Genomic DNA, 288,358 nt, shown 5'->3' on the forward strand with positions numbered 1-288,358 from the left:
TGGCAAGCTGTTTCACGAAGTGCGCCGCCTCGGCTCGTTATTCCATGCTGAATCGACAGAGTGGCGCGACATCTCCATCCTGTTATTAACTCTCCAATCCACCAAATTAATCACTACACTCGTTAACACCGTTATGGGGACACTTGAGGCAACATCTACCAGGGTACAAGAATTATGGGCGGTGGGGTTGGGTGTTGACGTCACGGAGGAGATGTGGAAATATTGCTGTCAGCAAACAAAGTAAGGGTCTCCCAATGGTCGATAAAGACTTCTGTATTATAAATGTCTGAACTGGGTTTACCTTACACCAATGTATCTTATCAAGTACACGCCTACAAGCGACACTCCGTGCCAAAGGTGTGGTACCCTAGGAGGACTTTATGCACCTGGCATGGCGGTGTCCCAGTGTGTCCACATCCGGTGACCAAATAGTTAAAACCATGAAATAAATGACGGAGCACAAAATTCAGTTCACCCGCACGATGGCGTTACTTGGCTCTGTGAAAAACGTCACAAAGGACTTTCGCAAATTGACCACCACGGATATCCTGCTAGGTAAACGAAGGAATGCTATGGTATGGGGGGGAGGGGAAGGGGGAGAGCCCCTAATTTTCAAGACTGACTAAAAGATACGACTCTTGAGGAATGGTCTGAAACTTATGCACTACTCTCTCCCACACACTGCACGCCCTACAGATTTCTGGGAGCCATTGAGAGTGTACCTGCTCACCCTAATAATGGGGCATATTATCAAGGACCGGTGTTAAAAATATCGCCATTTTATTGGCAGGAATATGCCGATAAAACAGCGATAATGGGCTTGATAATACACCCTTGTTAATTCCCATAGAAGCCCAAGTTAACGTCAGAACATGGGCTTCTATAGGAATTAACAAGTACGTATTATCAAGCCCAATATCGCTGTTTCATCAGCAGTTTCCTGCCGATAAAACGGCGATAATTTTAACACCGTCCTTGGTCATATGCCCCATTGAGTGAGACGACGGTGGTCATTGCCTTACACACGCATCGGCTGCTCCAGGCGATATTCACCTTTCATGGGATTACTTGCTTCCCACAAGGTTCCAATTGGCCGTTGAGAACGTACCCCGCTTCCCATGATTCTGGGGCGTCCTTTGTGGACTCTTCGTGTCATTTTTATTTCTGATCTCTGTAATGGCTGATTGTGTGACACATGCGTATTCTCTGAGTCTGTCTCTATTATTTTTTGTCTGTATATTTTGCTAAATGGTCAAAATAAATGAAAAAATAAATAACAAATAAACAGTTTGGCTACTCCATGATCTCGGTTTCATTGCATATTCAACCCACCACCAGTGTCCCTGCAAACCATCGTTCCGGACGCACCTACAACTGGACACCCCCAGGCAGCCCATGCTAGACAAAACCCTCACACACACACTCCATGGCACCAAAGGCATACAGTTAGCAGAGCTCTGAAACTCAAAAGCAGGACAAACGACACCAACTTACACCCTAGACCCATAGACATAAAAGGTGCATAAATGCAACACAAGTTCAAGCACACAACATCGAGTCATACTTACCTTCGGAGCCAGGGACAGGGTTTGACGCACAGGATGTGCCTTACTCCTGCAGAGCAATGGAAACTGACCACAAGGCGGGTGTGAAATTTGCATAATTTGCTTTCACATAATTATGAGAAATTTCAGGAAATTTAAGCAACATTTTTGCAGATAACACAAAATGCAAATCTGCCATGCAAATAACGGCGGTGTAATGGCTTAATATAGCCTTATAGCCCGCCGTAGAGGGCTATGCCGGCTATTAAAGGCTCTCTCCAGCGTTACAAGGGAGAGGGACTTTAATAGCCGATATAGCCAGCTACGAAGGGCTATAAGGCTATTAGAACATTTTGCCACTAGAGGGCAGAATGTTCTCACAAAAAAAAGAACAAAGCCTTATGGGAGCGTGAGGAGATTGGAAACCCCTCAGGCTCCCTGAAGTCTTTGTTCACAGCCAGAGCTGGGAACAAAGAAACATTGGAATGTTGGAGCTCCAGGCTTCTAACGGCCATTATAAGCCCGGAGCACTCCATTGTTTTCAATGGCGATTACAACATTCCAATGTTCTAATACCAAATATTTCCACAAAAAATGCATCAGCTAATTCATGAAAATATGCAAAGTCCTCCACGTAATTTACATTTCACCAGTACCTATTGATCACCCATTCAAACAATCATTGGTAAAGCCAAAGTATCTTGCCTTTGAGACTTATTTGCTTTGTCAATGGTTTTTATCCGTGCTGTATGCCTAATGCTGTGCAGTATGGCTAAGGCGGAAAAAAAAACAATCTTGAAGCCGCTTTTTTTTTTTTATTTGCCAATCTGTGTTGGATCGGCAAATAAAGAGAAAAACATGCATTTATAATTTTTTGATGTGCGAGAGGAGAGGGAACAACAAGCAGGGCATGTGTGGGGGTCTGAGAAATGTGGGGCTGGGGAGGACAAGCAATAAATGACAGACAAGGAAGGCACCAGGATGGGGAAAGGAACTGGGAAGGCACTGGTGGGAAAAAGAGACAATGAGTGCGACAGCACTGTGGCCCAGTTGGAGGAGAAGCGCACGGACCAGAAAGCAACAGGGGAGGACACAAGAGTGAGCACAACATGGAAGGGGCTGGGAGGAGCACAGAGAGTGCGTGCTTACCGAAAAGGAATGAAGTAGTGCTTGACAAGCAAGCAAAGGACGCAAAGCAGCCATCTAATCTACAGAAATGGTAAAGAGACTATGGGAGGGACAAACTCAAGATTGACAAGCACAGGCGCGAATAAGAAGCAGCCAAATGAGTGACCAAAAAGCCAGCCATTGGCAAGATATGGGTGGGCTCCAAGCGTCTTTATGTTCCTGGTAAGCCCACAGTATAGGTTTTACATCGAGGCAGCTGCAATGAGTTTAGAGTGATTCTGGCCGCCAAGTTGTGAATGGTCGGCAGCCTTCTGGTGAGTTTTCTGTTGATTCCGGAATAGAGGCTGTTCCCATACTCCAGCTTGCTTGTGACCAGGCCATGTGTGCAAGTTCTACCGGGCACTGATTGGGACCCCGTTGAAAATCTTCCTCAGCATCTTCAGGGTATGGAAGCATGAGATGTTGACAGCTTTAACTTGGGCAGTCATATTGAGTTTACTATCGATTAGAATCCCGTGGGAGGTAGCGGTGGGTGGCGATCCTGGCGCTACTGTCCATCAGGAGGAATCCCACACTGAAATGCTTTTCCTGGATATAATGATTTCGGTCCTGTCAGTGTTCAGCTTCAGACAGTCGGTCTTCATCCGGTGGGATTGCAGTCACGCAGCCATTAAACTTGATCCAGGCACTGGGCATCTGCCGGTGAGGGAGAGTACGAGTTGCATGTTGTTGGCGTAGGAGAGACGTTGCTGTCATGAGAGCGGATCATGCTGGCTGGAGGGATCATGTATGTGTTGAAAAGGGTAGGGTTCAGTAAGGGTTCTTGCAGAAGTCTGCAGATGAGGTCACGGGCAACCAAGGTGTATGATGCTTTGCTCACTGACTTGGTCCTTCCAGTCAGGAAGGAGCCGGTCCATCGGAGTGCGTGTACTTCGACTCCGATGTCATGAAGATGTTGGATGAGGAAGGGGAGGGAGACAGTGTCAAGCGCAGCGGAGAGGGCTGCTGTGTCTCCTCAGGCCAGAATCACGCGGATATCATCCGTGATGGCAATGAGGGCAATTTTGATGCTCTAGTTGGGTCTAAAATGAGATGGAGTGTGTCAAGGAATTGGTGGGTGTTGAACTACTTGGTGCGGTATCTGTTAATGACTTTCTCTAACACTTTGGCCGGGAATGGTAGCAGGGAGATCTGTCCGTAGTTGGTGAGTGTTGAAGGGTCCATAAAGGGTCTCTTCAGCAATGGGTGGACAGATGCGTGTTTCAAGCATCTGGGAAGGTCGCAAAAGAGGTGGAGACATTCAGAATGGGTGAGAGCCTGGCACTGAAGGGATGTAGTCCTCTCTGGTAGGCGTGACGACAGGGGAGCGATGGGGCCCCAGAGTGGATGAGATTCTTGGTGACTGGTTTCTTTATTCATTGTCCTTATCTTTCACATCTCTCTTTTTTCTTCCTAAATGTTGTCTCTGCTTTAGGGGTGGGCGGACAACTCCATTCCGCCCAAGGAATGTGTGTAGATTTGCCCCTTCCGCGATGTAGGCGGAGAAACAAGGCAAATCTCCGCAGACTCAGGCGGAACGGAGTTGGCCTCCCGCCCGCCTCCCGCCCGCAGTATTAAAAAACTTTAAAAAACAATATATATAACATTTTAAATAACCTTACCTCATCCGCGGCATCCCCGGGCTTCCCTCCGTCTCCATCGCGACTTCTTCTGGGAACTGCGCATGCGTGGGCGCCCCGCTCCCGCCACTCCAAACCCGTGGTAGAACTGCCCACCAGATTAGAAGTTTTCTCCTGTCTGGCGGGTGTCTTTTTTTTTGGCGTTCTCATGGCGGTTGCTATGAAATAGACACTGCAATGGGAACCTCAAAATCACTACCTGCGCGGCATGGACTGCTGCAGTTCATGGCGTGCAGGTACTGGGAGGCATGCACACAGGGGGGCACAACATGTGCCCCTCAGCATGCACCCCATGGCGCAGAGGCACAAGGTGGCTCTGTAGGGCCCCCTCTGTTTCCTCACCGCCACACTTTTGATGGCGGTCACACCGAAATGACAAGTGTGGCAGTGAGGGAACTCGTAATATCCTTGGTGGGGCCGCAGCGGCCCTGGCAAGTATATTGCGGCGTCACGATCCGCACACCAGGTGCGGTGATCCCAGGGAGGCCCGACTGCCCTGGTCATAGTAGGGCAGTCAGAAGACCTTACAGCCCTGAGAGTCTGGCAGTCCGTGGATAGCTAGACCTGTAATAAGGTTCATAATCTCTTGTACCTACCAGAAATGAGTGGGCCCTTGTGTAACGTCGCTGGTGTTTATGTAAAGCGCTCCAATACCCTCGGGTCAAGTTTGCGCTATATAGAACTGGAAAAAAGTGTATCCCACTCTCCCCCTCTCATTCCTGACCTCTCTCCTTGCTGACCCAATCTTTTGCTCCTCTCTCACTTGTCTGACTCTCTCTCTCCCGCCTCTCTTTCCTGGCCCTGTCTCTTTCCCCTTTCTACATCCTGACCCTGTCTCTCCCTGCCTTCTCTCTCTCCTTCCTGGCCCCCTCCTAGCTCTCTCTCTCCTGACTCTCGATGACTCTCTTCTCTCTGCTCTTGATCCTGACCCCCTTCCCTCTGTCCCCCTACTCTCTCTCCTTCCTAACCCTGACCCCCTCCTCTCTCTCTCTCTCTCTATCCTGATTCTCTCTCTTTTCTCTCTTTCTCTCTCCCTCCTCTCTCTCTCTCTTTCGCTCCGCTCTCTCTCTTTCCTAACCCCGACCCCTCCTCTCTCTTTATCCTGACTATCCCCCGACTCTCTTTCCTGACTCTCTCTCTCCCCCATCCCCTGCCTCTCTCTTTCCTAACCCTGACCCCCCTCCTCTCTCTTTTTCCTGACTCTCTCTCCCGCCTCTTTCTCTTTCTGAACCCCTTCTCTTTCGCCTCTCTCTCCTTCCTGCCTCTCTCTTCCTCCCTCCTGACCCCGTCTCTCCCTACCCTCTCTCTCTCTCTTTCCTGACTCTGTCTCCCCACCTCTCCACCGGTCCCTCCAGGCGCGCCTTCCCAGAGGGATGTCTCAGGCTCACATTCCACAGCAGTCACTGATAAGAAGCCCGAGTGTGTCCTATCGCCCCGACAGATCTCCCCTCCCCCCACACACACCTGGCGGTGGGGTGGGGCGGGGAGGGCCCCACCTCACCTGGCCGCCTCAGCTCAGCCTCCAGTCTCACCCAGGCGAGGCGAGGCTGGCAGAGGAGGAGATGGCGACCCCGGGGAAGAAAGGCTTCTGTCGTCTGGACATCAACAAGACGGTGTGGGAGGTGCCCCTGCGGTACAAGGACCTGCGGCCCGTGGGCTCCGGGGCCTACGGCACCGTCTGGTGAGGAGGGGGCCCTTCTGTGGGCTGGGAGGGCTGGGGTCAGGATACACTCCCTGACACCAGGCCGGTGGAGCTGGGCTGACTCCGCCTTTCATCAACAAGACGCGGCGGGAGGTGCCCCCTGCGGTACAAGGACCTGCGGCCCGTCGGCTCGGGGGCCTACGGCACCGTCTGGTGAGGAGGGGGCCTGTGCGTGGGCTGGGAGGGCTGGGGACAGGCGACGCTTCCTGACATCAGGCCGGTGGAGCTGGGCTGACTCCGCCTTTCAACAAGTCTGGTGGTGGCTGACTCTCCTCCAGCCCTAGAGGCCTTTCAGGGGCACCGCACTCTTGGGAAGTCTGGGAAACCTTGGACCTTTGGGTCGATGTACTCACAACTGGTTGAGAACAATTGGAGGTGTCTTAAGCATCCTTTGAAGTCCTGTTTCCTCCTCTTTCTTCATGTAGAGCCCAAACTCTCCCTTCTCTGTCTCTTCTGACTCCTGCCTCCCCACTCCCTACTCTCCTCCTTTGGCCCCAGCCCTGCTGCTGGGGTCCTTGGATCTTCCTGTGCCGCAGAGCACACATCGCTCAAAGCGCAGCGCCGGGATTCGTTGCGGTGATTGTATTTACATCGCAGTGTTTCACCACGTGTTCCTTTGAAGACTGCACGGGCCTCTCTGCTGAAAAGGGGGTGGGCCCGGTCAGAGCGTAGAAGAGGGGGGCCGGGGTACATCATAGTGGGGGGCTGACCTGGGCCTACTGGGAAAGGGCTTCACACCTGACTGAGGCTACAGGACAGAGGCAGCAGTGAGAGCCCTAGGCGGAGCGTGCACGCCTGGAGAGAGCTCACTAGATCCATCGGGTCGAGCCAACACATTAACAGGGAGAGCCGAGCCAGGGGTCTGGGGTGGCTCTGAGAGCCCTTGGCCGAGCCGAGCCGAGCCAGGGGTCTGCTGTGGCACTAAGAGCCCGTGGACGAGCCGAGCCAAGGGTCTGAGGTGGATCTGAGAGCCCGTGGCCGAGCCAAGGGTTTATATGTATGAACTTGGAAACCTTCCTGTCCCCCCCCCCCCCCCCCACCCCCTGGCCACAATGGCTTTAAACTAGGAGGCGAGTGAGGTGTCTGGTGAACCCCAAAGGTGGCCAGATACATTTCATAAATGGAGCAAGAGTGAAGTCTATTAAATCAACCACAGGCTCATCCTGAACCCTCCTTCCGAGACGTCTTGGCACAAGACTGACCAAGGGTTTTCTTTTCTTGTGGCACACTGTGCGGTTCAGCCCCCAGATGGGTTTGTTTTTCTGTTTCTCGTTTTACATCAACAGTTCATGCTTTGTCCTCAGTTCTGGATTCGAGGTTAGAGGGTGGGAGAGGGGCAGGCAGACACCACATGAAAGCTCGGCTCGACTTGGGCTCGAGGGTCTAAGAGGACCTCGAGCTCCAGGCGCCTGGCTCGAGCTGTCAGTGGCTCGCTCACCTCTAGAGCTTACACAAACTTTGGGCTTGTATGGTATGTGACATTGTGTTACACAACAGCTATAAAGTACACTCTGCCATCTTCACAGCTTCTTGGCGCTGACTGCGGTCTCAGTTATCGTGTTTCGACTGATGGGTGTGGGTTTCTCCAGGGTGGGGGTCTAGGAAGTGTGGTGGATTGTGTACCCCCCCCCCCCCCCTGCCCCATGGGAATGTGGAAGTGTGGCTTTCGAACACAAGTGCAGGCAGAGCTTTGGGTGCTAAAACAGTGGGTGGTCCCTAAAAGGGGCGTGGCCTGAGAAGCATACCTAGGAATCCTTTCCATGAGGCTATCCATGGGGCGTGGCTTGAAACGTATCTAGGGGCCACCTGTTCAGTATCTTGGGGCCTCGCTGAGAACATTGTTATTTCATCTAGACTGGTACCTCTACAACCAATACACACCTAAAACAAGGCAGAACTATTGACTTTGCCAGTGTTTATTAGCTGAACAAGATAACCAAATAACAGTGATCTTTTTGTAATGAAAATGCTTCAATTCTGCAAATATAAGATGGGAATTACTAAATTCAGTTGAAGGGGTGGTGGTTTCAGTGTCTCCGTCTCTCCCTTCACTGCACTCTCTTCTGCACTCTCTGTCTTTAGACACTTTAACAGGTTTTCTTCCACCTCTTTGTGAAATCCTCCATCTACACATCTCACACCTCATCTCTTCACTCTTCTGCCCCCTTTTTAGGTCGAGCATTCAAGACCTCTTGTATGTACTTTAGTATAAACTTATATGTGTATGTACTTTATGGGCTCTGGAGATCAGCCCTAGGACTTGTCTGCCTCCGCTTAGGGACTTTTTTTCTGTTCAACTGCCTCTAGGGAATGTATTTTTGGGATTTTCCTGGCAACTGCCTCTATTTAACTTTCTTATTAGAAAACGACCAGCAGAGGTCAGTAAAATACCAGGATCACATTAGCCTTCTCTAGATTCCAGGCCATAGAACTTGTCTTCTACGAGCACCCGTAGACAATAATATCAATAAATCTTGTATTTTCAGTGATATGTTCACCTACAGCCCTGATTTTATATTAAAAACAGAGCTGTGGACAACACCATTTCCTGCTGAAAGTCAATGTTTCTCTCCATGTGTTCCAATACCTGGCATGTCACGCAGATTGGTACTTCCTTTCCCTCCATTTTAAAGAGCAGTAGATGGTTCAACACCCAGGCTAATTGAAACAGGAAGGTTCGTACAATCCTGTGTGGAGAGCGAGAGTGCCGACTAATCTCAGAAACCTTAAATCCTCACATCAGTTCATCAGGGTGGCCCAATTTACCATGAAATAAGAGGCATTGGACATCTTGGGATCTATTACATGGAATAATGGGTCCTGGAAGTACATTGTTATGCAAATGGATCTGTTTCAAGATGGTTGTAGTTGGAAGCGGGTGACAAAATGGATGCTGGCACAGTGATCAAATTCTTAGACAACATTTTTTTAGAGATTGTTTCTCAGCATCCACATTTATGGACAATGGGGGTGAATTTGAGATCTGAAGAAATGAACAACTTTATTAAATGATATTGAGCACAAATTCACAGCATTATATCATCCATGGGGAAATGGCATTGTGGAGAGGATAAATACATTGATTAAGGGCATTTTGCAATTAGCTAATCAGGAACGGAAAAATTGAATGTGGAATTGAGAAAAATGGTTTGGAACTATCAGGCGACTCCCCATGATTCAGTGGGGGAGAGTCTGTTTGGAGGGACGAGAAGACGCGTACCGCACTCCAAAGCGCACCATGATTGGATGAATGGAGGGAAAATGGTTTAGGATGTGGAGGAATTGAGAAAATGCATTCTAGCATCTCAGAAAAAGATTGGGTCACATTTTGATTCCAAACATGGAGTACATGAGGTGAATGTGACAGAGGGACAATGGGTGGGAGTTAAGGCAGGTAGGAAGGTTGCTAAAAGGAGAAGTAAATTCAGAGGTCCGAAATAAATCATGAAAGTAACAAACAATAATGGGAAACAAGATGGTGGAAGTATTTTTAGCATCAGCAAGACATGACATTTGTAGGGCAGAGGACATGAAGAACAGGGTTGAGAAAGTTTGGGTAGACATGTTCTGGTGGTTGTGTACCGTATTACTGAGGGAGGACGTTATAATGAGTGCGAAAACGGAAATGTTAGTTTGAGAGAGGAATGGAGTCATGGCAGTCAGATAAATACATCAGTGGAGGTTGGAAGTCCTGCATTTATGAATGAAGAGAAGGGCGGTGCTAGAGCAAGCACTTTTGGTAGAAGCGTCAAGAAACCTAAGAATTTAGATTATGATTAAGGCTCCCTGTTTTCCGTTTTTACTGATTTTGACAGATTTTTACACATAAATACAGACAGAAAATATTCATTTTCTTGTCTATATTTTATTTTTAAATGTGGATAAAAACTGAAATTGAGTTGGTCATTGAGTAATCCTAAATACTGTCTGCCAGGACTGCCAGGCCAATAGATGTGTGGATTGATAGATAAGGGGTTAAAAAAGAAAGGATTTTTGAAAAAGAGGCTTTAACAGCAGTAGACATGCACAAGGTTAATCATAAAATGTCTGACCTAAATAGGAGCTTAGAGGGAAATTATGGACCGGGTCGCCCTCCACTCAAACATTGAGTATGCATGGATAGCTACCAGCCTTTTTATTCTCAATAGCAGACATCCATATCTCTATACATAAAGTTATTGAAGAGAATTGGATGCTGTGTTTTATGCACTTGTTTATGCAATTTCTTTGTCACTAGCAGATTTTTTCGGCTTCCACGGTTTGTTGCACTGTTTGGTTTGTTGCTTTGGACACTCTTTCCCTTTTCTTTGAGAATCGGATGACAACCGATGATGATACAGGGGCCTGTCTGGATATTACCTAGCAGTTACCCCGTTGGTGGTGTTTCCGTGAGGTGTCATTCGTTTCTTGCACATTTTTTCTAAATAGAATTTGGTCCAACACTGATGCTGTGGATATCCGGGATTGATTAGAGGTGGCAGACACTTTTCTATATCGTTCTGTGTGGCTGTCAAAGAGGTTGGCTTTAGGTTTTTATTTCTAATTGCATAAAACTCTGGACGAGATGCAGTGAAACGTCCCCTTATCAGAATTAAAGTGTGCTGGGGAGGATAATAGTTAACAGTACGTTTAGACTGTCCTATTATAGAAGTAACTGACACAGTAGCGTCCTTTGGGCAGGGTCTATTGTTGTTGGTTAATAATAAAATGTGCATATTTTCATATATGTGTATTGATTTATCTTCTGCGGGTCTTCACAGCAGTGAAACCTGGCTGACATTCAAACATGAGTGCATATTTATCAGTTAAATAAATGTATAAATATACTAATTTAAGCTTATTTTTTCCACAAAAATAAATATGGATAAATACAGATAAAATAACCTAAAAAGAAATATGGATAAATACAGACGGAAATGGTAAAAAAATAAATACCATAAAACCGGGAGCCCTAATTATGATTGCAGTTTGTAAATGTATCAGTATTTTAGTTGCTGAATGTTATTATCCTTCGTTAGTTTTAATGTTTTTGTTCTATCAAAGGGAAGGGATGTTTAGTAATGGGGTTGCGTGTCGCGCAGAATGCTATTGTAGAATGTTAGGTATGTCCCATGTACTTAAGGTGAAAGCTTGGAATGTCGTGGGAGCTGGAGTTTAGGAAGGACTTGTGTGTACATGTATTACCTGCGTCCTACCAGGTCGCGGTTCTACGAGTTACCTGGCGGTCCGTCATCACCACAGCGGACCTGGCCTGCAGGCATTTCTTGGGGTTCAGATCCCCTCAGTCTTCCACCTACATTTCATGGCCCTGTCCCTTCTCACCTATCTTCCACTCACTCCTCCTGCTTGCACTCTTTCCTCTCCCCGGCCTCTCTATTTCCGTGCCACCTTCCTTCCTCTTCCTCTCTCTCATCTTTGTGTTAGCCACCTTCGTTTGTTTTCTCTCCCTCCCCTGCACTGTTTACCTACTTTTCATGTTGTTTTTTTCTCTGTTTTGCTTCCTTACTGCCTTCCTACTATGTAATGCAATTTCCTTCTGTTTTTACAATGTGTATGTAAAGCGCTCTGATACCTACGGGTCAAGCTAGCACTATATAAAACTTTTAAAATAATAAAAAAATATAAAAAAATCTTTCTGTGGCCTCTATTCCTCCGCTGTCTCTTCCCACCCTGAGTCAATCTCCTCTATCCTGCCATCTCTTTCCCTCTCCTCTCTGTCTCTCCTTGTCTTCTCAGGCTAAGGACCACCCCCTTTTCACTCTCTGTCCCTCACCCCTCCTGCCAAGTGACACAAGACTCCCCTGTTTCACGCAGCTCTGCCCTGTATGCTGCAGCATTAGTGTCACACCACAGCTACATCCGCAGGTATGACGGCGTCTGCTGACCCCGGATATGACGAGAGCAGCAACAGCCTGTATGATGCGGTGCTCCGGTGAGCGCACCGCGGCACCAGGTGCGCAGGTGAAGACCAGGCCAGGGCCCGCCCAGGCGCTTACTGCAGGTGGGCCCCAAAACTGCTTGCTGCGCGTGGCTTTTAAGGCACGCATCCCTCATACTTGCAGTGTCATTACACAAGGTCATATATACCGCCAGGTCACAACTCCCACAACATTCTCATACCTGCCAACTTGTAGAACAATCTCACAGTGTAAGGAGGGGGCAGGGCATTGAAGGGGCGGGGTCTCTTGCCCAGAAGTGTCCTAAGAGGTACTTTTGAACCACACCCCTCTCCCCCCAAACATGGCTTGCTGAGGCTGGTGCCGATGTTCTGGGGTGTTTTCGCCCTCCTTAATGGACGTCGGCAGTTCAAAGTCTCTCGAAAACTAGCTGGAAAACTACTATTTACAGTGGGTTTCAGCTCGTTTTCCCTGCCGCAGTGTGATATCGGCTCCTCACTGGGTGACCAGTGCCAGGCTTGTAAGATCTTTTGGGCTGGAAGTTCTCTCCTATGCTGACGACACTTAGATTATGGTCTCTCTTTCTCAAAATGTTGAAATTACATCTCGAAACTTCAGGAATTGCATGGAAGCGGTTGCAAATTGGATGGTGAGGAATTCCCTTAAATTGAATGGGGAAAAAATGGAGGCGTTGATCTTCGGAGGCAAGGAGGAGATCTGGTCAATGAACTGGTGGCCTCCCTCCTTAGGAGCCTGTCCATCGCCCTCTCAATCTGCTCGGAACCTAGGTGTCATCTTTGATACCAAACTCTCCTTTCAAAAACAAGTCAGCAGAACGACCTCCACCTGCTGTGGTGTTCTTAGAACCTTGAGGAGATTAGTACATTATCTTTCCACCGATGCCCGTAAACTGGTTACGACGGCCCTAATCTCCTCAAGGCTAGACTATTGTAACTCACTGTACCTGGGAATCAACAAATCCCAGATACAGCGTTTGCAAACAGTTCAAAACGCAGCAGCTCGGTTTGTCACTGATGCCCCGAAACTCGCCTCAGCCACTCTTATTAGGAAGGACCTTCACTGGCTCCCTGTCCAGGCCAGAATAGAGTTCAAGGTCTTATGTCTCACCCACCATGCCTTGCACGGGTTTGGCTCTGAAGACATTAAACCCCTGGTAACCCCGTATGTCCCCGGCAGAGCACTTCGTTCAGCCAATAAACATATTTTGTCTGTTCCTAAAACCAACAAAGCCAGGTGGGGTGACAGAGCTTTTAGCTCCTGTGCTCCTAAAATTTGGAATACTCTTCCGGCTGAGATTAAGGAACTTACCTCCCACCCCCTCTTCCGAAAGGCTCTGAAGACCTGGCTCTTCAGGCAGGCCTACCACTGACCTTCCCTCCCGCCTTTCCACTATACAGCTCTTCATTCCTTCTCTAGCGCCTTGACGCCCCTGGGCAAAGTAGCGCTCTGCAAATTCTCCCTCATGGGAGCCGATATCGAGTGTCACACTGTGGCACCGTGTGAGTTGGCAGGAATGCACTCCCAACGTGCTGGCCGTGATTTGAACGCATCTGCTGTGGCGTGTTCTGGTCACTGTAAGCCATCTTTTCGGCTCAGCCTGGCTACAGAAATTAGCAATCATCATGCCATCGCCAGGATAGCCTTTGTGTCGGTAGATCTTGCTGCATCACACACCAACAGTGTGATTGACTGTACAGGGCCTGATTGGACCTTATCCTGTCAGTCACTGTGTTGCAGACCCGCCCCAAACCAGGCAGACCGAGGTAATTCGGTGACTCCGGTGTGCAAATGAAGGGGCAAATCTACAAGGCCCTGCGATAATTATCGCTAAGGGCGCTTAGCGCGATTAAAGTTATTGCCGACACTACCATCTTGAGAAACTCCTGAGGCGGAAGCCGGGAGCGAGACTGCTAATTTTTAAAAACCTTTCTGTGTGATAACCTGTTTTTTAAAATCACTCACTTACTTGCACTTCGCCTCCCTGAACAGCGGGACACACGCTGCAACGCTAGACACCCTGATCGCCATTCTCGAGGCCGAGGCGCGCCGAGAGACACGCCCACCTCTGTTGGCCACGCCCCCTCGACACCAGTATAAATAGTGCGCGCAGCTGCGAAGCGCGACACTACCATCTTGAGAAACTCCTGAGGCGGAAGCCGGGAGCGAGACTGCTAATTTTTAAAAACCTTTCTGTGTGATAACCTGTTTTTTAAAATCACTCACTTACTTGCACTTCGCCTCCCTGAACAGCGGGACACACGCTGCAACGCTAGACACCCTGATCGCCATTCTCGAGGCCGAGGCGCGCCGAGAGACACGCCCACCTCTGTTGACCACGCCCCCTCTGACGTTCCACTCTTACAACATAAATCATGTGCCTTGGCAGGAAGCGCAGCGGACGAGCGCAGCGGGCGAGACGATTGCGCGCCGAAGGCGCGCCTAAGGCAAGCCCGTCTGCGCCCGTCCGCGACCAGACGGGACCAGGGGCCACTCCCCTTGCCTCTCCCGCTCCTCCGGTTAGGACTTATAGCTCCACTGCCCTGCGCTACATAGGAAGCAGAGCAACTGCCCCATGTACCCGCATTTTTGCACCCACATCCCTCCCTCCCTGTTGCTCCGAATGCAAACATCCTTTCCGAAATACCCCGGCTTGTCCCTCGGTACAGAAACATTGCATGTTAGCACTAAACTGCCGATCATTGCCAAAGCACAGCATTCAAATGTCCATGCTGCTAGAGGAGCGCAAGCCAGATGTTATCTTTTTAACAGAGACCTGGCTATCTACCCAATCTGACCCAGACATAGTCGCAGCTCTACCCAGTGGATACTATATAGTCAGATCGGACAGACCAGCAGGGAGAGGCGGCGGTCTGGCTATCATTCTCAAGAACCAGTACCGTTGCCGCACCACAGCAGAAAGCATCCCGAGTGCGAAAGCATAGAATTCTGCATAGAGTTCAACGCCAACACCTCTTTCTCGGGCACCTTGATCTACCGCCCTCCTGACCCAGCAAAACTGTTCCATAGGTCGCTCCCGGAGATTATAGCGAAAAGAACTTTATCCGTTGCTAATTACACAGTCTTAGGAGACCATAATCTTCATTTTAACTCCCCCTCAGACAATATAGCCAAGGAGCTAATTGACGACCTTGGAGCTCTTCAGCTGTCCCAGCTGGTTACAGCGCCAACCCATGGAAGGGCAATCTGCTCGACCCAATTTTCAGCAGCTGCAGTGATCTGACTATTGACCATCCTATCCCCCTCCCATGGTCAGATCACTTTCTGATTCCGTTTTCTTGGGCCACCCACAAGGTCCCCCAGTTACCCCCCGGATAACAACCAGGAGGAACTGGTCAAAACTCCAGCTGGAATCGTGGTTGCATAGCCTGGACTCTACCCGCCTGCCCCCCTGCCCAGACCCCAGCGTAGCTAACGAAAACTATGTCAGCTGGATCACTAACTCATTAGATACGATCCTTCCTCTCCGTAGATCCTCCTCTAATAGAACGCAGAAATCAGCGCCCTGGTTCTCTGATTCTTTAAGAGAACTAAAACGCTGCTGCAGGCAACGAGAGAGAGCCTGGCGATTAGACTTTCTCCCGGAAAAAAAGGCATCCTACAAAGAGGCGATAAAAACTTATAGAGATGGGGTTAGGACGGCGAAAGCGACCTTTTACTCTGTCAAAATCCTGGAGGCTAAATCGAAGCCCAGGGAAATTTTTCAGATAATAAAACACTGCTCTAGCGTTACCACCGCCCCGCCCCCCCTCCGAGCAAAACTCAAGACCAATGTAACGAGCTTGCGGACTTTTTCTACAACAAAGTCCTGAAAATATACTCCACCTTTCAAACGGGAGCCACAGCACCGGAGATAGCCGACCTACCCTCCCCAAGAATCCTCCCTCCCCTAGACCAGCCAACCCTCGAGCACTTCCCTCCCCTAGACCTCGACACCCTCAGCAAAATGGCACGCCAAGTTAAATCGGGCTCCCCGCGCGATCCAGCCCCACCAGAAGTTCTGATACGAGCACATGAAGCCACCCTGCCTGTTATCTTGGAACTCCTAAATACATCCATAGCCTCATGTGCTGTCCCTACAGCATGGAAACAAGCCATGGTGCGGGCGTTGCTGAAAAAACCTAACCTGGACCCCGATTATCACTCCAACTACCGCCCCATCTCACTCCTCCCTTGGGCTGGCAAGGTATTGGAAAAATACATAAATGTCCAGCTGGTCCAGTTTATTGAAAATCACTCCCTACTGGATGCATCCCAGACAGGTTTCAGACCGAAACATGGTACCGAAACTGCCTTACTGGCGGTCGCCGAGGAATCCCAAAGGGTTCTAGATCAGGGAGGATCAGTGGCAGTGATCCTCCTTGATCTAAGCGCCGCCTTCGATACGGTCAGCTATGCCACCCTGCTGAACCGTCTCCGGGACATCGGAGTCTCAGGCGACGCTTTAAGGTGGTTCGACTCCTTCCTGTCCGACAGATCTTTTCAGATCTTTGACGGCGACACAATATCAACCAGCAAACCTCTCAGCTGTGGAGTCCCACAGGGCTCCTCCTTGAGCCCTGTGTTATTCAATGTCTACATGAGACCGCTGGCTGGGATCGTCGAACCGTACGGCATCAAAATTGTGTCGTACGCCGACGATACTCAGTTAGTGGTATCATTGGCTCAAGAGAACATCAGTCAACCCCAGGGAGGCTTGCTGAGCTGCCTAGAGGACGTTAAGGAGTGGATGACCAGCTCCTCCCTTAAACTAAACGGAGAAAAAACAGATCTCATGCTTCTAGGCCCAGCCTCGCCAATACCTTTTATCTCCTTGTGGCCCCAAGCTCTGGGCACTCCCCCAACTCCCAAGGAAAGCGTCAAGAGCCTAGGAGTGTGGCTGGACAGGAAGCTTTCCTTCTCCACCCAGGCTACTAAGCTGTCCGCCACCTGCTTTGGCATCCTCAAAACTCTGAGGAAAGTCCTTCCACTTCTGCCTCTAGAAGCCAAGAAAGTGGCAGTACAAGGCCTCATCCAGTCCTGCCTGGACTCAAACAATGCCCTATATGTAGGGGCCCCCGAGATGACTCTCCGGAAACTACAGGTGGTGCAAAATTGCGCCGCGCGCACCATGTTGCAGATTCCACGAGCCCAGTCAGCAAGACCTGCATTAAAAAGTCTTCACTGGTTGCCAGTCAAGCACAGAGTGGCATTCAAGGCGCTGTGTATTGCGCACCGGGCCTTTTGGAAAACAGGACCCGCAATCAACAGCAACCTTGTCATCCCCTATCACCCAAATAGGAACCTCCGCTCCACTGAGGCTTTCCTGGCAGTGGTTCCTAGAGTGAAGAGAGCCAGATCCGGGGGCAGGCTGTTCTCACTGAATACCGCCAAACTTTGGAACACCCTCCCCCTCTCACTCCGTTCTAACCCGGACCTGCTCTCTTTCCGTAAAAAGCTGAAGACTTTGTTATTTGCCAAAGCCTCCGATCTCTAATCCGGCACTCGGCTTGCCTCTCCGTTTCTCACCTCAGCGCTTGTACGCCCCTGGGCAGCAACCGCGCTCAATAAATCTATTTCTATTCTATTCTTCTATTCTATCGCTGGATATTATCGCTGAGATAGCGCATTATCATCAACGGCTATCTCCAAAGCGATGGAATATACCCTGATACTAACAAAATGTGCGATTATCGCTGGAAATCCAGAGATAATCACACAGCGATAGGCAAAACCTTGTTGATAGGGCAAGCTGGTTTTAAGGTTATAATCCACCACCCATAGGCTATTATGGCTTAGCCAGATGAAAAGCAGGCGTAAGGAAACCTGCGATAACCGCGGTTAGCGCTACTTTTATCGTCGCTGCACAGGTTAGCGTGCAGATTGATAATAGGAGTAATGCCGCTTGGCGATATTTTCCTGGTAATTTCTGTGTGCTACGCCCACTTTGCATCTCATTAGCGATGCAAAGCTGAGCATTGAGGAAACAGGCACAGAGGCATAAAAACATGCAATAGCGTGTCTTTGCTGATAGGGAGATAAAATTATCGCTGCTTTTCGCCCGAAAACGGACACTGAAGAGGCAATCATTTTTATCTCTTCCCCTCGATGATATGTCCCAAAGAAACCTGATTATTGAATTGGAAAGTAATATAATCTTAGGCCTCACAATCTCTTTATGCCTTTAACCTCATACCTCAAAACGTTAAGAGTGCTTAGAAACATGCTCAATTAAGATAGTGAGTGCTATAAAAAATCGAGTACAAAGACTCCCAACAAGGGATACAATTCCCGGAGGTCGGTAGGCGCAAACATAAATCCCAAAGATAGTGAGAGGGGCCCTTTTACCGCAAAGGGGGTAGGACACCAAATAGACAAAAGTCAAAACGGAAAGAAAAACTCTTTCGGCAATGTTTAGAAACATAAACACTAACTCACATCAAACTCATTCAATCATCAGAACAAGAAACCAACACCCTCAATAGGCCAAGTATTTACAGTTGAAAATATTTATTTTCGTTAAAAAGGATTTTCATTGCAATTAATCATCTACAGTAAATGATCCCGTGATTTTACAGAAGATAAAAACTATGATCCAAAGTAAAAAAAAAATCCCAAGGTTAAAAAAACAACAATTCAACATTAAATGCACATATTGCAAGCTGGGGAAAATCTGCAAGAAAGGTGTTTTCTTGTCAACAGTGAAGGCAAAGACATTAGATCCAGATCATTTGTTGTCCATAAAATTGTTATTCTAAATACTTGATTTTTTTCGAATCACAAATGTCTCCGCAATCTACAGTCTGCCTTCTTAGTCTTGCACCGACGCGTTTCGGTGGATGTGACTGATTAAAAACCACCTTCATCAGGACCAGAATTAACTTCTCCCATATAAAATGTTTTCAATCTGTATTCGTGATGTAGTGCAAATTCGAATAAGTTGCAGATAGGGAACCTTGCAACGTCTTGTCAGGAGACGACTGTCTCTCCCTGAGGCAGTGCTATCAAACTCGCCTCTAAATCTGTAAAGAAGGGAACCCTGCCAACCATAAATCAAGAGCTTTCTAGGACAAGGTTGTAAAATTGTATATATCTTAGTTAGATAAAACAAAGCTTCCAAGGTAAGTGCTCCTTGGTCCAAAGGAAAAGCTAGTTTCTAAATAGGGCAGTTTCTTTAATTTCTGAAATAAGAGTTTTCTAGCCTAATGTTGGGTAACAGGACATCTAACCTGGGCGTCTATTGGAATTCTATAACGCATATTAACAAGCCCATTTTTGCCGTTTTACTGGCAGTTTCCTGCCGCTAAAACTGCGATAATTTTAACGAGGTTCTTGCTAATATGCCCCCAAATGCCTTCTGGTCACAGATATCGGATCTGAAGAAGGGTTTCAGGGGTCAAGACCACTAGCTGGCCGCCTGGCTCTCTTACATGATATGTCTGACCCCCCCCACCAAGACTCAACACGTCAACAGATGGCTCTCCACTGCCGTTGACTCTTGCTGCCAGAGCTGTGGCACGACGGATGGGGATATAGTGCACGTATTATGGAATGCAGAAGAGTAAAGGTTTTCTGGTTGCAGATTTGGGCTCATCAGAAGAGGTAATTACAGGGAACTAGTCCCCTAACTGTCCGACTGGTTCTCTTACCTGCTACCTCTAATCTCCCACCAAGGCTCAGCGCGTCACCAGATGGCTCCACTACTGTTACAGCGGCCAAACTGGCGTTTTTACCCCACTGGAAAATGGCCAAGTACCCTCCCAGCAGTCCTGGTTGGACAGCATGTACGACATGGCATGTTTGGAAGAATTATCTACAAACTAAACGATAAGTTACAGACTTTTGAAGAGGTTTCCAGCACGAAACCAGTCCCCGCTTTAATTAGGGGTGCCCCAAGTCTGTACCCGTCTTTCTCTCCTTACACAGCCCCCCTTATCTATTTGATGCCCTTGTCTCTCTCTCCTAATCTTATTCCCTGAGTCTCATATCCTGCTGATATCCAATGTATTCCCTGTTATTGATGGCCTCCCTTACAGGGGCATGATATGTTTTCCAGGCTGTGGTTTGCAGCGTGTTGTTGTTTAATTTGTTTATCATTGCGACATTTGTGCACATTCTGCGCGGTTTATTGTAGTGGTCATAACAAGCTCAATAAAGAATTGGGAGCTTTAAAAATAACCCATATATATATATATATATATATATATATATATATATATATATATATATATATATATATATATATATATATATATATAATAAAAACATTTATAGAGCGCCTGGCTACACAAAACTGTGTGTCCCCGCGCTACATACATACATACATACATACATACATACATATATATATATATATATATATATATATATATATATATATATATATATATATATATATATATATATATATATATATATATATATATATATATACATATATATATATATATATATGTCAGCTCCGACAATCCCTCCCCACAATCCTTGGGAATTAGGAGGCAGCACTCCAAAGATAGATGCATAAAGATTTTAATCTCACAAGCGCTTTCGGCACTCGGCCTTCGTCAGGTATGAGACGCTGAGAATCAACAATAGATTGTATTTAAACTCCCGCGTTGCACGGGTAATAAACATAAAGGTAGGACTAACCTCAAAAGATAATTCAAACATAGAATGGCGGTCGCCATCTTGTAATGGTAATGGTTGCAATGTGTTATACACATATATATTCAATGAGCAATATCTCAATATATCCACAAAATGCAACCATATCAACTAAATCATAACGCCCTGTATGGGCATACACCAAGTAAGAGGTCCCTCTCTTTTCTTTATGCTATGTCGCCCTGGATGGGCATGAATCCATAACGGTATCTACAACGTACACAACCCTAATGGAATTAAATTGTTTACATGATCGTTCATCCTTTCATATATACACAGTAAATAAACATGAAGCAAAGTTACAGTCAATAGGAATCAAATCATCCCAGGTGCACAGCTAAGTCCTCATGCATGTTCAATCCGGCCGGCGTTTTACTTAGCAAATCGATTATATATCGGGATTCCAAACGCCTTAATTTCAGGAGTCTGTCGCCACCCCTTACATTCACCGGGACAGAGTCTAAGCAGAAAAATGTCAGCAATTCTCTGTTGCGAGCGTGCTCCTTGTCAAAATGTCTCGCAATTGGATAAGTTGCATCTGCATTCTGTATCGCTCTTTGGTGCTCCAGTATCCTCAGTTTTACTGGATTGGTGGTACTGCCCACATACCTTCTGCCACAAGGACATGTTAGACAGTACACCACGTAAGGCGTAGAACATGTGAGGAATTTCAAAATTCTTTTAGGCTCTTTGACGCCTGGGATGCTGTATTGGGTTACTCGTTTGCTTCCCTTGCATGCCTTGCATCGTCCGCAGGGGAAGAAACCCTTCATAGGTTCAATTTTCGGTTTTGGTTTTAATTCATCATGGTGACTATGAACCAAATAGTCCTTCAATGCTCTTGCTTTTCTGAATGTTATCATAGGATAGGAGGGCAAATCATGTTTTATGACATTGTCCGTCATCAAAATGTTCCAATGTTTCCGCAAGATGCGTTTGATGTCACAAGAGTTCCTCGAATATGTGGTTATTAATCTGAATTGCCCATTCTGCGATTGTTTGTTCTTATCTTTGTCTTCCAACAATGTGCTCCTTTCAAGGGTTTCAACTTTACTTAATGCTTGCTGCAAAGTTCTAGCATTATACCCCCTTGCTTTAAACCTTTTTATACAATCGCTGGCGGCCTTTTTGAACTCATTGTCCTTAGTATTGTTCCTCCTTATCCTTAAAAGCTCACCATAGGGTATGCTGTGAACCAAGCTCTTGGGATGCCCGCTAGTGGCATATAGTGTTGAGTTGCCAGCGGTGGCTTTACGATAGAGCTTGGTGTGCAGATTGCCTCCTTCAATGAAAACAGTCAAGTCTAGATAGTTCACTTCCTTTTGGCTGATTTCTACTGTAAATTTCAAATTGTTCTCATTATTATTGAGTACCTCCAGATATTCTTCAGCTAGCTCCACTGATCCTTCAATGATAATGAACAGGTCGTCTATGTAACGATACCAACATTTCACCAGTTCGTTCCATTTTTTGTTGGTATTGGACCAAGCTACCTGCTCTTCCCAGTGCCCCACGAATAAATTCGCGAAGCTTGGGGCAGAGCAAGTGCCCATTGCCACGCCTGTAAGCTGTCTGTAGAGGTTGGTTCCAAACAGGAAGATGTTGTTCATGAGGCTAAATCTTAAAAATTCCATTAACATTTTATTATGCTCGTAATACTTCACTGGTCTACTCCCAAGAAACCAGGAAATGGCCTGTAGTCCTTCTTCATGCTCAATGCACGTATACAGGCTAGCAATGTCAATGACCATCATAGTATACCCTTCTGACCAAACTATATTCTCAATACAGTTCAAAAAATGTTTTCAATGAGTTCAAAAAGGCCGCCAGCGATTGTATAAAAAGGTTTAAAGCAAGGGGGTATAATGCTAGAACTTTGCAGCAAGCATTAAGTAAAGTTGAAACCCTTGAAAGGAGCACATTGTTGGAAGACAAAGATAAGAACAAACAATCGCAGAATGGGCAATTCAGATTAATAACCACATATTCGAGGAACTCTTGTGACATCAAACGCATCTTGCGGAAACATTGGAACATTTTGATGACGGACAATGTCATAAAACATGATTTGCCCTCCTATCCTATGATAACATTCAGAAAAGCAAGAGCATTGAAGGACTATTTGGTTCATAGTCACCATGATGAATTAAAACCAAAACCGAAAATTGAACCTATGAAGGGTTTCTTCCCCTGCGGACGATGCAAGGCATGCAAGGGAAGCAAACGAGTAACCCAATACAGCATCCCAGGCGTCAAAGAGCCTAAAAGAATTTTGAAATTCCTCACATGTTCTACGCCTTACGTGGTGTACTGTCTAACATGTCCTTGTGGCAGAAGGTATGTGGGCAGTACCACCAATCCAGTAAAACTGAGGATACTGGAGCACCAAAGAGCGATACAGAATGCAGATGCAACTTATCCGGTTGCGAGACATTTTGACAAGGAGCACGCTCGCAACAGAGAATTGCTGACATTTTTCTGCTTAGACTCTGTCCCGGTGAATGTAAGGGGTGGCGACAGACTCCTGAAATTAAGGCGTTTGGAATCCCGATATATAATCGATTTGCTAAGTAAAACGCCGGCCGGATTGAACATGCATGAGGACTTAGCTGTGCACCTGGGATGATTTGATTCCTATTGACTGTAACTTTGCTTCATGTTTATTTACTGTGTATATATGAAAGGATGAACGATCATGTAAACAATTTAATTCCATTAGGGTTGTGTACGTTGTAGATACCGTTATGGATTCATGCCCATCCAGGGCGACATAGCATAAAGAAAAGAGAGGGACCTCTTACTTGGTGTATGCCCATACAGGGCGTTATGATTTAGTTGATATGGTTGCATTTTGTGGAAATATATTGAGATATTGCTCATTGAATATATATGTGTATAACACATTGCAACCATTACCATTACAAGATGGCGACCGCCATTCTATGTTTGAATTATCTTTTGAGGTTAGTCCTACCTTTATGTTTATTACCCGTGCAACGCGGGAGTTTAAATACAATCTATTGTTGATTCTCAGCGTCTCATACCTGACGAAGGCCGAGTGCCGAAAGCGCTTGTGAGATTAAAATCTTTATGCATCTATCTTTGGAGTGCTGCCTCCTAATTCCCAAGGATTGTGGGGAGGGATTGTCGGAGCTGACATTGTTGTCGGGTGCACCCCCGACTGGCAGGCACCCGCCTTGGAGTGCGACAGGCTGGTGCAAGTGAAGCCGATATATATATATATATATATATATATATATATATATATATATATATATATATATATATATATATATATATATATATATATATATATATATATATATCCCTTTCTCTGGCAAGCCCAGCCTTGAATTTACCCCACAGATAGGCTCTGAGGTTGTGATTACTGCAGCGCTCACTTCCTGATAGGGATTTATTTTTACAGCTCTATCACTATCTGCAGACATTGTGACATTAAACATGACTCTGTCAACAGAGAATAGCATTTCTCAAAGTTATTTTCCGCTCAAAGACCAGATCTGTCCCTCTAGTTGCTGTCAATGTGATCTTGTAAAGGCCAGTAACGTAAAAAGTCAGACTGGAGTTCAGTATATGGCCAGGGAGTCGCTGATGCCTCTTGAGCCAACAGCAATGTCAAAACAATGTCATGAGCCCATTCTTATTTCTTTGGGTTAGGGGCGGTAAGACCCCTGGCCGTATTTATTATTTTCACACAAAAAACACTTTTCATTACATTTTACACAGTAACCACATTATTACATCAAGTGAGACTTAGCATTAACGGAGACTCTAGTACATGGGAATCACCTAACCATAACTAGTCTGTTCCTGTGCAGCCCAAAAAAAATCCATACCCGTTTCTAGTGAGATCACGACTGGCTCTGTGCCCCTTCCTTTCACACCTCCTCTGTCCCATAGGATGGGGCCCTCCTTAGGGGAGGGCCCCACCTTCCCTCTCCCATACTGGGAGCACCCCCGCCTTGGGAGTTCTTCTGCAGGGGGCCCAGCTGCCCATAGGATACCTATTGTGAACCACCATATACCCCCAGGTTCCTAGTCCACCAAGGTCCAGTGCTAGGTTTTGCCCAAATGCACCTGCGTGGGTGGTTGATAGGTAAGGATTGCATGTCAGAGACCGCCCAGACCCCCCTGAGCCCCTGCCACCTCCTTTTGACTTGGTAGCAGCACCCCTTGGAGGGTCCAGGGACGCTGATGCTGAATTTGGAATAAAAAAGGATGCCCTAAAGGGACAGGAAGTCCCTCCCAAATCTTGACCTCACCCGTCACAGGCCAGCATAGTTTACCACTCACTCCTGGCCGTCCTCGCATTTCTTCCTCACAGTGTGCCCTCATTTCATCCTCACTGTGTGCCCAGCTCCGTTTGGTATCGTATTTGCTGCCTATTTAGCATCTCTGTGCCCCGCTCCGTGTTATATCGTATTTGCTGCCTTTTTTAGCATCTGTGCCAGCCTCTGCCCCGATCTCGCCCGCATTGTTTTTTGTTGTTGTTGCTTGGTGCCATTTTGTGCCCCAGCACATCTCCTCCTCCCCGCTCCCTGCCGCTGCTCCCCCACGGCCCCACCCCCGCTCCCTACAGAATTCACAAGCGATCCCTTCCCCACTCGCCACCCCGCTCCCGCCTCCCAGCTGCTCCTCCCTAGCTCCGCCCCCCTCCACTATCCACTTATGTCAGATGCACCTATGTGCAGCGATCACGCGCAGCGGACGCGCCCTATACGCGCCGAAGGCGCGCCAAAGGTAAGCCCGTCTATGCCCGTCTGTGCCTGGACCACGCCCAGTGCCAAACCCCCTGGCCCCCGCGAAACCCATTCCACCCACCTAACGTACGACGCCGCAACCCTCTCCGCACTCAACACCGGCCGCCTCCCCGACTGCCACCAAGCCGCCCCAGGACGCACCCATGGACCCTTCACCTGCCAATCCTGCAAGTTCGACTGCATCAAGACCCACACTACATCCACAAACGCCAAACAGAGGCCTGACAACAACCACCTGAAGTGCTACCTGCTCAACACCCGCTCGGTCCACAGACACGCCATTGAACTATGGAGCCTAATAGACAACACCACGCCGGACGTCGCCTTTCTCACAGAATCTTGGATGAACGCCTCATCAGCGCCGGACATTGCCATAGCCACCCCGAACGGTTACAAGATCATCCGAAAGGACCACATCAACCAGACAGGAGGAGGCATCGCCATCGTCCACAAGAAAACCATCCGAATCACGACCAGCTCCGACGACACCCTCACAACAGCCGAACACCTCCACTTCCAGATACACACCGACCCCAAAACCACACTTAGAGGCACCCTCATCTACAGACCACCAGGACTCCACACACAATTTAGCGAAGACATCACTGACTTCATCAGCCCACACGCCCTCCCCACCGAGGACTACATTCTCCTAGGGGACCTCAAGTTCCACCTGGAAAATAACAACGACAGCAACACCATCTCCCTTCTGGACAACCTCGCCAATCTCGGACTCAAACAACTGGTGAATACCCCCACACACTACGCCGGACACACGCTCGACCCAATCTTCTCCTCCAGCAAACACGTCTCCTTCAATCACACCACAGGACTCTACTGGACGGACTACAGCTGCGTCCATTTCAACTTCAGAAAGACCACGACCCACCACCACCCACAACAAGTCCCCCGCAGAAACTGGAACAAACTTACCACCGACCAGATCACCACATCGCTAAACAAAAACCCTCCCACCAAATCATCGGACCCAAATCAAGCAGCCATCAATCTCGCACAATGGATCACCCACTGCGCCGACAAATTAGCACCCTTGAAAAAGCCACACAACAAGCCAGGTAGCAAAAAAGCCTCCTGGTTCAATGACGACCTCAAGAACTCCAAAAAGATCTGCCGCGCCCTCTAGAAAACCTGGCGAAAAAACCCAACCACAGACAACATGGCCGCCCTCAAGGATGCCACCCGCAAACACCACCAGCTGATCCGATCCACCAAGAAATCAGCATTCAAGGACCCACTCGACAACAACGCCCACAACAGCAAGGAACTCTTCAGCATCGTCAAAGAGCTTACCAATCCCAGCGCTGACACCAACGACGTCACTCCCTCTCAAGACCTCTGTCACTCTCTAGCCTCGTTCTTCCACGGAAAAATCGCGGACATACATAACAGCTTCAGCGACCAGTCCACCCTCCTTACCACCAAACTGAAGCCCCCCACCACCACCCTTTGCGCCTGGAACCCGATCAGCATCGAAGACACCATCCGCTTGATGAACTCCATTCACTCCGGATCACCAACCGACCCATGCCCCCACCACATCTTCAACAAGGCCGACTCCATCATCGCCCCCCACCTCTGGGATATCATCAACTGCTCTCTCAACACCGCTACCTTCCCGGAAAGCTGGAAACATGCCGAACTCAGTGCCCTCCTGAAGAAACCTATAGCAGACCCCACCGAACTTAAGAACTACCGCCCCATCTCGCTCCTCCCTTTCCTTGCCAAAATCATAGAGAAGACCGTCAACAATCAGCTTGCCGCCTTCCTCGAGTCTAACGGCTCCCTCGACCCCTCACAGTCCGGCTTCCGAGCCAAACATAGCACCGAGACCGCCCTCATCGCAGCCACAGACGACATCCGAACACTACTTGACAATGGGGAAACAGCTGCCCTCATCCTTCTGGACCTCTCCGCAGTGTTCGACACGGTCTGCCATAGCACCCTTGTACAACGCCTCAACAACATCGGAATACAAGGAAAAGCATTGGATTGGATCATATAGTTCCTCGCCGGGAGAACCCAGAGAGTCTGCCTCCCCCCTTTCAGATCAGAGGCCACCGAAGTCATCTGCGGCGTTCCCCAAGGCTCCTCGCTCAGCCCCACCCTCTTCAACGTCTACATGAGCCCCCTTGCATCCATCACACGCCAACACAACCTCAAAATCATCTCCTACGCTGACGACACACAGCTGATCCCCTCCCTCACCAAAGACCCTAACACCGCCAAAATCAACCTACACGAAGGGATGAAAGACGTAGCCGAGTGGATGAAGAACAGCCGCTAAAAACGAAATTCAGACAAGACGGAAGTCCTCATCCTAGGATCACCCCCCTCAGCATGGGACGACTCATGGTGGCCACCGGCCCTAGGCAGCGCGCCCAAACCAACGGACCATGCTCGCAACCTGGGATTTATTCTAGACTCCTCCCTCTCGATGAACAGACAAGTCAACGCCATCTCATCATCATGCTTTAACATATTACGCATGCTCAAAAAGATCTTCCGATGGATCCCCACTGACACAAGAAAGACAGTCACCCAAGCACTTGTCATAAGCCAACTGGACTACGGAAACACCCTCTACGCCGAAACCACAGCCAAATTACAGAAAAAACTCCAACGCATTCAGAACGCCTCCGCCAGACTCATCCTAGACATACCCCGCCATGATCACATTTCCGGTCACCTGAGAGAACTTCATTGGCTCCCCGTCAACAAGAGAATAACGTTCCGTCTCCTCACCCACTCACACAAAGCCCTCTATGACCTAGGACCCAAATACCTCAACACGTGCCTGACCTTTTACACCCCCACCCGCCAACTACGATCGTCCAATCAAGCCCTCGCCGCGATTCCACGCATCCGAAGAACCGCCATGGGAGGAAGATCTTTCTCCTACTTGGCGGCTAAAACCTGGAACTCTCTCCCCACCCACCTTCGCCTCACACAGAACCACCTTTCCTTCAGAAAACAACTCAAAACTTGGCTATTCGACAAGTAACGAACCCCCCCCCCCCTCAAGCGCCTTGAGACCCTCCGGGTGAGTAGTGCGCTATACAAATTTTTGACTTGACTTGACTTGCTCCCACACCCTGTGCTCTTAGCCAGGCCAGCACATTTTCCAGAAACATTGCATTAACTTCTTTTGACAGGTGCACTCTATCCTGTAATAAAAAACGCTCACCCTTTATGCACCCATGAGGTATGGCTGACAAACGAGCTGTCCTGAACAACTTATCCACCTTTCGGTACAACCGTTTCACTGGCTCGTTTATAGCTCTGACTGACTTACCACCTCTCCAACTCAACCTCTGGACAATATTGGACCACGCAATTATAGCCTCCGGGGACTTCTTTGAGAGACAACACATTTCAGAGACAATCAAGTCAAACCAGTCTCTCCGACGTCTCCGACCTAGATGCACAATTATCAACCATGGAAGCATTTTGTCCAATGTAGTTATCCAGTGGGCCAAGTGTAGTCCCCCTTGTCTGCAGAAAGTCAGCTGATACCCATCTTTCCTTGCTCGTGATGCGTAGTCACCTGCAGAATAAAAACACTCTGCACACCTCTCACATACGTGTGACCCAACACCAGCACGTCTGTGACTCCTCTTGCTCCCGTGAAGATTGGAGGCAATGAAGTATCCGGCAGCTGCATCCTTTTAATATGTCCTCCACCTGCGTTGACAGGAGAATATGGGAAGGAATGGGAAAATTACACAAATAGAAAACAGGACATTCACAACATGTTCAGCCTCACATAGCGCTTGTTGCAATCCAACGTCCATCTGCCCATCCTTTGAACGGCCTGTCCCACCCAACTCATGCTTGCCGCAGCGTTCGCTGTGCCAATCTGAAAGGAATAGGAATTATATTCTGCCGGATCCAACCCTGCTGACACCAGAGTCCTGCTGAGCACCCTGGCGAATTGAAACCTTGTGAGTATCATTCCATGCTCATGTACAAAAAGAGGGCCTACCCTCCCTTGAACCCGGTGGGCCATCAAGGCTTCCAGATTCCCCAGTGGACAACGGTCATTCCCTGGGGCTCGGTGCAGCAATATGTGATCTTCCCTGCCCACTTGGCAGTCTTAGAATAGGTAATGGTGACCGACAAGGAGCCATTTGGCCATAGAATGTCTGTTCGCTGCAGACCACCTCTCATATCTTTTTTGTTCTTCGCTACCAACTCGCTCACTCTAAATGCCCATAAAATGCCAGGGAGAACGCTGCCCTAAAAAAGTTAACTTTATTGGATGAGCTACATACCTTGCCAAGACTGGCCATGATATTTTCCAGTTATTCTGTGTCTATGGGGTGCCTGGAGTCGTGTCTACTCCCTCTAAGCACTGCCAGCCCGTCAGTGCCCTTTGCACCAGGAGTCCCTCGTCCCATCTCTGTAACCCAGCATCTTCGCAAAAATGAGATTGCCACAAAATGTCGCTTGGCATAGGACTCTGGTCTCCCTTCCTCTCTCAGATACCCCGGAATGAGGTACTGAGTCAGGTGTAAACCATCCCCCCACTCCTTGTACATCCTGGAACCTGTGATATGTACAGTATGCCCCCTCACAGGCACGCCTTGTCCTGGGCGCTAAACTGGTCGGATAGATGGGGCACCAAGCTGCCGTAGTTCCTCCTGGAATGGTGAGCGGAGCCCCGCTGCTTCCCGGTGGTGATACCTGAAAACCTGCATCTCCAGATTAGATAAAGCATCCACTGCATTGTTCAGTACACAAGGCACATGTTTCGATCTGCAGACAACATTTAGTCTCAAACAAAGCAGTACGATCTCCTTCAATAAGTGCAACAACATTTTAAACTTGGCAGCTTTTTGGTTAATGCACTCCACCACTGTCATGTTATCCGACCAAAACTGGTTGCAGAAGTGTTCTGGCCTTATCGTGAGGGGCATCAAAGTGGGAAAGAGCCCAAGGGAACCATTGTTCGCAACCGGCCCAGATTCTACCCAGTCTTCAGGCCATCGCTGAACGCACCAAGCTGTGCCTAAAATGGCCCCAAAGCCTGTGCTGCCTGCGGCATCTGTAAAGAGACCAAACTCCCTACTGATCTTGGCAGGGCTTGGCCATACCACCGTCCCATTAGAGTCCTTCAAAAATGCTTCCCGTATTCTCATGTCCTGACAAACCTCAGTTGAAACGAAAAGCTCTCCAGCCCATGCGGCTCCCGGCAGGGCGATGGCCTGGGAAGGGGCCCTCTACCATTGTGCAGTTGCTGATGAGAGGTGAGTGTCCCACGGGACGAAGCAACTGTGTCCTCTTCGGCCGCGATCAGGAACAAAGAGGCCCGCTGGCAGCCATGATGCCCTTTAAATAGGGGCGGGATCTAGCTGCATTGCCTCAGAAGCATTTTAATGCTTTCGGTTCAGCGCCTGACCTGGCCCAATTGCCACTGACCCTATCTTTGGGAGCCGGCGCAACCACACCCTGGTACCTTGGATGTCCCCCGACTCCTCGCCATATTGTCGGCTCTCCCAGGGGGGAGAACCTCTGTTAAATATTGTTATAAAATTCTTAAAGCCTACAGTTGGAATCTCTCTGGCTGAAGAAAAGCAAGTGCACTATAAGAGGATTCTGCATCCAAGTATCTTCCATCCAGGGCTCGATTAGGTGGTGAAGTCTAAATATTTGTATTTATTTAATCCTTGATATAGCGGGTACCGCCCACACAGGGGCCGTGGGTCAGCTTTACATAACCCGGAGGAATAGTATATGGAGGGAGAAGTAAGAGGAAAGGGTGTGGCATGAGCTAGGGAGTTGAGTGGAAATTTGGGAATGATAGAAATACAAACTGACCATGGTGAATAGAAAATGACAGACAGACAGACGCAGTGTCATATATTCATTAAGGGAGATATCGTTTAGTTTAAATGTGATACATCGCAAGCTATTACAACGCGGTCGTTACAACAACTGTGTTGTTACATCGCATTTGATTACGTAGCAAGTCGTTACAGTGACTTGCTATAGGGGGCAGAAGGTGTTGGATTTACAGTTCAACACCTTCCCTACTGTTGCACAAACTGGAGTAGGAATAGTAAATTATACTATTCCTAAGTCCAGCGCGCCCTCTACAGCAAGTCGTTGTAACAACTTGCGATGTAATTGTATGCGATGTAACATCGTGGTCATTGTAACGACCGTGTTGTAATAGCATTCGATGTATCACATGCAAACTAAAGTCATATATTCAGTAATTAATGAAGAAGGACAGAGGTGTATGCAGCGCCACAGATCACAAACACTCAGGTTAATTTCAGAATGTAAGAAGGAAATGAGGCATAATGAGAACATGACCACCAAATCCATGGGTTTGAAGAGAGGGTGGATGTGTTTATACGGGAGTGGATAAAGTGACAGTGACTCTTTGCTGCTATCATGCCTTACATATGTGTCCCTTCTATGCAGCTCGGCCAGAGACCAGGCGACGGGGGATAAGGTCGCCATCAAGAAGCTGTACCGACCCTTCCAGTCCGTGATCCACGCCAAGAGGGCGTACCGCGAGCTGCGACTGCTCAAACACATCAACCACGAAAACGTAAGCATGTATGCGTGTGAGTCATGTATGTTATCATCACTAACAACTTACCTGGTCAAATGAAAGGGTTGATCTGTCCAGCATAAAGGTGGACCCCAAAATGATAGCTCCCCATTATGATCAGAAGTGTCAAATACATAAACCAGAAGGAGACACCCAAGGGAATTATTCGAAGGCGTGAAGTAAATGTATAATCAATCAGTATGTGAGATAGTTAATACATACCTTATTATAAATTAACCAAAGTGTAATTCATTCAGTGGCAGAGACAGCACATAGGAAGAAAGTCAAAGTAATGATGTCGTCAAAACAATTAAATCATCTCAAGTATAAACATTGAAAACGCTATCCAACACATGTTTCGCGACTCCTGATACTTTCTCAAGGCTGAAACGACAAAAAAGAAAGATGCTTTATATTCTAAATTATCCACGTCTTACAGTCATGCATGAAATATGATATCTTTATCAAACTTTACAGTTACAATTTGATGTTCACAATTATTACTACAAAAAGTAATATAGATAAGACAGAACCCTACAATGGCAGTGAAAGAATTTGTAATTAGACCAGACTCATTCAATATGAGAATATTACATATTCAATCTTTAATGTAACCATTCATTGCATATAATTTAAGAAATTACTCAAAATAAATTCTAGACTGACTTGTTTGGACAACATACTCACTACAAGGTGGAAAGTCTTCAATTAATTACAAGCAAGTATTGACAAATTAATACATTAATTAAATACATACACCCTCCATTTTGAGCCCTTTTTTCACGGGAACCCATCTCGTGTGCGTTCTTAATTCCCTCACAAAATATAATTGTAATTCATTTTTGAAACATTCCGTCCTACACCCCATGGTAAGTACTCAGAGTCTTTTTTTTAAATGTTCTGCCCAGATATTAAGTGTAGCAGACGCCCTGGTCCTGACAGTGCGTGAAGCCAGTGGTTCTGTAGCCCATGTGCGTGAGGGTCACCTCGTGACGGGGTCAAACACGGCTTCCATCACTTGGTTCTCTTTTCTGTGGCTCTGTGAGGAGAAAACACCTCCTCGTCCGCATCCCTCGGAGTCCTTCGTACCCTAGTGCTTGGAGCAGGGTCCAGGTGGTTGGCAAAGGTAAAGGTGCCTTCGCACCCGGGTCATGTAGACGCCCAGTCCAATATCTGGAAGTTATGAAACCTGGGCCATGCGTTTAGGGAGACTGCCTGGAAGTGACAAGAACATCTAAAGCTGAAGAGTCCACAATTGATGCTCAAAAGAAGGTGTAACATGTCATTTTTCCATGGAACCAAAACAAAGTATTCTGATAGAGACCATAGGACCCCTCGACTTCCAGTCCCACACCCCCTTTGAGCACTGAGAACAACACCTTCCTCAGGTCATCTCACCGCAAAGTCCACAGATCTCTGAACCTCAAGGATGGACTACTCAAGACCAGTGCTTAATTTAAACCGGTGGGGGCCCTGACTATCACCGGCGCTTATTCATCCTCATCAGATTTTAAACTGGAGCAAGCGAAAGAAAAACACAAACAGGGGCTAGAAGGAGGAAGAGTAGGATACAAAAACAGAGATAAAGAAAGAAAAAAGACAAAGCACCTGAAAAAGTGAGATAAAGGGTCAGGGAGTGTGTGGTGACGGAAGAAAGAAGCCTGTGGTGGAATCAAGACTGCACAGCCTTGGCATTCAGCACCTCTGACATGGCTAGTGTCTACTGGGACTTCCAAGGAAAGCATTGGGCATGAGAATCAACTGTTTGCCATGACATAAATCTTGTTGTAAGTAGCCCTCAGCACCAGGAACAGACCCGTTCACCATTCCAGAGCCTACTCTAAATTGGGAGTCAACATGGCTGCCATGTTAGCAGCAGCTCATGCTCCCGTCGCAGAGACAAAATGCACATTTTAGTGCGGGAAACCGACATGGCTGCCATGTTAGTAGCAGTTCCTCCTCTCTTCTCAGAGACCACAAGGGGCACTTTAAAGCGCGAGTCCAACATGGCTGCCATGTTAGTAGCAGTTCCACCTCTCTTCTCAGAGACCACAAGGCACACTTTAAAGCGCGAGTCCAACATGGCTGCCATGTTAGTAGCAGTTCCTCCTCTCTTCTCAGAAACCACAAGGTGCACTTTAAAGCGCGAGTCCAACATGGCTGCCATGTTAGTAGTAGTTCCTCCTCTCTTCTCAGAAACCACAAGGTGCACTTTAAAGCGCGAGTCCAACATGGCTGCCATGTTAGTAGCAGTTCCTCCTCTCTTCTCAGAAACCACAAGGTGCACTTTAAAGCGCGAGTCCAACATGGCTGCCATGTTAGTAGCAGCTCATGCTCCGTTCGCAGAGACCACAATGTGTAATAACGGAACCACACAACCCGTACACACACGCAGTCACGCACACACACACCCCGAGGGCAGGCTCGCACGAGTGGATAAATAAACGGGTGCGAGACCGCACGGAGTCTTCGGCCCATACTAGTAGTGAGTGTCTGTGTGCCCTCATTCAGTGAGTGTAGGCCCCACTACGTGGCATAGGCAATCCTTGCCCCCAGGTGACCCACGTCACCACACTGGCGATGAAGCGGGTCTACCCCACGCCTCGCCCCCGCGGACCTGTGTCGGCCCTGTGCCTGTGTCCGCTGTGCTCGCACTGCTTAGCGCTCGAGCCCTGCCACCGCCGAGACCGTGGTGTGTGCCTGCCTGCCAGGCTCACCTGCTGCTGATGCCCGCGCTCCGAGATGTTCCGCGGAGTCTTTGTGTGCTCCCGTGCGCTGGACGAGGCGCAGAGGTGAGGGTCCATCGAGGGCAGAGACCGCTGCTCTTCCCACACCCTGCCGCCTCTGCCTGCTGGCTCTGCTGTGTTCGGCATTCGGCCGCGCGCACAACCCACGTGGTGCAGCTGCTGCGGGAGACGGTTATATGACGCTACCACGAATTCCGTTGCAACGCATGCCTTTTCCACGCATGCGTTACCACGGAATTCGTTTTCCCCTCATCATCTTTACCACGTCGCTCTTACGTCGTAAAGAGGAAGCGGAAGCGGAAGTTTATTCCGCTACCTCTCTTACGACGCTGTTTTCTTCAGCACGTCAGGATCGTTTTATTATGCGGGGGAGACCCCCCCAACCTCCCTTTTTAATCCTACTTTTTTTTTTTGTTCGTGGTAGAGACATCGTTGAAGGCATACGCGTTGGAAAGACGTTTACGTGGTAAGTGCCTCGTTGTAAACGTTACGCGTAGTACTGCCTTCGTTGTTAATGATGTTTCCCGCGGGAGACTTCACGTTGAGACCTGCGCATCGCTGTGCTCGCGCGGAGGGACTGAGTCGGCCCTCGCGAGCTGGGGAGGCCGGTGTGCTTCACCCCCCCCCCCCACTTCCTCTGCCGCATGCTGCCCTGTTTCAGGCTTTCTGCCCTCTTCACTGCTACACGGGCTCTGCCTGCCTCTGGGCCTGCTACAACGTGGTGCTGCACCCCTAGTACCCACAAGCCTGCCCACTGCTTCGTTGGGCTCTGGAAAATAGAAAACATATAAGAATATACGCAGCCAGGAAGACTCAGGCCCTGGGAGATAGTTGCTGTGGCAAGGAGGGGAAAGACACTGAGGCACAGCACACATTGAGGAAAGCCCTCTTTGGAGCCAACCAGGTTCACGCACGTCGCACGGAGACACAGCGCGCCTGCATTTACACGCACCCGTAGTCCACGCTGCGCCACGCCGCTGCGCCACGCCCCGTGGCAATGACTGATCCAGCCGCCCCTGGTGGGGCCCCTCTGCAAAATGCGCAGATTCCGCACCAAGCTGCGTTTCAGGCCCCCACTCCCGTCCAGATGGCCCAGCATGCTTCTGCTCCTTTAGGCCATGGCATCGCTGCCCCGCTGCCTCCATTCAGTGAGCTCTCGGACCCTTCTACCGCAGCAGCGCAATGGCACTCCTGGATTGGCCGCCTTGACCACTACTTCGTTGGTGTCTGGGAGACGGACAACAAGGTGAAGAGATCGCTCCTCATGTGCTAAGGAGGAGCTGAACTTTGCGACCTACTCGAGACGCTGCCAGACATGGGTGAAGATGACGACTACGCCGGGGCTGTTGCCGCCATGAACCGCCATTTTGATCCTCAAATCAACCCGGACTACGAATGGTTCAAACTTCGACAGGCGCGACAAGGGGACACGGAGACCGTCGATGTCTATTACGCCCACCTACGGAAGCTCGCCACCTCATGTGAACAGCCAGATCAGAGGTTGGAAATTCGCGCCAAGCTCATTCTTAGCTGCAAGTCCGTTCAGCTCAGATGGCTGATTATCCGACAACCCCGCATTTTCCTCGACGAAATACTGGTCCTGGCAAGATCTCATGAACTGTCCAACGCTCGGGCCGACGAGATGGAGGCAACCCTGCATCGCCCTGCCGTGGCAGCACGGTCCCCAGCAATCAAGGAAGAGAGAGTAGAAGTGATCCGCAGATGGCATCAACAGTCACGGGGAGGACCAAGAGCTCTGTAAAACACCATGTGTGGCAACTGTGGCATGGATCATCTGGCAGGGGGACGGTGGTCAGCAAAAGAAAAGACGTGCTCACAGTGCTGCAAGCCTAACCATTTCGCAAAAGTCTGCCGGAATAGCTGCGGACGGCGCCCCAACCACCCTAGCCCACGCAGCCTTGCACAGGGAGTGCGTCAGTTAACGCTCAAAGATCCTGGACCTTGTGGTGACGCGTCGCGTTCAAATTTCAATCTTGAAGACGATGAAGATGATGTATTCTTTGTGTCGTTCATTGGCAGAGAAGGTTCCAGAAGACGACCACCACTGATGTGTGACGTCACCGTGGCATGATCTGCGGTACATGCCCTGATAGACACAGGGGCGTCAGTCAATGTCATGGACAGCATCCAGTACGACAAACTTTCACCTCGCCCACCCCTTCTGCCGTCCAGAGCAAAGATATACACATACGAGTCAAGTCAAGTCAAGTCAATAAATTTATATAGCGCGCTACATACCCAGAGGGTCTCAAGGCGCTTGAAGAAGGGTGGGGAATTACTTGTCAAATATCCACGTTTTAAGTTGCTTTCTGAATGCTAGGTGGTTCTGAGTAAGGCGAAGGTGAGTGGGAAGTGAGTTCCAGGTTTTAGCTGCCAGGTAGGAGAAGGATCTACCTCCCATGGTGGTTTTGTTGATGCGAGGTACAGTGGCAAGGGCTTGGTTGGAGGATCGTAGCTGGCGGGAGGGGGTGTAGAAGGACAGTCGTGTGTTGAGGCATTCGGGTCCGATTTCGTAGAGTGCTTTGTGTGCGTGGGTCAGGAGCCGGAAAGTAATCCTCTTATTGACGGGGAGCCAGTGGAGGTTTTTCAGGTGACCAGAGATGTGTTCTTTACGCGGGATGTCTAATATGAGCCTGGCTGAGGCGTTTTGGATGCGTTGAAGTTTTTTCTGGAGTTTTGCGGTGGTACCGGCGTAGAGGGTGTTTCCGTAGTCCAGTCGGCTCGTGACCAGAGCGTGGGTGACAGTTTTTCTAGTTTCGGTGGGGATCCAACAAAATGTTTTTTTGAGCATGCGAAGAATGTTGAAGCAAGATGAAGAAACGGCGTTGACTTGTCTGTTCATCGAGAGGGAGGAATCCAGGATGATGCCCAGGTTCCGTGCGTGGTCCGTCGGAATGGGTGCTTTTCCAAGGGCTTCTGGCCACCAAGAGTCATTCCAGGCGGAGGGGGAGGTGCCTAGGATGAGGACTTCTGTTTTGTCTGAGTTCAGTTTCAGACGGCTGTGCTTCATCCAGTCGGCTACTTCTTTCATTCCTTCGTGCAGGTTGGTTTTGGCAGTGTTAGGGTCTCTGGTGAGAGATAGGATCAGTTGAGTGTCATCGGCGTAGGAGATGATGTTGAGGTTGTGTTGGCGTGCGATGACCGCGAGGGGGCTCATGTATACGTTGAAGAGGGTGGGGCTGAGTGAAGATCCTTGTGGTACGCCGCAGATGACTTCAGTGGCCTCTGACTTGAATGGTGGAAGGCGGACTCTCTGGGTTCTTCCGGTGAGGAACGAGGTGATCCATTCCAGTGCTTTTCCTTGGATTCCGACGTTTCTGAGGCGTTGTAAAAGGGTGCTATGACAGACCGTGTCGAAGGCTGCGGAGAGGTCGAGGAGGATGAGAGCGACTGTGTCTCAATTGTCCAGTAGAGTTCGAATGTCGTCTGTTGCTGCGAATAGGGCGGTTTCAGTGCTGTGCTTGGCTCGGAAGCCGGATTGTGAGGAGTCGAGGGATTTGTTGGTTACGAGGAATGCGGCAAGCTGGTTGTTGACCGCTTTCTCGATGACTTTGGCCGGGAATGGAAGGAGTGAGATAGGGCGGTAGTTTTTGAGTTCGGTGGGGTCAGCTGTGGGTTTCTTCAGGAGGGCGCTGAGTTCGGCATGTTTCCAGCTTTCCGGGAAGGTTGCGGAGTTGAGGGAGCAGTTGATGACGTCTCGGAGGTGCGGTGCTATAATGGAGTCTGCTTTGTTAAATATGTGGTGAGGGCATGGGTCTGTGGGGGATCCTGAGTGGATAGAGTTCATCAGACGGATGGTGTCCTCAGTGGAGATTGGCTTCCAGTCATTGAGGATGTTCAAGGGGGGTGGGGGTCCTGCAGGGGGTTGGGTGGGTTGGTCATCGGGTCGGTTGTCGAAGCTGTTGTGGATGTCTGCGATTTTGTTTTGGAGGAATGAGGCTAGGGAGTCGCAGAGGGCTTGAGAGGGGGTGATGTCGTTAGAGTTGGCTGAGGGGTTGGTAAATTCCTTGACGATGTTGAATAATTCCTTGCTGTTGGTGGCGTTGTTATCTAGTCGGTCCTTGAAAGCGGCTTTCTTGGCATTCCGGATCAGTTGGTGGTGTATGCGGGTGGCGTTTTTGAAGGCGTCCTTGGTGCTGGTGGTTGGGTCTTTTTTCCAGGCCTTCTCGAGGGAGCGACAGAGTTTCTTGGATTTCTTAAGATCATCGTTGAACCAGGAGGCCTTCTTGCTGCCTAGTTTGATTTGTTGTTTTTTCAGTGGTGCTAGGGTGTCGGCGCTGTTGGATAACCATTGGGTGAGGTTGGTGGCTGCTTGGTCGGGGTTTGCGGAGTGGGCTGGGGGGTTTAGAAGAAGCGATGAGGAGATCTGGTCGATGGTGATTTTGTTCCAGTTTCTTTGCAGAGTGGGTTGGGGGTGGTTGTTGGATGTGGGCTTGTTGTAGGTAAAGTGGACGCAGCTGTGGTCAGTCCAAAGGAGAGCTGTGGTGTGGCTGAAGGAGACATGTTTGCTGGAGGTGAAGATAGGGTTGAGTGTGTGACCTGCGATGTGGGTGGGGGTAGTGACAAGTTGTTTGAGTCCGAGGTTGGCGAGGTTGTCCAGAAGGGTGGTGGTGTTGCGGTCGTTGTTCTTTTCAAGGTGAAAGTTGAGGTCTCCCAAAAGGATGTAATCCTCGGAGGGGAGCACGTGTGGAGTGATGAAGTCCGTGATGTCTTCACTAAATTGTGCGCGGGGTCCTGGTGGCCTGTAAAGGAGGGTGCCTCTGAGTGTGGTCTTGGGGTCGATGTGGATCTGGAAGTGAAGGTGTTCAGTGTTGGCGAGATTGACGTCTGAGCTGGTTGAGATGCGGATGGATTTCTTATGGACGATAGCGATGCCTCCTCCTGTGTGGCCGGTACGGTCCTTACGAATGATCTTATAGCCTTCCGGGATGGCAATGGTGATGTCTGGGGCTGAGGAGGCGTTCATCCATGTTTCTGTTAGGAAGGCGATGTCCGGAGAGATGGTGTCTAGTAGATTCCAGAGGTCGATGGCGTGCCTGTGGACTGAGCGGGTGTTGAGCAGGATGCATTGTAGGTGGTTGGGGTCGGATATCTGTTGTGTGATCGTAGATGAGGAGTTGTTCTTGGTGCCGTCGAACTTGCAGGAGTTGCAGGAGAAGGATCCATGGGTGTGTCCAGGAGCAGCTTGGACGCAGTTGGGGAGACGGCCGGGGTTAAGGGCTAGGAGGGTGGTGGCATCGTAAGTAATGCGGGTGGTGTGGGAGGTACGGGGGCCAGGGGGTCTGGCGCTGGGCGCGGGCCAGGCGCGGACGGGCGTAGACGGGCTTACCTTTGGCGCACCTTCGGCGCGGCCGTAGCGCATGGACGCTGCGCGTTGGGACATCTGCTTTAAATGGATAGTGGAGGGGGCGGAGCGTGGGAGGGTCAGCTGGGAGGCGGGATCAAGGTGCAGGGAGGGTCTGCAAGGGGTCACAACAAAATGGCGACGAGCACCTCCCTCTGCGCGGCGTCATGGAGGTGGATGTTGTCAGCAAGGGACAAAGCCTGAGGACCAGGTTCCACTTGACGGAAGGGAAAAGAGGGACTCTCCTCAGCTACCATACGGCGGAAGACCTGGATCTGGTGTTCTTTGCCAACAAGGTGCATGAGCTACATCCACAGGAAATGCCTAAGGACTTCCCCGTGCTGTTTAAGGGGTTAGGCCACCTCAAGGGAAAAGTCATCAAGCTGCACGCGGACCTACCAGTCAGGCCTACAGCATTAAGACACAGGAGAGTGCCGTTTCATCTGCGGCCGTGGGTGGAAGAAGAACTTCAAAAATTGGAAGATTTAGGGGTTATCGAAAAAGCGTCAGCACCGACCCCCTGGGTTTCACCCCTCGTGATTGCCCCGAAACCAAAGCAGCCAGGAGCCATTCGACTGTGCGTCGACATGCGCCTACCGAACAAGGCCATTACGAGAGAACGCCATCTTACACCCACGATGGATGACATTGTCGTGGACCTAAACGGAGCTCTGTGGTTCAGCAAGCTGGATCTCAACGCAGGATACCACCAACTGGAGCTCCACCCAGACAGCCGCAATATTACCACGTTCTCTACACACGTTGGTTTGCGCCGGTACAAGAGGCTAAGCTTCGGCGTCTCCTCTGCCGCAGAAGTTTTTCAGAACGCCATAAAAGAGACGCTGTCGGGATTGTCTGGGGAAATCAATTTGAGCGATGATATTCTTGTATTCTCCAAATCTCTCAAAGAGCACCATATCCACCTCAGAGCTACCCTGCAACGCCTGGCAGATCATGGACTCACCCTGCACCGAGCGAAATGCTCATTCTACCAAGAATCCGTGACCTTTTTTGGTTACATTTTCTCCAGGGATGGGCTGCGCGTTGACCCAAAAAAGGCAGAAGCCATCCGCTTGGCGCCAAGGCCGACGACAGCCATGGAGGTCCGAAGTTTTCTCGGAATGCCCACGTACTGTGGCCGGTTCATCCCCAACCTCACATCCCTCTCTGAGCCCCTGCCGGTTCTGACCAAGGTTGGTCAAGCATTGGTATGGTCCGCCAAGGAAGACTCGGCATTCCAAGCAATCAAGGACGCCCTTATTGATGACAGAGTAATGGCATATTTCCGCCTGAATAGGCGCACAGAGGTGGTTTTTGACGCTAGCCCCATCGGCCTCGGGCTGTTCTAATGCAAGAAACTGATTCAAGATACGGGGTACCCACCGCGTATGCCAGTCGGGCGCTGATAGCAACCGAGATGTGGTATGCCCAAATCGAACGCGAAGCACTGGCGATAAAATGGGCATGCCAACATTTCCATTTATACCTCTACTGCCATGAGTTCCGAGTAATCACAGACCACAAGCTGTTCGTTCCACTATTCGCTGGTACAGCTAGGCTCGCCCCCCCCGGATCGAACGGTGGGCTGTACAGCTGCAGGCGTATCGCTTTGAAGTGCACTTCCGACCCCGCGCGGACAATCCAGCTGATTTCCTGTCGCGACACCCTCATGCGACCCTGCGAGCTCACACGCAAGACGAGGTTGCGGAGGTAGAAGAGTTTGTGCACATGGTCTCGCAGGAGGCCTGTCCCGTTACTTCAATGCTGGAGGACGTTGGGAAAGCCACAGAATTGGACGAGTACCTTAGGAGAGTGAAGACTACGATGGTTACCAGGTGCTGGAAACACTTCCTAGATGGCATCAGCTCTCTCACGACCACGGAGCAAGCATTTCGTCAGCAAGTCTGGAGAGCACAGAGCGAACTCAGTGAAGGTCCCCATGGGGTGGTTCTAAGGGGTACCTCGCTCGTAATTCCAACAAGTCTGCAAATGGAGGTGGTTCGGCTGGCGCATTAAGGGCACCAAGGAGCGTCCAAGACCAAAGCACGACTCAGAAGCAAGGTGTAGTTTCCAGGGATGGACGCCTTGGTGGAGGAGGCGGTACGCAACTGCCACTCATGCACAATCACAGGCAGCGATCCGGTGCCGCACCCCATAATCATGGAGGAACCTTGCCTTGAGCCATGGTACAACCTGAGCATCGACTTTGGCACATTCCCAGATGGTCAAAAGATTCTCGTGCTCATAGACTCGGACTCACGATTTCCTTTTGTCAAGGTGGTACCGTCAACGGCATTCGTACATGTAAAAACAGTACTAGATCGGACATTCTCAATGATGGGTCTGCCTGCCGAAATCCAGTCGGACAAAGGGCCACCCTTCCAGGGCAGAGATTTTCAGACATATCTGGCATCTCGGGGTATTAAACACCGGACGATTACTCCAAAGTGGCCCCAAGCAAACGGAGAGGTCGAGCGGTTTATGCGCACGCTGAACCGAGCCCTGCGGATCGGGGTAGAAAAGGGAAATGATGCCAAAGAGTGCCTCTCGCAGGTTCTCAGTGCATACCGCCAAACACCCCATTGCACCACTTGATGTGCCCCGGCACACCTGTTATTCCGCAAAGTTCCCAGAGACTGCTTGCCGGCTGGCTCTACCTGGAGTCCCCCGGAATTGGATCAGAACGCCATCCAGAATAGGAGGAAACTGACAAATGACAAAGCAAGCCAAGCTCGAAGAACCTAACCCATGAACATCGTTGTTGGGGACAAAATTATACTAAAAGACAGGTATCCAAATTGGAAGTTCCGCACCGCCTATGAGCCGGAAGTGTGGGAAGTCGTCAACGTCCGTGGAACCATGGTGTCGGCAGCACGAGGCACCCGAGTGGTCACTCGGAACACATCGTGGTTTAAGAGAGTCCCCCGTGAGCAGGGCTTAGGGGAATAACAAGCCGAAGACACGGAGTACGGAGACGGACCAACCTCTCCCGAGACCTCCCAGTGCCAAGGCGGAGAGAGACCTACACCATCACAGGACGAGCTTGAGACGATGGAAGTCAGGAGGAGCACCGTGGAGGGGCCCAACGTCCCCGCAGGAAACCCAGAAGAAGCTGAAGCAAGTGAGAACCCGCGAAAACCAGAAGTATGGCCTTCGGCCGAACCCGACCCCCAGTCAAAGACTAAGAGACTACGCATGGCGCCTGAAGAAGAAGGCCTAAATGTTTGTCTACGCAGAGACTATGTATACGAAAGATTGGAGGGATGTAATAACGGAGTCACACGGCCCGTACACACACGCAGTCACGCACACACACACCCCGAGGGCGGGCTCGCCCGAAGGGGAAAAATAAACGGGCGTGAGACCGCACGGGGTCTTCCGCCCATACTAGTAGCGAGTGTCTGTGTGCCCTCATTCAGTGAGTGTAGGCCACACTACATGGCATAGGCAATCCTTGCCCCCAGGTGAGCCACGTCACCAAACAATGCACACTTTAAAGCGCGAGTGCAACATGGCTGCCATGTTAGTAGCAGTTCATCTTCTTATCTCAGAAACAACAAGGCACATTTGTTAAAGGGGGAGTCCAGCATGGCTGTCGGATTAAGAAGAGGCCTTCTAAGCATAATAGAGGCCGTTCTGCACATTTTAGGGCGGAACTCTGACAGGGCCATCGATCGTAAAGACATTTTGGACAAACAAGAGAGGTAATCATAACATAGACTGTGTGTTCCTGTTGGCCATGATGGGAGAGCAGGACGTCTGTCACTCGATGATTCAGTCAAGGGTGATCTCCTCTTTAGGTCGAGTCTACTGGACAGCGCATGCGCTGTCTGTTGCGAGGTAGATTGTGGCTTACCAAAGCCATGCCGGGACTTGGAACCTGCCCTTTGCTTACCTCTGGTTGGCTTTCCTTCTGACTCTCATATGCCTGCTTTTTCTTTGTGTCCTAGTTTGTCAATCTTGTGTTGGTCCCTTCCATGGTACATTGCCTCTTTACGGTATCTTTGATTGGCTGCCACCGATGCTTGCTTCTCAAGCACTATTTCTTCCTTTTGTGTGAAGCCCTCCATGGGAGTGCATGTGTTTTCCAGCGGCCTCCCTTGTCTACGTCTTTCCCCATGCACTCCTTGTTGCTGTCTGTTCTCCCCACCTCCTCCCTTTTGCTCTCACCTGTGTGCTTTTCCCCATGGCTGCCCCCAGCTGTGCCCTCTGTGTTGCTTCCTCCAACCCTCGTGTTGCTTTCACTCCTGCACTTCCCACTGTGCTTTCGCACCCCACCCATGTTGCCTCTGCGCCCTCCCCTGAGCTGCTTTGACATTCCACCACCCTCTGAAGCAGAGGTGTTCAAACTTTATAATGCTGTGCCCCTCCAGTGAAGAAAAAAAATCATTGCCCCCCTCAAATGAAAGCGTATTTTTCCAATTATTCTATAACATTGACAATCTTTAAATATGTATAATCATATTTAAACATTGCAGTTATCAGTTTTAAAAATGAAACCAAATACGTGATTGCCTACATACTATTCTGGTCTGCAAGGTCTTACTAAAGTGTAAAAGTATCATTCAGTGGCCCCTCCCCTTTGACACCTACACCCGGCCATCATATGAATGACAAAAGATGTTAGTAATGGCCTGCTATCAAGTGGCCTTCAGCCCCTCTGTTTCTTTCAGTAAAAACAAAGCACTGCTATCAGCAAGAAGATTCTCGTGGACTGTGCCTGGCGCCCCTACCTTAAATCAGTTAGAGCCATCCCGGGGGCCCGTCCACCAGGAAAACTTCTCTCCCAAGTGTTCCAACGTTCCCCCTGCCCACCATTTAAAAAAAAGAATTACGTTTTTGCTCACTTTATTTTTAGTTACCGATCTTACTTTTAGTTCCTGATCCAACTTGGAGCTGTAACTAAAAAAACATAAAAGCGCCCAAGACATTTTGTGGTAGCGCGCATGGGTTTTGTGCACGCCTACAAAATGATGGGAGCAGCCGTGCCAGCGGCTTTTTTTAAACTTCAATCATGCTTCAAGGCATTCATACGGAATTCTGTGCCGCGTGGATAAAATCTCCCACCACTGAGATCTATTGGAAAAGCCAATGCTTGTTTTAAACTAGCGACTGACTCGATGCAGCTCTCCCAACCTCAGCCATGGAAACACCATTGAAGATGAGCGGTGAACAGGCTTGGCTGAATTTAGTTCAAAAGAAACAGAGTTGATGAATTTGGGCCACAATGTACCTAGTGACTAAGCATGAGCTGAAAATTCATTCCGCTCGCAAAATTTGGGGATTTTTTGCAATTTTGCGATCCGCGAATCGTTGCGAAATTGCCAAACAATCCGCAATTCGCAAGTTCACGAATTTGTTTTGCTTTTTCGCGCTTTAAAAATACAATCTCGCAAGTGCTGCGTTAACTTACCTTGATTCTGAGTTTGCCGAGTTGTTTTCCTCCCACGAACAAGATGGCCGCGCCCAAAAACGACCGCATAGGTACGTTTGCGGTAGCCGCCCTGAAAAAAAAAAAACAGCGAACACGCCAAAATTAAAAAATTCGCAAGTTCGCACAAATTCGTGAATTTTGCGGACCGCAAATTCGCTTTCGTGTGAATTCGCGAACTGCGAATTCGCAAATTTCATCCATACTTACTAGTGAAAACCCAGGATTCAGCCCAAGAAAAAAATCATCGAGAGGAAATGTCAAAATGAGCTGCACTATGAAAAATATAAACCACAAGGAATATGAAATAATTGCTCAAAATAGTGTTTGGATATGTGAAAATTCAAATCTGACGAAACTCGCATGATATGCATCTTGTCAGTGGGATCTTTGCCAGAGTTTACCCTGATTATAGTTCGCTATTTGCAGATCTAAAATGAGCCTTCCAACCAGATGTTAAAATTAGTAACAGCTCATGCAGCCTGGCCCTTCCAGAGTCACAAACATTAGGAGAGAGGCCTGAATGTCACCAAGACAGGGAGGTCAGGGGTTGACAGCACATACCCTCGCCTTCTGAAGGGTTTTGGGGCTGGAGGGAGATGAAGGGGTCTGCAAGGAACTCACGGAGTTAGGATATTAAAGACGGCGTGCTTTAATCCGGTGCACTGAAGACAGCGTGCTTTAATCCGATGCACTGAAGGGGATGTATGACGTTACAACGCATGCTCTTACCACGCATGCTGTTACAACGCCAGTTTTACAACGCAAACCTTTACAACGCATAGTGCTTTGGGATGCTGGATAGTGAAAAGTTTAATTTACTATTCCAACTCCAGTCCCCGTGGACACTAGGGAAGGTGTTGGATAGTAAATTAAATCTATTCCCTATCCTAGAGCGCCCCCCCAGCGCAATGCGTTGTATTGGTTTTCGTTGTAAAACCTGCGTTGTAATAGCATTGCATTGTAAAAGTTTTGTTGTAAAGGATGTTTCCCCACTGAAGGCAGCGTGCTTTAATCCAGTGCACTGAAGACTGCGTGCTTTAATCCGGTGCATTGAAGATGGTGTGCTTTAATCCGGAGCAGTGAAGATGGCGTGCTTTGATCCCGTGCACTGAAGATGGCGTGCTTTGATCCCGTGCACTGAAGATGGCATGCTTTGATCCGATGCACTGAAGATGGCGTGCTTTAATGCAGTGCACTGAAGACGGCGTGCTTTAAGCCGGTGCACTGAAGATGGTGTGCTTTAATGCAGTGCACTGAAGATGGCGTGCTTTGATCCCGTGCACTAAAAATGGCGTGCTTTAATCCGGTGCACTGAAGATGGCGTGCTTTAATCCGGTGCACTGAAGACGGCGTGCTTTAATCCAGTGCACTGATGATGGCATACTTTAATTTGGTGCACTGAAGATGGCGTGCTTTAATTCGGTGCACTGAAGACGGTGTGTTTTATTGTAGTGTACAGCCTTTGCGTCCACTAGGCTCACCAACTGAGATTTTGCTGACCATGTTCCCTACTTACCCTTTTACAGAAGCTTTGTAGTGGGGCAACACGGGAGCAGACTCAGTTTGCACTACTTTGCTCCTTGTGGAAGGAGGAATGGAAAAACGCGTTGTATTAGAGAAAAAAGTTTGAGCCAAGGCAGAAGTAGTAGAAATGGAATCTGGAATCATCGTCAAACCTGTCTAACATATTTATTGATTATAAATGATGTAAATATGCAATGGAGCATTTTAAAAATAAATCCTTGTGTTTGACTAACCTTGTCGAAGGAAATCAAGCAATACTAGGGTAATTAGATTTGCCACCCAAGCAGTGCAAAAAGGAACAAAAAGTGATTTTGTCTCAAGCCTAATCCCATCGTTAACATCTGAAAGTGGAGAAAATCGTGTTTTCCCTTCGATTTATGGAAACACAGCTAGGAGAGTGTACTCAGTCGGCCCAGCTGTTACCTCGGCGCTGTGCCTTGAATGAGCCCCTTCGCTCGACCCCCTATTGCACAAACCACAGAATGGTGCAAACAGGTGAGCGCTCTTCTAATTATACATTTATTCGTGCACTAAAGCAAAGTTCCTGTTGTGAACTGCCCGGGGCATTCCGCGGCGAGGGATCCGTTGCAGGTCAGGAGGGGGGAGTCCGTCCCAGCCCGGCCGGCCTCTGTGATGGTGGAGCTGGACATCCTACAGCCGTCTGCCGGCAGCCCGTCGCTCCCTCTCTGTACTGTCGTCTGATATCCCCGGGTCCTCGGTCTTACACCGTTTGCCTCTTCTCTGCCCAGTGCCGCACCTGGTCCCTGCCTGGAGGTTTTACTCAGACCGAGTGCAGAGCGCAGCATCACGAGGAGGCCCCTCGGGCTCTCCATCCGGGGCCTTCTCACTGGCTGATGGTAGAATCTATTCAAGGTTTATCCTGCCCTTTCGTAAGCACCCTGGGTGTTTCCAATCGCACTGGGGTTCTTTTGCATCAATGCCTGAGATTTAAGCACGTAAAGCCACAATATGACCCGCGTAATTTTCCCTTCTCCTTGTTATATATGCCACATAATTTGCCTTCTTTCATTTCCACATGATTTAGCTAACACTGCCAATTAATTTGGATCTCCCTTGCCACGTACCTCCGGTAGCTATGCATAGAATTATTCCTATTTATGTCTATGTCTAACTCATTGAACCAGCTTGCCTCTCTCTCACACACTCTTAGAACCAGCTTGTGTCTCTCTCTTCCCTGCTTGTCTCTCTCTCACCCTGCCTCTTTCTCACGCTGTGCTGTCTAACTCCTTGAACCAGCTTGCCTCTCTCTCACACACTCTTAGAACCAGCTTGTGTGTCTCTCTTCCCTGCTTGTCTCTCTCTCACTCTGCCTGTTTTTCACGCTGTGCTATCTAACTCCTTGAACCAGCTTGCCTCTCTCTAACACACTCCATGAAGTAGCTTGTCTCTCCATCTTCCACACTCCTTGAACCAGCTTGTCTCTCTCTCCTGCTTGTCTCTCTCCTACCATGCCTGTGTCTCACGCTGTGGTGTCGCTCTCTCCCCAGGTCATCAGCCTCCTCAATGTCTTCACCCCAGACGACTCCCTGGAAACATTCCAGAACTTGTGAGTAAAGAAGACACCGTGTAATTGTGGCAATGATGATGCTGCCTGCAAGAGTGGTAAAGGAGAGAGGGGAGTAGCAAGCGAAATAGCTCAGTGGGTTAACCACCTCCGGCTGACGCCTCTGCAGCCTGTTGCTCTTAGGCTCAAACCTTCCCGTGCTAGTTTTTACACGTGCTCTGGATGGTATATTTAAATTGCATTTTTTAAAAATAAAATGTATACACGTCAGCAATTGAATGTACTGTATTGTATTGTAATTGCATTTATATAGCACCTACTACCACCACGCTTTTTCGGCGAGTAGCACGCTACTCCGAAACCCATAAAGGATTAGTGTTAAATTAGTATAGTAAAAAATGAAAGTAATTTAAGTGGTGGAAAGGTTAGTTAGTTATTGGGATTCAGAAGGATAGCGGAGGGCTAGAAGAGCGCATAAGGTTTGCATTTATAAAGCGCTTGTTACCCCTGATGGGGTGTTGAAGTGCTTTTTCGGTGAGAAGCACACTACTCCGGAACCTATAAATGACTAGTCTTGAATTGGTATGGTGAAATGTGATTGTAATTTGAGTGGTGGATATTAGTCAGCTTTTTGGATAGAGAAGGGTAGAGGAGGAATAGATGGAAAAAAGGTTTGCATTTATAAAGTGCTTGGTACCCCTGATGAGGTTTTGAAGCGTTTTTTTGGCAAGTAGCACGCTACTCTGGAACCCCAAAAGGATTAGTGGTGAGTTAGTATAGTGAAACATTAAAGTAATTTGAGTGATGGATATGTTAGTCAGTTTTTTCGATTGAGAAGGGTAGAAGAGGGAAAAGCTTTGCATCTGGACAATATAAAATATTAACTATATATATATATATATACATATATATATATATATACATATATTCACCAAAGGACTCCATTTTACCGGGGGCCACCAATCCTGCAGGGCGGTCTCAAAACCAGGAATGGAGATCCTGGAAACTTGCGTTTACAGCCACAGGAAAAATGAGACCAACACCGTCTTCTAGAGAGGCTGACTTTATTCGTCTGCATCGTGGGTCAGCAAGAACACTCAAACATCCTTACGCGTTTCGGAGTGGAATACGCCTTGATCACAGGTGAATGTGTTTATAATTTCCAAGTGGTCACGTGCAGTTGGTTTGACACTGCAACTCCCAGAATGCACTGAGGTATTTCTGTAACGTGCGTAGATCAATCGTTCATTTTTCACAGCATCAATGGCTTTAAATGTTATCTACTGGCACGTAATTTGTTTTCCAAAGGTGCATTCCATATTTATACAGCTGAATAGTGCTGAAGAACATCCAAACAGCATAGTGCATAGTAGTGTCCCGCAATGCTGGTCTTGGTGCTTTTCACGCGGTGTTACCAAAGAGAGGAATTACCTCTCTCATCTCCCTTTCTGCAACTAATGCCGCCGCATTGCTTCGGTAGTCCCTTTGTGCCGGCATGCATTAGAGAGCGGATCATGCCCCCTCGTTCAATATTCACCAAAGGACTCTATTTTACCGGGGGCCACCAATCCTGCAGGGCGGTCTCAAAACCAGGAATGGAGATCCTGGAAACTTGCATTTACAGCCACAGGAAAAATGAGACCAACACCGTCTTCTAGAGAAGCTGACTTTATTCGTCTGCATCGTGGGTCAGCAAGAACACTCATACATCCTTACGCGTATATATATATATTACCTACTGGCAGTCGCCAGTAGGTAGATATAGTTAGGACTTAGTTAAGTAGGAAAATGGCAACATTCTATTCCCAATAACTTTGGCGCCGATTGACAAATCTTTGTGACATTTTCAAAACGAATTCTTTGTTGATATCAGCTCCTATGTTGAAAGATTGGAGGTGATTCGTTAAGAGGGGGCTGAGAAAAAAGGGGGATCCCAAAACGTGCTTTCTCCATGTTAATTTCTATAGGAAACTTTAGACAAGGCTACAGGTCGAACGGGTGAACAGAATTACCCCAAATTTGGCAGGGAGAAGGGTCTTGGTCTAGAAAGCACACTTTTGTTCATTTGGTATAAATTTGTTCAGTAGTTTTTGAGAAAAATCAAATTTTTCAGATATCGATATTTGGGAATTCTGCCATCTGATGGGCTAAGGCGGTAAGAGCACGAGCTTGCTGCTGATTGGCTGCGAGCGGTGCGAGTGGTTGCAACTGGGCAGTGTTTGCCGCCATTTTGTGATTCAGTTGAAGCGAGTAAGGGGAAAAAAGGGTGAAAAGAGTGGGAAAGAGGAGGGTAGGAGCACTGTAACCTATGTGGGGTGTTTAGGGTGAGCTATAGAGGGGGTACGAAGCGAAGTATTCACCCCTACCGGTGTGAAAGTGCTGGGCTACGGAAATTAAGTGAGGTATTGCCTAGAGTGTGATGCTGCTAAGGTGAGGTGGTGCGGGACTCTGGGATTAAAGCGTGAGCCCAAATTGTGTGTCTTATGATGTGCAGTCATGTGCCGTGGCCGCTGTACTACAGTTGTGAAAGTAGTGTCAACAGGTGTTTATAACTACTAGGATGAACTACTGACCGGTACTGGTATGAAAGTCCTGGGGTATGGAATATATGTGAGGTATTGTCTAGAGTCTCATGCTGCTAAACGGAGCTGCTGCCGGACTCCGGGATGAAAGCCTGAGCCCAAACTGTGTGTCATATGCTGTGAAGTCATGTGCTCTGGCCGCTGTGCTACATCTGTGCAAGTAGTGTCAGCATGTAGTTATAGCTACTTGGATGAACTTTTGTTTAGAACATTGTAGCTTGTGTGTGGTACTTAGGTGTTGTTGTATAGGGAGCGCGAAGGTAAATCAATATGGTATTTTTAAAGTGCAAACTACTCACGCCTGTGTGTGAGTAGAGCTGGGGATCAAAGCGAAAGGTCTGTGCTGCAAAGTGAGATGGTCTGGCCGCTGCACCACAGCTGTGTGCAGAATACATTTTGGCGAGGGTGTAGGAGTTGGCGTCATATGGCCCTAAAATAGTTGGGCCTAAGTTGTAAGTTATAGGGTGGCTCTAAAAAGAGCCCTTGTGTTAATTACTTGGAGCTACATATAAGTGTGGATGCACAGCTTCAAGTTATATATATATATTTATATATATATATATATATATATGTTGCATTATATATATATATATATATATATATATATATATATATATATATATATATATATATATATATATATCACAACAACTTGGCTCGTTTCTGGTTGACCCCTGGCGCGCCTCCTATCGGTGCGAGTTCCGAATTCAATCGTCCACTCCTCCCTAATCCAGGAAATGAACACGCACTCGTCAGGATCTCGCTTTCCAATTTCTTTATTTATCCAAAGTTCTTAATTCGATTACCAACGCGTTTCGCTGCCAACTGACGGCGTGATCAAGCCGTCAGTTGGCGGCGAAACGCGTTGGTAATCGAATTGAGAACTTTGGATAAATAAAGAAATAGGAAAGCGAGATCCTGACGAGTGCGTGTTCATTTCCTGGATAAGGGAGGAGTGGACGATATATATATATATATATATATATATATATATATATATATATATATATATATATATTAAAGCAACACATCACATATTCTCCTCTTCAAGTATATGTATATCAATAAATATTTTCGGACAAAAATATTATGTCCTAAACATAATTTACAAAAATATCACGTCACTGTAGTTATTAGCAGGAATTCTGCACCCAAATGGAGCTATATTTTGACATCTACCCTGCACAGAATTTAGTTTTTACCCATTATTGGACTGTTTGCTGCTCACCTGCGCGTGCTACACCCGATCCTCCGGATTCTCCTTTACAGCCGATTTCGGGACTGTTTGGAGACGGGGAAGGACCGGACAAAAAAGGAGCCGCCATCTTGGGAGGGTGCAGGGTCAGCGGGCTAGCTGTCGGGACTCCACCTGGCCGATAGGCATAAATTTCAGGCCACAGCACTCCCCAGCACCTTTGGGGACTCCTGAGGCGGAAGCCGGGACCCCGTTTCAGCTGTTGCTTTGAAATTGCGTTAATAGAGAAATCTTGCTTTTAAAATTGTAAACCCTGCACAGAATTTTTTTTTACCCATTATTGCACTGTTTGCTGCTCACCTGCGCGTGCTACACCCGATCCTCCCGATTCTCCTTTACAGCCGATTTCGGGGCTGTTTGGAGACGGGGAAGGACCGGTCAAAAAAGGAGCCGCCATCTTGGGAGGGTGCAGGGTCGGCGGGCTAGCTGTCGGGACTCCACCTGACCTAACTACTCCTTTATAAAATGGGTACACCTGCCCAGACGCGAAGCGGACGCTCGCAGCGGGCGCGCCGAAGGCAAGCCCGTCTGTGCCCGTCCGCGCCAGACCGCAATGGGAGGCGGGAGACGCTGCCCTGTTTACTATGAGTGACCAAGCTCCTGAGTTCTATACTTACTCAGGAGCAGCCCTGCGTGAAATAGGACTCAGCATACCCAGCGGACCTAGCCTGGGATGTCAGTGCAATCTCTCATTTCTTGCCACGCTGGACGGTCCTGTATCTTGCATCTCATGCCGCTTTCAAAGCCTACAGGGCGGGCTTCCCACAAGGGACCCATTAACAGAACCCACACAACACCAGCTGAATCTTACCCATATTCTATGTAATGTCCGCTCTCTTGTAAAACACTCTATAGAGATCTGGGACATGATCTCTACCCTCTCCCCGGATGTATGCTTTTTTACAGAGACCTGGCTAAATCCCACTAATATACCGGCCATTAATCTCGCCATACCAACGGATTATAAATGTATCTAACTTGACAGAAGGGGAAAGTCAGGAGGTGGAATAGGAATTGCCTTTAAAAACCATCTTAACACCATCAACGCGTATGGTTTTCCCCACCTGCGCTGAAAATCTGTAAATCCCATTAATCATGACGAGCTCAGCTCGGCATGAGTGTACGAGAGGTGTACCTCATGACGAGCTGAGCTCGTCATGAGCGTCGAAGGTGTTAAAGTACAATGGATATCTTCCATTAGCAATGATATAATGGAACTAGGCATCTTTAAAGTGTCAGTGTCCCCAACAATTTCCTGGGATGGGGCCTTGCTCTATCGACCACCTTGTCCCAAATCCAAATCTAATTTCTCCACGGTCCTGAAAGAACTCATTGCCATGCAGGCCGTGGCTTCCAGCAATTTCATCCTTTCGGGAGACTTTAATTTTTATGGAGAGGAGGAAAAAAACCCAGAGGTAATGAGGCTCTTCTAGAATTTGAGCGATATTGGTCTTAAACAGATGGTGTCCAGACCAACACATTCGGCTGGCCATACCCTAGACCTCATCTTTACCAACTCAGAACAACTGAGAGTATCACAGCCGCTTCCCCTTGTCTGGTCTGACCACTAAATGATTCAATTTTCCCTTCGGCTTAAATCAGGACCAAAATATAGGACTAATCCTACATATAAAAACGGGAAAAGCAAAAGGCCATGGCACAACCTAACTCTGGATAATTTTAACGAAACATGTATCCAATTCTCCCCCAATATTGAGCTAAATGACTGATACCCCTCAGCTATGTTATCTAGCTTTAATTCAGCCTTAACGAAAACATTTGATATAGTGATTCCATTAAAGAGAGTCAACCCCTCATTGAAGAGACCATCGGCTCCCTGGTACTCGGATGAATTGAAATCCCTAAAATCCACGTGCAAAGCACATGAGAGAAAATGGAGAAAGGAAAAATCACCAGAGGATAGGAAAGTTTATAATGCATCCCTATCCCATTATCATCAATCAATAAAAACTGCCCGATGTCTATATTTACATACTCAAATCGAAAAATCCAGAAATTCCACTAAAGCTTTATTTGACATTGTCAAAGACTTTTCCTCACCTTTAGCATGCAAACAAACACCACCTGAATCCCAAATATTATGTGACTCTATAGCACACTTTTTTTAATGACAAAATTGCCAAAATGTATGTTAACTTTCCTGCCACCGACATCAACAACTCCTGTCCAAACATTAACTTGAAAAACTCCTCTACTTCAACTGTAGGTGCTCTCAACCAGTTCAAGCCCATTTCACTTGCTGATACAAACAAACTAATGCGAACAGCAAAATCCGGTTCACCAATGGACCTATGTCCACCTAGCGTTATGGCTCTTTTGTCTCCAACTTGCGCTCCCATTGTCCAAAACATCCTCAATGCCTCTATTTCTACTGGCCTCTTTCGGAGCGCATGGAAAGAGGCCTCTGTGCGGCCCATCCTAAAAAAGCCATCTGCAGATCCCCAGGGGTTAAGTAATTACAGGCCAATATCCCTGTAACCCCTACTGGGGAAACTGCTGAAGTCCACAATAAATACACAACTCAGTCAGTATTTGGAAATCAAAGACATACTAGATCCCTCCCAGTCGGGCTTTCGCACCGGCTTCAGCACAGAAACAGCCACTTTGGGTGTTACTGATTCGCTGAGACGTACCCTCGATGCCGGAGGACCCTCGATCCTGATCCTCTTAGATCTCTCCGCAGCTTTTGACACGATATCTCATCAGCGGCTAGCGGAGAGACTGATTGAGTGTGGCATCGGGGGCATAGCCTTACAGTGGCTGAGAAATTTCTTAATGGACAGATGGCAAACCACTACACTTGGACCATTCGTCTCAAAAAAAAAATCCTGTTGGGCAAAGGGGTGGCTCAGGGCTATTTTCTTAGCCCCACCCTCTTTTAATATATACTTGGCCCCCCCGGCCAAGATAGTCCAATCTTCCAGCTTCGAGATAGTCTCGTACTCCGATGACACGCAGCTACTATTTTCAATAGGCAAAAATATTACTGACGAGAAACTACGCTTTTCGGGCGGTATGCTAGCAATCGCGAACTGGATGAAGGAGCGGTATCTGCAGCTCAACCCGGAAAAAACTGAGCTTATGCTCTTGGGTAAGGACACCCACTTTTGGACTCCTGACTGGTGGCCCCCCCAATTGGGTGATGCACCAATGCCTTCCTCCTCCGTGAAAAGCCTGGGGATCCAGCTGGATGTTATGCTTAACATGAAAGATAATGTAAAAAATATTGCAGGATCATGTTACTATAACCTGCGTCTATTACGTAGAATCATTCCCTATCTACCATTGGAACATTGCAGAACTGTAGTACAGGCAATGGTAGTGAGCAGGTTAGATTACGGAAACGCCCTGTTGGCTGAAGTAGGCGCTACCACTCTGGCAAAATAGCAGGTAATACAGAACACCGCCGCCAGAATGATTCTAAATTGTCCCCCTGGATCCCCATCCCTCCTCCAGCTCAGACAACTGTACTGGCTTCCGGTGCAAAAAAGATCCTTGTTCAAAATATGCTGTCTCTCCTTTAAAGCTCTTATAGGGGAGGGACCATCCTACCTCCAAAACAAACTTTCCAAACAATCACATGAATGCAATTTAAGATCTGATGCCTTAGCTCTCTTGAAGATCCCTCGTATTCGGTTAACCCGCACAGGTGGCAGAGCTTTCTCGTATATAGCCCCCAAATACCGGAATTCACTACCAGTGGCCCTGCGAAAATCCAGCACCTATATGTCTTTCAGGAAACAATTAAAAACATTCTTGTTCTAAGTCTGCTTCTTCATAATATAACTCTTTCTCCGTTCCCCTCTCTGACTTACCATTGGTACAGCGCTGAGATGCCCCCGGGTGAGTCATGTGCTATATAAAAAGCACAAGACTGCGGTAACCGCCACCGAGCCTCCAGTCCTCCAAAACGAGCTATTATGCTCTAACCAGTCCTTGGACACAGACGAGCTTATCTCCGATTCGGCTGCTCCTTGATACCACTCCGAGTGACTAGCTATTGCTCCAAACATCTTTTTGAAATTCAATTTCACTATGCTCGCAGAAAGGCATAGTGATAATTTTCAAAAAAGACAACAATGATTAATTCTTTGTCCTGATGATAATGCCCAAATTTAATAAGGCATCGAAACGTCGTCGACTTGCAAAAAAACCCTTATGCAATATGATATTGAAATATTGTAAAAATGCAAAGCTGTGGTTATGAAAATTCACGTCTGTAAATACTGAATACAAGTTCACAGACCTACTGTAGCTTTGCCCTTTTGGCCATTGCTTTCGTTGTTTTGTCTTCTATGTTGTGGGTCACGGCTGTGCCCACTTGTTATCTCAGTGTTCTTAAATTTTTGTTTTATTGACCAAAACGCTTAATTAAAACTTCTTGTCCGGCTGGACAATAGACACTACACTTATCAGGTGTTCTGATTATTTGTTTGTAATTCATTCTGTCCATATGTAGGGACCAGTGTTTTGTAAAATATATCAAAATCCATAACATAACTTGCACAATGTTTTGTGGGGCAGCATTTTCTTTAAGTGTGTGCGGATGTAATTGTATATAAATAGCGCTTATTACCACTTACGAGGCTTTGAAGCGGTTTTCAGCGAGTAGCACGAAAATCCTGAACCCAAAAAGGATTAGTGGTGAGTTAGTATAGCGAAATATGAGTTAATTTGAGCGTTGGACAGGTGAGTCTGTTAGTTGGGTTGTTGTATGTGCATGTGTCTGGAGATCCACTGTATGTGTGTGTGTTCCCGTTCATGTGCAGCTACTCACTGCTGGGTCATCAAGCAGACAGTAGGTGTCATGACGTCACATTTGACTGTTTGGTGAGGCTGGCTTTGGGGTCTTCAGTTTTAGAGCCAATGAGAGGCTGGGAAAGCATCAGTAGCCCCAGGGATCCTGAGACATGTAAAGTATTCTGAGGCCATCCCAGAAATTAGAAGACTGCTTGGTAACCAGGGGCATAACAGAGGCCCCTGCTGCCCATGCTGAGCAGGGGGCCCTGAACCTTCACGCCCGCCCCCACCAATCACCCTATCAGTATGAATACTTGCGGTATATGGGAGTCTCAGAGGCACGTCACTGCATTCTGCAGGAGGCGCCATCATTTTGTGGTGCCACTGTAGGTAGTGGCGGCCTAAAGCCCAACCAGAGACCCCTCCATGCTCCACACTGAGGGGGTGGGGTGAGGGGCTGGCTAATTTGATGCCCTCAAGTGGCTGCGCCACCCCATTCCGACACAAAGGTCCCGATTCACAGAACTAACTTAAGACAAAATCATAAACTTACTACTGTTGATATTCACAGAAGTTAGGATGTTGTCTTAAGTCTTTCTTAAGTCTGTCTTAAGACAAACTTAAGACAAAATCCTAACTTCTGTGAATACCAAAAGTAGTAAGTTTAGAATTTTGTCTTAAGTTAGTTCTGTGAATCGGGCCCAAAACGTCTAATTGTAGGCACAATGGGGTTTGCGACTCTTAGCAAATTGCCATTTAGAAAGCGTATGTAAGGGGCGTTCCTTCCAAATTTTGAGTGGGTGTGGCATGTGTGATTTGCAACCGTAATTCCAGTCCCAAACCATTCTAGACCTCATAACTCCTGAGTTGGGGTGCTAACTGATTTGCAAAGGAGAATTTGGACTTCTTACGCTTTGGGAATGAGGTTGGCGGCTTTGAGGGAAATGGGCAAGGGTGCAGGGGACCACTGTTGTCACTGAAGTTTTTCAAAACAGAAAACATTATTTTGCTTTCTAACCAGCCTTGGTTCTTGTAAGTGACTCCGGCTGCTTTAAAAAATATATGTTTTCTGTTTTCAAATGAAATCACAGGGATGGTGGTTTGCTGCGATAGATTTTTGGGAATCGAATCTTAGTACATCAGGCCGTTTGCGTGTAATTGGTAAGCCCAGTGCACCGAAGGTTAGAGCGCTGTCTTTCCAGTGCACTATCAAACACCAGCATGGTCAAGGGCCAGAGCTGCCTTCGTATGTGCGACGCACGTCAAGGACGCCAACATCAGGCACATAGTGCATGCTTGTGCAATAAAAAGCATTGCAAAAGCCAACAGGCATGATGTTTGTATAGCGCACGGATCAGTCACACGCACTCCATACAAACGTCATGCTCAGTGCTTTAAATGGGAAAATATAAGTGCAGGTTCTCATTAAATTGAGTTAGGGGTTTGGTTAGTGGGCGGGGTTAGAGGCAGAGCGAGACATGCTGATACAAAGACACTTCTATTGAGTATTCATTTGGCCCTTGAACTGCCTGATATTAGTCTCAAACTTAGGATATGTGCAGATTAAAGGCTACATGTGCTAAGAAAGGGTGGTGTGAAGACTTGTTTGGAACAAGCCCTAAATCATAATGGAAGGAGCTTGTAAAGTATGAGAGCATCCAAGCCATCTCCAGTAGTATTCGCACTTTCAGGCTAATATTCAGTGTGTCCCATAACCAAAGAGATGCTGCATAGCATCATTAATAATAAATTCTACACCACTCAGACTCGCAACGCCCATTGGGCTCAAGGAGCTACAGCCCCCCCCCCCCCTCCCCCCCCTCCGGTGTGTCAGCCCGGGCTGAGACAGCTACACACAGACAGTTTTTGGGCTGTTGTAGGCTGGCTGGTCTGGTGTCTGTCTTATCGCAGCCGCACCGAGTACTTCACAGGTCTTTAAAAGACCATTTACTTCCTAACGAGGCTTTGTTGTTTTTTCACCCCTTCTTAGAACCCCTGGATCTCTACTCTGCCTATTGCTGGAAGAAGACGGCCCCCCACCCCACATTTTTCTATCAACCCTTCCACCCCCCAAAAATAATGGTGGCGCTAGTTGCGTCTCAGACACCACTTGCAGGACATACCAAAACACGTGAGGAATGTATTAATCTAAACAAAACGTGTTAACTCATTACATGAAATGAAGGGTAAACACGAAATGTTAATGTTTCTTTGTTGTAATATTTGCAGCCTCCTAATGTCATACTCTTCTTACGTGCTTGACTTAAGTGAAATCCTTAGATCGTGTAGAGTGCGCGCACATACACACAGACACGAGCTTTCCACACGTTTCTTTTCAAATACCCTTTAAGTGTCCCGATTCTCTTCCTCTATGATCTCATTTCTCTGACAAACATACACAATATCAGGCAAACACGAACACATAAGCAGAAAATACACACAAGGCTCCCAGCGATTATTCCTTAGTTACTTCGCAGCGCCAGCGACGGTGCAAACGAGATTGACAGAGCAGGGCCTGGATGGGGACTCCTCTCAGACACGGCAGGGGGGTGAGATCTCCAACACCGGACAGCCCACATCCCGTGCATAATGCAAATGAGCCGCTGCTGAATGGTTCATGGTGGCTCGGCTAAGGGCTAAGAGGCGCTTCGGATGTCAGATCTGCTCCGCTCTGACTGTCGCGAGCTCAGCAGCACTAGCAGCAATGAGCGAACATTTCTTGCTACCGGTACTCTCCTTGGCAGTGGAGAAGTGCCGGTACTCAGTACCGGTGAGTACCGGCCCATTTAAAGCACTGGTCATGCTGTACTAAAGCGCAGAGAAACGCATTTGATAAAGTGAAGCTGCAGAAAGAGCTGCTGTACTCTTTCACACCCCGGTGCTACCGAGAGACATCTGATTTCAGATGTAAAGGAGTCCCTCATGCATTCCAGTGGAAGAACACAGCCAAACACCAATAGAAATGCAGTGAGATTAAATATCGCTTTGGCTGATCGATAGGGTGACCAGACGTCCCGGTTTTCCCCGGACGGTCCCCGTTTTTGGAGAAATGTCCCGGTGTCCCGACACTTTTCTCCAAGTCAGTGAAATGTCCGGGTTTTTAAACCGTGTCCGGGGTAAACATAGAAATGTCCCGGTTTTTTATTGGTGTTTCGGTTGAGCAGACGCTCGCATGCTCTCTTTTCTTAACGTGATGTCACGTAGGTGAGCTGAGCGTTGTAGCAGGAAGGGAAATCCTTTGAAGAGAGAGCCTTTCTCCCAGGATTTCCCTTCTCTTTGTACAACGCAGCGCCACCTACGTGTTAGGATCAACCTTGGTGATGGAAAGTGCATATCCAGGAAGGTATAAATGACTTGAACCAGGGTTAAATGCTTGCCCTAATGTTGTTTAATATCTTCATCTGAAATGTCCCGGCCGAATTAGACTTTGCAAACACTAATTTTCCGAAAATCGGACGGTAGTCCTTTGCGAGCAGGACTAAGCAGCCATGGCAGCCAAGGTTTTATATTGCTATGTGTAACATTTTCATATTTTCAATGTAATTATGAGTGACACTTTTTAGTGAGCAAAATCAAGCAATGAAGAGAGGGAAATATATTACAATAAATTACATTTGAGAAACAAAAAAAGTTTCAGCTGAAGCAACGCACCTGGAGGCGCAGGGAAGTCTCAAGTATAGCAAACTGCTAGTGCGCTGTAGTTTTTATAATTTTAAAAACGAGTCTCTCGCAACACTTAGACATTTGTTTCAAAGTTCTTTAAGGAATGGCCTGTTTAACTTGAGGCCGCTCAGCACAAATGAGTTAATATACAAAATAAACGTCCTGCTCTATTTCCCACCCACACGCTCCAATAATTAGTGTGTTTTTAATGCACTTCATCTTCAGTTTAGCTAGCAGTCATGTACCACAGGTATACATCTGGGTATCAGCCGCCTTCACATACACGGGCACCACCTTCGCGAGACACCTACAAGCATCTTGTAAGCTCTTAATTTAATTACCTATCATCCAACTAAAGCCCAGTTGGGCTGTTGGCGCGCCACAGTGAAGTGAAGTGAAAACTGACCGGGGCAGACTGGAGCACGCCTCCCCTAGCATTTTGGGCAAGCCAGCCTCGGGCCCTGTGATGCTTATGCACACACTTACTTGGTCAGATCCCGCGCGGCCGACAGCCTTACGCTACTAATAAGAAATTATGTGGGAGAAGATTGATCATGTATAGTGGCATTAGTAAGCAGTGTCAAGTGAGTATCTAACCAGCACAGAGAAATCAGGTTACATCAGCCGGCCTGTGAAAGGTGCTGTGCCATGCATGTTGTGTGCACCTTTCACTGATGGCCGCTATGTGCAAGTCTGTGCGTGGGTGTGACTCGTGTGTGTGTGTGTGGCCAAGAGGCAATACAATGGAATCACTCATTCTGTACATTCTTAAGATCTACAGGCAGCCCTTCCGTTTGCCTCGCCACACCTCTCCTGCCCAAATTCAACTTGAGTTTGGCCTTGTAAGCAAGCAGAATGGGGAGGTCCACACGAGCGGGCTCACTGCTTAGTGCTAGAGTGCAGTGACAATATGCACTTCAAGCTGATTTGTACTTGGTCTGAACAGCGTCAGTACTTTGGGCATGATTCACAATGTAACCTTAGGCCAAAAGTTTATGAATTTTGGTAGTCACAAAGGGACTTGCAAGTAGTAATAAAAGACCTCTGATTTGTCGTCTGTAATGCTTCATCTCCGTCGGTGGAGGGAGCTGTCATTGTAGTCCTTTTTCTATGTCTATGACAGTTTTGAACTTGTCCTACTTTTATGTCGATGGTTACTGCAAACAGTAGTCCTAATTCTATGTCTATGACCTGTCCCCGTTTTTTGTTTTGAGAATCTGGTCACCCTACTGATCGAGGATGTGAATGACAATGTCTCCAGCCAATGGCTGAAGATTCCAGAGCAAAAGAAGCCAAATGCTGCCTGAGGCCACCCAGCCCCCCTCAGAGGATGCATAGAACGCAGTCTGTTCACAACACACAGTGCAAGCTCCATGCATGTGAACTAGAGGAGGGGGCCCGCAGACCCCCTAGGATGAATTTAGTCGTGTTCACTGGTTTGAAAGTTTTAATAAATGAAACAATAGAACGCTGGCCTCGCTCCCACCACCACAGCGGAAGGACCCATTTCTATGTTTTCCTATTAAACACTATGCAGACAGGGTTATCGATTCTTTACCTAAACCTGTGTAAATCTATTAATAGTATTGGCTCCAAAACACCTCTGGTGCACACTCATTTGTGCACTAGTGATGTGAGCATGTTCACCAAGTGGTGTCGTTTGTTGTTAATACCAGCTCATCTCGCTGAGCCACCCCCTAACAAGCCATCCCACCCCCTTCCACCTGTTTGCCAAACAGTGCCGATCCAAACACGATAACGCCTTGCACCTGTATATAAACCATTAGTGGAGCTACATGGAAACTGCGCTCCAGAGGCACAGTTTAACATCAGGTCTAAGGTGTTTCCAATGGATATTTAACTCAGCAGCCACTGGGGCCCCTGTATTGTAGCTGCAGCCAGGGACTAGCTGTGGGGGAACGGACCCCACACCCGTGGCAGGCTCCTATAGGTGTCCCTGTGCAGAAAAGAGGGGTCGCAATCAGAACAGGCACCCGCGTGCCCAAGAAAGGCTTGGCATCCGCCTTGAGGGCACCACCACAGGAAGGGGTACACGTTGGACCCTCTGCTACATCTGAATAACAGAAGAGCTCCGGGATACCCTCGCGGGTGATAGTGCACTTTACAAATACACATGACATGTCCGCCATATAGGAAGAGACGAGGAGCAAGTGAGCGTGGCGGGCACAGAGTTAAATATTGATACAACTGAAGGTGCCGCCACCTCCTGCCAGAGACTCCGAGACCAAGGTCCGGGCAGTGGGCACGTCACCCCCCAGATTGTTACTGAAACTTTAAATGGAGATAGAGTGGATGGTAGTGTGCCCAGCCATGGCGAAGGCTTGCCCTGGGCCTTGCACATGCCACCCCAGGGCTCTATACCCACTCTACGTGTCTTACTGCAAGAAGACCAACCAAAGCCGCCGCTTGCAGACCGCCCCCCCCTCCACCCGCCCACACTCGCCTGTGGTTCCTCTTTTTGAGTATGGTGTAGGATTAGTGTTTAATTTGAGACGGTGGTTTCTGGTGCTCGGCACTGGCACATAATTGATAACACTAGCACTTGTTATTGTTTGCCTCAAGTTGGCACTGTTTGACTAATTTCGAAATGAGCAGAACAACAGTTAATTAATATATTAATATACATTAAAAATGACTAATACCTGCTCCTCAACCCATTCTCGTAGCTTTGGGGGCCTGGAATAGTCTGAATGTTCACCCTTGTGGGAGTGTAATGTTAGTAGTTGTGTTGGTACTGTCATTGGCAGTGCTGGCAGAGACAATGCGTGGCGCAAGCTGCAGTGGCCTCCTGACAGGGCCCGCACTTACTTTTTTACAAATTAGGAACTGTGTGAGATTGCCTGTGCCTAGACACTCGTACTTGTGTACGTGTGGTGAAAGACGCCTCAAAAATGCACAAAGCCACCTCTTATCACACATTTTACTCCACATACCTTCATAGATATCTTGCCAAAGACCCTATGAAGCAATATTTACAGTCCACCTAAGTTTGATCAATATTCCTTGTCCAATCATGTGCTTTGCTAGCACTGGCCACTCCCTCTAATGTGCTGAAAATGTCCAAAGCAGCCCTCAGTTCAGGAGGCCAGGACTGCACTGGGGCCAGGGGTCATGGGCTTGCTCTGAGAGCAGTCCCACATCCGGCAGCCTCCTGGGTAAATCCCATAGCGACAGAATGGCCAGTCGTGCACGCGGGAAGGAGAGCCCTGAACTCCACAGTAGCGTAATGTGCTTTAAAACACATCATTGGCACCTCTTTCCCAAAAAACCCTTGGTGGCCTCCCTGAACCCCCTCTAAAGAGGGTTTTAAAACGCGTCCATGGTGTTTGCACAGCACAACCCCAGCCACAAGGGAGTGGATCACTGCATATGGTCAAAGAGTGACTGACGGACAGGAGAGGCAGCTGTCTGTGCACTTTTCATTTCATCCACGCTGTTGGTCCGGTGTGGGTTATAATGCGCCGTCAAGGGGGTTCTGTTTTGACTCGGAAACTTGTACTTTCAATCAATCAATCAATCAGGGGTTTGTTAAGCGTGACTACTCACTACGTGAGGGTCTCAAGGCGCTAGGGGGGGTTGCAGAATCCATTCCATCAAGGAGGAGGTCTGTTGAAGAGCAAGGATTCTTACAAAGATGGGGAGTGATGTTGTCTGTCTAAGGTGGAGCGGAAGGGAGTTCCAGCCTCTTACCGTGAGGAAGGAGAAGGAGCGGCCTCCCGATCTGGTCTTCTTGGTGTGGGGGACCATGTCGTAGAAGAGCTGGGCTGAACGTAGGGTCCTTTGGGGTGTGTGGAATTTGAGTCAGCTGTTCAGGTATGCTGCTCCGGTGCCATTGAGGGCCTTGTGTGTGTGGGTGAGTATCGTGAAGGTGATTCTCGCCTCGACGGGAAGCCAGTGGAGTGTGCGCAGGTGCTGGGAGATGTGGCAGTGTCTTGTCAGGTTGTGGACCAGTCTTGCGGTGGCGTTCTGGATGTTCTGTAGCTTGCGAGTGAGGTTTTTATTTATTTCGGCGTGTGTTGTTGTAGTCAAGTCTGCTGATGACCAGGGCATGAGTGACGGTCTTTCTGTGTTAGAGGGGGATCCATTTGAAGGTCTTACGAAGGAGGCGGAGGGTGTGGAAGCAGAGGGACGAGACAGAGTTGATCTGGCGGTCCATTTTGAGCTCCGAGTCAAGGATGATTCCCTGCTTGCGTGCGTGGTCCGTGGGGTTTGGCAGGTTTCCGAGGGCGGGGGGCCACCAGGTGTCGCTCCAGGCATCAGTGTTTGGGCCCATGATGAGTAATTCTGTTTTGTTGGTGTTTAGTTGTAGGCAGCTGTTTTTCATCCATTTGGCGACTGCTTCTATGCTTTCTCGAAAGTTGTGTCTGGTGGTGTTGGATTCGTTGGATAGGGAGAGGAGGAGTTTGGTGTCGTAAGCGTACGATACAATGTTGAGTCCGAGCGGAGCCATGTAGACGTTGAAGAGCGTCGGGCTGAGGGAGGAGCCCTGGGGGACTCTGCAGGTGGTAGGTGTAGGGTCCGAGAGGAAAGGGGGGAGTCTGACCTGCTGCGTTCTGCCAGAGAAGAAGGAGCGGATCCAGTCGGGCCTTGTCCTGGATTCCTGCGTCACGGAGTCTGCGTATTAGGGTGCGGTGAGAGACTGTGTCGAACGCGGCTGAGAGGTCGAGGAGGATGAAGGCTACTATTTCTCCTTTGCTCAGTAGGGTGTGGATGTCATCTGTTGCAGCGAGGAAGGCGGTTTCCGTACTGTGTTGTTTTCTGAAGTCGGATTGAGAGGAATCGAGAATGTTGTGCTCTTCGATGAATGTGGCTAGTTGGCTGTTGATGGCTTTCTTGATGACTTTCGCTGGGAACGGGAGCAGGGTCTGCAGTTTTTGAGGTCAGTGGGGTCCGCGAGGGATTCTTCAGGAGAGGGTTGACCTCAGCGCATTTCCAATCATCTGGGAACTAGGCGGTTGTGTTCAGTGTATTGGTTGTCTTCATCGAAGTTGACGTAGATTCTCTTGATTTTGAGATGGAAAATGGTGCTGAGTTTGTCGCAGAGGTCTTGTGAGGGAGAGATGTCAGTAGACTCGCTGGTGGGTTGGGCAAACTCCTTGATGATGTTGAAGAGTTCCTTGCTGTTGTGGGCGTGGGTGGAGTTTCTGTCTTTGATCACTTTTTTCCTTGTTTCTTTGATGAGTTGGCGGTAGGCTTAGGTGGTGGCTCTGAAGTTGTGGATTTGGTGCTCCTCCAGGTGTTTTCGAGGTGGCGGCAAGTGCGTCTGGACTCTCAAAGTTCGGTGGTAAAAAGCAGAGTTTGAAACTAATTTCCCCACTTCTCCTTGATGTAGATTAGTGCCCAAAATACACTGTACCATTAAATCAATGGGGTATCACCCATAGAATCAAAGGACCTGAGTATGAATTAGTGTAAAGAAAAACAATGGTCCTTGACTATCAATCAGAAAAAACCTTATGTAAAAATCATTTCTAATTTAGGAAATGCAATTAAATCTGCATGCTTTAACTCAAGCAAGGTGGGGGAGATATATTCAATTTAACACTGATTTTATACACATTGAATGCAAAGAGAAAGCAGTACCCAAGGTTGATGAATAAAAAGAAAAGGATTGTAACCACACTCTAGATACGTGTACTACCAAAATTTACATATTTATTTACAATTTCATAAAACAATTATGGTCATAAACGGCGCAAGGACCTTGTTCTGAAGTAGACCCGCAGCCGAGGCCCCAAATAACCCAAGAGCACCAGGGTCGAAACGTCGACGCTTTTCAACTTGTGTGCCTGTACCTATATTGTCCCACCCCTTTCCCCCTCCAAATTGTGTGGACAGGCATATATAATAGCGGAAGGTTTCCCGCTCTGTTCTTTGTAAATATTAGAATTGTACATTATAAACGCTTTTCTTCCTTCTTCTAAACACTTGAGCACCCCTTTCCTTCTCACTGACTATACTTCATAGTCCTTGCGCCGTTTATGACCATAATTGTTTTATGAAATTGTAAATAAATATGTAAATTTTGGTAGTACAAGTATCTAGAGTGTGGTTACAATCCTTTTCTTTTTATTCATCAACCTTGGGTACTGCTTTCTCTTTGCATTCAATGTGTATAAAATCAGTGTTAAATTGAATATATCTAGGTAAAGTGAGTAAGCACTCGCTGTGTGTAGTTAAAGGAAGTGAGCACTCGCTGTGTGTATGTAGAGGGAGTGAGCACTAGCTGCGTGCAGGTAAAGTAAGTGAGTACTCACCGTGTGTAGGAAGAGGGAGTGAGCACTTGTGTAGGTAAAGGGAGTGAGCACACGCTGCGTGTAGTTAAAGGGAGTGAGCACTCGCTGTGTGTATGTAGAGGGAGTGAGCACTCGCTGCGTGCAGGTAAAGTAAGTGAGTACTCACCGTGTGTAGGAAGAGGGTGTGAGTTCTTGTGTTGGGTAAAGGGAGTGAGCACTCACTGGGTGTATGTCGAGGAAGGGAGCACTCGCTGTGTGTAGGAAGGGTCTTAGTGAGCACTCGCTGTGTGTAGGAAGAGGGAGTGAGCACTTGTGTAGGTAAAGGGAGTGAGCACTCGCTGTGTGTAGTTAGAGGGCGTGAGCACTCACTGTGTGTAGGAAGAGGGAGTGAGGACCAGCTGTGTGTAGGTAAAGGGAGTGAGCTCTAGCTGTAGGTACAGGGAGTGATCGCTAGCTGTGTTTAGGAAGAGGGAGTGAGCACTCACTGTGTATAGTAAGAGGGAGTGAGCAGGAGCTGTGTGAAGGAAGAGAAAGTGAGTACCAGCTGTGTGTGTGAAAAGGGAGTGAGCACTTGCTGTGTGTAGGAAGAAGGAGAGAGCACACGCTCTGTGTAGGTAGAGGGAGTGAGCACAAGCTGTGTGTAGGAAGATGGCGTGATCACTCGCTGTGTGTAGGAAGAGGGAGTGAGCACTTGCTGTGTGTAGGAAGAAGGAGAGAGCACACGCTGTGTGTAGGAAGATGGCGTGAGCACTCGCTGTGTGTAGGAAGAGGGAGTGATCACTTGTGTAGGTAAAGGGAGAGAGCACTCATTGTGTGTAGGTAGAGGGAGTGAGCACTCGCTGGGTGTAGGAAGAGGGAGTGAGTTCCAGTTGTTTGTAGATAGAGGCACACAGTTGTGTTGGTATGCTGGTAGTGGAGAGGTGTGGTGCAGCGGCCAGGGCAGCTGACTTTGGAGCACAGGCTCACGGTTCGATCCCCGGCTCCCGCTGCAGCTCAGATCAGCACCATGTGACTCTGGGCAATAGCTCACCTAACCCGTTTACTGCTGCGCAAATTCCGCGGGAGTGCGGGCGTTCCATTAGGTGGGCGGGGCTGCAACGGCCGTGTGCAGCACTAGGGAGGTAGTGCTCATGTCAGCCAATGGCTGACGCGAGTACGGAATAGGTTAATTTCCACAACGCCCCCAGCGCCTTGAGACCCGTAAGGGTGAGTAGTTTGCACTTTACAAATATGGATTTATTATTTATTTATTTGTGCGATGTACTCTGAATGTTTCTCCCCCTCACCCCTCCTCTTCTCTCGGTTGCAGTTATCTGGTGATGCCGTTCATGGCGCGCGACCTGGCGCAGGTGATGAAGGTGCAAAGACTCACTCACAGCGCAGTTGTCTACTTCCTGTTCCAGCTCCTGCGAGGACTGCAGGTGAGTTTACCAATCATGAATGCTGTGAACGCCCCTGTTGTGCGTGAAGCAGGGCGTGAACGCACGGCATAGGGATTTGCACCTGTGGGGGAGGAAGGGGGTGATTGCTCAAGACGTGCAACCAGTGTATAGCCACCTACAGCTCAAGGTTTTCGTCACGTGCTTCTGAGATCACAGATAGAGAACAGCCAATGGCTGATCCTACACCAGTTTGAGGATCACCCATTGAGCGTGACTCTCACACATCTGAACACTGTCTCCCTCGTAAACTGTCTCATAGTGTTTTACATTTTTATTGACTCTTGCATCTGTGTATCATCAAAACATTATGTTGAAAGACAACCCTAAAATGCCAAACCTACTTATCACTGTGCCTTGTACAGGGGATGTGCATGGAATTGGCTGTGGGGTCCCTTAGATTCCACTTCCGGTTCGTTTTTCAGTGTTGAGATTTACACTGAGAGTGTTTATGTAGAGGGAGGGGGGTGCAGTCCAACAGCAAGATGTGCTCTGAGCATCACAGACCACGCCCTCTCTGGATGAGGCGAGGAGCATTACCATCCAGGCCTTGTCCCACCAGGATGCTGATCACTTGAAAAACTCTCTTCTAAGTGAGAAGCCAGAAAAGCAAAAGGCTGCAACGTGAATCCGATTTTTAAATGTTTCTGACAGTGTTGCCTTGATTGGCCCGGGGTGTGTCCCCCAGGCTGTGGGAGCTCTGTGGCTCTGATAGATATTAAGGGGCCGAGTCTCCTGCTGAGGGAGGCAGCGCCGCCCGCGTTTATGATAAAAGATGCATAATTCATAAATGTATTTGACATTCACCTCAAATGATTAATACTGTTAGGTTACGGATGCTGTGTCCTGCTCAGGCCTGCGTAAAGTATGTGGAGTAACTTAAAAAACTCTGCTGCACTATGTGGAGTTCCGCAAGTGGCGGATTGCCTTACATAACGCCGTTCGCACACATTTTTAGCACCGGGTGTTTGTTCCGCGCTGTAAAATCAGTACGAATGGCTCATCGCAAGAGCACTGCTTCTCTCTGCCGCTCGAGTAGATATTGTACTCGAGTGGTAGTTTCCTCAACACGAATGGAAGGTTTCTCAGCGCAAGCGCTAGCAACTATCCTCGACTGCCCAAGTTGAGGAATGTCATCGGAGGTGGTTTGGATAAGATTGTCCTCGCTCGCGCTCACCAACTTACCATTGGCGAGCACGATCCAGGAAAAAGTTTTGATTTCGGAAATCCGCGCACTACGAAGAGCGCGGAGTGGGAAAATTCCACAAATTCCGCAAGCACAGCAGAATTTCATACCCAGGCCTATTCTTGCTTGACAGGAGTATGACCCACAGAAGTGCTCACTGCCTGTCAGGGCTGCTGGTGGGTGTCCAACAAATGCACCAAATCAGCATCTTTTATCATAAATGTGGGCGGTGTTGCCGCTGCGGTGAGAGGGCCGGTGTCCTGGGTTGTGGTCGTAAGACAGACCACCATCCCGTGACCATCTGGTCACAACGTTGCCTTTCTCGCCCCAACCATGCACCTCTTCTCAGACAAAGCAGTCTCCAGGCGCTTTGTCACAGAGGCGAGGTGCATGCGGTCAGTGTTTTACCAGCTGTTGTGTGTGTTTGACTGTGGCACCTGTGTGTGGAGGGCACCCGCCCCTCTGTACCTGGCGGTCCACCTGGTACCAGGTGCGTGCCAGTTTCCTCTTGATATTTAAAATCAAGATGCTGAGTGTGTAAGAGCCCCCCCGACCTCACCCCCCACAGGCCCTCGATCATCCCCCATCGCAAAGACAGCTGAGCGCTGAGGTACTGTGCCCACCGAAGGCCAGGCCTCTGTGCCCACCGAGGACCAGGACCCTGTGCCCACCGAGGACCGGGTCCCTCTGCCCACCGAAGACCGGGTCCTTCTGCCCACCGAAGACCGGGTCCCTCTGCCCACCGAGGGCCAGGCCTCTGTGCCCACTGAGGACCGGGTCCCTGTGCCCACCGAGGACTGGCTCCCTGTACCCACCGAGGGCTGGGTCCCTGTGCTCTCCGAGGGCTGGGTCCCTGTGCCCACCGGGGCTGGGTCCCTGTGCCCACCAAGGGCCGGCTCCCTGTGCCCACCGAGGGCTGGGTCCTGTGCCACCGAGGGTCCGGTCACTGTGCCCACCGGGGCTGGATCCCTGTGCCCACTGAGGACCGGGTCCCTGTGCCCACCGAGGGCCAGGACTCTGTGCCCACCGAGGGCTGGGTCCCTATGCCCACCGAGGGTCAGGTCCCTGTGCCCACCGAGGGTCGGGACCCTATGCCCACCGTGGGCCGGGTCCCTGTGCCCACCGAGGGTCGGGTCCCTATGCCCACCATGGGCCGGGTCCCTGTGCCCACCGAGGGCCGGGTCCCTGTGCCCACAGAGGGCTGGGACCCTGTGCCCACCGAGGGACGGGTCCCTTTGCCCACCGAGGGCCGGGACCCTGTGCCCACCGAGAGCTGGCTCCCTGTGCCATTGAGGGCTGGGTCCCTGTGCCCACCGAGGGCTGGGTCCCTGTGCCACTGAGGGCTGGATCCCTGTGCCACCGAGGGCTGGGTCCCTGTGCCACTGAGGGCTGGATCCCTGTGCCCACCGAGGGCTGGGTCCCTGTGCCACCGAGGGCTGGGTCCCTGTGCCCACCGAGGGCTGGCTCCCTGTGCCATTGAGGGCTGGGTCCCTGTGCCACCGAGGGCTGGGTCCCTGTGCCACTGAGGGCTGGATCCCTGTGCCACCGAGGGCTGGGTCCCTGTGCCACTGAGGGCTGGATCCCTGTGCCCACCGAGGGCTGGGTCCCTGTGCCACCGAGGGCTGGGTCCCTGTGCCCACCGAGGGCTGGGTCCCTGTGCCCACCGAGGGCTGGCTCCCTGTGCCATTGAGGGCTGGGTCCCTGTGCCACCGAGGGCTGGATCCCTGTGCCACCGAGGGCTCGGTCCCTGTGGCACTGAGGGCTGGATCCCTGTGCCCACCGAGGGATGGGTCCCTATGCCAACCGAGGGTCGGGTCCTTGTGCCCACCGAAGGCCGGGACCCTGTGCCCACCGAAGGACGGGTCCATATGCCCACCGAGGGACGGGTCCCTGTGTCCACCGAGGGCCCGGGACTGGGCGTGCAGACTGAATCCGTGTGAACTTTAAATGGTCCAGTACATGAAGGGAACAGTCCTAGAGAGCACGTGCTGCGCACACACACGGAGTGCACGTGTGCATGCATTGGTGCATTAGAAGGAATACCCAGGGTTCCTCAACGTTGCATACACCCGATGGCGCCCCCTCCTCCTGAGGGTCGCCCACTCTGGGGACCCCGTGACCCACCGTCGGCCGAGGATCTGCGGGAGTTAGCCCCTGGGGCCACGGCTGCCTCCGCTCCGTCCACGGCTGCCTTTGGGTGGGAGGGGCAGGGGGCACATGTCTGCACAGGCCCCGTGCGCGCTCCAGCCCTCCAGGGGGAGCGAAGGTGTGCCAGGAATGCAGGTGGCATCTCATACGAAGAGAGGCCCTCGGGCCCTGCTCACATACCACCGAGTCAGAGAGCCTGAAATGCCACCATGGAGTCTGCACACTGCGCCTTCCGGTTAAGGTGCGCTTTATATGCTCGTCTACTGCAAGGAACCTCTCATGGTAACTGTGCGCTTTATAAGCTCGTCAGCGTTAGTGCAAGGAACCTCTCATGGTAACTGAGCGCATTATAAGCTCGTCAGCGTTAGTGCAAGGAAACTCTCATGGTAACTGTGCGCTTTATAAGCTTGTCAGCGTTAGTGCGAGGACGCCTTAAGGTAACTGTGCGCTTTATAAGCTGGTCAGCGTTAGCGCGAGGACGCCTTAAGGTAACTGTGCGCTTTATAAGCTGGTCAGCGTTAGCGCGAGGACGCCTTAAGGTAACTGTGCGCTTTATATGCTCGTCTACTGCAAGGAACCTCTCATGGTAACTGTGCGCTTTATAAGCTCGTCAGCGTTAGTGCAAGGAACCTCTCATGGTAACTGAGCGCATTATAAGCTCGTCAGCGTTAGTGCAAGGAAACTCTCATGGTAACTGTGCGCTTTATAAGCTTGTCAGCGTTAGTGCGAGGACGCCTTAAGGTAACTGTGCGCTTTATAAGCTGGTCAGCGTTAGCGCGAGGACGCCTTAAGGTAACTGTGCGCTTTATAAGCTGGTCAGCGTTAGCGCGAGGACGCCTTAAGGTAACTGTGCGCTTTATAAGCTGGTCAGCGTTAGCGCGAGGACGCCTTAAGGTAACTGTGCGCTTTATAAGCTGGTCAGCGTTAGCGCGAGGACGCCTTAAGGTAACTGTGCGCTTTATAAGCTGGTCAGCGTTAGAGCGAGGACGCCTTAAGGTAACTGTGCGCTTTATAAGCTGGTCAGCGTTAGTGCGAGGACGCCTTAAGGTAACTGTGCGCTTTATAAGCTTGTCAGCGTTAGCGCGAGGACGCCTTAAGGTAACTGTGCGCTTTATAAGCTTGTCAGCGTTAGTGCGAGGACGCCTTAAGGTAACTGTGCGCTTTATAAGCTGGTCAGCGTTAGCGCGAGGACGCCTTAAGGTAACTGTGCGCTTTATAAGCTTGTCAGCGTTAGCGCGAGGACGCCTTAAGGTAACTGTGCGCTTTATAAGCTGGTCAGCGTTAGCGCGAGGACACCTTAAGGTAACTGTGCGCTTTATAAGCTGGTCAGCGTTAGTGCGAGGACGCCTTAAGGTAACTGTGCGCTTTATAAGCTTGTCAGCGTTAGCGCGAGGACGCCTTAAGGTAACTGTGCGCTTTATAAGCTTGTCAGCGTTAGCGCGAGGACGCCTTAAGGTAACTGTGCGCTTTATAAGCTGGTCAGCGTTAGCGCGAGGACGCCTTAAGGTAACTGTGCGCTTTATAAGCTTGTCAGCGTTAGCGCGAGGACGCCTTAAGGTAACTGTGCGCTTTATAAGCTTGTCAGCGTTAGCGCGAGGACGCCTTAAGGTAACTGTGCGCTTTATAAGCTCGTCGGCGTTAGCGCGAGGACACCTTAAGGTAACTGTGCGCTTTATAAGCTGGTCAGCGTTAGTGCGAGGACGCCTTAAGGTAACTGTGCGCTTTATAAGCTTGTCAGCGTTAGCGCGAGGACGCCTTAAGGTAACTGTGCGCTTTATAAGCTCGTCGGCGTTAGCGCGAGGACACCTTAAGGTAACTGTGCGCTTTATAAGCTGGTCAGCGTTAGCGCGAGGACGCCTTAAGGTAACTGTGCGCTTTATAAGCTTGTCAGCGTTAGCGCGAGGACGCCTTAAGGTAACTGTGCGCTTTATAAGCTTGTCAGCGTTAGCGCGAGGACGCCTTAAGGTAACTGTGCGCTTTATAAGCTGGTCAGCGTTAGCGCGAGGACGCCTTAAGGTAACTGTGCGCTTTATAAGCTCGTCGGCGTTAGCGCGAGGACACCTTAAGGTAACTGTGCGCTTTATAAGCTGGTCAGCGTTAGCGCGAGGACGCCTTAAGGTAACTGTGCGCTTTATAAGCTTGTCAGCGTTAGCGCGAGGACGCCTTAAGGTAACTGTGCGCTTTATAAGCTTGTCAGCGTTAGCGCGAGGACGCCTTAAGGTAACTGTGCGCTTTATAAGCTTGTCAGCGTTAGCGCGAGGACGCCTTAAGGTAACTGTGCGCATTATAAGCTCGTCAGCGTTTGTGCGAGGACGCCTCGGCCTTAGGTAATTGTGTGCATTATAAGGTCATCAGTTTTACTTCCAGAACGCTAAATGGTAAGAGTGCTCACCAGCCTCAGAGCTTGGACACTCCCTGGTAACTGTACATCACACTATTCACCACCTCCAACACAACATCCTAGATACAATACATCACACCATCCACCACCCCCAACACAACACCGTAGATACAACACATCACACTATTCACCACCTCCAACACAACACCCTAGATACAACACATCACACCATCCACCACCCCCAACACAACACCCTAGATACAACACATCACACCATCCACCACCCCCAACACAACACCCTAGATACAACACATCACACCATTCACGGCCTCCAACACTACACCCTAGATAACACATCACACCATCCAGCACCTCAAAACACTGCACCCAAGATACAACACATCACACCATCCACCACCTCCAACACTACACCCTAGATAACACATCACACCATCCACCATCGCCAACACTACACCCTAGATAACACATCACACCATCCACCATCGCCAACATTACACCCTAGATACAATACATCACACTATTCACCACCTCCAACACAACACCCTAGATACAACACATCACACCATCCACCACCTCCAACACTACACCCTAGATAACACATCACACCATCCACCATCGCCAACACTACACCCTAGATAACACATCACACCATCCACCATCGCCAACATTACACCCTAGATACAATACATCACACTATTCACCACCTCCAACACAACACCCTAGATACAACACATCACACCATCCACCACCTCCAACACTACACCCTAGATAACACATCACACCATCCACCATCGCCAACACTACACCCTAGATAACACATCACACCATCCACCATCGCCAACATTACACCCTAGATACAATACATCACACTATTCACCACCTCCAACACAACACCCTAGATACAACACATCACACCATCCACCACCTTAAACACTACACCCAAGATACAACACATCACACCATCCACCACCTCCAACACTACACCCTAGATAACACATCACACCATCCACCATCGCCAACACTACACCCTAGATAACACATCACACCATCCACCATCGCCAACATTACACCCTAGATACAATACATCACACCATCCATCACCGCCAACACTACACCCTAGATAACACATCACACCATCCACCATCGCCAACACTACACCCTAGATAACACATCACACCATCCACCATCGCCAACATTACACCCTAGATACAATACATCACACAATCCACCATCGCCAACATTACACCCTAGATACAATACATCACACCATCCACCACCTCCAGCACAACACCCTAGATACAACACATCACACCATCCACCATCGCCAACACTACACCCTAGATAACACATCACACCATCCACCATCGCCAACATTACCCCCTAGATACAATACATCACACCATTTACCACCTGCAACACTACACCCTGGACACAACACATCACACCATCCACCACCTCCAACACGGATCACTGACATAATATAGAATGACAAAATATAGACTTACCAAAATATAGTCACCAAAATATAGAATGCCAAAATATCGAATTCCTATCTACAAACAGGTAAGTACAAAAATATCGAATCAAAAATATAGACTGTAAAAAATATAGTCAGTCAAAATATCGAATTTTTTAAATGTCTTAAAAGTAATTCAAAATTAACGAAATAATAAATATAATTAACTAAAACATACTTAAAAATACTCAAATAACCTTAAAATTAAGATATAATTAATTTAAGTTATTAATAAAAAATGTACAATATTTTACCGAAGGATAGCAGGAGGGTAACATTTAATATTACCACTCCAGTGAGTGCAACAGTAGGGAAAGCATTGGATAGGTAGGGGTAAAAAATACTATTCCCACTCAGTGAGTGCAACAGTAGGGAAAGCGTTGGATAGCGTAGGGGTAAAAAATACTATTCCCACTCCAGAGTGCAACAGTAGGGAAAGCGTTGGATAGCGTAGGGGTAAAAATTACTATTCCCACTCCAGAGAGTGCAACAGTAGGGAAAGTGTTAGATAGCGTAGGGGTAAAAAATACTATTCCCACTCCAGTGAGTGCAACAGTAGGGAAAGGGTTGGATAGCGTAAGGGTAAAAATTACTATTCCCACTCCAGAGAGTGCAGCAGTAGGGAAAGCGTTGGATAGCGGGAGGGTAAAAAATGCTATTCCCACTCCAGTGAGTGCAACAGTAGGGAAAGCCTTGGATAGGGTAGGGGTAAAAAATACTATTCCCACTCCAGAGAGTGCAACAGTAGGGAAAGCGTTGGATAGCGTAGGGGTAAAAATTACTATTCCCACTCCAGAGAGTGCAACAGTAGGGAAAGCGTTGGATAGCGTAGGGGTAAAAAATACTATTCCCACTCCAGAGTACAACAGTAGGGAAAGCGTTGGATAGCGTAGGGGTAAAAATTACTATTCCCACTCCAGAGAGTGCAACAGTAGGGAAAGCGTTAGATAGCGTAGGGGTAAAAAATACTATTCCCACTCCAGTGAGTGCAACAGTAGGGAAAGGGTTGGATAGCGTAAGGGTAAAAATTAGTATTCCCACTCCAGAGAGTGCAACAGTAGGGAAAGCGTTGAATAGCGGGAGGGTAAAAATTACTATTCCCACTCCAGAGATTGCAACAGTAGGGAAAGCTTTGGATAGCGTAGGGGTAAAAAATACTATTCCCACTCCAGAGAGTGCAACAGTAGGGAAAGCGTTGGATAGCGTAGGGGTAAGAATTACTATTCCCACTCTAGAGAGTGCAACAGTAGGGAAAGCGTTGGATATTGGAAGGGTAAAAATTACTATTTCCACTCCAGAGAGTACAACAGTAGGGAAAGCATTGGATAGCGTAGGGGTAAAAATTACTATTCCCACTCCAGAGAGTGCAACAGTAGGGAAAGCGTTGGATAGCGTAGGGGTAAAAAATACTATTCCCACTCCAGAGAGTGCAACAGTAGGGAAAGCGTTGGATAGCAAAGTGTGAAAATTACTATTCCCACTCCAGATAGTGCAATAGTAGGGAAAGCTTTGGATAGCGTAGGGGTAAAAAATACTATTCCCACTCCAGAGAGTGCAACAGTAGGGAAAGAGTTGGATAGCGGGAGGGTGAAAATTACTATTCCCACTCCAGTGAGTTTAACAGTAGGGAAAGTAATGATTTAATATATTATTAAAAATAAATTAAATATCAATACCAATAAAACATTAATTGAAATGAATAACCAATTTAATATTATGTATTAATTAATTAGAAATACAACTACATATTAGTTATTAAAAATTAATAACATATTCATAATTATTTAACAACTAATTAATTTTCAATAACAAAAACTAATTAATAATAAAAATTAATACCAATTAAAAGTTAACAGTAAATTAATTATCAATACACAAAAAGTATTTTTAATATGTAATTAATTACAATTACATTACTTCCCACCCTATTCCCCTATAAACCCACATCCCACAACAGAAAATACATTAATACAATTATCATAATTATAAAATATTTATTTAATACAAAATAATTACCAATCAATAAAAATTAATTGCCAATTAATAGAAATGAATTACCAATTAAAAATTAATTAACAATAAATTTAAAATCAATACCAATAAATGAAAAAAATTATTTACTTAATTATAATTAAATTACTTCCCACCCTATTCCCCTATAAACCCACAACCCGCTACAGAAAATACATTTAGAAAATTAACCTAATTAACAATTAATCAATTAATACAAATTAATTGGCAATTAATAAAAAATAATTACCAATTAAAAAATAACAATTAATTCAAAATGAATACCAATAAATAAATAAAAATATTTAATTAATTACAATTAAATTACTTCCCACCCTATTCCCCTATAAACCCACAACCCGCTACAGAATTAAATTACGCAAAAATTAAATAACATAAAATTCATTACTTAAAATACATTAAACATACATTACAAAAATTAATATACACTTTTCACACATATACTAACATACAAAACACTTTAAAAAATTGATATTATTAAAAAATCGATATATTTAATGCCTATATTGTATACTTCGATATTTTGACTTCTATATTTTGAAAATCGATATTACTTACCTTAAATTCGATATTTTTAACCACTATATTGTGTCCATTCGATATTTTGTCCATTCTATATTTTTACTTCGATATTATGTCCATTCTATATTTTGGAATCGATATTATGACTGTTTACCCTCCAACACTACACCCTCGATACAACACATCACACCATCCACCACCATCAACACAGCAACCTTGATACAACACATCACACCATCCACCACCTTAAACACTACACCCAAGATACAACACATCACACCATCCACAACCTCCAACACAACACCCTAGATACAACACATCACACCACCCACCACCTCCAACACTACACCTTAGATACAACACATCACACCATTTGCCACCTCAAACACTACACCCTAGATCAAACACATCACACCATCCACCATCGCCAACATTACACTCTAGATACAATACATCACACCATCCACCACCATCAACATAGCAACCTTGATACAACACAGCAAACCATCCACCACCATCAACACAGCACCCTTGATACAACACATCACACCATCCACCACCATCAACACAGCAGCCTTGATACAACACATCACACCATCCACCACCTCCAACACTACACCCTAGATACAACACATCACACCATTCACCACCTGCAACACTACACCCTGGACACAACACATCACACCCTCCACAACCTCCAACAATACACCCTAGATACAACACATCACACAATCCACCTCCTGCAACACAACACCCTAGATACAACACAGCACACCATCCACCACCTGCAACACAGCACCCTAGATACAACACATCACACCATCCACCACCTTCAATACGACACCCTAGATACAACACATCACGCCATCCACCACCCCCAAAACTACACCCTAGATACAACACATCACACCATCCACCACGATCAACACTTCCCCTAGACACAACACATCACACCATCCACCACCTCCAACACAACACCCTAGATACAACACATCACACCATCCACCACCATCAATACTACACCCTAGATACCAGACACCACAACATCCACAACCTCCAACACAACACCGTAGATACAACACATCCACAACCCCCTCCTGCAACACAACACCCTAGATACAACACAGCACACCATCCACCACCTGCAACACAGCACCCTAGATACAACACATCACACCATCCACCACCTTTAACACAACACCCTAGATACTACACATCACACCATCCACCACCTCTAACACAACACCCTAGATACAAAACATCACACCATCCACCACCTTCAACACTACACCCTATATACAACACATCACACCATCCATCACTATCAACACGACACCCTAGACAAAACACATTACACCATCTACCACCTGCAAAACTACACCCCAGATATAACACATCACACATTCACCACCTCCAACACAGCACCCTAGATACAACATATCACCTATGCACCACCTCCAACACTACACCCTAGATACAACACATCACACCATGCACAACCTCCAACACAGCACCCTAGATACAACACATCACACCATCCTCCACCTCCAACACTACACCCTAGGTACAACACATCACACCATCCACCCCCTCCAACACTACACCCTAGATACAACACATCACACCATCCTATACCTCCAACACTACACCCTAGATACAACACATCACACCATCCATCACTATCAACACGACACCCTAGACAAAACACATTACACCATCTACCACCTGCAACACTACACCCAAGATACAACACATCACACATCCACCACCTCCAACACAGCACCCTAGATACAACATATCACCTATGCACCACCTCCAACACTACACCCTAGATACAACACATCACACCATGCACAACCTCCAACACAGCACCCTAGATACAACACATCACACCATCCTCCCCCTCCAACACTACACCCTAGGTACAACACATCACACCATCCACCCCCTCCAACACTACACCCTAGATACAACACATCACACCATCCTATACCTCCAACACTACACCCTAGATACAACACATCACACCATCCATCACTATCAACACGACACCCTAGACAAAACACATTACACCATCTACCACCTGCAACACTACACCCAAGATACAACACATCACACATCCACCACCTCCAACACAGCACCCTAGATACAACATATCACCTATGCACCACCTCCAACACTACACCCTAGATACAACACATCACACCATGCACACCCTCCAACACAGCACCCTAGATACAACACATCACACCATCCTCCCCCTCCAACACTACACCCTAGGTACAACACACCACAGACAGAACACATCACTCAATTCAGCATCTTCAACACAACACTCTAGACACAACAAAAGACGCAATTGAGCACTTCCAACACAACACCGGTCTAGGTTGGAGTCTTTGAACCCAGGGCGTTGCGAGGCCACAGTCCGGGAGGAATGGGTGTCATATAAATATGAATCTCATAGCACAGGAATGCCCTCTCCGTTTTATGTTTGAGCTTGTAGAGTCGATGTTATTGTCTCTGTGTCTTCCCTCTTCCTTCTCCTACAGTAACCCCCACCCCAGGCTGTAGACAGCCCCCCGCCTCCCCTGTGGATGTACAATAAATCACAGCTTCAGACAGGTCGGTGCACCAGGGAGAGGGGGGGGGGGGGGGGCAAAGGATGCCGCAGCGCCTCGTTGGACAAAGGGGCTCAGGTGTGGGGAGATGAGGGGGCCGGGAGGGGGCGGCTCTCATGAGCATCCGTGGTAAAAATAGCAACACTTTTAAAGCCATGGCTCGCATACGCCACTTGAAATGACTGCACACACAAGAAGCAGGTGCTAAAATATGGCTTCCAAGGACAGAAGTGATGAATTACAGCCGACCTACAGACACCCCCCGCTGTTTGGGGGCGCGGACAGTCCCCCGTACCCCTAAGAACGCCCCCTTCTGCTCAGAAGGCAAGCTAGATGTACCTATAAGCTATAACCTCGCTGTTTATATAAACAACTTTTATATCTGGCAGCAATAAAACCGAGCCTGAAGGCTGTCGCGCGCCTCCTTCCTATCACGTGGCTGTGCTGCTGAGGTGATAAAAACAATATATTGTCCCCAGAGGGCGCGTCTTTGCGCAGGATGTTGTGCGCCGGGTTCAGTGAGCAGAGTCAGCCGCTTCCTGGTGCCTGAAAAGGAAAGTGATCGGTCCCAGGACTGTCTGCCGCGCCCTGATCTAATCATTAACACACCCTCTGCAGTGTAAGTCACCTCTAGGCGCTGAGAAAGGCACAACAGGACGGACACACATTCATAGACATTAACTGACCACGGCTGACAGACACCTGTTAGTGCCGCACATTCCCAAGCCCGAAAACATCGCGGGAAACGAGACTGAGGGAAACTGTCGGAATGTGTCTGGAACAGGAGGACCCCGTGTGGGTCCTTAAGGGACAGATCCATGCCGGATTTTCAGAGTTTCCACCGAGCTCTCTCTAGATTTATTCTATGAATGCATGAAGGGCCTTATTTATGAGGCCATGCATCACTTTTGCGCCGCTGGTGCGTCACTTTTTGTGACGCACCAGTGGCGTAAAAGATGCACCATGCTGCGTCATATTTACAAAGTGACGCACCTAGGTAGACGAATCACTATGTAAACCCCTGCGCCACATTCTACCTGCGCCAGGAATAATGTATGCAGGGTGGGCATTCTGACGCAAGTAAGCTTGTAGAAGTGACGCCGTGAAATCTATAAGATTTCACTGCGCAATTTCTAGGAAGCAAATGCGTCAATATATTACGCCTGCCTCACAGCAGGCGTAAGACTGACGCATGACATTGAAATGGGACTTACCCATGCTAAATGATCCATTGCTGAAGTTGCGTCACTTTTGTGACACACTCCAGCAATGCGTCACTTTTGTACCTACAGATACGTTAGAGATACTGACGTATCTGTAACTCCTTGCGACATGATGCGTCATACTGTAAATATGACGCATCCAACATGTTGCAATGAAAAGTGACGCATCGCTGTTTTCACGCAGCGATGCATGACTTTTCAAAAATGAGGCCCGAAGTGTCTTCTAAAGGGAACATGCCTGGCAGTGTTTTGGCGCTGTGCAAAACAGGGATGAACCATGAAAGTCCTAAATTTGAACAACTGTAAGGACATTGGTTACGAAGCCAAGTTTTAAGCTGTTTCCTGAAAACCAAAACTGATGATGCTGTTTTCAATGCAAAACGAAGACGGTTCTATTGTAAAGCTGTAGATATGAACAAACCTCTTCCACCCCAAAAGGTACCTTTGAAATTTGCAACCTTTATGAATCTAGCTGCGCTGGGGTCTGCCAGGTATATGACATTACAAGTTTTTCTTAAAATAAGATGAGGCTTTCGCGAACAAGGCGCTGTGGGCGAGGCAGAGTGCCTTGAAGGTGATACGAGGGCTGACCGGGAGCCAATGAAGGTGCCTAATGTATTGAATTATGGTAAATTGAGAGGAAACGATTGGGGGCAAAATCTACAATAATCAGCGTCTAGCCAGAATTATAAATCCACCATCGTGTTAGCATCGATAATGTTTCAGCTCTGGTGGCCAGTCCTTTTCACTAAGACTTCATCAGGATGTGGAAGGGACATGCACATTGTACACTGTAGTGCACTCACTCTGTTCACCTTTGACTCTGCGTAACACACTGCGCCGCTGTGCTGTGTGTCATCAGGATGCCCGGATTCTGAGATATCTCGACATCTACTGTTAATAGAAACAGCTACAATATGCAGTGACGACAAACTTTATCGTAATAGTCTATATATTGTATTCAATGGCACTCATTTTTTAGAAGAAAGGTTGCATCAAATCTGCAAAGTTTCAAACTTTTAGCATGAATACACCATCCTGTTTTTTAACTCTAGTTATTGTCATGTCAGCATTTTGTCATAAAAGCTCATCTGCGTCACCAGGGGAGGGATGCGGGCAGCCTTCTTATCCCTCCTTAGGTGTTTGGCCAGTCAGAATCTGTTCTCCATCTAAGTTACTGAACACCCACCACGGTTTCCTAATCACTCAAATTCTAAGTGACTGACCAACCTATATGACTCCACCGGCCTAGAAAGTTTAGCAGCTCTGTCCTCCGTGCCAGAGAGAGGGGGCATTCAGTCCTGAGGGAACAGGTGAGTACCACAGGGACGCCTTGTTGTGGTGGATGAGTGAGCTCCACCTCGCAGCCGCTCGCATCCCGAGGGATTCTGTTCATGATGAGAAAAATAGCTCTTAAGTTTCACAGTCTGTGCTTGGGTTATTTCTGATTTCAGACTACAAGTCCCAGGATGCAAAAGCAAAAACCTGAACTGAATGAGTTACTGGATTACGGACCTGGGAAACTTCAGGGCTCTCCATAGTTCATGGCGTCTGAGCTGAATCTGTCCTCCAGCGGTAAAATAGGAATTGTGAGCTTGAAATGTGCGTTCACAAACCCTGTACCAGCACCAAGCCAGTTGTAAACTAATTGAATCTTGTTTTTTCTGTTTTTGTTGACAGTACATCCACTCTGCCGGGATAGTGCACAGGGTGAGTATGTTCATGCAATCACAAGTAAGGCATGTGTGTGGGAAGGTCATGAGCATGTGTGTGGGTGCGTGCATGAATGACGGGAGCATTTGTGTGTGAAGGTCATGGGTGTGTATGTTTGTTTGAAGGCCTTGAGCATTTGTGTGCATGTTAAGGCTGTGAGAGTGTGTGTGTGTGAAGGTTATGATAGTGTGTGTCTGTGTGCATGTATGAGGGCACAAGCACATGCGTTTGTGAAGGCTGTGATAGTGTGTGCGTGAGGGCATGAGCATGTGAGTGTGTGAAGGCTGTGATACTGTATGTGCCTGAGGGCATGAGAATGTGAGTGTGTGAAGGCTATGACAGTGCGTGTGGGTGAGGGCATGAGCATGTTAGTGTGTGAAGGCTATGATAGTGTGTGTGTGTGTGTGTGCATGAGGGCATGAACATGTTAATGTGCGAAGGCTGTATGTGTGTGGGGGGCATGCACAAGAGGGTGTGAAGGCTATGATAGTGTGTGCGTGTGAGCATAAGCATGTGAGTGTGTAAAGGCTATGATAGTGTATGTGCGTGAGGGCATGTGAGTGTGTGAAGGCTATGATAGTGCATGTGTGTGAGGGCATGAGCATGTGAGTGTGTAAAGGATATGATAGTGTGTGTGTGAGGTCATGAGCATGTGAGTGTGTGAAGGCTATGATAGTGTGCGTGTGAGGGCATGAGCTTGTGAGTGTGTGAAGGCTATGATAGTGTGTGTGTGAGGGCATGAGCATGTGAGTGTGTGAAGGCTATGATAGTGTGTGTGTGTGTGTGTGAGGGCATGAGCATGTGAGTGTGTGAAGGCTATGATAGTGTGCGTGTGAGGGCATGAGCATGTGAGTGTGTGAAAGCTATGATTGTGTGTGTGAGGGCATGAGCATGTGAGTGTGTGAAGGCTATGATAGTGTGCGTGTAAGGGCATGAGCATGTGAGTGTGTGAAGGCTATGATAGTGTGTGTGTGTGAGGGCATGAGCATGTGAGTGTGTGAAGGCTATGATAGTGTGTGCATGTGAGCGTAAGCATGTGAGTGTGTGAAGGCTATGATAGTGTGTGTGTGTGTGTGAGGGCATGAGCATGTGAGTGTGTGAAGGCTATGATAGTGTGAGTGTGAGGGCATGAGCATGTGAGTGTGTGAAAGCTATGATAGTGTGTGCGTGTGAGCATAAGCATGTGAGTGTGTGAAGGCTATGATAGTGTGTGTGTGAGGGCATGAGCATGTGAGTGTGTGAAGGTTATGATAGTGTGTGTTTGAGGGCATGAGCATGTGAGTGTGTGAAGGCTATGATTGTGTGTGTGAGGGCATGATCATGTGAGTGTGTGAAGGCTATGATAGTGTGTGCATGCGGGTGTGCATGCAAGCATAAGCATGTGAGTGTGTGAAGGCTATGATAGTGTGTGCGTGTGAGCATAAGTATGTGAGTGTGTGAAAGCTATGATAGTGTATGTGTGTGAAGGCATGAGCATGTGAGTGTGTCACGGCTATGATAGTGTGCATGTGAGGGCATGAGCATGTGAGTGTGTGAAGGCTGTGATAGTGTGTGCGTGTGAGCATAAGCATGTGAGTGTGTGGAGGCTATGATAGTGTGTGTGCGTGCGTGTGCTCGTGAGGGCCTGAGCATGTGAGTGTGTGAAGGCTATATGTGTGTGTGGGGGGGCATGCACATGAGGGTGTGAAGGCTATGATAGTGTGTGCATGCAGGTGTGCATGCAAGCATAAGCATGTGAGTGTGTGAAGGCTATGATAGTGTGTGCGTGTGAGCATAAGTATGTGAGTGTGTGAAGGCTATGATAGTGTATGTGCGTGAAGGCATGAGCATGTGAGTGTGTCACGGCTATGATAGTGTGCATGTGAGGGCATGAGCATGTGAGTGTGTGAAGGCTATGATAGTGTGTGCGTGTGAGCATAAGCATGTGAGTCTGTGAAGGCTATATGTGTGTGTGTGGGGGCATGAGCATGTGAGTGTGTGAAGGCTATGATAGTGTGTGTGTGTTTGTGTGCATGAGGGCATGAACATGTGAAGGCTTTGATAGTGTATGTGCGTGTGTGTGTGCGTGAGTGCCTGAGCATGTGAGTGTGTTAAGGTTATGATAGTGTGCGTGTGAGGGCATGAGCATGTGAGTGTGTGAAGGCTATGATAGTGTGTGCGTATGAGCAAAGGCATGTGAGTGTGTGAAGGCTATGATAGTGTGTGCGTATGAGCAAAGGCATGTGAGTGTGTGAAGGCTATGATAGTGTGTGCGTTTGAGCATAAGCATATGAGTGTGTGAAGCCTGTGAGAGTTTGTGCGTGTGTGCGTGAGTGCATGAGCATATGAGTGTGTGAAGGCTATGATAGTGTGTGCGTTTAAGCATAAGCATGTGAGTGTGTGAAGCCTGTGATAGTTTGTGCGTGTGTGCGTGAGTGCCTGAGCATGTGAGTGTGTGAAGGCTATGATAGTGTATGTCTGTTTGCGTGAGGGCCTGAGCATGTGAGTGTGTGAAGGTTATGATAGTGTGCGTGTGAGGGCATGAGCATGTGAGTGTGTGAAGGCTATGATAGTGTGTGCGTATGAGCAAAGGCATGTGAGTGTGTGAAGGCTATGATAGTGTGTGTGTATGAGCAAAGGCATGTGAGTGTGTGAAGGCTATGATAGTGTGTGCGTTTGAGCATAAGCATGTGAGTGTGTGAAGCCTGTGATAGTTTGTGTGTGTGTGCGTGAGTGCATGAGCATATGAGTGTGTGAAGGCTATGATAGTGTGTGTATTTGAGCATAAGTATGTGAGTGTGTGAAGGCTATGATAGTGTGTGCGTTTGAGCATAAGCATGTGAGTGTGTGAAGGCTTTGATAGTGTGTGCGTGTGTGCGTGAGTGCATGAGCATATGAGTGTGTGACGGCTGCGATAGTGTGTGCGTGAGTGCATGAGCATATGAGTGTGTGACGGCTGCGATAGTGTGTGTGTGAGGGCATGAGCATATGAGTGTGTGAAGGCTGTGATAGTGTGTGCGTGTGTGCGTGAGTGCATGAGCATATGAGTGTGTGAAGGCCTGCCAAAGTGTCATCCTGCCAGCACTAGCTGGGCTGAAAGAACAGCTCGACCTGAGATTATGGGTCTGTAGCCATCACTTAAGATGGGGCCGCGGTGTTTACATGGCGCCAAGTACAAAGGGAGCTGTTTACAGAAGGGCGCGGCGGGATCAGCCAATGCAGGGTGTGCTGCTTGAAGCCAAGAGCCACGGGGCTGGGAGCTTAGGGCTTTGTAAGTTCAGAGAGGCCGAACTGAGGCCCCTCTTAGAGCAGCAGACCCCCCTCAGCTCTGAAAGTGGGGCGGGAGCACTCTTGGGCTAGGGGGTGGGGGGGGGGGGTTGAGAGAGAGAGAGAGAGAGAGAAATGAGGAAAACAAAGCAAACAAAAAAGTAAAAGTAACTTAAAAATATAGAAGGATTTAGCAAATAATTCCAGCCAGCCGATGCAAAACGTGCACACACTTCAAAACATGTAAATGCACCTGGTACCCCACAGAAGAGTGCAACCTGCTTTGTAGCCCAGCTCAGCAGCGTGAGAATCTCCCCTGGAAACGGCCCTTTATCAACCCAAGTCTGTGTCCTGGACTGAACCCAGAGCCTCAGACCTGGAGCTGGTGGAAAGGGCAAGGCAGGGGCTGCATGGTGTGCTCTGTCTGCGGTGAAAGACAGAGGGCTGAAGCTTCCAGTATAGCGCCTAGTCCTGGAGGCTGTTACACCTGGCACACCCCTTGCCACTTCGACATAGCGCCACGAAGCGACGCGAACCAGATCTCATGCCCTGCCCGAAGAACTTTTTATGGTCTGTCACCTTCAAGTAACTACATATATAACAACACAGTGTAAATGAAAATTAAATGCAAGCCCCGTTACTCAGCGGGAAATGCACTATCGCACCTTCTGAAGCCTCTGTTACTTAATGCCCTATTCCAGAGCGTCACGGAATTGAAACCGTGTGTGTGCAGTGGAGAACAGTGGCTTGTCCAACGTCCCAGTCTGTGACAGAAAGCACTGTGAACATGTAAGTCCTTATTTTAAACTTGCGCTGCAAGGCTGCTACAAAATGCGCAAAAAAAGTAAGAAAAAAACATCCTTCACTTCCAAAATATAGATTCAGTAAAACCCAGACGGGTCTTAGTGCATTTTTTTTAAATGTCTCTTAAAATCACACACTTCGTAGCATTGCTGTTAGCTGCTAAGCAGTATCTCTCAAAAAACGAATAAATGCATATCATCATAAAGGAATTTTAAAGTGATTCTATCAATTAAAGGCAATCCCAGGTTTCAAACATCCTTTAAATTTTCAGATTGACCAGTTGCGCACATTTGCATTTCTTTCAGCTAGCAGCACCCTGGCAGGAAGGCTCGTTTAGCTGTCTGCCCCTCTCTCGGTTTCAGAGCACAGGGGACTCCCTGCCTTACCCTTCAGCTGAAACATTTCAACTCTCGGAATTAAACGTCCCACAACTGTTGTCTTTTCACAAAAAGTAGGGGATCTGTATATCAAAATTTTAAAAAGTATGAGCACTTCATGCCCCTCCGATTCCCCCCACTTCAACCATTGATGGCCGGCCCAGCGCGCTTCTCGTAATACCAAGATGGGTCCCCAAGCAGAACCTCTTTTGGGAACCTTTATCAGGGACGTGGTTATAAAAGATGAATGCACCTTCCACCAAGAGATGGTGGGAGGTAGGGTAAACCTCGCAAATGAACAGAGAAAGGCCCCAGACAGGCTCAGGTGAGTGATATTAGTGTGAGAGTAGGCATAATGCTGGGGTTTATGTAGGGTCTGCAGCAGCGGTGTCCACAGTTATTCCAGGAGGATCGGATTCACGCCATATATTGAGGACTCCCACTGACTGTAAATGAGTTCCATTTAGATTGTAGTTTCTGTGGATCTCCACAATGAGCAATGGAGCCTCCCTCGTGGACCAAAGCTGGACACCCCTGGTCAGCTGTGTTACAAGGGCTCATATGTGGTTCCAGCCGCCACGCCAATAACTCAGGGGCATATTACCAACGTTTAGCGATATTTATCGCTAACGATGCTTAGCAACACATTTTTTAACGCTAAGCATCGCCGGAAATTATCGCAGAGATAACTTGCTATTAGCAAGGTTTATCTCAGAAGTGATAAAAATCCTCACGCTAACTGCCAATTGAGAGATTATCGCTGGAAAACCAATGATAATCTCTCGAAGTTTGGTGTTAGCATGATGATAGGGGCTCACAAACGTAGCCATGCTATCCACGTTCCATAGGATATCATGGCTAAGTCAGGAAAATACCAGGTGTAAAAAAAGCAGTGTTAACCGCGGTTAGTGCTGCTTTTTTTTATCACTAACAGGGTTAGCGAAATCCTTGATAATAGGAGAAATGTCGCTTAACAACATTTCTCCTATTATTTTTCTCTGGAACGCCCCCTTTGCATCTCATTAGAGATGCAAGGGAAAGCGTAGAGAAAAAGGGTGCTAACATGCGAATTTGCGTGTTAGCACCCTATTGCTGATAGGGAGATAATTTTATCTCCGCTTTCTTGGCTTTTAACCGCATGCGCGCTAGCGGGTTTTCCCGCTGCGCGCTGAAAATTTAAAAAACCCGAGTTACGTGACAAAGCCAGCTCGTCATGCACGCAGCGCAGGTAACGCCCATGACGAGCTGGCTTTGTCACCAGCATCGAAGGGGTTAAAGCCAAAAAAGCGGAGATTAATCCCTTGATAATATGCCCCTCAGTGCCTACGTCTTTCCACTCCCTACAGCCATTTTCATTCTTCGTTTGACTTCGCTAACAGGTGTGTTCCTGACCCCACTTTTACTTTCTTCCTCTCACAGGATCTAAAACCCAGTAACCTGGGGGTCAACGAGAGCGGCGAGCTGAAGGTATGTGCCAGGGACGAGAGGGTGGAAGAACGTGTGAGAATTGGGTGTATTCTGTCTAAGTTGTTTTCCTTTATCTGCTGATATAACATTGTTTTCTTTGTTCTTACCTGCAAGAACATGTCTGAATGATTTACCTGCAGAGTGACTTTTATTTCTGCCACACCTCTTGACTTACCTTCTCACCGGGGTCCGCATCATGATGGCCAAGTGCCTGTTTTTTTGTGTGCGAAGTGTCTGAAGTTCAGACATAAACAACTCAGAATTTCTCCAAGTTAATGCATGAACTTTAAACAGAACAAGTCGGAAACAGTGAGCAGACACTTACCTCCCTCTGTTCCAGACAGAATTCCTAAGTGATATGCCTCAACTTTAGACACCTTGCTTGCAAACAAAACAGGCGCTCGGCCCATCATGGTAGAGCCCCAAGAATCACCGTCTCCCATGCTACCCCGATAATGTTCACCAGAATCTTTCTGGACTTACTGACTCTTCCATCTGTTGGGGGTGGGGATAGCACAGCGGTCATTTCATTGGCTGTTCCATATAATCCGCCCTCTACAGCTCGTGCAGCGGACTTTGAAACAGAACCAAGGGCCGCTTTGCGGATTGGCCGAGGACATTCGGTCCATCAGGGTGGCGAAGGACAGTATCTCAACCACCCTGGCTGTCGGACGACCATCTGTCAAATTTAGGGACAATCGCCTGCCCAGTGGTCATCTCTGTACTTTGAAGGCAACAGCTTTTCTTGCAGTTTCTGTCAAGTTTGACAGCTGTTCATCAACCTTTCAACATGTTTTTGTTTGTCAGAAACAAATTCCTTAAGCAGCAGTGTGTTTCTAAAAACAAAATCTCACAATGACCCCCCCCCTCAAACTCTGGGACTTTTCTACCATGATGCAAGGTTCGCCAGAGATCTATTGTTACCGACGCAGCTTTCCAGGAGACAGGACCTGGCCACGCGCATGGCGATCGGAGCGTGCCACCGTCTCCTGTCTCCTGGGAAGCTCCAACACACACGCATGCGCACACACACACGAGCGCCCATGCATGCACGCACGCACGCACACATACATACATACAGAGACACACCTCCCCCCAGCGCACACATACACACATGCACACACACACCAGTGCACCAAGCCCCCCCCGCCGTCGCACACATACACACACATGCGCACACATGCACACACATACACACACGAGCGCACCGACACCCCCCCTGCCGCCCCCCCTACAAGTAAGGGCCACTTACCGCCACTCCGGACATCTGCAGCCTCCGCGGGGCTCTCCCTCAGGCATGGGAGCCCCGCGTAACCACTGCTCCTCGCGGCTCGCAGCTCGAGGTGGGTCGGGACTCTGACCTTTTGGGAGACCGTAGACCGGAGGAGCTGTCTGTCCACCTGGGGACTGTTTGTTGCTGTCTGCCCCTGCTTGCAGTGTCCGGGGATTCGGCGAGTGCGGCGGCCGGGGACTGCGAGTACCAGCATTCCCTTTGACCATCAATAGCTGGTACTCTTCCCCTGCCGGCCCCGCCTCCCGCCTCCTGCCTGCTATTACCTCTTGCCGCCCCCGCTTCGCGGGTGCGACTCGCGGCTCAAGGTGGGTCGGGACTCTGACCTTTTGGGAGACCGTAGACCGGAGGAGCTGTCTGTCCACCTGGGGACTGTTTGTTGCTGTCTGCCCCTGCTTGCAGTGTCCGGGGATTCAGCGAGTGCGGCGGCCGGGGACTGCGAGTACCAGCATTCCCTTTGACCATCAACAGCTGGTACTCTTCCCCTGCCGGCCCCGCCTACCTGCCTAATAAAACACTCCTTGTTTATGTCCCGCGGGACGCACGCGGGACGAAGCGCGGGGCTAAGCCCGGGCAAAGGGCGGGCCCTCTGTGGCCCTCCGAGGCCTGTGGAGGCCGGGACGGGCCACCCTGCTTGGTTCCATCACAGAGGGAGGTATCGTGCCTAAATATTATTCGTTGTTGTGTCTGGCATTCCTTTAAACTATTACAAACACGATGTCCATATGGGAGGATCTCAACGCCCTGTGCGGTACTAAGTACGCCCCTGATCTTATAACCTCCCCAACTGTGGACTCTTTTTGTCTTAATGCTAATGGCCTCGCTGACAAAGCTCATAGCCAAGTAAATGCTGCGCCCCTGGGTTCCTACAATAGATGGAAGCATGACATTGAAACTAACTTTGGGAACAATACAAGTATACCATCACTTGCTAATCCAATAGCATTTATTGAGGACCCGGCCGCGGACATACCAGAGGACCCTCTTTTGTCTCTCAACACGACTTTATTGGCCAAAATTGAGCAATTGCTGGCTGCTACTATCTCTCCCTTGGTCACTAAAATGAATGATTTAGGGGAAAGGCTGACCAATATTGAGTCAGTAATAAGAAAGCTCCCGCTTCCAGATACTATTATGGCCACATGCGTCTGTCCTAACCCTACCACCGCCCCCGAAACGTATAAAACTGGCAATGGGCCCATTCAAATACAGCCATTACGCACACCTATTCAAATAGGCCCCAAAGTATCTGTCAAACCCGCACCAAAAACCCACACAGTGGCTAGATCCGCACTGGCAAGAATGCCACATATCAACCTGCCCCCTGAGGCCGCCCCGTATGTCTCTGTCCTCTCTGGGGTCCCTGCCCTCACCCAGGGAACACGCGAATCCCAGCAGGATTTGTTAAATAAGGCCACCTATTGGCTAAATAAGAATAGACCGTTGCCGCCGGGGCTAGACGGGGGTATCTTGAGTGTCAGGAGGGTGGGATGGCTAGGGACGCTGCCCAAATGCATTGCTGGAGATTTGGTACTTATTAAATTTAAAAACACCAATGTTGCCCCCTTTTTACGAGTTTGTACCCCCAATGAAAGTGAAAGACAAGGCACAATTCGCATTTGGGATCTATATGATTTTTACCCGAGCTCCCCTCACATTACATAGGACAAACTCTAAAGTTTTTTAATGGTAACTGAATTTTGCACAATAATTGTTGAATGATGGCTTTTTATTGTGTCCATGAAATGAAATGTCTATGGTTTTTGTATTTTTTTTGTTAGTATTTCTGTATTGTTGATGCTTTCATGATTTTTAATTTAAAAATCGAATAAAGCTTATTACTACTAACCACTGCTCCTCGGGCCAGGCACTCCGTGGGCGCGGGCTTCGCGCACAAGACGGAAGTCCCGCCCCACCATAGGTTTCGTTTTTAGGAGTGCGCGCGCCTCGTGGAATGCAGGGGGAGTTTGCAGAGGGGCGCGCGGCGCTGAGAAATAGGTTGACGGAGACTGCCGTCCCTCCTTGACAAAAATGCCTATAGTGAACTAAGAAGCAGGTCACTTGTTATGTGCACCCTCTGTGTGGCCAGGGTAGCTATTATACATGAACAACATTATAGTTTGTTAAATCAAACACAGGATTGGGGTTTTATACAGTGCACATCCTTAAGTCATGTTTTTCGAGGCCCTCTTATATGTGATAATGAAGAAAAAGGAAGGAAAGTGGAATAAAACTATCATCTAGGATCACACATTTTGGTGAAGTTGTGAAGCCGGGATTGAGCCCAGCTTTTCTTGTTAACCTTTCTGCACTTCAGCCACTACATTTACATGCTCCCTCTACTACAATCACCCGGCCAAACCGCCACCCTCTTGCTATCCATGTCGCTGGACCTCGGTCACACTACAGACCAAACTTTGTGGCCTCTCTGAAAGTGTTTGTCAGTACCCATGCTCTAAAGCAAGCCCCACCTCTGAAAATTGATAGTGGATTTTACAGTTGTCTACATGCAATATTCCAAGGTCTGGTGCTCAACCTCGGCTTACATTGAAGTATCCCCGTCAGGTCTGACCGAACGAACTTGATGGATGCTCCCTTCACTCCAGTGCAGGTCCAGCGATTGAAAACAGACCATCATCAACCCTTTACTCAAAACACCTGCTGCAGATGCAAACACCTGGCCAACTATTGGCTGGCCACTAACCTCCTCTTCCACATCAAAATCATGGCAAGGCCTAAACGAGAAGGGTGAGAGTATATTGCTCCCACGACCTCCCCGCACCATCAGAGCAGATCCCGCCCTTCCTTGGCTAGTTTGAGGCAACGGCTCCTTGTCCTCCCGGACCAGAAGTACAAATCTGCCCTCACACTGTTGGAGCTTTCCACCGCCAAAGAGACCCTTTTCCCGTATAATCCTACTGCAAAGTTCAAGCTCTGGGCTTGGACATCTGGACGTGCAGAGCAACACGACGAATCTTTTCTTGTCTGTAAAACAGTTGTGATTGACTCATTGGTGTCGCCCACGTGCCCCGTTTGGCGTCTACAGAGGCTCAGCCTTCGCGTGCCTTCTGGTTCATATCGACGTAAGCTCCACAGGCTCAGGCTCTTGAACACCACCACGTGAACGTCCAGCTGTAACCGATGACTTACAACTCGCAGGTCTAACTGGAAAGTGTCTGAGAATCCAAGAACAGTCCCCTGGACCACCGGCTGCACTGGATGAAGGAGCGTCCTGGGAATGGATGGTGCGAAGAAGAGACCCTCGTGATCAGAAACACCAAGACCAGACCTAACACTGAACCCTCTTCTTTGACTGGCCCTCAGGATTTGGGACACCCTTGCGACCCCTTGTGGCTCTTAAAAAACAAGGAAACCAGGGATTCTTGTTGATGCCAAGATCTCTGGTACCCACGCCTGTGCAGGCGGATGCATAGAGTATGAACTCTCAGCTGCCCCTGCTTCAAGCATCCAGCTACTTCCAGCCACTCCCAGCCCCATCCAGCCACATCCAGCCACATCCAGCCACTTCCAGCCACATCCAGTCACATCCAGCCACATCCAGTCACATCCAGCCACATACAGCCACTTTCAGCCACATCCAGTCACTTCCAGCCACATCCAGCCACATACAGCCACTTTCAGCCACATCCAGTCACTTCCAGCCACATCCAGCCACTCCCAGCCACGCCCTGCTACTCCCAGCCACACCCTGCCACTTCCAGCCACTCCCTGCCACTTCCAGCCACTCCCAGCCACATCCAGCCACATCCAGCCACATCCAGCCACTTCCAGCCACATCCAGCCACATCCAGCCACTTCCAGCCACTTCCAGCCACATCCAGCTACATCTAGCCACATCCAGCCACTTCCAGCCACATCCAGCCACATCCAGCCACTTCCAGCCACATCCAGCCACTTCCAGCCACATCCAGCAACTTACAGCCGCTTCCAGCCACATCTAGCCACATCCAGCCACTTCCAGCCACACACAGCCACTTCCAGCCACATCCAGTCACTTCCAGCCACATCCAGCCACTCCCAGCCACACCCTGCTACTCCCAGCCACACCCTGCCACTTCCAGCCACTTCCAGCCACTTCTAGCCACTTCCAGCCACATCTAGCCACTTCCAGCCACATACAGCCACTTCCAGCCACATCCAGCCACCTCCAGCCACTTCCAGCCACATGCAACCACATACAGCCACTTCCAGCCACATGCAACCACATACAGCCACTTCCAGTCACTTCCAGCCACATACAGCCACTTTTTTCAAGCTGACCAAAGTGCTGTTGAAGAGAGCCTTCGGTCGGGCACAGCTTGACTAATACAATATCATCTAGTTTGGACTTCCCAAAATCTTTTTTGTCTGACTTCGCAGACTTTAGAACCAAGCAACCTTACTGTGCTGCAAGCTTAGCAATGGGTACCCTAACAATCCTGCCTTCAGAAGCTTCCATTCACCCCCAGTCTAGCTTCTAGGGGTGCCAAGGTTAAGTGCAGGTTCCTGCGTGCCATGTGCAAAGCATGTAGGAGGAACTGACGCGCTTACCCCCGGAAACTGGCACCTGGGTGTACCCCAGCTTAAGGCCTTCGCTCTGTGTCTGCCCATCAGATCAACCATAGACCATCCAAGGGGATGAAACATGGAGGCAGATCACCGGGCGCACAAGGTTCGAGACTCCAGAATGTTCTCTGCCGCAACCTGAGAACCCACCAAAAAGCAGCCATGAAGCTCCTGCCCATTCTACCATCCGATGCACCCCTTCCTTCCTCCTGCAGAGGGCTCTCTTGGTCGATGGCACTTTATAGCACTTCATAATAAATCCATTTGAACGCCAAAGCATCTTCAGCTAAAATAGCAACTTGTCCGCCTCCACGGCTGTCAGGGCCGGCTCTAGGCTCATGGTGGCCCTGGGCAAGGAGCGTAGGTAGGGGGCCCTGGCAGTAAAGAGGGGAGGGGCCAGGGTGTTTAGAAGTGGAACAGAGCCGGAGGCCGCCAAATCCCTGCCAGGGGCCACCATGCAAATATGTATCCATCCTCAGAGTATTAATATATTAAGGATATATATTGGCGTGGTGGCCCCTGGGGTTTGGTGGCCCTGTGCAGGTGCACAGCTTGTACATGCCTAAAGCCGGCCCTGCGGCTGTGCCTCCTGTAACTTAGAGTTCTCCTGATGCAAATGTGGATTAGTGCAACGCTCCAGTCAGGAATCAGTAAAGCCCTCTGGGAGACACCCTCAGCTCAGCAGTCTGTGGAGGGTAGGGGTGCGGCACCCCAGCTGGCTGGCGGGAGTCACCGAGCCGGGGCATGCGCAGGAGAGGTGGGCACTACAAGGCTGTGCACGAGTTCCTTATCACAATAATAGGACAGGAGGTCCGTGGGAACGGAAGGTGCAAGAATGCGAATATGAAACAAGGGGGTGAGTGACTGTACGAAGAGGGCAGAATGCAGAATGGGGCAGAGACAAGCGAACCTGCAGTGCCCAGTAACCGGAGGCCTGCCCTGCACGTGGGCCTCTCTGCTGGCTCTGTGCCAGGCTGGGGCAGAGGAGGCCCTGCTGGAGGCCAGATCGTCAGAGAAGAGGCTCTGACATGTAACTCTGAACACCACGGGGCTGTAGACACTAGGGGGCATATTATCAAGCACATGCGATAACTATCGCAAATCTCGCATAGCGCGATTTTCATTTTCGCCGTCTATCGCTGGATTTCAGCGCTGGGTTAGCGATGTATCATTAACGCTTTTCAAACAGACTTTGTGAAATCCATCGATAGAGGGTGATAACATGCGTTAGCGTGAGAAAAGCAGCGTAATGTACACCTTGATAATAGGCAGGTGTCGACTTAGATCCACTGCCCATGTGACAGATGGCTAAGTCGGACCAATAGCAGGAGTTAAAATTTCGCTATAAAGGGGCCATAGCGCCACTTTGATCATTGATTCGCGGGTCTGGGGCATCCTTGTAAATATAGCGATGCAGTTTTAGCGATGTGTACCCATGTTGTTCTGTGAGGAACGCCCACTTTGCATGTCATTAGCAATAATAATCTCTGACATGCAAAGTGGAGAAAAGACGGCTGCTAACTCAAGGAAACATGCGTTAGCGTGTCCTTGATAATAGAGCAATATTTAAATTGCTGCTTTCTGGCTGAAAACGGCCGCTAAAGCGGTGAAATTGGACTTTATATTATGTCCCTGGGGGGCTTATTTACAAGGCCCTTGCACCAGTTTTGCATCATTTTATTTTTGCGTCATTTTTAAAATGGGAAAAGTGACGCAAAAGTGGCACAAGCAGCTTGTAAATCTGCCCCTGTACAGTGCGGGGGTGGGGAACATGTATTAATAAGCTGGCCGCCAGTAATGCATTCCTGAATTACCATGACAGACTCGCAGTTCATGACTGTTACCACCATTTAATACATGAGTGCTGAGGGCTAATCTATAAAAGATCGTAAAATCGATCCGCCGGAAGACGCGGTTGTGCTGAGGGGCGCACGTGGTTGGGCTGTGCAGAGGGAATTACGTTTTTCAGGGAAGACAAACATTGCCACCTAGTGGCGATTGGGAGACTAGCACGCATCTCTGCAGCTGGAGCCACTTCTGCAAAGACGGGCTTTTTACTGATGATGAACGTAGAGCTGACGTCACTTCAAAAGTGTGTCAGGGGCTGAGTCTTAACTACTAAATGCAGAATGGCTCCCGACCATTAAGGAGCCCGAAGCGCGTTATATGCGACGGTGAGGGCTTTTCTTTAGGTCCTGGGGCAGTCAAAGGTTAGAAGAATCCAGAGGTCGAAGTGGACGAGGGACGGCGGAACGACGTTCCCTTCCCAAGCTGTATTCATTTGCTGAGCACGGCTCCCATTCATTTTATTAAAAATACCCGCCCTTGAACAGTTAAGTTGTTGCGGGTTCACAGGACACATTTATTTTGAAAGTACTGTAAACAATTAAGCACAGCCCTTTGGCTGGCTACCTATTTATACTGTGTACAATCTTTCTTCGATTTGTGTTTAATGCATATTTTAAACTAATAACTTACATATTAACAAAGCTTCCTGTCACAGGGTTGGGCCTCTTAGCACTACAAGTACATGATACTGTTTCCCCACTGCACCGGCCAGGATTCAAGTCAGTGACCTGGTTACACCCACATCTGAAGTGACAGCATAAACTAGCAGAGCTTTCGTACCAGAAAGATTAATTTCCCACAGATACATTTAAGATACTTTTATTTTTCATACAGTGTGTACATTATATTTAATATGCAGGTGCCGGTAGATGGCAGGCCAACTAAATAGTAACAGAATATGTTGTTCTTTTTAGCCACTACTCTAAACCTGCCCCTACAATCACTAACCCCATCCCCACAGTCCCGCTGACCCCAGTCCCACACTCGCTGACCCTGCCCCCACACTCGCTGACTCTGCCCCCACACTCGCTGACCCTGCCCCCACACTCGCTGCCCCCAGTCCCACACTCGCTGACCCTGCCCCCACACTCGCTGACCCTGCCCCCACACTCGCTGACCCCAGTCCCACACTCACTGACCCTGCCCCCACACTCGCTGACCCCAGTCCTACACTCGCTGCCCATGCCCCCACACTCGCTGACCTTGCCCCCACACTCGCTGACTCTGTCCCCACACTCGCTGACCCCAGTCCCACACTTGCTGACCCTGCCCCCACACTCGCTGACCCTGCCCCCACACTCGCTGACCCTGCCCCCACACTTGCTGACCCCAGTCCCACACTCGCTGACCCTGCCCCCACACTCGCTGACCCCAGTCCTACACTCGCTGCCCCTGCCCCTGCCCCCACACTTGCTGACCTTGCCCCCACACTCGCTGACCCCAGTCCCCACACTCGCTGACCCCAGTCCCCACACTCGCTGACCCCCAGTTCCACACTCGCTGACCCCAGTTCCACACTCACTGCCCCAGCCCCCACACTCGCTGACCCTGCCCCCACACTCGCTGGCCCAACCTCATACTCAGGTTCACAGTTCACAGACTTTCCTTTATGCACTTCGATCACTGTTCAGAACAGCTTTGAATTTCTGATCCAGTTTCATCTGTTTCACGCCCTCTTAGCCCAGGTCACTGGCAGGGCACGTGCACACTCGTCCAAATTCTAAATGTGTTTACATCTCATGTTCAGAAATAGTGACCTGTGTTTTCAACAATGTCACACAGCAGCAGCAGCTCACTAATATTACTGAAAATACCCTCTGTGACCCCTCCCATTTCTCATATGTCAGGTCCTGTTTTGATCTGTATGAAACTTTTTATGCATGTTGCATGAAACATAAACATAACATTTCTCTGCAAAAATGCCTATAATAGAATCTGGCACAACCCCCACATTAAAAATAAATTAAAGGAAAACGGTATTTGAATTAACTTGTTTAAGAATTATTCAAGGTTGTCAGGGCAAGACTCTGCAGAACAAAGCTGACTCTATCAGGGCCCCCCTAAAAGGCTGGGGCACTAGGCCAGCGCCCACTTTGTCTATGCATGAAGATGTCTCTGACTGGCAGGGTGGTGAGGCAGAGCAGTCGATGCTGACTCCCGGAAGTGATGAGTACAGGCCTCAGCAAGGCCTGCGAATGCAAGGGGTTCGCCCTTCTGTGCATAGAGTCCTCAGACTACACAAGAAATTGGCACGGAAACTGGAAATACAAAGACATAGTTTAATAAACCTTTAAAGGTGGTACTACAGCCCACACAACACTCTACAGTATTGTACAAGGTAGAACAAAGAACTCAGACATGCGGTCCCCTTTTATACACAAAGAAGGGGCTCATAAGTAGGCGGTTACAGCTCAAAACATGATTTACAACCATATATGGACATTTCTCAAACATGATCGATACATGGGTGGAGTTAATGGTTCTTGAGGCCCGCCGAAATACACATTCCAATCTACGCTAATCAGAGACAGATGTGACTCCTACTGAGCATGCGCTAGATGCACAAGGAACTATTTATAGCTTGTTGCTGGGCAAACTTCAGGGGTGACTAGCAGTGAGGTAGGACTCGCCTTGTGTCGAGCACATGGCAATGTATGGCACACAAGATGGAGGCCAGAAAACAAAATGGAGTCTGGCCGTATTTAAAGTACAGGCGGGAAAACTAGCAGAAAGACACAATAGCATGTCTTCAGCTAATGCTTAATACTATCGCTGTTTTATTTACAACAGAGGTGCAGATGGTCATAAAGCGGAGTCCCTGTAACATAGTAAATAATGCTTCAGAACTTTATTATCCATCAGCCCTTTACTTTGAATAACCCCACTACAAACAGGTAAGTAAAATACTTACAAACAAAAAAAGAACGCTAGCACCTACTGGAGGTTATGATTAAGGGCGGGCGGGAACTCCACTTCGCCAGCAGAGTGTGCGGAGATTTGCCCACTCCGCGCTCCATTGGGATCGCGGAGTGTAGGAAAAAACTCTGACTCCGTAGCAGAGCGAAGTTAGTCAGCCCTCCCCCCGCCACAATAGGCTCCCCGCCTCCACACTCCCTAATTAAAAATACTTACACACTAATTTAAAATGAAATAATAAACACACTTACCTGCACTGCGGTGTCCCCGGGCTGCTATCCTCCTCCTCGCCATCTTTCTCCTATGTGGAGGTACATGTTGAGGGAACTGACACATGTCAATGGTGCCGCTGCACTAGGTGAGCACCACACCATACAATTACACAAGCATACCACATACATACAAGCGATCTCCTGGAAACCAGCTCCCGCCTTCACCCAGGACCCACAGCACAGTTGTAATACACCGCAGGCGGGAACACGCTTTACATTTGAAGCCCAGTCCAGCAGGAATACATGCAGTGCTCTGAGAGAAGGAGGGTGGAATAGTGTTGTTCTGTATACAACATGTGTCTCCACAACAAGTGCGGATGATGTCATCACGCAGCAACATTCAGTAACATGTCATGGTGAGGACTCACCCAGAGCACTTTTGACTGTGGGCAGTAACCACTGATGTAGGCCGGTGGGAAGCGGGTCTCGACCACTGCCCAGGATGGTCCTATCACTCACAGGATAACTTACACAATGTGCATACTGTGAGGTATGGAGGAATGACAGACACAACATACACTATGTAACACAACACAGGGCATCTGAGGACGGCTGGCTCCTTCCCTTTGTTAAACTGAAATGTTGCATTGTTGCTCCCCGGTGTGAAATCCAGTTTTTATCAAGAATCTGATGTTTCTGTTACTAGGTTGTATTTAGTATCTTCATTTTAGTATAGTTTTTATCTTACTTTCTTCCTAAAGTGAGGTGCTCAGGCTAATATATATTGTATGTTTCTTTGAATTCAGACAGAAGTAGGTCTCACTTATTGTGCTTCCCTCCCTGCAGATTTTAGATTTTGGTTTGGCCCGACATGCCGAGAACGAGATGACCGGATACGTGGTGACGAGATGGTACAGGGCGCCGGAGGTGATTCTTAGCTGGATGCACTACACGCGGGCAGGTACAGTAGAGCATGGTTACTCTAGCACCTGTGTTCCAGGTGAACACCTGCAGGCAGGTGCCATATGGCATGAACGGCCTTACACTCCAGACATATACACCAGGGCCTGATGCAAGAAGGTATTTACGTGCAGATAAGTTACGAGTGCGGAATCTCCTCATTCGGGCGGCATCTCCGCACTGAACTGCAGTGCGGAGATGCTGCCCCGGGTGCAGAGACTCTGCCACGAGTGGGAGACTCCGCTACCAGTGCAGAGACTCGCCACAAGTGCAGGGACTCAGCCACAAGTGCAGAGACTCCGCCTCGACTGTATAGACTTCACCACAAGTGCAGAGACTCCAACACGAAGGCAGAGACTCCAAAACGAAAGCAGAGACTCCACCACGAGTGCAGAGACTCCGCCACGAGTGCAGAGAATCCACCAGGAGCAAAGAGACTCCACCATGAGTACAGAGACTCAGTCACGAGTGCAGAGACACCACCACGAGTCCTGAGACTCTGCCATGAGTGCAAAGACTCCACCACAAGTGCAGAGATTCCAACACAAGTGGGAAACACCCCCTCGAGTGCAGAGACTCCACCATGTGTGCAGAGACTCCACCACAAGTGCAGAAACTCCACCACGAGTGCAGAAACTCCACCATGACTGCAGAGACTGCCATAAGTGCAGAGACTCTGCCACAAATGTAGTCCCCCGCAAATTTAGAGACTCCACCATGAGTACAGAATTTCCAGAGATGCTGCCACAATTGGAAAGACTCTGTCACGAGTGCAGAGACACCACCACGAGTGCAGAGACTCCGCCATGAGTTCAGAGACTCCACCACAAGTGCAGAGACTACACCACGGGTAAAGAGACTCCACCACGAGTGCTGAGACTCTGCCATGAGTGCTGAGACTCTGCCACGAGTGCAAAGACTCTGCCATGAGTGGGAGACTCCGCTACGAGTGGGAAACTCCACCACAAGCGCAGAGATTCCAACACGAGTGGGAAACTCCGCCACAAGTACAGAGACTCCACCATGTGTGCAGAGACTCCACCACAAGTACAGAGACTCCGCCCAAGTACAGAGACTCCGTCATGAGTGCAGAGACTCTGTCATGAGTGTTGAGGGGTGCCGCTCGTAGAGGAGACCTTGACCCGTTTGCCTGTAGCTGCAAGGAGCCCCGTAGGGCATTGTAATCAGCGCCTGGAGCCCCGTTGGGCATTATCATCTGTGTGGGAGAGCTGCTGCGCAGGAGGACGGGACTGCGAGGCCCAGCAGGCTGTGCGTGTGACATCGAGCACACCTGCCGCCTCTTCCCGTGCCTCCGCCCCCTCTATTTCCAGTCAGCATAAGCTCCGGACTAATTACGCGTTAGCGGGACGCGTGTGCGGGACATCACCCGGGACAAAGCCCGGACTAAGGGCGGACCCTCTGAGACCCTCAGAGGCCCGAGGAGCCTGGCCTGTGCCAGACACTCTGCTCGACTGCGAGTAGCCAAAGGACACCGAGACTTCATAACTGTAAGTTGGCTAAATCCTTGCCGTAACACACCGTTGTGATCCCGTAAGACCTTGATGTACTGAGATTGGTACCGGTAACTGGCCGTAACCTCCTCCTGCTTTACAGTGGGATATTTATTGGCCTTGCCATGAACCACCCAGAGACCAGAAGCATGGCAGCTGCTGGGGTAAAGAAATTGACTGGTACCTTAGACGATTTTATTGTGCGTACACATGCCCTCATTGATGAAGGGATCATACTGATGGACAGAAGGGTGTCCCAAGATTTAGCCATGGCAAAGCGTTCCTCTTTGGGCTATATTGCACAAGCTTGCACTCCTAATGGTCCATCTGCTCCAAACACACTTGTAATGGTACACAAGGACGGGGGATGTGACATACCAGCCTCCCAGGAAGGCCTGGAGGCAACCCCTAATCTCTCCCTATTGGTGGTAAATGGCACGGCTGTAAACGAGAATGAAACTACAGTTAGTACCTTAATTGAAAGGGGCAGGAAAGAGGGGGCTATCCCTAAACAAAAGAGCAATAAACAAAAGCCCACTAAAACAACTACTCGAAAAGGGAAAAAAGCCCAGACTGGTAAAAACCACGACCCAACTCTGTTGGATCCGGTTCCTCTGAACATGAGCACCAACTTAGATGCCCAGACTCATATCGAGGACATCACGGGTGGGCCCCAGGCAAGTGTGGCCATAACACTAAGTCTGCCAGATGAAACTGTCTTGGATAGTAGTTTGGAGGGGATTTTGGAACTAAGTGGGGTAGTTGATAATCAAGCCAGAGGGAGTGAGGACAGTAATAGCCTAGTCATGGTTAATAATAACATTTTTGAAATGTTAAAAATCCTCTTAGAACCAATTGAGGTTAGGCTACGATGTCTGGAAACAATACTGAATAACATCCACAAAGATATTAGTGCCCCTAGCTTTAATTTGAACAATAAAGTTCCACAAAAAAAACCGATTACGAATAGACCATCCATAGCTGCTAAAAGCATCGCTACCACTAATCCACCTCCAAACCCCACCACTAATCCACCTCCAAACCCCACCACTAATCTACCTCCAAAACCCACCACTAATCTACCTCCAAAACCCATACCAACATCTAAAAACCCAACCACAACCGACAAAGTAGCGCCACTCATACAAACTCCCAAATTACAACAGGACAAAGATAACGCAGAAAAGAGGGAGTCGCGCAGAAACATACATCTACCTCCAGAAGCCTCACCATACGTTGTGGTCCTTACGGGAGTCCCTCAACCAGATACCAAATCAAATGAAAATAACGGGGGACTTGTAAATAAAACAATACATTGGCTTAATGATAACTACCCTCTCCCCCAGCCTTCAAAAGTAACATTCTGATGGTTGAAAGGGCTCCTTGGGTGGGGTACAATAAAAAAAGGGCACACGGTGATTGCGTGGTGATAACATTTGAGAACCCACGCACTGCTGAATTCATCACAACGAGGCCTCCAAGAAATTATGGTCTGTCCATTGTGGCTAGGGCATTATCCTATTTCTACCCTGAGGGTGAACACCCGGATAATAGGTGGAGTTGGACCAGGGATAATCGACATCATGGTGGTAATAATGGGCAGGCTTTTGATAATAACTACCATAATACACAGTGGAATGGGAGGCATGATGATGGCTGGAACATTGTGAAATACAAAGGGAGGCCTCCTTACTTTCGCCCACAAGGTTATGACCCAGGATGGGCAGGCAATCTGCAATTTCCTCCGATTTTTCCATGTTACAACCGGTTTGATTGTTTGGAAGCGGTGGATTGACTCCCCAAGATCAAGGAAGATGCCCGGTTGTCTAATAAACCTGTGGACTTGGGTCTTACAAGTTGTTTGGGGTCTGAGGAAACCACAGAAACTCAAGTGGGGGATGAGATCATACAAGGGAGCGAGGTCGGACAACTAGATGACATTCTAGACATTCTACCCGCAGCAAAAGATTATTGCAAGGTGGTCTTTTGGAACGTGGCAGGGTTAAAACAGAAGATTACCAATCCAACCTGGGACGAGGCCATTACCGACGTGGGAATTTTAGCCCTTCAAGAAACTTGGGCCACCACGCCGATACATCTTAATGGCTATAAAACTTACTTTACCCCCGCGGTGGGTGGAGTACATGGAAGACCTAAGGGAGGGTTGACTGTATACATATCCAATCTTCTAGTTTATGATACAATTTCCTTTTCCCCTGGATCCAGTTACTATCAAAAAATAGTGATAGACACAAGGAAGGGTCCAAAGATGGTTCTCTTTAATTTTTATAATAACTGTTCAGGTAGCATGATTAAGGACGTACTTGCTACACTAACTTCAGATATGCAATACGAACTTGATACGAGTAAAAGGGGCGAAGTTATGTTATTATGGGGGGGTGATTTTAATTGCACTCTTTGCAAAAAGGGCCAAAAGGGTATCTGAGGTTTAATGCTGGAACAAGATGTCAACCTGACACATTTTGAACATACCCTAGTAGGTGACTCATTAAACAAGATGATTTTTAATTTTAATTTTGGGTTTTCAAATGAATTAGCACATCATCCAACGACATTTGCTCCAACCTTTGTTGGGCGGGGGCCTCATCTATTATTGATTTTAGTTTATGTACACAAAGCTCTGCGAGTAGAATGATTAGTGCGAAAATCATTGACTTACCACTGAGTGACCACCTGCCACAGGTATTAAAAATGGAGAATTTATTTGTTGTAACCGATACTAGAGAATGTCCCAACCAAATGGTTGAGGACGTGTAGTTGGGCACCCAAAATGGTTATAACCTTAAATGGAGTAGAGTGGTTCCGGATGATTTTTTGCTTAAAATATTGAGTAAATGCATGAGTAGTTTTTCAATCTGTTTAGATGAATATGCAGAGAGCAGCGAAATAATAACCCATTTTAATATCATCTCTAGCACAATTAAGGAAGCACTGTGGGTTGCCAGGAAAAATTCCCTAAAGTCCAAAAGGAAATGGTTTGATAGAGAGTGCACTAAAGCCTTAACAAAGCTTAGACACGCAATTCATAAAAGACCACGGGATGTAATCCTAATTAGAATTGCAAGGAGGGATTATAATGCAGCATTGAAGGACAGGAAGGCCTCGATAAAAAGGGAAGCTTGGGACAATTTATGTGCGGCATCACAATCAAAGGATCCGGCTGCTTTTTGGAGGGTTATTAACACCCCCCTCCTACACGAACAAAAAGCACGCATGGAAATCGCCGTTTCAGAAGGTGAGTGGGTGGCTCACTTTTCTTCCCTTTATAAGGTTGTGGAACTAACCCCTGAAATAGGCCAGGACACAGGGTCGCTAAATTTAGATACATCTAGAACCCTGGTTGTAACCCTTCCTGAAGTTATTGCGAGCCTGAAGGCGACTAAGGGGGGCAAGGCGGCTGGACCAGACGGCATACCAGCTGACCTCTATAAGGCTAACATCGAACTATGGGGGCCACTGCTAGTTCAGCTCTTCAATGCCGCTTTGGCAAATAGTCCAATTCCTACTTGGTTCACATCGGTAATAGTCCCAATTTTTAAAAAAGGGGATAGGCTAAGTTGTACTTGCTATAGGCCAATTTCCTTATTGGACTCCTCCATAAAAAGTTTGGGGAGAGTGATTTTAGCTAAATTGCAAAGCTGGGCTGAGGATGATGGGGTGTTAAGCGATTTTCAATTTGGGTTCCAGAAGGGTTTGGGGACCATAGAGCAAGGTTTGAATCTTTTCACCTTGCAACAGAAGTATATAAAGGTCAAAAAACAACGTCTATACCTCACATTTGTTGATTTATCATCAGCTTTTGACTGTGTGTCACACACTAAATTATGGTCAATTATGGCCGAATTGGGGGTAGACAATGCCATCATATGCTTTTTGAGAGACTTATATTCCAGGGCCACCGCAAGTGTCAGATATGGGAATAATGGTGAATGCAGCAGACAATTTGAGATTGGTCGGGGTGTGCGCCAAGGGTGCGTCCTAGCCCCATTTTTATTTTTGTTATATATAAATGGAATAGAGAAGCACCTCGTGCATGAGGGCAGGGACATGCCTATGGTGGGAGGTAGGCCTGTCCCTGCACTGATGTACGCTGATGATGCTGTCTTGATGGCACGCACCCCAATGGCTTTACAAACTTTGGTCACATCCTTTAATAGTTTTATGCTTGGTTTAGATCTGAAAATCAATTGTTCTAAAACTTTGCCTATGTACTGTGGGTCAAGAACAAGCAAGCATCTGAAGCCAATTTTTATAAACTCCAATCCCTTAGAAAGGACCCCCACCTTCCCATATCTGGGGATATTGTTTCATGAAAGCGGCTCATGGACTACTGCAATCCATGCTAGATCTTTGTTATTTTCTAAGACTATTATGGCCCTAAAATGCTTTATGAAAAAACTAGGGAATAAACCCATAAAGGAGATTTTAACTGTTTATAATGCGACTTGTATATCTGTAGTCACCTATGGTGCAGGATTATGGGGTTACTCAAATACTAGCTCAATTCAAACCATGGAAAATAAGTTTTTATGTCACATTCTGTCCGTGCCCGAAAGTACTGCAACAATGATATGCCATGCTGAATTGGGAACACCTTATGTTACTGACATTATTAAAATTCAGCCAATCCTACTTTGGCATAGGGTTTGGACAAATGATGAATGTGTTGTTAACCGGGCTATTTTAAAGGACATTTTAGTATTGGACAACATCAATGACTTTAAATGGATATGCTACGTCAGAAACTTTCTTGAAAAATTAAGTTGCCCCCAATACTTTGAGGACCCACAATCAATGGAATACATATCTAGAAGAGACCTGAAAAATCTGTGTATGGCGTACCTCAGGGAAAAGAGATATATAGAGGAGGCGAGAAAAAAGACTGTTTCTGCCCACCAGGACATTTTATGCGGAGAGAAATTGCAGCCATATTTATCATTGTATATGTCCAATCATGAACGCTTCCTTTTGACCCAATTTAGATTTAATATTGTTTTTAGGACATTATCGTTCCCCGTGATGAATTGTTGGTCGAGGGATCTATGTCTTTGTCCATGTGATGATGTATCCCAACAATCCGATATACACATATTATTCTTTTGTAAATTTTATACTCTCTTCCGAAAGAAACTTATCATCCCTATCCTCAAAGACTTAAATGTATATAGATGTCGCCTAGCGTTTTTAGAGTGCCAGAAAATGGAAACTGTTTTTATGGTAGCCTCAATTGCTGAATTTTTTAAATCAGTTTTTAAGTGTCGTAAATCAATTCAAATCGATTAATTTTCTATATTGTACACATGAACTTTATTTTGTTGTCTTCTTTTTTCTGTGATTTTTAAAATGTTTACTTGACCCCTTGTAAATTGTACCTTTCATGCTACTTTTATGGTTATTTTGCTTTTATAACCGAATAAAGTACTTTTGAATCTTGAGTGCAGAGACTCTGCCATGAGTGCAGAGACTCCACCACGAGTGCAGAGACTCCACCACGAGTGCAAAGACTCCACCACGAGTGCAGAGACTCCACCACGAGAAAAGAGACTCCACCACGAGTAAAGAGACTCCACTACAAGTACAGCTCCACCACTTGTACAGAGTTTCCTCCACAAGTGCAGAGACTCTGCCACAAGAGCAGAGACTTCACCACGAGTGCAGAGACTCCACCACGAGTGCAGAGACTCCGCCACAAGTACAGAGACTGTGCCATGAGTGCAGAGACTCCACCATGAGTAGAGAGACTCCACCACAAGTAAAGAGACTCCACTACGAGTACAGCTCCACCACTAGTACAGAGTTTCCTCCACAAGTGCAGAGACTCCACCACGAGTGCAGAGACTCCGCTACAAGTGCAGAGACTCCACCACGAGTGCAGACTCCACCACGAGTGCAGAGACTCCACCATGAGTGCAGAGACTCCGCCATGAGTGCAGAGACTCCACCATGAGTGGAGAGACTCCACCACAAGTAAAGAGACTCCACTACGAGTACAGCTCCACCACTAGTACAGAGTTTCCTCCACAAGGGCAGAGACTCTGCCATGAGTGCAGAGACTCCACCACAAGTGCAGAGACTCTGCCACGAGTGCAGAGACTCCACCACGAGTGCAGAGACTCCACCACGAGTGCAGACTCCACCACAAGTGCAGAGACTCTGCCACAAGTGCAGAGACTCCACCACGAGTGCAGAGAATCCACCACGAGTGCAGAGACTCCACCACAAGTGCAGAGACTCCGCCATGAGTGTAGAGACTCCACCATGAGTAGAGAGACTCCACCACAAGTAAAGAGACTCCACTACGAGTACAGCTGCACCATTAGTACAGAGTTTCCTCCACGCGTGCAGAGACTCTGCCACGCGTGCAGAGACTCCACCACAAGTGCAGAGACTCCACCACAAGTGCAGAGACTCCGCCACGAGTGCAGAGACTCCACCACGAGTGCAGAGACTCCACCACAAGTGCAGAGACTCCACCACGAGTGCAGAGACTCTGCCATGAGTGCAGAGACTGCACCATGAGTAGAGACTCCACCACAAGTAAAGAGACTCCATTACGAGTACAGCTCCACCACTAGTACAGAGTTTCCTCCACAAGTGCAGAGACTCCACCACAAGTGCAGAGACTCTGCCACGAGTGCAGAGACTCCGTCACAGGTGCAGAGACTCTGCCATAAGTTCAGAGACTCCACCACGAGTGCTGAGACTCTGCCACGAGTTCAGAGACTCCACTAGGAGTACAGCTCCAATACTAGTACAGAGTTTCCTCCACAAGTGCAGAGACTTTGCCATGAGTGCAGAAGACTCCACCACAAGTGCAGAGACTCTGCCACGAGCACAGAGACTCCACCACGAGTGCAGAGACTCTGCCACAGGTGCAGTGACTCCACCACAAATGCAGAGACTTTGCCATGAGTGCAGAGACTCCACTGCGAATGCAGAAACTCTTCCACTAGTACAGAGTTTCCACCACAAGTGCAGATACTTTGCCCTCAGAACTTTACTACATGTAGTACATCTTGCTTTTCTTTTCATTAGCACTGATTGGTGAGAGGTTGCTGGCTTGTTTGATGTGCTACACACCACTGACCTTTCGCATACACATTCTCTTGCCTTCTCCTGCAGTGGACATGTGGTCGGTCGGATGCATCCTAGCTGAAATGATAACTGGACAAGTCTTGTTCCCTGGAGGTGACTGTATCCTTTTTTTTAAGCTACAAACTTTCTAAGACTGATCAGGATGGAAACACGAGGAACACTAAAGAAGTAAGCCTTTTACATTGGAAACCATCCTTAAATCAGGCCCCTATTTAAATGTGCAGAGAGAATATTTGTGATCTGGTGACAAAATTTCTACTTTCATCGCATGATTGCAAAGAAATCTCTCCACGTTTGGATTTCAGTGGTGAGTTTAGTTTGGTAGCTATGTGACTGCACATGTTAAAGGGGACACACACTTGATTGTAAAATGGTGTATTCCAAATGCTGCTCTCTGCAGTGTCTTCAGAGCATCAACGGTGCTCTGAAAAACGCACAGTAAATACAGGTATAAACAGAGATGTCCCTGTGGTCCATGGGTCTCTGGATTGAAATCGAATTTCAAAACCTTAAATAAACTTAGTTTCAGAATATCTGCTTGCAACAAATGATGTCTGTGCCACTAATGACTCCGTGGAGGTGCGAAGCGATTGGCGGCTGCTTGTCATGTAACCAATTGTGACAGAGATCCAGAATTCCAGGGCGACGATTGATCGCAGGGATGTCTGAACTGGAGTAGAAATCCACCTGACACAAGAAGGCCATATGCTATCTAACAAAATAGTTCTTCTTTTGCCAGATTTATACTTCCAATTTATCCAAACAAAAGAAGATAAAGGGGCATATTTACAATGCCCTTGCGCCACTTTTCCGTCATTTTTCCTATGTTAAAAATGACGCAAAAGTGGCGCAAGGGCCGTGTAAATCTGCCCCAAAGTGTCCAGACCAGAATAGGTTTAAAAAACAACAGCCAACAGATGTTACCCAGAGATCTGCCGTGGGAGCCTTTACCCACAGAGCACCAACACAAACGGGAACCATTGGCTTCACAGAGCGGGATGATAAACCAATGAGACAACAACACATACTAGAGTCACGGCGATCTTACAGTTGTGAGGTTGGAATTCTCACAGGTAATGTGTAATTTGTAGACAACTGATTTATAAAACAAGTGCAGCTGCTTACATAGTGAACTCTTTAAGCATGCAGTGTCAACCTCAGAATTTCATTAAAGAGACTAGTCATTTTTACTTGTTTTTAATTAAAAACTCAAATTGCTTCTAACCAGAATTATATATAGTATACATCTTTGTTCACAAGCTTAAGTTTTCTCAAATTCCAATGTCTTCAAAAATGTTAACTAACGATTCAAACTATTTTAAACTACTTTATAAATAACAATCTCCACTTTGTTGAAACTTCAAAATTAAACTATAGAATGACAGTATAGCTTTAACACTTTCAATTTCATGTGTTTGTTTACTAAAAAAAAAAATATTTTGTAACCAACAATGCTAACAAATGTTATTCTAAAATATTTTCAACAATTTGAAATACACATATAGACCGTTTTAATGTAAATATTTTAATTTGATCCTTACATCCACCTTCCTTTAATAAAATCAAAGGCATTTTATTTGCTTATGTTAATCTTTGTTTACCCTCAACCCTTGGTACTCCATGCTTCGTAGCTCTGCCAAACGTCCGCAGTTTGAAACCGATGATTCCGTCCTTGTCATGGGTAGAAGTTGTTGATTCACCTTAACCATCTAAACAGATTTTGATGAGTTGAACAAGATCATAGACTTGACTGGCAGCCCGCAGCCATCGCTCATCGATAAGATGGACAGCAGGGATGTGAGTACCACTTGCACAAGCCGTTGTACTGTTGAGTGAGGCGCTTCAGACACAGCGGCCTCTTTTCGGTGTAAACACAATGGGGCTTATTTACAAGGCCCCTGCACCACTTTTGCATCATTTTTAACATGGGAAACGTGACGCAAAAGTGGCCCTAGGGACTTGTAAATCTGCCCCAATGTACTTTCATTACACCAGGAGGTCGCACAGGATATTACCTAAGACTTCTATCTGATCAGAGTTCATGAGGCCATGGGGCATGGGGCAGAGTGCAATGGGTATTGGCGACGCTGCATGGGTACTGTACCAATTTTACACGTGACCACATCAAACCTGTTCTGAAAAGAAACATACAGCACTATAGCACTATATGTAATAGTCTAATTACTGCACATAGAGTGGAAATGAAACATTTTGTCATTTGTAGCACGAAATTTGGACGCAGACACGGCTCTTAACTATTTACTCAGCCTTAGTCAAAATCCTGCATGTTTTTTTTTCGGAAATATGTGATATATAGTTCTCACTGACTGAAAGCTACAATTTTCATTTATATAATACAAAAATCAAGGTTTTGGAATTTCTAATTTTCTTGTCTCAGTCTGCATTCTAGTTATCATCGAAATGTCAGGCTTTGCATGTTTGTTTCTCAGGGACTACACGTTTTATGTGGATCACTGACATAATATCGAGGGACATAATATCCACTATCAAAAATATCATTGACAAAATATCGACAGACAGAATATCGAGTTTGTATCTACAAACAGGTAAGTACAAAAATATCGAGTAAAAAATATTCTTTACAAAAATATAGTTCATAAAAATATCGACTTTATTAAAAACAATGTTAAATTAAATTAATATTAAAAATTAATTACTAAAATATAGTTAAAAATACTTAAATTAACTTATAATAATTAAATAATTAATGAAAGTTATAAAAAAATGTTAAAATCATATTTGTTAAAACATATATATATAGTAACATAATATAATTAAATAATATCCAATATTATTACCGTACAATAGCGGAAGTGTAAAAATTACTATTCCCACTCCAGAGAGTGCAACAGTAGGAAAAGCGTTGGATAGCGTAGGGATAAAAATTACTATTCCCACTCCAGTGAGTGCAACAGTAGGGAAAGCGTTGGATAGCGTAGGGGTTTAAATTACTATTCCCACTCCAGAGAGTGCAACAGTACGGAAAGCGTTGGATAGCATAGGGGTAAAAATTACTATTCCCACTCCAGTGGGTGCAACAGTAGGGAAAGTAAATACTTCATATATTATTTAAAAAAAGTATAAATTAATATCTATAAAAAATGAATTAAAAGTAATTACCAATTTAATATAATCTAATAATTAATCTATTGAAATTACTAATTAACATTAATTATTACAATTAGTTACCTATTAATACAAATTAATACAAATTAATACAAATTAATTACAAATTAACAATTAATTATTTAACAATTAAAAATTAATTAACAATTAATTCAAATTGAATACAATTAAATAAATTTAATTATTTAATTAATTATAAATAAATTACTTCCCACCCTATTCCCCTATAAATCCACAACCCGCTACAGCCGTGGTTCCCAAACTGTGCGCCGTGGCGCCCCGGTGCGCCGCTGTGAGGTGCCAGGGGCGCCGCGCGCACAATGTGGGAAAGTGCACTTCATGTGAGCCTGAGGTGCAATCAGAGTCAAATTACGGGGGGGGGGGCTGACCTTCAAGCAAAATCTCCATTCTTTAGTTGCAGGGCCACTAAGCAGGGGCGGCGGCGGGACATCAAAGCCTCATTAGCAAACAAAAGGGGCCTCATTTATGAGGCCTTGCGTCACTTTTGCGCTGCGGATGCGTCACTTTTTGTGACGCACCAGCGGCGTAAAATATGCGCCTTGTTGCGACATATTTAAAAAGTGACGCATCTAGGTAGATGCGTCACTTTTTAAACCCCTGCGCCACATTATACCTGCGTCAGGTATAATGTATGCAGAGGGGGCGTTCCCCCGCAAAAAGCCTCGTAATAGTTACACAATGAAATCTATGAGATTTCACTGCGTCACTTCTACCACGCCGTTGCGTCAAAATCTTGCGCCTGCCTCACAGCAGGTGTAAGACTGACGCAAGCCCTTTCACATGGTGCTCTCCCCATGTGAAAGGACGCATTGCTGGAGATGCGTCACTTTTGTGACACACTCCAGCAATGCGTCACTTTTGCGCTTACAGATGCGTCAGAAATACTGACGTATCTGTAAGTCCTTGCGACATGATGCGTCATACATTAAATATGACGCATCATTGGTGTCGCAAGGAGTGCGCAGTGAAAAGTGACGCATCGCTGTTTTCACGCAGCGATGCGTCACTTTTCATAAATGAGGCCCAAGGTCTTTAAAGACCTTCGAAGTGCTCGGTGCGGCTGGCTGCGTGTGTTTCCAGGAGCTGTGTCATTCCGGGCTGCCACACGAGAGGGGGTGGGGGGGCTAAAGCCCTTTCAGTCAAATGGGTGTTTCTCTCCTGGTGTGAGCTGTAGTGCGAATTACGTGCCCCCCTGCATTATCTGATAACATCGTGTTTATGGCCCGGGAGTACTGGCGCGATACAGTCTGATTATGCTCTTCCCCTCACCCTCCCTTGAGTTTGGGGCTCTTTTGTTAGGGAAAGTGAGGGTGGGGGACAGACAGGGATTCCAGGCATTTGTCGGCGGATCTGAATGTGGATTAGGCAGCGGTGGCAGCATACTCCATGGAAAGAGAGAGAGCTATTCCCTTCAAAGGGAAGAGGTGCTCGCTTAGGCCACCTCTTCAGATGTTTGTGTTTCCAAACTGCCCATTGACAGCCTAGGAAAGTGTAGCGAGTGCTGCCGAGATGGAGGAGAGGCTGGAACAGGGGGACTTTCACTTGTACAGAACACTCTGACCCGTAGGTCAGGCGCCCCCTGGAGGAAGCGCTGCAGCCAAATACCTGCTTTTGCAGAAGTGGGACATTTAGTAAAGTAAACACTTTCTGCAAATGTGAGCATAGATTTATCAAACCCGATTACTTCCCCAGCAACCTATGGATGTGCACACCGAATAATCCAGGCACATATGGGTTAAGCATCAGTGATTTCTCAACTGGGGAGAGGATGTGGTCTCTTACAGCTAAACCGGAAGACCTCGAACCAGGTTAGACTCTCAGCTGGAATGCTCAACATCCTGTGATTCTAATCTAGGGGAAAATCACTTAATCTCCCCAGTGCTGAACGAAAAGGAATGTGTCTATCGCAACTAGTGCTAATCAATATAAAGCGCTCCGATACCTTCGGATCCAGTTTGCGCTGAATAAAACTCTGGAAAAAAAAATGCCAAATGCAGGGCTTTAAGTGGGTTGTGTCCTGCCAGTGCACACTGGCAGTTCTTAAAAGCAGCTGCTGAGACGGGTCTCTTTCGGGCTCTCCATTTTTGCCCTCACCATCTGGGTAAAAAAAAATCTTCATTCGGTAGCAGAACCACCCTTCACGGACATTGACGTAAAATCAAAAATACTCGTTATGTTTCTTAGGCAGTCTCATCATGTCACAACTGAAGCATTTTCAATATTATAAAACAACAAAGGCATAGAGTTGTCGATTATTTATTTTATCTTATGCAGCTAACAAGCATTGATAAAGAAGTTTAATTTAACAATTGTGTGGTTAAAAAAAGGTGCATGGAAACATATGGCTATTAATCTTGTAGTATTGTTTCTCACTTAAGGAGTTCTTATTAAACAACTGGTATCTTTTTATTTTGTTACAAATATGATAATAATACCTTCATTGCATCCCAATTACTTTAGGAAGCCAACACTAAGTACTCCTGAGGTCGTGATTACATCACCCCCCTTCCGCCCACCGGTAAAAACATGGTGGGGAGCCACGGCCAACTGCCAATTAGGTCAAGGGAGCCACGGGCCAAAAAAGTTTGGGAACCACTGCGCTACAGAAAATAAATTAGTAAAATTAACATAATTAGCAATTAATCAATTAAATTAAATTAATTGGCAATTAAAATTTAATTAATTACCCATAAAAACTTAATTAACAATTAATTCTAAATAAATACCAATAAATAATTTTACATATTTAAATATTTATAATTAAATTACTTCCCACCCAATTCCCCTATAAACCCACAACCCGCTACAGAAAATAAATTAGTAAAATTAACATAATTAGCAATTAATCAATCCATTAAAATGAATTACCAATTAAAATGTAATTAATTACCTAATATAAATTAATTAACAATTAATTAAAAATTAATACCAATAAATCAATTTACATATTTATTAATTATAATTAAATTACTTCCCACCCTATTCCCCTATAAACCCACAACCCGCTACAGAATTAAATTACGCAAAAATTAAAAAAACAAAATACATTAATTAAAATTAATTATAACATAAATACACACTTTTCACACATATAATAACATAAAAAACACTATAAAAAAAGCAATATTATTAAAAATTCGATAATTTTAATTACTTATATTATATACTTCGATATTTTAACTTTCTATATTTTTAACATTCGATATTACCTTACTTACCTTAAAAACGATACTTTTGATGCCTATATTCTATCCATTCGATATTTTGTCCATTCTATATTTTAAACTCGATATTAGGTCCATTCGATATTTTGTACTCGATATTTTGACTGTTTACCGTTTTATGTCTCTGACAAAGTGTTAGATAATGAAAATGGATGGCGGAAATGTTTAGATCAAGCTTGAAAAAAAATGAATTTCCTATGATCGGGTATTAGACGAACCACTTTATAAATTTAGAAAAGACTAATGTGTATAACTTTATTGACAAAGAATACATATTATTTTAGGATTTAAATCTTAAATCGATCTATGAATATGTACATTTTCACAGCATTCCAGAGTTGATTTTGAGAGAAGGAAACTTAATAATGAAATTACACCTAATTACAGGAGAGAATTATCACAACAATTTTTTTCTGTTTTTCTCAACTGGGAGATCCACTTGGTCAAACATTTGCCCAGGAGGTACTTGTATGAAATTGGAGCATAGTCAAGAGTTCTTTTTGAGTCTGCAGATGTTTTTAGCGTGTACATACTTTCATTGTCTAACTTACAGGTACTGAGGTGGATTTTTCATGCACTGATTTGTGGGTTAGAGAAATGATTTTGAAATTCATTCTGGGCTGAACTGACAAGAATGAAGGTAGCCCTCAATGTTTGGTTGGCCTCGACTACGATCTGAGCTGCAGAGCTGGGCCGTCAGCTGAGTAACAGCATTTCTCTAATTCGAGATCTGGAGATGGTGAAAGTCTGATCTGAAAGTGTCATTACTGATGCATTTTAAGGTTTTTACTATTTATTGAGAGGCACGAGTGACTAGATACGTGTCACCACTCACCTTGAGCCCTGCGACCTTCATATCGATTCACTTTGACGTTGGCTCTACGTACTTTACATTGCATTGGGCACTATCTTAACTCCTTTACCACATTCTTCCATAACCGTAAGTTTCCTTTCTTTATACTGGTTTCTCTTGTTTTCAACATTTTAATCCATATACTCTTTTTTATCCTCCGTTCTCTTTGTCCATATAACACTCCAACCGAACCATGGCGACTCCTTTCACACCTTCTCTTTGCCTTTCCTGTTTATTAAGTATTGTCAGGGAGATGCAATCCCTGCCTAAACCCCTACCTCTCTTCATTCTTTCTCCTTCCCATCTCTGTGTTGTGAAGTTCCAGCTGGGGGTAGTGAAGTCTCTTTTACTCATCTGTCTACGTGTCATGTTTAACAAACCCTTATGGGCCTGGAGCCGGTCATCCTCTTTGCTGCTGAACTCTCGGTGTATACTTTTAAAATAGCTACTCGATTACTCTTCCTTTTTTCCTATTAAATAATAATTTACAATAATCTACATTTTGTATTCAGAATTATAGAGAATATCGTTTAAGAAAATAATGTGAATCCCTTGCTGGGATTCGATAAAGTGGCTTCTGTGTTATATTACTGAATTGCAATTGTGGGCCGTCTGAATATGGATTCGCCATTAAATGTCATGGGTCCGTCAAGAGCTACCCTCAACTTTAGTAAAGTTTTTGTTGGATTGGGAAAATGTGTTTTCTTTTGATTAAGGAGACTATGAAGACATTTACATTTAAAACTGAGCTTACCATCCTTCCATTTACATCTTACATTTGACTTTTCTGTAAGATGGTCAGTTACAGTCATCTACAGTTTCCAGAAGTGAGAAGCAGGAAGAATACCCGAGTATCATAAGTATGTCTTAGAGCAGACGGCAGAATGTTTATAATAAAGATGAGCCAGACGGCCCTTGGGAGACTCTAGAGGAAAGAATACAAAGGTGTGGACTGGTCTTGGGTGACAATTCAAGATTGTGTGTGCGTAACCGGAAGGATTAAAATGATTTCTCAGCATTGTATAACTGTCTTAAGCATTACACGATTGACCTATTTCATGTCCTGACATCATCTAGATATTCTGAAATAAACATTCGTGAGCAGTTATGTTTTCTCTTTTTGTGGGATTTAGGCAAAAAAATATGTGAAGGCGCTTCCTCAGAAAGAGAAAAAAAACTTGAAGAGTGTTTTCCCAACTATGAACCGAAATGGTAAGAACACCTCAACTTTATATCTTGAAATGATTCACATCTATGAGCTGGAGCCCTTTGTTTACAACAAAGTGTAAATTTGTTAGTCGCAGATTTCTAGATTTTAATATCTTTATTTTCTTTAGAATGTTTATAAATTATGGTACGAATAATTATTTCTCCATTAAAAAAGTTAAGTAGACATCTATTGGTGTTCAGCAGCACGCTTTTCTGATTGTCACAAAGTAGCGTGCTCCCAGGTTATATTGAAACTTTGACTTCTGTAGACTTTGGCGTGTCATACGTGTTGAAATCCTGGCTGGTGGCTACAAGCAGACTGCAGTTATGCCAGGATCACTGGAGATACTGCCCAAAGGGTGTTTCTGAAGGGTTTGCTAACCAGAGTGAGCCACACGTCAGATGTGTCAGGAGTCTTGACTTTGTTTTATTCCGCAGCTCGCGTTATGACTGGTTGTTTAGTCAAGCGTAAGCGAGTGTATTATCTCTTTCCCCGGTAGTTAGCTGCCCCCAGAATATGTGTATTATTCTCGATTATGCACTATATATCTTCATGCCATATTTATGTGTCTTGTAAGATACATGTTTACATTAATTTATACACAGATGACTCTCAGGCACAGCAGATACCAAGCCTGCTGGAAATCTACTAAAGAAACCATGAAGCATAAACTTTACTGTTAAGATTTGAAGGAGGATAAATGCTAGGACTGGGCTCCTTCTTTCAGATGCAGACATCACCACACTCAAATGTCAGCTCTCTACTCCATCCATCTACCAGATAAAAAAAAGACTCTCATTACATGTAGATACCCAAGCGAGGGATGCGGTCCATGCGATCAGATCTGTCAGTAGGGATTCGATGTTTATGACCATTCGTACTTCAAAAAGAGGGGAGAGGTAGACGAAATATTGGGAATAGGAGGACTCGTCCACCAAATCAAACATGTTATAATCATAGAGAGCCCTCTGTTACACGAAGGGTCTTTTTCTTTTCACTTAGATGTTGTTCTAAAGGAAAACGATGTGTTTTCCTTAAATACCTCTCGCCCACCAGGGTTACCCCATGGTGGCATGCTTCATCAGCAGGTTCTTCCTGTCCCACTGCGGAACGGGGCGTGCCACGACCTACGGAAATGTGGGAGCACTTGTAGTTGGTACTATGAGTTGATGAAGTGTGAGTGGAGGGAAAAAACGAAATTTAAAAATACCTGGATAGTAGGAAAATGTTTTTTACGGTTACCCCTATCCGATAGGGGTAAAATACGGGGACATTGGGAACTTGGAACAATGTGCCTAGGTACCAGTGGTTGACATGTTTCAAGCCCTAACCCAAGGCTATTCTTCAGGACCAAAGATGCGAGGGTCCCTGATACCACTCCTATGTTAGTAAATATAATCATAAATATATACAGCACCCATTGGTGTCAATTAAGGTACCAAATGATTAGTTGCCTCTCATTATAACATGAGACCATATGGGGGAAGGGACGCCTGTAGTCACACTTGCCTCATGGCTACTCCCTTGCTCCAAGGTGAGTGCCCACCCGTGTCTCAGATGATGTCGTTGAGGCAATTAATCATGCCCCGATGATGCCGCTCTCCCCCATACTGCCTCGACAGACCTCTCACCTTAGCCATTTCTCCTTACTGCCTGAACGTGAGGAGTTGTCCTCTCCTTTTGTGACAAGGAGGCTGCCACACTTGACTCCGTCATAACTGTCACACAAGGTTTGCATCATGTGGTATCCATGCTTGGAGGCCTATGTGGAAGCAAAGTTCTCCCGGTTGCCTTGAGCTTACCTATTGTGATTCTGACTATGCTGATGTCATGGGGGTGGTCTAGCCCGGCCTTCTCTGGTCATGGGGGGTGGGCCCACCTTTAACCCGGGCAGTGGGGCAACACAACACACTTATTAGCGCTAATTCTCTGCTGCAAGAATTTGACAGAGGAGCTGCCTCCTTGTCCCCACAAGATCTTAGTCTGTGTCGCCCCCACCAGGGATCCCCTTCAACAGTCCTTGCAGCCCGCACGGGTGCCAATGTGCCTCTGATAAAGCCCTGGCTTGGAGCTGCCTTTTACCCAACAGTCTGGTGACAAGTAATGTATGTAGTCAATGGCAGTCAATAGTGTGGGCAGGCAGCCGCCAGACATCAAAAGGAACAGGAGTACTACTCATGAACAGCAAACCGCAGTAATGATGGCCCACTTACCTCCTCCCGCCTAGTTTGTGTGCCCGTTGCCTCCACCCGCACCAGGCTGCAAAAAGATGCCAATGATAGCTGATGTTGGGATTATTGCAGCACAATGCAGCACGGCATATCACCTGCAGCCACTACCACCCCATACCTCCCTGACGTATCCCATACTCACTGGTCTCCACAAGTGAGCCAGATACAGTGGCGGCCGATGAAGCGGCAGCAACGGTGTCACCTGTAGTCACAGCTGCGTCAGCCTCAGCTAAGCTAGCTCCATCGTCTCCTGCAACCACACGCAGATCACAGAGCACCCACAACACGACAGAACGATAGGTCGGAGCAAGCAAAGCCAGGTGAAGACAAGCGACATGTCGCAAGACAAGTGGCCCCAAACAAGAGCCAACTCAGCCATCAGACAACTCCCAATATCCGTGATTCTCCGCACGGCTCTCCCGGTGCACAGCACTCCCAGTGTGAGGGCGGGCACGAGCACGGCATCAGAAGGAGGCATGGCATCAATAGGCACCCACACATAAAAGGAAGCATTGTGAGTCAGCCCTTTGTTTGTGATTTTGAGGACCTTGAATCTGTTGAACACAAAGTTCTCCTTAAGATAAATGAAGTAGAACAAACTCCAAGAGCTGTACATGATGTACTCCTTCATACAATAAACCATAATCCTCCTATATTAATTCATGCATCAGTAGCACCCCCTCATTGTTATCAGAGCCATAATTAGTTCAATTTCTGTGACAAAGATTGGGTGTTGGATTGTTATAAGTTATTCTAGAAATTAATAAATTCCATCCATGTTAAAAAGTACCTTCTGGTTTATTTTAAAGGGAATTAGTCTTTAGCTGGTCACAGCGTCTTCTAGAGGTTTACTGAAGCTCTTGATCCATTTTCTTTCTTTGACAAATAGAGATCGATATGTTGGAAAAGATGCTGCTCCTGGATCCTGAGGAAAGGATAACGGCCAAGGATGCTCTCTTACACCCCTACTTAGTCGAGTATCATGACTCCGATCCGGATCCTCCTGCGGAACCCTACGATGACTCCTTCGAGAATCTGGATTTAGCGGTCGAGGAGTGGAAAAGTAAGTATTTTGCAACAGTTGTAATAACTCTGATTAAGTTGAGATGGGCACAGATAAGCAAGTTTCACTGCTTTAATGTATATATGTATGTGGCTGTCTGGAAGCGCTGTCTTTTTATTTGGCGCATTTCCAGGCTGTCTTCATTTACTCATAAGTCTAAGTTACCAGAGATGGACCCCACTTTCCCAAAGGGACAGGGCACTGTGTTAGACTATTTGGTCAAAAAGAAACTTCCCTTTTGGCCTGTTTGTCAAATCATTCACACCCTTCTCACTCTTACTCAATTTACAATCAACATTTTATATACATCCCCAGTTACATAGAAAATTGAGTACCACACATACATAATATATTAAAATGTATTACCACTTTATTTGCAGCAAGAATAGGTAAATAATGTGGCGTAATGCTGCACATTTTGTATTATCTTTACTTCATTCTTATGTCATTTTTACACCTGGTAGCAATGTCAGGAGCATTATTTCACCTCATTTGCATCATTTTAATACCCAAATACAGCAATAAAGAGAAAGAGGACCAGTCAAGCTATGCGAAGGGCCCTCCACCGCTCCAGAACGCATTTTGCAATGTTGTTAGTCAATTTTGATCCGCTTGAATGAGAACCTAATTTTTTTGTTAACATCCGCAGACTAGTCCGCAGATTATGTAGCAACTGCGGTAAACCCATAATCATGCGGAAAAGACTGCTGCCGAGAATCCCATCATTCCAGTGGCCCAGGTTTGAAGGGACTCAACGGCTGGTGAGAAGCCGGGTTTCTTCTACAGTTCTCCGCACCACACCCCTCCACCCGTCGCTTGCGGGCAGAGGCAGCTCAAAGTCAGCATCAAACATTCAGAGATAGTTGGTATTGGAAAATGTGAGTCCATGCAGAGGCGCAACTAGAGCCAAATTTCAAGGGGGTTGGGGAGGGCTAATAATTTCGGGGGGTGGGGGAGGGGGGGGTGGCTGATGTGGTGTCTTAGCGTGGACACGTTCTAGTGTTTCTATGTAATGTAACACACTATACACCCACCCACCACGGACGCTGCCAATAAAAGAGGCTGAGCGCACGTGCTCAGGACCTTTCCTACCACTCATTCCTGGTGTCTGTGTCCATCCTTGCTGCGCCTACCATGAGGGCCCAGGGCCCATACACTCAATCATTACAATGGCGACGAGGTCGGTAGTGCAACCCATGCGTGCCACTACCAAACACTGAGGAAAAGGGGGAGAGAGTTGCCCGCCTGAAGGGCATCCCCTGCAGCAAGGCAAAGCGATACGAGAAGCCGGTGAGCACATAGGAGCCCCGCAGTGACCGGGAGCCACACAACGAGCCGACCGGAGTCCACCCGCGTCTACTGCCACCAACTAGTGCCACCAAGTAACGGCGGACCGCCCAGAGCCCACCTGTGACGACCGCGAGGCTGAAAAACCCCACCGGAAAAGGGCATGGGCCGGGCGGAGCCCACCCGCCGCGACCGCGACGGAGCATCTGGCCTGCTGGCCGAAGGTGAGCCCCAGGGGTGAAGTGCCCGCCATGAACTGTGCCAGGAAATAAGCAGCGCCAGCGGAGCCTACCCGCGGCCTGCCCGAGTCACCCCTTGCCCCCGCCGCGTGTGTAACGGAAGCGGCGGGGCCCAGAGTAAGCCACGGCGTGAAGGGAAGGCGGCCGGACCCGAAAGTGAACAATACCAACGAGGGGGAGGGAGCGGAGTAGCTAACCGCCTTCCGACCCCCCTCGCGACGTGGTCCGGGCCAGCGGAGCCCACCCGCGACCGGTCGGCGGCACCTCCACTGTAGGAAGACTCAGCAGCGCCAGCGGAGCCCACCCGCGGCCCGCCGGTAGCGCCCAGTGAAGTACAGTGACTGCAGAGCCAGCGGAGCCCACCCGCGACCTGCGAGAAGCAAGGCAGGTCTCCGCCGCGCAGCGTGTGCATGGAGAAGCTGCTGCGGCGAGAGACCGGCGAAAGTGGAGCCAGCGGACATAGTACATTCTAAACGACAGAGCCGGCGGAGCCCAACCGCGGCCTGCCTCGAGCGTCCCCCGCCAGGGAGGAGTGACCGGAGCGACAGACTCCCCCGCCGGAGTGAAGCAACTCTCCCCCGCCCGCGTGAGTACTGCCGAGGCGGCTGCGGACGGAGAGAGAGAGCGAGGGAAAAGCGGGAGAAGCATGCGGCCAGTGTGGCCGTGAAATAAAGCGTCCCCACCCAGTGGGCAGGAACAAAGTGCCTGGAAGCGGCCCGCGCCGCCAAGATCAAAAAGTCCCCCCTCCTTATGTGCTCCGTGGGAGGAGCAGAGTGCCGGTAAGCGGTCAAAACCGCCAAAGAGTAAAGGAGCTACACCGTCAGCTATATGGAAAGTGTGCCCATTGAACTTCAAAGGTGCGAGACACGGAGCCTGCACACCACAGTACTGCCTCGCGTCCATGCCTGCATTCCTGCCCCAAAGGTACACAATAAAAGGGAAGGGACTCACCAGATAGGCAGTGTGGGGCCAGGTTCCCAGCGGCTGCTCCAGCTCCAGCCCCCCCCTGTGCACTGAGAGAGAGACAACAGTAGAGTTCACACAGAAACGAGGTAGACTAGAGCCACCAGACAGGATCACGCCAAACATAAGACTACTGCCATCTGGTGGCCAAGGAAGGGAAGCGCATCCGCATTTAGAAGAAACAAATAAGCATTGCACAACACCAGGCAAAGCAGCAGCAACAAGAGTAACGGACTGAGTAAAGCCCACAAGGGAAATTGAATCTCATGCGGCAATCAAGTGTGCAAACAAGCACGGAAAAACCCACACGCACCAGCAGGGAGTCGGAGGCTGCCACTTCCGAAGCGACGTGGGAAGAGGCACTAATGCCTCACGTAACATCAACACCTCACCAAGCATCCAAGCAAGGACAAAACGTCTGGAGAAAACGACTGCCAAGCACTGGAGGAACGATCAGGGAATAAGACTGCCGAGATCAGAAGACGGAGAGAGCTGTGACTCCTAGTGGCCACAGGAGATCACCGCAGCATCAACTACTCCCGCCAACGGTCCGAAGCAGCAAACTTCTGACGCCATCCAAAGCAGCAAGTACCCGACGGGCCAAAGCAGCAAAGTACTGGACGTCAGCCACAGCAGCAAGAAAACGACGCCAGCCAAAGCTGCAAGTACCGACGACACGCAACAAGTGTCCGAGAGCCTTGAAAAGAACGGGCGCAGATAACGCGCCACGTGGCAAGGCACAGCCCCCACGAGATGGAAGAAGGGCACAGGGAACGCCACAGTGCAGAACAGTTACCGAAGAAGACCACTAAGCGTGGCACCCCCAGAAGCCGATCCACAGAAAGATCGCGTACCAAGTATGACCCGCGACGGGTTCTCTAAACTACATCAGAAAGTCCGTCAGGACGACCGAAGAAACCTGCCAAAACATCAGCAGGAGCGGACCGCCAAATGGTCCAGGACGTTCGACCTAGTCAAGGTCTCTGAACACCATCCCACGAACGTCACCAACAAGAATCTAGAGAAGAGGGTTCGCGACACCCACTCAGGAAGCTGAGGAAGAAGGAGGAAGTGTTCCAGTCGGGGACAAACCAGGATCACACATGCAGCGGGCGCGCCCTGCATGGAGGAGCCAGGTCAGGAGAGAAGATGCAAGATCGGACCGAGTGATGTCGCGAAACAGGAAGGGAGAAGAAGAGAGATCCGTGTGGCACGTTTGCCACCGTAAAAAGGAAGGAAGAAGAGGAGAGAGTGTGAGGCACGTCTGCCACTGCGAAAAGAAAGGAAGAAGAGGTGAGAGCTGTGTGGCACGTCTGCCACTGCGAAAAGAAAGGAAGAAGAGGAGAGAGCTGTGTGGCACGGCTGCCACTGCGAAAAGAAAGGAAGAAGAGGAGAGAGCTGTGTGGCACGTCTGCCACTGCGGAAAGAAAGGAAGAAGAGGAGAGATCCGAGTGGCATGCCAGCCACTGCTAGAGCGCAAGGAAGTATATCCACGTGGCCGTTGCCACAGTTAAACATGGAAGGAAGTATATCCACGTGGCCGTTGCCACAGTCAAGAATGAAGGAAGTGTATTCCACGTGGCCGTTGCCACAGTTGAAGAGCAGAAAGAAGTACATCCCCGTGGCCGTTGCCACAGTCACCAATGGAAGGAGGCAAATCCACGTGGCCGTTGCCACAGTTAGGAGTGAAGAAGATGTCAGTGCAAAATAGGTCCCCTTGGTGAGTCCGAGGCCGAACTGGTACGTAACCATCCATCACCCACGCCAACCGCACCCGTGACCACGGAAGCCAACTACAGAAAGACTGTGAGGACAAAAAGGGGCTACCCAGTCGGTTACAGACTGTTTCCATCTAGCACCACCAACCTGTGCTAAAGTGGACAAAAAAGTTCTCCGAAACAGACTGAACCCTATCTGTCCATTTCCAAGCAGCGGCGGATAGAAAAGCTTGGCGGAACTGAACACTTCACTGCCTCCTGAGATATGTTATTTTCTACAAATGTAAACTCTGAGGTTGAGTCTTTTCATAGATTAAAAGGGGGAGTGATGTGGTGTCTTAGCGTGGACACGTTCTAGTGTTTCTATGTAATGTAACACACTATACACCCACCCACCACAGACGTCATGGTGTCACATGACGCTGCCAATAAAAGAGGCTGAGCGCACGTGCTCAGGACCTTTCCTACCACTCATTCCTGGTGTCTGTGTCCATCCTTGCTGCGCCTACCATGAGGGCCCAGGGCCCATACATTCAATCATTACAGCTGATTCTTTCAGAAATAGGCAGAGTTTAGATACAGGGGGTATAAGAAGGGGTGAAAACACAACAAAGCCTTGTTAACAAGTAAATGGTCTTTTAAAATCCTCGGGTGCTGCTGTGTGTGTGTCCGGGAAGCTGTCTCAGCCCGGGCTGACGCCCACGACGGGGGGGCTGAAGCCTTTGGATTCAGGCGCACAACGCCCATAGGGCTCAATGTGGTGGCAGGGAGGAGGCTAGCAGGGTCGCATTCAGATGCAAGCCCTGATCCTCTCGACCCCTGGGACATCCCAGTTATTGTCCTGAAGAAAGGAGCGAGATTCATTACTATCGTCAAAGAGATGGCTCAGAAGAGAGGGCATGGTAAGGGGATTCGTTTTTTTTTGTTTACAATCGACCAGAGGCAGCTTCTTCAGAGAGATGCCCCAAGGAAAAGGACAATATGTGTGTGTGTGTATTTTTTAAAGGCCATCCATTAGCTCAGCAGGTATTGCTGTCAGTGTGTAAATGGCCTCTGCTGCTTAATTATGGCTGTCCTACCTTGACAAAGTGGAGTGGGGGCCATTCTCTTTGCTAGCATTAGAGCCCGGGTCACCTTTGCTGCTTTTAATGCACACAGACTGAAAGTATCATTGGTTCTGCAGGTGCAGTGGCACCAGGGCCCAGCGGTACGAGGAGCCAACTAAACCCCAATTATGATAGCTTTACTGTCTTTACTTTCTTGCATTAGGGCCGAGTGCACACTTGCTGTGCCAGTCTTGCTTTGGGCCTTGAACCAAAGGCCCAAGGGTGGAAAGCAGGGGGTGAGGGGTGATTGAAGCCGAGGACACACCTGTGTTTGACCTCAGAGAGAGCGACGGGCCAAGATGGGAGTCCATGTTTTTAAGAACGGGCAGAGGACACTCCCTCTTTGCAGGGCAGTAGCGTTCATTAGTGAAGCTGCGGCGCTGGGCTCAGGGGTCTGAGGTCCACGCATCACAATCATGATGGTCTCACTTTAACAGAGGCGCCTGGGGCCTATTTTCCTTTCCAGCATTAGGACCGAGAGCATGCTTGCAAAGCAAAGGGAGACAGTGTGGGATCTCATTTATTTTTCTTAATGGCACAAACAGCCTGTTTCAAGAGTGGAGTGGTGTCCAGCCATGGCGGGGGAGGGCTGAGAGAGGCAGAGGTGATATCCTGCTGTTCAGGGTTGCAGTTATCATTAGTGCAGCAGTTGCATTGTTGCCCAGGAATGTGACGGGCTTACAACACCTCAAGCAGTCTTTTTTTGGGTCAATAATATCTTTTATTTGCTGCGCTTACTGTTCTAAAAGTCTCATATTTAGTGTGGTTTATGAGCTATAGAAAAAGTACCCCTCAAATGATCTCCTAAGCCCCGCCCCCCTGTGCTCAGCGCAGTCCCTCCCACTCCCCTTATCCTTGCCATAAAGGTTTGGAGGAGGGGCCCACTTCAAAATATTTTGCTTAGGGGTCTAACAGCAGGTTCCTTATACAGTTTTAGGACCGTCGTAGCCACACTATGAACTTCTAAGACTTCAGCACCAGTGGACAACAAAATAGTACACGTTTGGGTAAATGATTGCGCTTAACTGCAATTTACAGGCTAAATTAGAACTTTAGGCTTCAGCTTAACGACTGCAATTCAAGTAATATCCATGAACTGGTGCAAGTGCAGTGTAAACAATGGCTAGTAAACATTTTCAAAACTGCGTATGTTATAAACAGAGAAATGTAAAAAAAAATATATAAAAATCTGGTACCACTGGAATGCATTGCCAAATCCAAGACAGACATTCTAGCGACCCATGTATGTTACCAGATCTGTACAGATGGCGCTCACACTTCAGGGCATAATCCCACACTTCATGCAGATCGAATACAATTTGCGTAGTTTCATTTAGATGCACACATGCACCCTCAACCTAATGAATGCTTCCTTCGGTATCACCACATGAACGTCCTTATGATAAGCCGATACTTGCGGACGCATAGTCTGAATGTAGCAAATCACAAACTAAAAGATATCCACACAAACAACCTAAAAGCACAAGGCAACACCTGATTCACATAAGGAACCCTCCATATGTGACATCTATGCCTTATTCAATAGTCTTCACAGAATGAACTTAAGACTCAATCCTAAACTTACTACTATTTTGGTATTCACAGAATGCACTTACTACTTTTGGCATTCGCAGAATGAACTTACTACTTTTGGTATTCACAGAAGTTAAGATTTTGTCTTTAGTCTGTCTTAAGTCTGTCTTGAGTTTGTCTTAAGTTTGTCTCAAGTCTGTCTCAAGTCTGTCTCATGTCTGTCTAAGACAAGATCCTAACTTCTGTGAATACCAAAAGTAGTAAGTGCATTCTGTGAATACCAAAATAATAGTAAGTTTAGGATTGAGTCTTAAGTTCATTCTGTGAATCGGGCCCTATATCTTCTAGCAGAATTCAAGAAAAGAGCAGGAGGAGGCTTTGATGTGGAGTGTAAGGTCGTTCCACACTTTAGGAGGCCTTACTGGCATGTTCTTATGAAAAGCCGGGGATGCTAAAGAGCAACGTGTATGGTGCATACTCTGGGTACACTTGCTAAAACCGTCCTCATTGGTTACAACTCCAATCCCTAACTGCTGCTTCACAGGCAGCGGTTAAATCTAGAATCTGTAACCACCCTGTCATGGGCAGCGGTTACATCTAGAATCTATAACCGCCCTGTCATAGGCAGCGGTTACATGTAGAATCTATAACCGCCCTATCACAGGCAGCGGTTACATCTAGAATCTATAACCGCCCTGTCATGGGCAGCGGTTACATGTAGAATCTATAACCGCCCTGTCATGGGCAGAGGTTACATCTAGAATCTATAACCGCCCTGTAATGGGCAGCGGTTACATCTAGAATCTATAACCACCCTGTCATGGGCAGCGGTTACATCTAGAATCTATAACCGCCCTTTCATGGGCAGCGGTTACATCTAGAATCTATAACCGCCCTGTCTTGTCCAGAGGTTACATCTAGAATCTATAACCGCCCTATCATAGGCAGCGGTTACATCTAGAATCTATAACCGCCCTGTCTTGCCCAGCGGTTACATCTAAAATCTATAACCGCCCTGTCATAGGCAGCGGTTACATGTAGAATCTATAACCGCCCTGTCATGGGCAGAGGTTACATCTAGAATCTATAACCGCCCTGTCCTGGGCAGCGGTTACATCTAGAATCTATAACCGCCCTGTCATAGGCAGCGGTTACATGTAGAATCTATAACCGCCCTATCATAGGCAGCGGTTACATCTAGAATCTATAACCCCCCTGTCTTGTCCAGCGGTTACATCTAGAATCTATAACCGCCCTGTCATAGGCAGTGGTTACATGTAGAATCTATAACCGCCCTGTCATGGGCAGAGGTTACATCTAGAATCTATAACCGCCCTGTCATGGGCAGAGGTTACATCTAGAATCTATAACCACTCTGTCATGGGCAGCGGTTACATCTAGAAACTTTAAAAGCCCTTTCATGGGCAGCGGTTACATCTAGAATCTATAACCGCCCTGTCTTGTCCAGCGGTTACATCTAGAATCTATAACCGCCCTATCATAGGCAGCGGTTACATCTAGAATCTATAACCGCCCTGTCTTGTCCAGCGGTTACATCTAGAATCTATAACCGCCCTGTCATAGGCAGCGGTTACATGTAGAATCTATAACCGCCCTGTCATGGGCAGAGGTTACATCTAGAATCTATAACCACCCTGTCATGGGCAGCGGTACATCTAGAATCTATAACCGCCCTGTCATAGGCAGCGGTTACATGTAGAATCTATAACCGCCCTGTAATGGGCAGAGGTTACATCTAGAATCTATAACCACCCTGTCATGGGCAGCGGTTACATCTAGAATCTATAACCACCCTGTCATGGGCAGCGGTTACATCTAGAATCTATAACCGCCCTGTCATAGGCAGCGGTTACATCTAGAATCTATAACCGCCCTTTCATGGGCAGCGGTTACATCTAGAATCTATAACCGCCCTGTCATGGGCAGCGGTTACATCTAGAATCTATAACCGCCCTTTCATGGGCAGCGGTTACATCTAGAATCTATAACCGCCCTTTCATGGGCAGCGGTTACATGTAGAATCTATAACCGCCCTGTAATGGGCAGAGGTTACATCTAGAATCTATAACCGCCCTGTCATGGGCAGCGGTTACATCTAGAATCTATAACCGCCCTGTCATGGGCAGCGGTTACATCTAGAATCTATAACCGCCCTGTCATGGGCAGCGGTTACATCTAGAATCTATAACCGCCCTGTCATGGGCAGCGGTTACATCTAGAATCTATAACCGCCCTGTCATGGGCAGCGGTTACATCTAGAATCTATAACCGCCCTTTCATGGGCAGCGGTTACATCTAGAATCTATAACCGCCCTTTCATGGGCAGCTGTTACATGTAGAATCTATAACCGCCCTGTAATGGGCAGAGGTTACATCTAGAATCTATAACCACCCTGTCATGGGCAGCGGTTACATCTAGAATCTATAACCGCCCTGTCATGGGCAGCGGTTACATCTAGAATCTATAACCGCCCTGTCATGGGCAGCGGTTACATCTAGAATCTATAACTGTCATGGGCAGCGGTTAGACACACTCCTTTGGAGCTGAACTTGATTTGATGTTAATGCCACGTGTCTTGGGTCTCACTGAAAGCGTGTCCCCTTCTTCGAGTTGACTGTTACAGGCTGAATAGGCAACATCAATAAAGCCTTTACTCACTTTAAGGGAAATATCATTTGTCTGCAGTGTATGAATATCATCAAATATTCTTTCAAGGAAAAATGGACTTGTGGGCAGTGAAATGGGTTTTAAAGAGTTTTAATAACATGTTGAAGGACCAGCTGAGGTCTAAAAACATATCTCAGCCAATTTAAGAGCGTGTTTGGCCACGCAAGGGCCAAGTCCTTTAGGGGAAAGGCTGGGAACTTTGCTGCCTTATGATCAGTGTTTTGGGGTGAAACAATAAGTGGCATTTGGGGTGAGATTCAGGACTTTGAACCTGAATGATGAGCAGGTTCTTGAGGCCAAATAAAAAAACGCCACATATGGGCCCATGAAACTAGCAGCATTGACGGCGGAGTCAAACGGATGTTGGGTGAACTGCAGATGAGCATGATGCTAATCGATGTGTTTCAATATGTTTGGATGGAATCCACCTTTGCCTGGGTGAGGTGTCATAGTTCAGGGGAGGGTCACCAGACACCTAGACGTCCCCTCCTAGCAAAGCCCTCTATAGAGCATGGATCCCATATGTAGAGAGGCAGACATATGCGGAACCCTTCCAAGTGGGACGGGTATGCTCAGACATGGGTCCTGGGCTCACTGTGCCACTGAGTTCAAGCTAGCCTGGCTGATGAAGTGTTACCTCAAAACCGGTCCCAGGATGCTTGTTTCCGGTCCAGGGAGGACCTGGCTTGGCAGTTCGGGCTGGACTGTTCCCATGAGGCACTGGGTCAAGACTAATTTGCATATGGTTGGGTCTAAACTGGGGTGGCATGGTGAGCAAAAGAACAATGGATTTAACCTAGATCTCTGGACTGGGGGTGAATGTATGATTTATTCAGCATTCGTCCGTCATTTGTTTGCTTAGCAATTTTGAACCCTCCCATACATCACCAGCTGCACTGAAACAGAGAACACTTTTTTCTACTGTAGTCATTATAAGTGTGAAACACATACGCAAATGAGAAACATCAAATTTAATCTGTAAGAAGAGAGAGACGTTAGTGCAGGTCCGTCCGTCCCTCTTCACAGCCCTGTTAGCGCTTGAAGGGTGTTGGCCACTTGTGGAAAGGAGCAGAAAGCCCCACAGACCAAGAGACACAACAAAGACCAAACACACGAGGGCAGAGACATTCAGATTGATGAAGGCAGGCCCAAAGAACTCACCATGAAACAGAGGGGTCCTTCACAGCCGCTGAAGGCGCAGATGTGAACGTAGGGGGCTCCGACACTTACGTCACTCTAAGGGTAGCGGCTCTTCCTACCCCAGAACAGAGGCAGCAGATCCTAGGGCCAAATAAAGTCTTTGGTGTGATGAAATGTATAGGATATAACTTTTTTTTGACCGCCTTGGGTTTGTGACCTTCATGGGGGGATGCTCGAGGTGGGTCTTGCTTGGCGGGCGAATGCTAATGACTGTTCTTGATCGGTTTTCTCATTTCCGTCCTCGCAGGCCTCAGTCATATGGAAATTATCACCTACGACCCCGCGAATCCAAGACAAATGGCGACATAACCAGACTGCAGATCTACGCGTACTCTCCCCCCCACTACATTATTCAACCCTTCTTTGGAGTGGACTGTTTGAGAGCGGTTTCCATGGAGACCAAGTGATGGGCGCTTGGAGATCGTCCACCAGCTACTTGGGTAATTGCAACACGTCGGCCGCAGTCCAAAGTCCAACCAGGAAGAAAGCGGCAGAGCGCTCCAGAGGTGGTGGGGGGGAGCAAAGACCCTCGGATGCTTCAGCGGTAACCAGGAAACCTGGGGGTACAAACCAGACCCCCCGCTAAGATCCCTTGGCAGTGCCTCCATTGTTTGATTGACATTTCAGGATCCCCTGGGATTTAATAGCCTCCTCCAGGGGCAGTGTGCTTCTTTCCAGCCATCCAAGCGGCCCCAGAGACAGGACCCGGTGAAAGAGGCGCATTCACTATCTAGTCTGTTGCATAAACTGTGAAATAAAGAATTGATATTCGTTAATTTGTTCTGGCTAGCTTTGTGGCACTGACGTAGCCTGCGGGAGCTAACGATAGGAAGACATTTTTCTCCAGAAAGTAATCAGTTTACAAAACAGGAAGTCGATTCCAGGCTCTCCCTCAGGCGGGAAGTTCATTGGCAAGGAAACAGAACTTGAAGAAAAAATCAAGTAAGATCAGGCAATCATTTTGAGTAATCGTAGGGCCAGTTCCATCTCTTAGTTTTGTGCCGCAGCTCCTATAAAACAGTCCCTCGGGATGTAATATTGTGTATGCATTTAAAAGGCTACAAAGCCGTACATGCATCAAAGTGCGGAGGGTCTAAACTGATCATTTTCGATTGAGCTACCATGTGTGACATGTCCTGGTTCACCAAGACGTGTAGGTAAGTTGAGTAATAGAAAGACAGGGGTCTTTGAGATAATACATCTGTACTTTGGGGTGATGGGTGGGTGAGCAGCAGAGGAGCTGGGTAGGGTGGATGAGGAAAGCAACAAGGAGTGTAGGGGTCTTGGGTCAATAATAAAGCCGGGTGGGGGGTAAGAAGGAATTATGGAGGGGAAAAGCAGCACATGTTGGACAATCAATCAATCAATCAATCAATCAAAGCATTTATATAGCGCACTACTCACCCAGAGGGTCTCAAGGCGCTAGGGGAGGGGAGTCCGCTACTGCTCGAACAGCCAGGTCTTGAGTTGCTTCCTGAAGGCGAGGTGGTCCTGGGTCAGGCGGAGGTGGGTCGGGAGGGAGTTCCATGTCTTGGCGGCGAGGTAGGAGTAGGACCGTCCCCCTGTGGTGGCTCTTTGGATGCGGGGGGCGGCGGCGAGGGCGTGGCCGGTCGATCGAAGCTGGCGTTTGGAAGCGTAGAAGTTGAGGCGGCTGTTGAGGTATCCTGGGCCTTGGTTGTGTAGGGCTTTGTGTGCGTGGGTGAGGAGTCGGAAGGTGATTCTCTTGTTGACCGGGAGCCAGTGCAGGTCTCTCAGGTGTCCGGAGATGTGGCTGCGACGGGGGATGTCCAGGATGAGTCGCGCTGAGGCGTTCTGGATCCGCTGGAGTCTCTTCAGGAGTTTGGCGGTGGTTCCGGCGTAGAGGGAGTTGCCGTAGTCCAGATGGCTGGTGACGAGGGCCTGGGTGACCGTCTTCCTGGTCTCGGTGGGGATCCACCGGAAGATCTTACGTAGCATGCGCAGGATGTTGAAGCACGACGAGGAGACGGCGTTGACTTGTCTGGTCATGGAGAGGGAGGAGTCCAGGATGACGCCCAGGTTGCGTGCGTGGTCTGTTGGTTTGGGTGCGCTGCCTAGGGCGGGGGGCCACCAGGAGTCGTCCCAGGCGGAGGGTGAGGATCCCAGGATGAGGACTTCCGTCTTGTCCGAGTTCAGTTTCAGGCAGCTGTTCTTCATCCATTCGGCTACCTCTTTCATCCCTTCGTGAAGGTTGGCGGTGGCGGTGGCGGGGTCGTTGGTGAGGGAGAGAATCAGCTGGGTGTCGTCTGCGTAGGAGATGATGTTGAGGTTGTGCTGGCGTGCGATGTCTGCGTGGGGGCTCATGTAGACGTTGAAGAGGGTTGGACTGAGCGTGGAGCCTTGAGGAACAACGCAGATGACTTTGGTGGCTTCAGATCTGAACGGGGGGAGGCGGACTCTCTGTGTCCTTCCGGCGAGGAAGGAGATGATCCACTCCAGTGCCTTCTCCTGGACTCTGACGTTGCTGAGGCGCTGTACTAGGGTACGGTGGCAGACAGTGTCGAAGGCCGAGGAGAGGTCTAGGAGGATGAGGGCCGATGTTTCTCCGTTGTCGAGCAGAGCTCGGATGTCATCGGTGGCTGCAATCAGGGCGGTTTCGGTGCTGTGGTTGGCCCGGAAGCCAAACTGCGAGAGGTCGAGGGATCCGTTCGTCTCGAGGAAGGCGGCCAGCTGCTTGTTGACGGTCTTCTCGATGACTTGCAGGAAACGGGAGCAGCGAGATGGGGCAGTAGTTCTTGAGGTCGGTGGGGTCGGCTGATGGCTTCTTGAGTAGGGCGCTGAGTTCGGCGTGCTTCCAGCTCTCCGGGAAAGTAGTGGAGTCGAAGGAGGTGTTGATGATGTCCCGCAGGTGGGCTGCGATGACAGCGTCGGCCTTGTTGAAGACGTGGTGAGGGCAGGGGTCGGTAGGAGATCCGGAGTGGATGGAGTTCATCGTGCGGACGGTGTCTTCGGTGCTGATCGGGGTCCAGGCGCGGAGGGTGGTGGTGTGGGGTGGTGGTTCGGTCGCGGCGTGCGTCGGTTGAGTGCTGAAGCTGTTGTGTATGTCCGCGATCTTGTTGTGGAAGTAGGAGGCGAGGGAGTTGCAGAGGTCTTGCGAAGGGGTGATGTCGTTGTTTCCGGCGTTGGGGTTGGAGAGCTCTTTGACGATGTTGAAGAGTTCCTTGCTGTTGTGTGCGTTGTTGTCCAGTCGTTCCTTGAATGCGGTTTTCTTGGTGGCGTGGATGAGTTGGTGGTGCTTTCGGGTGGCGAGCTTGAGGGCAGTCATGTTGTCCGGAGTTGGGTCTCTGCACCAGGTTCTCTCGAGGGCTCGGCAGTTCTTCTTGGAGCTCTTGATTTCGTCGGTGAACCATGGGGCTTTCTTGCTACCGGGTCTGCTAGGCGGGGTCTTCAGAGGGGCGAGGTAGTCTGCGCAGTTGCTGATCCACTTTGCGAGGTTGGTGGCCGCCTGGCTTAGGTTCTTTGCGCTGGTGGGAGGGTTCATGCTCAGGGAGGTCACGAGCTGGTCGGCTGTGATCTTGTTCCAGCTTCTGCGTGCAACCTGTTGCTGGTGATGGTGGATCGTGGTCCTTCTGAAGCTGAAGTGGACGCAGCTGTGGTCCGTCCAGTGGAGTCCGGTGGTGTGGCTGAAGGCGATGTCCTTGCTGGATGAGAAGACGGGGTCGAGTGTGTGTCCGTCGTAGTGGGTGGGGGTGGTGACCAGCTGCTTGAGTCCCAGGTTTGCGAGGTTGTCCAGCAGGGTGGTGGTGTTGCGGTCGTTGTTGTTCTCCAGGTGGAAGTTGAGGTCCCCGAGGAGGACGTAGTCAGCGGAGCAGAGGGCGTGCGGGCTGATGAAGTCGGCGATGTCTTCGCTGAATTGTGTGCGTGGTCCCGGGGGTCTGTAGATGAGGGTGCCTCTGAGGGTGGTCTTGGGGTTGATGTGGACCTGGAAGTGCAGGTGCTCGGCGGGTGCGAGGGTGTCGTCGGTGTTGGTCGTGATGCGGATGGTGTTCCTGTGGATGATGGCGATGCCTCCTCCGGTGTGGTTGATGCGGTCCCTTCGGATGATCTTGTTACCGTCTGGGATGGCGATGGCGATGTCGGGCGCTGAAGAGGCGTTCATCCAGGTTTCCGTGAGGAAGGCGACGTCTGGTGAAGTTGTGTCGAGCAGGTTCCAGAGCTCGACGGCGTGTCTGTGGACGGAGCGGGTGTTGAGCAGGATGCATTTCAGGTGGCGCTGCTGTTGCTCGTCTTGGTCTTGGTTGCTGCTGGAGTAGCGCAGGTCCGGATGCAGGTGAACTTGCAGGAGTTGCAGCAGAAGGGTCCGTGGGTGCGTCTCGGGGTGGCTCGGTAGCATCCTGGGATTCGGCCGGCGTTGAGTGCGTTGAGGGTGGCGGCGTCGTACGTCCGGCGGGTGGGCTGGGGTCTGCGGGGGCCAGGGGGTCCTGGCACTGGGCGCGGTCCAGGCGCGGACGGGCGCAGACGGGCTTACCTTCGGCGCTCAGTCGGTGCTCCCGCTGCACGGTCGCTCTGGGGGCGTCATAAGAAGGGGGACGGGAGGGCGGGTCAGCTGGGCGGCGGGAGCGGCTCGGCCAATGGGCCGGTGGTGGGCGGGGCCTGTGGCGAGCTGCGGCGGGAAACTGGAGAGCGGGCGGCTCTGCTGTGGCTGGGCCGCTCGGGGGGCGTCTGCGGCGGAAGAAGAAGGCGTCAAGGCTGGCAGGCAGGAGCAGGAGGCTGCAGGAGGAGCAAGGGGGTGACCCGGCCAGGTGAGAGGCGCAGCGGTCATACACATGGGGGTGTGGATTTGATAGCGGGGGGGCAACACCGAGCACGGAAACAGATATTTGGTGTGGGGGAGAGGCATACAAGGGGGAGAAGCACGCAAGGGGGAGAAGCACGCAAGGGGTAGAAGCATGCAGGGGGCAAAGCTGGAATTCCATGCACTCTCGTAAAGTGCTTAAGAAAAGAGAGAAAACATTGTTCTCTAAAAGCGAACAGGGGAAGGATCAGCCAATCAAAAGCATAGCAAAGAGGAAGAACAAACAGAAGGAGGGGGAGAGACAAACCATGCACAAGGAAGCCACAGAATTAAAAGCAAGCACACTAGAGTGACAACAAAGACAACCAATGGAAATAAATGGGCTGGGTGAAAGCCAATTAGGATTTTGCTATAGTTCCCAACATGTTTTTGCCAACCAAACAGATGTTAGTAAGGCAAGCCATCAAATAAGAAGCAAGCAGAGGAGAGTGATCATAACCCAACCAATGGGGGGCTCCAAGCCCACTGTAAGCTTTTGGTGTGGCCCACACGAGGTATTTGACGGAGCACTAAAAGCGGCTTCTCGGGGACACCTAAAAGGACTCTAGGCTTACACTGGGGTGGCCAGAGGGAATATGAAACCATCCCAAAAATATTTATGGCATGGTGTCCGTTGTAACCATTTGTATAGAGATATGGAACAGTGTACAATATTACCGTAAGAAACAAGAACAGGGCAAGTGCTTCGAATACAGCAGAACAGAGCAGTGTGCAGTGTATGCAAGCATGGTAATTAGCACAATTTTAAAATCCAATTGAGTGCACAGTGCACTTAAGTTGGGAAGAAATCTCTCTTCAACTGATCTCCTGTGAAACAGTTTGTTACCAAACCTTGTTTTTGTAGACCTGTAGGAATATGCATCAATATGACTTATGACAGTGCAAAGCAGACTCCAAAACAGCCCTTTAATTGAATATAGATGGAAACAAATGTTGCCCAAAAGGCTAACGCAAGAGTTTCCGCGTATAAATGGTGTTTAAATATCTGCTGTCTATATGAGGGCTCTTTTAAAAACAATCTAGTGGCATGCCTCTTTAATTGCTGGGATGTAACATGTTTCGTCCCCTCCAAGTGCACCTGGGGTGGTCCTTAAAGTAAACCTCGGTGGCCTGTAAATGGAGGAAGTTCGGGATTTCCACAGATGCCACATAACGACACCTGAGGTACAAACCTCTGTGTAGGAATCTGTTCTACGTCATTCTCCATTTAGCAGAAAAACACCACAGGACACAAAACTTTAAGTTGCCTTTAGCTGGCTAGTGTGTAGTACACATAGGCTTTTTCATGCCACACAATTTAGTACAGCATTGCCCCCTTCTACCAGCAGCCCTGCCTGACCCGTACCTTTGCACTGAAAGCACACACACCTCACACAGCACTTTCAGTATTCAGAAGCAACTTCATGGAGGTTGCGGCACATTATGAAATATCCCACTCAGGTAAACCAGCCGAAGGGCAATAGCTTTTTTAGCAGAATGAATGACTCAGCAATTCAATCTTCTGAGGTGCCAGAGATCTGATTCCAGCAGGTCAGTGGTGCCATGCACTTTGGATAGCAAGAGAAATTGTAAGTTTGAATAGATGATACTTTAAAAAGATTTTGTGCCAAAACCATTTAGTGGAATCATACACACTGAAATTCAATTTCTTATCACTACCAGTTTCACATATTTTGTTTTGCCCAAAACAGTGCATGGGGTGTTCAGCAACATCTTTTGTAAACAAAAAAGGCTTAAAACAGTCTACAGCCTGCCCTTTATGTACCGATACTTATGATTGGTTGGCTTCAAAGTCACTCTCATTTCCTTGCGTCTTATTGGTCGGCGCCTCCTTCAGCTTCCGAGTGTGTTCCTGCCGTGGAGCATGGACCAAGTACAGCTTCCATTCTATGACCTGTGTCCTTCCACTAGCCGTAGGCTCCTCCAGGTTCTTTTTTTAAATCTATGTTAATAGACTCTATGAGTGCAGGTGTGCACTCCACCCCCACCTCCTGCTGCCCTTCATTTGCTTATTGTCTCCCACCATCTTTGCTCTTGCTACAAACCTCCCTTTTATTGGACAACCGGTTTTATGCTGAATTTACTTTATTTATTTTAATTTTTTAGCAATTTGTAGATCGCGCAAATACCCTTGGATATCTCGGCGCCAAGGACAGAAATGGCGTAGCGGCAGAGTGCAGATTATTGGGTGAATAGCCAGGTCTTTAATAGCTTCCTAAAAGTGAGCAGCGTTGGACATGCTTTGATTTGAGGGGGAAGAGAGTTCCATAGTCTTGCCGTGGCAACAGTGAATCTTTTGTCCCCCCAGGAGACCTTGTGTGTACGAGGAACCGTGATAAGATTGGCAGATGAAGATTGTAGATTTCGGAGAGGAATGTGGGTGGAGAGGGCTTTCCTTAGACGTTCCAGTAAAGGAGCAGGACTCTATTATGTCTTTCATTTGTTTGAAGCTCTGCCTGCCTGTAGTTGAATAATGAGGCGCTCTAATTCCAGGATAATGAATGGTCTTTGGGCAGTTCTGTAGAGTCCGTGGGCCAATGACATCTTGACTTTCCTTATTTGCTTATTTTAGCTTTCTTGTTGTTTTCCCTCTGATGTCATAGCTGAACTCTTGTCTTGCAGCCAAGAGTGCTCAGCTTACCATTCAATAGGGTAAATCCATGCTTGTACCCTAAGCAGTGCTTAATTTGTAACATAAAGAGTGCCGGTGCCAAAATCACTGCTCAGTAGACCGCAGCAGGCGCTATTAAAATGTCCCCACGTCAAATACTAAGGCTGCGCAGTCCTGAATTCACCTCCTGTCTCTTTAATCCACCACCAAACGCTCCTCGCCCCTTTATCCCACTCTTGCAGGTTCCCGCTTTCTCCCTTTTGAGGGTTTTACATCTTTGTATTCTTTTTTCTTACCCGTTTGTGTGTCTTTCCTTCCATTTCTTTGGGGAAATGTTTGATGAGGTAAAATAAGTGTCGGTCCACAAAAATAAATGCTTGTGGGCCCCACCGGCACATATTAAACACAGTTTGTAAGCAAATGCGCCTCTATGCCCATTTCTACAGCGAATGTTGGAAATCGCTTTACTGACGTGTTCTATCGCAAGTATAGAAGCTTGCTTGTCACACAGCTCTACGACTCGCACGGGTTGGGGCAAAGAATTTGTGAAATTTACAAACCAAGCATTGCCAAAGCAAATGGGTCATGCCTTTGCAAGATCTATTGGCTTTGGCCAAGTTTTCTAGGCATGTTGCACATCAGCGCAGGCTGCTGTTCAACATGGATTAAAGAAAAAGAATAATTGGACTTTTTTTTTTCTACTTTAAGAAATATTGCACAGCTGCCCGCTGCTGTGCAACGTCTAAACAAAAGATTAACAACGCCAATAGATTTTGAATAGGAAAAACCTACTCGGTTTGCCAGTGCTAGGCAAGTTTGTAGAGTTCCACTAAGGAAGGAATGTCAACCTTCAGGAATGGGGGTCCGGCCTGTCCAAGTCTGGCTGCTTCCATGACACGCGTGGACCTTCGCTTAGGGCTGTTGTACCCAAGAGGGTGCACTAATTCCTTACACACCAGTGTGGGATCTTCCTGCCCTGCACCCACACTCCAAGAAACCTCTCTGCGCACGTGTCTGCTGCAGGTCTGTACTGTAGGTTTTTGTCAAACAATCAGTAGCCCCATCGCACAACAAGGCTTGGTATTGAGTATTTGTTCTCGGAGATATTATTAATTTATTTCATTGAGATCAATGCATTGCACGGCCTTGGAACCGAGGAGGCGCCGGACACCACCACATTATTGTTCCAATTTATTTAAGGTTGATTTTCTGCACATCTTCATCAATGGCTGATTCTGGAGACGCGTGATGTTGGCGTACAAATGTTTGCACTATGCTGACCAATGCTTAATGTTATGTTCCCAGGTTGTGTTTGTTTCACATGTATCAAGCTCTTGGAACACAACCAAAGCTTTCGGAGAAGTAATTCCTGACAAATATATTTTGGTTTGTAACCCTGAGGTGTTAATGACCACAAGAAAGAAGATCAAGTGCAAATGTTATTAAACCAAACAGGTAAAGGCTTTACAAGATGGCCGACTGAGCAGAAGCGGAGATGGTCAACAAAGTGAAAGAAAGTACGCAGATGGAGCAGATGGGAGCGATCGAGCGCAACAATTCAAGACGGCAAGTAAAGATTGGCTACAACAGTAGAACATTTACAGCTGCAAGTACTATGTGCAGATCCTAGTATGGACCTGATCGATCTTTTCTCAATAATCCAATACAGCTCTGTCGAGGACTAAAACGATTCGTTCGATCAATAGCCTGCTCTGCTTATCCATGAAGAGCTGACGACAAGCCACCCACCAAAATGAAATTCTTTACAACTCCTTGGCATCAACTGCGCATTCCCACTCTGATCACCTGAACCAGCAACAGAGCCACAAAAAGTATTTGTTCTGCAAGTCGACTGTGGCTGACCGCTGTTCATCCTAAATGCACCCGCGAGCCATGTACTGGATAAAAGTGCCTTTTGAAGGCATTTAGAGAGAAGGCTACAATAAAAACTCAAACCTTTGTCTGGATCTCAAAGTGAAAATAAAACAAATTCAATGTAAAAAAGCATTGGGAAAGGCAATAGGTCCCACGAGAGAGCTATTTGTGTTTAGGCATATCGTACAGCAGAACGGCTGTAGTGTTATGTGTATTTGTAAAGTGCACTATCACCTGTGACGGTATCCAGGCGCTGAGCAGGTGGGTGTGCCTAGCTCTACCTATAGTAGGTTGCTTAAATGAAAAGACGGGTCTTCAGCTTCTTGCGGAATTCAAGACGAAAGGAGGAGTTTCCGAAGTGCAGCGGAGGACGTTCCATGCTTTAGAAGTGATGTAAGAGAACACCCGTCATCCTGATCTGGTTCCGTGTAGGTGTGGGATATGTGCGAGTGGAAGTCCTGAGGAATGTAGGTGCCTCTCGGTGGTAAATGCAGAGTCATATGCTATAACGTACCACAGCCTCTGCCTACATCACAGCACTTTTTATTTTCTTTTAATCTTTCAGCCATACTGCTGTACGACAAGACTACGTACATTGACAAAGCCAATAGGTCTCCCGTAGGCGAGACCTACAGACTTTGCTGCTGCTCTAATTTGATAACACCTTCCAGGGTGGACTAGGATTTTCCTTTTTCTTTTAGTTGAGACTCTGTGTTTGAAAATGTGTGAAATGTCATTAGCGTGATAGTCTTTAACATTGGAAACAAGTCCGGTCATAACTTGTGCTCAAGGGTTTGGTAGCGTAGACATTATAAGTGAATACTACTGGGGCAGTCCTATTTCTGGTATGCAACTATGGCCGGACCACTTGGGGCTGCGATGGACAGAAACCGCACACATGCTGCCGTGAGACCCTAGTGCCACGCAGTCACCTCTTCCTGTTTCCACACCCTCCGTCTCCTACGAAAGACCTTCAACTGGATCCCCCCTTGAACACAGGAAAACCGTCACAGACGCCCTCATCAGCAGCAGACTGGACGACGGCAACGCACTCTACGCCGGCATCAACAAGAACCTTACCCGCAAACTCCAGAACGCCGCTGCCGCCAGACTAGTCCTCAACCTACTGCGTCACTGCCACATCAACCAACACCTGCGGACACTACACTGGCACCCTGCCAAGATGAGAATCACCTTCAAGTTTCTCACCCATGCCCACAAAGCCCTCCACAACACCGGACCGGCCTACATGAACCACGCCTCTCTTTCCCCGCTTCACTAAAGACCCCTCTACTCAGCCCATCTCTCCCTTGCGACGGTACAGCGCATCAAGAAGTCCAGAACAGGAGACTGCTCCTTCTCCTTCCTCGCCGCCAAGGCATGGCACACCCTCCCTCTCCACCTCCGACAGACACCAACACTCACCAAGTTCTTGAAAGACCTCAAGACCTGGCTCTTCGACGAATCACTGTGAACTTCCAGGAGCTGCGAGCCCCCCTCTACTCCCCCCTAGCGCCTTGAGACCCTTTCGGGTTAGTAGTTGCACTTAACAAACCCTTGATTAATTGATTGATAGTGCCAACTGTGTGATGCAAATTTGACCACTTTGGTTTAGTATGAATATAAAGTGCTGTACTGTTGTGCAAGAATGGGATCTTACGGATGTGCTCATTAATGGCAAAGAGTTAATGTGCTACTTATATATGGTTTTATACAGAGCTTTGTTCAATGCAATGATGTAGCATTAAAAAGAGAAAAGAAATGCTAAGCTGCTGTAAGGGCTGCACACCTAATAGTTTTTGTTTGTGTTATGGGGGTGGGGCCAACTGACAGTAAGCAAGGATAAGCAACACGACTGACAGCTGGAGGAGGTTGGGAGTAGGCAAGCAACACGATTTACAGCAATAGAAGGGAGGGAGGGGACAAGGAACACAACGGCAACTGCAAATCAGTCTTGACCCATCTCCTCATGGGAACAGTCCGGCACAAACAGCCAGGTCAGGTCCTCCCTGAACCAGAAACCAGCATCCTGGGAGTGGTTTTGGGGTATCACCCCTCATCAGCCAGGCTAGCTTGAATCCTGTGGCATAGCAAGCAAGGGACCCACGTCTGGGCATACCCTTGGACACTCAGGGTAATCACAGCAAACACAACTAGATGATGGACGGAGTGCTGAGACTTTTCAACTACTCACCCCAGTCAAGAGATCTGGGTTTAATGCATCGTTCTTTTGCTCACCATGCCACCCCAGGTTGGACCCATCCATGTGCAAATCAGTCCTGACTCTGCTTCCAGGTGCACAGCAAGCTAGGGACCCACTGGAGTCAAACTAGCCTGGCTGAAGAGGGGTGATATCCTGAAACCGGTCCCAGGATGCTTGTTTCAGGTCCAGGAAGGATCTAGTTTGGCAGTTCGGACTGGACTGTTCCCATGGGGAGCAGGATCACAACTGATTTGCATGTGACCGGGCTGAAACTGACGTGGTGTGGTGAGCAAAAGAACGATGGATTAAACCCAGATCTGTGACTGGGGGGTGAATGTTTGCATTGTTCAGCATTCCGTCCATCGTTTGTTCTTTTTGCATGAAGGAGATCAATAAATAAATTGTAAACACATTCATCTTAAATACAGACCACTGCAGAGGTTCCTTAAGTCTTGCAGGGGACACGCCTTTCACGACCCAGTGACCAGTACGTTCTTTTCCAGGTCATTATTGCATAGATTCTATATTTACATCCATACGCTAGATAAGTAATTGAAGCTAATTTTCACATATTACCAACAGCTTTACGTATATTATGAGCTTATCACAGGATGGAAAAGGAACGATTCGTAAGGACTGAAGCACTTATCGCTCCTCAGAAGAGGCTGCAAAATTAGACCATCCTCCCACAGAGGCACTGGAAGAGCTGATATTTATTTCTAAGTGTCTAAAACGCTTTCAAACTGTACTGTAATGAAACTTGAGAGACAGATGAGCAAATGAGCAACATTTCATTTATTCTGGGACCACTACCCCCACCTCCCTCCACTCCCCCCCCCCCTCCCCCCCCCCCCCCCCACATTCACACACTGCAAACCAGTTCAGAAGCGGGACGGCGGGTGTCCGTAAAAGGCACTGCAGACCAACACAATCTAAAAAGGAAACCCAAAAACCACTGAAATCTCGTTGAAGATAGGCACTCTGAAATGCAACCACAGTGTTTCACTTACCAAAATACTGGAACGATGAGCTACTCATCAGAGTTAAGAAATGTAACAAGATTCTGAAATGCCTGTGCCTAATATGGGACTGAGAAAAAGGCAAAGCTCCGTAGACAATATCATCAACTGAAGAGATCATGGTGTCTTGTGAACGTCACAAATTGTAATATGCCTCTAGGCCGCCTCAGCGCCTCACCTTAAGCCAGGCACGATGAGTACCACTGATTTGGGTACTCAGTATTTTGGCTGGCATACACAAATGGACCCATTACTAGGGTAGGCTGATGCCAAACCTTTCCACGTTTCCTCACCCTTTAATTTACCACCAGACGTATTCTTCCCACCTTTTACAAACAACCAAATTCCTCAAATTTCATTCCTATATTGTATTTTTCTATGCACTTATTTTGCCCTAAAATCCCTTAGGGGGAAGTACTCGGTCTGAACAACATTTTTTGTTTAGTCATCGGGGGAATACATGGTTTTCTGATGGCTGCCAGGCTGGGGCTTCGGGAGAACTTATGTCTGCAGTTGCACTCTACAGGCTCAACGGTTGATGTGTTGCGTATGATCAGGACATTGTATTAGCACATGGAATCATCGATCGAATAACACAACATCCTATAATTTATTAAGCCTCTGAAAATGGACTTGCTGCTTATCGCATTTCCAAGCTTCTGAAGTGTGTCAAATGAGGAAAGCAGTCCAGTGAGCTCAACTGATGTATCCAGGATTGCACAATGAAGTGGAGAACCTCCGGTGGCAACACCAGTCTCCAGCTGCTACATAATACGATTAAACACTAAAACACACCCTCTACGCCAATGAGGATGGATCTAATTTTATATCAACCAAACGGTGCTAAGAATTTCCTTGCATCCACCCTTTAAACGAGTGGAAGGCAGCTCCAGAGTCCACACATTTCACATTTCTATTAGCCAGCTCCCTTGTTAAATACAACTAAAGGTTTGATTAGTGTCATTCAAAGAAAATGGATTGGGAATGACGTATCAATAAGCCTTTCAAACCAGACCCTGCATGACAAACCTATGTGGCGCAAGCAATGATGAGTCACAAAGAAGATGGCGGTGGAGTCGAGAGAAATGAGGTCGGTCACCAAACTACTGGGCGAACAAAGCATTAAAAGATACTTCCCAATAATCTAGAAAGCATTTTATTGAACATTACTTTCTAAAGGGGGACACCGTAAGTTCTAGGATCCTCTCATCAGCATGTACAGTGCAGAGACCGTGAAGGCAAAGAATGTGCAAGTCATGGCAGTGGTCAAGCGAAAGTTCCCATTAATCCGGGACTCCAGACTCTGCTTCGTGTCTACCAGCTCCAGCATCACATCGCTCACAGTGCAAGACATGTTTTCTTCCCCTACGAAAATACCTGGGCGAGATGTCTCCACTGGTGTCTTTTCAAATGCAGTCTTCATGTTCTGCACCTCAGAAGACACTTTACTTAAACTTTTTCCAAAGCCGCTCACCTGCTTCTGCAGATTTTCTATGGCTCTATGAATCTCTTCGGAGTAGTTTGTCTGCTTACTTATTTCGACTATACGAGGGTCGTCAGTTGAGGGGATCCCCTCAGCACCGGACCCCATTTGTATCAGGTGCTGTAGCCTCAAAATGGCATTACTGAGGTCCTTTTGCTGATGTCTGTACGTGGTGGCCTGTTCGTGAAGCGCTTCCTGCAAGTTGATTGGTCCTTTTTGCGCTTCCTCAAGTAGCGATTTCAATTCTTTTAGCCGGACCCGATTAATGTATGTTGAGCCCAAGACCCCAATGAGGGTACCTATCACCGAGCCGATGATGGACCAGTTTTTTGTCTTTTCGGCTCGAGTTCGCTCTTTTTCGTGGCTCTCCCTGACGGCAGCTGAAAAGAGGGCAAATTTCTCTCGTTCCGAGTCCTCTGCGTTCGCATATGAAGTTCTGACGCGCTTTTCCTCCTGTGGAAAACACAAGACAAGTTAAAGCAGACATGCGGAAGGGAATGCAAACAATTTAGCTGCAAAATGAAAATGTGTCTACAAAGGACAAACCATCTCTTTGTTTTCACACTTCGAACTAATCACCAAAACAGGTTTTCAATCTGTACAGTAGCACTGAACGTCTAAGCACCGCGCATTTGTAACGGCCAAAATGCCGCAGGATGGTATTTTGACATCAAAGGGTTAACAGTTTAAACTAGAACTAATCTTACCAATGGAATTGAAACTTTGTTCTTGGAGGCAAACACATTTTATGCATTCTGTCCTTGTATGCCATTTAACTGTCAGACAATCCACCTGCTCAATTAAAGTGCATTTAGGAATATGCTCAGATTGACAAACGATGCCCACGCCTGAGCCCCAACCTATGCATGGCATTTAAACTGCGACAAATGGCAAAAAAGAAATCTCAAGGAAGAACCCGAGAAACGCTATTCGAAATCCGCAGTTCCGTAAGGCGAGCACTGCTGGCCTCCAACCTGTCTGGATAAATGATTAAGCAGGCAGCCACAATCGAATAAACAATAGTCAAAAGCCTTTCACAATAATACAAGAAGCATTTTTGTTATATTTCTAGCGAACAAAGAGAGGTTTGGTTTTATTCACACAGTGCATGTACAATAGATGCTGTGAAAGGCTGACCCTGGGAGGTGGGAGCAGACAAAGGTTTACTCTTGAAGTAGCACAAGCCACATTCATGACTGGAACCAACCTTGGCTGGAATAGAATTGGGTTTATTTACTACCAACAATGAAGTCACTTTCTAAAAACAAAGGCAAGGGTGCCCTATTTCTGAGGAAACGTGTGCCTTAAATATTCAAGCGACCTTGCACACGTATATCACACTCTGAACGGATATATTACAAAATCAGATTAGGATATTGTGTTTATATGAACCTGAAGTGGTCCTCGCTTTTAACATGCATGCTACGTTTCATGATTCCAATAGGCCTAGGAGACATTTTACTAGTGGAAGTACATCAGCATACTTCCTGCACCTCGCTATAAAGCACAGTCATGAGAAGATTTTGCAGGCCATCCTTTTTATTTAGTTTTGTTAAAGTAACAGTTTCTGTCACATGTTTCTGCCCCACAGTTTTATACTGAGAGAGAAGTGAACATGAGCCATTTTATGAAATTACAACAGCCAGTTTATTATGAGCTGGGTGTTTTGCAAAGTTTACATTAATCGTTACTTTTAGGTCTCCCGAAGTGTTGTGTTTGATTTTAACACTGTCAAGTGGGAAAACTACTCGACAAAGGAGAGCGTTGGATCAGACCCCACAATCGAGCCAAGGAAGAACTGAATGTTCTCAGGGGATCTAGGGTGCAACAGGTCCCACCACTATACCTGGGGAACTGGCAAAGCTGCCTGAGCATTCTGAAACGAACTTCTATGTAAAATCTCACTGCGCTTACAGTCTGTTTGCTTGCTTACTCTGCCTGGCCTGTATTGTTTGAGGACCAAGGAACTGTTAAAAACAGCACACAAATGTTGTCCGGGTCGGCAACAATTATGAAAATAATTGATTAGTAGGTAGGATTGAGAGATGTCCCATGAAAATAAGTGTGTGAATCATTGGCCTAGAGAAAGTGGGCTCTAAAATAGTAAAATAACAGGAAAGACGGGCAGGAGTGCCAAGATCCGAAAAACAGAACAGAACTCTGAAGATGAACAAGTGAGAGAACAAGACCCTCTGATCCAGCACCTTCACGAGCCCAGCTGGGTGTTGACTGAAGGGGAAAACCACACAAACGCAAGGGGTTCTCTGAGTCTGAGAGCACAATGCCTTCACAGGCGACAGCGTCCTCACCTCACCCCATATATAAAAACACCTAAATGTTGACACCAGGGAGGGGGCATTATACGAAATCACGCGACTTGGATTCCAGATAAGCTTGGGAAATGTAATTTTACGGCAAAAACAGGGAATGCAAGAGAGATTATTTTTGACGACTGTAAACCAATGATATACACAGCTGCAATACTCATTAAGTTTAATTTTAGGGAAAAAAAATCAACAAATCAGATAATTAAAAAAAGTTTACCATACCTTCTCAGCCCCCTATGGAATCAGGAACAAGAAATATAACTGAGGGAACTCTCTTCTGTTTCATTCTCTACCGCCCTCCAAGGGATGAGTTTCCGGTCATAAGGCCTGCGGACCCTTCTTTTTGTTAACCATGTGAAATGTGAAGAACAGTGATGGTGGCCAGAAAATCAAATCACGAAGAGTCCCCACCGAAAGGAACTCCTGCCCATGACGTGCGCTATCAGTACGATAAAGACATGAGCAGGTATTCTTACAAGAGTGGGTGGGACTCACTAAAGAGGATGGGAAGAAGTCTTTTCATGAACATGAAATCGCTGACAGAGAAAGATGAGCAAACCTGAAGAAGAAACTGAAGGATCCAAAGAATGAAACAGATGCCCAGCAATGACCACTCTTCCTCCAATGGCATGAGGAGGCGCACAAACGCAAGTATCAATTCCAAGCCAGAGGGATGAAAAACACCCAGGGGAAACTAGAGTACCAAATGAGTCACCTTAGGAACAGAGTTAGGGCTTGTGCTCCACCTCCTCTATATGTATCCCCCATGATCAGTAAACCACAGGTAAAGGAAAAGGAAAATGAGGAACCAAGAAAGATGGCTTTGCTGGATATGTTCCCCTTGCCAGCTGAAGAAGCTGGGGGTGAAGCTGTTGATAAACCCGGGAAAAAGTAGCGCCTGAGAGACCACTGGAGACTGGAGCACAAGGAGGTAACGTAGAAGCGAGCACTGTAATACAAATGATTGGCAGTAAAGTCCCAGGTAGAGGGTACGAGTGTCTAGACATGAGGCAGTTTCCACTACTGTGGATCGATCCAGGGTGCACATATGAACTGTTACAGAACATAGGAAGAGGTGTGGCGCCGCGGCCAGGGCGTCTGACTCCGGAATCTGGGGATTGCGGTTCGTTCCCCGGTGCCGGCGGCAGATTAGCCTAGCACCATGTGACTCTGGGCAATAGCTTGCTTAATCTTCCCGACGGCCCCCAGCGCCTAGAGACCCTTACGGGTGGCCCATTACCATGTCCCCCCCATCCAGTTCATCCCAAGTAGCTAAGAACCTTGGGGTTAAGATGGACAAGGGTCTGACGTTGAGATCCCAGATCCTAGGGGTGACGGGTACATGTTTTGGCCTCTTGAAGATGCTGCGGAGGTTTTTACCTCTCATGTCTGAGGAACATAGGAAGCTGACTGTGCAGGCTCTGATCGGTTCTAGGTTGGACTATTCCAACGCCCTTTACCTGGGCCTGCCAGAGTATCTGCTGCAGCGGCTTCAAGTGGTACAGAACGCGGCCGCGAGGGCCATTTATGGCCTTAATAGGCGAGCCAGTGTTGCTGGCCTACTGCACACTCTACATTGGCTCCCTATTCGCAAACGGATCGCTTTTAAGGCACTAACCCTGGCCTATAAGGCTTTCCATGCGCTGGGAGCCAAGTATCTTCAAAGGAGACTCGCCTTTTATCATCCGGCCCGCTCTCTTAGATCAGAATCTCTATCTCTGGCTGTGGTGCCACGTGTCAAGAGAGCTCGCATTGGTGGCCGCTCCTTTGGACTGCTGGCGCCAAGGCTGTGGAACACTCTGCCGTTGACACTCCGCGAAGCCACTAGTCTACTTGCCTTCAGGAAAGGCCTTAAAACATGGCTGTTTGCCCTCTAGGCCGCTTCATTTCTTTTCCCACTTCGAGTTTGTTTCTTCCTGCTTTTATTATGGTGTTATGTTACTCGGTTGTAGGTCTATTTAGTAAAGCGCCGGGACACTCTTTTTGAGTAGCCGTGCGCTATATAAGAAAATAAATAACATAACATAACATAACATTGTTTGCGCTTTACAAATGTGGATTATCATTATAGGAACCACCCAGGACACAGCCTCGCCATTACCGTAGAAAGTTTAAGACAAACCACTGAACGATCTAGAAGACATTTCCCATCTACCCCACTCAAGTGACCCTGACGATGAGGACTATTCCTCATCTGCTCTTTTTCACTTGTGGGACTACAAGGCGGGAGGGGGTATGGGGGGAGAAGTAGCAGGGGGACCCCTCTGCTTATATGAGCATTAAAAAACATTCTTCAATGTTAGAGGGAACCCTCCTCACGGCCGAGAGCAGCTGGAGAGAGTGCTCAAAGTATACAGCCCAACTTGGGAAGACATGTATCACCTACTGCAGACGTGAATCTGGTAAAAGCTGCCCGGACTAAGATCTCAAACTGTTAAATAAGGGTGGAGCACCAGCTGACTGTATGGGTAGACCCAAGGATGTGTTTGAAAGGTACTGTAGCATATACCTTGTCCAAGAGAGATGGCTCAAGAAGCTGTAGGGGGTGCTTTTTCACACAGATGGTTACTGAATATTTGAAAGCAGAGGATGACCATCTGTATTGAATGTCAGACAAAGAAGCTGCCTGAATTAGGGACAGTCGCGAACAACTGCACGGCCTCTCATGAACGAAAAATAGAATGTTGAAGCAAACTTGATCTATTTGAAGCTGCAAAGCATGCAGGGAACAGTCAACGGGACATAGAGTCCCACCAAGGGGAGAGGGAAGGACGGGACAAGGAGGTGGGAGGGGGAATGAAAGGGAAAGGGTGAGGCTCTGGGAGTGGGAGATTCATGTTTTATTTGCGACCAGCAAGGACACTGGAAACAAGATTGTTCCAATACTGCATCTAGGGTACAAGGTATCACAAAATTGAATTTTATAAAAACACAAAATTCTTGCACGGAGTTTTAGGACAACCCGAGGGGTTCCTACTGTGTCATGAATACTTTAATGAAAGTAGATCAAACGGACGCCAGTGTAAATGGTCTCACTAAAGCTAGGGATGTTACCAGTCTTATTGACACAGGTGTTAGTTGCTCAGCTATAAAACCTCTGAATTCCCCACTTTACCCCTCTCAGGCATATCCCTAGATGCTGTTGGCAATTTTAAGCAACACGTTCCCCACCATATTTCTGACCCCATGTCCATCTCCATTTGCGATAAACATGACATTTTGCTTTACCCAACCTCCCCAGCTAACCTATGAGCGAGAGATATTTTCTTCAAATTAAACTAGACTGTGTTTTGTGGTCTGGAAGGTGTGTTCCAAAATATACTGCATAAGCAAGAAAATGTAGTGCTTAAACTACTGTGTGAGAGCACAAACTGCCAAAATGACGTGAATAACTCAGCCACGTCTCCCGATTTAACTGAAATGCTTTCATAGGTTTCACCCACGCCGTGATCCATAGGGGCAAGTGATGTGGGGTGGACATCATCAAAAGAACCAGTAAAGATCGGAGTTGGTCCTCTGAAGATTTGCCCAAGATCTCAAGGAGATTAATAATGAGATTATCCCAAACTTTCCTGTGGTCCCCAACGCTTCCAGCATCCTTTCTTGCATCCATGCAGACACCCAATGATGTAGAGTGGCTGATCTCTGTTCGGTTTTCTTTTCCATCTCCATGCATGAAGGGACTCAACATCTCTTATTCTCATTTCATGGTCCTCATGACTTCTTCTAGGATTCAGAGTTCTCTTCAATCTCTTTGCAAGACCTGAAGAAAGATCTGGACATGTTGGGCTTTCCCTGGGGTTCCACTTTAGATCAATGTTGAGAATTTACATTTGGCATCTGTTATCCTAGATTACGGTTAGTTATACTCCATCTACCTCCTCACCAAATTGACTAATAAAGGGCATAAGGTCTCAAGGGACACGTTGCAGTTCTGCCTCCCCACATTGCAATACTTTGGGTATGAACTTTCTGCTGGTAAACGTCATCTGTCCTCTGATCAAGCTGAAGCCATTTGTTAATTGCCCCTCTCCATAACGGTCTCCCAGTACGTACTTTTCTTGGCATGGTTGGGCATTGCAGACAGTGGGTTATGCTCTGCTGGGCATTGCAGACAGAGGGTTATGCTCTGTTGAGCATTGCAGACAGTGGGTTATGCTTTATGTCGAACTGGCAAAGCTCTTACAAGATTACATCAGAAGCGATACCCCTGAATCCTTGCAGTGATCTACTGAAATCAAAAATACCTCTGTAAAGAATAAACAAGCATAACATCGGCCCTCCTTTAGGAACCCCTATGCCAAACCTTTTACTTTGTACCGTCATGAACGTAACAGATTTGCGCTTGGAGTGTTAGTTCAGAGTACGGCAGATCAGAACACACCCATAGCCTAATATTCTTCAACTAGACCCAATCAGGGCTGGGCTCCCACCATGTTTACGGTCTGTAGTTGCTGCTGCAAATCTTGCTCAAGTATCTGAACGCTTTGTGTTGAGTCCTGTCTCAACTGTTGCTGTCCTGCATTCTGTGATTGTGCTTCTCCTTGAGATGAAAACTCCAACACCTCTCTAGGGCCCAATTACGCTGGTATGAAACGTTACTGTTGTCTTTCCAGATCACCCCGATCCGGTGCCTAGCCCTGAACCCTGCACAGTTAATAATGGTGAGGAGAGGGTAGCCCTACAACTATATTCTCATAACATCTCATGGGACCAAACCCGGTGTTGATTTCGAGCGTGCCTATTCCTAACTGTGAATTCATGTATTTTGTTGTTGTATCATGTCTCAGGAATCATGATGGTGCCTAATTGTTGGTTATGCAGTCTTTACTATGTATCAAATTGTGCAAAGTTGCAGTTCGTCAAATGTGAAACCTGTTCACCGATGTGAGGGTCGCTGCTCTCACCAGAGCTTGCCTCCTAACCAAAGATTGAGCCTGTGTCTCAGGAATCAAAGTCTGCACCAGGGGTGATGCATGACTTTGGGCTCATCTGGATGAGGAGTGGACTCTTAATGTCTGCCGGAACCTCTGTCAAGCATAAGGAAGCGCACAAGCTTCAGAAGGGGCAAGCATGCAATGTCTGTGGCTCATGGACAAGGCTGGGTGGATGTTTTGGGCATAGGGGAAAGATATTTTTAATTATCAGTATCAAATTTTTGGTTGCTTTATATAAGATAATTAAATTATTGTGCATCATCCTACATACGTATGCAAATGATGGTACTGGTATATTCAGCAGCATCCCGCTCGATATCAGAACGAGTGGCTGGCAGTGTCCGTTGCACAAATATGCCACGCCAGGCGTGCGTAGAAAGTGCTTAAGTGCAGCATGTGTGCACACAAACATGCATGTGTGTGAAGTAGATGCAGGTGCATGTGAAGAGACGCTGCTTAATGACTGCGTTGTATGATTATTACAAACTAGTGGCAGAGCACGTTAACTTGATGCGCGTATGCCGAGAGTATGCTCGATGAACTTTAATTACAAAATGTGCACCGAGAAAGGTAAAGCCTGTAAAGTGTCCATCCATTCAGCAGGTGTACAGTCAACTTATGGACATTATCATACAGCGACACAATAACTCAAACCACCTTCCATTCATACTGAACCTGCCATGATTTCCGACTACATGATGTGCTGTAATTACCACCAGCTTCAAGTTAATACGGATGTTTGTGGGATATTTTAAAATATGGTAATCCCCAAGAATAAAGGTCTATCAAAGCATTGATGAAAGCAACACATCTTGGCCTTCGCCCTTTACCTGCAACAGTTTGTGTTCCTGGGTTGCCAGCTCCAAGAAGTGGACATCTTCCCTGGGTACCCTCTCGAGCTGACCCCGAAGCTCCTTCAGTTTTTCTTGTTGGAACTCAACAACATCACGAATGTCTCGAACAAGAGCTCGGGCCACCATGAAGGCTTTCTCGGCCTGAAAACGTAAAAAAGGAACGTGAGGTGGATGAAACGGAAGAGAAAATAATTCAAAGGACATGTATGTATGTTGTATGCAGCATTATTCTTCAGACTAACAAATATGAGCATGTTCCCAGGGGTAAGCTCACATACAATGGTTGCCAGGCCAAGAAGCATCATTCAGTTCTGCAGCTTTCGGCCTTCCCGTCTGATGGGCAATTCATGTCAACTGATCATTGGGTCCTGATAAAAATGAATTCTTCTTCAAACCAATCAGAGGCTCAAACAAAATGTGTGCTTGGATGAGTTACTGAATCAACGATAACCACAACCAATAAATGCTACATAACTCAAACAAATTGCACAGATTAATACACCTACTGGGTTGTAAACAAATATTAGGACCACAACATTCTACTTAACAGTCACTGGAATATGTGCATCTGGCAAAAGTAACAACCTTGCTTGCTAGGGGTAATAAAAGCAAAACTGAATCCAATACACAAATGGTCTTTGTTCACATTAAATTGAGAACTGCAACTGTTAATATCCTGGGAAAGGAAGGGAGGACATGAGCATATTTGGTATAAAACCAGACCAGTGGGACCAGGAACGGTTCTCGCTTTTGTTAGTACACGCCTGGCCATACAAGTCTCATCCTTTCAATTGCTGTTCCGCAAGACGTTGGCTGGTTGAATCAGTTCCACAGCGTGGTAACACTTATCTGAGTTGAATTACAGGTTCCAGCTTTGTACACACCTTCATAACTCCTAATTAACAGTTTGCCTGTGTACGCATCTTGATGTATGTGCTTTTCTTCAGTTGCATATAAACCACAAGTATTTGAATATAACAAGTTTATTAGACTTGTCCTGAGTCCAAGAAAAAAGGTTAAAGGGTAACTATAACTCACGCCCTTGCCATGTGTTGTCTCATCAGCAAACACTGCAGGTATTTTTCAATGGAATAGAACATGTGATGAGTAATGGAATAAGCGGGACAATTAGCAGTACATGGTGAGGTTGCGAGTTATAGTTACCTTAGGGCATGAGTTATAGTTACTACATATAACTAGACCTAGTGAATGTTTGTGGTTTTGGAGCTTAAACCGTTACATTGTCACTGACATTTTCATCCAACTTTAACCTTTGGTTTTTTTTCAATGAATTTCTAGCAGTTTTTTTTTTACGTAAAGTAATCTTTTACTACCATACGTAAAGCCAAACCCTGCCGCTTATAGCCTTCGGGCGTGTGGTGGGGGGTTGATGTGGGGCCTGGCTTGTGGGCAAGCAATGCATCCAACTTCCAGCAAGCAGCCAACCACTTGCCGCACAGGCCTTTGGTCATGCACGGCTGTGGATTTGCCAACTCCATGTTGTAGTTACATTTTGCAAACTTCTTATTTTTCTAGGAGTTCATGCAATCTTCAGTGGCAACATGAAGCTAAACTGATCAGCAGAGTTATAAAACTTTGCCGACAACGCAGGCCAATGTGAACTTTAGCCACAAGTAAGTGTGTATATTCTTAAGAATTTGTGTGATTTAATCATTTTCCTGGTGCCTGTAACAGTTTAGCTGCAGAGAGAACTGCATGAAAGGATGCAATAATGAAATGTTAACATCACAGTAAGTCTACAAAATGCTCAGCCGCATACTGATCTCATTAGTCCTGAAGAGACAGTCATCGCTGATGTTAAAAATTAGCCTGCAAACAATTTCGATTACACCCGAGTAATCGGAGTAATTTGGTATTCCTTGTTACTCTATGACATGGAATTACTGTTAATTCCACCTTTACTCCTGCTCACGTATCGAAGACTACTTTAGGGGGGTAAAATCTTGCCGCAAGAGAACTTTGATCAAACACGAGCGCCCGCAGGTGTTTAAGTGTTCTGCTGCATTCAGCGCTGTCTCTTAGAGCAAAATGCATCCTCGCGCCCATTTTGAATGAGAAGGAGCATTTTGCAAAAGAAAATAGGATTAAAAACTTTGCCGGTAGTAAGTTGGGGAAATCTTACACCAAAAGCACATTTAGCGAGTTTCGAGCAGATGCTTGCGCTCGCTATTCATGTTCCGTTACGTTTAGATCTATTTCTTAGCACAAAATGCATCCTCGCATCTATTTTGTCCGCTAGAGGAAATTGTTTTGCTTAGAAATGGCGCTGAACGGAAAATTACTCCTCTCGCATAATTCAAGCATGATCTTGCTTACTTCTTAGGTAATTCAGCATGTTCACACTACACTGAATTACACGAGTTAAGCCCACTACTAGTTAAAAATAATTTTCTCCTTTATCAAGTTTGAGCTGTGTTAGTTCATCCAACTTACAGAAACCAACTTGCTTTTCTGGCCAGAAAGTAGTCCCCCTTCAGAACACTACTTATAAGGAAGAAACATACAACATCATTTACCCAAACCCTCACACGCAATCAGTGTACGAAGAGAACACATATGTAAAGGACTTGGCCAGCTCACTTGTTTTGTTCTGTTTCCTCAATTGGAAGAGTAGGTTCTGTCAGATGTTCGTGTCACCGTGTTAGGGTAGGTTCTGTCAGAAGTCCGCGTCACGGTGTTAGGGTAGGTTCCATTATATGTCTGTAACTATGTGTTTCTACTCCAACCTCTAGAGCTTACAACAGTTTCAGAGGGAGTGTTGCAAGAGTGTGCAGAGGGCAGGGCAATCAATGGAAACTCTCCATCATAGAAATACCTTGGTGGAGGAAAGGTCACCTATGAATTCTCCTATAGATTTAGCATTTCTTCAAGAAATGTAAGGTCTTTCCATTTCCACCCAGCTCTAAATCATGGTCTTAGTGCTGTGGTTAAAGCCTCTCGCGAAAGAATAGCACTCTAGGCCCAACATCTATACGAGACCAGAATGAACCACCCTGTGCTAGAGTATCGTCATCTCTGAGAACTGGAAGCACTTGGAAACAGATTTCTTCCTTTTTAGTTACTAAGTAAAAAACATTAAAGAATAAAAATAAAACATTTAGGAAATCATCAACTGAAAAAAGCACATGAAAGTGAGGAGTTTAGAGCTTCAGGAAGCTAGTAAAGTCCAGATCTCAAAATGAATTCACAGAACCCACCACAGTGATAACTCTATTGGGCATTTCAAATCGTTACATGGCACTTGCCCAGAATTTATCTCCAATATCATTCAGAGATGCACACGTACCCGTAACCTGCGATCAGCCCACACAAACAAGTTGTTCACCCCGCACTATAAATCAAAGCGATTAGGTGGCAGCAGATTTGGGGTACTGGCCCCTCGGTTCTGGAATGCCTTGCCTCTGGACATCAGATCCTGCACAGATCTCCTGAGATTCAGGAAACTCCTCAAAACATGGTTGTTTATCCAGGCATATGATTAACCTAAAACATGGCTGTTTATTCATACATCTGATTAACTATCCAGGACTCTGGCCACTCCTATAGTTAGTGCCACGAAACTAATCGTGTACATGCGCTTTATAAGTAATTTTTACATAACATAGCATTTGATGTTGGATTCCTGAAGGTAGATCTATGCAATTTCAACCTCTATCCCTGTTACGCAGGTTTGTTTGCAATCTGATAAACACATATCGGCTAAAAGTGCAGACTCAACAGCGTCTAACCACATTATTGGTTTCACGCTCTCAGGAAGTGATGCTGAAATAACATTGGGTTTATCTAAAAGGATTTCTGTGTAAATGAACAACCTTTGAAAAGAAAGGAACAATAGAGAAGAGGGCAAAAGAAAGACTGGATTAAACTGTCTAAGTTCAAAGCAGGACCGACCACGACTGTATACGTATGAATGTGCTGTTGTGTACGCCACTTAAACATACAACTGGGATTACCACTGGATGCTTATGGTGTACATCGCTATACACGTGTGCATACCCTTCTAGCATCATGCGTTTCCCCCAAAAATATCACCAATTTAATTTAAATGAGGATGCCATGTGCAAGGACAGAGCTCTAGAAAACACATTGAGCAGAACTCGAATAGGTGGTCTTGCCTTGAGAATCTTTTAATTGAAGTTCAATGAGTTAAAATGCACAAAAGTATCCATTGGAGGACTGACCACAAAGCTTTAAGAATACCTGAGCCTAATCAAAGAACCTGCGCTTTAAGAAGCGCCTGAAACCCATGCATATGGAGGTAGGCTGCCAATAAACGACATGGCACTCAGTTGCCCTCTAACTGGAAGTCAGTGGCCCGGCCATGCCAAAGACGGCGGGATAACTGCAAGAGCGGGTGGTCACTTCTAATCACAAAGATGTTTGTGAATTGAACTCCATCCCGTTCTTTCTGCCTACCCCTTCCGTTAGACATGTTATACCAAATATCCTCAGGGCTTCTATGCAGCTAAAAAGACATCTTGCTTTGTTGAACAAACAACATGATTAAGAGCATGAGATGCGCCCTTTATACCAAACAAGGGACTGGAGCAGATTCTCTGTAATGACTGCCACCATCACAAAGGCTTCCAGCTGTTAACGACAGCCTTGCTTTCTGAGCGGATCTGCCGTCTCCTGTTCGCTTTCCTCGCACATGGGGGACACATATTCCAACAGCTCAGACCAAAGGTGGAGGTGTGGATAGTTTTAGTAGAAGACAAGGGACAGCGCGCATTTTCATTGAAGCTGAAAAACTAGGTGCATCGCTCACGTGCCCGACAAATACTGCAGTTAGGAGAACAGTAACATGAATAGTTCCGGCAAACTTCGCACACAAGATAAGCATATGGTTTGGACCATAAAGTATGAATCTTTATTATGCTTTCTGCCCCTGAAGAGGCACTGAAGTGCTTTGTGAACTGGTAGCAGGCTACTTGTGAGAGCACAAGGTTAGTGATTTAGTCAGGCACAAGGGTTACACTTGGTCATGCATAATGCATCTCATGCAAATTAATTGTGCAATTCCTGATTTGAGAAGGTTATTGTTGTGTATTTTGAGTTACACAGAATGCTTCACACCATTAGCACATTGTATAGTAGTGTTGTTAATATAGCATGAGATTTCTACCTCCTGACAAGGGCCAAGTTGATCGAGCACTTGACAAACGGGCAGTACACAACTCCTTGTGATACTTGCAACATTATTAACATTAGTCCTGCAAACTGAATTAAAAAAAATATCAAGTCGCGAATCACACAGTTGCCACAGTTTGGAATGTGATGCAATTTGGTATGTAAAGTCATCATAAACTGACATGCAATCTCTCATATGAAAAACACCCAAAGTGGAACTCTCCTTAACATGGGTGGCTACTAAAACCATATCCAAGCCATGACACAGACACCAGTTGGTGACTGCTGATGTACAGTTGTGCGGCTATCCTACGCGCTCGCCCTCATACAAAGAGGTCTGTTGCTTTGGGCCCAACCACCAGTGTTTGTGCATAAAAGTGGACCTGTGAGCCAGTTATGCAAGATCACTTCTCTATTGCAAGTACACCAGTACCCATAAAAAAGGACTGAACCAGGGATATGAAATTTGCCAGTGCCCTGAAGAATTTGGGACTATACTCCAGGACTGACAAAAAAAACATGCTTTTTTTTTGGAAGAAGACTGTTCACTGAGGTGAGAACCGTCACTCTCTGAATGAGATGCTTGGCTCAGTGGCTATGAACTGATCTCATGAGGGCCGCTGCATGGCCAGGAGACGCCATCAAAGATTAGAATACAATAGCCAGCCAGTTGCATGAAGGATGCTTCATGATTAAAAACTAAATCTGTTACTCTCAACATTATTTCAATGCAAGAGAGAAACCCATCCTGCAATAAGCACACAAGAGGGAGAGGCAAGAGCAGATTGGGTCTTGAAGTGCAGACTACTCCCGATCACAGGTATCACTGAGGCGATCGTTTGGTGTTCACACCACTGGCTTTCCCACATTTACCCAATCGGTCACACGCATTATCAGAGAGTGACATATGCACTGGGAAGCTTATGTTCTGCCCCTTCTTGGGGGTGACTTGAAGCAAACTACGAGCCTCCCAGAAGCCAGAGCCCGTCCCCCATAGAGGGAGGCACACGAGACGACTGTGTCCTAAGGAATTTGAATTTCATATGTATATAGAGCTATCTAAAATCCATAAAAGATATTTCTAACTCAGGGAAACCCATAATTTCAGGGTGCTGGTCAATCTAAAATGCTGCATCTTAATATAAATATCATTTTCTAAAGCCATTTGTGCTGAAAACGAAGATCTACGTTGGCAAATTTGAAAATATTCCCATGAACCCGACATCTAGAGTCAGTTTTGACATAGAGTCTCTCCACATCAGGTGTCTCCAGCCAGTCGATAGCTAAACACTTTCAGAGTAGGTCACAACCTTGAGCTCATTTTCAAATAAGCACAGGCTCACATTTTCCTTTCAAACTCAAGGGAAGGTTGTTCTCATTTTGCATTATCATGATCAGGCTGCAGACAGCAGGTTCTGATGACGAGCAGTGCTCAGTCAGATGTATGACACAGGCCTCGGCAAATAAGTGAACAACTGAAGCAATTCGGTGTTTATTTAATAACTCTTTAGAAAAAAAGTTCTTGCCAACTCGATAGTGGAGTATGAGAAATAAATGATGTTTTTGAATTCTTTTAAATGGGAGAAATTTAAAGTGCAGATACATTTTCCTCATTCTGAAGATTATTTTGCAGAAGATTTTTCTGCACTTTAAATTTCTACCATTTAAAAAAATGTTTCTATGTTTGTGTTATACATGTAACGGTGCCACAAGTACATACGACACAGGCTATCAATCACTCATACACATATATCCCATTCATACACTCACATGTTCATACATCCCCAAAGACCACACTCTCACTGACACACGACAGCTCTGTCCTAGAGTCCCTAGTCAAAGCATTTTTTTCAAAACCGTAGTATCCGGCTCTATGGACTATCAGCCTGATTCATCAAAGACCCGTTTTGCGAGTCTTTAATAGCGATTCATAAGGAATCGCTATTACAGGCTCGCAAAACGGGATTCATGTAGGAATCGCAAAAAAAAAATGTGATTCCTACATATTCCTTATTTGCGATTAGCAAATCGCTAATCGCAAATAAGGAATAACTCCCCATTCATTCCTATGGGCCAAAAGGCCCATAGGAATGAATGGGGAGTATTCCTTATTTGCGATTAGCAATTAGCTAATCGCAAATAAGATAGCGATTTTAAGGGTGCCAGGGGTGTCCAAAGGACACCCTGTAGCACCCCTTAAATGCAAATTTAAACAGGTGTTGCGCACACACATGTCCAAAGGACATGTGTGTATGCAACATGCAACTTAGAAAAATGCTTTTAAAAGCATTTTTCTAAGTTTTCGCTATTTACCATGAGGTTTGACCTCGCGGTAAATAGCGGCCCGAAATAGCGAATTCGCAATTTGAAAATGGATGATGAATTGCATTTAAGGAATCTCAAATAGAGATTCCTTAAATGTAATTCTTCGCAACTTTGCGAATTCGCTATTACCGATTTTTGCATTTGGGATGATGAATCCCAAATGCAAAAATTGCGCTCGCAAAGGGACAGATTCTGAGAATCTGGCCCTTTGCGAGCGCTATTCACCTTCATGAATCTGGCTGATTATCCTTGAAGTCAATGTGATTTTCCCTGATCAGAAGTAGCTCTCACTACAGAAAAGTTGGAGACTCCTACTCTACATGAATAACTCAAGAGGAGGCTTTAGCTTGACAGAGGACATTCTTAATAAAAGAGGCTCCACAGGCCGTACCGAAGGAATCCCTCGTGCAACTAGAGAATATCTGCCTCAAGAAAAGTATTTCATGTTCAAATCAGGCACATAATTGCAAATCAAGAGGATGGCAATGGGAGTAGCTTTGCTCTGGAGATAGTAAATGTCTTTATGGCATAATTTGAGGAGAGATGGATATACAATCCAGTTAACTCATTCAGAAACCACATTACACATGGTATAATATATAGGTGATGTAATCACTCTTTAAAAGGCACCTATCAATCACTGAATGAGTTCTATATAAGGTTAAACCATTGCTCTGTTTATTTGAAATTTACCATGCACTCCGATAAAGAGAAACGACATGTTCTAGGATTGTGGATGAAAAGTAATAACAACCATCTTTCAGTGACTTTATATACTAACCTCACTAATTACTAAATATTTCAAGTTTGTTCTCACTCACTCAAGGAGTACTTCCCATACGGCCGGTTTCTCCAAATACAAAAGAATCGTACACATGAGGAATTCAGGCATTTTGCGCAGCAGACTGATGGGAAGAGTATCGTAAAAAAAAACTTGTCAAGACTGTACATAAACAATTGAGGTACACTCGTATGGGGCGCTTCACGAGCCAAAAAAGATAATAATACTCCCCTGATCTGTGTCATTACCTACAGCCCATGAGCCAATACGGCTATAAAAAAGTATCAGAGAGAAATGGAAATTGCTAAAGAATTTGAATTCGATTTTTGCATTTAAAAAAGGAAAGAATAATCATTGATTTCTTGTGCGAGCTGTACGGCATCTCAACAAAAGTAACTTCTACTTGCAGTCCATGTGTCTGTGGGTCCCGCAGTGCATGTAAGTTAACTGGAAATAAAAAGAGGTCTTAACAGAATCACAATCATACAGGGTTTACTTTTCAACTTTAATACTGAAAATGTCATCTAGTGCCTCACTTACCCAAGTAATTTATATTATACAAGTCTGACAACACAAGTGAAAAAAAGAATTAAACAGCACAGATCAAGAATGCAATGCAGAACATCTGAGGGACCACTAGCCGCACACTATACAGAAAAACATCACACTGATGCTCTCTCGTGGACGGTCATCACTGGGATGGCGCCAGGCTCCAGAGGGGCGCAGTGGAATCCCATCTTGCACGGTGTGAGGCAGAGTTTACTGAAAGATTCAAAACAGCTAGCAATGGCCTGAATGGTCAAGCCAAAGTCTTCAAACTAATGGGCAGATAAATTCCCAGCTAGGGTTCAATTATAGATCTTTTGACACGGAGTACCTGCTCAAACTCTGAAGTCACATGCCAAAAATGTTCTTGATGTCTGAATGTATGAGATAGAGTAAATTACATGTTCCGCATCTGCATATAGGATTTATCCTAGGTTATATTTAGAGTGAGTCGCGTTTTTTAAAAGATGATACTGAAATAAACCAGGCTGTGAAAGGTTAAATGTGTTCGGCAAGGCACACATCACTCCGAGGAGGCCTTGTGGTTGTTTCCCACTTTAAAGACAGTGCAACATGCAATCAGGGAGACACTAAGCTGTTTTTCACGAGTCCATTTCACTGTGCTGTGGTACTAAAATGGAATTTGACGTTTGAACTCCAGTCATAAATGCGTACTGTTGATATAATTAACAAGAATCATTATACCACATTTACTTTCAATGCCATTGCATAAATAAACCTATTTAGCAAACATTAATTTCCAGCTACAGACAAGGGCAAATCAATATTAAACAATTACATTTGATTTCTTTGCGAGTCCCAGACCCAATGCAAAAAATAAGTCTCAGGTGCCCTCACAACAATCAGTTCAAAATCTCCTCTCAAGAGTTTCGATAAACACCTGAACGCTCGTTTGCACCCATGTCTGCAAGGGTGGCCTCAGCTGTCCCTGTTGGTCACTCGCCTCATTTAGGGCAGCACAGTCAATTTAATTGTGCAGTTTCATTAATGTTATTATACTTCTCAACATTACAAAAACGTTTTAAGTCCTGGAATGAATGTGGGCTGTTCGGGCCTACCATTTGCAGCATCTTACTCTTCATGAGACACAATAAGAATGCGAAAAGCAAGGAGCTCCATTTCAAACCAACGCTGACTGGAAGCATGACGGCCTCTAGCGAGGACTCCGCAAGGAGATGCATTATCCTGGACACAGACCATAATTTCCTATTTAGGGTGTATGTGACGTTCACTATTAGAGAAGCATAATCAATCAATCAAAACATTTATAGAGCGCGCTATTCACCTGTGAGGGTCTCAAGGCGCTGAGGCGGTGGGGGGGGGGGGGGGGGGCGGGGGGGGCGCTACTGCTTGAAGAGCCAGGTCTTGAGGATTTTTCCTGAAGGTGAGATGGTCCTAGGTTAGTCGTAGGTGTACGGGGAGGGAGTTCCAAGTCTTCGCTGCCAGGTAGGAGAATGATCTTCCTCCGGTGGTGGTTCTGCGAATCCGTGGGACGGTGACGAGGGCGTGGCTGGTGGAGTGGAGCTGGCGGGTGGGGTGTAGAATGGGAGGCGGCTGTTGAGGTATTCGGGCCCGTGTTGTGGAGCGCCTTGTGTGCGTGGGTGAGGAGCCTGAACGTGATCCTTTTGTTGACGAGGAGCCAAGTCCTGGAATGAATGTGGGCTGTTCGGGCCTACCATTTGCAGCATCTTACTCTTCATGAGACACAATAAGAATGCGAAAAGCAAGGAGCTCCATTTCAAACCAACGCTGACTGGAAGCATGACGGCCTCTAGCGAGGACTCCGCAAGAAGATGCATTATCCTGGACACAGACCATAATTTCCTATTTAGGGTGTATGTGACGTTCACTATTAGAGAAGCATAATCAATCAATCAAAACATTTATAGAGCGCGCTATTCACCTGTGAGGGTCTCAAGGCGCTGAGGCGGGGGGCGGGGGGGGGGGGCGCTACTGCCCGAAGAGCCAGGTCTTGAGGATTTTTCCTGAAGGTGAGATGGTCCTAGGTTAGTCGTAGGTGTACGGGGAGGGAGTTCCAAGTCTTCGCTGCCAGGTAGGAGAATGATCTTCCTCCGGTGGTGGTTCTGCGAATCCGTGGGACGAGGGCGAGGCAGGTGGAGTGGAGCTGGCGGGTGGGGTGTAGAATGGGAGGCGGCTGTTGAAGTATTTGGGCCCGTGTTGTGGAGCGCCTTGTGTGCGTGGGTGAGGAGCCTGAACGTGATCCTTTTTTTGACGAGGAGTCAGTGGAGGTTCCTCAGGTGGGTGGATATGTGGCTGTGGCGAGGGATGTTGAGGATGAGTCACACCGAGGCGTTCTGGATGCGCTGGAGACGATTCTGAAGTTTGGCCGTGGTTCCTGCGTAAAGGGCGTTCCCGTAGTCCAGTCGGCTGGGGACGAGGGCCTGGCTGACTGTTATTCTGGTTTCGGTGGGGATCCATCGGAAGATCTTCCGGAGCATGCGCAGGGTGTTGAAGCATGAAGATGAGAAGGCGTTGACTTGCTTGGTCATCGTGAGGGAGGAGTCCAGGATGAATCCCAGGTTGCGAGCGTGGTTCGTGGGTGTCAGTTGGGTAGTGGTATGACAGGATATGGAGACAAACACAGGGTCAAAAGGGAGGAGAGGGGATTGAACTGAAGGATAGGTTCAATCAGATGACCCTCTTTGTGGGTGGGCCGAGGGGAAATCTCCATGTGTCTGAGGGTTACACGGTCTCCAGCTTATTCGGATAAAAGACTGAAGCTTCCTGGAATGACAACGGTCTTGCCTAATGTCTGAAGGGCTTCCAGAATTCCTGAAATTCTTTGAATATACTAGTGTAACTGTGAGATTGGCAGATAACAGCTCTAATGCTTGAAAAGCCTGGTCAGTTTTATATTTTACTACAACTTGTTCAAATGATAAATAAAATGAGGGATAAACAATGGGGCTGCTGGATTTGCTTAAAGAGATTATGACAAATAACTGCTCATCTCCCCCGACTAGTATCTTGAAAGATGGAAGAAAGGGGGGTGTGGGGGGAAGACACATACCAGTTGATCTTTAGCAATGCAGATCTATGCATCAAGAAGTGGGTGGCTCTCCTGTTCATGTAGGAGTGAGGTGTATGTTTGAGACATATGTCTGTCATTATTGAAATGTGTGAAGTGTTTCTTCCAAAACTAATACGGTGCTCAGTGCAGTGAAACTGGAAGAGGGTGTAGAGCACAAAACTGTGAGCAGCAAGTGTGAAAAGTCTTCTGCATATGATATGCAAAAGTAGCGGAAGGTAAACAGAATGTGGAAAGTACATGCGCATGATTTAGGAAAAAACTATACAAACATTGAATGTTGACAAATTGCCCTTCGTGGGAAGATGAAAATTAGGATAAGCAAGAAGAATACATTCTTCAAGGACTTTAGTAATGTGTGTACCTAGAAGTACAGTCATCAATAGAAAATATTTATTTGTGGAAACTATTTACCTCTGCCACCTTTCCTTGTGCTTCTCGGACTTCAACTAGGCCAACAAATTCTTCATATCTGTCCCACCAACTTTTAGCAGTTGCAGACACTCTTTGCGCAGAGCTGGTGTACAGTACTTTGAGTGTCTCCCTCAATGATGGTGGTCCAATGGAAGCAGCCGCGAGACGCTTCCTTCCATGAAGTTTTGGGTTTCGGGAAGGAAACGTGCTTACTCTAAGTTTAGTCAACGGTTGGCCCACTATTAAAATAGAGTGGGACCGCCTCATGTTTAGACATAGGAGAGCCATGGCTTTTCACTGCATCCAACTGGAAATGTACATCTATGAATCCTGGAGAAAAGAAAACAATATGTAAATATACAAGGATAATGACTGAAAGTCAGAAAAACGTACAAAACAATATAAAGAGTATCCTCCTACACTTTAATAAACAACCTGGAGTACACGAGACCTGTTTTAAACGTAGATAGAGAACCCTAGAATAGAAACAAGAGACTCCACCTTTGGCATGGACCAGGAAGATATGTCTTCAGATTAGTGAGTTTTCCATGAACACTCAGCGACATCTTGCAGGGACCAGATTCCTGGGTGAAGTACTGGACATAAAGGGATTGGGTGGAGCAGGGAAAGTCTCATTTTGTGCTCAACATGGGGTAAACTTGGGGCATTTCAAAGGATTTATGGCCCCTTAAGACTGTCCTTATAACTGATCTGTAGTTCTCACTCTAGTATTTGTGAATTACTCAGTAGTGCCGCCAGAGCCCAACTGGAGTTGTGAATCTAGTGAACTAAAACAGACTAAAGGCACTGAATTGTACAATGCTGCCATTCGTTTTAAACCAGTGCCTTTAGTCTGTTTTTGTTCACTAGATTCACAACTCCAGTTAGGCTCTGGCGGCACTACTGATATAGCTCTTTATCTTTTTATGCTGTTAAACATAAGACAACCAGATATTTCAGCCACCTTTAGAATTATCTCAAGTGACCCCAGCAGGCCCTGCCCAACTGGACCACTGTTAGAAATGGGGTTGCCAATTCTACAGGTGGTAGCATGGAGCAGAGCGGGCAGGCCAAACTTCAGAGGACATGTGTGAAGCATTCACGCAGTACCCACAGACGACGCGCCAGGCACACCACAAAAGAGACACAACACCGCTTCTGGTTGGAAAAAGAATACGTTTTGTATTATCTCCAACCTGCAAAGGTAAAACACAGTAACAGCAGTAATCACAATGGGGCGCCAACTGGCGCCAGAGCAAAGTATACCAGGGGGATTATTTACAAGGAAAAATGGGAGAAGTAAGAAAAAGGGTTAAGGAAGTCCATAAGTGTCCAGCTGAAATAAAAAGAATGTCAGGAAATGCATAAAACATAGGATCAATATTGCAGGGCAAACTCAGACCTTAATCCTTGGCCTCACCTAGAAGTAGGCTGTAGGCGTAAACTAAAGCATTAGACATAAAATACATATTAGGTATGAAGGCATAGCCACGTAACAGGGCATGCATCCGCGTCTCCTGTGAAAAGAAACAGGTGGCACCTGGCATTAACAACTGGCATAGGCCCAAATGTAATATCAGGCCTGGGCTTAAATCCTGAGGCAGGGAACACTTTAGGCACAAAAGCACTTCCATCCAACATGGACCTGTGGGCAACAACATTAGGCGCAAGAGCATCACTCTAGCATGGCCTCTGCCTAGGTAACAACATCCTCCTACACCCCAGGAACCATTTTCTCTTAAAAACCTAGGGTAGTGAGTCCTTCAGAGTGAACTCCACTAGCATTTCTTTGCCATGGTGAAGTCACCTCAGGGGGACTCAGGCAACAGGATGTATCAACACCTGATCCTTCCTAACCACACTTCCTGGGGTCAACTGAGACAGGGCACAGTTCCAAAGTGCCAGGTTCCCAGAACGCAAGCCCCTGTGTCAAAGGGGTCACAGGGCAGGCAGGCTGGGCTACTCCCCTAACCAGGGGTTATCTCAATGGCGGGGCAGTCCTCAACCTTGAAATTCGAGCTCACGCCCAGTCCACAAGCCTTGCAGGGTCCCACGGAACCCACAACAGTCTTTCCAGGGGCGGGGGGGGGCGAACTCAGTCCCTCCGCCCGTCGGCCCAAAACTCCAGTCCTGGGGGCGGACAACAACCCTGTGCCCCGGCACACCCCCAACCCACTGCACAGTTTACTGGAGCCCCCACTCACCAGGCTCCCGGAGCAGTCACCAGGTGTCTTCCAACAGGGGACAGGCACAGATATGTGCCTCGACTGTCCCCTGCTCCTCCAGGACCTTCGCCTCCCAGCATCCGGCTGGCCACAGACTCGGGGCTCCGCTTTCACCGCGGGGGCCCCGGCAGCCCTCCGGCTGGCTCCCGGCGGTTTGCTCGTGTGGGGCCCCGCAACGTCGCCGCGCACTCCTAGCTTCCCTCCTGGACCCCGGGGCTTTCGTCGGCCTCTTCAGGCTGACCGGGCGGCAGCCAATCACTGCGCGGCGGCTGGGGGCGCGGATGGTGACGTCACAAGCGCCCCAGCCTCGTGACACTGGCACTCTCGGCTTCGGGGCCTAGCGCGGCTCTCGCTTCACTCCGGCGGACCTCACCGGGGGCCGCCGCGACAATACCCACAGCAGCGGGGGTCACTCCAATGCCGGGCCGTGGCGGTGAGATCAGCAGCAATAAGGGGAAAGCACCCTCCTCTTAATTATCATTCCTCACATGGCCTATTCAGTGACCTTTACCATGGGGGAGACATCTCAAATTAGGGGGGGGGGGCAAAAAGCGAAATAAAATTGGGGAAAAGGGCCAAGTCCAACAACAACCCTCACCTCTTATGACACCCTCAGTATCATGAAAGCATCCACTCCGGAGCCCCCTTGGATCCCTGCCCTCACCACATCTACAACAGAGCCAGCGTCTCCATCTGCCCCAAACTCTGCTGCACCATCAACTGCTCCGTCAGGTCCGCCACCTTCTCCGAAGACTAGACACATGCAGAGATCAACCCCCTGCTGAAGAAACCCTCTGCCGACCCGACATACCTCAAGAACTACAGACCCATCTCTCTGTTCCCCTTCCCAGCCAAAGTCATTGAGAAGGCCATTAAATCCCAAATCTCTGAGTTCATCGAGACAAACCAAATCCTAGTCTTTTCCGCATTGGGCTTCAAAAGGAACCACAGCACTGAGATCGCACTCCTTGCCGCTACAGATGGCATCAGCGCCCTTCTCAACTGAGGCGAAACTGCAGCCCTCATCCTCCTGGACCTCTCGGCCACACCTGACACAGCCTCCCAACACACTCTCTGCGCAAGACTCCACAATGCCGGTATCCTTGACAACCCACTAGAATGGATCCGCTCATTCCTCACCAGTCGAACACAGACAGTCACACTTCCACCGTTCTACTCAGAACCCACAGAGATCAGCTGTGGAGTGCCTCAGGGCTCCTCCCTGAGCCCCACCCTATTCAACATCTACATGGCACAGCTTGCAGCCATCGTCAGAAACCACAGACTCACCATCGTCTCCTCCGCCAACCCAGCAGATTCTCTCCCTCACAGACGAACCCACAGCCGCCATGAGCAACTTCAACAACAGGACTTCAGGAACTGGCTCTCCGACTGAACCACAGATCCCTCCCCCCCCACACACAGCGCCTTAAGACCCTAACGGGTGAGTAGATGCGCTCTACAAGAAACCGGATTGATTCTCCTTATGCTTCCTTTATACAATTAAGTGCCTCTATTCCCTTCTCTCCTTTCCCCATCTCCTCGTAGAACAGTGGAAGCCAGGGTGGCCGGAACTTTCAACTTAAAAAACAGAACTCACCACAAAAGTAAGAATAGAAGAGTACTGCAGGCTTTGGGCACAGAATGACCTAATTGAGAGCACTCACCAGCATAGAAAACCATGACGATGATGAACTATGGTAGACATTTGGGTATTTTCGTGGTGAAAGTTAAAGGGAAAATTAGATGTAACTATTAAATATGGTATTTGTATTTATACTGCTTCTTGATGACTGCAGCAAATTAATCCTGCACAGGTTCACAGGAAAAATGTCATAATGCTTATGTCTTCTCTCTTTTAAAACTGAGACATGAAGTACATTTAGAGACATCTGCTGGGACAGAAGCTGGTAAAACAGCACTCTTGCTAACTTTGTGACAACTGCATCTTAACACTCCTCCATCCTGAGCATGGTAGCTGGAAGCCAATTAAACAGTCAATATAACAAACACTGCAATCATATGCTAGAGCATTAGCATTGATCCGTATACTCCAATTCAAATACGGCACAATGTTCTCTGGGTGCTGCGCTGATGAGCTTATTCGCTGCTCAAGGTGGCATGGGCTGGAATTGTAAGTTGGAATCCTACCTGCCAACTCACTCTCATTTAACATTTGTTTTCTCAAGAATATTAACCCTCCAAATATACTGCATGCCTTAACAGACTTCGATGAGGTCATTTCTTTACAAACTTCCAATCACTATTCAAAAATGTCCCTCTCCCCATGTGGTTCTAGTGGGCAGGAACCATAGGGAACAATGTTTCCAAACTTGCTGCCTCACTTCTGACCCTACCACCATTGCACTCATCATAGTTCCTGTACTTTTGTATGCACTACAACCTCCATATATGCACCACCCCAAAGCTTTCACCCCCCTCCAAAAAAAGCCAGAGTAGCCTAATCAATACATTGATTAACTTTCCTGCTTACGGTGATAGAACCTGAACAAGGGCCCACTTCTGCAGGGGTACTTGCCAGTTGAACGCATGTCTAAACTTAGTTGCATCCCTTTGTCTATGCTCTCTGAAGCCACTAAGCTAACCCATGGGAAATCCTTCTCCTTATCTGGGGACCCCATCTGTGCAGCCCCCAACCTTAACTTGTTCACACTTGCATCCCAGTAGACAGACAGTACCACCATGGCCAACAAAGTGATGTGGCCCATTCAACCCCTTGGGTCTGACTTCTGTCCCCAATCCAATGAAAATTATTTTTCACAAGAACAGCAACCAACTGAAGCCACTGACAGATGTCAGCATCCAGAGCCAGGTGCCAGGCCATCCTTGAGTCTCTGTCCTCTGTGGTTTCTCAACCTTTCTCCACTCCACCTCCACCAGTTATGGGGTGGTATCCTGCAACAAGGAAGGGCCAACAGGCACACTGGCATGGGGTCTTGTCCACACTGGCAAGGGCCACCACCATCAGACAGGAATGCTTCATGTGGCTCCAGTGCTACCACCAGAGGCCTGGTGAGAAGAGTGCCATGGGAGGGCGTGGGTGGCACTGCAGGGTGGATGCAGGGGGGGTTTATACAGTGACATGGGTGACCAGCCTCAGGCAGGAATTTTTTATGTGGCTCCAGTGCTACCATCAGAGGTCGGTGAGAAGGGTTCTATGGGAGGGCGTGGGTGGCACTGCAGGGTGGATGCAGAGGGGGGTGGCAGTGCAGGGTGGATGCAGAGGGGGGCGTGGTTGGCACTGCAGGGTGGATGCAGAGGGGGGCATGGGTGTCACTGCAGGGTGGATGCAGAGGGGGCGTGGGTGGCACAGCAGGGTGGATGCAGAGGGGGGAGGGGTTGGCACTGCAGGGTGGATGCAGAGGGGGGCATGGGTGGCACTGCAGGGTGGATGCAGAGGGGGGCATGGGTGGCACTGCAGGGTGGATGCAGAGGGGGCCGTGGGTGGCAGTGCAGGGTGGATGCAGAGGGGGGCGTGGGTGGCACTGCAGGGTGGATGAAGAGGGGGAGGGGTTGGCACTGCAGGGTGGATGCAGAGGGGGGCATGGGTGGCACTGCAGGGTGGACGCAGAGGGGGCCGTGGGTGGCACTGCAGGGTGGATGCAGAGAGGGGGCGTGGGTGGCACTGCAGGGTGGATGCAGAGAGGGGGCGTGGGTGGCACTGCAGGGTGGATGCAGAGGGGGCGTGGGTGGCACTGCAGGGTGGATGCAGAGGGGGGTGGGTGGCACTGCAGGGTGGATGCAGCGGGGGCGTGGGTGGTACTGCAGGGTGGATGCAGAGGGTGGCACTGCAGGGTGGATGCAGCAGAGGGTGGCACTGCAGGGTGGATGCAGCGGAGGTGGCACTGCAGGGTGGATGCAGAGGGGGCGTAGGTGGCACTGCAGGGTGGATGCAGAGGGGGTGTGGGTGGCACTGCAGGGTGGCACTGCAGAGGGGGTGTGGGTGGCACTGCAGGGTGGATGCAGAGGGGGTGTGGGTGGCACTGCAGGGTGGGTGCAGAGGGGGGTGTGGGTGGCACTGCAGAGGGGGCGTGGTTCGCACTGCAGGGTGGATGCAGAGGGGGGCGTGGTGGGTGGCACTGCAGGGTGGGTGCAGAGAGGGGCAGCGGTGGCACTGCAGGGTGGATGCAGAGGGGACGTGGGTGGCAGTGCAGGGTGGATGCAGAGGGGGGCGTGGGTGGCACTACAGGGTGGATGCAGAGGGGGGCGTGGGTGGCACTACAGGGTGGATGCAGAGGGGGGCGTGGGTGGCACTGCAGGGTGGATGCAGACTTCAAAGCGAGGGCAGTGCCAGTCACCTTCCACAGAGCCCCATGCCCTGGGGTCTCACCTGGGCAGCGGCTGCACCTGCTCATCTCAAGCATCTGGTTCCAGAGGTGAGAGGGTCCACGGGAGGCCTGGGGGCAACGGGGGCTTCCCACTGACACCTGCTCGAGCTCTTGCCCTACGCTTCCGGGCCGGGGGTCACGTGACCCGCGTCAAGTCATGGCTCCGCCATCTTTGTTGTGGGTAATAATGGCCGTCATGGACAGAGAAGACAGACAAAGCGCCAGCTGGCATTCAATCATCGTCACGGCGGCCGCCATCTTGAAAAGGTAATGTCGTTTAACATTTGTCGTACGTAAGAATATTGGGAAACGTTCATGCAGTGAGGACTCTCTATTCCACGTGACAACACACGTTTTTCTCATAATGAGAACGACAGATCTATTGCTTTGTCCATTCTGACCATGCTTTAGGAGTCTAAATATATAAAGGACTCTTCAGTTTTATGCCGACCATATTAAAGTAATATCCGTTAACAAATTGACTAGATGATACGAGTGCAAAGATTGTGGCTCTATTTAGTTATTCTTCGTTCTTTGCTCAAACTCTTCTCTCGATGAGATGAAGAGCCCCAGCCTCACATGGACTCGCTTTAACGGCCCTGAAACGCTCCGGCGGCGACGTCACTCCGTCCGGCGGATGTGACCGGAAGTGCACGAGCCCAGCACGCTGCTGCGAGGCTTGTACTTCCGGTGCGAATCTTTTGCCGCGCGCGGTGCTTTCTGCAGCTTTGTGAAGGGAGAAGCGCCTCAACCGTCCATAGCGCCAAGATGTCCGGCAGAGAAGGTGCGTGGGGAGGGGGGGAACGGCTGTGGCGGCCTCCCGGGGGTGTGCGAGGGTGATGGATGGGAGGGAGACTGGTCCGAGCTTCGCCCGCCCCCACCGGTTCCAGAATCTAACACGCCCGCCCGGGCTTTTCAGTTATTTACAAATGAATGCTTCAGCTGCTTCGGTCCAGTTGAACTGATTGAAGACTACACCTCCCACAGTGCATTTGTTTTAAAGGGTGACCCCCAGCTGCAGGTTTTTTCTAGGGTATTTGGAGTGAAAACGAGGCCTGGGCGGTAAATTCTGTTCCGCTCACGGAATTTGGGTAGTTCCGCGGAGAACGCCGAATTACCAAAAATTCTGCTGTGTTGCAGAATTTTTGGCTTGTTCGCGCTTTCAAAATGCTTGTTTGCAAGATATTTCTCCCCGAGCACGCAAACAGAGTTCGCGAACTGGAAAAAAGCACTGTGAACGGGCAGAACAAGCAATTTTGCATGCTCGCAGAGATTTGTTACTGTTTCGCTGAGGTTTGCTGAGCGTGACTTCGCAAATTCCGCTCACCCTTAGATAAAACATGCCCCCCCTCCCCTCCCTGATGTAGCTAACTGGGCTTAAATTGGGATATATATTATGTTAAATATACTTCTATATTACCCGTAGGTGTCTTGGCGCTTGGAGGCCATGAGCTACTAAGCTAGAGCAATACTGGTTCCTAACTAGCCAGGTCTTAAGTTCTGTTCTGAAAGCAAGGAGGTGGGTGTGGATCTAAGATGCAGTGGGATGGAGATCCACAGCTTCGCTGTGCTGTTAATAACACTTCTTCCTTCCCATTTCACGCCGAAGACCATGCTGGAGAGAGATTTCCGAACAGAATAACCTCCTGTTTTACTCGAGTTTTAGTTTTGAGCAATGTGTACTCATCCAGTTGCTTAAGGCGGTCATGCAACCGTGTAATCTTAGAGGATAGTTGATATTATCTATAGCCGATACGACCAGTTGGGTACCGTCCGCATAAGATGTTTGATTTAAGTGAAAACTTTTAATTAGAGGGGCAAGTTCAGAAACATAGGTAATACAAAGCGTTGGGCTCAGTGCAGAGCTCTGTGGGACTCCACATGGCAAAGTAAAAGGTGAGGATTTAAACTGACGAAGATTCAGAACATGAGATCTGATAGAAAGTAAGTTAGTAGCATGAGAGCTTTACCTTTAACCCCTATGGTGTTCAAACGGTGGACCAATAATCCATGGTCCATTGTGTCGAATGCTGCAGATAAGTCGAGCGGGATGAATGCTGCTTACCCTCCGCCTTCCAATGCCATTCTTATTTCTTCAGTGGTTTTTATCAGGGCAGTCGCTGTACTGTGATTCGTTCTAAACCCAAACTGACTGGGGTAAAAAATTGGTTAACTCAGCATTATTTTTTCCACAGTTTTAGCAGACAGCGGTAGTCTTGAGATGGGACGATGGTTTGAAGCATCACTGGTATCAAGAGAGGGCTTTTTTATGTGAGGGGGGATATTAGCTTGTTTCTAGAGCACAGGAAATGTCCCTTTCTCAAAAATTTGATTGAATACTAATAAAAGTTGAGGCGATCAGCTGATTTGTGAGCTTTAGGATCCAAGGGGACATGGATCGTCAGAACCTGATTTGGTCTGAATGTGCTTCGGTTTAACTGCTGTATTGTGTAAGGTAGTTTTCCTTGCATAATCAGAAGCCTCCGGTCCTGTAATAGAATTATTGTATGATGTAGAATGAACTGTGGGGGCAAGCATCTGTGCAGGAGCTGGTTGCTCTACTATGCTGCTGCTCCTCTTTCTTGTGGATATGTGTTTTATCTTATGTGGAATCTTTCTTCTTTCTTTATCTTTCTTCTAACTGTAACATAATCAATCTTGTCTTGGTCATTTTATGATATTCAATTATGAGATGGCCTGAATAATATTGTATGAGGCATCAAATCGCTTTTCGGCGAGTAGCTCGCTACCCAGAACCCAAAAAGGATTAGTGGTATAGGGAGATGTGAAATTAATTTGAATGGTGGACATGTGACTTTATTTGGCTTGAAAATGGATAGTGGCGGAATAAAAGCGAGAAGGGTTTGCAGAAATAGAATGACCATGCATAAATTAACGTACCCTGCTAAACTAGACGGCTTGTAATGCAAGTCTTGGTCATGGACACTACTTGCAACATGCATTAAGCTCACTGGCTCAACAACAGCCATCTTTAGCTACCATATATAGGTAGGACTAAGTGTCACTGATAGGGCAAGGTATTTGTCTAAACTATTTTGTTGTGAAGTATTGCAAGGTTTCCCACATTCCCCATCCCTAGGCATGTAGATATAATGCGCTCTGCCACGCCAGTGGCACGCACCATCTTCCGTCTCGATTGTTATATGCTTACAGATTGTGTAATTGTCCTGTCTTGACCACGACGGAATCACCCTGTTACTGTATTCTGATTGGATGTGTGTTTAACCTTCCTTTTGTGGTTTATGGGCATAAAAGACCTGGTAAAACTCTACTCTGGGCGTCTTGCTATTTTTCTTGTGGCTCCGTGAAGTCGAATATAAAGCTCATGAGACTTGACTGTGTCTGTGACTCTTTTTGTTTTAACTACAACAAAGCTTAATTAACATGTAAATGGTCTTTTAAAGACCTGTGAAGTACTCTGGTGCGGCTGTGTGTGTGCACTCTGGGAAGCTGTCTCATCTCGGGCTGAGGTCAGGGCTGACACACACACACACAGGGGTGAGATGACAGAGGGAGCTAGCGGTACAGCGTACTGGCTGCACTAACAATGGTGAAACTAAATACTGTTAGTAAGTAGTCTGATGTGCTGAATTTACCATAAAGCATCTGGGCAAAGTAAGTGCAGGAATGTGGGGCAGTGTAGCCTGCCCCCCGCCCCCCTTTATGTTGTTCTCCTTGTCTGTTGTAGAAAGGATAAAATGTATATTGCGGCAATCAGTTGCTGCCCTTCCATGTTCTTCTGATACAACCACACATTTATTTACTTGTAGGGGTGACTCCATAGGTTGCTTCTCGCAATGGATTATATTTAATGAAATGTAGCATTCACAGCTAAGCCGTAATTTAGTACAACTTCCATTAAAAAACTGTTGTAGTAAAATGTAGTTGTGTGCTTGTGAAATCAACGCAGATTGCAGCTTTATTTAGGTTATTCTCTAGTTTCATCCGTTAGTGACCTTCATTACTATTGGCCACTGTGTCTTGCTGTGGCGTATTTTTACCAGAAACATGAATAAGTAGGACTTTAGTATCTTCTTATGGGGTCCACATGCAGCTCGTAGAATAGTGTGTTGAGAGACAAAACAGTTACGGTCAACACAATTTATACCTACGTATTAGCTGCTTTTAAAATCAAGTTGTCTGAACCTCTACAGCAATCCTTTACTGAAATGACTGCCATGAATTATAACTGGTTGCCCATCTTTATCCACAAATAACTATTAATCTCCACAAAAATTAATAGATCTCGTCTTGTGTTCCATGTACCTGGAATATTCATATTTATTTATAGAGTCTTATATAGCACGACCATGGCCCATGAGGGTATCTGAGCGCTTTACAGATTATCAGTAGTAAGAAACAAGAAAATGAACATCATAATCAAGATAGGTACAGACTCTGTATGTTCACAAATAGAGGATCGTTACCTCCGTAGGACAAGCCAAGGAAACAATAGACATGGTCCAGCAATCGAGTAACAATCAAGGGTGTAGATCATGATTCAAATTGTGTGACCTAGAGCAGAAATTTGTGAATAAGTAATATTGTAACTTCTTCTTTTGTAAGATGCAGTTTAAGGGACGAGTCTGATTTTAGGTCGTAGGGAGTTCCAAATTCACAGGGAAATACCCCAAAAGGCTCTCTTGCAGGTTTTCTTTTTATGGAATGTCTGTGGTGTCAGTACCAAGGTGCTAGTGCTTCTAGAGGATCCGCATCCACCAGATATATTTTTTTTGTGCCAGGTATACCTTGGAGTGTTGTAATGCTTTATGGGTCTTGCAGGCAATTTTTAGCTGTATCTTTGCCTCATATGGGAGCTAGTTTAGGGATTTTAGATCCGGAGTCATGTTTGTTTCTTTTAGTTCCCGTGATAAGTCTGGCATCCGCAATAAGAGGCCCATAGAGACGCCAACTTTGATCTTAGAAGGCCGCAGAGGATTGCACTTCCATTGTCCAACCTGGGACTAACTAGGTCTTGGACCACTGATTTGAAGTCGCCCTGGGGGAGGAAGGGTTTTAATTGCTTTAAAATATTAATTTGCTGGTTTGCTCCTTAGATTGTGGAACTGATGTGCTCCTGCATGTTCGGGTCACCGTTAAGTGTTATACCCAGAGATCTCTTGGCGTCTATAATACGCGGTGAGCAGTTAGATGCCACATCCATAATTCGATCTCGGGTGAGTGATTGGGTGGAACAATTAGTAGAAATTCTGTTTTTGATGGCATTTACTTTGAGGTGGTTGCAGGTTAGCCAGTTTTGTGTCTATTGTAGAGTTGTTGAGTTACGTAATATCTTCTGGATTAAAGATTTTCAAGTCCAATTCAGTGTCATTGGCATACATGTGGTAGTGTGTGTTGGAGGAATTCAAGACTTCAGCTAGAGGCTCTGAGTAGGTTGAATCAAATAGGTGAAAGAGAGGACCCCATGTTAGACCCCCAACGTGAAAGTGTGGCATTGGAGAGGGGCCGGTTAAACATGAATCTTTGAGTTCTGCTGTGGTGAAAAGAGGTTGACCAATTTAGGGCGGACCCTGAAAGCTTCATTCTCTGTTCGAGTAAGACATGGGGATTCTCCTGTTTAACCGTATTGACCGCAGATAAACCTAGGAGGATTAGAAAGCAGGATTCGTTCTGATCCAGCATTCTTAGCATGTCGTCCACCATGTGCGTGAGAGTCGGTTCATTGCTCTGACTTTGATGGAAGCCAGGTTGGAATTGGTCTAGAAGTTGGAACTGTTCTATGTAATTGCAAAGTTGGACATGCATACATTTTTCAAGGAGTTTTGCCAAAATCGGAATGTCAAGATTGCGTGGAAGTTGTTATGGTACAAGCGATCTGCAGTGGGTTTTTTCAGAATAGTGCTTACCTGCCCTACTTTTAGGCAGCCTGGGATAGTGCCTTGCCAAAGCAAGGCATTCACTGTCTTGGTCCAATGTGGGAGTAATGAAGATTTGATCTGCCTGGTAACAGGTTGTTGAAGTGGTTTGAGGGTTTCAGCGCTGCAACAACAGTCAACAAATATTTAGTCCAGTTGATTTATCGAAAAATTCAAAATAATCCATCTGAACTCCAGAAGAGTTTTGTCTAAGTGTTAATGGCCAGTGATTGGGAGCTTATTGATTGATTTATTATTGAAGATGTCACCTCTTGCTTAGTCAGACACTAACAAGTGTTGGAAAATCTACAGTATTCCTGGCAGTTCCACCCCCGTTCAGCTCATGTGCACGCTGGTACCGGATATGCCAGGCTTGCTTGTTATTAATAGAACTTTACATGTTATTTATATCACAGTATTGCACCAATTTAAATCTGTGAACGTCTATCGTAATTTGTTTTATTATATTTGTTTTTATCAGTGTGCCCAATCCTTAGTGTTGCGATGCTTAAAAGGTGGAACGCAAATTAAAGATTAATCACTTGCATACAGATACCACATTGTTCTTGCATGTATTATTTTCAGAGGGTGGGAGGGACAAGGATACAATAACATTCAATTCCTATGTTAATTCAAGGATATACCTTGATTACATACGCTATTAATGTGGTACTGGGATCTCTTGGGTCAGTGGCTTGCTTTTTACATACGTATATAAAACAAAGTTGCTATGTAAACTGTATATTGTAGTGGGTTTATGAATGGTAAAATATCAACTTTGGTGTCTTTTTTTCCCCTTTAACAGGTGGTAAAAAGAAGCCGCTGAAGCAAGCTAAGAAACAGGCTAAAGATGTGGATGAGGTATGCGAAGAGTGTTGACAATTGATTATTCGAGTAGCTTTCTCTGCCTGCTCGAGACTTTCTGCCAAGTGCGGTTTACTGCTACCGTCACGTGAAGTTTGCAGGGCACACAACTGCTGGTTCATTGCCACACTGTTAATTTAAAACATCAGTGACGGGTGTTCTCAAAAGTGTGTGTAGGTTCAGTTTTAATATTAAGGGACCTGCTTAATATTAAGCGTATCCCTTTTATTCCGATTTAACTTATTTTTAAAAATGAACTGTGCTCAACCTTTTTTTGCAGTATACAAAGTGCACAGAAGTTTTGCTGTACCATAACACACTGTCCCCTCGCTACCTTATAGTTGTTTTTTACTTAAAATCTCATGGGAAATGCTGATCGTTCAAACACCGAGTATATGCTTTTAATTGTTTTTGGGACTCTGCTTTAGTGGGTGCGCTGCTTAAATAAAGCGTTCCACAGTAGAGCTACTGGTTTCTTCTATCACAGGCATGAAGGCGATCATCTCATGCAGCATGATACAGAAGGCAGACCCAGTTCTTTCTTGCATAAAGAGGTGCCTGAGGGCATGCACTGTGCAGTATGTTACCATCCCTTTTTGAGGTAGACAGAAATAGAAAGATGCCAATACCTGCAATTGTATGTCTCTGGTGAGGTTTCCACTCTCCTTGGCTGAAACCTTATTCCTGACGATCATATATTTATCTCTAAAAAAACTTGAGTGAAAAGGCTATTGAGTATCACCAGAGTGTACGGTTAGCATGACCTCCTGACTTTTGTATAATAAACAGATCAGGCCTCCAGCATTAATCATTCGTTGATCACCATAAGCTGCCTGGTCCGCCTATATTGGGCATTAGCTTTTAGACAAAGCAAAAAGTGCAATATACGTACACTTATTCAACATAAACACACAATGTTTGCCTAATTAAATGCTATGCTCAAGGGCAGCATGTGGGTGGAACAAAAGAGACACTTTTAGTCGTACTTCTCAAAGATCTTTTTCTGCTCAAAACCATGTCTGGCACACCAGTGCAGTCATTGGGCCATCTGCACCTGTGGAAGGAGAGATAATGTATGCAAAGATTTTAACCTCTGATATTGTTGTGGCCAGCATTTCATCCCATCACTGTTTCCACTCCACCAGACGTCTTATCACCATCTCAGAAGGGTAGCCCCGTTTGTAGGACTAAGTCTTGTTCGCACCTGAACAAGAGCAACCATAGAGTCCCCATACCATGTTGGGCCTAATGAAGAAAGGTTCCCTCCTAAAGTCACATTCCCCCTAGCTCAGTGTGTTGATCTGAATGGCCTCGTTTCCTGGCAGCATTCCTCGTTCAACAACCTTCTTATCCACCCAGGCAGGCAGATAACCAATGCTGTAAATTTACCAAACCCATTTTCATCCTTTTGACTCCACCTCCCAAAAATCCCATACTATTGTGCCGCCATTTCTCACCATGGTTCAGTCACGTCCCCCCCCCTCCCCCAGACTGCTCTACAAACTAGTCTGCCTAAAGATTGACACACACACTAGACGTGCACATTTTGTTCCCTGCTGCTCCCCTTCTGCTGGCTTCACCCTACCCCTCCACCCCACCCCGCCCCTGTACCAAGCTTTACTCTGCCTGTCTGTGAAACAGGAAGCATCAGCTACCCCCGATTCTGACCATTATGGACATTTGTTAAATCCCAGCATGGTTCTGCAGTCGTCTTCCTGGTGCAGTTCGAAACTTCTGGTGACATGTAGCGCACACACAAAAAAACATAAAATAGTGTCAGCCTTTTAAACTTGAGGCTCTGTGCATGGAGCATGGGGGGTCTGCTGGAAGCTGTAATGCAGAACCCAGAATATAATGGAGAAATCTGTAAGCGAATTATTGAATGATGCCCGTAAGCACGGTTGTAGTTTACGTACTCGCACTGTACACTTTGTTGTTTGAGGCAAGAGTATGTTAAATAAGCCTCTCTGTTTTAGAAGCCGGACGTAGGACTAGGGTCTCCTGGTTCCGAGCTCCTAAACTACGCCTAGAACCTTCTGTTGGCTCAGGGGTTAGAGGCGGCAGACCCGGAAGCTGAGATCGGTCCTGGACCAGGGTTCAATTCCCCGCCTCGGCGGGTCTTGGGCTAAAAATTCCACGTACTTGATAATTCTCACTCCGGTGCCTTCTCGACTCACGGGTTCACACTCTGCGACTCTGGGCAATAGCTTGCTTAATCTCCACAACGGCCCCTCGCGGCGGGATGCTTGACTTTCACCTTGTGGATACCCGCTGGGGCTATCACACAGGGGAATATCAGGATGGGTTCCCTAAGCAAGCGCCGGGACACCCACTGCGGGTAGCTGTGCGCTATATAAGCTCAACTACATTTACATTCTGTATTTCCATGACCTGGGGATTGATGGTGTATATTGTTGATGTGTGTGCTTCATAAATGGTATTTTGTTGTTGACGAATACACCAATGGTTGACTCTGGTTTCCCACAGGAAGATGCAGCTTTCAAACAGAAACAGAAGGAAGAGCAGAAAAAACTGGATGAATTGAAAGCGAAGGCCTCCCAGAAGGGTCCTCTCAGTAAGTTCAAATATAGCTCAAACTATATAGGCACGGCTGCGTCTAATTTCATGCCATTGATGGACCATTTACCAAACAGAAATGTATGTTTGTGTTCATGTCGCAATCGTGGTTTCTGTGATTTTAATTTTTAATGTTCTGTTGTTGCAGCTGGTGGTGGAATCAAGAAGTCTGGCAAAAAATGATATGATATACTGGAGAACGTCTCAGATTTTTGTGTTTGAAGCAAAGAGCCTCACGGGACCTACCTGGGTTGCAACTTGTTCTGTTCCTTGTAAATCTGTCTAAAATCAGATGGTTGTGTTTGTGCGTCTAAGATATTAATGGATACAAGTTGTAAATGCAGCAAAATCTGATCAGTGCTGTAAGTTGTTTTACTGAGCTGGCTGCTGAGAAGTATTAAATAAATTTTCACGGCATCGTTCACACTCTTTTATAATGCAATAAAACAGTAGTTTTGCATTATTATTTCTGGCTTCCTGTCTTTAATATAGTTGGATAGGGCTGTAAAAAAAAATCGTTGGTTTTGCTGAGAATTCCGTGACTACTATCTTTCATTGTGTATTAATAGCATTACACCTGTCACAGTTGTCCATATTGTAGTTGTACTGGTAAAACGTTACGCGTTTTTTTTAGGAACAAACTTTATTCGCATTTTTCTTACCCACAATATAACCAAAAACAATAGTGTATGTGTATATATTGAGAAATAATATTGACATGCATGAGCATGCAGATTAGGCAGTATAATGCTACACATTTTGTGTATTACTTTATTATTTTGACATTTCTGCATTTGTTCACCGTGTCTGGGCACTGGTTTCACCTCATCCACATAGCAATAAGCAAACGTAAGAGGAAAAGCAGGCATGGGGAATTGCACTTGCATCATCGTCAAATGGCAAATGTACTGAAACTGGTGCTTCAATATTGCAGCCAACTGTACTCTGGCATCTCCACCAAAACATCAAATAAACTTCAAGGAGCGCAGAGCTATGCTTCCAGGTTAATGGTGTGTTTAGAGGTCGACCCATCACTTGTGCTGCTTCACATATTGTCTGCCAAGCTCTTAGCTATTGGTCGAAAGTGTTTCTAGGCAACCAACAATCCGGGTGCCTGAGTTCAACCTCTCAGTTTTGTGAGTCTGCCCTGCAGGTGAGATGGAACAGGGTTGGCCAGAGGGCCTGGTTGTGGGAGAATCCATCTATGTATCTGAGCGCCAATTGGGGACTCACCAACAACATATCTAACCTACTTTCCAATGCTTTACAGCAAATGGACTTGGAAGGCGCTCTGCAGGACTACATAGGGTAGAAATGCTACTTGAACGACAGATCTTTGCATAGAACACCTTTCGTCTTAAAAAACAAACAAAAACTGCATTTGCAAAGCATTGGCTTTGTCGGTGTGTTTTAGCCATGCTGTAAACCATAGCTGCTGTTCAGCAGGCTAAAGGTTTGTGCCATAGAGGAGATTGGTGTGGAGTAGCATAGAAGTGCATACAGGGGCAAAATGTCACCTCGTAGAATGTAGTGGCGTAGATTACAGTGGTGCAAAATAGACGTGCGGTGTAGAGTGCAGTGGCACCGATTAGTGCGCTGCAGAGTGCAGTGGGGTAGAGTGCATTGACAGTGTAGTGTTGCAGAATAAAGGGTCGTAGAGCGCAGTGGCAAAAAGTGGCGTAGAGTGCTGTGGCAAAAAGTGGCGTAGAGTGCTGTGGCAAAAAGTGGCGAGGAGTGCTGTGGCATGAAAGTGCAGTGGTGCAGGGTAGCTTGGCGTAGAGTGTTGGTTTTATAGTAGGGTGCACTGGTGTAGAGTGAATTGTTTGAGTACGAGTGATAGAGTGCTGCAGGGTAGAAAAGTAGTACAGAATCAATTCGAGTGCAGTGGTATTGAGTGGTGCAGAGTAGAGTTCATTGGTATATAGTGCAGTGTTGCTAGGTAGTGCGGCATGAAAGGGTATAGAGTGGCCTAGACTAGGGTAGAGTTCATTGGTGTGGAGTGGCATAGAGCACTTCAGCATAAAGTAGAGTGATGTGCAGAGTAACAAATCGCCAGCCCCCTGGTTTTCCCCAAGAACATAGGCATCAAAAACAAGAACGTAAATGGCACAAAAAGTATGATCCGAACGACAGACAAAAAAACAATGTATTATGACGTACAAAAATATGATTCTGGAAGAAAATTTTTATTTTGCTGACAAAATTACATCTAGCAAAAACATCAGCTAGGACCCTCTTCTGAACAATTAAATCCTTAACGGATCGGAACAATACCGATCTGCTGATCAGCATCCAATCCTTCTGGAACAAATTGTCAATTTTTTTCAAAATTAAGTAGCTGAAATTTACAATGAGTTAGTCAAATGAGGAGTTTAGCCAAGCTTCTACTGAAGCTTTTTTCGGCACCTCGTACTGAATACACTAACCAATTTTTCCTTCTTACATCAGAACAGGTTGGCAAGCTACTGGGTGTGGTCCAATCCAGATCACCGTCTGATCCATGTCCCCAACAACACTACAGATGCTTCAAAGGCTGTAGTGCCTCACCACACACAGATATTTAATGAGCTGTTCAGAGTGGGATATTTTCCAAAAGCCTGGGAACCGTAAGCTATTTTACCTCTTTAAAAAAATAAAATCAACACTTAACCCCCTTGAAGCAAATAACTATTGCCTTCCATCCCAGCCAAAGTGGTGGAGAAAGCAATAAACTGGGAACTCACATCTGTCTTGGAAAATAGCCTGCTTCTAGACTACACCCAATTTGGTTTTAGAAGCGGGCACAGTATGAACGCAGCCCTAATTGTTACCACAGAAGACGTTGGAGCCAGCTTTGATCAGGGAGGGAAAGCAGCCCTGATCCTCCTTGACTTACTGGCGGCTTTCGATCTAGTCGACCACAAGTTCCTCCTAAACCACCCAAACAGCATAGGAATAAAGGATACTGCATAGGCTACACTCAAATAGTTCCTTTCAGGCAGAGAACAATCTATCCCTTAATGTATTTGTCCCGACCCCTTACCTTGTGGTGTCCCGCAGTGATCCCTACTAAGCCCAACGCTTTTTAATATGTATGTTACACCCCTTGCAAGCTTGATCAGATCTTTGGTGTCGTATACCGATGACCTACAAATCATGGTGTCCATATCCAACGACTTCAGTGAAACAGCTGTTTATTCCACGACTGTATGGAAGAAGTGGGGAGGTGGATGAAGCAAAACTGCCTGAAATTAAACTCTGGCAAGGCCCATGTTCTCTTTTTGGTAATGACCCATCCTTTTGGCACGAACTCTGGGGACACTTCCCACCCCTGTCAAGAAGGTCTGAAACCGGGGCGTCTTATTTGACAACAAACTGATGTTTGAAACACAGGTGAATGCCCTCGCCTCCTCCTCCAACATCTTAAGGACAGTTAAAATAAACGTCTTCCATGTATTTCCCTTAAACTACAGAAAACAGTGATCGCTACCCTGGTCCTTTCAAAATTCAATTACTGTAACAGTCCCTACCTTAAGCAACAAATGCTAAGCCAGCTTCAGACTCCGCAGAATGCCGCTGCTTGGATGCTACTAGGGATTCCAAAGTTGCAGTCTGCCTCCCAAACCCTACATAAACTTCACTGGCTGCCCACCAAAAAAACAAATTACTTTCAAATTCCTCTATCGCCCACAAGGCCCTACATGCCTCATGTCTTTCAGAAAGAGCCTTCAGGGGTATACTGCGTCAGAACTCTTACTTCTGCCTCTGCTAAAAGTGTCAGGATTCCCTGTTTTAAACTGCCCAACTAGGGAGGCAGGAGCTTTATTGGCAGCACCGTTAAATTCTGGACCAACCTCCCCCTTTAATTCTACAGACCTCCCTACTAAGGTTCAGGTAAGACCTAAAAACCTGGCTCTCTACAACCTAATCTCAGAACTTTTTTTGGTAATTTTCCTTCTCTCATGATACTGTAAGCTGCTTGACTCCTGTCAAGAAGCCTCATTTACAAAAATTAACATTAACGTTAAAGAGGCGTAGAGCACAGTGGCTTGGAGTGGTGTCGAGTGAAATGGTGTAAAGTGGAATATCCCTGGTGTGATAGTGCACTGCCACTGCAGACAGCACATCTTCAATTGAAATGACCAATACATTTTCACGGCTATTCAGTTTTAGTAATAAAAGTATGCAGAGCCATAGTGTGGAAATATAATTGCCTAGTGCATTGATTTGTTTTGATCGTATTAAAATATTTGTTTCCTCCAACCTTCAGAATTACACTCAATGTGCTTTATTTGTAGTTTAATATAGCCTTATAGCCCGCCGTAGAGGGCTATACCGGCTATTAAAGGCCCTCTCCAGCGTTAAAGGCCCCGAGCCGAAGGGAGAGGGACTTAAATAGCCGGTATAGCCCAGCTACGAAGGGCTATAAGGCTATTAGAACATTCTGTCACTAGAGGACAGAATGTTCTAACAAAAAAACAAAGCCTTTTGGAAGCTCGCGAGGATTGGAATCCCCTCAGGTTCCCTGAAGCCTTTGTTCAGCCAGAGCTGTGAACAAAGAAACATTGGAATATTGGAGCTCCAGGCTCATACCAGCCATTATCAGCCCGGAGCACTCCATTATTTTCAATGGAGCTCCCAACATTCCAATGTTGTAATAACGGATATATTCTGAAATGCCTGCACAGTTCATTTGGCATTGAAACTATGTTCTACAAAAAAGCCTTTCACAGCAAGATTGTCGCATAAATCTTCTCACTTTGAAGTCTGGAAAAGAAAGCACCACACTCCTTCTGAAGACAGAGCCTGACATTTGTCTTTGAATGCACAGCAAATGTGACAAGATACAAACAAGATTTAAAGGCCTGTTTTATAGATAGTGATACTCTGAAGGACACAGTAAACCAGGGATGCTTTTCATGAGGGACAAACTCAAGCTGGATAGCCTAAAACAAAGCCAGCAAATGGGAGTGTCAAACCACAAAGCCAATGGTAAGCAACGGGCAGAATGCATTCCCAGTGAAATTTTCTGAGTGTCCCCAAGATGTCATTCGCAAAACAGACAGTTGTGCTTTCTGGTAGGGTTTGGCCTAAGGAAAAAAAAAAGGGAAGACACTAGAAGTATTTTTGATTTGGTCAATTAAAGATCTGCATTTTTAAGCAAATGATTTCTGTGCTCATCATTTTTTCTTTTTTTTGTATGCCTTCAGGTTAACTTTTTAGGTTTATGATGCATCCTCCAGTGCCAAAGTGTACCACATTTTTCATGTCTCTAAACTTGGGTTGTCGATCTATTTTAGTCCAGACTGATGTGAATGGTAAGTTCTGTCACATACACAGAATCAAAGGTGGGTTTATTGTGCATTTTTCAGAGGTCTTTAACCCCTTCGCTGCTGATGACCAGCTCAGCTCGTCATCAGCCACGGGTGGCGTGTGCTGATGACGAGCTGAGCTCGTCATGTAACACAGTATTTTTAAAAATGCCGCACAGTGCAAAAATCACCGCAGCAGCGATGCGGTTAAGTGATCTAGGACAAGGTAAGGGAACAAACAGGCTGCTTTTCACCATGTCACAAGCCCAGCAGCTTTGGCTTCAGAACACCACATCACACCCCTGCATGCCCAGACCAGCACTAGCCAACACTACATACACTAACAAATCAGTTAGGCGTTTTAACGTATATGCTGCACCTGAGGCCAGGGCCATTAGTAATGATGTATTTGGCAGCTACATGCAGATTTCATAAACTTGTCACTGCATCCACTCATGCTCGTGGCTGTATCGATCCAGCAGTTGTGAAAGACTTAAGAAGCAGGACACGCAATACTTCTCTCGTTTAGATCATCAACTCGATGTCTACGATGCGCACACAACCACGTGACGTGGGGTTTCAGTACAACAAAGGAGTCCGAGTGATATCGGGAAACTACTAAAACCATAAACCTCACACATACAATTTTTTTTTCTCTCAAATTACTTAGATTGTGCGGGAGCACCATAGTACTGGCAAAACTTTTTTGCGTACCTGCGGATGGCGAGGTTATTCATCATTTGTCGTTTTGCATGCCATAAGTTATGGAGAAGTGTGGCTCAATGATTAGAGCAGCAGACCCTGATGCAGAGGACCAGGGTTCAATTCCCCGCCTCGGTGGGTCTAGGGCTCAAAATTCCACGGACCTGATAATTCTCGCCTCGGTGCCTATTCCAATCATGGAGTCCCACTCTGCAACTCTGGGCAATAGCTTGCTTAATCTCCACAACGGCCCCCACAACGCTATGGATGCCTGGCCTCCACCTTGGGGGTGCCCAGGAGTGGACGCCTCACAGGGAAAGCCAGGATGGGTTCCTCAGCGGTATTCGTACAAGCGCCTTGAGACCCTTGCAGGTGAGTAGTGCACTATACAAGTATCAATTTACATGTAATATGTGAGGTCATAAGCAGTGCGTGAGGGGGTGCAAGTTTGAGTTAATTTTGGTGCACTTTTGTTTTTTAAATGTTTTGCTTTTCTTATTTCAACACAATCAATCCATCAAAGCATTTGTATAGCGCGCTACTCACCCGGAGGGTCTCAAGGCTCTAGGGGAGGGGGGGGTCCGCTACTGCTCGAACAGCCAGGTCTTGAGCTGCTTCCTGAAGGCGATGTGGTCGTGGGTCAGGCGGAGGTGGGTCGGGAGGGAGTTCCAAGTCTTGGCGGCGAGGTAGGAGAAGGACCTTCCCCCTGTGGTGGCTCTTCGGATGCGGCGGACGGCGGCGAGGGCGTGGCCAGTCGATCGAAGCTGGCGTTTGGGAGCGTAGAAGTTGAGGCGGCTGTTGAGGTATCCTGGGCCTTGGTTGTGCAGGGCTTTGTGTGCGTGGGTGAGGAGACGGAAGGTGATTCTCTTGTTGACCGGGAGCCAGTGCAGGTCTTTCAGGTGTCCGGAGATGTGGTTGCGACGGGGATGTCCAGGATGAGTCGTGCTGAGGCGTTCTGGATCCGCTGGAGTCTCTTCTGGAGTTTGGCGGTGGTTCCGGCGTATAGGGAGTTGCCGTAGTCCAGTCGGCTGGTGACGAGGGCCTGGGTGACCGTCTTCCAGGTCTCGGTGGGGATCCACTGGAAGATCTTGCGTAGCATGCGAAGGATGGTGAAGCACGACGAGGAGACGGCGTTGACTTGTCTGGTCATGGAGAGGGAGGAGTCCAGGATGAAGCCCAGGTTGCGTGCGTGGTCTGTTGGTTTGGGTGCGCTGCCTAGTGCGGGGGGGCCACCAGGAGTCGTCCCAGGCAGAGGGTGAGGATCCCAGGATGAGGACTTCAGTCTTATCCGAGTTCAGTTTCAGGCGGCTGTTCTTCATCCATTCGGCTACCTCTTTCATCCCTTCGTGTAGGTTGGCTCTGGCGGTGGCGGGGTCGTTGGTGAGGGAGAGGATCAGCTGGGTGTCGTCGGCGTAGGAGATGATGTTGAGGTTGTGCTGGCGTGCGATGGCTGCGAGGGGACTCATGTAGACGTTGAAGAGGGTTGGGCTGAGCGAGGAGCCTTGAGGAACGCCGCAGATGACTTCGGTGGCTTCTGATCTGAACGGGGGAGGCGGACTCTGTGTCCTTCCGGCGAGGCAGGAGACGGTCCACTCCAGTGCCTTCTCCTGGATTCCGACGTTGCTGAGGCGCTGTACTAGGGTACGGTGGCAGACAGTGTCGAAGGCCGCGGAGAGGTCTAGGAGGATGAGGGCCGCTGTTTCTCCGTTGTCGAGCAGGGCTCGGATGTCATCGGTTGCTGCGATCAGGGCGGTCTCGGTGCTGTGGTTGGCCCGGAAGCCAGACTGAGAGGTCTAGGGAACCGTTCGTCTCGAGGAAGGCGGCCAGCTGCTTGTTGACGGTCTTCTCGATGACTTTAGCGGGGAACGGGAGCAGCGAGATGGGTCGGTAGTTCTTGAGGTCGGTGGGGTCGGCTGATGGCTTCTTTAGTAGGGCGCTGAGTTCGGCGTGCTTCCAGCTCTCCGGGAAGGTAGCGGTGTTGAAGGAGGTGTTGATGATGTCCCCCAGGTGGGGTGCGATGACAGTCGGCCTTGTTGAAGACGTGGTGAGGGCAGGGGTCGGTCGGAGATCCGGAGTGGATGGAGTTCATCGTGCGGACGGTGTCTTCGGTGCTGATCGGGGTCCAGGCGCGGAGGGTGGTGGTGGGGGCGGTGGTTCGGTCGTGGCGTGCGTCGGTTGAGTGCTGAAGCTGTTGTGTATGTCCGCGATCTTGTTGTGGAAGTTGGAGGCGAGGGAGTAGCAGAGGTCTTGCTAAGGGGTGATGTCGTTGTTTCCGGCGTTGGGGTTGGAGAGCTCTTTAACGATGTTGAAGAGTTCCTTGCTGTTGTGTGCGTTGTTGTCCAGTCGATCCTTGAATGCAGTATTCTTGGTGGTGTGGATCAGTTGGTGGTGTTTTCGGGTGGCGAGCTTGAGGGCAGTCATGTTGCCAGGCTTTCTCAAGGGCTCTGCAGTTCTTCTTCGAGCTCTTGAGTTCGTCGGTGAACCATGGGGCTTTCTTGCTGCCGGGTCTGCTTGGCGGGGTCCTCAGAGGGGCGAGGTCGTCTGCGCAGTCGCTGATCCACTTTGTGAGGTTGGTGGCCGCTTGGCTGGGGTTCGTTGCGCTGGTGGGTGGGTTCTTGCTCAGGGAAGTCGCGAGCTGGTCGGCTGTGATCTTGTTCCAGCTTCTGCGTGCAACCTGTTGCTGTTGGTGGTGGATCGTGGTCCTTTTGAAGCTGAAGTGGACGCAGCTGTGGTCCGTCCAGTGGAGTCCGGTGGCGATGTCCTTGCTGGAGTAGAAGACTGGGTCGAGTGTGTGTCCCGCGTAGTGGGTGGGGGTGGTCACCAGTTGCTTGATTCCGAGGTTAGCGAGGTTGTTCAGCAGGGTGGTGGTGTTGCGGTCGTTGTTGTTCTCCAGGTGGAAGTTGAGGTCCCCGAGGAGGATGTAGTCAGGGGAGGGCATGCGGGCTGACTAAGTCGGCGATGTCCTCGCTGAATTGTGTGCGTGGTCCCGGGGGTCTTTAGATGAGGGTGCCTCTGAGGGTGGTCTTGGGGTTGGTGTGGATCTGGAAGTGCAGGTGCTCGGCGGGTGCGAGGGTGTCGTCGGTGTTGGTCGTGATGCGGATGGAGTTCCTGTGGATGATGTCCCTTTAACCCTTGTTTTTCCCAATGAAAAAATATGAATTACATATATATTGGAGGCGGCAATAGCACCTTTTAAGTTATAGTTAAATCAGTTACCCCAGGAAAGGCATTTTTTGTTTTCCTAATTACGTTGGTGCTGTTTAATGAATCTGCCCCAAAAAAGTTCGCCCACTCTGGGTCTTTCATGGAGAGTTTTGTGCAGATTCATCAAGCAAGTAAATTACATTTTTACTCGAGGAAGTGCCTTTATTTGGTTTGGTGTAAATGTGCTCAGTAGTTTTTGAGAAATAATTTAGAGAGGGGCCAGGGTTGGGCTTGAAGAGATTACATTTTTGAAAAGTTGATGCATTTTAAGACCATTAAGGATCTGCCAATAACATTGATTACAAAGTTTTGAAAAAAATTCTCAAACCCTGTTGGCTGAGAGCCTTTTCTCCCATCAGCCCTTCTGCCGCTGTAGAACCAAAGATGGGTTGCTGCTGCTACAAAAGAATCTTATTGTATGACCGTCATTGCAAGACTCTAGAAACTTGCTCCCCAAGTCCTTTAAGAATTTGGAAAGGAGACATAAGGAGGTTGGGTGAGCGCACCCTGATCCCTTGGCATGAGTGGGCCCTAAAGGATTGTCCCCCGAGTTTTTTAAAGTTCATCTTGCAGGATTCGTGGATCCACTGACACCCCCAGTGGCCCTCCTGAGTGGGTTCGGGGATCCACAGAATATTTGTGGATCCAAAAAGAATATGTATTAAAAAAGGGTCTTGCCGTAGAGCAGGCCTTGGGGCCAACCCTGACCGTGTGCATGATAGGTATCCCATGGAGACCAGTCACTGTGGGCAATTGTCACTGTCAAATGCTGTGTGCGGCGGGCATTGGCTGTCCTCAGAGGGGTGGTTCTGCAACCATCCCCCACTCCGTACAGTTGATGCCGGTGTACAGCAGGGATCTCGCGCCTATAGCAGGGCAGGTGCAAGGGGCATGGCCATGCTAATATATTTATTAGTGAGCGGGTATTAATTAGGGCGCCCTTTAGGGTCCTGCATGGTTAGGATGCTCTGCAAGCAGTGTCAGCAGTTTCCCAATTCCCTGCACATAGCCGAAGGCCTGCCCTCTGGTGGTTGGCTGCCTGTAGAGATTTGGACCCGCCCACATCATGCACAATGTGGGCTTTAATGATTTCATTTCAGATGCCGTAAGTAATGTTATCAGTGATGTAAATGTCATGGATGGGGCACTATGTGAGGTCATAAGCAGTGAATGGTGATGGTACGAGTTATAGGTCCTTCTGTTAACGAAGTAGTGAATTTCAGTGTATTTTTAAGTTTAAAATGTTATTTTTAAGCAACATTTTTACTTAAGTATAACATCACTTAAACCATTGTGATTTGTATCCAGCGAATTTCTAGTTTAAAAAAAATAATAAAGTAATGTATTACCATACTTAACTGTAACATTTGTGTTTTTCCAGTGAATTTCTAAGGTTTAAAAAAAAATGAGGTATTACCATACCCAAGTATAACAACACTTTAACCGCCGGTTGTTTTTGGTGAATTCCTGAAGTGTGGTGTTTTAAAAAAAAATAAAAATAATTTGTAGAGTAACAATGTAAAGTGCTGTCATTTTAAATAAGACTGACCTACTTACTGGCTTTGTCAAAGGGTCAGAACACACTTATAAAATGTAGGCCTCTTGTCTTTGTCAATAGCATTGTCAGCAAATTAGCTTATTTAAAGCAGACCTATTGGTTTTATCAAAAAGGAAAATAGTTTATCAATAACCAAGCTGTAATGTATTCATGAAAAATACACAGAATGCAATTTATAACAATTGATTTCACAAAAATATTTCAGTTCACCAAATGCAGCCATTTGACCATCCACAAGGAGTCGCTGTACTCCAGGTAAAGAGCATTGTTTACAATGGTAAGGACTCCTGGGGCTCACGCCTTCATTGACCCAGGAGACTTACTGTGTATTTAAAAAAAAGAATAATAAAATACAAACCTTCCTGGTGTGGGGCTGTGCTCCCCACTTGTATTTGTAGTTGCTGGTGCCACTGCCCCTCTTTGAGGCACCATAAATTCACCTGTTTTTGCTGGAGGCGTGTCTAAAGTTCCTAGGGAAAATGACCTGGGAAAATGCGTTTTGGAACCCCTTCTTTTTCTCACCCCCGCTTGACGGGTCACCCTGAGACTTTTGGGCTTTTCTAATGCTTGCTTTTTAAGGAGCCTATAATACTATTATTTGTTTTAATATTTATTACATTTTCATTTTTAGGTCTCGCCTGTCGATGCGCATGCGCATCGAGCAAGCGAGACTATGGGGGCTTATCCACTCTTTATCCAACTTGCAAGGAATCGTGGCGATTCCTTGCAGTGCCCGTGACTTTTAAGCTCAATGCGCATGCGCATTGAGCTTAAAAGCGCGTGCACATGCCCCCAGCCGCCTGCCTTGCCTACTCTCCTGCCCCCTCACTTCTTGATTGCACGGCCGCTAGGCCGTGCCTCCCCTACTCTCCTCCCCTCGCCGTCTGTTCCCGCACTCCTCCCACACCCCTGCTCCGCCCCCTCCCCTGCCTGCCATGTCGCGTCGCATTTCTCCTCCCCCCTCCCCACAGCTCCCCTACTCTCCTCCTCCTACTCTCCTCGCCGTCTGTTCCCGCACTCCTCCCACACCCCCGCTCCGCCCCCTCCCCTGCCTGCCATGTCGCGTCGCATTTCTCCTCCCCCCTCCCCACAGCAATGCCCTCCATTTTGACTCGCTGCCTCCTCCTTGTTACTAACTTGTTTACGGTTGTTATCGAATGTAGGTTTTATTTTGGGTTGGTAAGGCATCTACTTAAACAAATCAACTTCAAAAAACAATGTAATAAACTGAATTGGTTACAGATCGACTCTGACAGATGTATCAGGTGAAGAGGCACGACTTTCTTCAAAATAACGATGCACATGAACACTATAGAGCGCCAGCCCATATGAGCGAGTTGGGTACCACAAAGTAAGGCTTTCTCACAGTGGACTAGCCTGTAAATCCCACCCTGCCCGCAGCCTCATCATCACATATACACACTGGCGACGAGACACTTCTGCCCCAGTCCCTTCAAACCATGCCATATGCTGCGGCCCGTCTCTGCGCGCACTCGTTCGGCTTCTATGATTACTGACGCAGCAACTGAAGCATCTGACAATGCTGCGCACACAGCTTGGACACCTTGTAAAAGCAGTGCGGTTTACAAGACAACATAAACTTAACAGAACTTCGCAGGCTCCCTTGGAATGCAGAATTATATTTTTAAAGGCGGCCCTCCCATCCACCTAAAAACAAACTTCAAAATACAGGAAGAGAGAGAAACATGACGGTTAAAAAAAACCAGAAAAAAGCCAGCCTGTGAACTGAGCCGACCCCTGCCAGGCCCCAAGTCCACGGAATCTACTGTCCGGTGCCAGCTGCTGTGGTTTCGAACAAGAAACAGACCCTTTGTACACGTCCCACGGGCTTTGTACACGTTATGTGCAGATTTCCCTCTGCTTCCGCTGTGACGTCACTGTTAATGAAAGTAGTGCGCTATGCGGACTTTGTGGCTATAAACGCCTTAAATATATAAATAATTAGAAAGACGCAGATCCCGCGCGCCGCATGTAATCTTTTCATATGCCTCCAGTTGCCTCTTGGATCGCGCGGATGTAAGGCGAGGTTGTCAAGATATTTAATTATTTCTCTTTAAAAGAGATTACTCCCTACGCCTACGCCATGGACGCCGGACTGCCTTCGGACACATTTTTGGGCAAGACATGAATCAACACTAATTCAGGACCCTGCCGCTCCGCTCCAGACTGTATACATTTATGTGCTCCATCAGGGGCCTGCCCTTAACCCTGCCATGAACCAGGAGGCCGTCTCAGCCCACACCTGTTTACTTCCGCCTACGCAACGCCCGGCCTTCTAGACGCTTCTAATCCTTCCCTCCTGCACCGCACCTGTTCACCGACACACGGAAACTATGCTGAGAAACCACACGCGGCTTGAAAGGTCAATCCGACAAACAAGCTCAACCATTTAAACGTATTTTATAGTGTGTAGTATTAGAGCACCACCTACTGTACAAAGTAAGAAAAACATTGGAGCTCAACTCTTATGAAGCATCGCGGCAAAGACGAGACTTCCCAGCAAACAAAACTTAAAAGTCGTACCATTCTTGGTTGAAAGCACATCTATCTATAATGGCACATGTTGCGTCGATGTAGATCGCTCTGACATCTTCCGGTAAAATTCGCGCTATTGGAATGTAACTCTCCTCCTCCTACTCTCCCCTCGCCGTCTGTTCCCGCACTCCTCCCACACCCCCGCTCCGCCCCCCTCCCCTGCCTGCCATGTCGCGTCGATGTAGATCGCTCTGACATCTTCCGGTAAAATTTGCGCTATTGGAATGTAGACAGGAACACCCCTCTCTCCTTTCATGTACACACCATGGACTGGGAACGGAAAGCTGTCCTCACACAAATGCTGCACCAGTCAGCAGGTCGAATGCTCCCTCGGGATAAGCTGCGGTTTCTGGATGCTTAATGCGGTGGAAACAAGGAATGTTCCGTGGTTAACTGTCTCTAACGTGCCACCTTCGCTGCATGTCTGTGGGACGTCACGTTTCTCGTCCTAGGCTTTCATCTGACGCCCCAGTAGGTTCGGGGAGTTGTAGTCTTGGTATTGTTCCTATAAATCAACTGGACCTGCTTACTTAACAAGGCGCACTGTTGACAAAGACTGATGAGCCAACTGGTTTAACGAGGATAGCGATGTTGGCCACCCCTCACCCTCACTCACCCTCAACCCCTCACCCTCACTCACCCTCAACCCCTCACCCTCACTCACCCTCAACCCCTCACTCACCCTCAACCCCTCACTCACCCTCACCCTCACTCACCCTCACCCTCACTCACCCTCAACCCCTCACCCACCCTCACTCACCCTCACCCTCACTCACCCTCAACCCCTCACCCTCAACCCCTCACTCACCCTCACTCTCACTCATCCTCACTCACCCTCAACCCATCACCCTCACTCACCCTCAACCCCTCACCCTCACTCACCCTCAACCCCTCACCCTCAACACCTCACCCTCACTCACCCTCAACCCCTCACCCTCAACCCCTCACCCTCAACCCCTCACTCCCCCTCAACCCCTCCCCCTCAACCCCTCACCCTCACTCACCCTCACTCACCCTCACTCACCCTCAGCCCCTCACCCTCACTCACCCTCAACACTTCACCCTCAACCCCTCACTCACCCTCACTCACCCTCAACGCCTCACCCTAACTCACCCTCAACACCTCACCCTCACTCACCCTCAACACCTCACTCTCACTCACCCTCAACACCTCACCCCCTCACCCTCACTCACCCTCAACCCCTCACCCCCTCACCCTCACTCACCTTCAACGCCTCACCCTCAACCCCTCACCACCTCACCCTCACTCACCCTCACAACACATATTGTGTTACAATAGGTGTCACATTTGCGAAAGATAAAACGATTGGCATTGTAAATAACAAAGCTATTATTTCGCTATTTTAACCCCTTCCCTGCTGGCCGGTTTCCGCCCCCGTGCGGTAAACAAACGAACAGGGGCGGGCCATGACGAACCCCAGCCGTCATCAGCACACGAGCACCGTAGTGCATGACGGCTGGGGTTCGTCACCAGCATGGAAGGGGTTAAAAACAAGCACATACATAAAAAATGTGTCCTTTACAATACCAATAGCTCAAACTTTCCTAATACGAGACATATTGCATTGCTGTGCTTCTCTCCCCTGCTGCACTCTCCTGCTCTCTAGAGATGTAGCATAACGACGAGAGCTGCCATATAAGTCACGTAAATACAAAACATGTTGCATTCCAAATGCTATAGGTGTCACATTCGCAAAAGTTATAACTATTGGCGTTGTAAATGACAAAGCTATCAATTTAGCTATTTTAAAAACCAACAAATAAATAAAATATTTGTCAATTACAAAACCAAAAGCTCCAACTTTTCTAATGCGAGACCTATTGCATTTCCAATGCTTGTTCCGAGTTGTTGTAAATCTCCTCTCGGCAATGGAGACGAGCAAACATGTGGAGGTCAACGCCTTGTTGCAAGCGTGCTCAGCAGTTGCATGCTAACGGCGACTTTGATGTGTTCATGAATGTTGTAAATGTCACCAGTTCTTTAAACCTGTTGCTGAACTTGTGCTGAGTCAAGGGTTGCACCTTTGTTGGGGAGGGGCGGACGCCGGTCGTACATTAATAGTTTATGCAGTGAAGAGCGCCACGTGGCACTCTATTTTTAAATATTTCCTCAGGCGGATGCCTTCCAACCTCCCCCTCAGCCCACTCCGGTAACTTGCCCCAGTAAAGTCTCAAACTGCCCTTGAGCGCGCCACATAAGGGTGGTACACATTACAAATATCACATTACAATAACTTTTGCAGGCCACCTCTTTCAGAAGTCCCAGTCGCCATTGGTGTTGAAAACGAAGGTATTGAGGAACTCCGTATTTAGCACTTGAAGAGTTTCAAATGTTTGGTAATAATGCCACCCAGTGGATACATTGAAAACTGCATGGGTTATTTAAAAATATTCATGTTTCCTTTTATGATACACATGACATTGTAAGCAGTGCCTTTATATGGTGTACATAGGTCTGTCGAATTCTCTTCCACAGGGCGCAGGATACGTTTGGTTCTGTCCATGAAATTAAGTTGAATGGTCGTTTGTTGCTAACAAATCAGATTGCTGAAACCCTTGGATATTTATTATTTTATTTGTTCAATGTTTTTATACTTGATTTTTTAAATGTATTTCTTTAGAGTATTTTTTTCGAGCTCTACTTGTGTCCTGTTTGCCTCAGAGCACACGGATGGGGCAGTTGAAGTTGAATCCGTATAGTGAGAGACCCTGCAGTCAGTTCCCAAGTCGTCCATTGCTTAATTTGGAGGCCACCGGGACGTTTTTTTTTTTTCGGTGACCTGCACAATTTTTTCCGCATCAGACGTTCATCGAGAGCCAGAGAGGGCACAACACGCAAAGCAGAAAGACAGAAAACCAGCTGGAGATGGATAAAGCCGAAACCTGCCACAGTGATATTAAGGGGCCAGGAGTGTCTGGTTAGTGGATTAAAAGGCATGACCGGATTTTAAGACTGACCACCCCACCCCACCCCACCCCAGAGAGATCTGGTTTCCTGGACTCCCAGAGATTGGCCTCCATGTTTATGCCAAAGCCGGTCGTTGCAAGGGTTCTAGCTGGCTCCACCGCCTGCCAGCGCAGTGGGTGGAAGGGGGCTGCAAAGATGCCCTTTAGTCCTGTATTCGACTGGGAATTGATAGAAAATTCCAGATTGGCAGCGAGGATAAGTCTCCTCTCACAGTCCAGATCGACTCTCTCTGGTTCTCGTCCTGCAGAGAGCTGCAGCTTTGGACACTGAACTTCTGCTCAAGTCCTGCCATGGACTCTTGCCCTCGGACCCCAGGTGTATAGGAGATTTGACCAATGCCAAACAATGTTTTAAAAAACTGGAGCACAATGAAAGCTGATTGGTCACACCCACGCAGCTTCTCTCACTCATTTCCCCCCGGATTTCAAAGTTCTCCACTTTAGCATCCCACAGAGCTCCTCTCTGATACGTCACTCTTTATGTGGCGCCCCTAGCCAATACCCTTGCTTCATTTGGACTTCTCTTTTTTTATTTACATGGATGTTGCACATATTATTTTTAAATTTCATGGTGCATCCATTTCTCTCTGAGATAGGTTTAAAAATTGTCTTTGTGCTCTGGGAGAATGGATGAAGTCCAATTTGCGTTGTTTCAATTCTGACTGGGGTTTTCTTCTTTGGCAGCTGTCAGCCTGGTCCTCCACCTGGTGGCCAGCCTCTCGGGTACTTGCCCATCCCCCTCTGCTGTTTGAATTTTAGGCGTCATACCTGAACTGGAGCTTACATTTGAAGATCATATTAACACACATTTGCCCTCCTGTGCATTTGCTATTAAAAGTTATGTGTAAAATATCCCAGGACTTCCAAACAAACCCTGCTCCCGTCACTGATTCTAAGCAGGCTTCTTTACTGCAACTCGCTGTTCTTCGGCCTTCCTGAAGTTCTGCACAAACTTTAACTGATCCGAGCACAGCTACGTCTCATCTTCAATTGCAATAGGACCCCTAGAACGTACTTTCTCTTCGAAGCTCTCCATTGGCCTTCTACCCACAAGCGGCCACCTTTCCAGGCCCTCTCTTTCTGTCACAAAACACTTCATCACCCTTCTGCAATAACCCACTGTATCTCACTTTTTAAGGAAATCACACCCTCTAGCCCCCCTGCCCCCAGCATGTTCTTGTAAATCCTATTCGATCATCGTTGCCAGAATCAAGAAATCACGCTTGGGTGTCTGAACGTTTGATTTCTTACTGCAAAATGCTCAAGCAGCCTGCCTCTGCCCATCTCCTTCAAACTGAATCTTTTGAGATTTCAACATCTCTTGAAAACAGACCTGTTTTGTCTAACTTTGTAAGCTTTTCCTCTCTACTTGTGCCAGGAGACTCAAACGGAGCGATTGTGCATGTATTAAATTAAGTTTACTTTTAATTATATTTCGATTCGATTTGATGTATTCTTGTGGCCGTCTTGGAAGCTCCATCTGCATGATCCTTTCAGAGTTGGGAGTCGACTTCGCCGGGGGTTGGTGGATGGTGTCTCTAGCAGAGCCATGATGGTGGCATGTTTCAAAGAGGCCAGCACGACTGTGCAGGAAGAAGGAGGATGTGAACAGGGCTGTGAGATGCCTCCAGAGAATGGTGTCACACTCGCCGCTGTGCCGGGTTCAGCTGGAAGGTTAGACGCTTGTTTCTTATACTTGCATCATGCGTCTCCTGTAGCGACTTGAAGCAGGGGGTGAAGGAACACCGAGTCACACGTGGGCGCACTGGAGGATGCAGTGATGCTTCAACGTTCACAGTTCTTGGTAAACGTTTGTTTGCAGAGCAGCAGGAAATATTTGTGCTATAAAAGGGTGTTCTTCAAAGCTTCTGGATTTGCCATCTCCTGCTAAATGTTAAGAATCTTCCTACTAAGATGTGGCAAGGTAGAAACTGTTCTTTTTTCATGGAATGTGGTGGTTCCTCTTGTTGCCCTTGCAGGGCATCTTATCCTTGTTTGTCCATGGTTTTCGCTGTGCTGCTCCAGACTAGGGTGGTGGGTCAACCTCACCAAAGCTCCAGTTCAGCCATATGTTGCACATTTGATCTTGGTGTTTTTCTGGTTCTGAAAGGAGCGGCTGTGACGAGTAGGGTGTGGGGGAGGCGTAATATCAAGATGATGCACGGTTTCTGGGTCAGAAATATTCAGGCAGAGGCTTTTCGTTGTGGTGTAGGCTGCTTTGTACGGAGTGTAACAGGCATTGTAGGTTCAGAGAGATCATCGAATGGTGCAGGCATGAAGGAGGCACTATTAACACTGTCCGCATTAGAGTTGTGCGTCAGGATTAGGTACAACATGAACCCCCCAAAAAAGAAAATTCAACGTATCTCCTTGCCACCGCTGTCACATTTCTTTTCGTTGTTCTGCTCCAGCCGGAAACAGAAAGTACCCGGGCTCCCCTAAGCCAATCATTTCATTTCATTAATCTTTATTTCGATCACAGATCATAAAAGATGCAGAACAATACATACATTTAAAAACTTATTAAACATAGTGTGATCCAAATTTATAAGAAGTAGTTAAAATGTAAATAAGACATTTGTGGACAGCCGCTGGTCATGTCCATTTATACCAGACTTTTCATCATTCGGCTGCGGGTGAACCACAGAGAAGTTAAAAATTTTGACAGTGCAAAGACGATAGGAGGGGAGAGATCAGATTTTAGGACTCTATAAGCGGTTTGGTGAGATCTAAAACCCAAGTTCCTGAGCATCGGAACAAGCCAATATTTCCTGCTCCGCTCGTAGCCCTTGCAGAAAAGGACCACATGCATGTCGTCCTCCTTCGGGTGTGCACACATTGGGCAAATTGATGTGGTGGAGCAGGCTGACCAAGATGCTGTAAACGAAGCTAGGGGAAGGCATCCATAACGCCATTGTAGAAAAAGTTTCCTGGTTAATGCAGGGGAAATCTCATCTAGAGTTTTTTCAACGGAATAAGTATCTTTTATTTTCAAGAACAAATTTGTCAGAGACCCCTCACGAGTGTCATTAGAGGCTCTGGTGAGCATCATGGCGTAGTAGGTATTCGCGAGTGCCTTTTTTGGGATCTTGGTGCAGGAATTAAGAGGATCTGTCCATAGTTCCGGGAATCCCATTTCCTCGCACCTTCCCTTGACGTAAGTCAACCAAGGAATCCTCTTTGTGCTTCGTAGTTCCAGGAATTCTTGTAGTTCTTCTCTGTAGCTTGCGAGATCTGGGCTAGACCACAAACGCCTCCAGAATTTTAGGGGTTTTAGTCCTAGCTCCTCTGTAATGGATCTGATTCCCAAATCCAACCTGAGTGGTAGTAGTGGGGTGCTCTGGGGGAGGGCAGCTACCTGTCTCAAAAACTTGTTCTCCGTGGTCTGTAACTTGGGGTACTGAGTGTATCCCCACAACTCTCCCCCGTAAGTGACCCCTGCCCTAGCTTGTGTTTTGTATATGTGAATAACTGGGGTGAGTGGTCGATAGCTAGATTTGTTTGCCAGACGCAGAGTGCCACCCGCCAACTGTGCCAGTTTGATGGTCACTTTGGCCTGGTGGGTCGACCAAGTTAAGTGTTCATTTATAGTGATCCCCAGGTATTCGATATTATGCACCCGTTCTAATTGAACCATGCCTAGCTTGGGAGGGGTTCTATTTCGGGAGTTGGGATTTAAAATCATGAATTTTGTTTTTTGGGGATTGACTTCCAGTCCCCGGTCGGAGCAGAAGTTAAGGAAGCCGTCCAGAATGCGCTGAATCCCCATGGGGGATTTAGACAGCAACAGGGTGTCGTCTGCAAACATAATTGCAGGCACCCTGTTGCCAGTCAGCTTGGGGGCGTCCGAGTTGGCAATCCTGTTAAGGTGGGCAATTACCCCGTTCACGAAGATGCAAAACAGGGTGGGTGCGAGTACACAGCCCTGTCTTACACCTCTGCGAACGGGGAACCGCTCAGATAGTTTTCCACCTTTGCCACACCTAACGCGGGCGTAGTTATTAGTATGGAGTCTTATCAGGATTGCCAGAATATCGGCAGGGACATTGAGTTCTTTCATGACATTCCACAGCCTAGCTCTAGGGACCAAATCGAAGGCGGCACGTAGGTCTACAAAGATGGTATAGAGACTACCGCCTTCGATTATCGCTGTTCTCCAATAGAGCAGTTGTAACCTAAATATTTGGCCTGTGGTGGATACACCCTCCCGGAATCCTGCCTGGTATGGGGACAGGATATCCATTTCTTGGATCCACGCTTGCAGACGATTTAAGATCAGTCTGCCAAAAAGTTTTTGGGAAATATCTATCAGACTGATAGGTCGATAGTTGGACGGGAGCAGGGGGGATCCCTTTTTATAGATTGGGACTACCTCTGCTCCCGTCCAAGTATCGGGCACAGTCATTCCCTCCTGGATGGCATTAAATATTAGTGTGAGGTATGGTGCCCAGATCCCTGGTTCCTGTTTGAACAGGTCCCCCGGGACCCCGTCCAATCCCGGGGCTTTTCCAGCAGCTAGACCTTTAATGGCCTCCCTTACCTCTTTTTCAGTAAATGCGGCCCCCAAAGGAGTGGGTGCGGGCAGAAGACTCACAGTGCAAGAATCCTGACCTCTCTCAGCATATAGTGCTTCAAAGTGGGCCTGCCACACCGAGGCGGCTATGTTGGGTTCTATTGCCGATGATAACTCACCCGTACCATTCACTACTACACGCCAAAATTTGCGTGAGTCTCTGGTTGATAATGCCTTCACGAGATTCTCCCAATAGTCGTAGTCCCATTCCGCCCTAGCATTCACTAGGAGGGACTTGTACTTATTTCTTCTCTCGCGAATTACTTCCCTGCTAAGGCGTCCCTTTATAGCAGATAGCAGATGGGCCTTAGCCTTCCTACATGTAGCATTATACCAAGAGGTCTTTGGCTTATAGCCCTTCCTTTTCATAGAAGTTGTAAACAGGTCTTGTTCGAGGGAATCTGTGATATTTTTATGAATTATTGCTAGTTCCCTTCTGGTGTCTTCGTCAGGGTTTTTAATGCCCAGATCAAAGGCACTCTCTAGTAAGGGAACTAGCCTTTCATAGAGGCGGGGTAGTTTGTCTATGCTGCTAACCAGCTTCTCCCACTTCACTTTCCTACGGTTAGTTTCAAGTAGGAGACCCGACTTATCAATCGCAGATCCCTGTGATGTGTCCTTACTACCGGGAAGGGAGTAAGTCAGTTCCAGGGAGTTATGATCACTATCGTTTCTTGGGCACACTTTAAAGTCAACTATTGCTGGCCACATGGAGGTTTTGACCATGATGTAGTCAAGTCTAGATTCACAACCAGGTTTGTTGTAGGTCGGGTTACTGGGTATATCCGAGCTACAACGGCCATTACATGCCCTAAGACCGAAATTAAGGGTAAGGGCGTTTATTTGTAGGGCTAGGGGAGTCCAGGCCCTTGGCGGTGGTGCCGCCGTCTCAGGTATAAGCCAGCAGGAGTCTTCATCTAGGGAAGGGCCGTCGCGTAGTCCGGGCAGGGGTTCATAGTGGGAATTAAAATCGCCCCCGACCAGACAGGCGAGATCGCCCGGAACGCCCTCTAGGAATCTAGCTAACTCTTCTATGGTAGGCGACTCTTTATGCATTTGGGTCGGCCTAGAGTAGATATTGATGATTAATAGCTTTGTTGAGTCCGGCCATTCTAGTAGGACAGCCAACAGATCGTCGGAAGCGGTCTCTATATCAGAGGCTTGGCAACCTAGATCCGTTGCTACCCCTATCATTAATCCCCCAGATGGTCTCCCCTTTCCCCCCCACTTGGCTATTTTGGAGAAGGAAGCAAAGCCAGTTATGTCTATTGTTTCTCGCGCCCAAGTTTCTTGCAGGAGTATTAAGTTCTTGGATCTAATGTAGGAGGCCCATTCTAGACAATCTAATTTACTAGAGAGCCCTGCTACATTCCACGAAATTGCTGTTATATGTGGTGTTTGGGCGTGCGGCGGACTCGCAGCAATATCAGTGGGCTCTTGGTGGGCCCTATAAGTTGAGGATGGATGTGTGATGTCCAATGGACTAGTGGCAATGGGTGAGGGAGGGTTCATCATGGCTGGCGTCTGGGTCGATTCATCTAAACTTGTTATTAATGTACCCGCCAGTGTATGTGAATTTATATCACATATAGAAACTGCAGGTGTGTTAGTGGTAGTTGGGTAGGTTGCAGAAGCAACGTTCCCCTCTCCAGCCGTCTGTCAATCTACCATGTCTAAGTTGCTGTATCGATTCTGTGTTGGTAGATAGGCAGGGTAGTGCGTTCTATATGGTCCAGGTATTTCCCTCCTATGACCACCTCCCCCTCTCCTCCTCCTGGTGACGGTTTCCCACCCCGCCTCATCCCCGTAACCAGAGATATACTCAGTTGGTCTCCCCCTATATGGAGGATAAGTGTTAATGTCTCTGTGACAAGTTTCCCAACCCTCTAATAAATCTTGGTGGTGCCCCCACCTGTGATCCTCAGAGTCGTAAAGATTGGAGGGGTAGAAAAATGAGAGGGGAAGTGTTTGGATGGTATTACCGAAGTCCTCATCAGTAACACAGGAGCAAATATATGCAGCTGTGTTGGGGTCTCTAAAAGAGACCAAAATGCAATCTCCTCTGATGGACTTCCTAGTATGCCCCACCCATGCTACTCTCTTTGTCGTGGATATATCACTCGCAGTACCTCTCGGTAGTGGTCTATTGACCGAGAGCCAGTTTATTACTTTATTCTTGAGTGAGGTATATGATTCAAATGTGGGGGGGTCAAGTTCTGGTACCCCAGCCAAAACTACAGTGTAGGGGGCTGCTTCTGGTGGGAGGTTTACAAACTGTAGTTTTCGTTTGTAGTGTGGCTTCTCTCCCTCAAGTGGGGGATTGTCCTTAGTTTTAGTCAGAGGAGTTGGGTTTGGTTTTGATGAAGAGGCCGGTTTGGGAGTAGTAGTATTAGGTTGCTGTGAGGGTGTCGGGACTGTAAGTGTAACAGTAGGTTTTGATGCATTGTTTTTTGCAGGTTGTGTAGATCTAAGTTTTGGATCTGATGGTTTGGAGTTTGGTACAGCCTGCAGGTTGTTGTTTTTAGCAGAATTAGAGCCTGTACCCTCCTTTAATGTCTTAGTGATATTGCTGTCGGTTTTCCTAGCATCAGCGAGTTGCACCGTTGCCTTTTCGATGCTCACTAATCTTGCTTCGATCTTAATCAGTCTTGCCTCTAGTGGGCTTAATAGAGACCTGAGCAGTGAACCTATGTCCTCCAGAGTGATGTCATCCGAGGAGGTGTCTAATGGGGGATTGTCAGTAGGTTGTAAGGGTGGGGTTGATTTGGGTGGTCTGGGAGTGGATGGGGTTCCTGATCTGACCCCCATTGCGGCAAGGGCATTTAATTTCCTCCCCTTACCTCTAGTTTGTTTTGTTTTGGGGGTTTTGGACCTAGGTTCTTCTTGGTTTTGTGGCCCTTGCTTTTTCTTTGGAATCGCTCCCTCTCTGGCTCCCTTATTGTTATCGCTATTGGATTCTACGGTTGGAGCTACCTCAGTATTCTGTGGTGGTATAGGTTGGGTGTTTTGCGTATTGGGTAGCACCATTAGGCTCATGTCCTCTAGATCGCTTGGAACGTCAATAGTGATTTCTGGGCTGTTTGTTAGTGTGTCCGTAGGGTGAAATGATGTCTGATCGGAACTATGCAAGATAGGCCTACCCGAACTATTCTCAGGCGTTCTGGCTAGTGCCATCGGTCCCATAGACGATCTCCTTACCCAATCAATTTCTTGTGAAATTCTTCGCTCCAGGACTTGGATCTCCTCAATCAGGAGTGAGCCAGCCTTGGCAAAGTAAGTGTCGATTGGGCCTTTGACCGCTCCAGCTGCAGCAAGGGAAGATGTTTTACTCCTTGTTTCCCGTGTGCACATTGTTCCGGGTGTCAGTGGTCTTGGTGGGGCAGGCGAAGAGGGGGGGCCCGGACCGGACTCTCCCGTACTCGAACGGCCTCAAACGGCCCGCTCTTTGCCCGGTCTTCGCCCCGTGCTCCGCCCCGCGCGCGTCCCGCGTCGCGGTTAAGCTGGGGAGGATTAAATGTACCAAGGCAGGGGGCGTGGCCGCCGAAAAGTAGCGCTGGTCGTGGGTCCAAGAATGCAGCAAGGTCTGTCTCTCTCCACAAAGGGTAGCAGCCCCAGAAGCACCCACTCGATGTTTAGGCTCAGGCAGTCTTATTTCCGTGAGGCAGGGGGCGTGGCCGCCGGGGGAAGAGGCACCAGCTGAGTCAGCTAGGGCTGCTGGTCCTCGCAGTCCTCCGGTCGGCTCCACGCGCTATCCAACGCTCTATGCCACACCTGGGAGCGCGTTAGATCTTCACCGATTGTGAAGCCGCTCACACCAGGCAGACACGGCGCGTATGCAGATGAGCGGCACCCGCGAAGCGGGTGTCGCGAAAAGTAGCGCTGGTCGTGGGTCCAAGAATGCAGCAAGGTCTGTCTCTCTCCACAAAGGGTAGCAGCCCCAGAAGCACCCACTTGATGTTTAGGCTCAGGCAGTCTTATTTCCGTGAGGCAGGGGGCGTGGCCGCCGGGGGAAGAGGCACCAGCTGAGTCAGCTAGGGCTGCTGGTCCTCGCAGTCCTCCGGTCGGCTCCACGCGCAATCCAACGCTCTATGCCACACCTGGGAGCGCGTTAGATCTTCACCGATTGTGAAGCCGCTCACACCAGGCAGACACGGCGCGTATGCAGATGAGCGGCACCCGCGAAGCGGGTGTCGCGAAAAGTAGCGCTGGTCGTGGGTCCAAGAATGCAGCAAGGTCTGTCTCTCTCCACAAAGGGTAGCAGCCCCAGAAGCACCCACTCGATGTTTAGGCTCAGGCAGTCTTATTTCCGTGAGGCAGGGGGCGTGGCCGCCGGGGGAAGAGGCACCAGCTGAGTCAGCTAGGGCTGCTGGTCCTCGCAGTCCTCCGGTCGGCTCCACGCGCAATCCAACGCTCTATGCCACACCTGGGAGCGCGTTAGATCTTCACCGATTGTGAAGCCGCTCACACCAGGCAGACACGGCGCGTATGCAGATGAGCGGCACCCGCGAAGCGGGTGTCGCGAAAAGTAGCGCTGGTCGTGGGTCCAAGAATGCAGCAAGGTCTGTCTCTCTCCACAAAGGGTAGCAGCCCCAGAAGCACCCACTCGATGTTTAGGCTCAGGCAGTCTTATTTCCGTGAGGCAGGGGGCGTGGCCGCCGGGGGAAGAGGCACCAACTGAGTCAGCTAGGGCTGCTGGTCCTCGCAGTCCTCCGGTCGGCTCCACGCGCTATCCAACGCTCTATGCCACACCTGGGAGCGCGTTAGATCTTCACCGATTGTGAAGCCGCTCGCACCAGGCAGACACGGCGCGTATGCAGATGAGCGGCACCCGCGAAGCGGGTGTCGCGAAAAGTAGCGCTGGTCGTGGGTCCAAGAATGCAGCAAGGTCTGTCTCTCTCCACAAAGGGTAGCAGCCCCAGAAGCACCCACTCGATGTTTAGGCTCAGGCAGTCTTATTTCCGTGAGGCAGGGGGCGTGGCCGCCGGGGGAAGAGGCACCAGCTGAGTCAGCTAGGGCTGCTGGTCCTCGCAGTCCTCCGGTCGGCTCCACGCGCAATCCAACGCTCTATGCCACACCTGGGAGCGCGTTAGATCTTCACCGATTGTGAAGCCGCTCACACCAGGCAGACACGGCGCGTATGCAGATGAGCGGCACCCGCGAAGCGGGTGTTCGCGAAAAGTAGCGCTGGTCGTGGGTCCAAGAATGCAGCAAGGTCTGTCTCTCTCCACAAAGGGTAGCAGCCCCAGAAGCACCCACTCGATGTTTAGGCTCAGGCAGTCTTATTTCCGTGAGGCAGGGGGCGTGGCCGCCGGGGGAAGAGGCACCAGCTGAGTCAGCTAGGGCTGCTGGTCCTCGCAGTCCTCCGGTCGGCTCCACGCGCTATCCAACGCTCTATGCCACACCTGGGAGCGCGTTAGATCTTCACCGATTGTGAAGCCGCTCACACCAGGCAGACACGGCGCGTATGCAGATGAGCGGCACCCGCGAAGCGGGTGTCGCGAAAAGTAGCGCTGGTCGTGGGTCCAAGAATGCAGCAAGGTCTGTCTCTCTCCACAAAGGGTAGCAGCCCCAGAAGCACCCACTCGATGTTTAGGCTCAGGCAGTCTTATTTCCGTGAGGCAGGGGGCGTGGCCGCCGGGGGAAGAGGCACCAGCTGAGTCAGCTAGGGCTGCTGGTCCTCGCAGTCCTCCGGTCGGCTCCACGCGCTATCCAACGCTCTATGCCACACCTGGGAGCGCGTTAGATCTTCACCGATTGTGAAGCTGCTCACACCAGGCAGACACGGCGCGTATGCAGATGAGCGGCACCCGCGAAGCGGGTGTCGCGAAAAGTAGCGCTGGTCGTGGGTCCAAGAATGCAGCAAGGTCTGTCTCTCTCCACAAAGGGTAGCAGCCCCAGAAGCACCCACTCGATGTTTAGGCTCAGGCAGTCTTATTTCCGTGAGGCAGGGGGCGTGGCCGCCGGGGGAAGAGGCACCAGCTGAGTCAGCTAGGGCTGCTGGTCCTCGCAGTCCTCCGGTCGGCTCCACGCGCAATCCAACGCTCTATGCCACACCTGGGAGCGCGTTAGATCTTCACCGATTGTGAAGCCGCTCACACCAGGCAGACACGGCGCGTATGCAGATGAGCGGCACCCGCGAAGCGGGTGTCGCGAAAAGTAGCGCTGGTCGTGGGTCCAAGAATGCAGCAAGGTCTGTCTCTCTCCACAAAGGGTAGCAGCCCCAGAAGCACCCACTTGATGTTTAGGCTCAGGCAGTCTTATTTCCGTGAGGCAGGGGGCGTGGCCGCCGGGGGAAGAGGCACAAGCTGAGTCAGCTAGGGCTGCTGGTCCTCGCAGTCCTCCGGTCGGCTCCACGCGCAATCCAACGCTCTATGCCACACCTGGGAGCGCGTTAGATCTTCACCGATTGTGAAGCCGCTCACACCAGGCAGACACGGCGCGTATGCAGATGAGCGGCACCCGCGAAGCGGGTGTCGCGAAAAGTAGCGCTGGTCGTGGGTCCAAGAATGCAGCAAGGTCTGTCTCTCTCCACAAAGGGTAGCAGCCCCAGAAGCACCCACTCGATGTTTAGGCTCAGGCAGTCTTATTTCCGTGAGGCAGGGGGCGTGGCCGCCGGGGGAAGAGGCACCAGCTGAGTCAGCTAGGGCTGCTGGTCCTCGCAGTCCTCCGGTCGGCTCCACGCGCAATCCAACGCTCTATGCCACACCTGGGAGCGCGTTAGATCTTCACCGATTGTGAAGCCGCTCACACCAGGCAGACACGGCGCGTATGCAGATGAGCGGCACCCGCGAAGCGGGTGTCGCGAAAAGTAGCGCTGGTCGTGGGTCCAAGAATGCAGCAAGGTCTGTCTCTCTCCACAAAGGGTAGCAGCCCCAGAAGCACCCACTCGATGTTTAGGCTCAGGCAGTCTTATTTCCGTGAGGCAGGGGGCGTGGCCGCCGGGGGAAGAGGCACCAGCTGAGTCAGCTAGGGCTGCTGGTCCTCGCAGTCCTCCGGTCGGCTCCACGCGCTATCCAACGCTCTATGCCACACCTGGGAGCGCGTTAGATCTTCACCGATTGTGAAGCCGCTCACACCAGGCAGACACGGCGCGTATGCAGATGAGCGGCACCCGCGAAGCGGGTGTCGCGAAAAGTAGCGCTGGTCGTGGGTCCAAGAATGCAGCAAGGTCTGTCTCTCTCCACAAAGGGTAGCAGCCCCAGAAGCACCCACTCGATGTTTAGGCTCAGGCAGTCTTATTTCCGTGAGGCAGGGGGCGTGGCCGCCGGGGGAAGAGGCACCAGCTGAGTCAGCTAGGGCTGCTGGTCCTCGCAGTCCTCCGGTCGGCTCCACGCGCAATCCAACGCTCTATGCCACACCTGGGAGCGCGTTAGATCTTCACCGATTGTGAAGCCGCTCACACCAGGCAGACACGGCGCGTATGCAGATGAGCGGCACCCGCGAAGCGGGTTTCGCGAAAAGTAGCGCTGGTCGTGGGTCCAAGAATGCAGCAAGGTCTGTCTCTCTCCACAAAGGGTAGCAGCCCCAGAAGCACCCACTCGATGTTTAGGCTCAGGCAGTCTTATTTCCGTGAGGCAGGGGGCGTGGCCGCCGGGGGAAGAGGCACCAGCTGAGTCAGCTAGGGCTGCTGGTCCTCGCAGTCCTCCGGTCGGCTCCACGCGCAATCCAACGCTCTATGCCACACCTGGGAGCGCGTTAGATCTTCACCGATTGTGAAGCCGCTCACACCAGGCAGACACGGCGCGTATGCAGATGAGCGGCACCCGCGAAGCGGGTGTCGCGAAAAGTAGCGCTGGTCGTGGGTCCAAGAATGCAGCAAGGTCTGTCTCTCTCCACAAAGGGTAGCAGCCCCAGAAGCACCCACTCGATGTTTAGGCTCAGGCAGTCTTATTTCCGTGAGGCAGGGGGCGTGGCCGCCGGGGGAAGAGGCACCAGCTGAGTCAGCTAGGGCTGCTGGTCCTCGCAGTCCTCCGGTCGGCTCCACGCGCAATCCAACGCTCTATGCCACACCTGGGAGCGCGTTAGATCTTCACCGATTGTGAAGCCGCTCACACCAGGCAGACACGGCGCGTATGCAGATGAGCGGCACCCGCGAAGCGGGTGTCGCGAAAAGTAGCGCTGGTCGTGGGTCCAAGAATGCAGCAAGGTCTGTCTCTCTCCACAAAGGGTAGCAGCCCCAGAAGCACCCACTCGATGTTTAGGCTCAGGCAGTCTTATTTCCGTGAGGCAGGGGGCGTGGCCGCCGGGGGAAGAGGCACCAGCTGAATCAGCTAGGGCTGCTGGTCCTCGCAGTCCTCCGGTCGGCTCCACGCGCAATCCAACGCTCTATGCCACACCTGGGAGCGCGTTAGATCTTCACCGATTGTGAAGCCGCTCACACCAGGCAGACACGGCGCGTATGCAGATGAGCGGCACCCGCGAAGCGGGTGTCGCGAAAAGTAGCGCTGGTCGTGGGTCCAAGAATGCAGCAAGGTCTGTCTCTCTCCACAAAGGGTAGCAGCCCCAGAAGCACCCACTCGATGTTTAGGCTCAGGCAGTCTTATTTCCGTGAGGCAGGGGGCGTGGCCGCCGGGGGAAGAGGCACCAGCTGAGTCAGCTAGGGCTGCTGGTCCTCGCAGTCCTCCGGTCGGCTCCACGCGCAATCCAACGCTCTATGCCACACCTGGGAGCGCGTTAGATCTTCACCGATTGTGAAGCCGCTCACACCAGGCAGACACGGCGCGTATGCAGATGAGCGGCACCCGCGAAGCGGGTGTCGCGAAAAGTAGCGCTGGTCGTGGGTCCAAGAATGCAGCAAGGTCTGTCTCTCTCCACAAAGGGTAGCAGCCCCAGAAGCACCCACTCGATGTTTAGGCTCAGGCAGTCTTATTTCCGTGAGGCAGGGGGCGTGGCCGCCGGGGGAAGAGGCACCAGCTGAGTCAGCTAGGGCTGCTGGTCCTCGCAGTCCTCCGGTCGGCTCCACGCGCAATCCAACGCTCTATGCCACACCTGGGAGCGCGTTAGATCTTCACCGATTGTGAAGCCGCTCACACCAGGCAGACACGGCGCGTATGCAGATGAGCGGCACCCGCGAAGCGGGTGTCGCGAAAAGTAGCGCTGGTCGTGGGTCCAAGAATGCAGCAAGGTCTGTCTCTCTCCAGAAAGGGTAGCAGCCCCAGAAGCACCCACTCGATGTTTAGGCTCAGGCAGTCTTATTTCCGTGAGGCAGGGGGCGTGGCCGCCGGGGGAAGAGGCACCAGCTGAGTCAGCTAGGGCTGCTGGTCCTCGCAGTCCTCCGGTCGGCTCCACGCGCAATCCAACGCTCTATGCCACACCTGGGAGCGCGTTAGATCTTCACCGATTGTGAAGCCGCTCACACCAGGCAGACACGGCGCGTATGCAGATGAGCGGCACCCGCGAAGCGGGTGTCGCGAAAAGTAGCGCTGGTCGTGGGTCCAAGAATGCAGCAAGGTCTGTCTCTCTCCACAAAGGGTAGCAGCCCCAGAAGCACCCCACAATCACAATGCTGCACAGTGTTGAGATTGGTCTGAGCACCGTGGTTTGGCGCTCAGCCAGAGACAGGGAGCCTAAGCATGACCTCCACCGAGACTGAAATACCGCCTGTGCGGTTAACATGCAAAGTGCGCATGGCGATTTGTCCGGCTAGAGGCAGCTGGCTAAACTGTCATGCACACTTATAACAGTGGATACCACGCCCTATTGGTGCTTGTTATCCCCCTGGCCAACCCCCAGTACTCTGGGACACAAAATAAAATGATGAACCGTGGTTTATTATAGTTTTCTTTTACACTGCTGGAAGGGAGGGGGATGCTCGTCTGCCATGGTGAATGAGCCACCACTGTATGTACTTATAAGTACAGAATTTTAATCCATCATGACCCCTGAGATGTCATCAGTGAACACAGACAGGAGCATCCGTACACATGCAGTGAATGTGGAAAGACTTATTGAGTCCCGCTCATCTCATGGGCCATAAATGAGAACCCATTCATTCTCTTCATGTACCTCAATGTACTCAACAAAATTCATCTGAAGCAGCTGCATTGTGGAAAATTATCCTTTTTTAAAAGAATAAAAACCTTTGTTTTAGTACAAATATATTTATTAAAATAGAAATATCACAATTTATCAAATTGTGTAATGAACAGTCTTCAGTAAGTAAAACAATGGATTGCGGAACAATGTGCGATATTAAATATGAAATGTTACCCGTGTATACCATGTAACTCAGCAGCATTTAGACATTGATTTTAAGTAAAAACAGTTCATATATTGCACAATTAATATTAGAAAAAACAATAAGTGATTTGTCACACCTGAGAATAATTTGCAAACTAGAAGTACATACATCTTCCAGATTACATCTTTGAGTCTTGCCGGAGCTGACTTATCAGTCATCCTTCCAAGGGCAATTAAAGGCATGAAAATGAGTTGAGTAATATCTATTTTTAAGGGCCAGTGGGTATTAGCGTATATTACTTAAGGGCCAGTGTGTGACAGCATATATTCCTTAAGGACCAGTGGGTTTTAGCATATATTCCTTAAGGACCAGTGGGTTTTAGCATATACTACTTAAGGACCAGTGGGTATTAGCATATATGACTTAAGGACCTGTGAGTATTAGCATATATGACTTAAGGACCAGTGGGTATTAGCATATACTACTTAAGGACCAGTGGGTATTAGCATATACTACTTAAGGACCAGTGGGTATTAGCATATACTACTTAAGGACCAGTGGGTATTAGCATATATTACTTAAGGCCAGTGGGTATTAGCATATATTATTTAAGGACCAGTGGGTATTAGCATATATTACTTAAGGACCAGTGGGTATTAGCATACATTACTTAAGGGCCAGTGGGTATTAGCGTATATTACTTAAGGGCCAGTGTGTGACAGCATATATTCCTTAAGGACCAGTGGGTTTTAGCATATATTCCTTAAGGACCAGTGGGTTTTAGCATATATTACTTAAGGACCAGTGGGTATTAGCATATATGACTTAAGGACCAGTGGGTATTAGCATATATTACTTAAGGACCAATGGGTATTAGCATATATTACTTAAGGCCAGTGGGTATTAGCATATATTATTTAAGGACCAGTGGGTATTAGCATATATTACTTAAGGCCAGTGGGTATTAGCATATATTATTTAAGGACCAGTGGGTATTAGCATATATTACTTAAGGCCAGTGGGTATTAGCATATATTATTTAAGAACCAGTGAGTATTAGCATATATTATTTAAGGACCAGTGGGTATTAGCATATATTACTTAAGGCCAGTGGGTATTAGCATATATTATTTAAGGACCAGTGAGTATTATCATATATTACTTAAGGACCAGTGGGTATTAGCATATACTGCTTAAGGACCAGTGGGTATTAGCATATACTACTTAAGGACCATGGGTGGTGCAGTTTGTGACGTGTTGACAATAAGTATTTAGCATTGTTAATAACAGAACTTGTATGGTAACAGTAGGACGTCAGATTCTGAATATATCCTTAGAACCCACTGCCAAGGGCTATACCAGTTGTTAAAGGCCCTGAACCCAAGTTATAGGCCCGAGCCACAGAGAAGGACCATTAACGAGGTTGAGGGCCTTTCACAACCGGTATAGCCTGAGGCAGAAGGGCTATAAGGGTATTGAACATTTTACCTGTTAAGTGCAGAATGTTCAAAATTAAAAAAGGGAGAAACAGAAAGCCAAACATTGGAATGTTTGAGCGCCAGGCTTATACAAGCCGTTAGGAGCCCAGCGCTGATCCATTGTCTTTAATGGCGCTCTCATCATTCCAGTGTTCTAATAAGGAGTAGAAGGTTTAAAACCGCAGTCGCAAAAACATTTTAACATAACAGGTCTACTTTAGGGAGTACTTTAATCCATAAGGGTCAGGATGAAATGCTGGGTTGACCTGCCAGTATTCAAACCTAAGACCTTTCCATGGAATAATGTCCCCCACAGTAGATGCATTAATCCAGATCTCCCCTCCTTCACTCACCGCCCCTGGGGAAGGGGTCACTTCATCAAGTAACAGACAACTCGTAATAAGGCCCATAGGAGTGTATGTGAGACCAAGGACCGTACGGTGCACTCTAGCTTTTTCTAGAAGCCAGTGCGAGGTACAAGGAGAGCGTGATGCTTCATGTGGCGAAACATGAACCTGTCGCCCATGTTTGAACTCTTGTGGAGCACAGAAGGCTCAAAAAAGATACAACCAGCAATGAAAATGTTCACAGAACCCAATTTCCAATGATTCAGTGGTCCCACAACTATTAGTCATAGCAAGGTTTGGGACACACCCGTAACAAGACATAGGGCCTGATTTATATCTCGGCGGACGGGTTACTCCGTCACAACGGTGATAGATATCCCGTCCGCCGAAATATAAATCCCTCAGGACAGAATGGGATTTATTTTTCGGTGGACGGCACAGCCGCCACCATTGTGACGGAGTAACCCGTCTGCCGGGATCGAATCAGGCTCATAGTTACTCACTCTTTGTCAAGATCTTTTACAATGGTGGCTGGACCCCGGAAGAGACAGATTAGTGTTAATGCCAGGTGTGGCCACTATCGGTGTGCAGGTGAAATGACATTTGGGGGTTCGCGAGAGATCCATGGATGTAGACATTCATACTGAGCTCCATGAAGTCAACGAGAACTCTGTAAGCCACCATAATCAGTCCACAATCCCCCCTGACCGCACACTCGCTGACACCAAGCAGTCAACCGGTGGACTGTTCAAAGGTGTCACAAGCTGAGGTGAGATGGAGCCGGGTGAGCCGGAGGGAAGCCCTTCCTCTCCCATCACCAGGGTACTCTCCCAGACCATCACCTCAGTAGAGTTGCCTACAGCAGGCCCCAGGCCTGGACGGATTCAAACCTGAGACCGCAAGGATACCCAAAACTCCCCACACAGCCAGACTAACCCACTGAGCTGCTCCTCGGAACAGAAACAGGGTGGCTAAAAGTGGAAAGACCAAAGGGGGATGAACACGGAAACCAAGGTATGTTTCAACAGGTCAGTATCTCGACAAGGCTGCCAGGTCTCTTGCACGTGGGATACGTCAGGTGGACACGATACATTAAAATGATTGTACAGATAAAACTGTCCCAGTGTTGTGAGAGAAACACACTATTCCTTTATACGGAGCCGAAGAGATCCCCAAGCGAGTCTTCAGGTGGTCTACTGCAGCTCATTGACGACCGCAATCTTGGAGGACACTTCAGGAAGTTCTGAATCTTGACTTGCAACTGTTGGTATTCCAGGATCAGGACAGTATTTTTTTTATAATATGCATCTGTGTGTAATGAGGTAGTTGTCATCCACATACATTTTCACGTCATCCATACATTTTCTATTTGCTCCAATTGAAGCTTTTTCCCATTAGTCCTTCATTGTCTGATGCAAGTGGACTCTGCTGAGAGCTGATCCACTACATCACTCTGTAAAAAGCTCATCCATCTTTAAAGACTGTCTTTGCCTTCCACTGTGCTGTTGTTGCGAGCTGTTCTAGGGTACAAAACAGCTCACTGTGTGTCTTGTGCTGTGGTCTTCTGCTGTGTGGCATTATTCATTAGCTGTATTCCCCGTTAGCACCAAACTTAATATTAACTAGTTACAAGATCAAGCAAAGCAATGGGTGATTTCCAGATTTTTAAATGGTGGCTGCAGTTCTTTTACTCCGGGTTATCCCTGCTCAGCATGTGGAGGGGCCATGTTAGTTGAGGGTGTGTCAACACTGCACGTGTGCTGTTCTACACCTGACCCAGAGTGTGTTACAGTTTTGCAGCACATAAGCTGTTACCACAGGCACTTGGCAGGAGTGGTTTTTCTCTCGAGACAACAATGTGATTTGTACTATGGGTTGTGGCACTGACTGTTATGCAGAAAGAGAGCTTGCTTGTTCATTCCACTAATTGTACTTAAAAAAAACAAGGGCCTCATTTATGAGCCCTTGCGTCAGTTTTGCGCTTCTGATGCGTCACTTTTTGTGACGCATCGGCGGCTTAAAACATGCCTCCTGTTGCGCACTATTTACAAAGTGAGGCATCTAAGCAGATGCGTCACTTTGTAAACACCTGCGCTACATTATACCTGTGTCAGGTATAATGTATGCAGGGGGGGGGGGCGTTCCCCCGCAAAAAGCCTTGTAGAAGTGATGCAGGGAAATCTATGAGATTTCACTGCGTCACTTCTAGGACGGCGTTGCGTCAAAATCTTGCACCTGCCTCACAGCAGGCGTAAGACTGACGCAGGCCCTTTCACATGGGGCTTGCCCTATGTGAAAGGACGCATTGCTGGAGTTGCGTCCCTTTTGTAACACACTCTAGCAATGCGTCACTTTTGCGCTTACAGAATCAGAAATACTGACGTATCTGTAACTCCTTGCGACATGATGTGTCATACATTAAATATGACGCATCAGGAATGTCGCAAGGAGTGCGCACTGAGAAGTGACGCATTGCTGCTTTCACGCAGCGATGCGTCATTTCTCATAAATGAGGCCCTAAAAGATTTGGGTTTTACATACTATTTCAATTCTTTGTCAACCCACAAATAATGTGTTTTCTACTTCATAACACACACAAAGAGAACATGCAATTAGCTTACATTTCATGAGGACACTCCTATAAATCCTTTTAAAATCCTAAAACTACACGTTTAAAAGCACCTAAACTCTACTTTAAAAAGAAAGTGTTCTCAAAGTTGAGGTCTCCAGTTATTTCTTTGTTTGCGTCTTCAGTTCCACCTCGATGGGGTAGTGATCGCTGACGGCCAAGGTCTGGAGAGAAACATGAAGTTTGTTTTAATACTAACATATTTAGAAACCCACTACAGGAGTTCATAAAAGAGCCCTGTACTGTGCTAGACAACACAACATCTGTACTCTAATACGGTTTATTTTGGTATATACACAGCAACAACTATCGCAGTAAACGCAATACCATACATATCTGAAACACACAAAAGGGGGTGGGAGGCTGCTTGCAAGAAATCTAACCACTGCCAATCTCTTGGGGAAGCACTCCGACGCTTGGTTATTTATCTCAGTTGGCTCCAGACACGAAAGGTGATGGTCCATGAAACCGGTCCTAGGATGCTTGTTTCCAGTCCAGGGAGGACCTGACCTGGCAGTTCGGGCTGGACCGTTCCCATGAGGCACAGGGTCAAGACTGGTTTGCATGCGGCTGGGTCCAAACTGAGGTGGCACAGTGAGCAAAAGGGATGCTTCCGTGAGCGCTTGGCAGTGGTCATACAAACTACACGCAGCCTTCTATCATCTTCTGTGTGTTTCACGTACCATAAACATGTATCATCTTTTCAAGTGATGGTCCATAAAACTTTGAAAGGAGAACTGATCCCGCCCATCTTAATCCTGCCATCCAATTACAGCGATACATTTAATGCTGCTCATCTATCACCTTGAGACCTTTTTCTGCCTGGAATGTCTGGTCTTCTGTACACACCTTCAAAAAGCATTGCTGCATGCACGTACAGTAAGTAAGGAGGTGCAGTTTGGAGAGAAGGTCCTCACACAAAATGGGATGTGCTTCCAGCAGAGAACAAAGGACATCAGGAAGACAAGCCAATTCTTTGCGTCTTTTGTCCTAAATAGAGGAGCTCCAGTATCCAAAAGAGCCGTCGCAACTTGTACTATCCAAACTTACTACAAATCGAATCGCACACCTCTAACACAAAGACCACAAGCACATTCTATGAGACAAAAGGAGCCACACTCGCCTTCATAGCCTCTGTCTCCATCAAGGATATTGGCATGGCAAGTTTGGATAGTTTGCTCTATCCATCTTGCGATGGCTTTTTGTTACTGGAGCACCTCTGTTTGGGACAAAGGACACAAATAACTGGCTTGTCTTCCTGATGTCCTTTGCTCTCTGAAGGAAGTACACAACGTCCTTTTGGGCATCCAGAGTGTGCAGGGTTCCCTCAGCATATGTTTTGGGTTTTGAGAAAAGGCCGGCAGCGGTAGTCTTTGCATGATATGGAAGTGAGACATCACCTTCGGTAGTTACTGTGAATTTGTCCTCATTATCCCTCTTTCCTTGTGTATTTGCAAGTAAGGTTCCTGTGTTGTAAGTACAGGTGAAGGGCTTTTAAGAGGGCCATCTTGAAGGATAAGTGTTTGAGACCAGTTTTGTGCAGTGGCTCAAAAGGACTAACCATGAGTTGTGTTCGTATTAAGTTTAGATTCCTTGGTGCGCCTATCATTTTTTCCCTTCTAAGAACCTCTTAATGGTACTTTGAAGAAGTCTGTGCTCTGGTGTAGGTACCTATGGCTGTAAGGGGCACCTTTAGCTACGTGTATGACCGTCCCCCCATCTCGGAAGTGGGTGACGTACTTGACCACTGTGATCTCTTGCGCCCATCCTTCCTTCGCTCCTTGTGTTTTACATCACTGAGTGAATCTACTCCACTTTTCTGTGTAGCATCTTCTTATATTTTCCCTTCTGGCCTCTCAGTACTACTACCAGGGCTCTGTGTGGCATCTTCAGGTGACCAAATCTACATTCCCAGGGTCCATGCTACTAGGCTAAAGGTTGCGAGTTCTGGATGATTTACCTGCTCCCACTTCAATGTTATTAAGTCTTGGTGCGAAGGTAGCTTGAGTATTCTGCAATTTTCATTAGATCCCAGAACCAGGTACGCTGGCCCCATGTGGGCGATTAATTTTAGTGACATGGCTACTTGTCAGCGCCATTGGTTTCATCAGCATTGGTGGAAAAGCGTACATAGGTGAAGCGTCCGCCCTCTGTGATGGTCCTTGTGATCCACCACTCCATCTCTTTCTGCAACTCTGCAGATACAACCACTAGATCTTTCCAACTTCTGGTCGCCTGTGATCATTGTGCTGGTGGCCACTCCTGGAGGGGACTCATGTGTAGGGGGATGCAGGAGGCCCATACCGTCTTTATTGTCCACTGTCTGCACTGTCCGAGACCTTCCCTTGTCATAGAGGTGAGCTTCCTGCATTAGTGCCAGTATCCTCTTGGTGGTTGGGAATGCCTTGGCTTTGGTTGAGTTCAATGTCGCACCTAAGAAGATCTTTTCCCTTTGTGGTGTTGGTAAGGATTTCTCTTGGTTCATGGTGAAGCCCACATTGTGCTGTGTTTGTGTAACTTTCCTTACGTTCCCCTGACACTGGTTGAACTATCCTGCTTTTACCAGCCAGTCGTCCAAGTAAGGGTAGAGATGGACCCTATGTCTTCGAATGGGGGCCCCTCGAACTGGTAATGTGTACCGTGACCACAAACCTCAGGAATATTGTGTGTTTGTTGCTCATTGGAACCTGGAGATATGTGTCTTTGAGTTCTATTGTCTCCATGTAATCCCCTTGCTTGCTTAACAGCGCCTTCATTTTAGCCTCCAGCCTCTGTCTCTTCCCTTCGATGTTGAGTGTTTTTTTTCTATGTCGAGCTTGGGAGCCTGGCTTTTCAGCGCTGAGGCTTTTTTCCATCAAGTCTTTTCATCTTTTCATCGCTCTTGATTGGTCTTCGACATCAAGGTCAGTTCTGGGGGTCAACTGCTAATGGTGTCTTGCAACTTTGACCAGTGAGGTTCCCTGTGATTTAGCTTTCCCTTGATCACCCTTGGTTTTGGTAGCGAGGCAGCCTTATGTTTCTACTCCAAGACCCCTTTGCTCGTGAGACGTAGGCCTTTCAGAGAGGTCTTCGGCTATACCATGCCACCTTTGTTTTTCTCTTGCTTTCAGTGTCTTTGGCTGGAACTCCAAACATGCAAAACATCCTTTGTGTAGGGGTTTTTCAGGTGACACAGGTTGCAGACCTTTTGTGCATCCTTCTGGGCATATGGATGGTGGCATTGTAGGCAAAACCTAAATGGGGTATGATTAATCCTGGTTATCATTAGCTGACCCTCGTGTTTGACACTGATTGCAATGGGTGTGTTTTGTTGGTGGAAAACTGTCTTCCCGCAATGTTGTGGTTGTGTCTAATGATGTTCTTTCGGTTCTTTGTTGTTTTTACTCCAGAAAAACTCAGGGAAAAGATCTACTGTCCTCTGAAAATCTTTTGCGCTGTCGCTCTGCGTCCAGACCCAGGGAGGGCAAAAAAAACCTGAAGATGGCAACCAAACAAACAGGCAAATGATGTCACAAGTAGATGGACCTAGAGGACAAAATGTTTGATGCCGCCCAGTCAAAATAAAAGATAAAAACCGATGACTAACAGAAGAACTCCGGTACTAACCTCTAAATGGCAGAAAGATGCACCGCATGTGAAGCCATAAAAAATGAATGCAGCAAAAACTTTGTTACATGCACACTATAGAACTTTTGTTTTCCTTCTATGTATCACTTGGTATGTGTTTCGAGTCATGTGTCTTGTGCTGTGCGCCTCTTGCTAAGTGTCTACTGCTATGTATCATGTGTCATATTGCGTCATTTGTCTTGCGCTGTGCCTTTGGACATGTCTCCTGCTATGCATCTATGCATGTGGCTTGTACTATTTATCAAGTACACTATTTCTCATGCTATGCATCTTGTGCTACTTGTCTTGTGCTAGGTGTCTAGTGCTAGTTTCTTGCTGCTATTGTCTGCTAGGATGTATCTCCTGCTAAATATAACATTTTGTCTTATGTGTCTCCAGCCATATGTCCTTGCTTTGTCTCCTGATTAGAGTTGTATGTTATGTCTTGTGTCCTGAATGCCATGCTCTGTTTCTCTTTCTATTTATCGTTTGCTATATTTTTATGTTATGCGACTCATGTTGCGTCTCCCCTGTATCTCCCGCTATGCGCTTCACGCCGCATGTCTATTGCTTTGCGTCTCCTGCTATGCACCTTGTGCTAGACATCTTGTGCTAAGTGTCTTTGGTTATGTTCCTGCTTTTATCTTGTCTCTGCAATCTATCTCCTGCTATGTATCACATGCTATGATTCTTGTGCTATCGGTCTGCTACTACATGTCTCCTCGAACCTACCCCACGCTCTGTGTCTGGTGCTGCATGTTCTGTGTTGTGATCTGTGTCCACATAATATGCATTTACTGCTGTGTCATGTGCTATGTGTCTAGTGTTGTGTCTCATGCTATCTCCAGTGTATGGAAGGAACATCTACCTATGTGTCTTCTAGTGCAGGCGGTGAACAGACAAAATATCGACTCCAAAATATCGACTGGACATAATATCGAGTTTTAAATATAGACTGGACAAAATATCGACTGGACATACTATCGACTACAAAAATATCGTTTTTCAGGTAAGTGAAGTAATATCGACTGTATAAAATATAGATAGCATAAATATCGAATTTTTAATAATATATAATATTTTATAGTGTCTATTTATGTAATAATATGTGTGAAAAGTGTGTATTAATGTTATAAAATATTTTATTAAATGGATTTTGTTTTTTTAATAATTGCGTTATGTAATTCTGTAGCGGGTTGTGGGTTTATAGGGGAATAGGGTGGGAAGTAATTTAATAATAATTAATTAATTAATATATGTTTGTAAATATTTATAATTAATAATTAATTGATAATTAATAATAATTAGTTAATTAATTAATATAATTTTGTACATATTTTGAATTAGTAATTAATTGGTAATTGATTAATTGTAATTAGTTAATTACATTAATTAGAGTACATTTAAATATATATAATTTTGTGTTATTGTTAAGTAATTATTTGGGAAAAAATAATATTAATTATTAAAATAATTACAGCTAATGTGCTAATATATTTACTTTATTGCTATTGTTAATTAATAATTATTTGGTAATTAAATAATATTGATAAATTTTGGGTAAAGGAGTATTTTTAGGGTTCAGGGTCAGTTTTCAGTTTTTTGGTAAAGGGGCATTTTTAGGGTTCAGGGTCAGTTTTCAGTTTTTGGGTAAAGGGGCATTTTTAGGGTTCAGGGTCAGTTTTCAGTTTTTGGGTAAAGGGGCATTTTTAGGGTTCAGGGTCAGTTTTCAGTTTTTGGGTAAAGGGGCATTTTTAGGGTTCAGGGTCAGTTTTCAGTTTTTTGGGTAAAGGGGCATTTTTAGGGTTCAAGGTCAGTTTTCAGTTTTTGGGTAAAGGGGCATTTTTAGGGTTCAGGGTCAGTTTTCAGTTTTTGGGTAAAGGGGCATTTTTAGGGTTCAGGGTCAGTTTTTAGTTTTTGGGTAAAGGGGTATTTTTAGGGTTCAGGGTCAGTTTTGGGTTTTTGGGTAAAGGGGTATATTTTAGGGTTCAGGGTCAACAAATAAGATTGTAAAAAATTATTTTTATTATTTTCATTTATTATTTAATTATTATAATTTAATTTAAGTATTTTTAAGTATATTTTAGTAATTAAAATTTAATATTAATTTAATTTAACACTGTTTTTAATAAAGTCGATATTTTTTACATCTATATTATTGTTAACGATATTTTGTACTCGATATTTTTGTACTTACCTGTTTGTAGATAGAAAGTCGATATTTTGTCTGTCGATATTTTGGCAACGATATTTTTGCAGGTCGATATTTTGGCAGTCTATATTATTTCAGTGATCCAGTGCAGGCCACTGTCCAGTGGCTTAACACAAAATGATGCCTCCCGGCAGAATGTGAAGAGGGGCCCATTAGTCTGCCATCTCACAGATAACAGCCTCTGAATACCCTGTACCCTTGTTCCTGGATAGGAATCCGGGTTATTTTTACTCACCTCAGTTCCCAAATTCCTACCGGTTTTCTTAGTGACCCTGGCTCTTCGATCAGTAACAGCCCCCCCCAGTGCCTTGAGACCCTCACGGGTATGTAGTGCACTTTAGAAATGCATTGATTGATTGATTGATTGGCCCTCACACCCCCTAATGGTGTCATGCTTCATCATTGGGTCTCATCCAGTTCCCTATAAACCAGGATTAAGCATGGGCGGAAAATCCGTTACGCTCGTGGATTTTGCGGATTTTCGGTAAATTCGCAATCCGCGAGATTCGCGAATTTCCCGCAAAATCCGCAAATTCGCACGCAGCGGATTTTTTTTCTTTGCGGTGTAAGTTCGCAATTGCGAACATGTAGGTGCGGCGGGCAGCAACAATCTCGCACTCGCGAAATTAGAAAAATTGCAATTCTGCACAAGAAATCTACTAGCAAGCAGCATAGACCTTCTGAAAATGATTATTTTTATCAGAATAACTCCTCAGGTTGACATTTGCCTGCACTTTTTTAGATTTGAGGCCTTTTGATTTTCTTTGGATAACTTTTGGATTAGAAATCAACTTTCTCATATAAGCTTGGTGGGGCATTAAAGTTGCTGTAATGCTGCTCTGCAGAAAAACGAGTTTTGCAAAAGTGAAAGCAGGTTCAAAAGTTCAAACTCATCATTAGTAACCGTTCCCTGTAGTGCTTCCTGACAAGGGCCCCTCCAGAGTTCAGTTGCTAGTTGCAACAATTGTATGACCCTGCTCTGACCCTCACAGCAGGCTCATAGAATAGCTACAAGTAGGCCACAAAGGTTCTGGAAAAAAAATTGCACTGCAACAGAAAGCAAATTACAGATAAGGAAGCAGGTGCCAGACTGGAATTTTAAAACAGTGACACATTAATAAATCAACCCCAAATTAATTCATGTCAGTTGAAGCAGGCAGGTGTGCTTGCTTTTCCCCCCCATAATTTACAGTGATGATGAACCAGAGGGTGGCATAAGGCATTGATGTACCAGAGGGTGGCATGGGTGAAACAGAGGAGGCAGGGGTGAAACAGAGGGTGCTGGGAACCTGTGATGATGAACCAGACGTAGAAACAACATAATCTTGACCGTTGCGAGCCGACATGTAAGTTCGCAATTGCGAACTGTTACAAAACCCTCGCGAACTGTCAGAAATCCTTGCGAACTGGCAGAAATCCTTGCGAACACTAAAAAAAAATCCGCAAATTCCCAGTTCAGTTGCTAGTTGCAACAATTGTATGACCCTGCTCTGACCCTCACAGCAGGCTTATAGAATAGCTACAAGTAGGCCACAAAGGTCCTGGAAAAAAAAATTGCACTGCAACAGAAAGCAAATTACAGATAAGGAAGCAGGTGCCAGACTGGAATTTTAAAACAGTGACACATTAATAAATCAACCCCAAATTAATTCATGTCAGTTGAAGCAGGCAGGTGTGCTTGCTTTTTCCCCCCATAATCTATAGTGATGATGAACCAGAGGGTGGCATAAGGCATTGATGTACCAGATGGTGGCATGGGTAAAACAGAGGGTGGCAGGGGTGAAACAGAGGGTGCTGGGAACCTATGATGATGAACCAGACGTAGAAACAACATAATCGTGACCGTTGCGAGCCGACATGTAAGTTCGCAATTGCGAACTGTTACAAAACCCTCGCGAACTGTTAGAAATCCTTGCGAACTGGCAGAAATCCTTGCGAACACAAAACAAAAATCTGCAAATTCGCGAGAATTCGCGGATTTTGCGGATTGCGAGTTCACAAATTCGCAAAATTCGCGAACGCCAGATTCGCAAAATTCGCCCATGGGTAACCAGGATGGGCTCGACCATTTTTCAGGAGCGCTTAGGATATTCCTTTGATGGGGGTCTAAATATCATAAGATAAAAATACCTAGGGTGCACTCAGGTATCGCTTTATGTTAAGGTGCCCCTGGTATGGTTAAAAATGCTCTGTGAGTGTTATAACTTGCATCCTAAATATTGTCGCCATGTTTCAGCCCTCCTTCCGCAGGCCATTCAGGGTCCGGGCTTTAATCAGGACTAAGGTTAGTACCCCACTCTGTTCGTCACTGCATCCCGTATCCCTGCTCCTACCGGTCAGGGCTCCTGAAGACAATACAAGATTTACAAGCAGGAGACCCTCTCTTTATCTTACTTGTTATCTAGAAGTCAACTTACTACTCCAAGTGCGCAGAGCTTTCTTTACACCAATTTCCGCTCTGCTCTTTCCCGTTTGTAGTGGCTACTGAGAAGCAGGCCGTGTTTTTCTAGGATCCATTGCGATTGCAGCTCCCTGCGTGCTGCTACATCATCTAGTACATTTGCGTCCTTCTGCGTATGTGTCTACTGGGATGCTGGGAATTTTATTTTTATTTTGGTTACCATACATACATGCGTCTACAGTCTTAACATACGTACATCTTGTACGTGCATATGTCTTCTTCACTGCGATGCTAGTTGAAATTGTGGTTCCTCGAGCACTCTTTGAGCATCTCGATACCGGTGGAATCCCATTGACACATACTATAGTCACCGGGCACAACTCATTCCCAAATGTTTCTACGTACTCTATGACTCTTTTTTATACAAATACATTTGCTGCGAGTAGCGTTGTTCTTACTCGTTATTGTTTAACAGTAGTCTTTTACACCAAGGCCCTAACATGATGATATAGAGTATTCAATATTCTGAAGTACATTTTTGTGTCATTTTTAAACATTGTTCACACTCCTCCTGTTAGCAGCCCCACCCTAAAGCGTTGTTTGAGCAGCATGTCTTATATCCCTGCTCTGTAAGGTGTTCATCCTATGGAAGTTCACAGAGGGAATACAGGGCTGTTTAAGCCCTCACCATTCAGTGACGCCATGTTGATGGGATCCCAATCTATAGGCCCACCTTCGCTCACATTCCAGTAGGGCTCTAGTCATATTCCCCTTCTGTACTAGACTCTCATTACTGTCCATCTCAGGTCATTTCCATCGTGCCCAACTTGTTGCTCTGCGGTTACACCTAACAGTGCTTCGACGTTCACCAATCCTCTGTTTATCCTTTCTAGTAGACATTCCTACATCTTTTAGTCCACTGGGTCACACAATCATGTAGATTACTTTGATCGAGTTACTATCTGTATGTTTCCTGGGGTGCTCTAGTTTTTGATTGATTCTAGTGGTGTGTTGTAAGTCCGGGGCAGTGGACCCCTTACTTGTTGTACACCCCATAATGTGTTCTACGCCTGTTTGTCCTTTCTCTAGGTCTTGTGTGGACAACTCTGTCTCTGATGCTAGTGATATGATAAAAGCAAAACATATGGAGCTCGACTTTGAGGTCACTGCTATTTAGTATACGCCAATCTTTAGTTATGGTACTTTTTACGGCATTAGAGGCATTGGTGTAGGTGCCTACACATTAATTGGTGTGGTTCCACTTTATTGTTATCTGCAGACAAGGTGTCTTTGTGGCTATTACTGGCTCTCTTTTCTGCTTTCATTACCAGGCTGCTGTAGTAGTCTCTCTCCATCAGTGTCTTTCTCAATAAATTAGTCTCAACTCTGTAATCAACAAGATCTGAGCAGTTGTGCCTTATTCGCAAGAATAGACCTTCTGGTAGGTTTTCTCTAAGTGCGCATGGGTGGGCGCTGTTAAAGTGCAGCAGTCTGTTCTCATCTGTGGGCTTGGTGTGTTCAGCTGTTTTCAGTGTTCCCGCCTCTGACCCAATTTTTAGCTCTAGAAAAGGCGATTCATGATAACATATTGTCAGTGTAAACCTCAAACACGAGTTTTGTTTGTTGATCCAGTCCTTCGAGCCATGCCATGGTATAAACACATCGTTGATGTATCTGCGCCATACCTTTATGTGCTCGTGGTAGGGGTTGTTAGTCCAAATGTGTTGCTGTTCAAACTGTTGTTCATAGAGAAAGCCAGGCTGGGAGAAAATGTACTACCCTAGAAGTAACGTTTTATTGTTCATAAATTGTCCCTTCAGACTTGAAATAGGTTTTTTTTAGTGCAAGAGTGCATTGCTTGAAGAATCAGCGGACACATCTCTAAGCGCTGGCCCCTCCTCCCACCGAGCCGGACCAATGAATACCCAACCTTTTATAGACTTCGATTGGCGCTTCGCCCGGCTCGCTGCACTACTAACCTCTTCATCCGTCAGATCATATTCTTCCTGGAAGTTGAACGGCTTCGCTGAGTTGGGAACGATCCCCTCGTACATCTCATTGTGGATCACAATCCTAAGAGAAAAGCAAAGGAAAAACCATTATTCAGGAAATGTTACATTTTTGGACTTTGCTGTAAAATGTGTCCAAAAACTAAATGAAACCTATATGGCCTCAGTGTGAAGAGATACTGGAGTCAAATAAGGGCCGTTAGTGATGGCAGGTCATGGATCCGGGATCGCAATCCTTGTGCTTCACTAATCGCTTCAACTTTTCACCTCAACGCGGTCCCCAGCCGAGATCCTGCGTAGAGGTGTCTCTTTAGGACTAATGGTGGCCAAGGCTCGACCAAATGATTTCTCTGGAAACCTAAAGGCTAGAGCAGTGTTTCAAAGGACTTTATATTCAAAATTTGCTGTGCCGACCAATGACAGCAGGCATCACACTAGGGGTATTGACCGACGGCTTCCGGGTCACACTGGATAGCGAGTGGGGTTGGTACAGGCCCCTCTCTGGGCAAAGAGAGAGTTATGGACAAAGACGGCTTAACCTTCTTGATTGTAAAGGCAATGGAGCAAATGCTCAACCAAGATGCCTCTTGCTTCTGCTGGGCAGCCGGTCAAGGGTGACCTTCCAGCTCTTGTAGTGTTGGTTCCTTGTGATCCCCAGGACAGTCCTTCCAGCCATCTTGGCTCAGGTCACTCCTCTGGTCAAGCCCAGTTCAGCTCCTCTGCCGGTCGTTAGGTCTAACTTCTCTCCTCATCTCAAACAGCTGAATCTGCAGGTTCACCCAACTTAGGCCATCTGGAGAGACACCAGCAACAGCACAGAGGCCCAACTCCTGATCCTACACTCTTCCTTCCTTGTACAGAGGGACAAGGCTCCTCAGGGTTTGACTGACGGGGGTGAGCCTTGTACTGTCTGACTGGTTTAGGGCAAATTCTACCAGATCCAACCGGTTGGGCTGCAGTTTTCTAATGCTCTGGTGTTCCCACTGAAACCAGCCTGAGGTGCCTCAGGTTTGATGTGTGCTTGCCTCACCTAGATTCTACATTGACTGGGGAGATTGCCACAACATAGGAAATAGATTGGGCGTCAAGGGTGACGATGAGTGGGGGGATTGCAGTGGCGGGGAGAAAGGTACTGTAAATCTAAGGGGCTTGTGATCTCCTCCATCCACCAGGTACATTCGTTTCAGGGACATCACAGTGTGCAGCTGTAGATGGGAGTTGTCTGAGGTGGACCTAAACAACCCATCACCTTCTGAATCAAGGGGATCAAAGTATTCATCAGTCCAGTTACACCCACAATCCCACACCCGCACACACCTTATGGGTATCCATCCATCATACATGTTCCAGGCATGATGAAGTACAAGGACCCCATTTATGGGGGACTGAACAGACCTTTCTCTGGGAGAACTGCAAGGCACTCGTCCCATAGGTGAGCAGGTAAGAGATGCACATCTGACAAGAAGCCTTTACTACTCCTGGTCACTTGGGCCCTGGATAGAGAGAAAAGTAGCCGTTCTCAATCAGATAGGGGTATGCTTTGGGTGTCTGTAGCGACAGGATAATTTGTTCTATTTTAGACTGGTGGTGACTATGATCCACTGCCATCTTAGTTTTAGACGCATTTGCGCTTATTTGTAGGGTTTACCTATGTACTTTGACAGGGTTTAGTGCCTTCTTTACCTCTTTTCGGGCCTAAAGGCCTAAAAGCTAGAGAGAAGCCATCTTTGATTCTGCCTCGTCTGTCTGAGGCGCTTGTAGGGTAGAGGTAATGTTTAGAGTTTAGCCTGTTATTCGCTAGTAAGAAACCGGTCAAGACTGGCCCTTATCGAAGGAATGTGTTTGTCTCCCCGGCTCTAGACGCAATACGCAGGTGACCACTGTGGATGCGCAGGGAGCCTGGGGACTGGTACAGGAATTCGATGGGAGTCGGCCTGTTACTGGAAATTTCCATGAAGAGAGAGAGCTCTATATTATTAAGGAGCGAGAGGGCAGAAGACAGAAGGAGATGTGCAGAGTGGATAGAAGAAGTTGGTCAGAAGGCTGGTGCAGAGAGTGTGGTGTCATCAGCAAGTTGAAATCCTGAGATGAAGAAGGAAAGTGATTGAAGGTCTTGTAGTGACATCGTACAGGAGTTGTAGAAACTGAAACCAGAAGAGGGTTCGAGTGTTTTGGAACCGTGTCAGTCTAGACGAGGCATAGCAGTGCAGAGGTGCATTCGTGGGTGCAGAGCAGAGTCCTGAACAGATTAAAGACAGAGCGAGAGAGAGAGGGACCGACTCAACTGCCAAGATGGAAAGATGCACGCCTTAGGTGAGGCGTTCTAAGCTAGTGTAGTATATATATATATGTAATCATCTATTTGCTCCCCTTTTAGGTCATAGGTAGTGTCTAAGCAAAATTATGTTTCTTTTGTTCATTCTGCCATGCTTAATTGTAGAATAAAGAGATCTTAGTAATGAATATCTTTGAATGTTGTTTTTATGAATGAGATTAACCTTTCCTTTTAACCAGGTGCTGACACACAGAAGGATGGGATATTCCCTTCTGAGAAGGTAACTGATGATGGGGGAGAGTGTGAGCTTCATTTGAGGAATAACTTTTAAAGGTGAACCCTTATTAATGTAGATACAGTAGTTAGGAGGCTAAGTACAAATTGTCGGGTGACGTTAAAGAATCGTCGGGTGACGTTAAAGAATCGTCGGGTGATGTTAAAGAATCGTCGGGTGATGTTTAAGAGTCAGTTATTCAGTGAGGTGACTATAGGATGTGATATGGAATTCCTTAGATGTTAGTGGTATTTTTGACTATATAGGTTTGTAAATAGCTCTTTTCCCCATTCTCAGGTGGGTATTCTAGATATTATGTGTTATGGGGCCTGAGAAGGGTGTGGTTGTGTGACGACTGGGTTAGCTACGATTGATAGGCTGCTTGGTTCGAGATTCCGGTCGTTACAGTGTCTACCGACATCAAAGCACAGCTCTGCGTTGACAAGAATGTAAAAGACAGGGAGCAACTCCCATGGGCTTGCATGATTTTTAAAATCTGAGACGGACAGCTAGGCTTCTAAATCATTTCACTACATAATTTTGCCTTGCTGGACAAAAGCTACTGACTTGTGAACATGCCTAAGGCACCCTGGGTATTGAAACTTGAGTGGGGCCCTATTCCTGTTAGGGCGGTATTTTCAAGCGCTCTGTCATTCTGGAACTAACTAACAAAGCCTCCAACCCACAGATGTACGCAGCCTTATACCTGGATCCGCAAAACGTAAGGCCCGGGGGCCATGTATATTGAATTCCTTTGTGTGTCTTCCCTGCTCCATTCACCTCCTGATGTTTACAATCTATAGAAACAACAGATGTCTCCAGAAGGTTTCTATGAACCCCAGAAATCTCACCTTGGGTTCAAATTGAAAGAGATTGGAAGAATGCTTGAATAAATAAAGCAGACCCTCAGGGTGGCCCTGGCTTCCTCTCCTGCCCAGCACACCAGAAATACTGAGCCCTCAGTCAGTGTTGGGAACCCATCTGGAAACCAAGGAGGCCAGCACATCAGTGCAGGATGAGACATCTCATCAGCAATGGACCCAATGATAGTCTTTATACTCACTCCAGACTGAGCTGAAGTCTTGGAGCGTGAGGAATGCCCTGCGGGTGGGACCATCTTACCGGTCATAAGAGCAATCCGTTGTTTTGGACGCTGTTGTGTCTTGATCGTCACAGATCAGCCAATGGAAGCTTGTGTCCTCCCTCAGCCGAATATTCTTCATTTTTTTCTTCGAAACATATGATCCCTCCGCATTGAAGTCACCCAGAATCATCACTCTCTAGAGAAAAAGTAGAAGGTGGATATGATATGAGGAGAAATGAGAACCAATTCCCACAGCGCATACATGCATGAGATGAGGAGACATAAGAACCAATGCCCGCAGCGCGTGGATGCATGAGATGAGGAGGCATAAGAACCAATGCCCACAGCGCATGGATGCATGAGATGAGGAGACATAAGAACCAATGCCCACAGCGCATGGATGCATGAGATGAGGAGGCATAAGAACCAATGCCCACAGCGCATGGATGCATGAGATGAGGAGGCATAAGAACCAATGCCCACAGCGCATGGATGCATGAGATGAGGAGACATAGGAACCAATGCCCGCAGCGCATGGATGCATGAGATGAGGAGGCATAAGAACCAATGCCCACAGCGCATGGATGCATGAGATGAGGAGACGTAAAAAACAATTCCCACAGCGCATGGATGCGTGAGATGAGGAGACATAGGAACCAATGCCCGCAGCGCGTGGATGCATGAGATGAGGAGACGTAAAAAACAATTCCCACAGCGCATGGATGCATGAGATGAGGAGACATAGGAACCAATGCCCGCAGCGCATGGATGCATGAGATGATTAGATGTAAGAAACAATGAACATAGCATGTGGCTGCATGAGATGAGGAGGCATAAGAACCAATGCCCGCAGTGCGTGGATGCATGAGATGAGAAGACATAAGAACCAATGAACGCAGCATGTCGATGAATGATATGAGGAGACGTAAAAACCTATGCCCACAACACATAAATGCATGAGATGAGTAGGCATAATTAAGAACCAATGCCCGCAGCGCATGGATTGAGATGAGGAGATATGAGAACCAATGCCTGCAGAGTATGGATGCATGAGATGAGGAGGCATAAGAACCAATGCCCACAGCGCATGGATGCATGAGATGAGGAGGCATAAGAACCAATGCCCGCAGCGCGTGGATGCATCTGATGAGGAGGCATAAGAACCAATGCCCGCAGCGCGTGGATGCATGACATGAGGAGGCATAAGAACCAATGCATGCAGCGTGTGGATGCATGAGATGAGGATACATAAGAACTAATGCCCATAGCGCATGGATGCATGACATGAGGAGGCATAAGAACCAATGCCCGCAGCGCATGGATGCATGAGATGAGGAGGCATAAGAACCAATGCCCACAGTGCATGGATGCATGAGATGAGGACTCAGAAGAACCAATGCCCGCAGCGCATGGATGCATGAGATGACAAGGCATAAGAACCAATTCCCACAGAGCATACATGCATGAGATGAGGAGACATAAGAACCAATGCCCGCAGCGCATGGATGCATGAGATGAGGAGGCATAAGAACCAATTCCCACAGAGCATACATGCATGAGATGAGGAGACATAAGAACCAATGCCCGCAGCGCATGGATGCATGAGATGACAAGGCATAAGAACCAATTCCCACAGAGCATACATGCATGAGATGAGGAGACATAAGAACCAATGCCCGCAGCGCATGGATGCATGAGATGAGGAGGCATAAGAACCAATTCCCACAGAGCATACATGCATGAGATGAGGAGACATAAGAACCAATGCCCGCAGCGCATGGATGCATGAGATGAGGAGGCATAAGAACCAATTCCCACAGAGCATACATGCGTGAGATGAGGAGGCATAAGAACCAATTCCCACAGAGCATACATGCATGAGATGAGGAGGCATAAGAACCAATGCCCACAGCGCATACATGCATGAGATGAGGAGGCATAAGAACCAATGCCTACAGAGCATGGATGCATGAGATGACAAGGCATAAGAACCAATGCCCGCAGCGCATGGATGCGTGAGATGAGGAGGCATAAGAACCAATGCCCACAGAGCATGGATGCATGAGATGAGGAGACATAAGAACCAATGCCCACAGCGCATACATGCATGAGATGAGGAGGCATAAGAACCAATGCCTACAGAGCATGGATGCATGAGATGACAAGGCATAAGAACCAATGCCCGCAGCGCATGGATGCGTGAGATGAGGAGGCATAAGAACCAATGCCCACAGAGCATACATGCATGAGATGAGGAGGCATAAGAACCAATGCCTACAGAGCATGGATGCATGAGATGACAAGGCATAAGAACCAATGCCCACAGCGCATACATGCATGAGATGAGGAGGCATAAGAACCAATGCCCGCAGCGCATGGATGCGTGAGATGAGGAGGCATAAGAACCAATGCCCACAGAGCATACATGCATGAGATGAGGAGGCATAAGAACCAATGCCCACAGCGCATAGATGCATGACATGAGAAGACATAAGAACCAATGAACACAGCGCATGGATGCATGAGATGAGGAGACATAAGAACCAATGAACACAGCGCATGGATGCATGAGATGAGGAGGCATAAGAACCAATGCCCGCAGCGCATGGATGCGTGAGATGAGGAGGCATAAGAACCAATTCCCACAGAGCATACATGCATGAGATGAGGAGGCATAAGAACCAATGCCCACAGCGCATACATGCATGAGATGAGGAGGCATAAGAACCAATGCCTACAGAGCATGGATGCATGAGATGACAAGGCATAAGAACCAATGCCCGCAGCGCATGGATGCGTGAGATGAGGAGGCATAAGAACCAATGCCCACAGAGCATGGATGCATGAGATGAGGAGACATAAGAACCAATGCCCACAGCGCATACATGCATGAGATGAGGAGGCATAAGAACCAATGCCTACAGAGCATGGATGCATGAGATGACAAGGCATAAGAACCAATGCCCGCAGCGCATGGATGCGTGAGATGAGGAGGCATAAGAACCAATGCCCACAGAGCATACATGCATGAGATGAGGAGGCATAAGAACCAATGCCCACAGCGCATGGATGCATGACATGAGAAGACATAAGAACCAATGAACACAGCGCATGGATGCATGAGATGAGGAGACATAAGAACCAATGAACACAGCGCATGGATTCATGAGATGAGGAGGTATAAGAACCAATGCCCACAGCGCATACATGCATGAGATGAGGAGGCATAAGAACCAATGTCTACAGAGCATGGATGCATGAGATGACAAGGCATAAGAACCAATGCCCGCAGCGCATGGATGCGTGAGATGAGGAGGCATAAGAACCAATGCCCACAACGCATACATGCATGAGATGAGGAGGCATAAGAACCAATGCCCACAGCGCATACATGCATGAGATGAGGAGGCATAAGAACCAATGCCCGCAGCGCATGGATGCGTGAGATGAGAAGACATAAGAACCAATGAACGCAGCATGTCGATGAATGATATGAGGAGACGTAAAATCCTATGCCCACAACACATAAATGCATGAGATGAGGAGGCATAATTAAGAACCAATGCCCGCAGCGCATGGATTGAGATGAGGAGATATGAGAACCAATGCCTGCAGAGTATGGATGCATGAGATGAGGAGGCATAAGAACCAATGCCCACAGCGCATGGATGCATGAGATGAGGAGGCATAAGAACCAATGCCCGCAGCGCGTGGATGCATCTGATGAGGAGGCATAAGAACCAATGCCCGCAGCGCGTGGATGCATGACATGAGGAGGCATAAGAACCAATGAACGCAGCGCGTGGATGCTTTAGATGAGGAGACGTAAAAAACAATTCCCACAGAGCATACATGCATGAGATGAGGAGGCATAAGAACCAATGCCCACAGTGCATGGATGCATGAGATGAGGAGGCATAAGAACCAATGAACGCAGCACGTGGATGCATGAGATGAGGAGGCATAAGAACCAATGCATGCAGCGTGTGGATGCATGAGATGAGGAGACATAAGAACCAATGCCCATAGTGCATGGATGCATGAGATGAGGAGGCATAAGAACCAATGCCTACAGAGCATGGATGCATGAGATGACAAGGTATAAGTACCAATGCCTACAGAGCATGGATGCATGAGATGACAAGGCATAAGAACCAATGCCCGCAGCGCATGGATGCGTGAGATGAGGAGGCATAAGAACCAATGCCTACAGAGCATGGATGCATGAGATGACAAGGTATAAGTACCAATGCCTACAGAGCATGGATGCATGAGATGACAAGGCATAAGAACCAATGCCCGCAGCGCATACATGCATGAGATGAGGAGGCATAAGAACCAATTCCCACAGAGCATACATGCATGAGATGAGGAGGCATAAGAACCAATGCCCACAGTGCATGGATGCATGAGATGAGGAGGCATAAGAACCAATGCCCACAGCGCATGGATGCATGAGATGAGGAGGCATAAGAACCAATGCCCACAGCGCATGGATGCATCTGATGAGGAGGCATAAGAACCAATGCATGCAGCGCGTGGATGCATGAGATGAGGAGACATAAGAACCAATGCCCGCAGTGCATTGATGCATGAGATGAGGAGACATAAGAACCAATGCCCGCAGCGCGTGGATGCATGAGATGAGGAGGCATAAGAACCAATGCCCGCAGCGCGTGGATGCATGAGATGAGGAGACATAAGAACCAATGCATGCAGCGTGTGGATGCATGAGATAAGGAGACATAAGAACCAATGCCCGAAGCGCATGGATGCCTGACATGAGGAGACATAAGAACCAATGCCCACAGCGCATACATGCATGAGATGAGGAGGCATAAGAACCAATGCCTACAGAGCATGGATGCATGAGATGACAAGGCATAAGAACCAATGCCCGCAGCGCATGGATGCGTGAGATGAGGTGGCATAAGAACCAATGCCTACAGAGCATGGATGCATGAGATGAGGAGGCATAAGAACCAATGCCCACAGCGCATACATGCATGAGATGAGGAGGCATAAGAACCAATGCCCACAGAGCATACATGCATGAGATGAGGAGGCATAAGAACCAATGCCTACAGAGCATGGATGCATGAGATGACAAGGCATAAGAACCAATGCCCGCAGCGCATGGATGCGTGAGATGAGGAGGCATAAGAACCAATGCCCACAGCGCATACATGCATGAGATGAGGAGGCATAAGAACCAATGAACGCAGCGCATTGATACATGAGATGAGGAGACAAAAGAACCAATGCCTGCAGAGTATGGATGCATGAGATGAAGAGACATAAGAATGAATGCTTGCAGCATGTGGATGCGTGAGATGAGGAGGCATAAGAACCAATGCCCGCAGCGCGTGGATGCATCTGATGAGGAGGCATAAAAACCAATGCCCGCAGCGCGTGGATGCATGAGATGAGGACTCAGAAGAACCAATGCATGCAGCGCGTGGATGCTTTAGATGAGGAGACGTAAAAAACAATTCCCACAGAGCATACATGCATGAGATGAGGAGGCATAAGAACCAATGCCCACAGTGCGTGGATGCATGAGATGAGGAGGCATAAGAACCAATGCATGCAGCGTGTGGATGCATGAGATGAGGAGACATAAGAACCAATGCATGCAGCGCGTGGATGCATGAGATGAGGAGACATAAGAACCAATGCCCACAGCGCATGGATGCATGAGATGACAAGGTATAAGTACCAATGCCTACAGAGCATGGATGCATGAGATGACAAGGCATAAGAACCAATGCCCGCAGCGCGTGGATGCATCTGATGAGAAGACATAAGAACCAATGAACGCAGCACGTGGATGCAGGAGATGAGGAGACATAAGAAGTAATGTCCACTCTACATGGATTATACATCTTGCATTACAGAAAAGCATGTGCTCCTGAGCACTGATAGAAAGCCTAGATTTGAAAACAATCCTTGGTTGGTTTGTAGTTGTGATTGTATGGAAGAGTGGTCAAATATGAGAATGAGTATTTGCTTAGATGAATAAGTGACTTAGCGCATGGATAATTAAAGGTGCTTGAATGGATGACTGAAATGATGAAAGAATGGTTGAATAATTGAGTGGATGTAGATATGTGCACACATGGAAACAGGGGTTTGAATGGCTCTATGCGTGTGTGAATGTATGAGTGAGTGCACATAAGGATGCAGATAGGTTGCACCACTCTTGCAGGCTGAGGCCTCAGCAACAGTGATAATGTCATTGAAATTACACTAATTATCACTATTATGCCAAGATAAATAGTACACCAGCCCTGGGCACCACCAAACCAACAACATAGATAATATATAAACACTTACCATGGATATACCAGTGCAAGGATTACAAATAAGTGGCCTCATCTTTACATGGGTGCCATGACCAGCACTGTGCTGGAGGTGGAATAAGTATACCATGGATGCCCACCGTCTTTTTATGGTAAATCCTGCCACGATAATGCCTGTGTCAGCATTTTGCCAAAAGTAGGTATCATGTCGTGGATTTCCAGTGAATGTAAATAACAATTGTTTTCATGGCTAAGCCTGAATAATCCTGTCTGCAACCACCATCCTGGTACAGATGCCAATGCTAAATCAATAATGAATAGCCCATACCCCTCTTTTCCGTCACCCTTGCCTACCTCTGTACGCAAAGATTGAGGGGGAGCCCCAGTAAAACACACACTGAGCGCAAACCACCATGACATCTTTCTGTAAATTACAGAAGTATATACGTTGCCTCTTATTGTTAATTAAAAAGGAATACAAAAAATTAGAAAAATTTTGATTTGCCCTTGTACAAGTGAAAAGATTTACGATAAAACTACAATGAAAATGACACATTACAACCTTTTCCTGTCTCCTATTACTCTCTTCATTTGTTCTAATATTCCTCCAACTCTTAGGTCAGACTTGTCGCGTTGTTCTACTTCTTAAAGGACATCACTCAGGATAACCCTAACATCCGTGTCAATCTTTGTGGCCTTGAAATGTCTGCTTCAATCCTCTACTTTGCGTCAATCTATGGCTGAGGAAGCAGATGAAGACAAGGTGTAAACTTATCCTTACACACCTAGCGCTTCCTGTTTGAGAAACTGGCGTAGGGCAGCGGCGCAAGTCTTCTTGCTGCGCTGCCCCACGCCAACGTGAAAGGGCAAGATCGCACCATATTTATGAAATGCAGCGCATTCATGTCCCTTCCTCCAGAGTTTCATTTTAACTGATTAATAAAATGGGGACCTCCTGGCAGCCAATAATAGTTTTTATATTGAATTTGAAGTAACAACTAAGGGCCTCATTACGATGTCGGTCGGAAAGCTCAGAATGGCATTCGGTTTGTCCAAATCCATGTTGAAACCCATGTTTCCAACTGACTCGGAAACATTTCCCGTAGCAGGCCCTCCTTAACCCGGAGGTCTCCATTTGGGGCTCATGGGGGTACACATGGGTCCCTCTTTCCAACCATGCACGGTGTGTCAGGCACCAAGGGCTGCCAGCCACAGGGTGCAAGGTTTTCCAAAACCACGCCTCGGAACTCAGGCTCCCATTGAAGTCAATGGGAGTCCAACAGAATGGTGTTCAGAAGCATCGTAATCGGCCGGTCGTACTCCCTGATTCTGAGTCGGTCGGAAACCATTCCAAAACCGAGTCGGTCGTAAAGCCATCGTAATGAGGCCCTCAGTTGTGGTCTGAAACTGGTCTAGTGTGTCCAACCTACGTCAATCTCCTCAGAAATGCAAGAGATGGTAAGCTGAAGTATTAGGGTTGTAAGATTTATATTAATATGTATTTCATTACACCTAACTCTCCCTGACACAACTACTCCCAGAAGAACCTGCAGGCTATAGAAATGCACAATACAGTTAAGCCTATGAGGGTGTGCAAGGGTGGCAAACTTTATATCTTCAGCAAATTGCAAAGTTTATCACCTTTGCAAAGTTTTGTCTGTGGGTGAAAAAGTCTGACAAAGAAGGTTTTGCACGAAATTTGTTTTACAAATACTACTTTGTGCACAGATTATCCCGCAACAAGTAGTGTTTAGCTGTTGTTCCTCCCACTCAATCAATCAATCAATGACATTTATAGAGCGCACTACATACCCGTAGGGTCTCAAGGCCACAAATGATGCTCTTTAATACATTTTCACACTTTAATAAAAACGTAAAGTTGGTGGAGCCCAGCTCCTCCTATTCCTAGAAACATTTTACCTCTGATTTCCTACAACTCTCCGGCCTCAGGGATATTAGAACCATAAGTTAAATAAATACAAATGTGTCTAAGTCCTCCATTGCAGAGTGTGTTTGTGTGGACATCCATCTTTGGGAGTGAGTCGTGGGTGGTGGTTGTGGCCATCATGGCATTCACGCTCTTACCTGCGTATTCCATTTCTCTTTCACCGCCAGGTACACATCGTAGAGTTCATCGATTTCCTTCACGGAATCTATCGGCTTCGTGTGCACTGGAATTAGTGCAAAGTTCTTGAGAGCTGGGAGAGGAAAACCATTCATTAGTGTTCTGAAAAACTGATACCTGTAATGTCAGCGTGATAGGTACCAGTAGGCAGCGCACTGCATTAAAAAAACATATCTCTTTATAGATGTTACAGTATTATAACCGCGCAATGCACACACTTCCGGCCCCACAACAGGGAACCAGCATTACATAGTGCTGCAATCTGAAAAACAATGCAGTCATAAAAAGTATTGGTGCACGGTGATTTGAAATGACCAAGGTTGCAGATAATGCGCACAGGGAGCAGAGCCCTTGAGCATTACGTCTGTGAGTAGCTTATCGAATCCAGGGAGCACAGTGGGCCTTATTTATGAGAAGTGTTGCATCACTGCATGAAAACAGCGAAGCAACACTTTTCTTTGCCCCCTTCTTGCGACTCCATGGAGGCGCCGTATTTACTGTACGGTGCACAATGTCTCAAGGATTTACCGATACGTCGGTATTCCTGATGTATCTATATGTGCAGTATTGATGCATTGCTGGAGTGTCGTAAAAGTGATGCTACACCAGCAATGGGTCATTACGCATGGGCAAGTCCCATGTTACAGGCGCCTGCGCCAAAGTCTTACGCCTGCTATGAGGCAGGGATAGGATTTTGATGCAGTCGCATCCTAGAAGGGCGTAGTTAAATCACATAGATTTCACGGCACCACTTCTACGATACGACCCTTTTTTACATGTAAAAACCCACCCTGCATATAATGTAGCGCAGGGATTTACAAAGTGACGCTTCTGCTTACATGCGTCACTTTGTAAATATGGCACGACGTGGCTCATTTTTTATACCTCCGCAGCGTCACAAAAAGTGATGCAACGGCGGCACAAAGGGCTCTTCAATAAGCCCCAGTGTATATAGGGTGCACTGCCCTCCTCTGCACCATGGTGCACCTTTAAACACGTGCACTCAGGGCAGACCTGACAGTGCCCATTATTAGAGTTCATGCGCTGCCACCAGGGCAGCCGCAAGCTGGCACCTGTCCTGGAGGCAGCACATTTGTGATAAGCCGGAGTGGCTGTTTGAAGCAGGTGGCCTGTCTTCTACTTTGCAGGGATCGAGGCAGCCTGCCTTTCAAAGGGGGACAGAGATGATCCCCGACAATTGTGTCTAGGGAGTGACTTCACCTGCCTGCAGGAGCCTGTTAGGGGGGTCCATTCCAAGAGTTTTCTTCAGGGATGCACTGGCCGCATGCCACCTCCTTGGGGTATCAGAGGGGGCCAAAAACGTATATTTCTTTATTGGTGCAATGGATCCAAGAAGTATTTGCTGCCCAGTAAAAAAAAGGGTACTCCCACACTTTTAAAATCTGAGCCCCCTCCGTCCATCCTGTCCCGGGTGGGTGCTTTTATTTTTTCGGGGGAGGGGGTCATACGGACCCCTCCCCTGAGCTTTTTATTCCTCTGAGACCCTGTCCCCTGGGGCTGCTTTTCAGTAAATGGGGAGGGGGCACATGGACCCCCTCCATAAGCCATTGTAGGTCCATGGGAACCCCATCCCTGGGGCCACTTTTCTTAGAATTGGGAGGGGCACGCAGCACCCCTCCCTGATCCTTTTTAGACCAAGGGGACCCCATACCCCGCGATCAATAGTATTTTTGGAGGAGGAGACGTGGAGGCCAAAGGGGGCACTGTGGCTTTCTCTGCATCCCCAACAATGTGGCCTGGTGCAGGTGCCCCCGGTGGGCACCAAGGCACCCACTTTTAAATAATTGCTGCTCCCACCGGCATCCGTTATGGGTGCTGGCTGGGAGCCAGCAGGAGCGGCAGGGGGTTTAGGCTCCCACTGTGACCTTGCCTCAGTCCACGCACCTGTGACAACACTTCCATCTGTACTTCCACGCACATAGTACTTCTATATCTAAAGTTCTCTGCCCTCCGTCATAAACATTTACGGCTATATTGTCTTTTTGTGGATTCAACCAGATTAGACCCCCGCTTACCTATATCTACAGCTTTTGTCGACACGCACACTGGGCTTTCTTATTTCATGTTTTCAATCTGGGGCTTTAAGTACCACTCAAAAGTAATGTACCTGCTCGCACTAGGAATATTTTGTTAAATTGTATTGTTTTTAGGAACCTGGGGGCATATTACCAAGCAATAGCGATAATTATCGCTGTTGCTTGGTTACAGACAAAAATTTACCGCTGAGCTGCGGCGATTTGTACCGCAAATAAACCTTGGTATTGGCATTGTATTGGCAAATGCGATAAAAATCCCCGCAATGCATGAATATCGCTGAAAAGTCAGCGATATTCATGCATTACCGAGCTAATGCTCTTAGCCATGTTATCCACCTCCCATTGGATAACATGGCTAAGAACTGCTCAGGGCAGGTGTTAGCTTTTGGAGATATTCCCGCTTAGCGCGAATATCTCCCAAAGTTGGGAATAGGAGATAGCAATGTTAGCGACTGTTTCCAGTCGCTAACATCTTGGCGCGCCCACTTTGCATGTCATTAGTGATAAATATCACTGACATGCAAAGTGGGGCCCAAGATGGTCGCTATCTCCTACTAGCTGACGCTAACTGGTGTTAGCGACAGCTAGGTAATAGGGAGATCATTTTATCTCCGCTTTCTTGGCTTTTAAGGCCAAAAAAGCGGAGATAAACTCTCTTGATAATATGCCCCCTGATTTTTAAAGTGATTGCTTTTTAATTCACTATATGAGCTGATGCGTTTCATTATTTATCCAGGCGTGTTTGTTTTAAGATACAAAATGTTATTTTGCACTTATATGATTTTCTCAGAAAATCAAATAAAAGTTTGTTGAATGGTTGATGGATATTGCAAGTAATGAAGCTAGGCCTCCAGCTGGTATTAAAAAACTGCTATGAATGATGTGCAGCGCCCCCTTCACACCCATGGACGCCGGTGTCACTGCACCTGCTACACTAATGTCATTTACGGGTCCCCAAGTTCCTCACTGTACTACTTTTTCCTTCTCACCTCCCTCTCTCCGCCCCACTCTCCTCTCCTGCATCCAGGCCATGTTCTCCTTTCCATCCCCTTCTTCAGTCTCTCATCCCCTCTTCGGACTCTCACTCATCCCCGCCCCTTCTCTCCTCATTTCTGGTTCCTTTCTCTTCCTTTTTTCTTGTCTGTCCACTTTGCTCACCCCTACCTCCTTTCTTTCTTGCTCAACATTATTCCCTTCTCTCATTCTATCACTTTTTCCTGCTGCCTTCCTGTTCTTTCACCCTCTCCTTTTCTTTCCCCCTTCCCCTCTCTTTTATTGTACCCTTTTCCTCTACCCCTTATCCTGTGTCCAGCCCCCTGAAATATAAACACAGCCAAACAACTGGCATGTTCTGTGTCTTAAAACAAAATCAGAAAAGGCCATCTCTAAAATAACTATCAGCTCCTGCTGGGCAAACTAGGCCCCTCCCTCCCCCGGGCCCCGGTGCTCTGCACCAGCTGCACCATTGGTAGCTAGATCCCTGGCCGTTTATTCTTTTACAAATTAAGCACCTATGAGACTCTCTTCCTTGTGTGCCCTGAGCTCACCTGTTGTTTTCGACTGAAATCTCACGACGAAAGGCTCTCGCGCAAAGGCGTCTTCGTCCCCATGTTGTGAATCTTCGTATTGGTAAATGTCCTTCACTTTCACTACATCGTCTCTGTAAACAACACAGGAATCAGTAACAGAATTGAGCACACAGGAAACACAGAGAAAACAGCAAGAAGCATACATGAACCACAAACAAGGGACCAGACATACAGGAAAGATACAAGTAATGAACAACCGCCACCCCTCCAAGGAGAAACACAGAAAAGGGCAAACACATTAAAAATAACACAGAAGGAGCTGGCAAACATGACACAACAAGGGAATGAACAGACACAGTGGAAGCAAGAATTGGACAATGAGCAGGCACGAAGGAGTTACAACACAGCAATGAGTAGAGAAAATCGACATCAGACAACAAGGCAGTCAAGATGCAGAAACCAGCTCATAAAAAACAAAAGCCTGATGCAAAGAATACTCAGATCACTGAGCAGACAGCAAACAACTCTAAAATAAATAAGCATGCAAAACACAACCCAGAAAAACACTTCGACAGATAGGACACCGGACGATCTACCTATCATATGACGAAGTGTGCTTCTTCTTGTTCAAAAGCAGTATCGTACCATCCAGGGTCGCACCACGATATCTGCGTCTCCTTTACGCTTTCCGCAGCAGGCGCATTAACCTGGGCTATTGCACCGCAACAAAGAGCAATGTGAGTATTCTTGGGTGATGAGAGTAATCTCCTCTGGGATGGGGTACTCATCATCCCCGCAGGGACTGGGGCAGATTTACAAGGAGTGGCGCATCCCTGCTTATTAACAGCGATGCGCCAGTAAAGATGCGACACGTAGGAATACACGTGCGCCACCACGGAGGTCACAGAGGTGATGCAACAGTGTCGTAAGTATGACACAAGGGGCTTGTAAATCCGCCCCTGGGTGTTTAGGTCTCACTCATCACTGGCGGGTCACAGTAGTCGGCACCTCAACCACAGACGGGAAGCACACGTTGTCTGCCGAGACCTAGGGTCTGATGACAAATGTGCTCGGCAGCACTCCACAGACACCTATGTCTTCAAGAGCTCTACGTAACCCCAGACCAAACAAGCGCACAGTGACTTAAAACATGAGCGCTAGTGTTCCTGAAAAATTAAATGTTAAAAGAGTGCCCTGCAAGTATGAAATGACCTGAAGCGAACTGACCCATGTAACAGGGCCAGTCACCATGGGTGTAAGAAACAGACACAAAGGAAGGACAAATGGCACCAATTCACCACACACATGAAAGGCAGTTGGAAAGGTACAAGAAGGAACCAAGTGAAAGTGGTGGGTGTGGCCAAACCATACAAACAGAGTACTGCATGCCTCGCAGAGCAGCGCATGAGCCTGACTCTAGGCTCGACCTAAAAAGCATTTGACGACCTGGCTCTACCTAGCCTCTGATGCACTGTGCTACTCCCTCATTTAGCCATCCATCCGTCCCTTCCTGCACAAAATCCGCCCCACAGCACAAGCACCCTTGCACCGTGGAGCAAGGGTGCCGCGTTGGTGCACAGTAGCCAATTGTGCGCCGGCGCAGGGGAAAAGGACAGGAATGCATTGTATCTTATAGATACAGCACATTCCTGCCCTTTTCTTTTGATATAGGGGTGCACAGCAAGATTCCTGGTGGCGCTGCCCTACGCCAAAACCTTATAAATGAGGCCCATACATTTTAGTCCCAGAGTACTCCATTTTCAAAGACAGTGGGCCTCATTTATGAGGCCGCGTGTCACTTTTACGTCGCTGGTGCGTCACTTTTTGTAACACGCCAGTGGCGTAAAAAATGCGCCTTGTTGCGCCATATTTACAAAGTGATGCATCTAGGTAGATGCGTCACTTTGATAAACCCCTGCGCCACATTATACCTGCGCCAGGTATAATGTATGCAAGGGGGGCGTTTTTACGCATGAAAGGGTCATGGAAGTGACGCAGTGAAATCTATAAGATTTCACTGCGCCATTTCTTGACCGCTAATGCGTCAAAATCTTACGCCTGCCTCACAGCAGGCGTAAGACTGATGCAGGCCCTTTCACATGGGGCTTACCCCTTGTGAAAGGACGCATTGCTGGAGTTGCGTCACTTTTGTGACACACTCCAGCAATGCGTCACTTTTGCGCCTGCAGATGCGTCAGAAATACTGACGTATCTGTAACTCCTTGCGACATGATGCGTCATACTGTAAATATGACGCATCGTTAGTGTCGCAGGGAGAGCGTAGTGAAAAGTGACACATCGCTGTTTTCACGCAGCGACGCGTCACTTTTCATAAATGAGGCCCAGCGAGCTTTATGAGTGTGGGATTCAGTCATTCATTCATTACCTCCTCGTAAGTCTTCCTCGCCACATGATTTACATAGTGAGCTTCAGCTCCACAACAGAACCCTCCAAAGCAAAAGAAAAACCTCCCACCCCCTCCCAACATGGCTGACCAGTCCCACCTGACCTCTATAAGAGGCGGACCGGCCCCACCAACAGCCTGTTTTTTTTGTTCTGCGCATTCTACTCCAGAGCGCCGTAAGGTAAGAATGGGACCTGCCCTAGCTGGTCCGTGGCTCTTGGGTTGGAGGTCCTGCCCTAGCGGACCCTAGGACCTGGGACCTTGCCCCCTCCCCCTCCTCCGTCCCCCGTCCTATTGACGGGTGAGGTGCTGCTCTAGCGTGCCTGGGCTCTTGGGGGGTAGGGGGGGGGCGGCGGGGGGGGGTTAAGGTTTCGCCCTTTTCCCTGTACCGGCCGTTTGGTGTGACCCTCGCCCGTTTCTCGGGCTCTGGGACCCGTCACTGCCTCTAGGGGGTGGGGAGACGCGGCGCCGGTCGCTGGATGATGCGTCCGCTGTTTTGTGTCTCCCCGTTGGGCCGTTCGACGGGGGCTGCGGCTGCCGCGTCTGGCCTGAGCCTGGGGTCTCGCTCGCGGGATTCCGGGCTCCCCGCTCGGGGCTGGTGGAAGTTTTACCGGTGCCGCCGGGCCGGGGGTTGGCTGTCTTCCCGCCTCGGCGGTTCCGGGACTTACTTGTCGACTCCCCGGGGGCTCCTGGACACCGGCGGGTGAGGCGGATTTCAGCGCTGGACGCTGCCGCCGGACGGGGTGTTCTTCAGCTAGGGCCCGCGAGTCAGTGCCGTGCCCTGATTGGCCAGGTCGCGTCCCGCCTTTTGGGGGCGGGGCTTCGCGCCAGGTGCAGCGCATGAGTTGAGGACTTGCAGCTGTGTCCTCGGGCGGATTTATTAGGCCCCCTACTCCGGGGGTCATTGAGTTTCTCCGCTTGCTTTGGTTTGTGGTGTTTTCTCTGGCGCTATGGAGCAGGAGGATGTCACGGTGGGTCAGGGGCCTGACCCCAGTTCTGCTTTGCCCATTTCGGCTCAGTCCTTGCAGCTGATGATCCAGTCGGCGGTCGCCGATGCCCTTGCGATGCGAGATGCGCATGGTCCTTCCTCGCCGAAACGTCCACGCAGGGACCCCTCTCCTGTCTCTGATGCGGAGGGGGAGGAGGAGGATCTCCATGGTCGCTACATCCAGGGCCAGGAGCTGCGTGAGGTCCTGGCGCACATTAAGGATAACTTGGCCTTCCCGCCACCTGCAACGGAGGAGGCGTCCGAGGATTTCCTTGTCCAATATCAGCGCAAGGCGCCGGACTCCCTGCCGCTGCATGCCTCCATCAAGAAGGTCATCGAGGGGGAGTGGCTGGACATTGATAAACAGGCTTTTCCACGTTATCTGACGAAACGTTACGCTGTGGAGGAGTTTACCAAGGACTTCCCTCCGGCTGTGAAGGTGGACTCCCTGGTAGTGGGTCTGTCGTCCCAGGGTTCCATCATTTCGGAGGACGCCTCTCCCTCTGACCCTGTGGACAAACGCGTGGAGGCTGCCGCGAAGCGCTCTTATGCGGCTGCTAATTTCTCCATCCGGGCCTCGGCCTATTTGTCGTGCACGGTACAGTCTCTGTTAAAAGACTTCCAGTCCTTGGGGGAACTCCTGGATCAAGGGGCTGATGTGGTGCCCACGCTAGCCCTGATGGAACAGCAGACTCGCCTCCTATCTGACATTTCCTTTGACACCCTGGGTGCGGCGGCTGCCGCGGGGGGTGCAGCGATTCAGGCCCGGCGACAGATCTGGCTGCGGCATTGGAAGTCGGAGGCGGCCCAGAAGACTCTGCTCATGAAGATTCCATTTACAGGGGCTAAGCTGTTTGGTCCTCCTCTGGAGGCGATGATTAAAAAGTCGGCTGAGGACCGCAAGTTGCTGGCTCCCATCAGGTCATCAGGGCCCCGCTTCCCGGGTCGCGGCCGGATTTTCCCCTCAGCTTCCAGGGGTAGGGGCGGCGCGCCCTTTCGTGGAAGGGGTCGCGGCCGGGGCGCACCTTACTTCGGAAAATCCCGGTCTCAGCCAGCGGCTGCCGCTTCCTCTGCCACCCAAAAATCCTGACTTTCGGCCATCTCCCTCCGGGGTGCTCCCTGTGGGGGGCCGTCTCCGCCACTTCATCCAGGCGTGGGAGTCTTCGGTCACGGATCTTTGGGCTCTTCGGATTGTGAGGGAAGGATTATCCATCACCTTCTCCTCCCCTCCTCCGGATTTTTTCCGCGCTACGCCCCTTCCTTCCTCCCTGGTCAAGAGACGGGCATTGCTGGCCGGAGTTCTGGACTTGCTGGCCAAACAGGCCATCCGCCCGGTCCCTCCGTCACAGCGGGGTCTGGGCGTCTACTCCATCCTGTTTCTGGTAAGGAAGGTGTCTGGGGATTTCCGCCCTGTGTTGGATTTGAAGGGGTTAAATGCTTATATTCCTCATACTAAGTTCAAAATGATCTCTCTACAGGAGATTCTGCCTCTTCTGGTGCAGGGCGAGGTGGTGGCTTCGCTGGATCTCCTCGACGCCTACCTCCATGTCCCGGTTCATCCAACTTCCCAGTCCTTCCTCAGGTTCTGCGTGGCCGGCTCCCACTATCAGTTCCAGGTACTTCTGTTTGGCTTATCGTCTGCCCCGAGGGTTTTTACTAAGATCCTGGCCCCCCTGGTGGGTATCCTGCACCGGGAGGGGATCAGGGTGTTTCCGTACCTGGACGATTGGCTAATTTCTGCCTCTTCTTTTTCCAAGGGGATGCTGCACGTCAGAAGGGTCTGCGAGGTCCTGTCCACCCACGGCTTCCTGATCAACGAGCAGAAGTCTCATCTGTTGCCCGCTCAGGACTTGGCATTCATTGGGGGTCGTCTGGACATGGTGCTGGGGAAGGTGTTTTTGCCTCTAGGGCGCCGAGACACTTTGTGGCGGGATCTGAGGTCCCTGCTGGCTCAGGGGTCTGCTCCGGTTCGCCTTTGGTTACGTGTTCAGGGCCTAATGTCGGCGACCATCAATGTGCTCCCCTGGGCTCGCCTCCACCTCTATCCTTTGATCAACCATCTGCTGTCCTTCTGGGACCCCCGCTCAGAGGATTACGAGCTTCTGGTCCCGGTCTCCCCTCGGCTCCGGACGGAGTTGGGGTGGTGGTTGGTGGAGGCTCACCTCTCGGAAGGGCTTCCCTTCTTGGTATCCCCGTCCAGGGTGCTCACGACAGATGCCAGTCTCCTCGGCTGGGGGGCGACCTTGGGCGTGGAGTCGATTCAGGGTCGTTGGAATCCCCTTCAGTCTCGCTGCTCTTCGAACTATCGGGAGTTGAAGGCAGTCCTCCTGGCCTGCCGTCGTTTTGCTCCTTCACTGCAGGGTCACCATGTCTTGGTGCGGACGGACAACCAGGTGGTGAGGTGCTATGTCAACCATCAGGGAGGGTGCAGGGTTCGCTCCCTCTGGTTGCTGACTTAGGAGTTGTGCTCGTGGGCGGAGGCATCGGTCCTGTCGCTTCGAGCTGTCTATCTCCCGGGGTCCGACAATGTGGAGGCGGATCGACTGAGTCGGATCTTTCCTTCGCTGCCTTGTCTCTCCCTGACCCCGAGGGTGTTTCAACGCCTGGTGTCCCGTTTCGGTCTTCCTCTGGTAGATCTGTTTGCGGACGGGGACTCGGCCCTTCTGCCAAGATTCTGCTCTCTCCTCCCGGGTCCGGGGGTATGGCGAGTGGATGCCCTGTCGTTCGCTTGGCCTTCCGGTCTACTGTACGCTTTCCCCCCGTTCCCCCTGATCCCCCGGGTCCTCTGCAAGATTCGCTTGGACAGGGCCAGGGTGCTCCTGGTGGTGCCCGGCTGGGTCCGCCGCCCCTGGTATCCTCTCCTTTGCGATCTGGCGGTTCAGGCCTGCTGGCCGATCCCGGATCTGCCCTTTCCGCTGAGGGGCCCCCCGCTCCCGGAGTCGGTGTTGCGCTGGCTCCATCTGCAGGCCTGGCTCTTGAGCGGGTGACGCTGCTGGCTCGGGGGTGTTCCTCTGGGGTAGTGGATTTGCTGCAGGGCTTCCGCAGGTCTTCCACCTTGTCGTCCTATGCCCGGCACTGGGCTTCTTTCACGCGTTGGTGCGGTCTGCGGGGTACTGACCCCGCCACCGTTGTTCCCTTGCGGGTCTTGGATTTCCTGGCTGAGGGGTTTTCCTTGGGCTTGGCCCCTTCTTCCCTGAGGGCCCAGTGGGCGGCCTTACGGGCCTTCCGCAGTCCGGATTTCGACGGGCTGGATCCCCTGGTGGCTCGCTTGCTCCGGAGTTGTTTTCTCCGTCGCCCTCGGTCACTCTGCCTGTCCCCCCGTGGGATCTGCCTCTCGTGCTGCGGGCGCTTCAGGGTCCTCCTTTCGAACCCCTGACCTCGGTGGCTTTGCGATTTCTCACCTTAAAGGTGGTTTTCCTGGTTGCCGTGGTGTCTGCTGGGCGGATGGGCGAGCTGGGGTCGTTCCTCCGCTCCCCACCCTTCTTGCGGGTGTTGCCGGACCGGTTGCTGCTCCGGCATGACCCACGGTTCCTACCCAAGGTTCCTTCCCTGGTGAACCGGGCTCGGGAGGTGTCTTTGCCTTCTTTCCCCCCCGACATGGATCCTGCCTTAGCTTTGCTGGATGTCTGGCGGGCAGTGTTGGTTTACCTTGAACGCACATCTCCCCTTGCCCGGTGTGATAGCCTGTTCGTAACTTTCGGTCCGGTCCAATCAGGCCACAAGCCCTCTCTCTCCACCTTGAGTCGCTGGCTTAAACAGGCTATCATCCTTTCCTATGCTTCGCTGGGGTCGGGGGTTCCGGCGGGGGTCCAGGGGCGATCCACGAGGAGTGTCGCTGTGTCCTGGGCCTCCTTCAAGGGTGTCTCCACGGAGGAGATTTGTCGGGCGGCGACGTGGTCATCCCCCCACATGTTCATGGAACACTATCGCGTTGTCTTGGGTGGTTCTGTCCATGGGGACTTCGCGGGGGCCGTTCTCAGTGCGGGAGCGGTGGCTCCTTGAGGTGTGTTTCTGTTATGTCTGGTTTCAGGTTTGCTGTAATTCCTGTTTGCTTTACTTTATGCTGATTAAAACCTTATGTTGGTTTACCTGCATCACCGTGTGGTGTGGTTCTTCTGGTGGTCAATGAAGCCTTGTTGGCTTGGGTATTTGCTCACTATGTAAATCATGTGGCGAGGAAGACTTACGAGGAGGTAATGCCCCGGTTACTTACCGGTAATCTTCATTACTCCGAGTATAGTCTTCCTCGCCACATGAGTTCCCTCCCCCCCTCCCTGTCTGGCTATCGGCTTCATTGTTTGCTTGGTAGATCAGGCTGTTGGTGGGGCCGGTCCGCCTCTTATAGAGGTCAGGTGGGACTGGTCGGCCATGTTGGGAGGGGGTGGGAGGTTTTTTCTTTTGCTTTGGAGGGTTCTGTTGTGGAGCTGAAGCTCACTATGTAAATCATGTGGCGAGGAAGACTATACTCGGAGTAATGAAGATTACCGGTAAGTAACCGGGGCATTCCTTTATCCATTCTGATTACTAAGCTGACACCTGTTGATCAACACACACCACTGCAGGTACACACAAGTCGCCGGGCACGCAGGAACCAACATGGAGCTGAGCCTGAGCGTGAACTTTAAGGGCACATACATGACATTGGAACACTGTGAAAGAGTTGTAGATCATGTTTGTTGTTTTTCCCTGGCAGCAACATAGATGGGAGGATTTAGAAGGTGATCTTTAGGTCTGGCTTGACAGTGCAACTGTCACCTGACCCTTAGACGTACACCAATAGTATTCTAGAGTTCTTTGCTTCCACACAAGTGCATATCTGTTCCCATGCTAATTACTTGTAATATGTGGATTCCCGTACAGAGTTCCTTTAAAGCCAGCTATACTGGCATTGCCAATGCTTGTTCATCTTTTCTCTTTTTGTTTTGGTAACTGTACATGTCAACCCAAGGACCTCAGCCTTAATGCTTCCCAGCAGTGACAGCCACGAGCCTTTGTCTGCTGACCTGAGGCCAGAAGAGGCCCATAAATGACGGTTCATTCTTTCAGTAGGGCTGAGTTCACCACTGCACCAGGCCCAGTGGTTGCGGAGATTCGCTTTTGGAACACAACAGGGTGGCCACGTCACTTCATGTGATTATAGACAGCTTCTTGTCCTGAGCTTTTGTGTGTCAGTCTAAAGCATTCTGGGTATTGTAGTCTTGGTTTCCTCCCAGTGAACATACTAGACTGATACATCTGATAGCAGTGACGCGTAGGTGCGAAGGTCAGGACTAGAGTACGGTGGTGGTCACTCTAGAACTCGCTCAACTACGCTAGCGACTCTTTACATTTACTGTTCGAGCGCCTTGAAGCCATTTCTTTTACCGTGGACAGACATACATACATAGAGGTGCTCAACGGTTCTACTTACCGATAAACGAAGAGGTACTGCTCCTTGTAGTCTCCGCGCCCCAGAGGCTTGCTTATGACGTACTTGTAAGGGCATCCCTTGGTACAACTAGTCAGAAATAAAGACATGGGTTGGGGGGGGTGAGGACATATGCATGACACCAGCTGCATCACTAACCACACCACCTACCACCCACAGGGATTCGCCAACAACGTCAAGGTTGCAATAGTGTCCTGGTAAAACACTGCATCCCGAATATCGACTATTACAATATCTTAAGGCAAGAGTATACAAGTTTATACAACTAAAACAGATAAAACAGATGTTCTGTGTACCTTTAAAATGTAAGGTATATGTGTATGTATATAAATATATACGTGTGTGTGTGTGTGTTTGTATTTATATATAAATATATAGTCACTGAAAAACCATAGGTTAAAGTAACGTTATAGTTAGGTGAAAATTTCAGTGGCTTCGTAACGTTTTGAACTCGAAATCACCCCTGAAATTCACCAGTTATACTTCTCTCAAGTAACTGTAACTCGTGCACACACCATGCACAGTTTTCTCATCAATATTAATTTAATGGCAAACATTGCAGTGATAGTATCAATGATGCCATAGAAGATGTGAGGTAATAGCAGTGCATGGCGAGGGGGGGAGTTATAGTTACCTTAAAGCATGGGTTATAGTTACTTGAGATAACTATAACTGGTGAATTTCTGTAGTTTTTAGAATTTAAAACGTTAGGTTGTTACTCAGATTGTCACATAACTACAACGTCCCGTGCGTGACCTTATGCAAATGAGGGAATCTCTTTGCCTCTGCGCCCGCACTTTATAATAGACACGGATGCAAAGGTAAAGGGACGGTCAGGAGGGACCCTGACACACTGTCCTATGGACAGGGGTGAGGGAGCCGATCCAGTGGACGCCCCCCTCCAGACTTCCCCTTGCAGTCACTCACTGCACCCGCCTGCAGGGGGATCCCTCACCCCGCTTAAGAGTGCAGGCAGGTTGCTGCCTGTGCAGTGACACGCGGGGCGGCTGCTTCGAAGCCGCTTCTTATTTCACTTGAATGCGCTGCCTTAGGGCAGCGCGAGTTCACCGCTGCCCTGGGCGCAGCGTAATCAATCTAATATGGCGCACTCTCCTTGTCAGCGCCGAGTGCACCTTTTGAAAGGTGCGTCTGTTGCTAACAAGGAAAATGTGTTGCATTATATAATACGGCCCCTGGAGTCTCAGGTCTAGGTCTTGATTCTGCTGCTGCGTAATGTGCCCAGATCTGGGGGGCTCCTCCCCAGAATATAAAAAAGCCCAGAGTCATTGGTCAAACAGGGTGAGGAGCCAGTCCCTGTGTGTGGGCAGCAGGTGACGGGGAAAGAAGTCTGTGATGAAATATCCAAACCGCAAGGGCAATGAATGCTGACAGAAGATATGAGATAAAGAACTTACTGTGTCCGGATTCAGTGCACATTTGAGATGTAAAATAGTTCCTTGTGCATTGCAGGTAGTGGAAGGACACACTATAAAGACATCAGGTGAGAGAGTCTTCTCCTCTGGTCTGTGCCAAAGCCCACACAATGGGGCAGATTTATGTTAACTGGCGCATCCCGAGGGATGCGCCAGTTAACATGCGCCACAGTGCGCCACAGCTACGCCACCCATGGTGCGCCGCATTTATGATGCGGCGCACCATGGGGCAAAAACGGCACAGATGCGTCACGCATCTGTGCCGTAAAAGTGACGCATTGCTGGAGTTGCGTCGCAAGCGCGACGCAGCTCCAGCAATGCTCTGGGGGGGCCTATTCTTTCAATGCTGCCTCAAGCCTTACGCCTGCTTCAAGCAGGCGCAGGGTTTTGACGCAGCATTGCCCTGAAAGTGACTGAGTGAAATCTCATAGATTTCACTCAGCCACTTTCAGGAGGCGTTCCTGCGCAGGAACGCCCCCCCCCCTGCGCAGGAACGCCTCCTCATGGCGCAGTGCTGTACAACGTGACGCATCTCCTAGATGCGTCACGTTGTAAATAGGGCGCAGGGATGTGCCACGTTTCTGCGCTGTTGCGTCACGCAATGGCGGCGTAAACGTGGCGCAAGCCCTTCATAAATCTGCCCCCAAGTGTCTTTCAAGCATTGGTAGCCTTTGGTCGCAGACAGATGCTGCCGAGCTGGGCTCTAAAGGCCTGGAACTGACACAGGGCGCAGCTGCAGTGAGTACCTGAGGGGGGGGGGTGCACCCTGTTGTACTTCGCTTGCTGCCTCTTTAACTACAGGGTGTCATCAGGGAGAATCCTGAATCTCAGAGATCCCTGAGGCCGCAGGCTGTGCCCAGCGTTGGCTTGAGATGGGTGCAATACACGACTTAAACAAGATACGTGTTGGAGCCCTTCCTGACAGGTTTCCTTTGTGAGTGAGAAGAGGGAAGAGATATATCCAGCGGTCCCTGTCGACATTACCTGCCATGAGGCTACATGCTGCTTGGTTGCCCTGCTGGGGGAGAGCAGCCCTACTGGGCGGTGGGTGCAGCCCTGCTGGGGGGTGGGGGAGTTGCAGCCTTGCTTGGGGGTGCAGCCCTGCTGGGGGTGGGTGCAGCCCTTCTGGGGGTGGGTGCAGCCCTGCTAGGGAGGAGCAGTCCTGCTGGGGGGGGGATGCAGCCCTACTGGGAGTGGGTGCAGCCTGGGGGGGGTGGGTGCACCCTGCTGGGGTGGGTGCAGCCCTGCTGGGGGTGGGTGCAGCTCTGCTGGGGGGTGGGTGCAGTCCTGCTGGGGGGTGCAGCCATGCTGGGGGTGAGTGCAGCCCTGGGGTGGGTGGGTGCAGCCCTGCTGGGGGGGGGTGCAGCTCTGCTGGGGGTGGGTGCAGCCCTGCTGGGGGTGGGTGCAGGCCTGCTGGGGGGGTGCAGCCCTGCGGGGGGGTGCAGGCCTGCTGGGGGTGGTTGCAGCTCTTCTGGGGGGGTGCAGCCCTGCTCGGGGGTTGCAGCCCTGCAGGGGGGTGGGGGGGTTGCATCCCTGCTAGAGGGTGGGGGTTGCATCTCTGCGGGGGGGGGGGTGCAGCACCTCTTGCTTATGTGCCAAAGAATACTTCAGCTTGTAGTTGGCGCTATAATACTAGCTTCTTATTAATGAATGGCCTAGATGGGCACCTGTTCAGTTTTTCCATCAGTAGCTTCGCCGCCTTCTCCTTGGAATCGAAGACCTCCAGGATGACCACAATGTCGTAACGCTGAATGATCTAGAACGAAACAAGCGTAAAGCGACAGATTGAGACACAAATTGCGACAGAAGAGCTCACAACTTACATCCTCCTGTACATCTTAGGCACATTGTGTTTTTTCAAACTGAGAGGAAACCACAAAGGAGTGTGGGAACTATTTAAGGCATTTTCCATTGATGATCATTATTCTGCGTTGCATTCCATTCCATTGTTTTTTACACACTGTGTCAATGCAGGCAGAGGCGAACCTTATGCCAATCTGATGTGGGCCTGTCTCAAAGGGTCACTCCAGCCCAAACTGAGAGTCCACCTGACCTCTGAACAGGAGCTCCAGCAACCATCGACACGTTTCGGCCTCGTTAGGACTCATCCGCCAGGAGGAGCCGGTTGAGTCTCAGTGCCTCAGTGAGCTCTGGGAGGGGTGTCTGGGGGTACATATGCCTCTTGGGTGGTCCAGTGAGAAGAATGTGGGGCAGCCAGGACTTGAACCTGTATCTGGTTGATGAACCGCCCTGACACGTGGCAGTGAGGCTTCTGTTTCCATGCAGGGTACCATCATCCAGAATTAAAAGGGGAGATTGTTAATTTTGCTAAAACGGATTTGGGTAGGAGTTCCCCTTTTGTAACGATGCCGTGAGTAAATAAAACAATGGAATGGAATGCACTCAGCTATACTCTTGTCCGACCTGTATCCATTTGCTAGTGACCTGAAAAGCGCTCAACACACGGGATGTTCCATAACAATGAGTCTTTCCATTCAAAGTTATACAAAAATCATAAATTTGTATTAAATGTTTCAATATTTTCTCATATTTTTATGAAATGTTATGATTTTTTTCTTCAAAAGATCAGTCAGTGCAGACATGTGCAATTATTTTCAAATATTGATGTATGGATGTACATTCAAGTTGATAAAAGACATAATGATTTATATAAACAATGACGTTATTCACAAGTAAAAAGAACACGGAAAGACATAGAGAATCAATTTATAGATTCATACATATGACCCCGAAACAAACCATCAAACAATCAACCTCACCAATCAAAACACATCTTAAAAACAACACAATAGTGGAATCTTTTGAGATTGAGTCACTCCACAGGATTGCCATCAGTGTATGTCACATAAATGGACAGAGTTTCCACAGAATTGTTGTCTGTGTGTGAGTGTGTTGCCTGTTAGAGAGAGATTTGGTTGGTGAGATTGATTTTTTGATGGTTTGTTTCAGGGTCACATGTATGGACTTATAAAATGATTTTCTAAGTCTTTCCGTGTTCATTTTACTTGTCAATAACATGTCTTTGTTTATATAAATCATAATATGTCTTTGAATGTACATCCATGCATTGATTTTTGGAAATAATTGCACATGTCTGCACTGACTGATGTTTTTAACAAAAAATCATAACATTTCATGAAAATATGAGAAAGACTTTAATATACATAAAATGAAAAACACCTTTTAATAAAAAGTAAAGATTTTTGTATAACTTTGAATGGAAAGACTCATTGTTGTGGAACAGCCCGTGTGTTGAGCCCTTTTCAGGCCACTAGCAAAAGGATACAGGCCGGACAAGAGTGGAAACCCTACATCAATTGTTTTGGACTGGTTAGCCATTCATGAATACTCTGTGATGTATCGGTCTCTTCTATGCATGTAGAGTTCACTCTTCTTTTCTTTTGTCTTCACAAACACACTGTCTATGTGATATACACACTCTGAGATCTTGTGGACTCGGTCGTGACAGTGCAGCTCTAATATTCAGCTGGTAGACCCCCTGTGTTTCTTGTGCTGTACATTGAATAGGAGCTGGGGATAAAATCAGGTGTGGGTCTTTAAACTATATATCCCTTGGACCCTTTTTTAACTATTGTGGTTTTTGTCTACTTGCACTTCAAAACATTTGGGGGCAGATTTACAAGCCCCTTGCGCCGCCGGTGCGTCACTTTTTCCCATGTTAAAAGTGGCGCACCTGCGGCGCAAGGGCTTGGTACCCAATATGGCCCTGGGACAGTTTCGCCAGCTGTAATCGAAAAGCACCAATTGTGCCTAGGTTGGGAAATTCATTGGTATTTCAACTCTCCTCTTATTATTATGACACAAGTGCTTTTTATGTGGTTTCCGGATTATGCCAGAATACTCGTTCATTTCTCAATGTTTATTTTCTGTAGGGGCAGCACACTGTGTGCAGACCCCGCCCCGCCCTCCTTGTACCATCCTGTGTTGTGGTGGTTGTTGGTCATTATCCTGTGACCACGTGACCGGTGGGAGACCACAGCCTGCGGTCCCTTCCTCCTTGTCTGAGACAATTACAGAGAGCAAACTTTCCCACGTACACAGAGAGTCTTCCCCATAACCCAGCGCGTCTCTGCTCTGATAGGATGGTAGGGCTGGGGCAGAGCCAGTCACACATCAGTTTCAGAGGTAGCGCAGCCTGACGTGTGAATGCGTGTTCTCTTCATGGGGTGAATGTGACATGACTGTTGTCACCTTCCCTGCCCCTTGCTAGAAATGAATGTGTGACTGACTCTGCCCCCACCCTCTGGATTACTGACTGACTCTTCAATGCCTTACCATCTTCAAAGGGGAGCCTGACTCGTGCCTGACTTTTCCCAGGTGTACTGTCTGTTAAAGGGGAGAGTGGAGGGAGGGGGCTTGTGCCTTACTCTTTTCCTCACTAGCTGATGTGTTACTAACTCTGCCAAGAGCTTAGAAGACACTACATTTAGAAGAGGGGGAGGGGTGCGTTGGAAGGACACAGGCAGGCTTGGCTAGGGCAGAGCCAAGGGTCGGGTGTGGTTTTGAGTCAAAACCAGAGCTTAATTTGAGGAGGTGCTTTCCAGTGCTAAGCACCGGCACGTAATTGGGTTCCGGTGCTCGGCACCGGCTCCTAATTGTCAACTCCATACATAGGACAGTCCACCACATGGTGGCACTGCTCATCTAATTTAGAGATGGGCAGAACAACGGTTGTTTAGGAATACAATATACATTAAAATTGCAAATACCTGCCTCCCCAGCCATTCCTTTAGCTTTGGGGACCTGGAATAATCCGAACTGTCGCACTTGCAGGCGAGAGAGATGGGTAGTAGTTGTTTTGGCAGCAATGACAAGGGCCAGCTGCAGTGGCCTCTTTGTCAGAGCCCTGTCACTTAATATTTTACAGATTAAGCACTGGTTAAAACACAAATTGAGGCATCCGATGATGTAAATCAGACAACAAATGTCTTGAATAAAACACGAAAAAGATGTTAAAATGAAAAAAATATATATATTTTTTCAATATTTCTCAGTGTCTCAATTAAGTACATACGACTGTATCACTGAATTGAGTGATATTTATTTATAGTAATAAAAAAAAAAAAAAATCAAGAATGCCCCCATGCCTTGACAAAGTTGCTGAGAGTTACTCAGTGTGTGTCCATTTGTCGTGTTCTCTGTATAGCTCAAGATATTACATGTGAAGCATAACGAAAGACTCCTGAGGCGGAAAGCCGGGAGCGCGAAAGCTGGTCTTTTTAACAATTTGTGTGATAATCTGCTTTTTAAAATTTACCTGACATCCTTGCACTCTCTGGCATTTCCTGAAACAGCGGGCTTACGCTGCAACGACTATTCTCATCCTGGTCGCCATTCCCGAGGGCGAGGTGCGCCACGAGACACGTCCCCTCTGTTGGCCACGCCCCCTCACCATTTGTATAAATAGTGCGCGCAGATCTTATGGCGCGACACTAACGAAGGACTCCTGTGGCGGAAAGCCGGGAGCGCGAAAGCTGGTCTTTTTGACAATGTGTGTGATAATCTGCTTTTTAAAATTTACCTGACATCCTTGCACTCTCTGGCATTTCCTGAAACAGCGGGCTTACGCTGCAACGACTATTCTCATCCTGGTCGCCATTCCCGAGGGTGAGGTGCGCCTCGAGACACGCCCCCTCTGTTGGCCACGCCCCCTCACCATTTGTATAAATAGTGCGCGCAGATCTTATGGCGCAACACTAACGAAGGACTCCTGAGGCGGAAAGCCGGGAGCGCGAAAGCTGGTCTTTTTAACAATTTGTGTGATAATCTGCTTTTTAAAATTTACCTGACATCCTTGCACTCTCTGGCATTTCCTGAAACAGCGGGCTTACGCTGCAACGACTATTCTCATCCTGGTCGCCATTCCCGAGGGCGAGGTGCGCCACGAGACACGCCCCCTCTGTTGGCCACGCCCCCTCATCATTTGTATAAATAGTGCGCGCAGATCTTATGGCGCGACACTAACGAAGGACTCCTGAGGCGGAAAGCCGGGAGCGCGAAAGCTGGTCTTTTTAACAATTTGTGTGATAATCTGCTTTTTAAAATTTACCTGACATCCTTGCACTCTCTGGCATTTCCTGAAACAGCGGGCTTACACTGCAACGACTATTCTCATCCTGGTCGCCATTCCCGGGGGCGAGGTGCGCCACGAGACACGCCCCCTCTGTTGGCCACGCCCCCTCACCATTTGTATAAATAGTGCGCGCAGATCTTATGGCGCGACACTAACGAAGGACTCCTGAGGCGGAAAGCCGGGAGCGCGAAAGCTGGTCTTTTTAACAATTTGTGTGATAATCTGCTTTTTAAAATTTACCTGACATCCTTGCACTCTCTGGCATTTCCTGAAACAGCGGGCTTACGCTGCAACGACTATTCTCATCCTGGTCGCCATTCCCGAGGGCGAGGTGCGCCACGAGACACGCCCCCTCAGTTGGCCACGCCCCCTCACCATTTGTATAAATAGTGCGCGCAGATCTTATGGCGCGACACTAACGAAGGACTCCTGAGGCGGAAAGCCGGGAGCGCGAAAGCTGGTCTTTTTGACAATTTGTGTGATAATCTGCTTTTTAAAATTTACCTGACATCCTTGCACTCTCTGGCATTTCCTGAAACAGCGGGCTTACGCTGCAACGACTATTCTCATCCTGGTCGCCATTCCCGAGGGCGAGGTGCGCCACGAGGTACGCCCCCTCTGTTGGCCACGCCCCCTCACCATTTGTATAAATAGTGCGCGCAGATCTTATGGCGCGACACTAACGAAGGACTCCTGAGGCGGAAAGCCGGGAGCGCGAAAGCTGGTCTTTTTAACAATTTGTGTGATAATCTGCTTTTTAAAATTTACCTGACATCCTTGCACTCTCTGGCATTTCTTGAAACAGCGGGCTTACGCTGCAACGACTATTCTCATCCTGGTCGCCATTCCCGAGGGCGAGGTGCGCCACGAGACACACCCCCTCTGTTGGCCACGCCCCCTCACAATTTGTATAAATAGTGCGCGCAGATCTTATGGTGCGACACTAACGAAGGACTCCTGAGGCGGAAAGCCGGGAGCGCGAAAGCTGGTCTTTTTAACAATTTGTGTGATAATCTGCTTTTTAAAATTTACCTGACATCCTTGCACTCTCTGGCATTTCCTGAAACAGCGGGCTTACGCTGCAACGACTATTCTCATCCTGGTCGCCATTCCCGAGGGCGAGGTGCGCCACGAGACACGCCCCCTCTGTTGGCCACGCCCCCTCACCATTTGTATAAATAGTGCGCGCAGATCTTATGGCGCGACACTAACGAAGGACTCCTGAGGCGGAAAGCCGGGAGCGCGAAAGCTGGTCTTTTTATCAATTTGTGTGATAATCTGCTTTTTAAAATTTACCTGACATCCTTGCACTCTCTGGCATTTCCTGAAACAGCGGGCTTACGCTGCAACGACTATTCTCATCCTGGTCGCCATTCCCGAGGGCGAGGTGCGCCACGAGACACGCCCCCTCTGTTGGCCACGCCCCCTCACCATTTGTATAAATAGTGCGCGCAGATCTTATGGCGCAACACTAACGAAGGACTCCTGAGGCGGAAAGCCTGGAGCGCGAAAGCTGGTTTTTTTAACAATTTGTGTGATAATCTGGTTTTTAAAATTTACCTGACATCCTTGCACTCTCTGGCATTTCCTGAAACAGCGGGCTTACGCTGCAACGACTATTCTCATCCTGGTCGCCATTCCCGAGGGCGAGGTGCGCCACGAGACACGCCCCCTCACCATTTGTATAAATAGTGCGCGCAGATCTTATGGCGCGACACTAACGAAGGACTCCTGAGGCGGAAAGCCGGGAGCGCGAAAGCTGGTCTTTTTATCAATTTGTGTGATAATCTGCTTTTTAAAATTTACCTGACATCCTTGCACTCTCTGGCATTTCCTGAAACAGCGGGCTTACGCTGCAACGACTATTCTCATCCTGGTCGCCATTCCCGAGGGCGAGGTGCGCCACGAGACACGCCCCCTCTGTTGGCCACGCCCCCTCACCATTTGTATAAATAGTGCGCGCAGATCTTATGGCGCAACACTAACGAAGGACTCCTGAGGCGGAAAGCCTGGAGCGCGAAAGCTGGTTTTTTTAACAATTTGTGTGATAATCTGGTTTTTAAAATTTACCTGACATCCTTGCACTCTCTGGCATTTCCTGAAACAGCGGGCTTACGCTGCAACGACTATTCTCATCCTGGTCGCCATTCCCGAGGGCGAGGTGCGCCACGAGACACGCCCCCTCACCATTTGTATAAATAGTGCGCGCAGATCTTATGGCGCGACACTAACGAAGGACTCCTGAGGCGGAAAGCCGGGAGCGCGAAAGCTGGTCTTTTTAACAATTTGTGTGATAATCTGCTTTTTAAAATTTACCTGACATCCTTGCACTCTCTGGCATTTCCTGAAACAGCGGGCTTACGCTGCAACGACTATTCTCATCCTGGTCGCCATTCCCGAGGGCGAGGTGCGCCACGAGACACGCCCCCTCTGTTGGCCACGCCCCCTCACCATTTGTATAAATAGTGCGCGCAGATCTTATGGCGCGACACTAACGAAGGACTCCTGAGGCGGAAAGCCGGGAGCGCGGAAGCTGGTCTTTTTAACAATTTGTGTGATAATCTGCTTTTTAAAATTTACCTGACATCCTTGCACTCTCTGGCATTTCCTGAAACAGCGGGCTTACGCTGCAACGACTATTCTCATCCTAGTCGCCATTCCCGAGGGCGAGGTGCGCCACGAGACACGCCCCCTCTGTTGGCCACACCCCCTCACCATTTGTATAAATAGTGCGCGCAGATCTTATGGCGCGACACTAACGAAGGACTCCTGAGGCGGAAAGCCGGGAGCGCGAAAGCTGGTCTTTTTAACAATTTGTGTGATAATCTGCTTTTAAAAATTTACCTGACATCCTTGCACTCTCTGGCATTTCCTGAAACAGCGGGCTTACGCTGCAACGACTATTCTCATCCTGGTCGCCATTCCCGAGGGCGAGGTGCGCCACGAGACACGCCCCCTCTGTTGGCCACGCCCCCTCACCATTTGTATAAATAGTGCGCGCAGATCTTATGGCGCAACACTAAAGATGGACTCCTGAGGCGGAAAGCCGGGAGCACGAAAGCTGGTCTTTTTAACAATTTGTGTGATAATCTGCTTTTTAAAATTTACCTGACATCCTTGCACTCTCTGGCATTTCCTGAAGCAGCGGGCTTACGCTGCAACGACTATTCTCATCCTGGTCGCCATTCCCGAGGGCGAGGTGCGCCACGAGACACGCCCCCTCTGTTGGCCACGCCCCCTCACCATTTGTATAAATAGTGCGCGCAGATCTTATGGCGCGACACTAACGAAGGACTCCTGAGGCGGAAAGCCGGGAGCGCGAAAGCTGGTCTTTTTAACAATTTGTGTGATAATCTGCTTTTTAAAATTTACCTGACATCCTTGCACTCTCTGGCATTTCCTGAAACAGCGGGCTTACGCTGCAACGACTATTCTCATCCTGGTCGCCATTCCCGAGGGCGAGGTGCGCCACGAGACACGCCCCCTCTGTTGGCCACGCCCCCTCACCATTTGTATAAATAGTGCGCGCAGATCTTATGGCGCGACACTAACGAAGGACTCCTGAGGCGGAAAGCCGGGAGCGCGGAAGCTGGTCTTTTTAACAATTTGTGTGATAATCTGCTTTTTAAAATTTACCTGACATCCTTGCACTCTCTGGCATTTCCTGAAACAGCGGGCTTACGCTGCAACGACTATTCTCATCCTAGTCGCCATTCCCGAGGGCGAGGTGCGCCACGAGACACGCCCCCTCTGTTGGCCACACCCCCTCACCATTTGTATAAATAGTGCGCGCAGATTTTATGGCGCGACACTAACGAAGGACTCCTGAGGCGGAAAGCCGGGAGCGCGAAAGCTGGTCTTTTTAACGATTTGTGTGATAATCTGCTTTTTAAAATTTACCTGACATCCTTGCACTCTCTGGCATTTCCTGAAACAGCGGGCTTACGCTGCAACGACTATTCTCATCCTGGTCGCCATTCCCGAGGGCGAGGTGCGCCACGAGACACGCCCCCTCTGTTGGCCACGCCCCCTCACCATTTGTATAAATAGTGCGCGCAGATCTTATGGCGCGACACTAACGAAGGACTCCTGAGGCGGAAAGCCGGGAGCGCGAAAGCTGGTCTTTTTAACAATTTGTGTGATAATCTGCTTTTTAAAATTTACCTGACATCCTTGCACTCTCTGGCATTTCCTGAAACAGCGGGCTTACGCTGCAACGACTATTCTCATCCTGGTCGCCATTCCCGAGGGCGAGGTGCGCCACGAGACACGCCCCCTCTGTTGGCCACGCCCCCTCACCATTTGTATAAATAGTGCGCGCAGATCTTATGGCGCAACACTAACGAAGGACTCCTGAGGCGGAAAGCCGGGAGCACGAAAGCTGGTCTTTTTAACAATTTGTGTGATAATCTGCTTTTTAAAATTTACCTGACATCCTTGCACTCTCTGGCATTTCCTGAAACAGCGGGCTTACGCTGCAACGACTATTCTCATCCTGGTCGCCATTCCCGAGGGCGAGGTGCGCCACGAGACACGCCCCCTCTGTTGGCCACGCCCCCTCACCATTTGTATAAATAGTGTGCGCAGATCTTATGGCGCGACACTAACGAAGGACTCCTGAGGCGGAAAGCCGGGAGCGCGAAAGCTGGTCTTTTTAACAATTTGTGTGATAATCTTCTTTTTAAAATTTACCTGACATCCTTGCACTCTCTGGCATTTCCTGAAACAGCGGGCTTACGCTGCAACGACTATTCTCATCCTGGTCGCCATTCCCGAGGGCGAGGTGCGCCACGAGACACGCCCCCTCTGTTGGCCACACCCCCTCCAACGCCCCGACCATCCAACATAAATTATGTGTCTTGGTAGGAAGCGCAGCGGACGAGCGCAGCGGGCGCGACGATTGCGCGCCGAAGGCGCGCCTAAGGCAAGCCCGTCTGCGCCCGTCCGCGACTGTCCGGGGCTAGGGGCACGTCACTCTGCCCCGCTCATCACCTATACCCCGGACCAACTACGCAGCCTCCAGGGACCCTGGCCCATCGCAGCCACCACTTGTTCTCGCATTTCCTCCCTTGGTCTCTCCCCTGCTGCTCCCCCTCACATCCCCCTTCCTACAGTTGTCCCCTCTCTCTCACCCAGTAGCATCACCCTTCCTACAACCCCTAAAACCCTCACCGTCATTTATCTTAACACCCGGTCAGCAGTCGCCCATGCGCACGAACTATCGGTCCTGCTGGATCTTCATGCCCCGGATCTTCTTTTATTAACGGAGACTTGGTTCGGCGACGACTCTCTCCCTGCCCTACTAGCCTCCTTACCGGCCTTTTATTATGCCCTCCGGGCTGACCGCCCTTCTGGCAGAGCTGGGGGCGGCGTGGCGCTCATCGCACGCGCCGACCTTCCTTTTCAAACTCTGTCCCTGCCTGACATTGCGACCTCCGAATATCTGGTTATCCGCACTACCTCCATCACTCCTCCTCTGACCTCTTTTCTCACTTACCGTCCTCCTCAATCCCCTTTACAGTTTCTCTCTGACTTCTTGGAAGTCTTGGCCACCATCACAGTCAATAATTCTTCTATCCTACTCCTCGGCGACTTCAACTTCTGGCCCTCCGACCCAGCTGAATGTTCGTCCTCAAAAGATTTTCTGAAACCCTCCAATCCCTCAACTTCACCCCCCATGTCCACTCCCCCACCCACATCAAAGGTCACACGCTAGACCAGATCTGGTCCCTGAACTGTCCCGTGGAATCCCTCTCTATTTCTCCCTGCACATGGTCCGACCACCACCTGATATCTTTTTCCCTACCCATTCACCCCCCAGCCAAGCCCCCTCGCCCCAAAAACATCTGGGTCCGAGCATGGGGCCGTCTCCTCCCTTCTTATCACCTCCCTCCCTTCCCTGCAGGGCCTCTCTACCCTTTCCCAGGTTGAGGCTATAGACCAGTGGCTCTCCGCTGGCAGTGACTCTGTTGCCCCGCTCAAACGTATTACCTCCAAGCGTGATAAGGATGCCAACCGGTGGTTCAACGCAGAGCTTAAGGCCACCAAACTTACAGTACGTCGCGCGGAGCGGGCTTGGAGGAGAAATTATTGCCCCACTCTAAGACTGGAGTACACCAACATCCTTACCCAGTATAAAAAAGACATCTTGGAGGCTAAAACCGCCTACTTCTCCTCCAAAATCCTTGCTGCAGAAAACCAGTCTAAGGAGATCTTTACGATTGTCCACAACCTGGCGTTCTCGGACAGAACAACTCTCAAACCCGCCCCCTCCGAGGAACTCTGCCACTCCCTCAACAACTACCTCATCCACAAAATTGAGACCATTAAAGCCAACATCCCGCCCCCCTCTCCCTCCTTTGTTGACCCCCAATGTCCCTCTTCCAAGGGACAACTCACTGCCCTCCCCCCCATATCTAAGGAAGCCCTGTCCTCCTTAGTACCCTTGGTTAAATCTGGTTCTCCACTTGACCCATGCCCTGCTCACATTCTCCGCCATATCTTTGTTACCTGCCCGGACCCTCCCCTTCATCTCCTCAACAGTTCTCTGGCTCAAGGTGTGGTACCACCCCCCCTGAAGTCCGCGGTTATTGTGCCGATTCTCAAAAAACCTGGGGCAGACCCTTCTGTCCCTGCCAATTTCCGCCCGATTTCCCTTCTACCCTTTCTGGCAAAGGTGCTCGAGCGCCATGTCACCTGCGCTCTGAGCTCCTTTGTAGAGACTCATGGAGCTCTCGCTCCCCGCTAGGCCGGCTTCCGTCCCGCACACTCCACAGAGTCCGTTGTCATCTCGGTCTTAGACAACCTCAGGGAGGGTATGGATACCAACCAGCGCCAGGCCTTAGTGCTCCTCGATCTCTCAGCCGCCTTTGACACAGTGGATCACACCATCTTGCTTTCCCGTGTCAGGGCGGCGGGGATCGGGGGGACTGCTCTGGTCTGGCTATCCTCCTTCCTGAGCGACCGCACCCAGGCCGTCCGCCTGGGTGATTTTACAGCGGACGTCCGGAAAGTCCAGTGCGGGGTCCCCCAAGGCTCCTCCCTTTCCCCCCTCTTGTTCAATCTCTATGTCGCCCCTCTTATCTTTTCTCTTCAACAAATGGAGGTCGCCGTATTTAATTATGCGGATGACCTCCAGCTTGTCTTTAACCTCTCCTCTTCTCCCGCTTCTGTCCTTAATTTCCAATCCGTCATGCTCCATATCCGGGACTGGATGAACCACAACCACCTTAAACTCAACCCCGATAAGACCGAGCTGGTGTTGACGGGTGGCTCATCCAGCCCCTGGTCCTCTCTCTTCTGGCCCCCTTCTCTTGGCCCCTCTCCTGAACCCACTACCTCTGTTAAAACCCTCGGCATAAAACTCAATTCCCAACTCACCCTTCACTCCCAGGTTAGCTCTGTGGTATCTTCCTCTTTCCTTTCACTGCGCACTATACGCAGGGTGTCCCGTTTCTTCACTTTCTCTGCTCTTAAACTCATCATCTTAGCCATGGTGGTGTCCCGCCTGGACTACGGCAACGCCCTATATGCAGGTATCCCTGCACACAGCTTACGGCGTTTGCAGCAGATACAAAACCAGGCGGCCCGCCTGGTCTTCAATCTTCCTAAATTTCACCGTTCTTCCCCCCTCTTGAAATCCCTACACCGGCTCCCTGTGCGAGCCCGGATCCAATTCAAGCTCGCCTCCATCACCTTCTTGGCCCGATTGGGCCTGGCACCAGCATTCATCTCCTCAGAGATCACCCCCTACATACCCACCAGGGAACTTCGCTCGTCCTACCAGTCCCTCCTCACCATCCCTCGCTACCGGACTAAGAAGTGGGGAGGCTCAAAATTTGCCACCCTTGCCCCGATACTCTGGAACTCCCTTCCCCTGGAACTCCGTACAATCACTCTGTACCCTCAATTTCGCAAACACCTCAAGGCCCACTTGTTCACAAAGTCTTTTGACTAAATCCCCAACAGTTTCCCCCGTCTTTTAGCCCTGGACCTTGTTAGTTGTAGCGCCAAGAAACCGCAGGTGTATGAGCGCTTTACAAATATTTTAAAACTCAAACTCAAGCAAGATTATATTATATCAACTGTACTCAAGAAAGGTGTACGTGAAGCACAGATCCTATCCTGAATCACTTGAATGGGCTCTAAACCTGGACGGCCAAGGAAAATGATACGCAATGTAGTAAAGAGACGGGTAAAGAAAAGGATACGCAATGTAGTAAAGAGACGGGTAAAGAAAATGATACGCAATGTAGTAAAGAGACGGGTAAAGAAAATTATATGCTATGTAGTAAAGAGACAGGTAAGGAAAATGATACGCAATGTAGTAAAGAGACGGGTAAAGAAAAGGATACGCTATGTAGTAAAGAGACAGGTAAGGAAAATGATACGCAATGTAGTAAAGAGACGGGTAAAGAAAAGGATACGCTATGTAGTAAAGAGACGGGTAAGGAAAATGATACGCAATGTAGGAAAGAGACAGGTAAGGAAAATGATATGCTATGTAGTAAAGAGACAGGTAAGGAAAATGATACGCAATGTACTCAAGAAAGGTGTACGTGAAGCACAGATCCTATCCTGAATCACTTGAATGGGCTCTAAACCTGGACGGCCAAGGAAAATGATACGCAATGTAGTAAAGAGACGGGTAAGGAAAAGGATACACAATGTAGTAAAGAGACGGGTAAGGAAAATGATACGCAATGTAGTAAAGAGACGGGTAAAGAAAATGATATGCTATGTAGTAAAGAGACAGGTAAGGAAAATGATACGCAATGTAGTAAAGAGACGGGTAAAGAAAAGGATACGCTATGTAGTAAAGAGACGGGTAAGGAAAATGATACGCAATGTAGGAAAGAGACAGGTAAGGAAAATGATACGCAATGTAGTAAAGAGACGGGTAAGGAAAATGATACGCAATGTAGTAAAGAGACGGATAAACAAAAGGATACGCAATGTAGTAAAGAGACGGGTAAGGAAAATGATACGCAATGTAGTAAAGAGACGGGTAAAGAAAAGGATACACAATGTAGTAAAGAGGCGGGTAAAGAAAAGGATACGCAATGTAGTAAAGAGACGGGTAAAGAAAATGATACGCTATGTAGTAAAGAGACAGGTAAGGAAAATGATACGCAATGTAGTAAAGAGACGGGTAAAGAAAAGGATACGCAATGTAGTAAAGAGACGGGTAAGGAAAATGATACGCAATGTAGTAAAGAGACAGGTAAGGAAAATGATACGCAATGTAGTAAAGAGACGGGTAAGGAAAATGATACGCAATGTAGTAAAGAGACTGGTAGGGAAAATGATACGCAATGTAGTAAAGAGACGGGTAAAGAAAAGGATACGCAATGTAGTAAAGAGACGGGTAAGGAAAATGATACGCAATGTAGTAAAGAGACGGGTAAAGAAAATGATACGCAATGTAGTAAAGAGACGGGTAAAGAAAAGGATACGCAATGTAGTAAAGAGACGGGTAAAGAAAAGGATACGCAATGTAGTAAAGAGACGGGTAAGGAAAATGATACGCAATGTAGTAAAGAGACGGGTAAAGAAAATGATACGCAATGTAGTAAAGAGACGGGTAAAGAAAAGGATACGCAATGTAGTAAAGAGACGGGTAAAGAAAATGATACGCTAAGTAGTAAAGAGACGGGTACGGAAAATGATACGCAATGTAGTAAAGAGACGGGTAAAGAAAAGGATACGCAATGTAGTAAAGAGACGGGTAAGGAAAATGATACGCAATGTAGTAAAGAGACGGGTAAAGAAAAGGATACGCAATGTAGTAAAGAGACGGGTAAAGAAAAGGATACGCAATGTAGTAAAGAGACGGGTAAGGAAAATGATACGCAATGTAGTAAAGAGACAGGTAAACAAAAGGATACGCAATGTAGTAAAGAGACGGGTAAGGAAAATGATACGCAATGTAGTAAAGAGACGGGTAAAGAAAAGGATACGCAATGTAGTAAAGAGATGGGTAAAGAAAATGATACGCAATGTAGTAAAGAAACGGGTAAGGAAAATGATACGCAATGTAGTAAAGAGACGGGTAAGGAAAATGATACGCAATGTAGTAAAGAGACGGGTAAAGAAAAGGATTCGCAATGTAGTAAAGAGACGGGTAAGGAAAATGATACGCAATGTAGTAAAGAGACAGGTAAAGAAAAGGATACGCAATGTAGTAAAGGGACAGGTAAAGAAAATGATACGCAATGTAGTAAAGAGACGGGTAAAGAAAATGATACGCAATGTAGTACAGAGACAGGTAAAGAAAATGATACGCAATGTAGTAAGGAGATGGGTAAGGAAAATGATACGCAATGTAGTAAAGAGACGGGTAAAGAAAATGATACGCAATGTAGTAAAGAGACAGGTAAGGAAAATGATACCCAATGTAGTAAAGAGACGGGTAAAGAAAAGGATACACAATGTAGTAAAGAGACGGGTAAAGAAAATGATACGCAATGTAGTAAAGAGACGGGTAAAGAAAAAGATACGCAATGTAGTAAAGAGACGGGTAAGGAAAATGATACGCAATGTAGTAAAGAAACGGGTAAAGAAAAGGATACGCAATGTAGTAAAGAGACAGGTAAGGAAAATGATACGCAATGTAGTAAAGAGACGGGTAAAGAAAAGGATACACAATGTAGTAAAGAGACGGGTAAAGAAAAGGATACACAATGTAGTACAGAGACGGGTAAGGAAAATGATATGCAATGTAGTAAAGAGACGGGTAAAGAAAATGATACGCAATGTAGTAAAGAGACGGGTAAAGAAAATGATATGCAATATTAGTAAAGAGACGGGTAAAGAAAAGGATACGCAATGTAGTACAGAGACTGGTAAGGAAAATGATACACAATGTAGTAAAGAGACGGGCAAAGAAAATGATACGCAATGTAGTAAAGAGACGGGTAAACAAAAGGATATGCAATGTAGTAAAGAGACGGGTAAAGAAAATGATACGCAATGTAGTACAGAGACGTGTAAGGAAAATGATACGCAATGTAGTAAAGAGACGGGTAAATAAACTGATACGCAATGTAGTAAAGAGACGGGTAAAGAAAATGATACGCAATGTAGTAAAGAGACGGGTAAGGAAAATTATACGCAATGTAGTAAAGAGACAGGTAAAGAAAATGATACGCTAAGTAGTAAAGAGACGGGTACGGAAAATAATACGCAATGTAGTAAAGAGACGGGTGAGGAAAATGATACGCAATGTAGTAAAAAGACCGGTTAAGGAAAATGTTACACACTAGTAAGTGCAGCTGGAACAATGTTCAGAGTGGGGGGGGCTGCCATCAGTGTTACATCACCGAAGTCACAGGGCTTGTGAAAAATCAGAGCGTCACACAAAGAACATGTGTAGCACATCAGCCCGCCCTTTCTTTTTAATTTTTTTTATTAAAATGTTATTGAAAATAAACAGAGCATTATCAGACATTATGTGGACGTCATGATACAAAATAATATACAGTGTTGCCATACATGTGTTGAGTATGAAGGATATTTAGACTGCATATTCGGCCAAAACCTTTACAATGACATCCATAAATATCTACAAAATATAAATGTAACGAAGCAAAAGACAGAAAATACATTTAGCCCCATGTATACTCGCATTCGAAAAATCTAAGAGGTGGATCTCGCCCTGTTCATCGTCATGTCCACAGTGGGAGTACTGCAGAGCTCGCCTCGGTATGTATTCCATGGGCCCCATTTCTTATCCCACTTTTTAGGGCAGCCCCTAAGTTTATACACTGTTTTCTCAGCCAGCATGGCCCTATCCATTTCCGCCATCCATCGTACCACAAGCGGGCGGTCAGGGGAACCCTACTGCATTGCTATAGAGCGTTTAATAAGGAGACATCCCAGGGACAACCACTGCTGCTCAATGTCCGTCAGATCGGTTGCCTCCCAAACATTAAGAATCCCTCCCTGGGGAGTGAGCGGAATTGGTTTCACCAGTGCCTCTGACATTTTCCCCGCGGCTCCTTGCCATAGCACTTGGATCACTGGGCATTCCCATAGGGTGTGGTAGAAAGTTCCCACCATTCCACAGCCGTGCAGACAGTGGGCATCGGGGCGTCTACCTAGTTTGGCCAGCAGCAGACCGGACATGTACGTTCTGTGAAGTATTTTAAGCTGTATCAGACGAAAGCGATGGCAAATGGTGGACTCCCGCGGAGACATCAGTGCCGCCTGCCAATCAGTGTCCTCCATGTCCCCCACGTCTCACTCCCATTTGTGGCGCAGCCCACGTCTCACTCCCATTTGTGGCGCAAAGCTGTAAAGGAGTCAGGCAAGTTGTTGCAGAGCTTGCGATACGTGCAGGAAATTGCCTTGGTCGGCAGGGGTTCGGATAACAGTCTGTCTTCCAGGGGCGAGGCATCTGGGAGGGAGGGGAGATCTGGTATATTTGTCTGAAGGGCGTGTTTAACCTGGAGGTATCGAAAGATCTCCCTATGTGAGAGTGCGTGTTTCTGTTGCAAATCCGGGAAGAATAGGAGTTTCCCTTTGTGGACTAGGTCCCCAATGGTGGATATGCCAATAGTAGTATCCCATTTGTCAAAACCTGGCTGAAAACATAAGAGGCCAAGGGTCTGCGAAGACCAAAGGGGAGTCGACTTAGTGTATGTATTGGACCAACCCAGGCTTCTGGTGGCACGATGCCATATGGCCACTGTCTGTTGCATGGAGCCCACATATCTATCGCGTTTCGGTTTGCTATACAAGGCCCGTAGGTAGCCCTCACGCCCTGTCTGGTAGCGTTAAAGGTGGAATGCTGGATCTGTAGGAGTGCCATGGATCCATTGATTCGTGGCCACGAGTTGGGACGCCCAGTAGTAGAGGCGCATGTCCGGTAGGGCAATGCCACCGTCATACCACCCCTTGGTGAGTTTGCGAAGTGCGATACGGGGTACCCTGCCGTCCCACAATAGGAGACGCATTTCCCCTTCCAGTGCGGTGAAAAAGGAGTCTGTGACCGGAAATGGACAGTTCTGCATGATGTACAAAAAACGGGGAAGCACCAACATTTTAAATAAGGCGACTCTACCGGGGAGGGACAAAGGGAGAGATCTACAATGAGAGACATCATCATGTAGTCTTTGCAGAGGGATCTTAAGATTGCGGTCGTAGAAAAGTTGGGGGTCTGGGGTGACAAAGATGCCGAGATACTTAAGCCATCGACAGCTAAAGGAACAGTATAGCCTCTAGGTAGCCTAGGAAAAGGGCTATGTAACATATAGAGGACAGATTTAGACCAATTTATGGAATAACCAGAGTATTTCCCAAAGTTGGTAAGGACATGAAAAAGGTTATACACTGAAGTGGCGTGATTGGCCATGTAGACCAATATGTCGTCTGCATATAGGGAGATTTCATCTACAACTCCTTCGGCCAAATGAGGCCTCGGATGGACTGGTCAGAGCGGATCCAATGCGCCAGTGGCTCTAAAGTTAAGGCAAATAATAACGGCGATAGGGGGCAACCCTGCCTGGTCCCCCGGTGTAGTTGGAATTGTGGAGAAGTGTGATTATTGACTCTGACCTGACCCCAAAGGTCAGTGTAGAAGAGTGTGATCCACTGTATGAATTTGGGCCCAAAGCCAAATTTAGTCAGGACTGCAAAGAGGTACGACCACTCGATCGAGTCGAAAGCCATTGTGGCATCGAGAGAAAGGATAGCGGCGTCTTCCTGGAGATATCGCTGTCTACCAAGAACATTATGGACTCGACGAAGATTTAGTGCGGTATTACGGTGTGGGAGGAATCCTGATTGGTCAGCGTGGACCAAGGAAGGAAGGACCGTAAGGAGTCTGGTAGCTAGGAGCTTAGCCAGCACCTTGGCCTCCGAGCTGATCAGGGAAATCGGCCTATAGGAACCAACATCCGTAGGGCGCTTATTTGGTTTAGGGATGACCACGATGGACGCTAGTCTCAGATCAGGCGGCAGAGTACCCTTCTCCCTGCTCTCCTCGAACATATTTTTCAGATGTGGAGAGACCCCTAGAGCCATGGATTTCAAAAATTCGAACGGGACCCCATTTGGACCCATGGCTTTACCGGACTTGAGAGCAAAAATGACATTACTGACCTCCTCAGAGGTGAGGTCCGTCTCTAATAATTCCCTATCTTCGTCCGAGATAGGGGGCAAGCGCAATTCCTCGAGGAGCGACTGGGATTCCCCAGCATTGTATTGTGCTCTAGCCATATATACTTGTTCAAGGTGATCAGCGAAGGCTGCCGCCACTTCCTGGGGGGCCGTAGTATGTGTTCCATCGGTCCGCGAGCCCCGCCCTTTCTGCTGGCGAGTGGTATGGGTGTGGTATGTAGGCCGTGGTGCATTTTGATGCACAATGTTGCAAATATATTACTAAAGCATCATGTGGCACCCACTGTCATTCACAGAAAGCACATTTTCCCCTGGAGCGGCCACAAAATTCACACTGACAAGCCGCTTTACTGATAAAACAATGGAGCAAACAGAGGGAAATATGTGGAAATGGTTCTCAGCGATTATTTTTCATTTACAATTTGCAAGGCACCGAGTAAAGTGTCTTAATTTCTTTTGAGCCTATTAAATGTCTGTTTCATCACACTCTAGAATGATAAAAACAAGCATTTGCAATGCAATAGGCCTCGCATTATTAAAGTTTGAGCAATTGGCATTGCTAATAATAATGCAACACCAATAGCTCAAACTTTAATAATGCAAGACCTTTTCCATTGCAAATGCTTGTTCTAACCTGTGTCTCTCTCTAAACTGTATAATCACTGTATCCTATTCAACTTCGTCACTTAAATCACCCCTCTCTCTATCGTCTCCCTTCCTTCTGCTGTCACTGGCACCTGTCCACTCTAAACTGTCTCTTTATTTTGCCTCTCACACCTGCCTTCCCATCTCTCGAGAAGTCTCTCACATCAATGTGCCCATCACCTTCCTCAACTGTCTACCCTACCATCTGGTTCTCCTTCTCTTTTAACAAACTATCAGTATTTCCTCATCTCTCCTAGTTGTGGGACGGAATCATGCATTTACAACGCATGCCTTTGCCACGCATATGCTGTTACCACAAAATGTAAGTATATATCTGGTAAGTGAAACTATATATATATATATATATATATATATATATATATATATATATATATATATATATATATATATATATATATATATATATATATATATATATATATATATATATATACACATATACATACACATACACACACACACACAGATGTTTCAGTTACTTGACATATACTAACATTTTCGTGGTAAAGGTATTGCACGGTAAACACTATTTCCCATCTCTGCCACCTGTCTGCCCACTCTTTCGCAGCTGCCTCATCTTACCTGTCCATTTCTGAGCTGCATTTTCCCAGCAAGTTCTCACCTATCTTCTTACACCTGGGAGATGCCTTCCACCAGCTGTCTTTATTACACCTCCCTATCCCTCTCTTTGTGCAGTTCTTACCTATCTCTCTCATTTGTCTCTAGATCACATCTCTCCTACTGCAATCCTCTCTCACTGGTTTTCCCCCTCTCTGATTCTCAGCTTTCCGTCACCTTGCAATGTGTTTATCACCCATCACACTCACCACCTTATACAAATCTATAAATCTCCTTCACATTTGTTACCTCTCTATTGGCTCTTTACTCTTTGTCTCTCACACACATGGTCTGTCGCTTGATCTCCCACCCTTATCTCTTCAGTTTCGTCCTCCTCTTCCTTTCGTTACTTCACAATTTGCTTTAAACTTTATTTTTTATTTTTAACGCCCATCTCTCCTCTTATCTCCTATATTTCTTGCTCCCTCCATGCTCAGGGGAAGCAGGACACACAGAAATGCATTTTTACTAAGGTATGAACCACCTGCAACAATAAATGATTGTTTTACAAGTTTGTTACATCCAACGGGGCATGAGTCACAAACACAATGCTAGGGGGTCGCAGGAGGCAAGGCAGGACCCCTAAATGACATCCATGATGGAGTGTGGTTGTTTTTTTTTTTTCTAGAACTATTGTTGTCTTAAATGCCTCTGCCCCGTGTGTAAAGTGTGCATTGCGGATTCAGTGCATGCGTGCACACGAGTGACATGCCTAACACGAAGCACTTGTGCCCCAATGTGGGATGATGCGGGTGTGCATGGGGAGCAGAATGATGCAGTGTGGGGGTGCACTGGGAGTCGCGCTCCTACTTGGAGTCACCCCCTGCTCCCATTATATGCCAAATATTCAGGCGAGCGACTCAGTTTTTAAGCCAAAAATGGCTTTATTTTAGCAGTCTCCCACCTACAAATATCTGTGCTTTAACAGGGAAAATAAAGTCCATCAATTTATTTTCCCCAAATCTCCTTCTTTGTAGTGTCTACTCAAAATGTTCCTATGAATGCCCAGCTAAAGCATTCCTGCCCGCAGGGGAGGAAATGCACGTGTGAACTGAGGTCACAAATAGAAGACACCCTCTCACCTAGAGTGCAGTACGCCTGCGCGGAGGATTACACTCGCCAGAAATGTTGCTGCGCTGAAATATGCACTGGAGTCCCAATCGCTACTGCAGTTGTGTACAGTGCAAGAGTATCCTGCTGTCACGCCACTGCTTGCTATAGTGCTGGGGTTGGGAGAGTTGCACTCACCTGTAGCGCTCCTGCCACGCAGGATTAGGATAAATAAATACATTTGTGAATTCGGTAACTTGCAGGATTAGCATGCACTGCAGGTCACTCCACTGAATTGTCCCTGCAGCTATGGGGTTGGAAGCAAGTGTGTGCACTGCAGCTCACTCCCGTGAACCATCACTGCGGCTGTGGGGTTGGGAGAGTCACTCACCTGAAGCGCTCCTCCCCCGCAGTGTCCCACATATGCAGCTTGACCCGCACGCCGGGGGCTAGTGTCAGCATCTTGACATGGAACTCCATGACCAGGGTGCACACCGCCTGCTCCAGGAAGGATTTCTCAGTGTAGCGCTGCACTAGCGACATCTTCCCCACTGTGGCGTCCCCCAGCAGGATCACTCGGAACTGGTAGTCCCAGTCCGCAGCGCAGACAGGGTCTGGGGCGGTGCAGTGGTGGCGGTCCATGCCTGCAGAGCTGCGCGGGGTTTGTATTCCAAATCACTGCCTGCATGTGGGGAGCGCCAGGGGGCTCAAAACAACTCTACGAAGCCCCGCCCTCCCCACACTTCTAGCTCTGCCCACTCTCCCAGTTCCCGATGGCTTTCCTCCCTTTCTTTCCACTCCCTGCTCTCTGCTGTTCGGCCACCCCCTACCTACCCTTTCACCACCCTCTCTTCTTTGGTCCTACATTATTTTAAGCAAGGCTCACACTACAACTTTACCTACTACAGCCTCGCAAACCAGTCGAGAGGCGGGGTGTAAGTATAAGATCACGAGACGCCCGACTCTGCGGTTTGTTTTTATATAGTGGGTACTTTTCCCGAGGATAGTAGAGTGCTTTACCAGAGGGCCAGATTGCTTTAACGTGTTTTTTAGGTTTTTAATTCTCCTGTGGTAAATAAATAGAGTCTCTTTCTAAGTAGCGCAAGAAACGCATTATTTACTGTGGTAGCAAGTATCCCATAAAGCTAATAGCCGAACAACCATTTCTGTTCCTTCTGCTGCTTCTAACTCTCCACCATGGCGTGTCATCCAGAGTGTTTCACTGTGATACGAGGGACGGGGGGCATCAGAGGGCGCAAGGATTCCCAATCACGCGCTGGCAGCATTGTCTCCGCTTTTCGTTTCTTGATTCTTGTCCTACATTTAGTTCAAGGACTACGCGAGCCAGAATGCAAATACAAACGAAACAAGTAAAGCGATCGCGAAACTGAAAGCGATCGCTTTCAGAAACATAGAGAGCCGCTAGTGGTGCGCGCGTGCGCACACCAGAGCCAAATGGTTTTAATTATCGCGCCCATGTCTGGGCAGGATAATTGAAACCATATGGCAGGAATGCGCGTAATAGAAACCAATAAGCCATGGGCGGAGCAATGCGCCCGCCTTTGGCCTATTGTGTGCTAGCTTAAAAAAACACGCAGGCAAGGGCCAATAGCAGGCCACAAAAGTAAAAAGACACGCACAAGCGTTTACACTTCCAGGGTCCATTTCTGAACCCCGGACAAAAGGATTCTCGCTGCGCGAGGACTGCTGCGCAGTGCATCGCTAGGCGCGAGACCTAAAAATGCTTCATTTGTGCTTTTCTAACTGTTAATGTATATTGAAACATTTGCACAGTTCATATACAGATATTCACATGTTCTTGGGTGTTAAAAAATGACATCCTTCCGTTCACACTCCCTGTACACCAACAAGATTGTCACGTGGTTCATTTTACAAAATCCTCTAAACTTACAGTCAGAGAAAGAAAAGTAAACCCTGATCTCCATCAAAAGAGTAAGCAGCAATTTGCCAGAAGATATATTCTACTGCACCCATACCTCCGGCACCTATGGGCGGGATTCTCCAAAAATGTGTTTTTCCCCTCCAAGTCAGGGGAGTCAGTGGTCGCATTGACATAAAATGGCATCTCCTGCCTTCCCTCAGGTGAGTCAGTAGTCACATTAACATAAATGGCATCTCCTGCCTTCCCTCAGGTGAGTCAGCAGTCACATTAACATACAATGGTATCTCCTGCCTTCCCTCAGGTGAGTCAGCAGTCACATTAACATACAATGGCATCTCCTGCCTTCCCTCAGGTGAGTCAGCAGTCACATTAACATACAATGCCATTTCCTGCCTTCCCTCAGGTGAGTCAGCAGTCACATTAACATAAATGGCATCTCCTGCCTTCCCTCAGGTGAGTCAGCAGTCACATTAACATAAAATGCCATTTCCTGCCTTCCCTCAGTTGAGTCAGCAGTCACATTAACAATAAACAGCATGTCATCACCTGCCTTCTTTCAGGTGAGTCAGCAGTCACATTGACATAAAATGAATGGCACCTTCTGCCTACCGTCAGGTGAGTCAGCAGTCACATTAATGTAAAATGGCATCTCACCTCCTGCCTTCCCTCAGGTGAGTCAGCAGTCACATTAACATAAAATGGCATCTCATCTCCTGCCTTCCCTCAGGTGAGTCAGCAGTCACATTAACATAAAATGGCATCTCCTGCCTTCCCTCAGGTGAGTGAGCAGTCACATTATCATACAATGGCATCTCCTGCCTTCCCTGAGGTGAGTCAGCAGTCATATTTAGCATAAAATGGCATCTCCTGCCTTCCCTCAGGTGAGTCAGCAGTCACATTATCATACAATGGCATCTCCTGCCTTCCCTGAGGTGAGTCAGCAGTCACATTAACATAAAATGGCATCTCCTGCCTTCCCTCAGGTGAGTCAGCAGCCGCATTTAGCATAAAATGGCATCTCCTGCCTTCCCTCAGGTGAGCCAGCAGTCACATTATCATACAATGGCATCTCCTGCCTTCCCTCAGGTGAGTCAGCAGTCACATTAACATAAAATGAATGGCACCTTCTGCCTTCCCACAGGTGAGTCAGCAGTCACATTAATGTACAATAGCATCTCACCTGTTGCCTTACCTCAGGTGAGTCAGCGGTCATATTAACATAAAATTAATGCCATCTCTTGCCTTCACTCAGGTGAGTCAACAGTCACATTAACATAAATGGCACCTCCTGCCTTTCCTGAGGTGAGTCAGCAGTCACATTAACATAAATGGCACCTCCTGCCTTCCCTCAGGTGAGTCAGCAGTCACATTAATGTACAATAGCATCTCACCTCTTGCCTTACCTCAGGTGAGTCAGCAGTCACATTAACATAAAATGGCATCTCCTGCCTTCCCTCAGGTGAGTCAACAGTCACATTAATGTACAATAGCATCTCACCTGTTGCCTTACCTCAGGTGAGTCAGCAGTCATATTAACATAAAATGAATGCCACCTCTTGCCTTCACTCAGGTGAGTCAACAGTCACATTAACATAAATGGCACCTCCTGCCTTCCCTGAGGTGAGTCAGCAGTCACATTAACATAAATGGCACCTCCTGCCTTCCCTCAGGTGAGTCAGCAGTCACATTAACATAAAATGGCATCTCCTGGCTTCCCTCAGGTGAGTCAACAGTCACATTAACATAAAATGAATGCCACCTCTTGCCTTCACTCAGGTGAGTCAACAGTCACATTAACATAAATGGCACCTCCTGCCTTCCCTCAGGTGAGTCAACAGTCACATTAACATAAAATGAATGCCACCTCTTGCCTTCACTAAGGTGAGTCAACAGTCACATTAACATAAATGGCACCTCCTGCCTTCCCTCAGGTGAGTCAACAGTCACATTAACATAAATGGCACCTCCTGCCTTCCCTCAGGTGAGTCAACAGTCACATTAACATAAATGGCACCTCCTGCCTTCCCTCAGGTGAGTCAACAGTCACATTAACATAAAATGAATGCCACCTCTTGCCTTCCCTCAGGTGAGTCAGTAGTCACATTAACAATAAACAGCATGTCATCATTTGCCTTCCCTCATGTGAGTCAACAGTCACATTAACATAAAATGAATGGCACATTCTGCCTTCCCTCAGGTGAGTCAGCAGTCACATTAATGCAAAAATGGCATCTCACCTCTTGCCTTACCTCAGGTGAGTCAGCAGTCAAGTTAACTTAAAATGGCATCTCATCTCCAGCCTTCCCTCAGGTGACTCAGCAGTCAAGTTAACTTAAAATGTCATCTCATCTCCTACCTTCCCTCGTGTGAGTCAACAGTCACATTAACATAAAATGGCTTCTCCTGCCTTCCCTCAGGTGAGTCAGCAGTCACATTAATGTACAATAGCATCTCACCTCCTGCCTTCCCTCATGTGAGTGAACAGTCACATTAACATAAAATGAATGGCACCTCTTGCCTTCCCTCAGGTGAGTCAGTAGTCACATTAACAATAAACAGCATGTCATCATTTGCCTTCCCTCATGTGAGTCAACAGTCACATTAACATAAAATGAATGGCACATTCTGCCTTCCCTCAGGTGAGTCAGCAGTCACATTAATGCAAAAATGGCATCTCACCTTCTGCCTTCCCTCAGGTGAGTCAGCAGTCACATTAATGCAAAAATGGCATCTCACCTCTTGCCTTCCCTCAGGTGAGTCAACAGTCACATTAACATAAAATGAATGGCACATTCTGCCTTCCCTCAGGTGAGTCAGCAGTCACATTAATGCAAAAATGGCATCTCACCTCCTGCCTTCCCTCAGGTGAGTCAGCAGTCACATTAACATGCAATGTCATCTCATCTCCTGCCTTCCCTGTCTCTTGTAGCTCCCTGGGGCGAGTGGGTGTTAGAAGGGACCCTCTCAATGAACACTGAGTGACTGACACCCCTCCTTGTCTTTCAGAGGCAGCAGTCAACTTCCAAACCCCATTTTAGCCCCCAGTCTCAATCAGCAGGAAGCAGCACTTGTCACATCACTTAAAGTTCTCTACTCACCCTCGTGATGACGCACATGACCTCCTCATTGTTGCACTTCTTGATCCCAAAGCGCCTGGCGTTGAAGGCCGCGATCTTCATGGCGCTGTCTCCTCGGGTTCCTGCCCTGCAGAGGCACACAGAGAGAAAGCGGCAGTCAGGGCAGCACGGGGAGTTGTGTGGTATCTAAGGGCTTCCTGTGCGTGACAGATAAGAGGAAGGAGGCTGTGGGTCAGCCCGTGACGTCAGCACGGACCTCACGAGCTGCGCTTCCTCCTCGTGTGAACAGCCACTGCCGTGTGCCGGCCATGGAGGAGAACAGCGACCTGTCCTCTGGCACGCCCCCACCCCAGGCCCCAGCAGACATACACGTGCAGTACATATGTAGATAGATTTATTTATTAATGTATTTATTTATGCATTTTTATATAGCGCGGACTTTACCCGAAGGCGTCAGAGCGCTTCACAATAGGAACACAAATGATACATGATGAGAACATTACACAGGAACCGATTACAAAAGTACACGTTACTTTACATAAGGTAAAAGTGACAGTTGTGAGCAAATAAAACACATGAGGTAGTAAAAATTGTGAGCAACCAAAAATACATGAGGTGGTAAAAAGTGCACAAGAGGAAAAGTGACAAGTGTGCAGGATATAAGAGAAAACAAGGTATAATTTGAGGTATAATACTGCAATATGAGCTAGACACTCAGGCACAAGAACAAGAGGTAGCAAACCGTGTGTTACAAGGGCCAGGTGGTGTGTGCATGTTACAAAAGGGCACCAAACACAAGTACATGGAGAATACTGCATAAATAAAAGGCAAGCATTCCAACCACAAGAACACACTGGGAAAGCACTTCCATGGCCATGGAGAGTAGAGTTTTCAGTAGTGGGAGGTCTTCCTTCAAATAACAAAGAGGACGTGAATTACTTTTGGAGGTATGTTCATGTGCGTGTCACTGAAGTGTTTATCATGAGAACTCACCTTCGAGCCAGGCTCACAATGACACACATTCTTAAAGGGAATGTGGCCCTTTTGTTCAAAAATACCATTTGTGCTTTAAGTTCAACACGCCAAAGATCAGAAGAGTGCAGAAAGGCGCGCCACAAGGACGTGTTTCTCTCTCGTGTCTGCTCGCCGCAGCCACCAGCCCCTCATTACAGGAATGTGGGGCAGGGCCGTGCACGTCGCACCCTGCTGCTCTGCCCTAAGCCAAAGTAAAAGGGCAAGAATGCGCAGTACCGATGGAATGTGGCGCATTCCTGTCCTTTCTGCCTGCGCTGGTGTTGTTGCGACAGCCTCGCGCCAACGTAGGCCCCGTGCATCACGGTGTAAGGGCGCCTCCGCACCCGTGCATCACAGTGTAAGGGCGCCTCCGTACCCGTGCATCACAGTGTAAGGGCACCCCCGTGCATCACAGTGTAAGGGGGCCCCCGTACCCGTGCATCCCAGTGTAAGGGCGCCTCCGTACCCGTGCATCCCAGTGTAAGGGCACTCCCGTGCATCCCAGTGTAAGGGGGCCCCCGTACCCGTGCATCCCAGTGTAAGGGGGCCCCCGTACCCGTGCATCACAGTGTAAGGGGGCCCCCGTACCCGTGCATCACAGTGTAAGGGCGCCCCCGTACCCGTGCATCACAGTGTAAGGGGGCCCCCGTACCCGTGCATCACAGTGTAAGGGCGCCTCCGTACCCGTGCATCACAGTGTGAGGGCACCCCGTACCCGTGCATCACAGTGTAAGGGCGCCTCCGTACCCGTGCATCACAGTGTAAGGGTGCCTCCGTACCCGTGCATCACAGTGTAAGGGGGCCCCCGTACCTGTGCATCACAGTGTAAGGGCGCCTCCGTACCCGTGCATCACAGTGTAAGGGGGCCCCGTACCCGTGCATCACAGTGTAAGGGCGCCTCCGTACCCGTGCATCACAGTGTAAGGGGGCCCCCGCACCCGTGCATCACAGTGTAAGGGGGCCCCCGTACCCGTGCATCACAGTGTAAGGGCGCCTCCGTACCCGTGCATCACAGTGTAAGGGCGCCTCCGTACCCGTGCTTCACAGTGTAAGGGCGCCTCCGTACCCATGCATCACAGTGTAAGGGCGCCTCCGTACCAGTGCATCACAGTGTAAGGGCGCCTCCGTACCCGTGCATCACAGTGTAAGGGCGCCTCCGTACCCGTGCATCACAGTGTAAAGACGCCCCGTACCCGTGCATCACAGTGTAAAGGTGCCCCGTACCCGTGCATCACAGTGTAAGGGCGCCTCCGTACCCGTGCATCACAGTGTAAGGGCACCCCGTACCCGTGCATCACAGTGTAAGGGCGCCCCGTGCATCAAGGTGTAAGGGCGCCTCCGTACCCGTGCATCACAGTGTAAGGGCGCCTCCGTACCCGTGCATCACAGTGTAAGGGCGCCTCCGTACCCGTGCATCACAGTGTAAGGGCACCCCGTACCCGTGCATCACAGTGTAAGGGCGCCTCCGTACCCGTGCATCACAGTGTAAGGGCGCCTCCGTACCCGTGCATCACAGTGTAAAGGCGCCCCGTACCCGTGCATCACAGTGTAAAGGTGCCCCGTACCCTTGCATCACAGTGTAAGGGCGCCTCCGAACCCGTGCATCACAGTGTAAGGGCGCCTCCGTACCCGTGCATCACAGTGTAAGGGCACCCCGTACCCGTGCATCACAGTGTAAGGGCACCCCGTACCCGTGCATCACAGTGTAAGGGCGCCCCCGTGCATCAAGGTGTAAGGGGGCCCCCGTACCCGTGCATCACAGTGTAAGGGCACCCCGTACCCTTGCATCACAGTGTAAGGGCGCCCCCGTGCATCAAGGTGTAAGGGCACCCCGTACCCGTGCATCACAGTGTAAGGGCGCCTCCGTACCCGTGCATCACAGTGTAAGGGCGCCTCCGTACCCGTGCATCACAGTGTAAGGGCGCCTCCGTACCCGTGCATCACAGTGTAAGGGCGCCTCCGTACCCGTGCATCACAGTGTAAGGGCGCCTCCGTACCCGTGCATCACAGTGTAAGGGCGCCTCCGTACCCGTGCATCACAGTGTAAGGGCGCCTCCGTACCCGTGCATCACAGTGTAAGGGCACCCCGTACCCGTGCATCACAGTGTAAGGGCGCCTCCGTACCCGTGCATCACAGTGTAAGGGCGCCTCCGTACCCGTGCATCACAGTGTAAAGGCGCCCCGTACCCGTGCATCACAGTGTAAAGGTGCCCCGTACCCTTGCATCACAGTGTAAGGGCGCCTCCGAACCCGTGCATCACAGTGTAAGGGCGCCTCCGTACCTGTGCATCACAGTGTAAGGGCACCCCGTACCCGTGCATCACAGTGTAAGGGCGCCCCCGTGCATCAAGGTGTAAGGGCGCCTCCGTACCCATGCATCACAGTGTAAGGGGGCCCCCGTACCCGTGCATCACAGTGTAAGGGCACCCCGTACCCGTGCATCACAGTGTAAGGGCACCCCGTACCCGTGCATCACAGTGTAAGGGCGCCCCCGTGCATCAAGGTGTAAGGGGGCCCCCGTACCCGTGCATCACAGTGTAAGGGTACCCCGTACCCGTGCATCACAGTGTAAGGGCGCCCCCGTGCATCAAGGTGTAAGGGCACCCCGTACCCGTGCATCACAGTGTAAGGGCGCCTCCGTACCCGTGCATCACAGTGTAAGGGCGCCTCCTTACCCGTGCATCACAGTGTAAGGGCGCCTCCGTACCGGTGTATCTCAGTGTAAGGGCGCCTCCGTACCCGTGCATCACAGTGTAAGGGCGCCTCCGTACCCGTGCATCACAGTGTAAGGGCGCCTCCGTACCCGTGCATCACAGTGTAAGGGCGCCTCCGTACCCGTGCATCACAGTGTAAGGGCGCCTCCGTACCCGTGCATCACAGTGTAAGGGCGCCCCGTACCCGTGCATCACAGTGTAAGGGGGCCCACGTACCCGTGCATCACAGTGTAAGGGCGCCTCCGTACCCGTGCATCACAGTGTAAGGGCGCCTCCGTACCCCTGCATCACAGTGAAAGGGCACCCCGTACCCGTGCATCACAGTGTAAGGGCGCCTCCGTACCCGTGCATCACTGTGTAAGGGCGCCTCCGTACCCGTGCATCACAGTGTACGGGCGCCTCCGTACCCGTGCCTCACAGTGTAAGGGCGCCTCCGTACCCGTGCATCACAGTGTAAGGGCGCCTCCGTACCCGTGCATCACAGTGTAAGGGCACCCCGTACCCGTGTATCACAGTGTAAGGGCGCCTCCTTACCCGTGCATCACAGTGTAAGGGCGCCTCCGTACCCGTGCATCACAGTGTAAGGGCGCCTCCGTACCCGTGCATCACAGTGTAAAGGCGCCCCGTACCCGTGCATCACAGTGTAAAGGCGCCCCGTACCCGTGCATCACAGTGTAAGGGGGCCCCCGTACCCGTGCATCACAGTGTAAGGGCGCCTCCGTACCCGTGCATCACAGTGTAAGGGCGACTCCGCACCCGTGGATCACAGTGTAAGGGGGCCTCCGCACCCGTGCATCCCAGTGTAAGGGCGCCTCCGCTGCCGCAGGATTATTTTTGTGAGGGACGGGACACCTTCCTTTACAAACACAACCCTGAGCGGCGCTTTCCTCTTCCTCTGTGCGCTGCATAATACAGCACACATGGGAAGTGTTCAACACGAGAGGTAAAGATATTTCTCCTCATTATGCCTCACCTCGGGAGGCGTGAGGATGTGGCGCTTCCCTGGGTTTACGTTTTCTTGTAAATCTGGAGCAGCTTCAACATCCATGGGTGTTGCGTGGGGTAACACACTGCAAGGCCCATGGAACGCCTCCCTGGCGCCGAGGAAGGTGATGCAGCGAAGCGTGACTCAAACTTTATGAGGCTCCTCAAAGCCACGCCAAGGCTCTGTCTCGGAGCCTTGTGACATGCATATACCACTGTACGTGGTGCAAAAGTGACGCTAGGCTCTCATAAATCTGCCCCTACAGTGCTTGGGACTAGTGACCTCTGCGCTGCACTCCCTCTACGTCCCACGGCCTCGTACCAGTCATTACAAACGAGGGGGCCGCCCTGCTAAGAACAGCCCGCACATCCCTTCCGCGACCTACAGGAGGGGCGTTGGAGCTCTTTGAAGAGGAGTAGGGACACTTCTTCTCCCTTAGAATGGCAGCTGCCTGGAATGTCACAATATATTCAGGATAGGTTCTACAGACGTGCAGTGGTTGCCCCCCAGGGCCCAGTGAAGGCCAGTTCTCGCTTTCAGGGACCCACGGGACAATGTTAAGGATTGGAAACCTCCAGTTGGGAGGCTACTAAAGAGTTCTTCGTTGGCTTATCCCATCTCACGTCCCATAGCCCCAGCCGTGTTGGTTCTTTAGTACGACAATCGCATCATTTGACCCAAAGTTCTTGACTATGAAGGTCTCTTTTTGAGTAGAAGTTACCTTGACTCAAAGGGAAGGAGCTCTGGGTGACCTCCTCTCAGGGCCGGCCTTAGGCATGTGCAAGCTGTGCACCTGCACAGGGCCACCAAACCCCAGGGGCCACCACGCCAATATATATCCTTAATATAATAATCCTCTGAGGATGGATACATATTTGCGTGGCGGCCCCAGTGGCAGGGATTTGGCGGGCTCCGGCTCAGTCCCACTTCCAAACACCCTGACCCCCCCTCTTCACTGGAGTCCGCGCTCCGCCCAGACCCCCTCTTCCGGGGCCCCCTACCTACGCTCCCTGCCCAGGGCTGTCATGAGCCTAGAGCCGCCCCTGCTCCTCTGCCCCCATTTCTTTCTCTTAGAGGAGGCTCGATTCTTCCTACAGATCCCTCATCGGTGGTGAATGCATCTCAAGATATTTCTCACCTGTATGTCTTCCTTCGCCGCCTCCTTGAGAAGAAGAGACCTGGCATTTGTTGGACGGCTGAAGAGCTCTGATGATACATTTACAGAGCTCCGGGAGCTTTCAAAATCCAGGTTTATTTTATTTGCGACATTGGGGTTGGTAACTCAAGGTCATAAAACATCTAAATTTACTGTAATTCGATGAATAACATCAGCCAGAGCCTGGCCTATCCCTGGCTGGCATTCTCCTCCAGAGGACGCTCATTGGAGGTCTACAGGAGGCGTGGCTGCCCCTGGCAGGAGGGCCAGGTCCTACCCCAGAGATCTGCAGGGCGGCCATGCGCTCTTTTCCACCA

At 48.0% G+C, this 288,358-nt stretch overlaps 3 protein-coding genes across 3 annotated transcripts; 1 reads left to right on the forward strand and 2 right to left on the reverse strand.

Annotated features, from left to right (window-relative positions):
* Positions 1-5,660: 5,660 nt before the first annotated feature.
* LOC147693152 (mitogen-activated protein kinase 14A-like) lies at positions 5,661-133,442 on the forward strand. Its single transcript, XM_086939396.1, has 12 exons — positions 5,661-6,032; positions 31,864-31,993; positions 48,575-48,633; positions 68,419-68,530; positions 83,838-83,867; positions 89,717-89,764; positions 101,444-101,558; positions 110,212-110,283; positions 111,902-111,981; positions 118,563-118,641; positions 121,760-121,933; positions 132,916-133,442. The coding sequence occupies exons 1-12, from the start codon at positions 5,725-5,727 to the stop codon at positions 132,975-132,977; spliced, it is 1,269 nt and encodes a 422-aa protein (XP_086795522.1). The 5' UTR covers positions 5,661-5,724; the 3' UTR covers positions 132,978-133,442.
* Positions 133,443-146,329: 12,887 nt separating this feature from the next.
* On the reverse strand, positions 146,330-173,830 carry CCDC51 (coiled-coil domain containing 51). The gene is made up of 4 exons (XM_086939395.1): positions 173,654-173,830; positions 167,078-167,407; positions 154,767-154,931; positions 146,330-147,125 (listed from the first exon to the last, which is right to left on the reverse strand). Exons 2-4 carry the CDS (start codon positions 167,363-167,365, stop codon positions 146,385-146,387), a joined length of 1,194 nt encoding a protein of 397 aa, XP_086795521.1. The 5' UTR covers positions 167,366-167,407; positions 173,654-173,830; the 3' UTR covers positions 146,330-146,384.
* A 40,111-nt stretch (positions 173,831-213,941) lies between these two features.
* On the reverse strand, positions 213,942-282,356 carry LOC147693154 (deoxyribonuclease gamma-like). The gene is made up of 8 exons (XM_086939397.1): positions 282,194-282,356; positions 256,290-256,378; positions 253,172-253,258; positions 244,388-244,500; positions 240,744-240,856; positions 232,395-232,552; positions 228,694-228,787; positions 213,942-218,659 (listed from the first exon to the last, which is right to left on the reverse strand). The coding sequence occupies exons 1-8, from the start codon at positions 282,272-282,274 to the stop codon at positions 218,597-218,599; spliced, it is 798 nt and encodes a 265-aa protein (XP_086795523.1). The 5' UTR covers positions 282,275-282,356; the 3' UTR covers positions 213,942-218,596.
* Positions 282,357-288,358: the final 6,002 nt, after the last annotated feature.

The sequence above is a fragment of the Lissotriton vulgaris genome, chromosome 9 (assembly GCF_964263255.1).
Source record: "Lissotriton vulgaris chromosome 9, aLisVul1.2, whole genome shotgun sequence".
In the NCBI taxonomy this organism is placed as follows: domain Eukaryota; kingdom Metazoa; phylum Chordata; class Amphibia; order Caudata; family Salamandridae; genus Lissotriton; species Lissotriton vulgaris.

Bases quoted from the DNA above. Each gene is read 5' to 3' on its own strand.
- LOC147693152 (XM_086939396.1), top strand. From the start codon at position 5,725: ATGTCTCAGGCTCACATTCCACAGCAGTCACTGATAAGAAGCCCGAGT. The intron at 31,994-48,574 runs GTAAGCATGTAT...CTCTCTCCCCAG, and splicing joins AACACATCAACCACGAAAAC to GTCATCAGCCTCCTCAATGT. The intron at 68,531-83,837 runs GTGAGTTTACCA...TTTTGTTGACAG, and splicing joins AGCTCCTGCGAGGACTGCAG to TACATCCACTCTGCCGGGAT.
- CCDC51 (XM_086939395.1), bottom strand. From the start codon at position 167,365: ATGGCTCTCCTATGTCTAAACATGAGGCGGTCCCACTCTATTTTAATA. The intron at 154,932-167,077 runs GTAAATAGTTTC...TTACGTTTTCAG, and splicing joins CACAAGGAAAGGTGGCAGAG to GCCGAGAAAGCCTTCATGGT. The intron at 147,126-154,766 runs GTAAAGGGCGAA...TGTTTTCCACAG, and splicing joins AGGAACACAAACTGTTGCAG to GAGGAAAAGCGCGTCAGAAC.
- LOC147693154 (XM_086939397.1), bottom strand. From the start codon at position 282,274: ATGAAGATCGCGGCCTTCAACGCCAGGCGCTTTGGGATCAAGAAGTGC. The intron at 256,379-282,193 runs GTGAGTAGAGAA...GTTTCGTTCTAG, and splicing joins TCATGTGCGTCATCACGAGG to ATCATTCAGCGTTACGACAT. The intron at 253,259-256,289 runs GTGCCCATCTAG...ATTTCTGACTAG, and splicing joins CTGATGGAAAAACTGAACAG to TTGTACCAAGGGATGCCCTT.